General features: G+C 43.0%; 2 protein-coding genes and 1 pseudogene across 4 annotated transcripts; 2 read left to right on the forward strand and 1 right to left on the reverse strand.

Annotated features, from left to right (window-relative positions):
- Positions 1-45,722: 45,722 nt before the first annotated feature.
- Positions 45,723-159,662, forward strand: RIC1 (RIC1 homolog, RAB6A GEF complex partner 1). Of its 3 annotated transcripts, XM_046023388.1 has the most exons (28): positions 45,723-46,097; positions 75,739-75,855; positions 77,853-77,869; positions 80,960-80,985; positions 92,320-92,323; positions 96,180-96,311; positions 104,686-104,828; positions 105,111-105,247; positions 109,331-109,422; positions 116,156-116,244; positions 123,157-123,301; positions 123,927-123,975; positions 126,210-126,362; positions 128,009-128,212; positions 133,604-133,642; positions 133,978-134,088; positions 134,863-134,952; positions 135,772-135,932; positions 136,904-137,042; positions 144,670-144,786; positions 145,258-145,986; positions 147,363-147,521; positions 147,610-147,746; positions 149,563-149,849; positions 150,466-150,657; positions 153,354-153,531; positions 153,679-153,867; positions 154,655-159,662. In XM_046023388.1, exons 1-28 carry the CDS (start codon positions 45,954-45,956, stop codon positions 154,941-154,943), a joined length of 4,269 nt encoding a protein of 1,422 aa, XP_045879344.1. In that variant the 5' UTR covers positions 45,723-45,953; the 3' UTR covers positions 154,944-159,662. The 3 variants fall into 3 exon arrangements, with proteins under 3 accessions (XP_045879344.1, XP_045879343.1, XP_045879342.1); XM_046023387.1 differs by lacking the exons at positions 45,723-46,097; positions 75,739-75,855; positions 77,853-77,869; ... (1 more) ...; positions 92,320-92,323; positions 96,180-96,311 and having other exon boundaries at positions 104,690-104,828; positions 150,469-150,657; positions 154,689-159,662; XM_046023386.1 differs by lacking the exons at positions 45,723-46,097; positions 75,739-75,855; positions 77,853-77,869; ... (1 more) ...; positions 92,320-92,323; positions 96,180-96,311 and having other exon boundaries at positions 104,690-104,828; positions 105,114-105,247; positions 154,689-159,662.
- Positions 159,663-159,900: 238 nt separating this feature from the next.
- Positions 159,901-199,582, reverse strand: ERMP1 (endoplasmic reticulum metallopeptidase 1). The gene is made up of 15 exons (XM_046023389.1): positions 199,207-199,582; positions 197,545-197,846; positions 193,168-193,295; positions 191,632-191,737; positions 185,469-185,615; positions 184,519-184,611; positions 183,081-183,293; positions 181,653-181,873; positions 178,714-178,888; positions 178,131-178,321; positions 174,376-174,528; positions 172,041-172,243; positions 171,397-171,512; positions 162,351-162,514; positions 159,901-162,240 (listed from the first exon to the last, which is right to left on the reverse strand). Exons 1-15 carry the CDS (start codon positions 199,545-199,547, stop codon positions 162,076-162,078), a joined length of 2,718 nt encoding a protein of 905 aa, XP_045879345.1. The 5' UTR covers positions 199,548-199,582; the 3' UTR covers positions 159,901-162,075.
- A 79,130-nt stretch (positions 199,583-278,712) lies between these two features.
- LOC123952623 lies at positions 278,713-279,489 on the forward strand (annotated as a pseudogene).
- Positions 279,490-280,902: the final 1,413 nt, after the last annotated feature.

Consider the following 280,902-nt stretch of genomic DNA (forward strand, 5'->3'; position numbering starts at 1 on the left):
CTTTTACAAAAGAAGCAAAAATAACATTTGGGAGAGTTTAAGGAATTGAGAAAGGCCGAACAAACAGAAATCACCTATGATCTCATCTCGATACAAGTATTTTCATTTTTGCTGTTGGCGTTTGGTCCTTGTCCAGACATGTACACGATTTCAGCCACAGTTGTGATTGTCTATCCTTTTTTTTCAAATTTGTCATCGTACCACAGGTTCCCACCCCTGTGGCTGACTAGTCCTCCTAATTATCATTTTTAATGAATGCATGAGTCACAGATCATAATGAGCCGGGATCAGGCCCAAACCCTCTCCATCCTCTGACCGCTAGAAGCCCATATTTTGACTTGCGGCCTACAGTGACATTTAGGGTTCCTAAGGATTAGTATCATTTCAGAGTAGTGTTTAGGAATCCCTGAAAAGCCTGGGTATTTCCATTTCCCCCAGTGCACAGACACCTTCATAATGACCTCAAGTCCCTTTGGGGCTGGCTTTGAGGAAGATCTACAGTATACAGTGTTGTTGCAGGGTCCTTTCTGAGAACTGGGGAAGAAGCTATGACTCTCAGTTGTGAAAACTCAAGTCAGATTTCTATTGTATAAATCAAGTAACGCTTTGGTAGGCTGGCCGTCAACTTCATTCTTAGGGCCAACCACCACTGAAGATTTCCTGCAAGTAAAGAATTCTGATTACTATTCTGGGATCTTATCCTCTCCACTGCAAGCAGGAAGCCCATCTCGGGGCAGCATCTCCTCCCAGAACCCTTGGCCTGCAGAAAACAGCCACCTGCAGGTGTCCACGGTGGCTAGGAGTCCCTCACTAATGCATTTCTCAATGCTTTGGTGAAGGGAGTATGAAGCTGAGGAAGGATGCACAGGTTACATATGATAAATTACTCCATTATCCCTAACTCCTTAAGCCTTTAGGATCCTTCTTGTACATTATTCCACAGAAATTCTATCAACTCAATGTCACTGTTGAGCACAGGTTTCAGCCAAACAACTAAATAAACAGACCACTCCCAGCTGCTTGAACTCCTACATTATTTCAGCTTGCTTCCACTGTATAACAAACCTTATGACTTATGTTTCTCATGTAGGCTTTTATGATTGTGTACATTAGCAATTCAAGCTGGGTTCAGCGGGGGCGGCTCATTTCTGCATCAGCTGGACTCACTCACACATTTGCAATCAGCTGACAGATTGCTTGGAGGACCCTGGCCTTAGGTGGCCTCACTCACATGTCTTGGAGTTGGTTCTGGCTGTGGGCTGAGCCATGCACCTTCGGGAGGTCTATTCATGCTTTTTTCCAGTATGGAAGCTGATCCAAAACAGCAAAAAGAGGGCCAGTCCCAACGTGCAAGTAGTTTTCAGGTTTCTGTTTGTATCATACTTGCTAATGTCTCAGTGGCCAAAGCACGTCAGATAGCTAGGCCAAAATCAATGTGGAAGGGACTTGCGTGAGGGCCTGATCTACAAAATGGTATGATTCCCTCGGGGCTATTGCTGTAACAATCTACCCAAGCATTAAGTCCAAAAACCTATGAAGAGCGGATTATATCAGGGTTACCTATATTTAGCCCCAACCCAATGTGGTATTCTGTTTTCCTTGGTCTGATACCCTTAGAGTCCATCTCAGTGTAGATTAGTTAGGTTTCTTCTAGTATAAATTTAACAAAATCATGTAATTCTTTTGGAGTAAAGCCTTCTCCTCCAGAACAAGACTCTGCCCTTCTTCCCCGAATATGCTGGGATCTGACTCTAAATAAAATCCCAAAGACCATGAGAGCTGAGAGCAGTGGGGTTTGAAAAGGATGGGATCTCCATGCAAGGGGACTGTCTCATCTGTGCCTATTACAGGTTTCCAAGCAAAGGAAGTCTGGTATCATCAAATAGAAAATGAGAGGCTTCTTCCAAGGGAAGCCCAGGAGTATTGAAGGATTAGGGGCGGTTAAAATTCTCAGCTTCGTCCAAGTCCGCCCAACGTTCCTGTTCCTAGTCGTCAGGGTCCTATCCTTCCAAATTCCTGCCTCAGCTTTCACATGTGAGACTTGGCCAGTCTGTGACTGTTGGACTTGGGTCTGATTGTTTAGATACATCTGTCCTATAACTAAAAGGAATAAGTGATGTGTTCAGGGCAGGCTCAGAAGCCTTCTGGTGCGCTGAAGACGATTTGAGCTTCTGAGCTGTAAATTCTGGGCCTTTAGTCATCTCCAAAACCCTGCCTCCTGCTGACACCGACCTAGCTTGGCTAGCCCCTAGGGTAATGAATCACAGTGCCATTGTATGCCGATTACCCGCTCCCATTTTCTACTGGTAAAGAGTTCAGCTCTGAGTTTGAAGCAAATCCAGCCCAGCATCCTGTTTTTCAGAGTCTGTTTCCTAGGATGACTCCTGGTGTCCAGCCCTGTACCAGCCAGGGTCTGGTCAGGGAAGTGGAGTGGATTTAATATTAGGAATTGGTTATAAAGATATTAGAAGGTAGAAAGAGGAAAAAGTAGATACCAAAAAAAACTAAATATTAGAGCTGCAGACAGCCGCTAACTTTCTGACCTGGGTTGCTTACCAAAGTGACAAGTGCAGGAACTGGAAACAGGAAGGAATTCTCCGCCTCCAGCATTCCCATCCCTTAGGGCCTCCCATCTATTGAACTTTCCGGGAAGTCAGCTGGCAAGGGAATCTGGTAGATACCGTTTGCTGAATTCCAGCCCCAGCCTGGCAGAACAGAATGGAGGAAGGTAGGTTTGGAACTGAGAACAGGAGATAAATAACCAACCAATTCCTGTGCCAAAACGTATCTAGGTAAATGGAGATATATTCGCTGAGAGAGGAGACTGCAGAGGCAATGGACTCCAGTTACCCTGCCGCTCAAGGAACGCTCTTCAACTTTGTGGCATTTGCCCATACAGCAAGAGCCTAATATATATTGATTGATCCACTGGACAGGAAGATAGCAATAGGGAACTGCTTTGGCCAAGAACATAGGATAAAATAAATTAATTTTTAAATGCATTTCGTAGAAGAAGTTGTATCAGTTGCATCATTTGGTTGCAACTGAAAGAAAACCTGATGCAAATGGGCTTATATTAAAAAAACAACAGAATGCACTGGCTTATGTCACCAAACGGCCAAAGGTGTAGGTGGCACAGAGCTCTAACGATGACATCAGGATCCGGTTTCTTTCTACCATCCCTTCCCTCTGCTTACCTTCTGTTGACCTATTGGCAAACACGACTTTGTATTCTCAACAGCAGGCTCCTCATAGGGGAAGTAAACTCCAAATAGCATGTTTTCCTCTCAGTTCTGTTTGTCCTATAAAAATAGAATTCCATGTTAAAACAGAACAGCTTACAAGAAGTACTGAGGAAGCAACTAATGCCCAGAATTCTGGGTTGTACAGCTTGAACAGTAATATAACCAGGCTTAAGAAAAAAAGGGTAAAAAGAAAAAAGAGAAAAGAAATCTAATCAGACTGCTGGTCAAATCAGGAACTTCCCAGTGTCTTGATCCCCTTTGCTTTAAAACTCAGCACATGAAATGCTCAACTTACAGGTAATTTAAAGTTTAAATCAAAACAAAATTTAAGGAAGCATTTTCAATCATAACATTGGCAAATTCTTTTTTTTTTTTAAGATTTTATTTATTTATCTGATAGAGACAGGGAGAGAGGGAACACAAGAAGGGGGACTGGGAGAGGTAGAAGCAGGCTCCCCGCTGAACAGAGAGCCCATTTGGGGCTCGATCCCAGGATCCTGGGATCATGACCTGAGCTGAAGGCAGATCCTCAACTGACTGAGCCACCCAGGCAAATCCTTTTTATTGATAACATAGACTGCTCCAGAATATGTTGTTAAATTGGTGGACTCATAAATTGTTAGTGGTCATATAAATCAGTACAATTTTTTTTGAGATGTATTTGTCTATAGATCAGAGACCATACAATTCGTCATACCATTTGTTTAAGTAATTATACTCTATAAATCTGAAATAATCCAAAAAGATATAGAAAGCTAAAGATATAGAGACATTCATTGCAAATATATATATGTGATTTTTTTTTTAAAGATTTCATTTATTTACTTGACAGAGAGTGAGTGCGTGCACAAGAAGGGGGAGAGACAGGCAGAGGGAGAGGGAGAAACAGGTTCTCCACAGAGCAGGAAACCTGATGTGGGACTCCATCCCAGGATCCTGGGATCAAGACCTGAGCCAAAGGCAGATGCTTTACCCACTGAGTTACCCAGGTGCCCCTAAATGTGTGATTTTTTAGAAAAAAGCTTTGCCATAACACTGAGTGGGGGAAAAAAAGCAAAGTATATAACTCTATACTCAGTTAAAGTTTTTAAAAAATGAACTAAAAAAAATATGCTTGGATATGTAGCAAGAACCATGTCAAGGTTTATACTTTTACCCCAAAAAACCATTCTAATGATTTTTCTAAAGGAATCCACAGACTGAAGTAAAATGGGTCTTTTATGAAAAAATGTACTAATTACAGTCTTATCTGGACGGCCCCAAACTGGAAACAACCCATCAAACAAAATAGAAGTGAGTTAGTCATAGTAATTTGTATTTGGAATGCAGACTACTATCTAGTCATAAAACGACAGTTATAAAGATCATACGGAAGTATGGAATAATTGTTACGATACAGTTTTCTCTATTTTACAAAAATTTTTGGTATTGTACAGCACTTTCGTAAAGTATCATTTTAAGTGTTCCCTTTGGCAACACCTGCACTAAAACTGGAAAGATAGAATGTTAGCAGGGCCCTGTGCACACAATTCTGCAAAGCGTTCGATGTTGAAATATAGGTATATATCATGAGACGGAAACCAGAGCTCGCTCTGCTTATTGACCGTTGAAACACCGTGATACTTGGAAATAGCAGTGATACTTCTGGCAGAGTATTATTAGAAATATGAAATATCTGTCATCTCGATCAGAGATTTTGAGAACTATGATTTTACTTATATGTGGATTCTAAACAAAACAAATGAACACACAATAAAAGAGAAAGAGGCTCATAGTTACAGAGAACAAGCTGGCGGGTGCGAGGGCAAGGGTGAGGTGGTGGGCAAAATAGGGGAAGGGGTGGAAGAGATATAAACTTCCGGTTATCAAATAAATAAGTCACAGCATAGGGAATATTGTCAATGATAGGGTAATAATTCTGTACAGTGGCAGATGGTGACTAGACTTATTGTGGTGATCCTTTCATAATGTATGTACATGTCGAATCACTATGTTGTATACCTGAAACTAGGAAGTTTATGTATCAACTATACGTCAGTAAAAAAAAATATGGAGTTTACTTCCACAAAGTCTTGCTTTTAGCACGTTTGGGAAAAATAGAATCCTATATTCCTTCCTTTTTTCCTTCCTCCTCTCCTTTGCTTGTCTCAACTGTGAAATTAGAATGGTAATAACAGTCTCTGTCTCTGTCAGTGTGATGAGATTATGGTCAATTTTTATTTTCTTTGTATTCTTCCTGTATTTGGAAGGTTTTAAAAAACATATTTTACATTTTATTTATGTATTTATTATTTATTTTATTTACCAGAGAGAGAACACAAGCAGGGGGAGCAGCAGGCTGAGGGAGAAGCAGGCCCCCCACTGAGCAGGGAACCCTATGTGGGGCTGGATCTCAGGACCCTGGGACCATGCCCTGAGCCAAAGGCAGATGCCTAACCAACTGAGCCACCCAGACATCCCAACATTTTGTATTTTTAATCTGAAAAAACACTAAAATTGATGTTTTAAATTAAATTATTTAATTAAAATTTAAAAGATTTTTTTTAATGTTTTGAAATTTTAGGGGCACCTGGGTGGCTCAGTCAGTTAAGTGTCTTTCTTCAGCTCAGGTCAGGATCCCAGAGTCCTGAGATCCAGCCCCGCATCGGGCTCTCTGCTCAACGAGGAGCCTGCTTCTCCCTCAGCCTGTGTCCTGCTTTCTGCTTGTGCTCTCTCTCTCTCTCAAATAAATAAATCAAATAATTTTAGAGTTTCAGTGTCTCTCTCTTGAAAATCAAAAGGATGCATGAATGGCAAATATTATAGTATTTTTGGCAACAATTTTATGAGCACAGCCCCTGTTTTTCCCCTCATGTCAGGTGCACATTTTCACCCATGTTTTTAAGAAACACTAAAAAGAAACTAAAAGAAAAGTTGACTAAGTGAAAGTGCTCAGAGGTGCGAAGGTTGCCAGCATCCTGCCTGCTCAGTCAGGTGTGGCGCCGGCCTCTGCACACAGCGCATGACGGGCCTGTGACAGAACGTATGACCCACACATGTGACGGGTGAGTGCCTCCCTTCTGCTCCATGTTGCGCCCTGGGGACTTGACCTCAAAAACCATCCTCCTGGGGGCAGCCAGGTCAGGGGTGGGGAGGGAGAGGGGTCTTTCCAAAACACACACATTGTTTGAGTTCTCGTCTAAAATGAAGAGAAGGGGAGAACAGTGAGTGTAAGGTGCTGGAATGTGACGTTTGGAAGCTGTTTGGGGAAATGCCAGTCCCACCATCTCCTCCCCCTGAGAGGTGAAACGAAAAGTTCGGGCCGGAGTCCAGAGTCTCTCATGATCTCATGTAACCCCAAACTGAGGGTTACAGAGGGAGGTGGGCGGGGGGATGGGGTGACCGAGCGACAGGCATTAAGGAGGTCACGTGTGGTGATGGGCACTGGGTGCTATATATAGGCCACTAATGAAATGTTGAACACTAAAAAAAGAAGAAAAGTTCAAGCCCAGCTGGCAGACACTGCACTTTTCTGAGGGTTCATCGATGAGATTGGGGGTTCGTTGGACTCCCCAATAATATCCTCTCCCTTTCAGGGCCATCTTGGGGGAAGGGCCACTGGTCTAATCCCAGGGATGCATCAGAGTCCATATTGGGGTCTTAGACCCCCTCCCCCAGTCAGGACCATGTGAGATGTGAGGGGCACATGTTCTCTATAACATAACCCGCACTTTCAGGGATTCTCAAGGGGCTGGAGAAATCCACACAGGAAAAGTTGTAGAAAAAGCAAAGCCATCTGTTGCATGGAGCACTGGGTGTTATACACAAACAATGAATCACAGAACACTACATCAAAAACTAATGATGTACTGTATAGTGACTAACATAACATGATTAAAAAAAAAAAAGCAAGGCCACTTACAGTTAAGTGTCTGATGAGAAGAAACAGACCATAAGACTCAAGTAACTGGAGTGGGTGGGAGGGGAAAGCACAAGACTAGGGAGGGGTGAGAAATGTACTGGGCCTAGAAGATTTTTAGTGACAAGTCAGGAATAGATCAGTAATGGACGCAAGGCTAGTATTCGGAAACTTCGCTGACCTGCCCAGCTGTGGCAATGGACCAAAGGCTGGGGAAGCCTCAGGAGGGTGGTTGTTGAGTGGTGACCAGGGGGATATCTGGGGAACCTGGGGAAGCAGCAAGATGGTCAGGGTGGTGGGGGTCACTCAGGGTGCTTGGGACAGTGACTATTTTCTATCTAGATAGTTCTATCTAGTATCTGTATACTAGTTCTATCTAGGATCCAGCATCTGCTGAAAATCAGCCCTGAATGAGGGCAAAATGTATAAAAACGTGTAATACTTGCTTTTGTATATGGCATTTCATTTGATCTGCCTATCTGTGGGTCCATTTATCTGTCTTTCTGTCTGTCCACAAGAGACCAAAAACATAGGTGAAGGGGCAGACATGGGTCTGAAGGCAGCCATCACTCATCTTTCATTCAGTCCTTTCGCCATGCCTCTCACAAACTCAGGGCCCCTGGGTGTTGGCAGCTGGGCACTGAGCTGAGGAGTCCATCCAGAGCTGGAATTGTCACGTGGGAACTGGGTCTCATGCCACAAGCCCTGACAGGCAGCCAGGTCAGAATCTGCAGATGGCAACAGGAGGAAACAAGTGAATCATAATCTGAGTATGGATCCAAGTGAAGCCTCAGGAGACGCGGGTCTGACAGGGAGGCAGGGACCGATCAGAAATCCAATCACGGGGTTTTGTCGGGAACTGATGGCTCTCCAGGGTTGCAAACAGGTTTGAGAGGGGAATGAATAGAGCCTGAACCAACTGGACCCGATAGTAGTAATATTACCATCATTTTGATTTCTGTGGCTCGTTAAGATTTGCAAAGCACTTTCAAATATCTAGTTGAGCCTTCCTGACAAATGGCAAAGCAACCAATGCAAATATTCTCAGCTACTGCTAGGGCAAATCGGGTTTGGAGAAGGAGAGTAACTTGCCCATTTCTTCTTAAGTAGGGTTACCAGTTGAGTAGCTCAAGGAGATGCCATAAACACAGAATGTCTTCATTTTTATCCCAGCACGTACAAAGAGTTGCGTTGTACATATACATCAATCAATATGGGTGGGGCAAGAGCTCAGACCGACAAAGCATCTATTTAAAAAATTATCTTTTTTTCTGTTTACCTCTGTCTCAATTAGCAACCCACATAAGGACAAGAAGGTGAGCCTGTACTATCTGAAGACTAAGAAAGCAGAATAGTCAGTCAGGTAAGTGAGAGTTTTCTAATTTAAGATTCCAGCCTGACTAAGTCAAGACCAAGGAGATGGAGTATAAAGTCTTTCTTTCAGGTGTGTGGGCACCGAAGATGGAAGAAGCTTGCTTTGATAGCAGTGAATGTGAAAAAAATCTCAGGGCGTAATGTAAAATAATGAGTAACATCGTATTCATACAGAACAAATGTGCCGTAACCACAAATGGGGGTTGAACTGAAATCCAACTGCTGAAAAGCTAAGAACTTCAGCACATCTGATAGCAGGATACTGTTTAGGACTGGGAACAAATAGTTTTGATGCAACTTCTCCGTCTAGACCAGCCTGTATCTAGGGTATTCTGTTCTATTCTCGGCCCTACTTAACTGGGGCATTGATTGATGGGAATAGATAGGTGGGACACCCAAAGTAGTGACAGGGCTGGAAAACATTGTCTATTAGGAATACATAAGGGAGTTGTGTGTATTTCTCCCGAAGAAGAATTATCAAGGGAAAACATGAAAGCCAAGTTCAAGAGGTATGAGTTACACTGAAGTGGAGTTTGACCTGGAACTGGCAAGAACTCACTGACAGCTAGAGCTACTCACCAAAGTTCATCTCCCAGTTGTTGGAAATATTCACACATCCTGGAACTACATTCCCTAAGGAGGTATTTACCCATAAGGTCTCCTTTTTATCCTGAGATCTATAACTGTTTGAACTAGTCACTCAACTTCCTTCAGGGTCAGGTGGGAGTGGGGGTTGATGGTAGCATGAGATGGATTCCAGCTCTCCCCATCTGATGCACTGGTTCTAGGGTGGAGTTTCACTTCTGTTTCACGGCAATACCCCAGACCGGGATCTTCCATCAGCAGCGTGACTCTCAAGATCTTATCCTCAAATGAACTTTCCTCTACCAAGATATTCTAACCAATCTATCATCAAATGAGCCTAGTTTCCGTACCTCATTTGCATCGTTCCTTGAGAACTCTGTCAACTTGCCATATTCCTTTTTTCCTTTTGGCACAGAAAGAGAGAGGTAGAGAGCACAAGCAGGGGGAGCTGCAGACAGAGGGAGAAAGAAAAGCAGACTCTCCACTGAGCAGGGAGCCCAATGCAGGACTTGATCCCAGGACCCTGGGATCATGACCTGAGCGGAAGGCAGACACTTAACCCACTGAGCCACCCAGGTGCCCAGCCATATTCCTTTCTCAATATTCTTACTTTTCCCCTCTAAACTCTGTTTTTAAACCCAAACATCCTGTTTTCAACACTCCTTGTGTCTAGGAACAGAGTGAAGCTAATGACACAAATGAGAGACTAATTAAAGGGTGGGCAACATCTGCCTTTTACCGGGAGGATAGCATCAGGATTGGGGAAGAACGGAGGGCTTGGTTTTAAGGCATTATCCAGCCAGGAGTCCTACTACCTCCGAGACCTGCTTCCAGATAGGATCAGTCACTGCAGGCAAAGGAAGTGGTTGCTCCTGGGCGCGTGAAGAGGAATGCCGGGAAGTCCCTGTCCTTCCTACTATACCGATACCACCTGCATGTCTCCATCTTTCTGCCTGAACCCTCAACTTCTGAGATTATTTCCTTTGGCTTCAAACCCTTTTTAGACTTCAAGAAGCTCCCTAGGAGCTACTGATCAACTCAACCAAGGCAACAAACTAAGACTTGGGAGAAAGGGCCATTTTTAGGAATGTAGGATCCAGGGCTCTCCTTGGAAGATGTAGTCATGGGGAAAACCACACTGTTATCTTTTTCATGTATTTACCACAGATTTAGTGCTGAGCACTATATACTAGGCACAAGGGAGATGGAGATAGTAAGACATCGTTCTTGTCCTCAAGGGACTCACAGATCATAGAAGTCGTCTTTCTGACCTTTTACATAGTTGTTTACAGGGAAGGTGTCATAAGATGACTCAAATGGGGAAAGCAGTTGGGTATGTATGGTTGGTTAACCCATGACGGGACCTTTATCCTGCAGTCACCAAGAGGGTGGGGAGGGGTTGGCTAGAAACCACTGGTTTGGTCAATGAAGGACAGCACACCCAGGAAGGGAACAGGGATCCTGGAAGAACTAGAGGGATGTCCAATAGAACCTCTCAGTCAAGAGCTGGGGCTACAATTTTTCTGTGGGGTTTTATGTTTTCAGGCAGTCCCTTACAGAATTAAGGAGCCACCATTGCCCCCCATCCCCCCCCCTCTCCCGGGGCAATACCAGTAAGGCTGAGGAGCTAGAATTCCTCAGAACTTTCTTTTGGTGCCTCAGGCAGAGGAAGGCAGATGAGAGAAGTAGCATGCTGTAAAAGCAGACTTTTCACCCCAAAACACTGTGGGATAATGAAACACTCTCCCTCACTAACAGCGGCTAACTTCGGCAGAGATACACTACGTTGGCGGGGCGCGTGGCAAAAGCTCATGGGGAAAGAGGGAAACAGAGACTGATTTCGTAAAGTTTCCTAGTTGGGTTCATATGCCCTTTACCGGCCTGCCTTGAGACCTGTAGATAGAGGCCTGAGTCAAAGCCGCTCTGCTACTGATGAGGGACACACCCACAGGCTGGCCCCTGTCTGAGCCTGTTTCCTCACAGGTGAGATAACCAGTCTCCCGCCCCCCAGCATTGTTGAGAGGAGTAAGGATAACGTACTACCGTACTCACCCCCATTAGTATGTAGCCAAGTAGCCAAAGCCATTCCAGTTAGGATCATGTAATTAAACTAATTATTAAGTCTCCCCCCGCCCCGGAAGAATCAACCTCAAAGGTAAATTTAAAATGTTCTTTCTGGGGGGAAAAATCTGGCAACTTAGAAATAGCAGCTTCAAAAAAAAAAAAAAAAAAGAAAGAAAGGAAGGAAGGAAGGAAGGAAGAAATAGCACCTTCTCTCTACAGCCACACCCCAACTTCCTATTTCCAGCAATTAAGATGTCATGAAATATTGGCCCCCAGTTTAAGCTGGGGCGCCTTATTACATAGGGCGATTTTCTGTTAAGAGCTTATTTCCTGAAAATCCCAGGCTTTTCACTGCTAGTTGAGCAGACTCTGTTGTCCCACAACATAGGTTTTGAGACAAATGACCGTACTAGCGGCTAATCATTCACTTAGCTTTGGTTAGTTGGTGCCCAAGTGAAAGTGAAGAAAGGAGGAATCCACGGGGAAGTCTGCTGTGCTAAACACTGTGTGGGTTGCTCTGCGTATATCATGAAATTTAACCCTTTTGAACAATTTGGCGAGATAAATAGGATTATCCTCATTTTTCTGTTGAGAAATGGAAGCTGAGAGTCCCATGTCCAAAGTAATGCAACTGGCAACTAGGTCCTGGGGCCCCAATACATTGCTCTCTAACTCCAAAAAATCTTACACAAACCAGCGAGGAAAATGTACTTTGGAGTTCATCTAAGCAAGAAATAATTAAGAAGTGCAATGAACTGGGAGATAGGTTCACTACTTCTACACACACATAAGTGATTTTCTCTCCATTGGACACTCACTTCCGGTTGTAACTGAAACCAAGCAGCCCGGGCTCAAGTTCAGACACTTCCTCTCCACTCAGCCAACTGCCACAAAGGAAAAAGAAGTGGCGAAGGGCAGTTTCAGGCCCATCATCAGCAAACTCGACTAACCTTCTCTGGTCAAGAGGAGTAAAGGGACCACATCTGTCCATCCCAGGACATCCAGCCGTTGCCTGGGAGAGCGACACCAATCCGTTGTTTCCCAATACACGTTGTTCTATTTGTCTGGCCCCAACAGTCGAAGCTGAAAAACCATCCTGCTTCCCAAGCAAAATCATGTTTATGCGTAAAGGCACATTTGCGTTCTGCCGTTTGATATTCACCCCCGCCCCTCTGGTCGCTCTCAGGAAGCACTGGTCTGTGCAGACCGGGGACCATTTGGGGGTCCACACCTGGAGACACAGACCACACTTGGAGAAGAACTGTTACCATCTCACTCTGAATTACAATAGCCTGACCTCAGTTCCTTCCAGATAAATCCCACCACTTGACCCTTGAGGTGGTCTGCACCTATCAATTAATTGCAGATTACTTTCTTCCTCTTTTTGTCTTTTTCCCCCTGTTTTATTTCAAGCAACCCAGAGCCCTGCCTAAAGCAATCTTCAACGACTACAGATGTTCTGAAGGAAATAGAGAGATGAAGAGATCTAGACCATATTTTCTTTTCAGCGATTCCTGTATAACTGAGCCCAACTGTTATTTTTTACCTTGAAAATTAAAGCTGCCCCTGGAGGTTCTAGGGTAGGGCTTTGCTATTTGCATGTTTCTTCCCCTGCCTTCCCCTTTGGCCACCCCGCACGCAGGGGTTTAGAGGAACCGGCTACCTGTGGGAAGGAGGCCGAGAGATCATGTAAACAAAGCTTCCAGCACAGGGTAAGCACCTGACTTGGCCTTTCTGCAGTCACATTGCACAATTCAACTTAAAAGCCAACGCAAATACCACCCTACCACCAACCCAACTATACCTGTCCTTTGTCAACTCTATTTTATGGTAGCACGATTTTCCATCACTGAGTGATGAGACTGTGATGACCTTAAGGGATTTTTATGCTGAATTCCCAGAAACAGTTTGGGGGAAGAATATTACTTCTCTTTTGCTTCAGCTCTCCAAAGGTCCCTCTTGTGCACATTTACTCTTCAACCCACTCTTCTTTTGAGGGAAATGAGGCTATGTTTCCCTGTACATCCCACTCTTACACCTCAGTGGCCAAACACACAAAACCCAGAGCCAGTCCCTCAGCCAATTGCAGGAATAAACTCCCACAGGTGCTGAAACCTCATCTGAGCCTGGATTTTTCTTCCCCCCCTCAGGATTCCTCTTGGAGAAAAAGAATCAAGGCAGCCCCCATGCAGAGGACTGAGCATAGAACAAAAACCCCAGAGCCTTCCAGCTTCAAGCGTTTCTTCAGTTCCCATGAGCCGCCTGGGGCTGGAAAGAGAAAAGTCTAGCACAGGAAAGACAGCAGCAGCTTTGGAAAGGGACTTCTCAGGAGACCTGAAAAAGTGTGCAGAGCGCTCCGTAGTGACTAGGAATACAAAGATATCAGTGCCTGGCAAACAGTAGGTGCTCAATATCTACTTTTACTAATTGAACAATTGCATGAATGAATGGGTAAAAGGGAAAAGGCGGAAGAGATGAGGAGGGCTGGGTACAGATGACACTCGCCTTCCTTTCCTCCTAGGATCTTTCTTAGGATTATTTCCGTTTTCTCCACTGGCTCCAGGATGGTGCACAGACATCACCTCCAGGCTGAAGACTTCTCTATCGGTCCATCCTTAGTGCTGGCTAGACTTAGGTGTCCACTTCCGCGCCTCCCAGGCAAAGGCTCAAGATAAAGCAAACCTAGGTAGTTAAGACAAAAGAGAAAAGGAAAAGGTGAGCCAAGAAGCCTGCATTCTCTTCCTTCTGTTTCAATGTGCTGGTGCTTCCGGGAGAGTTAAATTCTTCAGGCCCTGTTATCCATGACTGAACTGTAGTTAATATCACTGAAGCACCTGGATGGGAAATCCACAGACGCTAGATTTGTGACATTGTAAAGGGAAGTACCATAGACAATATCTAGAGAATACGCCTTCAAAACACACCCTTAGTTCTTAGCAGCTCTTTCCTAAACCAGCGCTCCTTGAACCTTAATGCACCCTTGAACCTCTGGAGAGCTTTACCATATCGTTGATGAACTATACTGGACATACAATATTACATCACTTTCCGGCGCACAACATGGGGACTTGACATTTGTATATGTAGCAAAATGTTCACCTTCATAAGCCAGTTACCCTCTGTCACCATACAAAGTTAATACAGTGTTATTTTTAAAATACAATGTTATTAACTACATGCCCCCATGTTGTACATTACATCCCCAGGACTGACTTATTTTATAACTGGACGCTTGTACTTTTCGATCCCCTTCATCCATTTTGCCTCACCCTCCCCCCCTTCCCCCCAGCAACACTCAACCTCTTCTCTGTATCTGAGTCTGGGTTTGGTTGGGTTGGGTTTGTTTAGGTCCCAGCTCAGACCATTTGCCAAAAGTGTCTTGCAGCCTTAATTCTTGTCAAGCCTGCCCCACCCTCGTGCACCTGTGGGACACTCTGGACATCCTCGGTGACTTGCAGAGCCCCAGACATGCCAGGTTCTTCACGCCTGGGTGGCTTTGTCCATCCGCCCTCTGCTCTTCAGCCCCCTTCCCTAGATGAGCTCCTTCACAGCTTAGCTCACATGTAACTTCTCCCGGGGAAGGCTAGATGTGAAATAGAATTCACCAGTGAAGCTGTCCTGTCCTGGATGTCTGTCTGTTGGGAGATTTTTGATTACTGATTCAATCTCCTTTCTAGTAATCAGTCCAGATTTTTTCTTTCTTCCTGATTCAGTCTTGAAAGATTGTATGTTTCTAGGTTGTCTAATGTGTTGGCGTAGCCGTCGCTTACAATCCTTTGTACTTCTGTGATGTCACGTGTAACTGGTCTTTCATTCCTGATTCCGTTCGACCCTCTCTCTCTTCTCATGGTGAGTCTAGCTAACAGCTTCTGTCAGTTGGATTTATCTTTCCAATAGAACCAGCTCTTGTTTTTGTGGATCTTTTCTATTATCTTTTCAGTCTCTATTTCATTTATTAACATTCTGATCTTTACTATTTCCTTCCTTCTGCTAACTTTGGGTTTCATTTGTTCTTCATTTTCTAGTTCTTTTAAGTGTAAGGTTGGGTTGTTTCTTCGAGATTTTTCTTGTTTCTTGAGGCAGACTGGTGTTGCCATGAACTTCCCTCCTAGAAACTCTTGCTGCATCCCATAGATTTTCGTGTGTCATTTTTCTGTTTTCATCTATCTTTGGGCGTTTTTTAATTTCTCCTTTTAATTTCTTTGATGACCCAGTGGTTGCTCAGTAGCACAGTGTTTAATCTCCTTGTATTTGTGGTTTTCCCAGCTTCCTTCTTATAATCAATTTCTCGTTTCTCGCCATTGTGGTTGGGAAAGATGCTTGACAAGATTTCAATCTTCTTAAATTTGTTGAGACTTGTTCTGTTTTGCCGAACAGGTGATCTGTCCTGGAGACTGTTCCACGTATAATTGAGAATGTGAATTCTGCTGCTTTTGGATAGAATGATTTTTTTGTGTTTTTTTTTTTTTGTTTATTTTCAGCGTAACAGTGTCCATTGTTTTTGCACCACACCCAGTGCTCCATGCAGTACGTGCCCTCCCTATTACCCACCACCTGGTTCCTCAACCTCCCACCCCGCTGCCCCTTCAAAACCCTCTGGTTGTTTTTCAGAGTCCATAGTCTCTCATGGTTCATCTCCCCTTCCAGTTTCCCTCAACTCCCTCTCCTCTCCATCTCACCATGTCCACCTTGTTCTTTGTTATGCTCCACAAATAAGTGAGACCATATGATACTTGACTCTCTCTGCTTGACTTATTTCGCTCAGCATAATCTCTTCCAGTCCCGTCCATGTTGCTACAAAAGTTGGGTATTCATCCTTTCCGATGGAGGCATAATACTCCATTGTGGATAGAATGTTTTTAATGTATCTATTAAGTCCATCCGGTCTAATGCAATGTTTAAAGCTGATGTTTCTTTATTAATATTCTGTCAGTGGATGACCTAGCCATTGAAACATGTGATATCTTCATGGATATATACATGTCCTTTCTCGTTCCCCCTCCCTCTTCTCCTCTAGGTCTCTGAGGTTTGTTGTTTTTTCTTTTTTCATTTTTTAAAGTTCTTTTTACTTTTTGTTGCTCTGTCTCAGTGGGTTTCCGTGTCTTGTCCTCCAACTCACCGGTCTGTTCTGTTTCATCCAGTCTGCTGTGCTCAGTTATTGTACTTTCCAGCTCTGTGACTTCTGCTTGTTGTTTTCTTCTCCTTTTCGGTCTCCTTCTTGAAGTCCTTACTCTGTTCGTCCCTTCTCCTGAGCTCAGCGAGTACTGTCATGACTATTACTTGGGATCCTATCAGGCAGACCACTTACAGCCCTATCATTAAGGTCTTTTTCTGAGGTTTTTTCTTTCTCTCTCATTTAGAAGGGCTTCTCTGTTTCCTCATTTTGCCTGATGCTGTGTTTCTGCAGAATAGCCGAAACAGCTGCCTCTTTCAGTGTTGAAGGAACAGCCTTGTGGGAGTGATGAAACTTCTTATTCACCCTTGTCCTAGTTCTCAGTTGTCTCTTGAACCTTTATGATTATCTAAACGGCCTGGTTTATTTTTGGTAAGTCTCTGTTGTTAACGGTGTTCCAAGGCCTATCAGTGTTCCAAGGAAAGAAATCTCACTAGCAGCCACGCTCAGACTGACTGGAAGTCAGACCCCCACACAGAAGCTTTTGAAGTATGCAGAATGTACAGTCCTGTGAGGCCACGGTCATTAAGCCCTTCTGGTCTCTAGGTTGGGAGCTCTGGATGTGTCCCTGGGCAATAGTTTCAAAAACCAGGGCTCCAGATAAATGGAGAAGCTCCTTCCTGTGAGGTCTTACCAAGCTATCACAGGGCCAAGGGGGTGTTCGAGGATGGCGTCTCCTGAGACGCTTTCTGGGAGCACCTCCCAGCCTCTAGCTGTGTGGCAACCCCGAAGCCTGTCTCTCAGGCTGAAGCTCCAGGATAAGAAAACAGGCCTTTTTCACACGAAGTCTGGGGCTGCGTCTCAGTAAGCCGTCTGTGCAGTGCCCTGGCCCACACCTGGCATTCTGATAGTTTTAGCTCAGGATCCCTGCCCCACCCCCGGCCTTGGCCACCAGGGCCAGGTGAATAAGGGGCAGCTTCTGTGTGGTTGGCGGGGGCTGCTGGCTTTTAGCCAGCCGGAAAGTACACAGATGACACCTGCTGGCACCTCTGCCTTGGGAGAGACTCCACTCTCCCTGATGCCCAGCAGATGTCCCCAGACCAGCAGATGAAGCTCCTCTAAGTACGGCCTAAGGGAATTTCAAATTTGCACTTTTGCACTGGATCCTGGGGTGAGTGAGCCCACCCACACACAAGCCATTTGAAAGGAGACCCTTCGTTTTCGAGAGCACTTTGGGTCCCATGGGTTTGGGGAGCTCGTCTCTCTGGCACAGATCCCAAGAGCTGGGGTGGCTGACGGGAGGCACCAACCTTTGTTCCTCCAGGAGAAGCCCCAGGTGGGTGAGATCCCCCCATTGGATGTCCCCACAACGGGTCGGTGGTTTTTTTCAGCAGAGACCCTGTGTCTGTCTCTCTTTCCATCTTGATGTTGTCCTTTTATCCTTTGTTGTGGGGAGCAGTTCAGTAGGGAATTTCAGGCCAATTTCCGAGGGAAAGAAGGTGAGCTCGGGATCTTCCTACGCAGCCACCTTGACACCCCTTCCCCAGAGAGCTGATTAAAGTGCAGGTCCCGATTCAGCAGGCGCGCTGGGACCCAGGATTCTACAGGCCTCACGGTGTGTCTGGTGAAGCCAAAGCTGCCCTAAGGAGAACCAGACTTGGAGTAGCACGGGCCTAGAGTTTAGGTCTTAGCTTAGATCATTGCTAAAGTGTCTTCCAGACTCAATTTTTGTCAAGTCTCCCCACTCTCACGCACCTGTCGTACACTCTGGACATCATCAGTGACTTGGAGAGCCCCAAACGTGCCAGGCTCTTAGACCTGTGTGGCTTTGTCCGTCTTCCCTCTGCCCTTCACCCCACTTAGCTAGATGAGCTCCTTCACAGCTCAGCTCACACGTAACCTCTCCCAGGGAACCTTCCCCCGCTCTCCAGCCTACCAGGCAGTCAGGTCCTCTCTCCTCTGTGCTCATCACACTGTACCATAATATACTATTTACATGTCCTTGTTCATAGCACAGGGCTGCTCAGGTTATGCCCTACACAGGGGTCCTTGGCCAAGGAGGCAAGAAGGGGATGAAATCCATTCTGTTCCCACTTGTTGTCCCCGAGCCCGGGCACAGAGCTGCCTCCACCAGGAGGAAGGGCTGACTTCTTCCAGATCACACAAAGGAGCTGTCGGTCTTTTCTACCGGATGCGGGATCTCATTCATCTCGCGGTTTCTATCTCCTCGCACAGTGCCTGTCACGGCTCAGCGCTCAGTAACACGTCTGAATGAAGGAATGATGAGAGAAAGAAATTAAGAGCTACAGAGAGGAAAGCACAGACAATAACTTCATTCAGTCCTCATGGTAAATCAGCTGAACTATGAGGAAGAGATCTGGAATTTGCTAATGTGCTGCTGGAGAGACCGGGTCCTCCATGCCCCGTCTTACCAGAGGGATCATAGCAGGTAGTAGTGAAGAGAGATGGAAAGGCTGCAGTCAGCACCTGTAGAAAACTCGTCAGAAAGAGCAAAGAAACAGGCTGCCCGCAAGCACTCCTGACTTGTAATGTCTTTTCGAGTCTAGGGGAAGACGAGGGAGACTCCGAAGATACTGTTTGCTCATAAGCTTCAGAAGCTTTTGAAAGCAGCAGTTTCTACAGCAAAAACATCCTGAGGACAGGAGGTGATGTCAAAACCATGAATTCGCCTAGAGGAGCTGAAGCCAGAAACAGAGGTGCCGGTCCCAGCTTATAAAAGTGAGTCTCCTCTGACCGCAAAGGCTCTGGGCTTCGCGGAGAAAGGTCCAGCCAGGGGAAGGGAACACCTCCATGCAGTCTTTTCACCAGGGCGGGGGGGGGGGGTCCTTTGATCTGCTTTGTGAGAGTTCCTCCGTGGTTTCCACGTGAGCACTGCTCTGACAAGACTATGAGCTCCCAGAAGCGGGGACTCAGACTCAGGCCTCTTATATCTTCCTGGGATCACGTGCTGCTCTATGACATGAAGTCGGTGCTGGACTTGCACAGCGGCCACCGCTGATAAAAGAAGGAAGGGAGAAGGTCTAAGAATCCTCAGTCAATATCCAGAATTTCACTTTGGAATGGCGCAAGAGATTCCTCTGGGAGACATACTGATACCTTGCAGAAACCCAACCTGGACTTCGCCTCTTACATCACCTTCTTCTCGTTCAGACCAGTTTCGGAAGATACAAGCATGTTCTGGAGTAAGGGGAACTGAGAATCTTGAATACGGTAGGCCATCATGTGACTTCAGGATAACATGTTCAAAACAAAACCTAAATTCAACACACACACACACACAGAGAGAGAGAGAGAGAAAGGAATGTGGGGTAAGGTCTCTAGATCCACATTTATCTCTTATCAGAATTTAATCCCAGATTTCTTTGCCTCCAGCCAGTGTGGCAAATAATCAGAAAAAGTGAGACAGCTCTCACGGCATATCTTTTCGTCCAAGGGACCCTCTGTTCTTGTATCTAGGATGAACTGTGATCAGATGACATACAGTCGCTGTCAAGAGGAATAGAGATGAGATCCTTCTAACGTGTCATCACCCTAACACTAAAATCTGCCCAACAACCGGGGCTTCTTCTTCTTTTTTTTAAAAAGATTTTATTTATTTGACAGAGAGAGATCACAAGTAGGCAGAGAGGCAGGCAGAGAGAGAGGGAAGCAGGCTCCCTGCTGAGCAGAGAGCCCGATGCGGGACTCGATCCCAGGACCCTGAGATCATGACCTGAGCTGAAGGCAGAGGCTTAACCCTCTGAGCCATCCAGGCGCCCCCGGGGGCTTCTTGAAGCAAGAACTGAGTACATACAAAGTTTCCTCTTTTTAAGGCACTAAAAAATAAATTAAAAAAATTAAAAATAAAAAATACTGAGTTCATATACTTATTCCCTGTGTCATTTCTAGACGGAAGGCAGGCTAGTTAATTTCTTGTTTTACCTTCCTAAGAAAATAAGCCATGTTGCAACTGTTAATTTAAAAAAAAAAGTGGTTTTCAGGTCTTAAAAAACACATGCTCATTTTAGGAAAATGTGGAAATCGTCAAGGAGTTCAAAAAAGAAAGGTCCCTCTGAATGCCAGCAACTAGCACAACCGTACCCATATATTGCTGTAGCTTTTCAAAAGTCAGAGAGAAAATCAGCATAGGAAAAGGTACGTTCCCATGTTCACTAAGCGGGTCAGATGCAGGCTCTGTTCTTACCTCGGGGGTGCAGTGCAGTAGTGGAAATAAACTTATCTGGAAATGTGAAATGTCAGATCCAAAAATTAAGACAGCATGTGACTGCTGATCACGACTTCCCCTGGATAAGCATGCACATTTCCTGATCTGTAACATGACTTCCTGTTTTAAGACAGATTGGAGAGGTTTGGACACGCTTGTGTGCTGTCTCTACATTTTGGAGCAAAGCTTCAAGCACCTTCTCAGATACTGGGATCTGAACATATCTCTTACGGTTGGTGTGCACAAGCACGAGCACACACACACACACACACACATACACACATCCGTTGGGGAGAAGTTAGAGGAATCCCAACACATTATTTATCAGGCAATTCACATGTATCCTTTTGATAAAGGTGGACTCTGGCTATTTTATTACTGATAAGACGTTTCTTCCGAGCGTCCACGACATTTTTCCTTCTTACCCAGCTCTTCTTTCTGGAGTTCTTTACCTGGTTCTCAGAAGACACTGGAAGAGATCTTACTTCCTTGGACACCTCACAGTAGACCGCTGAATGTCTTAACTCTGTGATCCTGGCATTACCTTGAGGCTGATTTCTGAACCTTCAAACTTTGATTTAAGCACCCAAACTGTTGGAGTCAGTATGTATGGCTTGGCCTCACAGCAAGGACCATCACCAAGACCTTCCCACGCACCAGGCACTGTTCTTTGTGCTTTATGAGTACCAACTCCTAAAATCCTCATCATTAAATCCTTGTAAGCTTCCCATGAGCTGGACACCATATTTCCCTATTTCACATATGAGGGACAGAGAGTAGTTTGCCCAAAGTTGCAGGGCTGATAAATGGCAAAGCCATGATAGAACCGGGCAGCCCAGGTCTGTCCATCAGCAGCCAGAACACTCAAGAGCCTCATCTCAGTCCATTTTCCCAAGTGGAAAATTACATTGATTCCTTCTGTCTACCTCCATCCCGCGACATGTCGCTTTGAGTGACGGAATGTGAAGTTCAAAAGAGCTGCATCCTTGAACCATTCCTTTCCTTGAGGTCCCTGGGAAAAACAACCTGCTCACCCGTGAAGACTTGTGCACTTCTTGTCCAATGGGGCACAATGGAGGCCAACACTCTGCCTGCGCTACTAGGGGCACGGAGGTGAGTTTTCTTGTTCATTTAGTGACAAGTCGAAGAGTCGCTCAGATTGAGGACTGCTGCCCCGTCCCTCCTCGGCTACCACAAGAGAAGGTCTCCTGGGTGTCAGCTTCACATGATTGGCCTCAAACAGAGACAGGTCATGTGCTCCCGAGAGCACAACTTCTTGCCTCAGCTTTCCTGCTCACTGCAATTCATCACTGGGAAGAATTTCAAGAAATGAGCATGAGTGATAAAAACTTTGTTGGTTGACGTGCATAAACCCCACCAGCTTTCATTTTCTCAGCGGGGAACATAACTGACATGACTCAGGCAAAACCAGAAACCCTCAAGGTGCCGTATGAACAATGCTGTTCTTGGATGAGACCACATAAAACCCTGGGATGGCAGAGCTAGAATGGAAATTCAACATCGTCCCGTCCCCCTACCTTTTACAGAGAAGGAAACTGAGACCCATGGTCGTGGTAACACAACTCATTTGTGGCTTTAAAAATACGTCTCTCCTTGTTGGCGTGTTTCCTTTTTAAAAAAAAAGAGAAGAACAAGAATTAGCTTGTCTGGCCTTCTAGAAATGGCTCATGGAATCAAGCTCGTGACACAAAGTCAGCACTCTATTATCTTGTACGTAGGAAACTACAGTTACCACCGCAACCCCAAAATGGGTCATCTCAGACCCTTGGGTTGATGCAAGGTCATGAAAATGGACAAGCGCCTAGACTTTGGTCTCTTAGCTATGGTGCCTCTCACTACCCATCTCCGGCCCGTCCTTTTGCATCTGTTGGTCTCTACTACCCTTGGCAGGCTGCAAATATGCTCCAGCAAAGGTCTTCTCTTGATCACAAGTCCAATACTAGGATTTCTTTTTTTTTTTAATTTTTGTTTGTTTATTTATTTATTCAAGAGAGAGAGCACAAGCAGGGGTAGCAGCAGAGGGAGAGGGAGAAATGGGCTCCCCGCTGAGCAGGGAGTCCAATGTGGAGCTCGATCCCAGGACCCTGAGATCATGACCTGAGCTGAAGGCAGACGCTTAGCCCCCTGAGTCACCCAGGCGCCCCCTACCACTAAGGATTCTTGCCTCTGCTTTTGGGGTTCAGGTGCCAGGGCAGGTCATCATAGGCACCCCTCCTGGCTCTCCCTGCACCAGAGGTCTCATCCTGTTTGAGCATTGTACAAAGGGGCAAGCAGATCCCCAGCTCTCACAGAACCTCCCCAAAGTCCACTCCCTCCAATTCCCTGTTCCATTCTTCCTCCTCCTGAGCATCAGGCTACCTCTTTTCCTATTTGCCTGGCAACCCCAGTTCTTATCATCCCAGAGACTTTCCAAAGCAAGGATGATAACGCATCCCCAAGGCTAGAAAGCTCTGACCTCTGAGACACCTCCAACCCTGGGTTTGTACTCTTCCTTCCATTCACAGGGTGGCTAGAAAACCACACCCTGTTATCCTGAACCCATTGTCTGTGTCATTGTGTATTTAATGTCTGACCCTCGCTGGATTATGAATTTCATGAATTAAGGAACAGGGCTAGGTTAAAGTTAGGATGAGCGGTCGATAGAAATAACAAGAGTCTCCTTGAACGTTAGTCTCAGAGACAGGGTAGAATAATGTTGAAGAACTATTGAGAAGAATACACTTATGGGGCTTGCGAACAAATCTGCCACAAAAGATGTCAAAGGCGGCAGTCAAGGATGATTCTGAGATTTTTTTATTTTATTTATTTATTTATTTATTTATTTATTTATTTATTTTTTTTTATTTGACAGAGAGAGAGATCCCAAGTAGGCAGAGAGGCAGGCAGAGAGAGAGGAGGAAGGAGGCTCCCTGCGGAGCAGAGAGCCCGATGCGGGGCTCGATCCCAGGACCCTGAGATCATGACCCGAGCCGAAGGCAGTGGCCCAATCCACTGAGGCACCCAGGCGCCCCGATTCTGAGATTTTTTTAAATTGACCCACCCAAATGTGCTGCGGGACAGTGAGGGGAAGATGGGGCTTGGTAAAGGGTGGCAGGCACTGGAGGGCTTGGGAACAGTGAGTCTGGTTTGAAAACTGGAAGACCCGCAGGGAGGTTGTCCTGCAACACACAGATTTGCGGGCCTCTCTGTTTTAAGTACATGTGAGCAACAAAATCAAAATGAAATTGCGAAGTGGGTACGGTTATCTTCAGAAATTCCGTTCTCTTTTAGGATCCATGTCAGGTCCCCAGTTCCCTAATATTCTGCTGATCCTCACCCACATCTGATCTTCAGAAGCAGGGGTGCCCGGGTGGCTCAGGGGATCTGAAACCCTTGATTTCAGCTCAGGTCTGGATCTCAGGGTTATGAGTTCAAGCCCTGCATTGGGCTCCATGCTGGGCAAGGAATCGACTTAAAAAAAACAAGGACGATCTGATCGTGTCAGGTAATCCCAGTTGAAAAGGTTGACTGCTGATGAGACACAGTGCGCTAGGTCTCTCGTGTTACACTTGAACGCTAATGTGGAAGCATAGCCTCAACTCAAAGGAATGGTCATAACACCACTCGTCAGAGGGCTTATTACAGCTCTTTCTATCTGCTGGGCACTGCTCCAAGCACAGATGCTCTTTCCAGCACCCTAAGGTAGGAAACGTTTTACAGATGGGAAACTTGAGACCCTGGGAGGCTAAGTGACTTGTCCAACCTCGCACTGCCAGCTCAAACTGAAGCAGGAAACATTCCCTAGCATGGCGACTCCAGAGTCTGTTCTTGGAACCGCTCTCCCGGGAATGAAAGCACAAGCATAGAAATTTAAGAAGAGTTGAAATGTGTAGGAAACTGTGTGGGTGGGTGAGGAGACACTTGGGAAAATTCAGATGCCATGTGCGGGTGACTCTAGTCTCATCCTGCTAACTGGTGACTGTGATGACATGGGCTCTGCCCAGAACTAACCCCAGGCAATTGACTTAAGATCTTTCTGTTTCATTTTCTTTATGTACAAAAGAAGGAGAATCAACCCATCTACAGGGTTATTTCTTATAGCAACGTTTGTAATAGCAAATAGCTGGGAACAGCCTAAATGTCTCCTGAGAGGAGACTAGGTAAAAGATGACTGTAAACCCACAAAATGGAATAGAATGCAGCCATGAAAAAGCAGTAAGGGCAATCTCTGTATACTGCGAAGGAGTGAGTTCTAGAATATTTTTTTATACATACACACACACACGTATTTTTTATACATGCACACACATGGTGCGGAACGAGGTATATCATGTGCTACAGTTTGAATAAATAAAGGAAATAAGAATCTGTAGTTTCTTTATATTGTGTGTGCCAACATAGGAAACCAATAGAACTGCTGCTTCAGGAGAACGGGGTGGATGGGGAACAGAGAGAAAAGAGGAGGGAACCTGTCCCGTTCGTGCACCCAATGGAGGAGGGTGCTATGCCCACCCTTGGGCTTGCTACAGAGGGGAATCATTACCATGCCGAGGCCCCAAGGGATAAGGGAGTAAGGGGTCACCTGAACACAGGGGGAGAGAGAGCTGTAGGTACAGAAGGAGCCCCTGGACAGATGCTGGAACCCTTCCTAGATGCACCCACAGCCCATCAGGGAAGGAGCTGGGGAAAGGAGCTGACCCTGTTCTCCTCCTGCCCTCAACTCTGTTTTCAGTGCTGTCCCCTGGGAAAACCCTACAAGAAGCCCAACGGCAGAGAACATAATCAAGGCACCCTTAGAGGTGAGCATTTAAAAATAAAACAAGAGGGCGCCCGGGTGGCTCAGTGGGTTAAGCCTCTGCCTTCGGCTCAGGTCATGATCTCAGGGTCCTGAGATCAAGCCCCGCATCCGGCTCTCTGCTCAGCAGGGAGCCTGCTTCCCCCTCTCTCTCTACCCGCCTCTCTGCCTACTTGTGATCTCTCTCTCTGTGTCAAATAAATAAATAAAATCTTTAAAAAACTAAATAAATAAATAAAAATAAAACAAACGAAGGGTTAGAGCAGATGGTTTCTGAACCTCTCCCTCCCTTCAAACTCTACCTACTTCCTTGAAATCACACCCCATAGCTCCATCTAGTGTCCAAACGGTGCCTCACTGTTCTGAGCTCGGTGTCCCCTTAGGGGAATTCTAACGCAAGTCACCCTCTCTGCCCCTAATTACTGGCTCCTGCAAGCCGTTTTCACTGTGAATTATACCCATTTGGTAAATGATCGTGTGCCCTAAAAGTTGAGAATACTTATTTTGGGATGCAGAATATTTGTTGTTGTTGTTGTTGTTGTTGTTTCGTTTTAAAGAGATAGTGGAAATTTACTTAAATTCAACTTTGAACTAAGTAGTTACAGTGTTTTCTCAAACTTCAAATTGTTAAATAAAGATAAGCCGCACTTGATCTAAGACTGTAAATCTTCTATAAGCCCACTTTCGAGGTTGTCACTCCCCTCCTCATACCCACGGGGGGATTAGCAAGCCCCCCCTGATGCCTCCACCTTTGGTTTCCTTTTTTCAACGTCCCTTCAGCTACTGGGGGTCTTTCATGGTCCCATACAAATTTTAGGAGTGTTTGTTCTAGCTCTGCGAAAAATATTTTGATAGAGATTCCATTGGATGTGTTGATTGTTTTGGGTAGCATCGATAGTTTAACAATATTTACTCTTCCAGTCCATGAGCATGGACTGTTTTTCCATTTCTTCCCCAATTTATCTTCCTCCATTTCATTCATAAATGTTCTATAGTTTCCAAACTACAGATCTTTTACCTCTTGGTTAGGTTCATTCCTAGGGATCTTATGGTTTTGGTGCAATTGTAAATGGGATCGATTCCCTGATTTCTCTTTCTTCTGCTTCATTGTGGGTGTATATAAAAATGCAACTGACTTCTGTGCATTGATTTTGTATCCTGCAACTTTGCTGAATTCCTGTATTAGTCCTAGCAATTTTATCATGGAGTCCTTCTACACATGGGTTTTCTACAAAAAGTATCATGTTGTCTGCAAGGAGTGAAAGTTTGACTTCTCTGTCGATTTGGATTCTTTTATTTCTTTTTGTTGTCTGATTGCTGAGGCTGGGACCTCCAGTACTATGTGGAACAACAGCAGTGAGTTGACATTCCTGTCATGTTCCTGACCTTAGCGTGAAAGCTCTCAGGTTTTCCCTGTTGAGGATGTCATTGGCTGTGGGTTTTTTTGTATATGGCTTTTATGATATTGAAGTCTATTCTTTCTATCCTTACATTGCAGAGAGTTTTTATCAAGAAAGGCTGCTGTATTTTGTCAAATGTTTTTTCTGCATCTATTGAGAGGATCATATGATTCTTTTTTTTTTTTTTATTAATGTGGTGAATCACATTGATTGATTTGTGGATGTTGAACCACACTTGCAGCCCAGGAATAAATCTCACTTGGTCGTGGTGAATAATCCTTTTAATGTACTGTTGGATCCTATTAGCTAGTGTCTTATTGAGAATTTTTCATCCGTGTTCATCAGGGATATTGGTCTGTAATTCTCCTTTTTGGTGAGGTCTTTGTCTGGTCTTGGGTATTTTAGCGAGTTCTTTTTTGTTTGTTTGTTTGTTTGTTTGTTTTAAAGATTTTATTTATTTGAGAGAGAGAAAGAGATAGAGCACACGCAATCAGGGGGAGTGGCAGGCAGAGGGAGAAGCAGGCTCCCCGCTGAGCAGGGAGCCCAATGTGGGACTCAGTCCCAGGACTCTGAGATCAAGACCTGAGCCAAAGGTAGACACTTAACTGACTGAGCCACCGTGGTGCTCTTTTTTTAGTGTGTTCTATGTCCTGATTTGGTAGCAAGGTAATGCTGGCCTCATAGAATGAGTTTGGAAGTTTTCCTTCTATTTCTATTTTTTAAAACAGCCTCAGAAGAATGGGTTTTAATTCTTCTTTAAATGTTTGGTAGAAATAAAGGTGGCTTTAATTCTGGGAATTAAATTAAATTAAAGCTGGGAAGCCATCTGGCCCTGGACTCATATTTGTCGAGAGGTTTTTGATTACTACTTCGGTTTCTTTGCTGGTTATGTGTCTGTTCATGTTCTCTGTTTCTCCCTATTTCCATTTTGTTAGTTTACTTGTTTCTAGGGATTCATCCATTTCTTCCAAATTGCCTAATATGTTGGTATATGATTGCTCATAATATATTCTTATAATTGTTTGTATTTCTATGGTGTTGGTTGTGTTCTTTCCTCTTTCATTCATAATTTTATTTATTTGGGTCCTTTCTCTTTTCTTTTTGATAAATCTGGCTAGGGGTTTATTGATCTTATTACTTCTGTCCAAGACAAGCTCCTACTTTTGTTGATCTGTTCTACTGTGTTTTTTTAAAATTTCTGTATCATTGATTTCTGTTCTAATCTTTATTATTTATATTCTTGTGCTGGATTTAGGCTTTATTTGTTGTTCTTTCTCCAGCTCTTTTAGGTGTAAGGTTAGGTTATATATTTGAGACTTTTCTTGCTCTTGAGAAAGGCCTGTATTGCTATATACTTCCCTCCTAGGACCACCTTTCCTGCATCTCAAAGATTCTGAACTGTCATGATTTCATTTACATTTGCTTCCATTTATTTTTTTAATTCTTCTTTAATTTCCTGACTGACCCACTTATTCTTTAGGAGGATGCTCTTTAACCTCCATGTATTTGTGTTCCTTCCAATTTTTTTTCTTGTGGTTGACTTCAAGTTTTAAAGTATTGTGTCCAAAAATATGCAGGGCATAATCTCAATCTTTTTGGACCACTTGAGACCTGATTTGTGACCCAGTATGTGACCTACTCTGAAGAATGTTCCATGTGCCCTTGAGATGAATGTGTATTCTGCTGCTTTAGATGAAATGCTTTGAATATATCTGTGATGTCCATCTGGTTCAGTGTGTCATTCAAAGCCCTTGTTTCCATGTTGATTTTTGCTTCAATGATCTGTCCATTGCTGTGAGTTGGGTGTTAAAGTCCCCTACTATTATTGTACTATTATCTATGTGTTTCTTTAATTTTGTTATTCACTGGTTTGTATATTTGGCTGCTCCCAAGTTAGGGGCGTAAGTATTTACAATTGTTAGATCTTCTTGTTGGATGACTCTTTTATTATGATATTGTGTCCTTCTTCATCTCTTATTTTAAGTCTTTGATTTACAGTTTGGTTTGTCTAATATGAGGATGGCTACTCCAGCTTTCTTTTGATGTCCATTGGCATGATAAATGGTTCTCCACCCCCTCACTTTCAATTTGGAGCATCTTTGGGTCTAAAATGAGTCTCTTATAAGCAGCATTTTGATGGGTCCTGGGTTTTTTCCCTTAATCCATTTTCTTATGTCTTTTGATTGGAGCATTTAATCCACTTATATTCAAAGTAATTATTGAAAGATATGGTTTAGTACCATTTCAGTACCTGTACAGTCACTCTTTCTGTCAATGGTCTTTCTTCCTTTCTGGTCTTTGTTACTTTGGGGCTTTCCCTTTGCTCAAGGGAGCTCCTTTACTATTTCTTGCAGGGCTGGTGTAGTGTTCACAAAGTCCTTTAGTTTTGGTTTGTCCTGGAAACTTTATCTCTCCTATTTTGAATGACAGTGTTTTGGATAAAATATTTTTAGCTGCATATTTTTTCCCATTTAGCACATTGAATATATCATGCCAGTCCTTTCTGGGCTGCCGGCCTTATGTTTCTATCCTTGTAGGTTAAGGACCTTTTATTCTAAGCTGCTTCCAGGATTTTCTCTCTGAAATTCGCAAGCTTCACTATTATATGTCAAAGTATTGACCTACTTTTTTTTTTTTTTTTTTTTTTTTGAGTGGGGTTCTCTGTGCCACCTGGACTGGACTTCCGTCAGATTAGGGAAGTTCTCAGCTATAATTTGTTCAAATAAACATTCTTCCCCTCTTTCCTGTTCTTCATCTTTCAGATATTATTTTATTATCCAGATTATTATCCAGATATTATTTTGCTTTATGGAATCTGAGTTCTCTAAGTCTCCCTTTGTGATCCAGTAGTCGCCTCTCTTTCCTTCTTTTCCACTTCCTTATTTCCCATCATTTTATCTTCCATATCACTGACTTTCTCTTCTGCCTCATTTATCCTCACTTTCAGTGCCTCCATTTGGGACTGCATCTTGGTAATAGTCCGCAGAGCGGGTTGTCAGGATGTAAGTGGGGTAAGCAAGGACAAACTGGAACCCACAAGGAGAGGCTGGACTCTGCATTAGTGTCTCAACACTTCTAAACCTCTAGTACATTCATCATGGACTTAAACATATGCTCAACCCAAGAGTTGGAGAAGCTGAGAGAGATCCTACAGGAGTAAGAAGAATTATAACCGACCTCCTCAGCATGAGGAAATATGGCCACTCCTTCACTTCTACTTTTGTTATTGGGCATACAATGTCTCTTTTCTTTTCACATGAGAAGTCTAAGAGGCTTAGAGAAGTGAAGTGACTTGTAACCTAGAAGCCCATATGTACATATATATTTAATTCTAGTATAGTTAACATATAATGCTTTATTAGTTTCAGATGTATGGTATAGTAATTCAGCAATTCTATGCATTACTCAGTGTTCATCATGATCAGTGTGCTCTTAATCCCCTTCACCTAGTCCACTCCCCACCCCAACCCTGGCCTCCCCTTTGGTAACCAACAGTGTGTTCTCTGTAGTTAAGAATCAGGGTTTTTTATTTCTTTTTTCTTCATTTTGTTTCAGAAATTCCACATATGAGTGAAATCCTATGGTATTTGTCTTTCTGTGACTGACATATCACTTAGCCTAATACTCTCTAGAGCCATCCATATTATTGTAAATAACAAGATTTCATTCTTTTTTAGGGCTGAGTAATATACCATTGTGTGTATATATACCACATTCTTTATCCATGTATCTATTGATGGACACTTGGGCTACTTCCATAATTTGACTATTGTAAATAATGCTGCAAAAAAAAATAGGGGTGCATGTATCTTTTTGAGTCAGTGTTTTCATATTCTTTGGGTAAATGCTCACAGTAGACTTCCTGGATCATTTGGTAATTCTATTTGTAATTTTTTGAGGAAGCTCCACACTGTTTTCCACAATGGTTGTACAAGTTTACATTCCAATCAGCAGTCTGATCCACGTCCTTGCCAACATTTGTTTCTTATGTTGTTGATTTTAGCTATTATGACAGGTAGAAAGTGATATCTCATTGTGGTTTTGATTTGCATTTTCCTGATGAAGTGTGTTGTTCAGCATCGTTCCATGTATCTGTTGGCCATCTGTATGCCTTCCTTGGAGAAATGTCTGTTCATGTCTTTTGCCCATTTTTAAATTAGATTATTTGGTTTTTGTTGTTGAGTTGTATAAGTTCTTTATATATTTTGGATACTACCCTCTTATTGGATATGTCATTTGCAAATATCTTCTCCCATTCAAGTAGGTTACCTTTTAGTTTTGTTGATGGTTTCCTTTGCTGTGCAGAAGTTTTTATTTTGATGTACCCTCAATAGTTTATTTTTGCTTTTATTTCCCTTGCCTCAGGAGACATACCTAGAAAAATGTTGCTACAGTCAATATCAGAAATTACAGCCTGTGGTCTCTTCTAGCAATTTAATGCTTTAGTCTCATGTATAGGCCTTTAATCTATTCTGGGTTTTAGTTTTGTATATGGTGTAACAAAGTGCCCCAGCTGCATGTAGCTGTTGAATTTTCCCAACACCATTTGTTGAAGAGATTGCCTTTCCCATTGTGTATTCTTGCCTCCTTTGTCATAGATCAATTGACCATATAATCATGGGTCTATTCCTGGGCTCTCTGTTCTGTTCCATTGATCTATGTGTCTCTTTTTCTGCCAGCACCATTCTGTTTTGATTGCTACAGTTTTGTAGTATATCTTGAAATCTGGGATTGTGTTATCTCTGGTTCTGTTCTTCATTTTCAAGGTTGCTTTGGTTATTTGAGGTCTTCTGTGCTTCTGTACAAATTTTAGAATTATCTGTTCTAGTTCTCTGAAAAATGCTATTGATATTTTGGTGGACATTGCATTAGGTCTGTAGATTGCTTTGAGCAGTATGGGCATCTTCACAATATTTGTTCTCTTGGGATGCCTGGGTGGCTCAGTTGGTTAAGCCGCTGCCTTCGGCTCAGGTCCTGAGATCAAGTCCCACATGGGGCCCCTTGCTCAGCAGAGAGCCTGCTTCTCCCTCTGCCTGCTCTGACTGCCACTCCCCCTGCTTATGCGGTCTCTCTCTCTCTCTCTGATAAATAAATAAATAAATAAATAAAATCTTTTTTAAAAAGCAGTATTAGTTCTCTTAACCCATGAACATGGAATATCTTTCCATTTGTTTGTGTCACTTTCAATTTCTTTCGTGTTTTGTAGTTTTCAGAGTGCAGGTCTCTCACATCCTGGGTTAAGTTTATTCCTAGGTATTTTCTTCTTTTTGGTGCAATTATAAATGGGATTGTTTTCTTAATTCCTTTCTCTGCTACATCATTATTAGTGTATAGAGATGCAACATATTTCTGTACACTGATTTTGTATCCTGCAACCTTACTGAATTCATTTATCAGTTCTAGTAGTTTTCTAGAAGCCTATTTTTAACAATATCCTTATGCATCAGAAACTCTTTTCAAAGGAATACATGTCAGTATTTTGGATCTGGGTACATGCTTTTCCTCCTCTCCAAGGGACATTCCTGACCTATGTACTTGTGCCTGTTACCTCTGATGATATCATACACGCAGATTTAGGTAGCTTTGCAATAACAGATGTATCTTTATTACTATCCTCCAAAGGAAACTACTCATTCCACTGCAAATAGATGTGATCTCAGGACTGATTTCCTCCTGGATCTTGATAATATAAACTTAACTAAATCTGAGCACTGCATCCAAATGTTCATTTTATTTAAATGTGAATTAATGGCTTTGAGCTAAGGCCAAGTTCTCAATCCTCTATCCAAATCTGGTACCAAATTATCCATGGTTGCTCTGTGACTGTTGATCTAAGGGGGACAAGAACACTGTTTGGCAGAATAGGAGGGTAAATTTTTTTTAACATTTTTATTTATTAGAGAGAGAAAGAGAGTGTGTGCACAAGCAGGGGGAGCAGCAGGCAGAGAAAGAAAGCAGGCTCCCTGCTGAGCAAGAAGCCTGATGTGGGACTAGAACCAGGATGCTGAGATCATGACCTGAGCCGAAGGCAGACTCTTAACCAACCGACTGAGCCACCCAGACATCCCTAGGAGACTAAATTCTTAAACTTCATTTCTCTCTTCTAGATTATTCATCTAGATGGAGTTAAAAATCCACTGCCAAAACATAACATTAGAGTTCAAATTATTTGGAGCACCTGGCTGGCTCAGTTGGGAGAATATATGAGCTTTGATCTCAGGGTTGTGAGTTCAAGGCCCACACTGGGTGTGGAGCCTACTTAGAAAAAAAAAAAGAATCAAAATTATTTAAGGGAGAGAATGATGTCTTTGTCAATGCATTTATTCTGAGCAATAATAATACAACAAAGTTCCAGGGATGGGCAAAATTTGGCTAATCTTCTGAAGAATATTACAACAATATATAACTTGAAGTGACTTTTTCTCCCTCTGTATCGAAACTTATTGGACTAAGAGTAATTAATTAGAGTTGAATGCAATTTTATATTAGATGTTTTGCTGCGATTTTATATTTTAAATAACAAATACTTTCTTTTATTTTATAATTAATGTAGTTTTAATGATTTTAGCACAGGATTATTCCCATATGCTTCTACACATAAGTTTACAAACACTTATATTTTAATGAAAGAAACTATAAATAAATACTTTAGTTTCAATCATTTCAGTAAAAGAAAATCTAGTTCCATCAAATAACAAATTGGAAAGCAATGATTTAAATTTGCAATTTTTCCTCTGCCAAACTATCTGTCATAGAAACCTTTAAATAGTATGTTCCACTACTAACATTAAAATACAGTTTAATTCACCAAAATGTGATTCATAGTCCCGCTTTCTAGGAGTGAATTGTTTTTTAAACATTTTATTTATTTATTTCACAGACAGAGATCACAAATAGGCAGAGAGGCAGGCAGAGAGAGAGGAGGAAGCAGGCTCCCCGCGGAGCAGAGAGCCCGATGTGGGGCTCGATCCCAGGACCCTGGGATCATGACCTGAGCCGAAGGCAGAGGCTTTAACCCACTGAGCCACCCAGGCGCGCCCTAGGAGTGTATTTTTTACAAAGTGAGTTATGTCAGTACCTCTTTCATTTCTTTTAAGTCACTCTATTCTTTTTTGCTAATTTATTTTGGCTATTCATAAGATAGCTTACAACAAAATGCCCCCCACAACCCACAGATTTATAAATATTATACTCCTTGGATTATATTTTGATATGGTTATTTTTCAGAGACCTCGAAAGACAGACAGGCAAACTTCCTTCTGCAAAGAGGAAAAAGCCACCAATCGACTGAGCAAAGACGGGTCCCCAGACAGACAATAATAGGCTGCTTTGACCTTCGCCTTCTTTACTTTTTTGTGCCTTGACTTGAGGAGTTAAGGTGTCTGGATGTGTGGCCCCGGGCTGTGGGTAACTGCCACAGATTGGATTTTCAGGGAAGCAGACTCTGAGACAGAGATTAGCATACAGGAAGTTTATTGGGAAGTGCTCTTGGAATCCAACCACTCTATGCCCTGACTTAGGTCAATATGAAAGCAGAAAAACGGTGCCTTCCACCCCAGGCCAAGAGGAGGATGAGCCTAGCGGGGTATACGGTCCAGCCATCGCTCTCCACATGAAGCTTCACCTTCCAGTGCCCATTGTGGAGGACATGTTTATTTCCATGAAGGCAGGAAATACTTTTTCATCAAGGATTTGTAAATACTCATCACTAAACATTTTTTTGAAATTTGTAATTTCAATTATAATTTTCACTACCAATGAGCAATTTAGAGAAATACAACACTGTACTAAAATAAACTTACTCTGTATTTCAGATACTGCCTTAAGAATAGGAAAATTAGTGCTTTCTGCCTTTTAGAAAATATAAATTTTTTCTTCCAAGTTTGCGTTTGTTGTTGTCTTTATGTGGTCACATAAGGCTCTCTATAACCATCTGCGTCCCTTCCCAAAATCTGTGCTTGCTTTCAGTTAGGTAGAGATGTTTAGCAGCAAAGAAAAATCTGGGCAGAACCCACCCAGCTTTAATATCCTGCATGGCTGAACTTTAATGAAGTTTTAGCTTTTCCAAAAGTCTGGTCTTCGCTGACTGGGGAGGAAAACAGTTGGAAAAAAATGCTTTGAGCAATGTGAACCATGTAATTTCATTTGAACTAAGGAATTCCAAAAATACTTGCTTATTGAAAGGGCAGTTATGTTTTTGTGTTGGAACTTGTTATGGAGAATAAGAAGTACTCGTCCTTTCCTCCCCTACTTTTTCTCATTAACATAGAAAAATATTAAGGACTGTCTGAGTGGCTGGGTAAGAAAATAGTGTGGAGGGGGCAAGGTGGACCACATAGTGGGCCTGTCCCAGAACCTGTCCCTTGCTTGCTGGGGTGGCGGGGGGGTGGGTGTCTGTCTACTCTTTTGTGACCTTTTCAGACCAACTCATCTTGAGACAACCCTCTCCTCGCTCTGATGAGAATTCGGGGCTCTGTCTGGCCATGTCTTCAAGACTACAGTAGCTGGACTGAAACCCAGAAATTCTGTCAGTTGTGCTCACTGATGCCAACATAAATGCCATGGCAGTATCAAGACGGAAACTTCTGGGCAACATGGTCAAGCAGAGTGTTTTCAGGTCGTGTCTGACTTTAGGTCTCTGTGAGGAGATCAGGGGTTAATAAAAATGTTCATAACTAGCATTTTGGGGAAGAGGTACTATGTGCGGATCACAACATTGGGGGCTTTTACATGAATGACACGCTTCAATCCCACAACAATCCCCTGTGGAGTTTTGAAACCTAGAGGGGTCAAGAACCCCAATTTTGAAACCAATCAATCTGTCCCCAGAGCCTTTGATCTTTTCCCCAGTTCTGTGAGCCCTGGCTTTTGATCATGGGTTTCGCTGTGCTAGATTAGAATCTCAGACACCAGAGAAGCAGATGCTGGTGGTCCCTGACCGGGTCTCCTTGGGGCTTTATCAACTACCAGCAGGTGCACCACCTTGCAATGGCTTTTTCTAGTGGCCGGAAGTGCAGCTGTGGGCACGGAAGCTGACTATGTGGAGATTCAACATGTCCCGGGAGCGTCCTCCATGAATGACTGATCAGAGCTACTGTATAAATCTGAGCTCCCTCAGTTCTCAGGGACAGTAACTCAGAGACATGGGTGCTACACTGGTTCCCAGAATTCCTCAGAGGGACTAAGCACCTATTACCCATCGTGCTAACCATGCTTGAAAACACCCCTTTGTTGGCTGTCTTCCCACCTCATCTTACTGGCCCTGCAGGCACTGCCTCACGTCACCCCCAAAGTAAACTCTAGGTGTGTTCTTGTCTCAGAGTCAGCCTCCAGGGGAACCAAGATGACGGTAAAGAGTAAAGGAGGGTGAGCCTATGAAGGAAAAGAACCCAGTTAGAAGTGATGCTGCATTGCTTGGGGGGTAGTGTGGGGAAGCTCCTCACAGGTAGTTCCCTGTTCTCGAAGGTGATGGTGTCTGTGAGACAGGAGAGAAAGGTTTTGGAGGGTTATTGAATCTTGACTCCCTGGTGGTTACTTGCCTGCTTGGTTGGGTGGAATTCTTTCAGAAGTTCCCTTTTGCTCTGTCCTTTTAAAACTTATATTTCTCCGAATTTTCATTAAAAGTAAGAACCCAAGAAATGCAATTATTAATAACTGGAATAATAAAACAAGATAGAAATGTCAACATGTTCTCCATGGAACACTGAGGATGTAATTGTAAGTAAATGGAAGAGGAAAAAGTACAGATATAATTTCAGAGGAGGTATAACTTACAGGTAACATATGGCCTGAACATAATAATGCTATATACTGTTTCATATTAAATTAGGTCTTTTACCGACTTTACTACACTTACAGGATAGTTCCTTTACTTGTGACTCTATGCTTTTTGTTGATAAACGGGACTTCTGGTGGTACTTAAGTACATTTTCAGGGACTAACATAAGCATGGGAAACTCTTGCTTTGTTAAGGTTAATGGCGATACCAAGTGTTAACTGTTGTATTCAAAATTTAATTTTTTTATGTCTTTAATTCTTTGATTGTTTTTGATTTCATATACTCAACTTCACATCTGAATTAATGGAGTTTTGCCTGGAACTGGACAACTTTAAAATTTGTTATATGCTGGTGGAATGGTCTGAACAAGTGTGTTTTGAAACTTTTGATCGGGGGTATTGTTATTAATGCTTTCATGATGAAGAAACTTAGAAATGCCCATGATCTTTTTTAAAGATTTTTTTTTATTTATTTATCTGACAGAGAGAGATAGAGATGACAAGTAGGAAGAGAGGCAGGCAAGCAGGATCCCTGCTGAGCAGAGAGCCCTATGCGATGCGGGGCTGGATCCCAGGACCCTAAGATTGTGACCTGAGCCGAAGGCAGAGGCTTAACCCACTGAGCTACCCAGGTGCCCCGTGAAATGCCCATTGTTTTTATAAAATCTGTAGATTAAAGGGATAAAGATGATAGCCAATATTGTAATAACATTGTATGGTAGCAGATGATTACACTTAAGATGGGGAGCATAGTGCAATGTACAGAAATGTTGAATCGCTGTGTTGTACCCCTGAAACTAATATAACATTGTATTGTATGTCAACTATACTTCAATGATGGAATTTTTTTTTTAAATAGAGGATGATAAAACCTTTCATGAGTATTTCTTCCAGGGAGTACTTTAGCCACAGGAGGGAACCGTATGTGCGAAAATAGGGCATTTTGAGGTAATCTTTAGAGGATTTTAGCACCCACTCCCCCTCCCTTGAGTCTTGAAGCATCCCAGTATGTTTGCCACATTTTAGCCAAATCGTGTTTTCACCAGAGATCTGGGCTACAGAGCTGAGTGACCCCTCATTGCCTTTTAACAGACATTAACAGATAAACTGTTTTTTTAATCTACCATATCATGGGAAGTCATGGCAAAATAAGTACAGACAGTGGCCCACTTCCTTTTCAAATCCACATATTAGGCTGGTCTACACCAAGGTGCTTCCCCTTACCCGTTAAGGTAAAAACATTCTTGCCATTTTTTCTTTGCTATAGAGGAATCCTGAGACAACCTCTGAGAACAATGAGCTTGCTTAGGGCTGGGAAAGTGTAGGTAGAAGGGAGAAATTGGGGCACTGTGTCCCCTTCTCAGAGTCCCGCAGAAGATCCTCTTATGCTGGGAAGCAACAGGAGGTGCAGCAGAAGGCAAGAAAACAGTCAAACCCTAGGGACCTTTGGAGGAAAGTCAGAGCCTGCAGGGTTACCTTGGTTATTTTTAGGAAGTCACTTGGGTTGGGAGAGAGTCTTCCTTTGGTGAATCATATATTGAATGAGGTGGGTGGGTTAATGTTATTAATACCACCCAATTATTAAAACATTAATTCCTGATTCATTTATTGCCCCTGACATCATACCTGGGTAATGTAATTCCTTCTCTCTCTTCCTTGCACTGTTTATTTCCGGGAATTCACATGATCCTTTGGATAAATTATTGTCTTTGTTTTTGCTTAAGCTACAAATGATGTTATCCTCCAGGTGAATGTGAAAATACTGATGTCATTCATTTTCTTAGCACAGTAATTTTTTTTTTCGCATGAAGAGTTGGGTAAGAAACAAATATTCTTTTTTTTTTTTAAGATTTTGTTTATTTATTTGACGGAACACAAGTAGGCAGAGAGGCAGGCAGAGGCAGAGGGAGAAACAGGCTCTCTACTGAGCAGAGAGCCCGACATGGGGCTCGATCCCAGGACCCTGGGATCATGACCCAAGCCGAAGGCAGCTGCTTAACCAACTGAGCCACCCAGGAGCCCCAAGAAACAAATATTCTTAGGAATTAAAAAAATTTAATTAATAAGTCAGCCCTGACATATTCTCACTGTATTCTCTAGTTTGCATTCATCTCCAGCCCAGAATCTTGTTTACAACCACGAAGTTCCATTAATAAAAAGCCATCCTGCCCCTATGGTTAATTAAGTGATTCCAAGTCATATTTAATACTGTTGGGAAGATTCGGAACAAGGCAGATTGGTTAGTTACATGTGACTCAAGTTACTGAGATGCTCTTTTTTTAAAGGCTATTTATTTATTTTAAATATTTTTTATTTAAATTCAATTAATTAAATATAGTGTATTATTTGTTTCAGAGGTAGAAACTAACAACTCATCACTCTTATATAATACCCAGTGCTCATTACATCATGTGCCCTCCTTAACGTTCATCATCCAGTTACCCCATCCCCCCCCACCTGCCTCTCTGCCTACTTGTGATCTGTCTGTCAAATAAATAAATGAAATCTTTAAAAAATATATATTCCTGTTGGGTCTAGAAACTGGACTAGATACTATTTAAAACCTATTCTGACTCTGATATCATCCTCGTAAAAGGATTAACTCCGTTGGGACTGAAATTACATCCTCTGCCCGTTGGAAGCTCAAGAACGCATCTTTAAGGGCAGACCTGCTGACATGTCGTAATATCAAAGGCAATAACAACATTTCTTCAACGATCACATGCAGGTGGCCAGCAAGTGTGTGAAAAGTTGTTCAATATCCCTCACCATCAGAGAAATGCAAATCAAAACCACAACAAGCTGTCATTTCACACCCGCGAAGACGGACGCTTTTATAAAAATGAAAAATATCAAGCGCTGGTGAGGATGTGGAGACACTGGAAATCTTGTGCACTGTTGGCGGGATGGTGAAATGGCACAGCCTCCATGGAAAACCACGTGGAGGTTCCTAAAAAATTAAAAATAGAACTGCATGCGATGCAGCGATTCCACTTCTGGGTATATATTGAAAGCAGGTGCTTGAACAGATATTTGTACACCCAAGTTCACAGCAGATTTTTCACAAGAGCCAACATGTAGAAGCAACCCAATTGCCCACCAATGGATAAATGGGTAAACAAAATGTGGTATGTATATACACACACAGACACAAGGCGATATTATTCAGCTTTAAAAAGGAAGGAAATCTTGTCACAGGCTGCAACACGGATGCACCTTGAAGACGTTCCGCTCAGTGAAATAAGCCAGTGATGGAAAGACAAGTACCCTACAATTCCACCTATGTGAGGAATCTGAAGTAGTCAAAAAAAAAAAATTTTTTTTTTTCCACGGAAACAGAAAGTAGAATGGTGTTCGTAAGCGGAAGGGGGGAAAAGAGAAGTTATTGTTTAATGAATACAGTTTCAGTTTTTCAAGATGAAAAAGTTCTGGTGATCTGTTTCACAATTATGAATGTATTTCAGAGAGTGAACTGAACACTTAGAAATGGTTAGGGTGGTAGATTTTATGTTATGTGTTTACCACAATTAAAGAATATAAACCAAGCTGAAAATAAAATAAAATATATTTTTAAGTGGAAAAAAGAATATAAATCATGCTACAAGATAATTAGGACAGTGCTGCCCTTTTATAACATTTTGGATTGCCATAAAACAGTGATGTTATACAGTTAATGTTAAGGTTTGGTTTGATAAAACATTTTCATGGAAACTGCTAATTTGTATTCACTTGGTGTTTATAATTCTTGAAGTTGTCGGGTTAAACCTAGTGACAACATGACAATGGATGAGAATAGGACAGAAGTAAAAATTACTAGACACTGGAATGGATTTTTTTAAGTGGATATTAAATTTGACTCCAAGCTCACTGATATACCTGAGATATAAAGGGATAACACAATAACTGTGAATTTTTGTCCAGACTAGTGAAGACATGTTTGTCTGAATACATAGGGAGAAGGAGGAGGAGGAGAGAGAAAGAGAGATGGGAGGAGAGATCTAATTAGAATTATGGTGAACTCTCTTATTATGTCATCCTATGGAGTTAAACAATTTCTCTTTCCAACTCTTCCTGCTATTTTAGTAAAGAATGCACACAGAAAATTCAGGTATGGCATTTTTTATACTGGAAAACTGGTTGAGACATAGTCAAACAGAAGTATTGTTACTGTTGGTGAATTTGAGTGAAATTTGGGTTTGTTTCCAACAATTTTTTTAGTTTCTAAGAAGACAAAGTGAAGGGAAAGAATAGTAGCTCTTTTCCCATTTTGCTTGATTATGAGCAATAGACTTTCTCACTGTATTCTCTAGTTTGCATTCATCTCCAGCCCAGAATCTTGTTTACAACCACGAAGTTCCATTAATAAAAAGCCATCCTGCCCCTATGGTTAATTAAGTGATTCCAAGTCATATTTAATACTGTTGGGAAGATTCGGAACAAGGCAGATTGGTTAGTTACATGTGACTCAAGTTACTGAGATGCTCTTTTTTTTTAAGGCTATTTATTTATTTTAAATATTTTTTATTTAAATTCAATTAATTAAATATAGTGTATTATTTGTTTCAGAGGTAGAAACTAACAACTCATCGCTCTTATATAATACCCAGTGCTCATTACATCATGTGCCCTCCTTAACGTTCATCATCCAGTTACCCCATCCCCCCATGCACCACACCCCCAGCATCTCTCAGTTTGTTTCTTATGATTAAGTTTCTCGTGGTTTTTCTACCTTTCTGATTTCATCTTGTTTTGTTTTTTTCAAAACAAATGATCCTTTGTTTTGTTTCTTAAATTCCACATATAAGTGAGATCATATGATAATTGTCATTCTCTGATTGACTAATTTTGCTTAACATAATACCCTCTAGCTCCATCCACATCCTTGCAAATGGCAAGATTTCATTGTTTGATGGCTGAGTAGTATTCCATTATGTCTACATATATATACCCCATGTTCTTTATTCATTTATCTGTCGATAGACATCTGGCTATTGTGGACACTCCTGCTATAAACATTGGGGTGCAGGTGCCCCTTTGGATCACTACATTGGTATCTTTGGGGTAAATACCTAGTAGTTGCTCTTTTCAATTTAAATGTTTATACTTCTTATTACTGAAAATTTCAACCATATAGAAAAGGAGAGCAAGTAACACAGTGAATTCCCAAGTACCCATCACTTAGCTTCCAAGATGATCAACTCATGGCCCAACCTTTTCCATATAGAACTCCTTCTCTCACTCACCCCCAGGCTACTCCTAAGCAAGACTCAGACATCAAATCATTTGTGCTCAGATATTCATCACCCATCTTCCAAGCAGGATAAGTGATAATCAAGAGTCCAGCCCAGAAGCGAATGTAGCAATTGCACATTATGGGAGTGTAATAAAGAGGAGTGTTAAAAGTATATTAAAGAGGCATAAACTGAAGCACATCATCTTCAGTGAATATTTTCAGAGTCTCTCACGGAGGTCCCCAGACATCCAGAGAGGTGCGTCCACGACCCAAATCCTGTCCTGGTTCTGTGCTATTGTCACAAGCCTGTGAGTGGGTGAGGTCCACAGAGCCTACTTTTGGTCTGGGGTCCCACAGAGCCTTTCCTCGTAATCCTCCTCTGACTAGTCTTGGGACCACGCCTGAAACCCCACGTTATTGCATTACTCCCATTGATTTGCCAGCACTGTGGGCCCCACTGAAAGCCGGACAAGTGGGACTTTATCAAAATCATTAGCAATTTAATTCTGTTTCACATAACTTTTTTCCTCATCACAAAAGTAATGTGAGTTCACGATAGACAATGTAGAAAATACAAAAAAGCCCCAAAGAGAACATAGACAGCACCCATAACCAGGGGTAAATAATATATTAGTGCTTGTCTTCCATTTTCTTTTCTGAGGCACACATACACTTTTTTCCCCATGAAAACAGGGTATTTTACATTTCGTCTTTAATTTGCTTTCATTACTTAATATATTGTAAATATACTTCTCCATGATTAAATAGTCTTCTCCGACCTAATTTTTTACTTTTACAAAATATTCCATTCTAAGAAAGTGCTATAATTAATGTCCTTTTGGGGACATTTAGATTATTTTCTTTTAGTGACACCTTTGTGGGACACATTCTTTTTTTTTTTTTTTAATTAAGAGAGAATGCACAGTTAAGAGAGAACGCACAGTTAAGGTGAGGCTGGGGGTGGGGAGATGAGGGGACGGGGCAGAGAGGGAGAAGGAGAGAAAGACTCTTAAGCAGGCTCAATGCCCAGTGTAGAGATGGATACAGAGCTCAACCTCACAGCCCTGAGATCATGACCTGAGCTGAAATCAGAAGTTGGACACTTAACCAGCTGAACCACCCAGGCGCCCCTGTGGGGTACGTTCCTAAAGCTGAACTCTACATACCAGTGTTTGTTTCCTTAGAAAATAATCATTGGCTAGAAATAGTTGGAGCCAGGGGTATGTATGCTTAAAGATCTCTTTTTTTTTTTTAAAGATTTTATTTATTTATTTGACAGAGAGAGATCACAAGTAGGCAGAGAGGCAGGCAGAGAGAGAGAGAGAGGGAAGCAGGCTCGCTGCTGAGCAGAGAGCCGGATGTGGGACTCGATCCCAGGACCCTGAGATCATGACCTGAGCCGAATGCAGTGGTTTAACCCATTGAGCCACCCAGGCGCCCAGATCTCTCCATTTTTAAATGTAATTCCAACTACACTTTAGAAAAACGGCACCAAGTTATACTCCCATCAACAGTTTATAAATGTATTTCTGTTTCTGTGCACCCTTATCAACGTTATTTCTTGTACGAAAGTCTGTTAGTTTGAAAACACGTACCTGTTAGTTTTCATTGACCAACTTGGTCTTAGCTCAGAACAGAGTTCTGTAAAGTTTAGCTAGAGAGTTATGGTGCTGGAAGAGAAGAAGGAATATCGAGGGCAGGAATTGCTAGTGCATTTTACAAAGTAAGGTTAGAATAGGATATGTGAAAGCTGGAAAAGTCCGTTCATAAGGTTTCTACCACAATGTGGAACTCTTAAGGAAGGGCTTGAGGAGAATCGAATATGGCACTCACCCTACCCGCTAGCCCCTCACTGCCTCCAGCTACTAGCAGAGTTCAATTCAATCAAGTCTCAAGACGAGTGGCTCTGCAGAAAGGAGCACTTTTCAGTCTCCTCCACCACACTGGTCCTGCTTCCTCATTAAGAAAATGAGAATAAATATCACACCAATATTACCCTCACTGAAGGTTTACTGTAGAACTAAATCAAGTCATGTATTTGAAAATACTTTGTAAACCTTAAATGCCACAAGAATGTAGCAAGGGAATTAGATTCTAAAGGCAGGAAGTAGGGGCACCTGGGTGGCTCAGTCGGTTAAGAGTCCAGCTCTTGATTTCGGCTCAGGTGGTAATTTCAGGGTTGTGAGATGGAGCCACACTTCAGGCTCTGCACTGGGTGTGGAGCCTGCTTAAGATTCTCTCTCTCCCTCTGTCTCTAAAATAAATAAATAACCTCAGCGAGTCAAGTTAAAACTGAATGCAAAAACAAAAAAATTACAAGTTCCTTATATTACACATGTGTGCAGTAAGATGCTCTCAGAAGGCACACGAGCACAAAGTCCCTCTGAAAGGGAGCTGTGACAAATGCATTCTCAGTAAAATGGCCAGAGGAATTGCTGCACAGTAACTGATTTTCATTTTCTCTTTCTGCCAAGGGCATAGCTGGATCTGAGTAAGTCAGATAAAAGTATGAAGCAACACTGTTGTTGTTCTACAGTTTTATTTTTTAAGTCAAGAAACCTTCCGGGGTCTCTTTGTCTGATGGTGTACTTCAGCTGGATCAGGGTTTTCCTTCCAAATTTCATTTGACACATATTTTCGGAGTTTACTATTCTAAGTGTGTGCCAGGCTGCTCTGTTGGATGTTGGGGAAAAAACACCAGGAAGGAGACACAGTCTGACCACAAGAGGCCAGTGAGAGGTGAGGCAGTTTCAGCTTTGATTTGAGGAATCCTGGGTTCTTTGATCACCTTCTGGGGAATGCAGTGAATGTTTAAAAAAATTAAATTACATTCTTTGTTATGAATACCAGCTGCAACGCTACATCTGATATATATTAAGTTACTTTGTTTCCTCCTCTGTTGTCTTTGTTGCTACTTTTTAATGTAACATTTGCTTTAAACCTAGGTTAGCTCAGCTATTTTTTAATTTAAAAAATGTGGAAAAATGCAAACTGAACAAAAAGAACGGACAACGAGAAGCAAGCTTTTTATTCTAGCCCCCCCTCCCCCACACTTCATCCCCATTCACACCGTCCTCCTATCCAGAGGTAATCGCTGGGTCAATACTTAAAAAGAAACAGTTGTTAAGGTGATCCCTGGGGTCCAGAAGTTAAACAACCAACTACAGAGACTCAAGTCCGTTCCAGCTCAGAAATTATGTCCAAGTCTTTTGCAGCATATACTCTACTGAGGGTGCAAAAAAGAGAGAGCCCTCCCTTGTCTAACATTGTGGTTGGCGAAGGCACAGATGAATACAAACTGAATTCAAAAATTACACGCTAGATTTGGAAACATGAAGGAAAGGCTGAGACACCTTCATGGTAGGCGGTTTATTCACGGATTAAATAAAGTCCCCCTCTGGGCTGTAAACTCCATGAGGGCAGGAACTCTATCGCGAGCTTTCACTGCAGACCCCGGCACACAACAGAGGTTCACGGGGCCAAGGATCCCACCACCCAGCACCTGGGTGGAGGTGGAGGGGTGGGGCGGAAGGGAAAGTCACGTGACTCGATCAGGGCGCCACCCCGCCCCACAGGCCTCACCAATCCGCGAAAGAAGTCAAATTTGGCTAGGACTGGCATGAGGCGTGTTCCGCGGGCCCAGTCACCCCGCAGCGGCGTCTCGCCCAGTTCGGCCCACTTTCCTGTAAATCTCAGGCTGCTGCCCCGCCCACCCGGCCCAAACAAAATATTCCAGATTGCAAGTGGGAGGCTCAAAGGGGCAAGAAGGGGGCAAAAGCGCATGCGTATTGACGCAGCGCGTCGGCCTCTCGTGAAGATTGGGGCGGAGCTTCAGAAAGCAGAGAGAAGGGGAGGGGAGAAGCCTCCAATGCGCGTGCGCGCGGCAGCCCTCCCCGGTCCGACCCACGCGGCGCGGCGTGGTGACGCCCGTGCGGCCCGAGGAAGGGGTGGGGCCGGGCCGGGGCGGGCCTCCGCGCTCCTCCCGCCCCCTCTCCATCCCGACTCTTCCTCCCCCTACCTCCCCCACAGTGGGCCCCGTCAGCCCGAGGATTCCTTCGTCGCTCAGCTTCGCGTCTGCCCGGCCCGGCCCGGCCAGCGGGCAGATGCCCCGAGCTGCCGCTGCCGACGCCGCCGAGTCGGCCGGTGGCGGTGTGGGAGGCGGGCGTCCGGCCCCGGGCCGCTGAGTGTGACGGACGGGGCCGGGGGCCGCCGGGCGCCGCGGTGTCGGCGGCTCCGCGCGGACCATGTATTTCCTGAGCGGCTGGCCCAAGAGGCTGCTGTGCCCTCTGGGGACCCCGGCCGAGGCGCCCTTCCACGTTCAGTCCGACCCCCAGAGGACTTTCTTCGCCGTGCTGGCCCCGGTCCGCCTCAGCATCTGGTACAGCCGAGTAAGTAGAGCCGCCCGCCGCCTCTCGCCGCTCCCTCCCCGGCGCCCCGGCACGGTCCCGCCCTCAACTTCCACCCGGAGTCCCGCGCCTCTGCCCCTCGCGGCCGCGTCCCCGTTCGGCCGGAGCTCGCGAGCAGCTGCGGCGGCGGCTGCCGAAAAGCCGTGCGCCTCCCCGCGTCGGAGCGGCGGCCGCGCACCGCGCACACCCCGCGCGCTCCCTCGGCCGAGCCCAGACTTGCCCTCCGCTCCCTTCCCCCATTGCCCGAGGAGCGAATTTGTTTAAACTTTCCACAAATAGAAACCTGGGAGCTGCGAGTTCCCAGCCCTCCCCTGCTTTCCAGGCCGCGGTCGGGAGTTGGGGAAAGCCTGTTGGGCTTCACCCAGGGCCAGACTTCCCAGGCCTGCGAGAACTTATTTCCAGCAGCTGCAGCCAGCAGTCCTTAGTTTTACGAATGGTCTGCTGGTCCTGCTCCTCGCTTCACCCCCAACCTCTGCCCACTCTCCGGCTGGGGCCCTTCTCTGCTGCTCTTGGACTCTGCGTTGGAGAATTACGGGGGGCTTCGGAGGAGCGGAAGTTGAACTCAAATCTGTCCGCGCTGCTCCCGGGTATTTAACACCTGGAAATAATCAGACTGGGGAAAAGCACGCAGCTGAGTTCAGTGTGTGCTTTCTGCGAGTCCTGGTGTTTGGTTCGTGTATCTAATTACCGAGTAGAGAAGTGGTGGGTGGGATACTCTCCATTTCCCGTGAACGCTGCTCTAGGTCAGTCTATAAAAGCGACAGAATTAAAGTTCTTTTTTTTCCCCCTCCCCAAAGAAGGCGGTACTAATCGACGTCAGAGTGAAGTTTTCCCTTTTTATAGCTAACTTGTCCGCGTGGAAATAGGTTGTGACCTTGGCTTTATTACATCTGTGTGGCACACTGGCTTTACCGGCTTGAGTTAAGTTAGTGAAAACCCTCGACTGTCTGTACTGACCGTTCGAGTACTTACATAAAGCCCTTGACTATTCTCACACACAGCCCTGGTAGAAGTGATGATGGGATTCAGATATTTCTGGCATCTTTTTATGTGGCTGTCATAGGCTGTAAATCAGACTGCCATTAAGTTGGGGCCGATTTAATTTTTAAATTTGTATCAAGACAAAAGAGGTTGTTACATAACTAGCAGTGTGACAGTTCAGTCTGGTGCTTGATTTCGGTTTTGAATATGTGTATTGTATATCATTTGGTTTTTAAACGAGATACTAATTCATTTACATTGTGTAGCCAGTAGAATAATTTTTTATTTCCTTGGGCATATATAACTATTATCTTTAAAGTAGCATGCAGAAAAAGTAACTAGAACTTCAATGTTAAGTCATCTTCTAAATTTAATATGAACTTATACTCTAATGTAACAGCCTAAAATTTAGCTATCTCTAAAAAGGTGGACCTAATTTAAGTTTAGGCAGAACTAACTTAGTATGAAGGATGAATAGACCAGAAGCCTGTAGGTTACTTTACTGTTCTTTAAAAGAAACAAAAATATACCTCAACTTTCTTAGGGATATTTTATTAAACATGTTTTTTGCTTTTGGATACTATGTAAATTAGGCAGTCATGGAATTTAAAACAAGTACTACTCCTTCCTTTAAGCTTTCATCCTACACATATAGATACCTACTTTCTAGGGAAGTCCTGGGATCACGACCATTAAGACACAATGTGCAGTTAGGTCTAGGGACTCTGTGGGTTCACAAGTATCAGGTTAAATGAAATGCAGGTATACCTTAGGGGAGGCTGCATGTTACTGTAGGCTTTATGGTTAACCTTGATCTCTGGCAGCAGCTTCATCACTTTAAAAATGAAGATTGGATCAGATGATTTAGGGATTCCTTGGTGTCTCAGTCCGTTTAAGCTGCTGCCTTCGGCTCAGGTCATGATCCCAGAGTCATAGGATCGATTCCCGCATTGGGCTCCTTGCTCAGTGGGGAGCCTGCTTCTCTCTCTGCCTCTGCCTGCCTCTCTGCCTGCTTGTGCTTGTGCTTGCTCTCTCTCTCTCTGTGTCTGAGAAATAAATAAATAGAATCTTAAAAAAAAAAAAAAGATTGGATCAGATGATTTTAAAGTCCGTGATTCTATAGCTGGGATGATGAGAAGCAGGTGGCAGAGTCCAGCTTTGAATCTCTTCTACTTGAATAGATTTTTCACTCCGTTTTTTGGGTTTCGTTTTAATTTCTAAACTTACTGAAACTAAGTTAAATCAATTTCAGTTAGCAAACTTCTTTTAAAGATGAAAACAACTCTAGCTAAATTGAGGAGCTATCAGTTACTGCACAGTTGGGGGTATAGCTCCCTGGTAGAGCATTTGACTGCAGTTACTGTGCAATAGAGTGAATTGGTTTAAAATGTTCACCTGAGAAGATGAAAGCTTTGCTTTTGGAGAGATACTATACATACAGGTAATTTTATTGAATAAAGTGAACATTGAAGATCTAAAGAAGGGTTTTTATGGAGTTGAGGTCTTAAAAGCTGCTATGAGGACATTTGGAGACAAGGAGAGACTTGTATGAAGAGGTGAAGATGATATAATAGGATTTGCTTATTTGAAATTTTGTTGGGTCTCTCTTAGTAAGTTAAAGTCACTTAGGGATGAATTTTTAAAAAGAAAATGTGCATTTAATAGTCTAAGCTGTTTTTTTCTCAAATGTCCAAAAGAATTGTTATGTTTAAAATGTTGAGTCATGAGACTATAAAACATTATAATAAAATCTGTAAGAATAACTTGTGTACATTTTATGGTTTTTTTAGTGAACATTTTTTTAGGATTTTATTTATTTATTTGACAGAGACATAGCGAGAAAGGGAACACAAGCAGGGGAAGTGGGAGAGAGAGAATCATTTTTAGTGTGAAGGTGTAACTTGTTTTCATTGTAACATGTTGATGTAAATTTGTTTTCTCTACTTTGTGATTCTACTTAGAAGTTCTAAAAATTGCTCAGGAGTTTACAACAGGGATCATCCATATATTCTGGAACCCAAAAAAGGATGCTTAAAAAATGGTTGAGCACATATATGTTAGGTTGGGGTGGTAAAGGTATGACTTAATTGATGGAGCAGTTGACCATTATTTCTGCTAAGGATATTGTGAAAGGACTAGTTTCAGCTTTGGGACTGAAGTTGCTGTTTAAATCATGTTATGATTTATGACTAACCCATATATGGGTGTTGTGGGAGATTATGTTTTGTACATACTAGAGAGCCTAGAATTATTTTTCTAATATACTATTGAAGTACAAATATTAAAGTCCACAAAATGATACCTTAGAATGCTATAATTCTAAATTAGTCTTATCTCCATTTTCAGGTCATAATTTCATATATATAAATTACCCTTAGAAGTATTTTGAACACCTTCTATGGAAGATTGCATAAATAGGCGATGTATGAAAGGAACGAAGGGGCATGTAAAACGTAACAAAACACTCTATCCAAAGATATTAGTGTATTGATAATCAATGAGAATTTTGTGAGTTATCACTGTGAAGTTTGCTAATAAATAGCTGAAATATGCAAATAATTACTGAGCTTATGAAATTAATTATGTGTCTTTGAGTAAACCTAACTAGTAACTTATGTCCTTGTTAGTGTATGCTAGTAATAGAGAACTATGAAATAGATGTTCAAAGCAGCCGCATTATAGGATTAAGTATATGGCTGGGAGGTGTGGCCCAAAGAGTATTGTTCAAAGGGTACAAACTTCAGCTGTAAGGTGATTTCTGGGGATTTAATGTACAGCATAATGAGATTAGTTCCCAACGCTGTTTTATATACTTGAAAGTTGCCAAGAGTGTAGATCTTCAATGTTCTCACTTTGGAAAAGAAATGATAAACGGGGTGTAGGAGTCAGCTGACACTGTGGGTGATCATTTTGCAAGATACCAGTGCATCAAACAACATGCTGTACATAAACCTGTGCGGTGTTGTATGCCGGGTATAACTCTGTAAAGCTAGGGAGGAAAAGTGCTACATGGTCACGGGTCCTCTACCAAAACTAAAACTGTTGTGCAGTTTTATAACCACTGGTTGAGCTCCTGGCTCCCAGTCTATGTTTGTATTGAAGTGATCTGTGAAAAGGGTGCTCCCCCAGAAAAGCAGCAGTATAAACATTTAAATAAGGACATTTCACCCATCTTCTTTAGGTGTTTGTGAGTCATCGATGTGATCCATATTACAGGTTAACATTCATTCTGATTTTAATGTGGACTAGGTGCTTTACATCATGGGAAGCAGTGTTTCTTGTATTTAAGTCCTTCGCATGCCTCATTCATGACTTTTGCCCTATCCTTATAGTACTTCTCCAATCTAACTTTTAAACTTGAAATTCTTTTTCAGAGTAATTTGTATCTTTACAATAAATGGAAAGCTAGCACCCCTTTAATGAATACAGGGTTACTGTATGAGGAAACAATGAAAACAATGTAATGAAAATCTAGGTTCCTGCCAAAGGCTCTTGCCCTTTTCTTAAAAGGAACAGTTAGCAGACACACAAGAAGTGTTTAGAGGTAAGCTAGCGCCACTCACAGATTTCCTCTTTACTGAAATCAAAAAGATTGAAGAAGAATTGGGAAAATTATTTTCTCACTATATGATTAAATAGTACAGTGACTGTCCCCTAAAATGGTGGTGTAGGAAATGCTGTGTTAAGGCATTGTATTTATTGCTAAATGTGCAATTTATCAAATTAGAATAAATTTACAGTTTAAAAGTATATAAAAGTAGTCTAGAATTCATGCTTGCCACAAAGTGAATTACTTAAAAATATTTTATTAATTATCAAGCATCAGTTGGTTGGAATCAAGGTATCTTACCTTTCTTTTAAATTCATTATAATTGCTTTCTATTGAGTTGCTATCTCAAACCTGTCTCCCCAAGTGATTTGCCTTATATCCATAATCATACATAAATTTACAAATGAGATTTTGAATATTACTGTGGGTATACAGTAGAATTTGTGTGGTTTAATTTTCTAACAGCTTTATTATAAATAAAGTATATCATAAAATGTAAAAGAAGTATATTGTAAATGTACACTGATTTTTAGTGCATTTATGGAGTTGTACAGCCATCATCACAGTCTAGTTTTAGGACATTTATAGCATCCCAAAAAGTATCATGCCCATTTGCATGTAACTTCTGCTCCCAGTCCAGCCCCAGCTACTGTTTTTGTGGTACTCCTTTTCATAGTTGAGTATTCCATTGTGTGGCTATACCACATCCTAAAAATACATTTACCAGTTGATAGATATTTGGTTGTTTCTGTCTTGGGGTCATTATGGGTAATGCCACTACAAACAACTGCGTATATGTCTTTGCAAGAGTGTATATCATTTCTTGTGGGTAGATACTGAGGAGTGGAACTATTGGGTCATATAGTAAGTTGATGTTTAACTTTTTAGGAAACTGCCAAACTATTGCACAGTGCTGCTAGAATTTTACAGCCCTACCAGCAAAGTACGAAAGTTTCTGTTTCTCCACCTCCTTCTCAACACTTGCTGTTTTAGGTCTTTTTTATTAGTCAATTTAGTGGGTTTGTAGTGGTATCCCAGTCTGACTTTAATTTGTACTTTCCTAATGACTGAGGATGTTTAGTATCTTTTTAGGAGCTTATTAGTAATTTGTGTACCTTATTTGGTGAAATACATGTTCAGGTCCTCTTCCCCCACCTCCCATTCTCTTTTCTATTTGGAGTGTTTTTGCCTTCATGAGTTGTAAGGGTTTTGGATTTTCAGGTTCTTAGTGGTGTCTTTTGGAGAATAGAAGCTTAATTTTGATTAAGCCTAGGTTTTTGTTTTTGTTTTTTCTTTATGAATCATGCTTTTTATGTGTTAAAAAAACCTTTGGCCAATGTAAGGACATAGCATCTTATGTTTTATAAGTTTTATAATTTGAGTTCTCATACATAGGTTTGTCATCCATTTTGAGTTGACTTTTTTGTTTGTAAAGATCTAAGTTCAGTTTTTTTGGTTTTTGTTTTTTAACATATAGATCCGGTTGTCTTAGCACAATTTGTCAGAAAGATTCTTTCCTATTGAATTGCATTGGCACCTTTGTCAAACATCAGTTGACTGTAACAATAAGGGATTATTTCTGAGTTTTCTGTTCTCTTTTATTCATCAGTATGTCTGTTATGCAAGCATCACACTGTACCTCTATAACAAGTTCAGAAATTGGGTGGTAAAAGTCATACTTTGTTTCAAAATTGTTTTGCGTATTCTAGATCCTTTGTATTGCTGTATAAATTTTAGAATGATCTTTTCAATTTCAACCGCCCCAAAACAAAACAAAAATAAAACAAAAATCAGGATTTTCAGGGGATTGCACTAAAAATGTACATCAGTAGAGAAAATTGGTATCTTAATGGTAGAGTATTCCAGTCTGTGAATGTGCTATGCAGTGTCTTTCCATTTATTTAGATTAAAAATTGTTTTTCTTAGCAGTATTTTGTAGTTTTCAATGCACAGGTCTTTTGTTAATTTTTTTCCTCAAGTAGTTTTATTTCTCTTTTGTTGTGCTCTTGTGGATGTAATTGTTAATTTCATTTTCAGATTGTTGTAGATACATAGGTGCAAAATTGATTTTTGTGTATTGCTGTTTTGCAGCCTTGCCAAAAGTTACTCTCATAGGTGTTTTTTTGTTTTCTTTTGTTTTGTTTTTTAGATTTATTTATTTTAGAGGAAGAGAAAGTGTGAGTGTGCATGTGCAACTGGGGGAAAGGGCAGAGGGAGAGGGAAAGAGAATCTCAAGCCAACTCTGCTGAGCACAGAGCCCTTCATGGGACTGATCTCACAACCCTGATTCAAAACCAAAAGTTGGATGCTCAATCGACTGAGCCACCTGGGTGCCCATCAGTTTTTATAGTTAAAACTGATAAACAAATTGAGCAGAATTTCAAGGCACAAAATCAACATGCAGAAATCAGCTGCATAGCTATACAATAACAATGAACATTCAAAAATGAAGCTAAGAAGACAATTTACAAGAGCATCAAAAAGAATGAAAATACTTAGGATTAAACTTAACTTACAAGGTGAAAGACTTGTATGCTGAAAACTATAAAACCATTGGTGAAAGAAAATGGAGATGTAAGTAAATGGAAATAAATCCATATTCACAGGTTATTAAGATCCAGTATTACCCAGAGCGGTTTACAGATTCAGTGGGATCCCAATGGGGTTTTTTTATTTTTTTGTATCTGTCATTGTAATATCATGTAGAATATTTTCCTTGCCCTTGAAATCCCTTGTGCTCTGTCTGTTCATCTTGCCCCCCCACCAAATATTTGATATGCACCAATTTTATTTTCAGTTCAGTTTTTAAAAAGGAATCATTTTTAAAATTTAATCATTTCATTGAATCATCTCATGGGTTATTTACAAGTATGTGGTTTAATTTCCAAATATTTGAAGATTTCCCAAATTCTTTGTTGTTGATTCCTAATTTAATTCCATTGTTGTTTGGGACTATATTTTGAATGATTTTATTCCTTTAAGATCATTAAGACCGGTTTTATGGATTAGCATATGCTTTATGTTGGAAAATGTTTGATGTGCACTTGTAAGGAATATTTTGCTCTTGGCAGAGTGCTCTCTAAATGGTTGATTAAATTGGTTGACGTGGTCTTTCAAGTCTTCTGTATCCTTGTTAATGTTCAGTTTAGCTCTGTTAGTTATTGAGAGTAGAGATTGAAATCTCCAACTCTGTTGTTGAATTGTTTTCTGTTTCGGTTCTCTTGGTTTTTGCTTCATATAGTTTTGGGCTGCATAGTTAGGTTTCTGTACATTTGTATACTTTTATAATGGTTTTATTTGCCTTTTGTTTTGACCTTTTTATCAGTATTAGTTCTCTCCACTAATGTTTCTTTTCATAAAGTCTATTTTGTTGGGTATTAATCTTATGGTTACCACTTGTGTGACATACCTTTTCTACCCTTTTACCTTCACAGACTAATGACATTTTTGAATCAAAGTATAAGTCTTGTATGAACAAAGTTTATTTAGATCTTGCTTTTTTTGTTGTTTCCCCACCCCCCCCCCCATCCAGTCTGGTAATCTCTGCTATTTGTTTAGTCCATTCACATGTAATTACTGAGAGGTTGGGTTTATGTTTGCTCTTAAAGTGTTTTGTTTTCTGTATTTATCATGTCCTTTGTTTACTTGTTACTCTTTAAATTACTTTAATTTCTCTTTTTTTCTTTCTTTAAAGATTTTGTTTATTTGCAAGTTTGCCCAAGAGCAGTGGGGCGGGGCAGAGGGAGAAGCAACTCCCCACTGAGCAGGGAACCCAATGCAGGACTCTATCCCAGGACTCTGGGATCATGACCTCAGCCACCCACACACCCAGTTGCTTTGATTTCTTGACCATATTTTTCTGATTTATTTTATTAACAGTTTCTCTGGTGGTTACCATGTGTATATCATTACATACACCTCAGGTTAATACCGAATTCTGGTAAAATATAGCAATTTTTTTCAGCCTCCTTTTTAACTCTCATGGCTTTTTAAAATTTTTGAGTGTCCTTGACAGTGTTATATAGTTGCAGGTGTACAGCAAGGCGATTCAACGTCTCTATACATTATGCTGTACTCACCACAATTGTAGGTACTTTACAACCTATTACAGTATCAATGACTATGTTCCTTATGCTGTACTTATCCCTGTGACTTATTCATTCCATAACTGGATTTGCTTATTACTGGTTTGTTTTTTTTTTTAAATAAGATTCTATTTACGTATTTGACAGAGAAAGAGGGAGGGAGGGTGGGCTGCAGGCAGAGGAAGAGGGAGAAGCAGGCTCTGGAGGGAGCTTGATATGGGACTTGATCCCAGAACCCTGGGATCACAACCTGAGCTGAAGGCAGACGCTTAACCGACTGAGCCACCCATGTGTCCCTACTTTTCAGTTTTTTAAAGTGGTAAAATATGCATAACAAATTTACCTTTATAATAATTTGAAATGTATAAAATTCTGTGGCTTTAAGTACATTCACATTGTTGTGCAGTCATCAGCATCCATTCCCAAAATGTTTCTCTTCTTCCCTAATTGAAACTCCATATCCAGTAAACAATAATTCCCTAATTCCCCCTTGTCCTCTTACTGGGCAGTCACCGTTCTACTTTCTGTCTCTCTGAATTCCACCGTTGTGAAACACAGTATTTGGCCTTTATTGATAAATTTATTTCATTTGGCATGTTTTCAGGGTTCTTTTATGTTCTAGTATGTACTAATATTTGCTTCCTTTTTAAGGCTGAATGATATTTTATTGTGTGTAAATATTTTGTTTATTCAATATGTCCATTTTTGGGGCTTCCTTTTTAAGGCTGAATGATATTTTATTGTGTGTAAATATTTTGTTTATTCAATATGTCCATTTTTGGGCTCTTGTGAGTAATGCTGCTGGAACGTTGGTATTCAGGCCCCTGCTTTTGGTTCTTTGGTGAATATATCCCAACGTGGAATATTTGGGTTGTATGGTAATTCTGCTTTTAATTTCTTGAGAAATCATCATACTATTTTTCATAGTAGCTGCACCATTTTACATTCCCGCCAGCAGTGCACAAGGGTCCCAGCTACTCCACATCCTCACCAGCACTGGTTCTTTTCTGTCTTTTTGTTGGTAGTCATCCTGATGGGTGCAAAGTGGTATCTCTTTGTGGTTTTGATTTCCATTTATGTAATAGCAAGGGATGTTGAGTATCATTGCCAAACTCCATGTCTGAAAGTTTTTATCCTGTGTTTTAAGAGTTTTACAGTTTTATCTCTTATTTTTAGGCCTGTGCTCCATTTTGAGTTAGTTTTTGGGTCAAATTTTGTTTTTTCATGTGGATGTCAAGTTTTCCCAGTGCTTTCTGTTGAAAGGGCTCTTCTTTCCTCTCACTGAATGTTCTTGGCATCCTTATGAAATTTTTTTTTAAAAATACACACAAGGCTTTATTCCTGAGTTCTCTGTTGTATTTTGTTCTATATGTCAGTCTTTATGCCTGTATGGTACTGTTTTTATTATCATAGTTTTACAGTAAGTTTTGATTCAGAAAGTGTGAGACCTCCAACTTTGTTCTTTCTTTTTCTTTCTCCAAGATTGTTTTGAGTATTTGGGATCCCTTGAGATTCCATATTATTTATTTATTTACTTATTTTTAAAAGATTTTATTTATGTATTTGACAGCGAGAGAGAGATCCCAAGTAGGCAGAGAGGCAGGCAGAGAGAGAGGGGGAAGCAGGCTCCCCACTGAGCAGAGAGTCTGACGCTGGGCTCGATCCCAGGACCCCAAGATCATGACCTGAGCCGAAGGCAGAGGCCTAACCCACTGAGCCACCCCGGTGCCCCAAATTTTTAAGGTGAATTTTCATATTCCTTCCACCCTCCATGCTGTTGAGATTTTGATAGTGATTACATTGAATCTATAGATTGTCTTGGGTAGGATTGACATCTTTTTTTTTTTTAAAGATTTTATTTATTTATTTGACAGACAGAGATCACAAGTAGGCAGAGAGGCAGGCGGGGGGGGGGGGGCAGAGAAGCAGACCCCCCGCTGCGCAGAGAGCCCGATGCGGAGCTCGATCCCAGAACCCTGGGATCATGACCTGAGCCGAAAGCAGAGGCTTAAACCCACTGAGCCACCCAGGTGCCCCGGGTAGGATTGACATCTTAACATCATCTTGTAATTCAGGAACACAGGAGGTCTTTTTCATTAATCTGCATCTTCTTTAATTTTTTTCAGCAACATTTTTGTGGTTTTTAATGTACAGGTGTTTCACTTCATTGGTTAAGCTTAATCCTAAGTATGCTGTATTCTTTTTGATGCTACTCTAAGTGGATTTGTTTTCCTAATTTCATTTTTGGATGTTCATTATTACATAGAAATACATCTGACTTTTGTATATGGATACTATATCCTTAAATTGTGCTAAGTTTATTACTTCTAACAATTGTGTGTGGAGTCTGTAGGATTTTCTGCAATTAAGGTCATGTTATTAGAGACCAGAGTTAATTTTTCTTACTCTTTTCCAATTTGGATGCCTTTTACTTTCCTCACTGACTGCTCCGATCAGGACTTCCAGTCCTATTTAAAATGGAAGTAGTAAAAGTGAGCATCTCGGTCTTGTTCCTGACATTAATGGAAAAGCTCAGTTTTTCACCATTGAATGTAATATTCGCTGTAGGTTTTCAAACATGGCTTTTGTTATGTTGAGGTGGTTTCCTTGGTTGGTAGTTTGTTGAATGTTTTGATCATGAAAAGGTGTTGAGTTTTGTCTCCTGGGATCAAGCCCACATTGGGCTCCCTGCTGATGGGGGAGCCTGCTTCTTCCTCTCCCTCTGCTCCTTCCCCTGCCTGTGCACGCTCTTTGTCTCTGTCAAATAAATAAATAAAATCTTTAAACATTTTTAAAAAAAGAATGTGTTGCTTAATTTCCACATAATTTGTCAGTTTCCAGGCTTCTTTTTGTTGTTGATCTTTAGTTTCATTGTGTTGTGATCAGAAAAAATACTTTTGTTTCAGTCTTCATAAGTTTATTAAGACTTTTTGTGTGGCTTAATTTATGGCCTATCTTGGAGAATATTCCACGTGGACTCGGCAAAAACGTGTGTTTTTCTGTGTGGAGTGATCTGTATGTGTATTAGGTCCTCTTAGTTCATAGTGCTCTTCAAGTAATCTGTTCACTTATTTTGTGTCTCATTGTTCGTTTTCTCATTTTCTGTTACCTTCTTTGAGATACTGTGTAGTATGTTACGTGCAGCTTTAGGTCTCCTGCATCTGCCATTGCCATGGTTGTCAGTGCTGGCTCCACTGCCGTCGCCTCTGCCGCCGCCGTCCGTGTTTTTGAAACACAAAGATGATAAAACTTTTACTTATTCTTGTTCAGTCTCAGTCGCATGAAATACAAATCCCATTGATCGTAACTAAAAGAGAACAGATTAGCAAGTATTGGTATATATTGTATGTCAGTCTTAAGTTTTTTTAATATGCTTTACACCTTGTAATTTTTACAGTAATTTTGGGAGATTGGTCTTAATTCTGTTTTCCAAATATGAAAAATGAGGCTCAAGTAATTTTGTGACCTAAGGGAAGTTATTTAATAAGTGGCAGAGCTGAGGTTCAGACCACACTTAATGCTGAGCTTATCACGTAGGGATTGTTTCATACTGCTTCTCATCTAAAGTAGGAGCAATGAACTTGAAATAGTCTGTTGCAAAGGTATCTCAGCAACAGCCAACTTAAAAAAAAAATTTAAGCAGTTCTCTTAAGATTGGAAGATTGTTTAGTAAGTGCTCACTAAAATCCGAGCACAGTGCCTAGAACTTTTCAGTGTAGTATGCTGTTTAAATGAAACAATGTGGTGAAGTAGAATGATTTTCTTTCCATTATGGTTATTTCCCTTTCATTTGAAATGAAAGGAGGAAACTGAGGCCCAAGGGCAGGTGGTTCGAAAGCCTGGGCTCTCCCATTCTTACATTGAACATAGGGAAACTTAAACGGAATTTGGAAGATCACAGTAACAAGAAGAAAAGTCTTACTGGGCGCCTGGGTGGCTCAGTGGGTTAAAGCCTCTGCCTTCGGCTCAGGTCATGATCTCAGGGTCCTGGGATCGAGTCCCGTATAGGGTTCTCTGCTCAGCGGGGAGCCTGCTTCCTCCTCTCTCTCTGCCTACCTCTCTGCCTACTTGTGATCTGTCAAATAAATAAATAAAACCTTAAAAAAAAAAGTCTTACTGCATGGATGTACATTTCAAACTAGAGTACTGTGTGTTTTTAAAGTTTATTTTCTGGAATAGGGGAATTAGGTAGTCTCCCTAAGCTTATTTTTCCAGCTAGTGGACCCCACTTTTTTAAGTTGAACTTAAAAGAAAATTTAACCAATTTTTACAAAAAAAGTTTCCTGAAGCCTATTATGTACTTGGTTTGTAAAAGAGAAGATTCTAGGCAATATGGTATATAAGACTTAGAGCCTTCATTATTGATATCATGATGTGTTCTTGAGGTTTGTTGATGTTCTGACCTGCAGTTCACAGTTAAGTGTATGCTAGGAAATGGAGACAAATTCTAGAGATTGCTTAACTTTCAACTCTCTGTTGGATTTGTGTATAGAAATTTCCACTTGCAATTATATCCAGTTATGTACATACATTGTACTTAAGTGAAGTGATTTTCTAGAAGGACTGATACTGGTTTCCTTATTTCATGAGATTTAAATTTTTATTTTTAAAAAAAATCAAACACCTTTATTTTCTTTATAAAGTTGTCTAGGAATCTTAAAACATACGGAATACCTGGGTACTTACCACATTGAGTCAACAATTGTCAACATTTTGCCTTATTTATTTACTTGTATGTGTCTATGTATACGTGCCTGTGTATTTGTGGGAACTGTTTGAAAGTTTCAGATATCAAGACATGTCATTGGTACTTAAATAGTAAAGTATGTATTTTCTAAAAATGGCATACATAGCCAGGCTATGAAAATTAATAATTCCCTAATAGTTCCTAATATGGAGTTTGATTGGAAACCTCTTTTCTTATTTTAAAACAAAGAACTACAGTTTACCCTGGATTAACGTGTATTTGAACTGTGTGGGTCCACTTATTTGCAGATTTTTTTCAGTAAATACACTGTAGTACCATGAATGTGTTTGCCCTACAGTTTTCTTGATAACAATTTTCTTTTCTCTAGCTTACTTTATTGTTAGAACGCAGTATGTAATACATATGACATTTAAGATGTGTATTAACTATTTGCATTGTCAGTAAGACTTCTAGTCAATAATAGTGTATTAGTAATTAAGTTTTTGGAGAGTCAGAACTTACACGTGGATTTTCAGCTATGGGGGTTGGCTCCCCTAACCCTGGTGGTGTTCAGGGATCAGCTGTACTCAAGGTTCATGCATTCCATTGGGTTGTTATGTCTTTTTAGTTGCTTAGCCTAGAACAGTCTTCTCTCCCGCTCTCATTTTTCAGTACAGAGTTATTTTATTTTTAGTAGATTAGGCCACTTTCCTTGTAGACCACCCCACACTCTGGATTTGTCTAAATTTTAATGTTTTCATGTATTTTCCACATTTCTTGTAAATTGGAAATTATGTTTAAAGGCTTAAGGTTAAATATATCCAATGTGACTGCTTTATGGACACTGTAGTCATGAAATTAATTTTAAAGGTGTTTCCATTTAAGAGCACTTGTTAATTGAGGTAATTTCCCACAGGATATAGAATAGTAACAGGGTGGGAGAGAAAACAGCCTGATTTCAGGAGCTTGAAAATGGGCATCATGCATTTCTCAAGTATTACTCATTTCATATAGGAGAGAAAGAACTAGCTGAAGTTTGTTACCTTCTTTGTGTACATGCTGTTGCTCATCTGAGTTTAATGCTAAGAGCAGTGGTGTTGAGTTTGAGACACAAGCTGCAGTTATTAGCTGATATACTGAAGGAAAATAGCATTTTGAAAGTGGAGGAATTTGGAAGCAGGAAATTAATTACTCATCATTACTGACACAGTATCAATACAAGAAACTGCGCTGAAAACAATACCTTATAGACTGTCAACAACCAAACAAAGCCTTTTTGAAAATCATTTAACATGTATTAGTAATCTTTCCTACCTTTGTAAACAGCTCTCACTATACTGAAATGATGGCTTATTTATTTACTTTTGGGCTTTTTTTTTGTTTAGGTAAAATTTACATACAGTGAAACTGACAAGCGTATCTACTCATATAACCACTGTTCCAATCAAGATTGAAAATATTTTTGTCATTCCAGAAAGTGCCCTGTGCCCACTTATAGTATGTCTGCTACCCTTCTCTCCCCCTAGGCATTTGGTGGTTTGCCTTGATCTAAGCTGTATACTGCCACAGAGCTGGTACTGATCTTGTCATTGCCTAAGCTCTAGCGGGAATATACTGGTATCTTAAGCAGGAATTTTGCATAAATTATCTTAGGGAAATAATTGGGAGTTTTGTTCAGTAGTATTTTTAGTGTGATTTTAAAATATTGAATAATGAAATAGCAACGAATATTTATAGTGCTTACTGAGTGCCAGGCATTCTGCCAAATGCTGTATTATCAATCTTTGCAGCAGTGAGATCCAAGGAATTAAGTACTATGATGTTTATTTTAAAGACGTAGAAACTGAAGCACAGGAGAAGTAGTTTGTCCAAGCTTACAAAGCTAGTAAATAGCAGAGCCAGTATTTGAATCTTGCATTCAGACTTGAGAGTCTGTATTCTTAGCCACTATGATGTATTCCTTACCCCAGGATATGTGGGCTATTAGACTTTTCTGAGCTGGCCAGGGAACCTTATCACGGTGTATAATGAATTTACTATAGAAACACAAGAATTCCAGTAAACAACTTAAAATTGCAGCTGTTGAAGCAGAACCTCTTTAAACGTTGATGAGCCCAGTTTAAAAAAAAAATGGGCAATGGATTTGAATAGTTATTTCTCTAAAGACAATATACAGATGGCCAATAAATACATAAAAGGGTCTCAACATGGTTTAGTCATTAGGAAAATGGAAATCAAAACCACAGGCTACCACTTCACACTCACTAGAATGGCTACAGTCAAAAAGACAGTAGGTAATAAGTGTTGATAAGGATGCAGAGATATTAGAGCCTTCATGAACTGCTGGTGAGAATACAAAATCCTGAAGCTACTGGCGGAAAAGTTTGATAGTTCCTCAAAAAGTTAAGCGTAGAGTTATCATATGACCAGACATTTCCATTTCTTTTTTTTTTTTTCTTTTCAAATACTTTATTTATTTGAGAGAGAGATAGCATGAGCGGGCTTGGGGGTGGGTGGTCGGGGAGGAGAGGAGAAGCAGGCTCCCTGCTCAGCAGGGAGCCTGACGTAGGGCTCCATCCCAGGACCCTGGAATCATGACCTGAGCCAAAGACAGACACTTAACTGAACTACCCAGGTGCCACTCCATTTCTAAGTATATACCCCAAAACAACTGATAACAGGTGTTCAAAGAGAAACTTGTTCAAACAGAAATGAGCTTCATTGCAACACTTACCACAAGAGCTAAAAAGTGGAAACAACCCAGATGTCCCATCAGCAGATGAATGGGTAAACACAACATGCTCTGTGCATACAAGGGAATATTACTCAGTCATAAAAGGGAGGCAATACTGGTACTGGTAAGAAATGAATGAAGCCTAACGTATTATGCAAAGTGGAAGAAGCCAGGCAGTGTGGAGACACACAGGGAGAAGATGGTCACGTGACCGGAGTGATGCATTTACAAGCCAAGGAGTACCAAGGATTGTAGGCAAAACACCAGGAGCTAGAAGAGATAAGAAAGGTGTTTCTGCTAGAGCTGTCATGGCCCAGCTGACTCTTGGATTTAAATTTCTGTTTTAAGCCAAAATACCAAATTTTGGTATTTGTAATAGCTGCCCTAGGAAGCTAATAGAACATCCTAAATCGTTACGCAATCTCTGATGAGTTGTTTCTGAAAACGGGATGTTATATAAAATTTAAAAGATCAGTCTTGAGTCTTTTACAGATAATTACCAAGTACAGCTGTTACCATAAACCAACTGAAAATACTAGGAAGCATGTAAACATCATAGGTATACTACTATTCTATTAAGAACATACATGTAGGGGCGCCTGGGTGGCTCAGTGGGTTAAGCCTCTGCCTTCAGCTCAGGTCATGATCTCAGGGTCCTGGGATCGAGCCCCACATCGGGCTGTCTGCTCAGCCAGGAGCCGGCTTCCCCTTTCTCTCTGCCTGCCTCTGCCTACTTGTGATCTCTCTCTGTCAAATAAATAAATCTTAAAAAAAAAAAAAAAGAAAGAAAAAAAAGAACATACATGTAGCATACTTCCCTTAGTTTAATAACAATAGTGGCAGTTGTATTTATCAAGTTTTTCAATTTATACAGTGCATTGAATTGGACTTTGTATAGTTAGAGGACCCCCCCACACCCCAACATTTCTCATTTTGGAATTTCTTTTTAATCAGAAAAAAGTCATATTTCTAAATTCAAATGTTTTTATCAAGAAGAGGGCAAGTAAGTTGTGATATACTCAGTACAGGAAGTGAATGAATTACAGAAGAGCAGGGATACCACAAAATTGAAGAAATTGATTGTATCTTGGTGAGTTACAGTTGCGTATAATTAGGCCAGGGCACTCGGGCTTCAAGTTACTGATAGTGAATCATTTCTGTAGCTGGATGATGGGTTTGCAAGTGTTCATTTTATTCTGTATACTTTTTTTAATACTTTATTTAGACATTAAAATCAGCTTAAAATCAGCAGTCTGTGGAAACAACTGTTTGAAGTAGTAGCTACTAAGAATTTATAAATGTGGTTATCCTTATGGATATTTAAGGAATATAAAACTTGGGATATTAGTCACTGTAACAAAATTAGTAAGGATCTGTTTTAATTAGCATGAAATTTTATACAAAAAGATTCATACATAATCTTGGGACCCTATTTTCTCTGTTGTCATGGGTTATAAGGAAATACCTAATAGACGACTTTGGGTATACATGTATTTAGAAACAGAAGCGTGCCGTAAGGACCAAACTGCTATCTAGATTGTCTTTTTGGTAAAGCCAATAATTTGGGGGCCTTTAAACATGTTGGTTTTTGCTACTTACAGTCAAAGTAGTACTTAAGTTTGTGCACAATGTAAGTCACCAGAGGAGAGGTGAGACCGAAGACCACTTGTTTCTGGTTCATATAAAACCTGAGTTTTAGGGGCGCTTGGGTGGCTCAGTGGGTTAAGCCTCTGCCTTCAGCTCAGGTCATGATCTCAGGGTTCTGGGATCGAGCCCCACATCAGGCTGTCTGCTCAGCCAGGAGCTGGCTTCCCCTTTCTCTCTGCCTGCCTCTGCCTACTTGTGATCTCTCTCTCTGTCAGATAAATAAATAAAATAAAATCTTTGAAAAAAACCAACTTAGTTTTATAAGCCCACATTATTCTTTTGTTTTGATATAGGTGCAAGCAGAGTAAAAATCTCAGACTCGGTATGCTTTCTGACTCCCAAATTAAATACGTTACTTACTTTTAGAAATGAAAAGTTTATAAATTATGTAAGTATTGAAATGTTAAGAAATGAAAAATTAGTAAATGCTCAAATGTGGTTTCAAGTTAGTGATTAAATATCACTGTTCAACTCCTCTACATTTATTAATTCAGTAGGCAAATTGTCATTACTGATAATTACAAAACCTATTTTAAAATCTGCTTTTCTGATTGAGTTGGTTAATGTCTTTGTCACCAGCATTAAAAAATCTTTCACATAAATGGTCAAAGATATCAGAAATAATGAAAAATAAGTATAGGGGCGCCTGGGTGGCTCAGTAGGTTAAAGCCTGTGCCCTTAGCTCCAGTCATGATCTCAGGGTCCATGGATTGAGCCCCGCATCAGGCTCTTTGTTTGGCGGGGAGCCTGCTTCCCCCTCTCTCTCTGCCTGCCTCTCCGCCTACTTGTGATTTCTATCTGTCAAATAAATAAATAAAATCTTAAAAAATATATAAAGAAATAGTTTGTTTTAATTTGGATCTTCATGTGTATGTATTTTAGATTCTAAGCAAACTACAACCCAGTTTTTGTATTTGCCTTCTTTTTGTCCCTCCTCCCTTCAATGTAGTTCAGGCTTTTCTTCCAGGCTTTTGCAACAGATTGTAACTAGATATCCCTAAGTGTGTTTTTCTTCTTTTCGATTTTTAAAAGGACGGTCCAAGATGACTTGTCTTTAACTTTTTAAACAACTTTTTGAAGTATAATTGACATGGTATAAATTGTACGTTTACAGTGTAAATTTGATTAATGTGACTTGTATACACTCATCAAACCATCACCATAATCCTGACAATAAACATCCATCATCCTCAGATACTTCCTCTTACCTCTTTGTAGTTGCTTCCCATTGTCCTCCATCTCCAGGCAGTCAGTCATCCTTTTGCTTTCTCTTGCTACAGACTGGATTGCTTGTTCTAAAGTTTTATGTAAGTGGAATCATCGAGTATGTACTTGTTTTTGTTCTTGCATATCTTTCATGTGGCACTAATTACAAGGAAGAGTTTAACATCGGTACAGTATTATTAACTAAAGTCTGGATCTCACTGACAGTTTCCTTAATTTTTCTCCTGATGTTCTCTATGTGTTCTAGACTTCTGTTCTCTATGCCGCATTGCATGTGGTTATTTTGTCTCAGTCTCTTCCATTCTGTAATATTAAGTTTTTCCTAGTCCTTTATGACCTCTTGATCTCTATGAAGAGTAGTGATTAGTTATTTAGTAGAATCTATCAGGTTGGGTTTATTTTCTCATGAACGGGATAAGCTTAAGTATTTTTGGAAAAAATACCAGAAAAATATGTCCTCCTTAGTGTATCATATCTCAGAGTTCATGGTGTTCATATATGTGGTTATTGCTGATATGTGACCTTGATCACGTGGTGTCTGCGAGATTTCTTCACTGTAAAGTTACTGTCTTTTGTAGTTAAAAAGTAATTTCTGGGAGATGCTGTGCATATCCTGTTTTTCCCCGAAACTTGTGCTTTCTGATTGTCGCATCCATCGCTGGATCTTGTTTGCAGCTGTTACTATGTGGTGTTTACCCAAGGATAAATCTCTATGTCCTTTTAACTTACACATTTAATAATTGGAATTCTGATGTAAGGAGAAACTGACCCTTTACTTGGATTTATTCAGTTATTTATATCAGTATGGTTTTGGAGGTACTGATGTGAAAATGTTGGAGTTTGGGCTGCCTGGGTGGCATAGTCCATTAAATGTCACCCTTCGGCTCAGGTCATGATCCCGCAGTCCTGGGATTCAGCAGGGGGTCTGCTTCCTCTTTCTCTTCTCCTCCCCATCATGTACACATACGCGTGCTCACACGCTTACACATACACTCTCTCTCTCTTAGATAAATAAATCTTTTAAAAAGTTGGAGTTTGGAGTGAACAAAGAATTCTTGAGGCATCTTTGATGCAAAAAGGGTGTTTTTATTAAAGTATGGGTACAGGACCTGTAGGCAGAAAGGGCTGCACTGGGGTTGTGAGGAGTGGTTGATTATATACTTTCAAGTTAGGAGGGGGTTAGGGAGAGCGAAGTTTCTAAGGAATTTGCAAGCCAGGTTTCCTGGACCTTGAGGGGCTAGATGTTCAAAAGAGATCATTTACTACTGTCTAGTAAAACCTTAGTTATGAGACCCTTCAGATGTGTATCAGTGGGCCATATGCTTGGAGGGTGATTACTAACCTATATTTTGGGGAATAGAGATAAAGGAAGTTTCTAAAGGAATTTTTATATGTTAAAGGAGACATACAGGACCTTGGAGGTTGGGCTAATGTTAAGCTGAAGTACTAACATTGAGGTAGTTTCCTAGAGGAAGTTCACTCTGCCTGTCTCAAGGACTTTTTGTCTTTTGCCTTTCTTCTCCACATCAATACTTGTGTGTTGAAATTCAGTATGGTAATTACTTTGTTTAAATTTTTTCCTTCTTTAAAAAACTGGTTATTTACTTACTGAGTTCTAAAAATTGTTTTTATATGGGGCGCCTGGGTGGCTCAGTTGGTTAAGAGGCTGGCTCTTGATTTCAGCTGAGGCCATGATGTTAGAGTCCTGGAACTGAGTCCTGAGTCAGGCTCCTTGCTCAGTGAGGTGTCTGCTCAAGGATTCTCTCTCTCCCTCTGCCCTTTTCCCAACACGCACGTGTACGTGCATGTGTGTATGTGTAAATAAAATCTTTGAAAAACCTTGTGTACTGGGTACTAGTCGTGGATGCAGAAATGTAATTTGCAGATTTTTTTTTCTAGTCTGTGGTGTGTTTTCTTTTTTTAGCAATGTCTTTTGAAGAGAGACATTTAATTTTTGTAAGGACTTGTTAATTTTACTTTTTTCTTTTGTGCATCATAATTTTTATGTCTTATCTAAGAAATTCTTGCCTTACCCCAAGGCCACAGATGATTTTCTATAATAACTTGTAAACTAATATATTTATATGGTGCAAAGTATGGGCTAGAGCTCTTTTTCTTCATAGGCTGTCTTATTGTCACAGAGCCATTTGTTGAAATGACCCTCCCTACATTGAATTGACTTTGTACTTTCATTTGACTTCTCTGTTTCTAGATTGTTGCAGTGATTCTCTTTCATTGATCTGTTTTGATGCTAATAGTATGCTGACTTGGTTACTATGACTTTATAATAGTTCTTAAGTTCGGGTAGCATAAATTCTCCAACTGTGTTCTTTTTAGAAATTGGTTTGCTGTTCTAAATTTCTCTTTGAGACTATGATTTCACTTCTAGATTATTAAAATGAATTCTGTATAGTCTTCCTAAGTACAATTTCTATGCTTTGTCAAGTTCTGGTGTAGTATCAAAGAATATTTACAATTATTTAAGAAGTCTCAACTATAAATCTGTGTAAAATTGGATTTTTTTTTTAAATACTTCAGTTAAAATAACATGTCACAACAGACTGTGGAAGTAGATAGGAGAATCTAGCCATAGTCTATTATACTAGGCTTTAAAAGCGTGGTAAAATAGTTCCACTGCCTGTCTTTTTGATGTAGAAATAAAGTTATTAAAAACTATTATTTATGTTAACACAAAAATTTTATTGCGATGCAAGTGCGTAACAAGATATTCTCTTTAAGATTTTTAAGTGTGTAATATATCATTAGCTATGGGTACAGTGTTGTACAGCAGATCTCTAGAACTTAACCTTGCTTAGCTGAAACTTTGTCATTGATTGGCAACTCCCCATTCTCCTCTCTCCCCAACTCCTGGCAACCACCATTTCACTTTGACACTATGAACTTAACTATTTAGATAAGTGGAATCAGACATTCTTTTATAGTTTCAGGTGGTAACTTTAAGTCTTTAACCCATTTTGAATTGATTTTTGTGTATGGTATTAAATAAAAGTCCAATTTTATTCTTCTGCATGTGGTTGTCCAATTTTTCCAGCACCATTTGTTAATGATACTTTACTTTTTCCATTGTGTATACTTAGAACCCTGTTGAAGATCAGTCGACCTGCTCTTGTGGATTTATTTCTGGGCTCTCTTCTCTGTTACATCGGCTTGAGTCTGTCTTTATGCCATAACTATACTGTTTGAATTACTGTGGTTTTGTAGTATATTTAGAAATCAAGAAGTGTGATACCTCTACCTTTGTTCTTGGTCATGATTGACTTGACTGTTTGGAGTCTTTTGTGCTTCCGTATGAATTTAAGAATTTTTTTCTACTTCTGTAAAAAGTACCATTGTGATTTTGATAGACATAGCTTTGGATTTGTAGATTGCTTTGGGTAGTATGGAGATTTTAACAATAGTAAGTCTTCCAATTCATTAACATGGGATGTCTTCCTATTTTTAAAAATTTCTTTTATCAGTATTTTGTAGTTTTTAGTGTACAAGCCTTTCACCACTGTAGTTCTTTATTCCCAAGATTTTATTATTTTTGGTGCTATTATATTAAGATCATTTCCTAATTTCCTTTTCAGATAGCTCATTTTTTAAAAGATTTAATTTATTTATTTGATAGAGAGAGACACAGCAAGAGAGGGAATACAAGCAGTGGGAGTGGGAGAGGGAGAAGCAGGCTTCCCGCCAAGCTGGAAGCCTGATGTGGGGCATGATCCCAGGACCCCAGGATTATGACCTGAGCCGAAGGCAGACCCTTAACGACTGAGCCCCAGGCACCCCCAGATAGCTCGTTGTTAAGTGTATAGAAATGCAGTTGATTTTTGTATGTCAATTTTGTATTCTAACTCTTGACCTAATTCCTTTATTAGTTACTAGTTCTTTTAAATGGAATCTTTAGTGTTTTCATTATATAAGATCATATTGTTTGCAAGCAAACAGTTTTATTTCTTCCTTTCTGACTTGGATGCTTTTTATTTCTTTCTCTTAACTAATTTGGTCTGGCTAGGACTTCCAGTACTATGTTGAATGGAGGTGGCGTTAGGCATCCTGGACTTGTTCCTGATCTTAGAGGAGAATCTTTCAATTTTCCCTGTTGGGTATGATTTAAGCTATAGGTCTTAAATGGCCTTCTTTACACTGAAGTACTTTACTTTTATTTATAGTTTAAAAGTTTTTCTTCTGAAAGAGTGTTGAATTTCATCACATACTTTTTCATTTATTGAGATGATTATGTGAATTTTATCCTTTATTCTGGTAACATGGTATATCATATTAATTGACTTTTATATATTGACCCACACTTGCATCCCAAGAATATAAGTCAAATTTGGTTGTGGTGTATTTTTTTTTTCATGTGCTTTTGAATTCACTTTCAACTCATTCTTTGAGGATTTTTGCATCTGTAGTCAGAAATAGTAACCTATGATTTTCTTTTCCAGTAGCGCCTTTATCTGGCTTTGTGTCTGTGCATTGCAGGCCTCATAAAATGAGTTTGAAAGTGTTCCCCCTGCTTCAGTATTTTGGTGGAGTTTGAGAAGGACTGGCATTAATTCTTCATTAAATGTTTGATAGAATTTACCAGTGAAGCCATCTGGTCCTGGGCTTTTCTTTGTTGGGAGGTTTTTGATTAACAGATTTAATCTGCATACTGGTTATGGGTCTTTTCAGATTTTTTGTTTCTTCATGATTCAGTCTTGATAGGTTCTGTATTCTAGGAATTTTCTTATTTCTTCAGTGTTGTCCAGTTTGCTGACATAGAGTTGTTTATAGTTATCTTTATGATCCTTTGTATTTTTCTGGTATCAGTTGTAATGTCTCATTGTATATTTCTTTGAGAGAGAGAGAGAGAGTGTGTATGTGTGTGTGTGTGTTTTAGTAAGTCTAGCTGGAGTTTTGCCAGTATTATCTTTTCAAAAAACTTTTATTTTTTTCCTATTATTTTACTATCCTTTATTTCACTTATTTCTGCTCTTTATAATTTTCTTCCTTTCTATTGATTTTGGACTTAGTTTCTTCTTTTAGTTCCTTGAGGTATATAAAATTAGTTTGATTCTAGATCTTCTGTTTTAATGTAGAGATTTATTGCTTAAACTCCCTTCTTTGTACTGCTTTTGCTGTATCCCTTAAGGTTTGGTATGTTGTATTTTAGGTTTTATTTGTTTCAAGGTATTTTCTTATTTCCTTTCTGATTTCTTCTTTGACTCTCATTATTGTTCAAGGGTGTGTTTAATTTCCACATATTTGTGAGTTTTCTTTCTTCCTCTTTCTTTTTTCTTTCCCTCCCTCCTTCCCTCCCATCCTTCCTTTTTTCCTTCTTTCCTTCTTCTCTCCCTTCCTTCCCTTCCTCCCTCTTTCCTTCCCTCCCCACCTTTTTTTCCTGTTGATTTTTAGTTTCATTCCATTGTGAACAGAAAAGATAGTTGATTTGATTTCAGTCTTAAATTTAAGACTTGTTTTGTGATGTAACACGTGATCTATCCTGGTGAATGTTACATATACACTTAAGAAGAATGTGTATTCTGCTGTTTGCAGAAAGTTCTGCATGTATGTGTTAGCTTCATTTGATCTGTAGTGTTGTTCTAGTCTTCAGTTTCTTCATAGATTTTGTCTCCATGTTCTGTCCATTACTGGAAGTGGAATATTGAAATGCCCTACTATTGTACTGCTGTTTACTACTTTATTCAGTTCTGCACATACTTGCTTTGTTTATTTAGATGCTCTGATGTTACGCATAATATACTAGTGTGTCTATTACTTATAATTGTTAGGTCTTCTGGTGAATTTACCTTTTTATCATTTAACGTCTTTTACCTTTTTGGACACTTTTTGACTTAAAGTCAGTTTTGGTTGATATAACCTTCTGTCTTCTCCTTTGGTTACTGTTTGCATGGAGTATCTTTTTCATCTTGTCGCTTTCAGCCTGTGTATGTTCTTAAACCTAATGTGGTTTCTGGTAAGCAAGTCTAGTGGTAATGAACTCTCTCAGCTTTTGTTTGTTTAGGAAAGACTGTCTTGCCTTCATTTTTGACGACACTATTACTGGATATACTGTTCTTTGTTGGCAGCTTTTTTCTTTCAGCTCTTCATCCCACACCCTTCTGGCTTGTAAGGTTTCTGCTGAGAAATCCACTTCTTGTATTATGAGGTTCCTTTGTACATGACAAGTTGCCTTTTCCTTGTGCTTTCAAAATACTCACTTTTACTTTTGACAGTTTGATTATAATTTTTCTCAGTGTGTATTTCTTTGAATTTCTCTTTTTTAGGTTTCTCTGGGCTTCTTGGATCTGTATGTCCATTTCCTCCCCCAGATTTGGGAATTTTTCAGACATTATTTTTTTGAATAAGGTTTCAGGTCATTACTCTTTCTCTTTTCCTGCTGTGCATACATTGGTCTGCTTTTTGGTGTCCCATAGGTTCCTTAAGCTTTCTGTATTCTTTTTCATTTTTTTCTTACTGGTCTTGTGATTGAATGATTTCCAGTGACCTTTCTTAGAGTTCTCTGATCCTTTCTTCTGCTTGATTTAGTCTTCTGTTGAACTTCTCTTTTAAATTTCTTATTAAAGTTATATTCTTCAGCTTTATGATTTCTGTTTATTATTATTGTATATTTCCTTTCTTCCTGTTGAAATTCTCACTTTGTTCATCCATTGTTCTTCCAACTGCAGCATTTTTATGATGGTTATTTTGAATTATCTTTCTGGTAAATCTTGGAGCTGTGTTTCATTTGGGTCTGTTTCTTTCTGGAGATTAATCTTCTTTCCTTTGTTTGGAACACATTGACCTATTTCTTCATCTTCCTTGACTGACTTTTGGTGTCTGTGCATTAGACAGAACAGTTACAGCCCCACTCTTCATGGACTGGTCCAATATTTTAGAAGATACCTCCCTGCCCCGCTGTCCGGGTGGCCAGAGATTCTGGTGACCACTCAACCCTTCATGCTAGTCCAACACACTTCTTCTTCTTCTTCTTTTTTTTTTTTTTTTCTGTATCTCCCAAGTGTCTAAGGTATGCTGAATCCCCTCAGTGCACTGTAACAAATGAACTTAAAGCCCTTTCTGAGGTGTCCTTCAGAAAAGGTGGATTGTTCTATGATCCATCCAACTCTTTCTCTCCCTATGGAGAAGGTGGCAGCTGTTCCCCCCACGTCCCATCCACTAGCTCTGTGCTGAGTCAGGGGAGGGCCTATGGGAACTGCTACCCAAATTCTGTTTCTGCTGTCACAATCTCCCTGGTGGCTAATTAGCCAGGTCTTATCAATGCCTCATGAAAGGGTCTCCTGCCTTTCATGACCCTCTTCCCTCCCTTTGGGTAACCCCCGAAAAGTTGGGGCATTGGACTTGCGGGCTTTTCTCCTTCCCAAGAAGAAGCTGGAGGTGGAGGGTTTTATCCTGTGTTGGGGGTGGATCTTCTGGCAGAAGGGTGTCCAATATCTCCCTAGCAGCTTTGGTGAGTCTGATTTTGTGTTCATCCAGCCTTCAGGTACCTTTCAGATATTAGATTCTGGATTTCTCACCAAAGGGAATTTTTCTGTGAATTGTTCCTGAATTGATGTATTTGTTGGAGGGGGAGAAGAGACCAGAGATTCCTACTCTCCCATCTTGCTGATATCACTCCTGCCAAGATACTGATTTTTAATTTTTAATTGATATTTGAAGTACAAACAACTGATTTCTAGCAATTTTAATGTATTTGGGTTATTGCTAGCTTCTTAGAAACTTTTGAATTTTGCTTTTAGAGATTAAAGAAAGGTTTTAAGGGAATGGCCTATGTAACACTTTACAAATGCTAATGTAAAAGAGGGTAGCATAAAAACTGTATTCTAGGGGAGCCTGGGTGGCTCAGTGGGTTAAGCCACTGCCTTCGGCTCAGGTCATGATCTCGAGGTCCTGGGATTGAGTCCCGCATCGGGCTCTCTGCTCAGCAGGGAGCCTGCTTCCCTCTCTCTCTCTCTCTCTGCCTGCCTCTCTATCTACTTGTGATCTCTCTCTGTCAAATAAATAAAATCTTTAAAAACAAACAAACAAAAAAAAACCTGTATTCTAGTTGGTAAATTTGTCTACTATAGGAATATACTTAGCAGTTCCAAACTAGCCTGTGCAAATAGTAGAGTTGAACAAAGAGCTAAATTAATAGTATGAGATGATAACAAAGAAAAGTTATAATTAAGGGACAAAGGCTAGAACAAGCCACATTGTGCTTGATTATCCTCCAGTGTTTCTGTATGTAAATATGTACATATGTATACATGGAAAGAAATATAGAGATATAATGTGGTCATATATGGTTTAGTATAAGTTTGTATGTTTCCTACTGTGTTTGCTGAGAGGACCTAGAAGCAGTGACACCCCACTAGCAATATTCATCTTGTTTCCAGATCTTGTTTTTCATTATTTTTTTTAAAACTTCATTTATTTGACAGGGAGTGCATAAGCAGGGGGAGCGGCAGATAGTGGGAGAAGCAGGCTCCTGGCTGAGCAGGGACCCCAGTGCAAGAGTCGATCCTAGGACTCTGGGGTTGTGACTTGAGACAAAGGGAGCCGCTTAACCAACTGAGCCACCCAGGTGCCCGCAGATCTTTTTAAAACGCGGTTCTCTAATAAAAATGGAACAGAGGTCTCTGGAAAAATGGCTGCTTCTGAGACAGTGGCAGGGAAAGTACAAGATGACCCTCTGGAACTTCTTATACTACCAGAAAGTGGCTGTCCAGTTGTTTCAGCACCATTTGATGAAAACACCACGTGTTCTCCATTGTATTACCTTTGCTCTTTTGTTGGAGATCACTTGACTGTTTTTATGTGGGTCTATTTCTGGTGCTCTCTGTTTATCTGTTTTCTTTTCTTTGGCCAATACCACATTGTCTTCATTACTGTGTCTTTATAGTAAGTCTTAAAGTAGCATCAGGTCCTTCAACTTAGTTCTTCTCCTTCAATATTGAGTTGGCCATTCTGGGTCTTTTGCCTCTCCATATAAACTTTAGAGTTATCCTGTTGCTATCTCTTAAATAATTTGCTGTGATTTTGATTTGGACTGTGTTGAGTCTGTAGTGCTAATTATAAGAACTAACATCTTGACAATATTGGATCTTCCCATCCATGAACTTGGAATATCCCTCCATTTATTTAGTTCATTTTAAATTGTTCATCAGGGCACCTGGGTGGCTCAGTGGGTTAAGCCTCTGCCTTCAGCTCAGGTCATGATCTCAGGGTCATGTGATCGAGTCCTGTATCGGGCTCTTTGCTCGGCAAGGAGCCTGCTTCCTCCTCTCTCTCTCTGCTTGTCTCTCTGCCTACTTGTGATCTCTCTCTGTCAAATAAATAAATAAAAAGTTCACCAAAGTTTTGTAGTTTTCCTTATGTAGATCTTTTACATATTTAATGAGATTTATGCCTAAATATATTTTGGGTTGCTAATACAAATGCTGTTGTGTTTTTAATTTCAAATTCTGCTTGTTCATTGTTGTTAAATAAGCAGTTGATTTTTTTTCTTTAAAGATTATTTATTTATTTGACAGAGAGATCACAATTAGGCAGAGAGGCAGGCAGAGAGAGGGGTGGGGGAAACAGGCCCCCAGCTGAGCAGAGAGCCCCATGCAGGGCTTGATCCCAGGACCCTGAGATCATGACCTGAGCTGAAGGCAGAGGCTCAACCCACTGAGCCACCCAGGTGCCTCAACAATTGATTTTTGTATGACCATCACATCGTGTAACCTTACTAATAATTGTTATCACCATGTTATTTTTTAGTGGTGCTTTTGGGTTTCTATGTAGGCAGTTGTGTTATATATAAACAAAGTTATACTTCTTCCCAATCTGTTACCTTCTATTTTCTTTTCTTAGTACATTAGCAAGGACTTCCAGTGTGATTTTGAAAAGGAGTGGTGAGAGGGAGTGTCTTTACCTTGTTCCTGAGTTTAGCAGAAAAGCTTCTAGTTTCTTAACAGTGAGTGTAATGTTAGTTACAGGTTCTTTGTAGGTATTCTTTGTCAGACTGAAGAAGTTCCCCTTATTCTTAGCTTATCGAGAGTTTTGATCATGAATGGGTACTGAATTTTGTTAAGTTCTTTTTCTTTGTGTATTGGTGTGATCGTGTGGTTTTTCTTCTTCAGCCTGTTGATGTGTAATGGATTACATTAATTTTTGCATTTTGATCCAGCCTTGCATACCTGGAATAATTCCACTTGGTTGTAGTATTTAATTCTTTTTAACATTGTTGCATTAGATTTGCTAATATTTTGTTGAGAATTTTTATAGCTATGTTTATGAGAGATATTGGTCTGCTGTTTTATATTCTTGTAATGTTTTTGTCTGCTTTTAGTTTTTGACTGATTCTGACCTCAGAAAGAGTTAGGAAGTAGTCTCTCTGCTTCTCTTTTCTGGAATAGATTGTGGAGAATTTGTATAATTTCTTCCTAAATGTTTGGTAGAATTCACTAGAGAACTCATCTTGCCTCTTTATGTTTTTGAAAGTTACTGGCTATTAGTTTAATAACTTTAACAGATACAGTCCTTTTCAGATCATCTTTCCTTTTGGTTCTTTTTAGTTGATTGTTTGGGCTAATTAGGGCTCATGGCTTCTATTGTTATCTTTTATACACATTTAGAATTATTAAAAGATTTTCAGAGTACTCCATGATAAATTATTTTAAATTTGTTTTGTATATATTTCTATGGGATACTAATAAAATAAATCTCTTTCCTTCCAGCCTAGTGTGTTAATTGTAACCTACAAGGAACCTGAAAAATCATCTTCTCAGTTTGGATCCTACAAACAAGCTGAATGGAGGCCAGATAGTACCATGATAGCTGTGTCAGTAAGTAGAGTTTTAAATTTTAATAGTGTTTTCTTATGAAATCAACATTGCATCTGAATTTGATTATTTTAGATGACTTCATTTCAGTCTTTTCCACTCATTAGCATTTATCTTCTGTGATAGGAATCGCTGTACCGATTCTTCTATTGCTATTCTTAATTATATCTTTTTGTGATTCTTCTGTTTCTTTCCTTCCCTAATATAGTGCCCTGTATCCTTTTCTCTTTATTCTTTTCACTTTCCTATTTTGTCCTTGAAGTCTAATCCAAAATCATAAAGCTTTCATCTCTATTCTCATGGGATGCTTCCAAATTTATGTTTTAAGGCGGACCTTAACAATGTCTCAAAAAAATGGCAGTAGTTATATTTTTTGCCACATTAAATTTTCATATCCCTTTGGATCTATTTCTGCATTTCTTCTCTGTTCCATTAATGTGCTTAGATCTGGTCAATTTTACCTTTTCCATCTGTGTTTTGTCACTGTCATTTTTGGACTGTCATCACCTAATTTGAATAGCAGTCATATATGGTTAATATTTATTGAGTATCTTGTATGTAAGTACTATTATATTCACTATGTGGATCATTGCATTTAAATTTTAAATTGACACTTGGAGTCCATACTGTTGTCTTTCATCATATATGAAGTTATATTGAAAGCTGAGGAAGTAAGTTTTATTCAAAGTTATACAGCTGGTGTGTATTAGAAAGAAGGGATAAATTAGGTATTTAGATTCCATTTACTGTAAGGCATAACTTCTAGCATGCTTTGCTTTATTGTGCATTGAAGTTACTGCATGTTTTATAAATTGAAGGTTTGATAATTTTGATAATTCTCACAATATTTCAAGACTTCATTATTGTTATATTTGTTATAGTCATTTGTGATCAGTGATCTTTGATATTACTGTTGAATTTGTTTTAGGGTGCCACAAACAGTGCCCACAAACTTAATCCATGAATGTTGGGTGTGCTCTGACTGTTCTACTGGTCCACTGTTTCCCTGTCTTTCTCTGGGGTCTCCTAATCTCCTAAAAAACAACTATATGGAAATCAGGTCAGTTAATAACCCTACAACGGCCTGTAAGTGTTCAAGCGGAAGGGGAAGCTGCATGCCTCTCACTATCAGCCAGAGGCTAGACATGACTAAAGCTCAGTGAGGAAGGCGTGTTGAAAGCTGAGGCCTCTGATGCCGGTTAGCCAGGTTGTGAATCGAAGGAAAAGCTCCTGAAGGAAATTAAAAGTGCTACCTCAGTGAACACAGGAATGATAGGAGAGTGAAACTGCTTTATTGCTGATACAGAGAACATTTAGTGGATAAGAGGTCCAACCAGCCACGACATTCTCCTCAGCCAAAGCGGAAGGCCCCGACTCTCTCTTCAGTTCTGTGCAGGCAGAGAGAGGGGAGGAAGCTGCAGGAGCGAAGCCTGAAGCGAGCAGAGATCGTGCATGAGGTTTAAGGAAGGAGGCCGCGTCCGTGGCACGAAAGTGCAAGGCGAAGCAACACGCGCTGCCGTAGGAGCTGCAGCAAGTGACCAGGAGATCCAGAAAATCCGGAAGATCGAGAACGTTCCCGAAGGCGGCTGCACTGACCAGCAGATTTTCAGGGTGGATGCGGGAGCCTCCCACGGGAAGAAGGTGCCATGGAGGACTTCCCTGGCTGGACAGGAGGAGTCAGTGCTGCCTTCACAGCTTCCACGGACAGGCTGATGGTCTGGTCGGGGCCAGTGCAGTTGGTGACTTTTAACGTGTAGCAGGTGCTGATTTATCATGTCTCCAATCCTAGGGCCCTAGGAATTACGTCAAGTCCCCTCTGCCTGTGCTCTGTGAATGGAACAGCAGAACCTAGAGGACAGGACATCTGTTCACAGCATGATGTACTCAGTGTTTTAAGCCCATTGTTGAGACCCGCCTGAGGAAAAAAAAGAAAGATTCCTTTCACATTATCATCACTTACCGACTGTGCACCTGATCGCCGCAGAGTTCTGATGGAGTCGGACAGTGAGATTTACGTTGTTTTCTTGTCTGCTAACACAACATCCGTTCTGCAGCGCATGGATCGAGGAGTCATTTCAAGTGGAAACGAGTCTTTTTTTTAATTTTTTAATCAATTATGTTCATTTTTTATTGGAGTACAAGAGTGTTATACTAGTTGCAGGGGTGCAGGGGTGCAGTATAATGATTCAGCAGTGGTTACTCGGCGCCCATCAGGATAAGTGGGCTCTTGAGTCCTGGATCGCTCGCCCATCCCCCCTCCCCTTCTGGCAACCACCCGTTGGTTCTCTGTATTTAAGAGTCTTTGTCTCTGTTTTTCTTTGTTTTGTTTCTTACTCAAGTCTTCTTCCTTAAGAAGTACATTTCACAGGACTCTACCTGCCATACGTAGTGATTCCTCGGATGGAGCTGGGCAAGGTCAATTGAAAACCTTCTGGGGAAGATTCACCGTCCTAGACGCATTCATGATTCATGGGGAGCCACCAACATCTCAGCGTTATTGGGAATTTGGGAGAAGTGGATTCCAGTCTTCATGGATGACTTTGAGGGGTTCAGGATTTCAGAGGAAGAGGTCTCTGCGGGAGTGGTGGAGATAGCAAGAGAGCCAGAATCAGAAGTGGAGCCTGAGGATGGGACGGACCCGCTGCAGACTCCGGATACAGCTTGAATGCATGAAGGGTTGCTGCCGACGAATGAGCAGAGAAAGTGGTTTGTGGAGGTGCCGCGAAGCCTGTTGAAATGACAACAGAGGGTTTGGAATCTCGCATCAGCTTAGTGGATAGAGCAGCAAGTGGGTTTGGGAGGTTTGTTTGACCCCACGATTTTGAAAGTTGTGTGGGTAAAAGCTATCAGAGAGCACTGCAGGCTGCCCAGAAAGTTTCATGAAGGGAAGAGTCAGTCGATGCACCAGACTTCATTGTTGCTTTAAGAAGTGGCCACAGCCACCCTGACCTTCAGCAACCGCCACCCTGTTCAGTCAGCAGCCATCACCGGCAAAAAGATTTTGAGTTGCAGAAAGCTCAGATGATAGCGTTTTGTTAGCAATCAAGTATTTTTTTTTCCCATTTTATTTATTTTTTTCAGCATAACAGTATTCATTGTTTTTGCACAACACCCAGTGCTCCATGCAAAACGTGCCCTCCCTATTACCCACCACCTGTTCCCCCAACCTCCCACCCCTGACCCTTCAAAACCCTCAGGTTGTTTTTCAGAGTCCATAGTCTCTTATAGTTCGACTCCCCTCCCCAATGTCCATAGCCCCCTCCCCCTCTCCCAATCCCACCTCCCCCCAGCAACCCCCAGTTTGTTTTGTGAGATTAAGAGTCATTTGTGGTTTGTCTCCCTCCCAATCCCATCTTGTTTCATTTATTCTTCTCCTATCTCCCTAACCCCCCATGTTGCTTCTCCATGTCCTCATATCAGGGAGATCATATGATAGTTGTCTTTCTCCGATTGACTTATTTCACTAAGCATGATACGCTCTAGTTCCACCCACGTCGTCGCAAATGGCAAGATTTCGTTTCTTTTGATGGCTGCATAGTATTCCATTGTGTATATATACCACATCTTCTTTATCCATTCATCTGTTGATGGACATCTAGGTTCTTTCCATAGTTTGGCTATTGTAGACATTGCTGCTATAAACATTCGGGTACACGTGCCCCTTCGGATCACTACGTCTGTATCTTTAGGGTAAATACCCAGTAGTTCAATTGCTGGGTCATAGGGTAGTTCTATTTTCAACATTGTGAGGAACCTCCATGCTGTTTTCCAGAGTGGTTGCACCAGCTTGCATTCCCACCCACAGTGGAGGAGGGTTCCCCTTTCTCCGCATCCTCGCCAGCATCTGTCATTTCCTGACTTGTTAATTTTAGCCATTCTGACTGGTGTGAGGTGATATCTCATTGTGGTTTTGATTTGTATTTCCCTGATGCCGAGTGATGTGGAGCACTTTTTCATGTGTCTGTTGGCCATCTGGATGTCTTCTTTGCAGAAATGTCTGTTCATGTCCTCTGCCCATTTCTTGATTGGATTGTTTGTTCTTTGGGTGTTGAGTTTGCTAAGTTCCTTATAGATTTTGGATACTAGCCCTTTATCTGATATGTCGTTTGCAAATATCTTCTCCCATTCTGTCAGTTGTCTTTTGGTTTTGTTAACTGTTTCCTTTGCTGTGCAAAAGCTTTTGATCTTGATGAAATCCCAATAGTTCATTTTTGCCCTTGCTTCCCTTGCCTTTGCCGTTGTTCCTAGGAAGATGTTGCTACGGCTGAGGTCAAAGAGGTTGCTGCCTGCATTCTCCTCAAGGATTTTGATGGATTCCTTTCTCACATTGAGGTCCTTCATCCATTTGGAGTCTACTTTCGTGTGTGGTGTAAGGAAGTGGTCCAATTTTCATTTTTCTGCATGTGGCTGTCCAATTTTCCCAGCACCATTTATGGAAGAGGCTGTCTTGTTTCCATTGGACATTCCTTCCTGCTTTGTCGAAGATTAGTTGACCATAGAGTTGAGGGTCGATTTCTGGGCTCTCTATTCTGTTCCACTGATCTATGTGTCTGTTTTTGTGCCAGTACCATGCTGTCTTGATGATGACAGCTTTGTAATAGAGCTTGAAGTCCGGAATTGTGATGCCACCAACTTTGGCTTTCTTTTTCAATATTCCTTTGGCTATTCGAGGTCTTTTCTGGTTCCATATAAATTTTAGGATTATTTGTTCCATTTCTTTGAAAAAAATGGATGGTATTTTGATAGGGATTGCATTAAATGTGTAGATTGCTTTAGGTAGCATGGACATTTTCACAATATTTATTCTTCCAATCCAGGAGCATGGAACATTTTTCCATTTCTTTGTGTCTTCCTCAGTTTCTTTCATGAGTACTTTATAATTTTCTGTGTATAGATTCTTAGCCTCTTTGGTTAGGTTTATTCCTAGGTATCTTATAGTTTTGGGTGCAATTGTAAATGGGATTGACTCCTTAATTTCTCTTTCTTCTGTCTTGTTGTTGGTGTACAGAAATGCAACTGATTTCTGTGCATTGATTTTATATCCTGACACTTTACTGAATTCCTGTATAAGTTCTAGCAGTTTTGGAGTGGAGTCTTTTGGGTTTTCCACATACAGTATCATATCATCTGCGAAGAGTGATAGTTTGACTTCTTCTTTACCAATTTGGATGCCTTTAATTTCTTTTTGTTGTCTGATTGCTGAGGCTAGGACTTCTAATACTATGTTGAATAGCAGTGGTGATAATGGACATCCCTGCCGTGTTCCTGACCTTAGTGGAAAAGCTTTCAGTTGTTCTCCATTGAGAATGATATTTGCGGTGGGTTTTTCATAGATGGCTTTGATAATATTGAGGTATGTGCCCTCTATCCCTACACTTTGAAGAGTTTTGATCAGGAAGGGATGCTGTACTTTCTCAAATGCTTTTTCAGCATCTATTGAGAGTATCATATGGTTCTTGTTCTTTCTTTTATTAATGTGTTGTATCACATTGATTGATTTGCGGATGTTGAACCAAACCTGCAGCCCTGGAATAAATCCCACTTGATCGTAGTGAATAATCCTTTTAATGTACTGTTGAATCCTATTGGCTAGTATTTTGGCGAGAATTTTCACATCTGTGTTCATCAAGGATATTGGTCTGTAGTTCTCTTTTTTGGTGGGATCCTTGTCTGGTTTTGGGATCAAGGTGATGCTGGCCTCATAGAATGAGTTTTCCTTCCATTTCTATTTTTTGGAACAGTTTCAGGAGAATAGGAATTAGTTCTTCTTTAAATGTTTGGTAGAATTCCCCTGGGAAGCCGTCTGGCCCTGGGCTTTTGTTTGTTTGGAGATTTTTGATGACTGTTTCAATCTCCTTACTGGTTATGGGCCTGTTCAGGTTTTCTATTTCTTCCTGGTTCAGTTGTGGTAGTTTATATGTCTCCAGGAATGCATCCATTTCTTCCAGATTGTCCAATTTGTTGGCGTAGAGTTGCTCATAGTATGTTCTTATAATTGTGTGTATTTCTTTGGTGTTAGTTGTGATCTCTCCTCTTTCATTCATGATTTTATTTATTTGGGTCCTTTCTCTTTTCTTTTTGATGAGTCTGGCTAGGGGTTTATCAATCTTATTGATTCTTTCAAAAGAACCAGCTCCTAGTTTCATTGATTTTTTCTATTGTTTTTTTGGTTTCTATTTCATTGATTTCTGCTCTGATCTTTATGATTTCTCTTCTCCTGCTGGGTTTAAGGTTTCTTGTTCTTTCTCCAGCTCCTTTACGTGTAGGGTTAGGTTGTGTACTTGAGACCTTTCTTGTTTCTTGAGAAAGGCTTGTACCGCTATATATTTTCCTCTCAGGACTGCCTTTGCAGTGTCCCACAGATTTTGAACTGTTGTGTTTTCATTGTCATTTGTTTCCATGAATTTTTTCAATTCTTCTTTAATTTCCTGGTTGACCCATTCATTCTTTAGAAGGATGCTGTTTAGTCTCCATGTATTTGGGTTCTTTCCAGCTTTCCTCTTGTGATTGAGTTCTAGCTTCAGAGCATTGTGGTCTGAAAATATGCAGGGAATGATCCCAATCTTTTGATACCGGTTGAGACCTGATTTGTGACCCAGGATGTGATCTATTCTGGAGAAGGTTCCATGTGCACTAGAGAAGAATGTGTATTCTGTTGCTTTGGGATGAAATGTTCTGAATATATCTGTGATGTCCATCTGGTCCAGTGTGTCATTTAAGGCCTTTATTTCCTTATTGATCTTTTGCTTGGATGATCTGTCCATTTCAGTGAGGGGAGTGTTCAAGTCCCCTACTATTATTGTATTATTATTGATGTGTTTCTTTGATTTTGTTATTAATTGGTTGATATAGTTGGCTGCTCCCACGTTAGGGGCATAGATATTTAAAATTGTTAGATCTTCTTGTTGGACAGACCCTTTGAGTAGGATATAGTGTCCTTCCTCCTCTCTCATTATAGTCTTTGGCTTAAAATCTAATTGATCTGATATAAGGATTGCCACCCCAGCTTTCTTCTGATGCCCATTAGCATGGTAAATTGTTTTCCACCCCCTCACTTTAAATCTGGAGGTGTCTTCACGTCTAAAATGAGTTTCTTGTAGGCAACAAACTGATGGGTTTTGTTTTTTATCCATTCTGATACCCTGTGTCTTTTGATTGGGGCATTTAGCCCATTAACATTCAGGGTAACTATTGAGAGATATGAATTTAGTGCCATTATTAGTCTGTAAGGTGACTGTTACTGTATATTGTCTCTGTACCTTTCTGATCTACTACTTTAAGGCTCTCTCTTTGCTTAGAGGACCCCTTTCAATATTTCCTGTAGAGCTGGTTTGGTGTTTACGAATTCTTTCAGTTTTTGTTTGTCCTGGAAGCTTTTTATCTCTCCTTCTATTTTCAATGATAGCCTAGCTGGATAGAGTATTCTTGGCTGCATGTTTTTCTCGTTTAGTGCTCTGAATATATCATGCCAGCTCTTCCTGGCCTGCCAGGTCTCTGTGGATAAGTCTGCTGCCAATCTAATATTTTTACCATTGTATGTTACAGACTTCTTTTCTCGGGCTGCTTTCAGGATTTTCTCTTTGTCACTAAGACTTGTAAATTTTACTATTAGGTGACGGGGTGTGGACCTATTCTTGTTGACTTTGAGGGGGGTTCTCTGCATCTCCTGGATTTTGATGCTTGTTCCCTTTGCCATATTAGGGAAATTCTCTCCAATAATTCTCTCCTATAGACCTTCTGCTCCCCTCTCTGTTTCTTCTTCTTCTGGAATCCCAATTATTCTAATGTTGTTTCGTCTTATGGTGTCACTTATCTCTCGAATTCTCCCCTCATGGTCCAGTAGCTGTTTGTCCCTCTTTTGTTCGGCTTCTTTATTCTCTGTCATTTGGTCTTCTATATCACTAATTCTTTCTTCTGCCTCATTTATCCTAGCAGTGAGAGCCTCCATTTTTGATTGTACCTCATTAATAGCTTTTTTGATTTCAACTTGGTTAGATTTTAGTTCTTTAATTTCTCCAGAAAGGGCTTTAATATCTCCAGAGAGGGTTTCTCTAATAATCTTCCATGCCTTTTTCGAGCCCGGCTAGAATGTTCAGAAACGTCATTCTGAACTCTTGATCTGACATATTACCAATGTCTGTGTTGATTAGGTCCCTAGCCTTCGGTAGTGTCTCTTGTTCTTTTGTTTGTGGTGATTTTTTCCGCCTTGTCATTTTGTCCAGATAAGAGAATATGAAGGAGCAAATAAAATACTAAAAGGGTGGCAAAGACCCCAGAAAAATGCGCTGTAACCAAGTGAGAAGAGACCCCAAATTGTGGGGGGGAGAAAGGAGATAAAAAGAGGTTCAGAAAAAAAAAAAAGAAAAAAATTTAAAAAATAAAACAAATAAAGAAAAAATATAAAAAAGAAAGAAAAAATATATATATTTAGATAAACTAGTCAAAAAACGTTAAAAAAGAAAAGGGTAAAAGTTTTAAAAAATTTAGCAGAAGAAGAAAAAAGAAAAAAGATTGAAAAAAGAAAAAAGAAAAAAAAATTGAAGTAGCCGGAAGACTAAAGAATCATGGGGAGAAAGCCATGAGTTCCGTGCTTTGCTTTCTCCTCCTCTGGAATTGTGCTGCTTTCTTAGGAATTGAACCTACTTTCCTTGATAGATGAACTTCATCCTGGCTGGATATTTTGTTGATCTTCTGGGGGAGGGGCCTGTTGTAGTGACTCTCAAGTGTCTTTGCCCGAGGTGGATTTGCACCGCCCTTACCGGCGGCCGGACTAAGTAATCGGCTCGGGTTCACTTTTGGGAGCTTCTGTTCCCTGAACGCTTTCCGTAGAGTTCCGGAAGACGGGAATGAAAATGGCGGCCTCCTAGTCTCCGGCCCGGAGGAGCCTAGAGCCTGGGGCTCCACTCCTCAGTGCGCCCCCAGAGGAGAGCACCCAATCACTCCCGTATCCCCAGCCTCTAGCCGCGCTCCGAGCTCACCCAGCCCGCGACCAGTTCAAGGTAACCTCGAGCTGAGAGTTCAGTCCTCGGCTCTGTCTCTGCAGCCGGCTTCTCCGTTCTAATACCTGCAAGCTCTGCGACATCCGACACCCCCGATCCTTCTGTGACCCTGCGGGACCTGGGGCCACGCTGACCCCGCATGGGCTTCACCCTGGTTTAGCCTCTGGAGCAATGTCCCTCAGTGGAACAGAACAGTCCTGATTTTGTGCTCCGTTCCTCCGCCGCTTGCCGGGAGCCAGCCCCTCCCCCCGCGGTCTATCTTCCCGTCGTTTTAGATTCACTTCTCCGCCAGTCCTACCTTTCAGAAAGTGGTTGATTTTCTGTTTCTAGAGTTGCTGTTCTTCTTCTCTTCGATCTCCCGTTGGATTTGTAGGTGTTTGCAATGCTTAGATAAGCTATGGAGCTGATCTCCTGCTACCTGATGTAGTCTCAGCCTGCTACTTCTCCGCCATCTTGACTACTCCCCCCAAGTATTTTTTAATTAAGGTATTACATTATATTTTTAAACATAATGCTATTGGTTATGGAAAAGTCAACAGAATGATGTAAATATAACTTGTATATGTGCTGGAAGACCAAAAAAATTCATCTGAGTTGCTTTTTGCAAAATTTGCTTATTATGGGGGGTCTGGAACTGAAGCCGCACTGTCTATGAAGTATGTCTGCAGTACATTGTGCTTACTTATTCCTCTGTGGATGGACATTTGGGTTCCTTCCATATTTAACCTGTTGTGGATAATTCTGCTACGAACAGGTGTGTTCACATGTCTTTGAGACCCGGATTTCAGTTTATTTGGGTTTATACCCCAGTAGAATTTCTGTATTATATAGTAATTCTATTTTTCATTTTTTGAGGAACTCTATAACATTTTTCTCATATTCCCAACAGAGCACAAGGATTCTAATTCCTACACATCCTTGCCAACACTTTGTTTCAAAAGTTTGTTTTTAGTTTTGATTTGTATTTCCCTAATGATTAGTGATATTGAGTATTTTCTCTTTGTTGGAGTCCTTAATGAGGCTGTTTGGATTTTGTTTTTGTGGAGTTTTAAGAATTCTCTACATGTTTGGGATATTAATCCCTTATAAATGTTTGTTGCAACCATAAGAGACTCTTAATCTCACAAAACAAACTGAGGGTTGCGGGGGGGGTGGTTGGGAGAGGGCGGTTGGGTTATGGACATTGGGGAGGGTATGTGCTACGGTAAGTGCTGTGAAGTGTGTAAACCTGGCGATTCACAGACCTGTACCCCAGGGGCTAATAATGCATTATATGTTAATTTAAAAATAAAAAATTTTTAAAAAGTAAATGTTTGTTGCTGTCCTGTTACCACAAAATGAAAGCCAAACTCTGGCCTGGTGTTTAGAACCTAATTTTCCCCTACCTTTAGCACACTGAAAGCACAATTCCTGTGTAATGGCTGTGTTCATTTGCTATTTGTTTACTTGGTGTGCCTTACCAACTGTGTGGTTTACATAACAGAGCACTTTGAGGTAGTTGAGAAGCTGAAGTCAAACATCTTACATATAAAGCTTTTCTCTCAACTCCCTTACTCTCCCTTGTACCCAAGAAATAACTGATTCCTCATACACAATCTCATAGCACTTAATAGTCATAATCTATGACTTATAGAATATATTCTTAATATATTCTACAAGAATATGATATATTCTATAAGAATATAATATATTCATAAGAATATATTCTTATGAAAACAAACAATGAAAAGTGAAATTTTGAACTTTATCTGCCTTTTTGGATTCCAATCCCAGTTTGCTGGGCAGTAAGCTTTGTATCTCTTGGGTAAATAAAAACCTTGGAGTAGAATTGCTGGGTCATATCACATGCCTGATGATTTTAGATTGGTTGATGTAAACTGTGTGACATTATTGAGTGTCCGGGTTTTCTTTCTTTTCTTTAGGCAATGTTGAGATTATTTTGAATGGCAGTTAAGTTGTAGATCTCCTTGATCCTTTTGAGGCTTGTTTGTATGTTTTTAAGGTGGCTTCAGCCTTTCTCTAGGTTAGCTGAACCATTCTGAGCTGTCCATGGAATGTCCTAGTCCTTAAACAAGGTCTTTGGTCTCTGGCTGGTCAGAACTGGAATGTCTCCCAACCCTGCATGAGCTTTGCAACTGAAGATGCTGGTGGTTATTCATTGGCAGGCAGTGTGGGGTCTCACCATATATTTACACAGCTTAGTATTCACAAAGACTTGAGGGGAGCCTTTTTCTGGATCTTCTGCTGCTGGTACTCTTTTCCATAAATGACTCTTTTCCTGCTTCTACTTCTCTGAACATGATAAGACTGTCATGTTGTGTTCTCCTGCTCTACATGGTCATCGGAGAGTGGCTTCTGTTAGAGAAGTTATTTTTGTTTTTGTTTTCTTCACAGTCTTATGTTTCCTGTTATCCAGTGTCTCAGTATAGTTGTTGCCTCTATTTTCTCCAGTTTTCTTTATTGTTCCTGGAGGGCTACCTTCGTACTAGTTCCTCTATTACTATAATAAATAATAAAGTGGACACCTGCCCGTAAGTCAGCTCGAGCGGTTTTGTTTCTTTTATTGGAATCTGTTTTACCACATCTAGATACCATTATTTTATTTCATCCAGAAATACTTTGATTATTGATATTCTAGTAAAGAATTGTGTTGACTACAAGTGGTAACCCATGAGGTAGGAGTGTGAGGAAAGAAATTTTTTGAGCTTTTCCATAACTATGATTGGAGAACCAAAGCTTCTTGGTCCCAGAATTCATCTAGGATTGCCGGAACTTACTAGATTAAGTGTAGCACATTCCAAAATCTTTTTAAGATCCAAAAAGCCGAGTTGCTAAGGGAGCAGATCTTAGAAGTTCTCATCACAAAGTGATAGGATGTACTTATTATGTTTTGTATCTTAAACTTACACAGATTCTATGTCAGTTATACCTCAATAAAATGAGGGGGAAAAGGATTTGAAAATCTGAAATGAGATTCTTCTTCACTGTCATTATCAAACACTTGTCGTATGCCTCCTATTATTATTTGTACAGATGCTAGAGAGGTGTAAGATGTGAGTGAAGAGAGAACTATTTAGAGATAATGGCGATATGCAGCAGCAAATGCCAAATGAATGAATGTCCCCCAAAGTGATAATAGCATTAAGGAAAGTGCTAGGTTGTGAGGGGAAGTTTTGTGCTTAGGATTTGAGCTATACTTGGAAGGAAAGATCAGACTTAGGTAATTAACGTTGATAGATGAAACACTGTATAATTAGCCATACTCTTAAAGTTCCTGTCTATCCCCTCCATCTCCAAAACCCATGAGGTTGTGTACCACACTGTTATTTTCTTTGGCTGGCACTGAAACTATTTGAGATGTCCTGCATAATCACCTTATTTAGCCCTCCAAAACATATTTGACATAAATCAAAGGCATTTTTTTCTTTTAAGACTTCTCTGTAATTTTTGTGACAAATTTCTAAGTACAATAGTTTGAGTTTTGATTTTTGTCAGTTTCATGGGAAACTGCTTCCTCCTCAAGACTGTGAGAAGTTTGATTAGTTGACCTACCCTATGGAAGCATTTCATTTTTTATTGCCCTTTGGAGGCTACCTGTTGACGTGAATGCCTTGCATTCATTAGAATGAAAGCTGGGAAATATAATTCATAAAAAATATATTTCTCCTTTATTTTGAAGGATAATTTTTCTGGGTATAGAATTTTTGGTTGAGGTATGTCATCCCATTGCCTCTGGCTTTCTTGGTTTTTGATGAGAAACTGGCTTCTAATCTTACTGAGGATCTCTTGTTGTGTATGACTCACTTTTCTTGCTGCATTCAAGATTCTCTTTGTCTCTTGGGGTTCCTGGATGACTCAGTTGGTTAAGCATCTACCTTTTGCTCAGGTCATGATCCCAGTGTCCTGGGATCAAGCCCCACATTGGACTCCCTGCCCACTGGGGAGTCTGCTTCTCTCTGTCCCTCTCCCTGATCTTGCTCTCTCTCTCTCTCTCTCTCTCTCTGTCTCAAATAAATAAATAAAAACTTAAAAAAAAAAATAGTGCCTCACACCATACAAGGCACTGTTTCAAGTACTTCTTTAAAAAAAAAAAAAAATTCTCTGATAGAAGCCACTCTCCAGATGACCATGCAGGGCAGGAGAACCAAGTAGAATTTTTAAATTCTAGTTGGAGTTTTCTGAACTTACTGGATGGTTAGATTTTTATCTTTGTAGAATTTTTTTGTTTGTTTTTCAACCGTTACTTGTTCAGATATTCTTCCTGCTCCTTTCTTTTGCCTTGTGTTTGGGACTGACATTACATCTTTGTTGGTCTGGATTGTAGTGTCCCACAAGTCTCTTAAACTATGCTCATTTTTCTTCATTCTTTTTCTTTCTTCTCCTCAGATGACATTGTTAATAAAAATCACACACAAACAGTAATCAAGAACTATTAATCTGGGGCGCCTGGGTGGCTCAGTGGGTTAAAGCCGCTGCCTTCGGCTCAGGTCATGATCTCAGGGTCCTGGGATCGAGCCCCGCATCGGGCTCTCTGCTCAGCAGGAGCCTGCTTCCTCCTCTCTCTCTGCCTGCCTCTCTGCCTACTTGTGATCTCTCTCTGTCAAATAAATAAATAAAATCTTTAAAAAAAAAAAAAAAAAAAGAACTATTAATCTGTTGAATTTTACTGGACCATAGTCTTAACTATTAGTTATTTGATGTAGTATACTATATGATCGACATAGGCCATGTCCCTGTTATAGAGGATAAAGCAGCACTGTGTACCAATTCTGGTTCTTAAAGCTTCTGCCCAGAAGTGGAGCAAGTAATTCCCCCTTGCGACTTAAAGGTCAGAGTCAATCACATGACCAATTTTAAGTGGGGAGAAAAGCACAGTTCTCTCCACCCAGGAGTGAAGAATATTTTCTTTGCCAATAGTTTGAATGACAGCCAGATATATGTGTACAGTGTGATTTTACCTGTCTGTCTCTGACAAGCCTCTGTTACTAAGCAGGAACTATAATTCTTATGAGCACTTATTATCTCCTTTCAAAAATGACTTGGATAAAGTCTGAAAAGACATTTCTACTGCTGTTGTCCAATCCTAGGCCTCCCTCATGTACTCTTATTGAGTCTCCTATTAATTTACAGATGCTTCTCCCTCTCCCCACTCCATCCGCCATCTATTTCTTTCTTCAGATGAAGTTATTATTAGTCTCCTTGACTCTCCAGGAGTTTTCAGTGGCCTAGGATCTGGAGTGGAAGCCACAGGTTCACATGTCAGTTCCTTCACCTACTAACTCTGTGACCATGAACAAAATTCTTAATATGTCTAAGCTTTAGTTTCTTTTCTGGAAAAAGGGGGGAAACTCATGCCTGTTTCAAAGGATTATAAACATTCAGTTGAGATAATGTGTGCAGAACATTTTGTAAACCATACTTAGTAAATGCTCAGTTTAATGCTGTATTTCCTGACAGTCCGGGCTTTTTATAACCTGGTTTTATTGTTCCCGTCTCAGCTTCCATGATTCCCTTCCAAAAGTCTGATGCTATACTCTCAAATTATTGTTGAACTATAAGTGATGATATTTTCTATCAGCAATTTAGATTTTAATTGATGTAATTCTTAACACATTACTAAATTTTATTATATTTGGAAGACGACATGGAAACTTCCATGTGAAATTTACCTCTAATTTTATAAAGGCGTCATTGTGGAGTCAGGATTTGCTTAAATTTGCTTAAAATTCTTAGAATACTTTAGTTCTGTAATAAATGAGAGTATTTATATAAAGGAAAATAGAGGGCTTCCAGTTTGAAGGTCATAATAAGGTTTTTTCATCCTTCCTTTTGAAAATAACCAACGGAATAAAAAGTTGAAATACTGTTTCCCTCTTTAATGAAAGTTAGAAGCATCTTTAACCCATGGGCTAAAAATTGGAGAAGGAAGAATGTCAAACCAAAGAGCCTAGGGTTACTTACATGATGCTGATAAAAAGCAAGCTTTATAAATACAGAGAACAAACTAATGGTTACCAAGGGATGGGGGAGCTGGGGGGTGGGTGGGCTGAATGGGTTGAAGGAAAGTGGGAGATACAGGCTTCCAGTTATGGAGGGAATAAGCCATAGGGATAAAAGGCACAGCATCGGGAATATAGTCATTGGCATTAGGATAACACTGTACAGTGACAGATGGTAACTACACTTGGCGTGAGCACAGCATAATGTATATACTTAACAAATCACTGTTTTGTACACCTGAAACTAATGTTAACATTGTGTATCACGTGTACTTCAATTTGAACAATACAAGAATGAAGAAAAAGAAAAGCAACTCGTTTGATCTGCAAAACCATGGAGAGACTCAGGAATTAAATGCAGTAGTACTGTAGAACATAAAAGTGAGCGAGGGGCCATAAATGGGATTGGTTTAAAAAGCTGAATAAAAAATAAGGAGTTTTATGTTTCGGCATCACAGGTGACAGAAAACATTTTGTCTAATTAAGCCAGAGGGATTCCAGACACAGTAGGGCAAGGAGAGATGCTAAGCTAAAGGTGGGGGTTAGATGAAAGTTGTCATACTGAACAGTAAGATGTCAAGCTTTCTTCCTCTGCTTGGTTCCAGACTTGCCAGCTTCCATGCTTAAATATCCCGGGCAGGATTGAGGAATCCTTCCTGGGGCAATTAAATCCGTCCAGAAAATTGACCCAACAGGCTCTGATATTTGAAGACCTCAAGAAAAATACCAGCTGGCCACTACCAGTTGACAAGCCCAGCCTGAACACAGAGCTTATAATTGGCTCTTTTCTTGTTAACCTGTTCAACATGAACGAACAGCCAGGGATTGATAGTTCGTCATCTTGGGAAAGCTTCCAGTGTTTTTAGGAGACACAACAGAAAAAAGGAAGCTCAAAGGAAGCAGGCAGTGCAGGAACAAAGCCACTTTGAAGAAATGATAATTTGCAACCTCAGACAGGTGTTTAATTAAACGAAGAAACATGGTGCTGTGCAAAGAAAGGGAAAGCAGGTGAGAAAGTTCCTGGAAGGAAAGGACAAAAGAAGAAATTTCACATTCAGTGAAGCTTCGGAAGAAATAGTTGAGGAACTCTACCAATAAGAGAGAAAAAAGGGGAGAATTAGGAGTTCTAGGAAGAGATGAGAGAAGTGGAAAATTAGTATGTTAAGTAAACAAACACGTAAATTTCCCAGACCCAAACTAAAGACCAGCTTGTAGGTGCTCCGTGCAAACAGTGATAAGTTCACATGCTTATAAAAAAGTATGTTCTGAAATTTTAGAACTCTCTAGAAATCAAAGATCAGTCCTAAAATCTTCCCGGTAGGAAAAACATCAGAAATAGTCTGTGAATAAGGATGTCCTCAAACTCCAAGCCACACATTAAAAGTCTAAAAGACATTGGTGGAAAGCCTTTAAAATGCTGAAAGAAATACATTGGGTTGAGCCTTTGTTCAGGAATTTGTCAAGCATGCACTAAAGAGAGTAGTGCAATGGTAAACCCTAAATCCATCTCCCACATTCAGAAGTTACCAATATCTGTCTCTCCCAATGCTTGTATGCTTTTCGTATTTTGAAGCAAAATTTCAGATACCGTATCATTTCAGCCCTAAATAGATTTATCAGTAACACGTAGACATTTAATTAAAGAAATAAAGCTACAATCTTATTATATCTAACAAAATTACTAATGTATTAATATCATCAAATACTTTGTGTTTTCTTTACTTTAACACAAGGCTGTCTTTTTTAGGAATTGGTTTCTTCAGACCAGAATCTCTTGCATTTGGTGGATATGTCTTAAGTTTCTGCTTTTTACATAATGGTTTTATGTGGATTTATTCATTTTATTAATTCCCTGGGTTTGTTGTTTTGATGGGGATAACAGAATTGTGATTTTTTAAAATTCTACCATTCCTTCTGCATTCCGTAGCTGTCATTATGTAAAAAAGAACTTTCTTTCATTATCTGTTTGATGTTTACCCTGAAATGTAGTCCATTTAGGAAAAACAGAAGAGATGCTTCTTTACCTTACAGTAATGAGTTGTGTTCTCAGAACTTCCAGAGGACACCAGCTAATGAGTGTTTAGTATTGCTGTAACTACAGGAGTTTTTACATTTTTGAGTTCTTATCAATTACAGCCATTCTTTTAAATCAGATTGTCAAATCTTTAGCTTGTGGGGGAGCCCATAAAAATTGTGTATTTAAATGACATCCTTGCTGTCAGACTCAAGGCTCATCTTAACATATCTTGCCCCTGTCTCGGAGTAAGTCAGCCCTCCAAAGAGCTTTGGTTTCTTTCCGTGCAAAATGGTATTTTGAAGACCAGGACTTGATGCTAATTGTTATTTGGTTATATTTGCTCTTAGGGCTTTTTAGCATACAGAGATAGACAGTAAATTTTACAAAGAGAAAATTTTATTGTGAGTTAATACTGAAATCTTTAATGCAAATTAAAGATTAAGCTAAGAGTCAAAGGTTTTAAAAGCTTTGAAATTTTTAAAAATTTTGAAAGTTTAAGTTTTAGTTCTCTAGTTTTGTATTTGTTTATTTTATTGATAACCTTGGTTCCTAATAATGTAAACATGATTTCTTACTTGCTTTGTCCTATTGTATACATAGTAATTCCAAAAATAATATCACTATTATTGTAACAATATTATTACTAAATATAGTTTGATTCTTTGAGGATTTTGATCCTTAGGAGGTTTCCCACCAAGAGTGCACACAATACTACTTGAAATCTTACTTATGCTGTTTGCTCAGTACACAATAAAGTTTGCTTATTTGTGCTGCTAGCTTGATATACAATTAAGTTTCTTTTCTGTTTTTAGAGATTGGGGTTTTTTTGTTGATTTTAATTTTAATTTGGTTTATTACATGAAATATTTTCATGTCCCAAAGTTTAAAAAAATATAGCATTCTTTACCCTGTATTTTGTCTTCCATTGGAGATAACCATTTTCATTCTAGTTTTGGCCATCCTTTTCATTTTTAAAATATGAGCACACGCACTTAAACATTTGTATTTTTTGCACTGTCGTCCAGATACAGCAGATTAAATACAGTGTTGTGCACCTTAAGTTTTCTCACTCCACAAGAGATCCTGGAGATCATTCCAAGAAGTTGCAAGTGTTCTTCCACGTTTCCTTTTTTTTCCTTTGGCTGCATAATATTTTATTTCTTGTAATACATATTTTGATAATAATAATTTTCTGATGTAATAAATCGCATTGCATGAGCATTGTTTTGTGTTGGGATGTGCAGCCTAAAATTTTATACCCAAATATTCAGGTGTCAAAATAAAGACATTTCAGACTTGAAAGTTGTAAATTTATACCACATACACCCTTCCATGAAGCCATAATACATGACCCAAATAAGAGGAATGCAAAAAATAAAATAAGGGCTCATAGGAGAGAAGCAAAGAAATGACAAAGGAGAATATCAAGATGATAGCTGTGATTACACTTAGTAGGACGGTGGGCACCAACGAGGGATGCCTGGGGGGAGAAGGGAAATAATAGGTTATGTGACAGGTTTGACCATGTAGAATGTTATATATTGTTTTTGTCAGAGCTGTTAAGGAGTCTGAGAAGACTTCAGTCTAAGTTTAAAGAAAACCAAGCAAATGAAAGTGTGCGGTAAAACTTCAGGAAAATTAACAAGCTATGTAAGAAAAGAAATATAATCACTGAATACCTTTATTTATTTATTTATGGAGAGAGAGACAGATTACAAGTGGAGCAGAGGGGGAGAGAGAATCTCAAGCAGGCTCCACACCTAGCACGGGGCTGGACATGGAGCTTGATCTCCTGACCCTGAGATCATGACCTGAACTGAAACCAAGAGTCACACTCTTAACCGAGCCACCCAGGTGCCCCTAATCACTCAGTACTTCTTGAATTAAAATTATTTAACCATCATAGTGAAAAAATTTTTGTATAATTATGTTAGGAGGACGGGGGGGAAAGGAGAATGAGAATGAAAGTTAGTAGATCATACCTAAATACTGAGGCCAGAACAGTGTGAAGGTACTGTGGAAAAACAGGAGGGTGATAGAAGAAGGTAATAGGTAAAAGTACTGAAGCTGGTTGTGTCCTAAAAGAAGAATACTTCTGGTTTTTTCCTTTGTCATAAGCTTTCTCGCACTATTCGTTTAAATCATGTATATGCATTACTTTGAGAAATAACTTGAAAACTGGACATATAAGAAGAATGTCTCGGGAAATTCATCATAGTGTGTGTGTGTGAGATTAGCAATCCAGATGTGAGTTCTGTAAGCTAATAACTCCCGGGGTCCTCCTTGGCGGCTCTCACACGTTAATTGAACAGGGAACTGTGCGGTTTAACTTTAACCAGTTTAGCCATTCAGGCGTACAGAGGGAATCAAATATTCCAGGTCATGGCCGTAGCAGAAAAGATAAAGCGCCTCAAACTTCTATATGGAAAATAATCTAAAACCAGAAAGTAAGCAGACAAGTATCAAAAAAAAAAAAAAAAAAGCTGTCGAACATGTTCGACTGTTGACACTTAATTTTAATAGTATAGGTGACTGGGGAGGGAGAAATGTCAGATTCATTGTTGCCGAGAGTAAGTGATAGGTAATAATAAGGGAAGAGACAGGTGTTGAACCCCAGCACAGATGTTGAGAAAGAATGGTCCCATGTCACGTGGAGACAGATTCCAAAACTACTGAATAGTCCTTCGGAGGACTTGGGTGTGGCAGCTCAGCAATGTTGCCATTGATGTAATAACCACTCTTGGTTAGCCATTTGATCTGAGGGAGCTACCAGATTTAGCCGTTTTGCTGTTTATTACCAAGGTTTATGTGAAGTATCCCCTGTTGCAAGCCTGAATTGACCTTAATTCTGATGCATTCCCAAAGGACAGGGGAATCAAGGCCGAGGGGTGGTGTAAGCTAAGATGAGGTGAGGATTTGGATCACTTAAGACATGCCCTAGGTAGGAAGGTATATACCTCCCGTAGCTGCCCACCTCAGAAAGAGCCATCAGTCACTTAAGAATGTCTCTGGGGTGGGGGTGGGGGAATGTCTCTTGGTTATCTAAGAATTTGCTTTTATTGTGTGTGTGAGTGTGTGTGTGTGTTTCCTGAGATTCTTTGCTCTTCTCCCTCTACTCCTACTTCCCCGACATAAAATACCTTGGTTAGACTCACTTATCTAACTGATATCTGTGCTATTATGGAATTTAAGTCTGTTTTTCATCTGAGAAACTAAAGGATTAATAATGCCTGATTTGTAAGTTTGTTTATGTTTACTTTATCCGGTTGGGTATATATGAGTCACAAAGTGGAGAATTCAATATCTTTCTCTTTAATACAGTATATTTGCTATTTATTTTTTTAGAGGAAGTCCACAAATGAAGGGGACACCCCATTTTAAGGAAGAACAGTGTGCTCCAGCATTAAATTTAGAAATGAGGAAAATACTGGATTTGCAAGCACCTATCATGAGGTATAGTACTTTGGTTAATTTAGCATTTTGTGATGACAATATATAATAAAGTTGGTTAACCACATGACCAATAGGAAAGTTGATTTCTTTTTTTTTTCCCACTGAGGATATTTTTTTTAGCTCTGAATTCTTGATTAACCCTTAGATAATACATTATTATACTTTAGTTATTTCATAGAAAGCCTATAAATTGAGTATACCAACCATAATTTTGTTCAGAAATTTATAGTTTTTGGTAAAATCTGAAATTGTTTGAATGATACAACATAGTGCATATTACTTGAAATGATACTGATAAAAATCACATAAGTTGAGGAAAAGAAAAAGTGCCTTTGTTTCCAAAACCTTCAAAGATTTTGGGAAATATGTGACTACTTGGATGAAAGTTAAGCTTTCTTTTTTTCTTTTAAGATTTTATTTATTTATTTGACAGACAGAGCACAAGTAGGCAGAGAGACAGGCAAAGAGAGAGGGGGAAGCAGGCTCCCCGCTGAGCAAAGAGCCCAGTGCTGGGCTCAATCCCGGGACTCTGGGATCATGACCTGAGCTGAAGGCAGAGGCTTTAACCCACTGAGCACCCAGGTGCCCTGAAAGTTAAGCTTACTGATCTCAGTTTGAGTAAAAGTTTTGTGATAAGAAGCCCAGAAATACCAAATACAAAAAATTATTTTATATCCATTGGTAGAAAAAATAAGTGTGTGTGTAATTTGGCTTTATTTCCTTAATTGCTTTGCATTTGACATTTTAGTTGTCTATGATGTGTGGATCTTATTACAAGTATATTTTTTAACTTAACGTTTTTTACTACAGTATCTTTTCTTTTTTAACAATTCTTTTTGACTGAATTCAGAGTTAACATTGAACCTTAAACAACCTTTCGCTGTTTTTGTTTCCAGTTATATATGATCATGAAATTATAATGGTGATATTCCAGCCTTCTGTGCATCAAAATGGCCAGTATTTATCTTTGTTGATCCACTTGCTTTTAAAAAAATGATAAATACTAGCCAAAAGAGGTATTCTAATTCAAAATTCATTTTGTTAGGAGTCATTAAAATCTTCCTCCCAGATGTCTGCAGATAACTTCTTATGAAAGGGAACATTGATAAATTAGATTATATAAAAGTTAAAAAAAGAAACTGGGGAGAAAAAAACACCGTGTGTTTCAAAAGTATCAAAAAAACAGCATAAACTGTGAAAACTAGGAAATAAGTTCCAGTGAATATATCAACAGGCTAGTTTTCACAACACATAAAGATTTCCTGTGGTGAGAAAAAGACAATAGAACAAATGGACGCAATATAAACAGTTTTTTCTATATTCCAGTTAATACATTACATAGTACATCTCCATTAGATTAAATAAATGACTTATACATATGAAGTTAGGTAACATACTGTTGGGGAGATCAGGATGAGGAGAACTTTATACGTTGGTCGTGGGAGTGTTAATGTATACAGTGTGTATGGAAATTGATTAGGCGTGGTCTGTCAAAGTTGCATATGCTTATGGTCCTTGTCCAGCATTTCTCTTTCTAGGAATTAATCCTACAGATATTTCAAATTACATGCTTATAGGGGTTTTCATTGTTTACAGTAACAAAAGATCAAAAACTACCTAAATGTCAATCAGTAGGGAGCTGTTGAAATAAATTTTCTTACTTCTACGCAATGCAAACAACATGCATCTATAGAAAAAAATAATGGCACTTTTTTTCTTTTATGCGGATGGAGGGGCACAGGGAGAGGTAGAGAGAGGTTTTTTTTGTTTGTTTTTTTAAAGATTGTATTTATTTATTTGACACAGAGACCACAAGTAGGCAGAGAGGCAGGCAGAGACCGAGGGGGAAGCAGGCTCCCTGCCAAGCAGAGAGCCTGATGCAGGGCTGGATCCCAGGACCCTGAGATCATGACCTGAGCTGAAGGCAGAAGCTTAACCTACTGAGCCACCCAGGCACCCCAAGAGAGAGGTTCTTAATCAGGCTCCATGCCCAGTGCAGAGCCCCACATTGGGCTTGATCTAACGACACTGAGATCATGACCTGAGCCAAAATCAAAAGTTAGACACTTAACCGACTGAGGGCATTCTTCGCTGAAGAAACTTCCCAAATATGTTGTTGGGAAAAAAAGGTGTACTCTATATAATAATGCAAATATTCCTTTTTAAAAGGGAACTGGTAGTGTTAGAATATGTATTGTTTTGGAAAAATGTGTAAGAAACAGGCATGAGAACTAAGTGGGTAGGCCACAGGTATGGGGAAAAAGACTTTTTACTTCGTGGGTCTTACTAAATATTGAGTTATATGGACGTCGCATGTGAGTACATTGGACCGGTGAATGCGATACTCACCTTTTAAATTCTGATTCACAGTTCTAAGAAAAAGCCTTTTTTCACCATTTCTTTTGTTAGAATACGGTACAGATACTGGTACACATCAAAACTGTGTGCAAGTGCCTGGCTGCTGCCTTATTTAGTCCATCTTTTAATGTATTCTCTTCAAAGAAAAAGACTGTTTTGTCATTTGCTTCAGTGCGGTCAGGCTTACAGAGGATTGCGTTTGGGTCGTGATCCCTTCGGTCCGAAGGTTGCTCTTCACCTCAGATGCAGTTTCAGCGCAGAGATTCAGGGGTATAACTTGCCACATAAGGAATGTGGGATATCTGTGGGCTGCACTGTGCAAGCATGGCGTTCTGCCTCCACCCACTGGCAAACTGTAGAGCTCAAGGGGGTGGGACAGAAAAAGAGGCTTTAAAAGAAAGAAATCCTGACATCTTGTACAAGTTTAACTCGTCAGGTACTAAGTTTTGTTTGTTTTAGTCAGATGCTACTTTTTTTTTTTTTAAGATTTTACTTATTTATTTGACAGATAGATCACAAGTAGGCAGAGAGGCAGTCAGAGAGAGAGGGAGAAGCAGGCTCCCTGCTGAGCAGAGAGCCCGATGTGGGGCTCGATCCCAAGACCCTGGGATCGTGACCTGAGCCGAAGGCTTTAACCCACTGAGCCACCCAGGCGCCCCCAGGTGCTACTTTTTAATATACAAGTTCAGGTGACTGGAAATCTCTAAGGTTTTTCTCAAAACTTGAGAAAAGTAATTGCATTTTAGAGAAGTGTTATTATTAGCACCTATAATACATACTTTTTGGAAATGTGATTAGAGTTCAGCTGTGTGACCCTGCACTGAGGTAGAAGACATGCTATTTGGACTTTATAACCAACTGTTTTCCTGCCCACACCAAAAATAGAAGTCAAGGGGAAGTAGAGATAATGATTGAACTATTGCTTATAGGCATAATATGGCAAGACCTTTGCCATCTTTTAGTTTTTGCTTGAAGAAAGAATAGGATTAGTGGTAAGCATCCAACAGTTGTCATTATTTGAGGATCGAGAGTGTTTAGAAGGTGAGAAGTACTAATATAATTTGTAATTAAAACTCTTAATCTGTTTCTCTAATTCTACATAACACATTCTAACAAATACCACAATTTATTCCATATCCTCCTCCCTGGCACTTAGAAAATCCCTATGTAATATATAGTATTTAATATTTGTTATGGGCGCCTGGGTGGCTCAGTTGGTTAAGGAACTGCCTTTAGCTCAGGTCACAATCCTGGAGTCCCGGGATCAAGTCCCCCCATCAGGCTCCCAGCTCCACGGGGAGTCTGCTGCTCTCCCTGACCTCCTCGCCTCTCATGCTCTCTCTCACTATCTCTCTCTCAAATAAATAAATAAAAATCTTTTTTAAAAAATCACCACTTCTCTGGTTAGCCTTTAATATTTGTTAGGCCATTAAATATATTTACATATTTCAGAGTTGATAATTATGAATTAGATATTTCCCATTAATAATACTTGATTAATCAGAAATGCTAATTTTCTTTCAGGAGCCTACTGTTATGCTTCTAAGATCCTAAATTAAGGGGGAAAAAAGGCACCTCTGGCATATCAGTTATCTGTTAAAAAGCCCATGAAGTCAGTGATTGGAGAGGCTCTCTGAAGGTGTAACTTAGAATACATTTATGTATATTTTGTGTATATTTATACTTAGGGGTGGTTTTCAAAATACTTAAAAGCCAGTGGAGCGTGAAAAGAAATGAGATAGTAATGATCAATACAGAATCCTGATATATCCCCTTAGGCTAAGAATTAATCCTTTCGCTGTTAGATCTTTGTGACACGGGCAGTCACGGGGCACATACTTGCCAGGCATGGACTGAGGCCTTTTTGCTGACTTTATGGAAGTACTCAGTATTTTAACGATTCATGTCAGCCTTTGTTTTAGTGAGTTTGTTTACATCCAGTTGCATGAGGAGGATCTTCCCTTTTCCTCTGGATTCTTCATGATGTTTATTATCGTTTAAAGTTACGATCTTTTAATTCCAACGTCGGGATTGATGGAGCCTGTTTATATGGGTAGATTTTTCTTCTGACTCTGGGTCACATTTTGCTGTTTCTTCACACAGCTGGTAATTTCTTTATCCTAGCACTGTGGCCGACAATGTGGAGATTGTGAATTCTGTTCACTTTGTCAGAAGAGAGCTGAGTTTTGCCTGGTAGGCAGTTAAATTACTGCAGGGTGACCCCGATCTTGTTCTTGTCATATGCAGTGATTCTGCTATGGAAGTAGGAGTGGGGAGAAGGAGGATATAGTTGGAGAAAACCTAGACCGACTCCTGCAAACTGAAGATCAAAACAGTGACTGTCCCGCTAAACTGCTTCTCTTGACATGTAGCAGATCTAAAACATAAATTTTTATATTATATTCACCACATGCTACATATAAATTTTACACTAAAATATAATCTGAAGGGGAAGAATAAATCTTCAGAGGTGAAACTTCCATAAGCTCATCGATTACAAAATACTCTGAAGTTGAAGAAATGGAGCTGGGTAAGGGGACATCTTATTCTATTCTTTGTAATATTTTTATAGTAGAAAAGAAAACACAGTTCTTCAGTGTCTGAACTCCTTGGGGAATGAGTCATGGAAGTCCACTTATAAAGGATTGAAGGTTTACTTTAAGAATTAAAATACTGGGAAGATGTTGCTACGGCTGAGGTCGAAGAGGTTGCTGCCTGCATTCTCCTCAAGGATTTTGATGGATTCCTTTCTCACATTGAGGTCCTTCATCCATTTGGAGTCTATTTTCGTGTGTGGTGTAAGGAAGTGGTCCAATTTCATTTTTCTGCATGTGGCTGTCCAATTTTCCCAGCACCATTTATGGAAGAGGCTGTCTTGTTTCCATTGGACATTCTTTCCTGCTTTGTCGAAGATTAGTTGACCATAGAGTTGAGGGTCGATTTCTGGGCTCTCTATTCTGTTCCATTGATCTATGTGTCTGTTTTTGTGCCAGTACCATGCTGTCTTGATGATGACAGCTTTGTAATAGAGCTTGAAGTCCGGAATTGTGATGCCACCAACTTTGGCTTTGTTCTTCAATATTCCTTTGGCTATTCGAGGTCTTTTCTGGTTCCATATAAATTTGAGGATTATTTGTTCCATTTCTTTGAAAAAAATGGATGGTATTTTGATAGGGATTGCATTAAATGTGTAGATTGCTTTAGGTAGCATAGACATTTTCACAATATTTATTCTTCCAATCCAGGAGCATGGAACATTTTTCCATTTTTTTGTGTCTTCCTCAGTTTCTTTCATGAGTACTTTATAATTTTCTGCGTATAGATTCTTAGTCTCTTTGGTTAGGTTTATTCCTAGGTATCTTATAGTTTTGGGTACAATTGTAAATGGGATTGACTCCTTAATTTCTCTTTCTTCAGTCTTGTTGTTGGTGTACAGAAATGCAACTGATTTGGGGAGGGGAGGCGAACCATAAGAGACTATGGACTCTGAAAAACAACCTGAGGGTTTTGAAGGGTCAAGGGTGGGAGGTTGGGGGAACAGGTGGTGGGTAATGGGGAGGGCACGTTTTGCATGGAGCACTGGGTGTTGTGCAAAAAGAATGAATACTGTTACACTGAAAAAATAAATAAAATGAAAAAAAAAAAAAAAAAGAAATGAGAAGTAACCGTAGAGTAACTCAAAGCCATGAGAAGAAATAAATAACATTAGTAAAATTAACTATATAGGTAAATATCAAAGCCAGTATTATTGCACTTTTGGTTTGTAACCTTTTTTTCCCTATATGATTCAAAAGGCAAGTGTATAAAACAATATTTATCAATATGTGTTAATGGACACACAATGTACAAACATGTAATCTCTGACAATAACAATAAAGTAGGAGGGACGGGAAAAAAAAAAAAAGATTCTCTCCTCCCTTTTTGAAGGGTCAGGGGTGGGAGGTTGGGGGAACAAGTGGTGGGTAAGAGGGAGGGCACGTTTTGCATGGAGCACTGGGTGTTGTGCAAAAACAATGAATACTGTTACGCTGAAAAAATAAATAAATTAAAATACAGATTTAAAAAAAAAAAAAGAATTAAAATACTGGGGGTGCCTGGGTGGCCCAGCGGTTTAAGCTGCTGCCTTCGGCTCAGGTCATGATTTCAGGGTCCTGGGATCGAGTCCCGCATCAGGCTCTCTGCTCGGCAGGGAGCCTGCTTCCTCTTCTCCCTCTCTCTCTCTCTGCCTGCTTGTGATCTCTGTCTGTCGAATAAATAAATAAATAAATAAAATCTTTGAAAAAAAAAAAAGAATTAAAATACTACAAACTTCTCCCTCCCCTGACAGTATGGATTACAAAATTTCTGAAATATACTCTTCATACTTAATAGTATATAATAGCATATGTTATAGGCACATCACAGTTTTCATTTGAGCATTTGATACTTTAATATTTTAAAGATTTTATTTCTTTGAGAGAGAGATGGTTGAGAGAGCACAAGCAGAGGGAGCAGCAGAGAGAGAGGAAGAAGCAGGATCCCCGCTAAACTGGGAGCCTGACACCGGCCTCCTTGGATCATGACTTGAGAGGAAAGCAGACAACCAGCTGAGCCACCTCGGCACCCCGAGCATTTGATGTTCTTGGCTACTCTTTCTTCAGTCCATCTTACTCCCTTGGCTTCCTTGATAGAGCAGTTTCCGCTGGTTCCCCTGGTTCTCCTTTCTCTGTGCTGGTACCTTTGCACCGTCATCCATGGATTCCCCTTTCCTCTTTCCCTTTCTCCTTTCTGCTGCCTCCCACAAGCATTTAGTACCAAATATAACTAGCACTGCCTTAAGGGTTGGGCACATAAGAGTAAGCAAAGTGAGCATTTATTTGCCATTAGGTAAGTATGTGTTAAATCTCTGTAAATAAGTTAAGTGCTGGGATCATACTCTATAATCACCTCTCATCAACCGAGCAGGCTTCTGAAAGGAGAAACTTTTTTTTTAACCTCAAATTTCAGAAATCATTTACTAATTTTAATGCAGAGCATAGCACCTGTCATAGAGCGTGGGCTTTATAGATGCTTGTTGTGCGAATGAACGTGAGGCTCAGTGATGCTTTAGAAATACTGCGATCTAGAACAGTGGGTGCCAATAAAGTAGCCTCTAGTCAAATGAAGTTCCTTGAATTTGAAGTAGTTAAAAGTAAGCAAAGTTAACCTATTGCATGGAGCACTGGGTGTGGTGCATAAACAATGAATCTTGGAACACTGAAAAAATATAACAGTTCTTTGGTCACAGTAGCCATATTTCAGGTGTACAGCCGCACATGGGGCTGTTGGCTACCATGTTCCGTAGCACAGATACAGAGCATTTCTGTCACTGCAGAAGGTTCTGTTGGCTGGGGCTAGGGGATTGCTACCCTCTGCTTTTAGTTCCAGATTGTCAGCCTGTCATAAGTTGTTCTCTCTTTTTTTTTTTTTTTTAAGATTTTATTTATTTTATTTGACAGACAGAGAGGTAGAGAGAGAGAGAGTAGGTAGAGAGGCAGGCAGAGAGAGAGAGGAGGAAGCAGGTTCCCTGCCAAGCAGAGAGCCTGATAAGGGGCTCGATCCCAGGACCCTGGGATCATGACCTGAGCTGAAGGCAGAGGCTTTAACCTACTGAGCCACCCAGGCGCCCCATTAAGTTGTTCTTTTTATGGTTTTCTTGCCTTTTTCCTTTCTTGTCAGCTTTCATTTATCCTTCTGTCTTTGAATATGCTATTTCAGTATTTCTAGTTTTTTAGAAAACTGATTGATCAAGTTTGTGACAATGAATGCCCACAGTCTTTTATTTTTTCCAGAATTTCTTATTCTAGATCAAATTACATATAGGTGAACCTACTAGACAGCTAAATTACAGATGAGTAACAGTTTTGTAAGTTGTGGAAGTTAATTCGTGACCCTCTCTCTCTGAATAGGCTCCAGAGCAATTATATTCATAACTCACTGCTTTTCTAGTATGCCCGCTTCACAGGTAATTGGTTCTAAATTGCTTTTTCCCCTACAGTTTGCAGTCTGTGCTGGAAGATCTCCTTGTTGCTACTTCTGACGGACTGCTTCATCTTATTCACTGGGAAGGAATGACAAACGGAAGGAAGGCTATTAATCTTTGCACAGTACCTTTTTCAGTAGATCTGCAGTCATCTAGAGGTATGATGCATGGGGTAGAACCTGATGTTTAATGTTTGATATAATCTGCTTAGATATTTGCTATAGGTGAATATTGATTTTTCTACTTTGAAATTAATTATACCGGGGGAGTGTGTGTGTGTGTGTGTGTGTGTGTGTTTAGGAAGGAATGATTTAATAGTTTGGTGTTCTTAGATCATTATTTTTGCCCTTTTAACTGTCCTTAACAGGGTTTGCAAACAAATGTGAGAGCGTTATTTACTGTATTTATATTCATATTTCATGTACTTGTGTTTTCATCAGCAGGTTCATTCCTGGGTTTTGCAGATGTGCACATCAGAGACATGGAATACTGTGCCACCCTTGATGGGTTTGCCGTTGTGTTTAACGATGGCAAAGTTGGGTTTATTACACCAGTGTCCAGTAGATTCACTGCAGAGGTAAGACTTTTACGATGGGATGTTTATTTTCTTCATTTTGCATTCATTAATTTTAGTTTTGTTGTTAAGTCCCTCCCCTGCTTTCCTTATTTAAGATTTTAGGGTTATTCTTAACTAATTTTTTAAATCAAAGTAAGGAATATATGTAATACTTAATACAAGTAGACAATTCTGTTAGATATGTTGAAGAAAAATGATAGTTCCCTTCCCTATTTCCTGTTCTCTTCACCCCCAGTTTCCTTTCTCAGAGACAACCATTTTATTTTTCTTTACTGGTTGTTTTGTTATTTATCTTTACCACTCTGAGTGTTTTCTTTAATTTTTAGTTTTTAGGCTGTTTATTGACTTCCTGCTGCGGGAAAAGACCATTTGCTTCCCTGTTGCTAACAGATTCATATATTCTTCCTATCTTCCTAGTACAGTTACTGTGATTTTGATCAATTATTATTCATTATTTACATTGTTATTGCTGTATAAATCCTGAGCCCTGTGATATGTTTTGATTATTTTTTCTTTCCTGCACATTTCCCTTCCTACTGGGAATTAATAATTGTTGGTTCTTTGTTTATTTTTTATGTACTTACCACTAACTCAACCCGAAATTGTCTGTGGTTTGTGAAGATATCTTCTCAATTCTTTAGGATACATTAGGCATTCTTTTTGTTTCATCTTCTTGAAGAAATTTCTTTTGGAAGCTTCTGGATTGCTCCAGACTGGACTGCTTGCTCACTGTACCTTTAACACAGTTGTATTTTGGGGTTTTCATCATCTATCACTTGAGGATTTGCTTCCTTCCTTTAGTTGTATGTGATCTTTTCATAGTTAATGATTAATATATGATAAGTTAATATATTAATTTGGTTGCTGTGACAGAGACCCAAAGTAAAAATTTTGGATTCACTGAAAGCTGTGTGGATTTTGATGGGTTTGGTTGACCCTGTTCTTCACCATAGGGTGAGCTAACTGGATTGTTTCCTTTCCTCCCCTCTCTATATCCAGCGCTCATTGGAAGAGAGTCCTGTAGTTTTTTCCAGTGAATATATATCTGGCTGGCCCAATATTCTGGGTTTTAAGTTATGGCGGTGTTAAATTAGAGGGTCTGCATTCACATATCTGTGTTGTCAGTGTGGTCAGTCCAGAGACCACTAGGGTTTTTTATTTTGTTTTTCTCTGAAGGAAAATCTCCGCTTTTCTGTTGGAGGGAAGGTGAGGTATTTCTTAGCTGCTCAGATTGGGAAGCTATTATGGGAACCCAGCTGTTGCCTAAACAGGCTTTAAAAGTCTGAAAGTCCTATTACTTTTAGTTCAGCCTTTCTGAGAAATCTCAGTCCTCAAGCCTTTTTTGCATTCTACAATGTTAGTTTAGTTGTTTCTCAACATTCTTGAATGCAGGTTAAGGATTCTACTCATCCATATGCTACCTAGCTTTTAAAATTTTCTGATACTTCCTCCTCTCCCATTCATTTTCCTTGTCAGTTTATGCTGTTGAAAAAATCTTCTCTGTTAGAAAAGTTGGGGCTTTAAGAGTCAGAGAAGCTAAGTATTCACATTCAGTGTACTCTCTTTAACTGGAAAAGGTTTTAAGTTTTTCTTTGTTTGTTTATTTGTTTTTAGAAAGAGAAAGAGCATGAGCAGGGGGAGGGGCAAAGGAAGAGGGAGACTTCTCCCTTCTGAGCAGGGAGCCCTACATGGGCTCAATCCTAAGACCTCTAGATCATGACTTGAGCTGAAGGCAGATGCTAAACCTGCTGAGCCACCCACAGGTGCCCTGGATTTTAAGTTTTTAAGGGCATATTGTTTCTATGTAGTATCAGCTTTAATATTCCTAAAACTGTTTTTTATTATCATCTATATTCACATCGTGAAGTATTAAGTAGTACAATTGTGGTAATATGTCAGTATTTAAAAACAAAAATAAACTTTTGAAGAATTTAATTTTTTTACAAGGTATATTTGTAATTATGTTTGGGATTTAAATGTTTTTATTGAAAACAAAAGTCCGAGAGCTGAGAAGGTGACTCATTTCTGAGTATCAGCTTTTATCTTTTTTTTTTTTTTTTTTTAATTTTATTTGTCAGAGAGCACGCACAAGCAGGGGAAACTGCAGTTGGAGGGAGAAGCAGGCTCGGTCCTGGGCAAGGAGGCAATCCTTTGGCAATTGCTTAACCGACTAAGCCACCCAGGCGCCCCATAGCTTTTATCATTTTTTATTAGTATTTGGTTAAAGAAAATTTTCCAGGAAACTAAGAATTTTTAAAAATAATTGAAAAGCAGATAGGCATTATCAAATAAGTTAGAAAATACAAATTAGGGGAATATGTATGTTTACTATTGGTAATTGGGAAATAAAATAATGACCTATTTATATGTTTCTCATATATATATACATACATATATAAAAATATACGTATATATAGCGCATTATTTAGGTGCTTTGTAAAAATTTTGTTTGGCATTTTCGATGCATTTAACAGATATATTAAAATATGTCAGATTATGCCACTCTTCTGCTCAGAACCCTCTAATAGTACTAGATAATTAGGACAAACCTACTGAAGACAACTAGAAAAGCTGGAGAAAAAAATTTTTAAATGTGCCTCAAGGCTTTGGAGAGCTAGCAAGTCTGCAAAGAATCACCTGGCAAAGGGGGCAGAGGCCCAGGGAGCTAAGCCCAGTGTGTGAGGTTACAGTGAGCATGAACAGCAGGGCTGTACACAGACGTGCTAAGGGAAAGCAGCTAGACATGAAAGAATATGTGCTATGATTTTATTTTATGTAAAATTAAAAATAAAAACAGACCATTTTAATTAGAGCTTATATGGTGGCATATTCTGGGTCTAAAGGAAAAGAAGGACCTGATTACCAATCAAGTCTGGATATTGGTTACTTCTGTGGGGTGAGGGGATATTGATCAGGAGGAACACTGTTGGGGGCTTTTAGATTCTGATAATTCTTGGCCTGAGTGCTCGCTAATTCCACAAGTGTCTACTTTGGGATATTACTGAGATGTACAGTCTTGACTTTTTGTATTCTTCTCTAATGTATTATTCATAATGGAAAACTTTTTAAAAACTGAAGCTACTTCAGTGATTCCCTATATACAAATTAAAGGAAAAGCCAAGGAGGTTTTTACTGTGGCTTTTAAAGCCCTGTAAATTTGGCCTCGTTTTACATCTATTACCTCTACTACTTCTCCTTCCCTCCTTGCACTCCACTCCATCTTCATGGGCTTCTTTGATCTACACTGAACCTGCCACAAATGCTACTACAGTAGGGCCTTTGTACTTGGTATATCTCCTTGAGTACTTTCCTCAAAATACACCTGCATGGGAAAAACTGTTTGATATTTTACCTTCTCCCACACTGTTTCCTATGGTTGCTTTATTATTTTTTTCTGTAGTGTTTGTCAGTCTCTACAACACTGTACAATTTTTTTTTTAACTTGACAGCCTGTTAACAAATAGAAGGCAAAGATTTTGCCATTTTTGAATACCTGCCACATCCTTAGCACCTAAAACAGTGCTGGGTGAATAGTGGGCACCTGGAAAATACTTGCTACAGGAGTCAGTTAATTTTAATCTAAGCAGCGGTTCAGGGAAACAATGCTCAGTCCTACCTTTACCACTTTTTTGTCATCTAAAATAGTTTGTAGTTATATTGAAAAACAGAATTCCTACAAAAGAAATAAATATGCCACATATAGATAATATAGCTCATTTGGGAATTAAATAAAGTCTACAGTATTTTATATTGGATCTTGTAGTGTTTACTATTGTGATCATCCAAAAATAAAGTGCTGTATTGTAGTGTGCTGTGTTTTTGTGCTTATTAAACGAATAGTCATGATGATCTTTGCCTTAGAATTTATAATCTAAGACATCCTTGATTTGACAAATAAAAAACAGATGGTAGAGCTGAATCTATTCTGTTTTCTATAGTCAAAACAAAATAACATACAAGCTTAATAGTTTCATTCACTCATTGAATACTTGTTGAATGAAACAGTATGTTTATTGAAGGAAAATTATACTGATTATAGTATATTTGGACTTTTAAAACCTTCATTATTTTTCTTTATTATAGCAGCTTCATGGAGTTTGGCCACAAGATGTTGTTGATGGAACTTGTGTAGCAGTAAATAACAAGTATCGACTCATGGCATTTGGTTGTGCAAGGTAATTAATAGAGACTTCTTCATTTTTTTTTAAGATTTTATTTATTTATTTGATAGAGATCACAAGTAGGCAGAGAGGCAGGCAGAGAGGGAGGGGGAAGCAGGCCCCCTGCTGAGCAGAGAGCCCAATGTGGGGCTCAATCCCAGGACCCTGAGATCATGACCCGAGCCGAAGGCAGCGGCTTAATCCACTGAGCCACCCAGGCACCCTGAGACTTCTTCATTTTAAGAGTCATTGTCAAAAATAATGGCCTTTTAGAAAAATATTTTTTTACATATTTTTTAAACATAAAGTGTTCTAAATATACTTGTAAACTTTTTCATGCCTGTCATAATTTAGTAATCAGCCTTAATATAAAATCCAAAAGCATTTTATTAGATTGAAGGAAACAGATCTAAAGATTTAGGATACTGAGTGTTTTAAAGGTAAGCTTTAAAGGTGAGCTTTTCTTCAGTGGTAGGATCTTATAACTTGAGTTACAAGTTGAAAAGATGAAGTCAGCCTAAATTTAAGTTCCTTATTATTTAAAAGAAGATTAGGAAGATATTTTTCTTTTTTAAAAAGAATCCCCCCTTCTGGCTAGTATCCAAAATCTATAAAGAACTTAATCAAACTCAACACTCAAAAAATAAAAAATCAGTTAAGAAATTGGCAGAAAACATGAACAGAAATTTCTGCAAAGAAGACAACAGATAGCTTACAGACACATGAGAAAATGCTCGACATCACTCATCAAGGAAATATAAATCAGAATCACAATGAGATACCACCTCACACCAGTTAGAATGGCTAAAATGAACAACTCAGGAAACAGCAGATGTTGGTGAGGATATGGGAAAAGGGGGACCCTCTCACATTGTTGGTGGGAATGCAAACTGGTGCGGCCACTCTGGAAATCAGTATGGAGGTTCCTCAAAAAGTTAAAAATAGAACTACCCTATGACCCTACAATTGCACTACTGGGTATTTATCCAAAGGATACAAAAATGCTGATTTGAAGGGGGCACATGCACCCCAGTGTTTATAGCAGCATTATCCACAGTACCCAAAACACAGAACCCAAATGTCCACTAACTGATGAATGGCTAAATAAGAAGTGGTATACATGTACAATGGAATATTACTTAGCCATCAAAAAGAATGAAATCTTGGCAATTGCAATTACATGGATGGAACTGGAGTGTACTATGCTAAGCAAAATAAGTCAGTCAGAGAAAGATACCATATGAGGTCTTCAAAAAAAATTTTTTTTATTTACTTGAGAAAGAACATAAGCAGGGGGAGGGACAGAGGGAGAAGGACAGGTAGACTCTCTGCTGGAGCAAGCACAGGACTCCATCCCAGGACCCTGAGACCATGACCTGAGCCAAAGTCAAATACTTAACTGACAGAGCCACCCAGGTGCCCCAACAAATACCATATGATTTCACTTATGTGGAATTTAAGAAACAAAACAGATGAACATAGGGGAGAGAAGGAAAAATAAAATAAAAATAAAAGGAGGCAAACCATAAGAGATTCTTAACAGTAGGGAACAAACAGGGTTGCTGGAGGGGAAGTTGGTGGGGGGATGGGCTAGACAGGTGATGGGCATTAAGGAGGGCACTTGTGATGAGCACTGGGCGTTGTGTGCAACTGATGAATCACTAAATTCTACCCCTGAAACTAATACTACACTATATGTTAACTAAGTAGAATTTAAATAAAATCTATAAAATAAATAAAATTTTAAATAAAATTTAAAATAATACTACACTATATGTTAACTAAGTAGAATTTAAGTAAAAATCCTTTTTAAGACATCAGTGTTGACATTGCCTTTGAATTTGTGGATGTGCCTTAATGAACAAATTTAAAGCTCACACATAGGATCAGTTTCTTGTTTTAATTCTGACAGTGCAGGTTTTAGAAGTAAAATACTGAGTGAATACAGGTTATTCACTCAACAAGTATCTTTGTGTCTCGCATGCACCAGGCACAATTCTAAGCACTTGGGATATGTTAGAGAAGAATAAGATATCTGACTTTATCGAGTTTATATTTTAGCTCAAATAAAAAGATTGTATTAGAATCTTAATAGTAATGCCTTACAATACGTAGAGTGCTTTTTTAGCCTCAAAACTCTCTTAAATACGAAATTTCATTTTGTCCTCAAAATGAGACTTAGTGGTTCTATAGAACATAAATCTAGTACTATCTCTAGCTACATCAAGTTGAGTATCACAGTATTTTGATTAGTGTAAATAATACACTAATGTAATAATACACATATGTAAATAATACATGTTAAAATCATACTCCATAATCTGAAGTGGTGAATCCTACCTACTGCTTCTCAGGGGATAAGTGTAGAAATAGAAGTAAATTCAGCTCAGTATAAGAAAGAAAAGTGTATTTTTTTCTTATTTGTGGATTTTATTTGTTCACATTTTGTTTAGATGTTTTAAATCTATGTTTATTAGCACATTTAGCCTATAATTTTTTTCTTACTCTGCTAATTAAACGAGGTTATGCTTATGTCACAAAGCAAATTGGAAGACCTGTTCCTCCCTTTCTCTGTTTGTCTGCTTGAATTTGTCAGTGACGCTATCTGAGCCTAGAATTTCCTTTGTGGGAATTTTTTGATTACTGATTCAATTCAGTTTTAAAAGTAAATTTAAGGTTTAGATTTTTCTCTTTTCCTAAGTCATTTTGACAAGTTAGATTTTTCCAGGAATTGGTATCTTTCATTTTACTGTCAAATAAATTGGCTGATAATTTATAATATCCTTTTTAACTTTCATATTATAAAATAAAAACATACTTAGAGGAAAGTGCATAGTCCAAATACTCAGTTTTACAAATATTACAAACACCCATCTGTTCACAAACTGGGTTAAGAAATAGTGTTGTGAGCCAGCCCCACTACTTCCTAAATTCCAACTCCTATCTCCCAACACACTTAAAAGTAACCAATTTTCTGTCTTTGTGACGATCGTTTCCTTGTTTCACCATCCCTGCATGCGATCCTAAAGAGCGTAATTCAGTTTTACCTGATTTTGAACTTTATGGGAATAGAATCGTATTCTAAATACATTTTGGGTTGTCTTGCTTCTTTGAGTCAGCATTGTTAAATTCATCCATGCTGTTTGCCAGTGGCAAAAATCATTTTTTGATTCATTTATAGTGTTCCAGTATATGAATGTGTCATAATTTATCTGATTTGTTGTTTAACAGACATTTATATTGTTTCTTGGTTTATAAAAAAGGGGGAACATTTTCTTAACATAACTCAGTGTCTTTGTCACACATGAGAAAATTAATGATGCATCCCAAATAAGATCTAATTCTCAATCCATACTCAGACTAACCCAGTTGTCACCAAAATTTCTTTTATAGCTCCTTGTTTTAACCAGAGTCAATCAAAATTAATGATTTGTGTTTGGTTATTGTTTCCATGTAGTTGCCTTTTTCCTGTAACAACCCATATACCTTTTTCTTATTTTCATGACATCAACTCTTTTTTTTTTTTTAAGATTTTATTTATTTGGGGGCCCCTGGTGGCTCAGTGGGTTAAAACCTCTGCCTTTGTTCGGCTCACGTCATGATCCCAGGGTGCTGGGATCGAGCCCCACATCAGGCTCTCTGCTCACTGGGGAGCCTGCTTCCCCCTGTCTCTCTGCCTACTTGTGATCTCTGTCTGTCAAATAAATAAATAAAAATCTTTTAAAAAGAAAAAAAGATATTATTTATTTGACAGCGACACAGAGAGAACACAAGCAAGAGGAATGGGAGAGGGAGAAGCAGGCTTCCTGCTGAGCAGGGAGCCCAATGTGGGCCTTGATCCCACGACCCTGGGATCACAACCTGAGCCGAAGGCAGATGCTTAACGACTGAACCACCCAGGTGCCCTAGACATCAACTTTTTAAGAGTTCAGGCCAGTTGTTTATAGAATGTCCTGCACTCTAAATGTGTCTAGTTTCCTCACAGTTGGTTCCTCTAAACCAGCCATGACTGGAACCTTGAAGCTGATTCTTGCCGAGCCAGTCCAGTGAGACACGTGAGCACCTGACAGGAGCAGTGGGGCCGGGGTCCCACACCGCCTGCAGTCGGGGCGGCCTCGCGGGGCTGCTAGGGCTGGATGGGAGAGCCCCCCTGAGGTTCTCTGCTCCTTCCCCAGGGCAGTGAAGGTGGAATCTCAGCCTTCGGCCTCTGTCATCTCACTTTTCATCCGTTGGAACAGTACCAGACCTTTTTTTTTTGGTGGGGGCATGGTGACGCTGGGTTCGGGAGGAGGTTTTGTGATTGTCGTTGTGTGACAGAACAGACCAGTGGCTTCTAGGTCTGGTCTTCCAGCTCTTATCAGGATGAATTGCCCTGAATACTCAACTGTAGCTGCTGTCCTTCGAGTTCTGTAAGAAGTTGACTTTCGTTTAGGGTGCCAGTTTGCAAGGGGATCAGTCTTACAACTTACCTGTCCTGGTATCGAGCCCCGCGTTGGGCTCCCTGCTCAGCGGGGAGTTTGCTGCTCCCTCTTCTCCCTGCTCATGCTTTCTCACTATCTGTGTCACTCTCTCTCAAATAAATAAGTAAAATCTTAGAAAAGAAAAGGTGTGGGGAGGTTTGACCAGATGCTGGCTAAACATTTTTATCATGTGGTGTTATATACTTGCTCTGGCACCGTGTAGCAGTCAGGTTACGTTGTCTTTGTATTAGTGATACTAAATTCGGTCATTTGTGATTGTAGCCATATCTCTATTATAGAGAGAGCTTGTTTTGCTTTGAGATTATGAGTGGTGTCTTATGCATGAAGAAATATTTTTCTCTTATAATGGGTGAACGAGAAGTGGAAATAAAAATAATTTAAGCAATATAGGCGTTATAGAATATGTAAAAGGTTAGCTGTCAGTCTTTCTAAGTGTTGACTTAGCTCCTGTTTCTTGTATTAGAAATCGTGGACCCTCCTCACTGGCTCGTTAGAGCTCAGCAGCCCAGAGTTCCCGCTTGACAGTTGCCAGGTGCAAAACGGAAACAAGTAAAACCTGCTTAGTACTGTCTTTAGCAAAGTGTTGAATTGGGCAGGTAGCCTGGAGCGATACCTATTCCCAGGCATTTGGCTTCTGACTAAGCTGGAATAACAAACCAGATTCTCTCTGCCACATCGGGGAGAAAATGGACAAAAATATGGAAGAGTAAGACAATATGAGTTCGAGACCGAGAACATCAGGCAATAGAGGACACTGGTCCTTGAAAGATAGGAAATAAATAAAACTCTACGAATACCTCAGATTTAATTATTTTGAGAGAGTTTCCAAGCTGCGGCATGAGGCTGGAGAGACAGAACCTGGAAGGTTGCTTAGGTTGAGTTACGGGGAAGTGAAAATCTGGGGAGACCAAAGTAGCTAGGACTCGGGACAGCCAGCCAGAGACAGCAGAGTGGCACAAAGAAGGCACTTTAGAGTGCTGGAGAGGGTCTCTCTTGAGTATTCAGTATGGAAGATCCAGAAAGAGATCCAGATCAAACATTGTAGGAGAAAAGAATAATAAATCTGAAAAACATAGCCAGAGAAATTATTCAGAATGAAAGAGAGAGGAAACAGATTGAAAACCACAGCATCAGTGAGCTGTGCGATAAGTTCATGTGGCCTCTTAGTGCAGGTGTTTTACTGAGCCCCAGTCCTGATCCTTGAGAAGAGCTGACCTGGCTGGATGTGGGTCAGAACAGTAATGTTGGATTTTGATCTGAAAATAGTTCCATAAGCAAAAATGGTATTTTTTATGATCATCATTAGGTCCATTTTGAAATGTAGCTTAGAAGTAATAGTACGAAGTTTTTGTTTTGGTTTCTGGCCCTTCCTAAAATTGGCACTTACTAAGATTTCTTAAATGAAATCATTATATATACCACTTTCACAAAATAACATATGCCATGTGTGTAGATACAAAAGTGGTATTGGGTAGGCAACATAATAAAATGGAAATCTGTAAATTACTATCCAGCATGAGAAATAGCACATTACCAGGGTGGATGCAGCCCGGCTTCCCCCTCTTCTTTATTTATGTAATTTTTTAAAGATTTTATTTATTTGGCCGAGAGAGACAGGGAGAGTGGGAACACAGGCAGGGGGAGTGGAAGAGGGAGAAACAGGCTTCCCACTGAGCAGGGAGCCCAATGTGGGTCTCGATCCAAGGACTCTGGGATCATGACCTGAGCCGAAGGCAGATGCTTAACGACTGAGCCACCCAGGCGCCCTGTCCCCCTCTTATTTAACGTCCCTCCTTCGCCACCAGAGATGGTGTGTCCATTAGCTCTTTATTGCATTTTTACCACAGATGTATTTACTATGTTTTGAATGTTTTTGAACAGAAGCAGAATTATACTACATATGTACATCCTGACTGCGTGTTTTAATGCCTGTCGCTGTTGTACGAACAGAGCACATTTTATGCTTCCTTTCTCTTGTTGGACACTTCAGGTTGCTGGCCCTGTTGTGCGTTTATACACAGTACTACAGTGAACATTGTGCATGCCTTTTGATAACATAGACAAGAATATTCCTGGGATATATTTAGAGGGAAATTTTTACTGGGTTACAAATAATGCATTTATCCAGTTTTATGAGACTGCAAATCATTTACAAAATGGTTTTAGCCTAGTTTATGCTCTTACCAGCAGAACGTCATAGTTCTCTATAATGCTCTCTATATTTGTATTTCTCTTTTTCATTAAAGCCTTCTTTGTTTTTTTTGCAGTGGTTCTGTACAGGTTTACACAATAGATAACACCACCGGAGCTATGCTGCTGTCCCATAAACTAGAGCTAACAGCAAAGCAGTATCCTGGTGAGTCCTTTTTTTTTTTTTTTTTTTTTTTTCCTTTATAATTTTTGATGTACAGGTAATGATATGGATGGGTAGTGACTGGGGCTTTAAATGATGCATGCTCTCGGTCAAATACAGTTAACATATAACTGTATTTTGTATTTTGCATGGCCCAGGTACTAGGATTTCCTGGTACCTAGAAAGGCTACCAAGGATCCTCCTTTTATTGTTTGATTAGTCTTCTGTGTCCTCACTTAGTTTTAGCCTTTATAGTCTTTCTCTGGACTCTGCTCTAGTCCTGTACCTGATTTCATTGCCCTTGTTATTTTATGCCTTCCAGTTCAGTTTGTTCATTCAGCAGATACTTCTGAAATACCTGCTGTAAGCCAGACAGTGTTCTAACTAGTGGGTACACATCGGTAAACAAAGCAGTCTTTTTCTGACCTCCGTAGTGAATCTTGAGTGGACCCTCATAGGATTAATTCCAAAGCCTTTGTCATTGAAAGGCTTTTGACCAAAACTACAGAAAACCCAAGTTACTGTAGCTTAAATAGGATTTATTTTCTCTGCTAGCAAGAAATCCAAAGGTGAGTTGCTACTGGCATTTGGTCTTTCCAACATTCGGTCTTTCCTTCATGGTCTCAAGTAGCTTCTGAGCTGCAAGCATTACTCCTGTGTTTGAGTCAAGAAGAAAGGAGGAAATAGGGCATATTGGGTTTTTTGATCAGGAAAGCAAAAGGTTTCTCAGCAGCAGTCCCGCCTGTTCCAGCCATCTTCCTCTTCCTCTGGTTGGCCGTCATCATGTCTCATTAGCTACCTTGGGATTTTCCTAGCCTTTTCGGTAGAAGTGGGCAAGGGAGAATGAGGATGGAAATAGATGCGGCATTAACCAGCCAGTCTACCACATGGTGGCATGTAAGGTCTTCTGCTGACTATTTCTGGCATTATTTCTTAGTTCACTCAGCCCTTACCGTCTCCATACTTTTACCACAGCACCTCTACGTTAAAAGAAATACCAGACGTTCTGTTTATTAGGTAGTTACGTCTAAATCCTAGTAGCATTTTCAAAAAGTAATACACGTAAATGGAAAGAAAAATAGTATTTTATTTTAATTCGTAAACACTATTTTTTGCTAATAGGTTGTCTGTGCTTACTGGACACTGTACAGTTTCTCAGACCTTGGAGTCAGATTGGGTACAGTCACCCACATTTCCTGTTCCACATTGATTTTTCACATGACACTTTTTCTACAACAACTCCTAAAAATCCACCTTCACAAAAGATATAACATCATCAAAATAAATGTAGTCAGGGCGCCTGGGTGGCTCAGTGGGTTAAAGCCTCTGCCTTCGGCTCAGGTCATGATCCCAGGGTTCTGGGATCGAGCCCCGCATCAGGCTCTCTGCTCTGCGGGGAGCCTGTTTCCTCCTCTCTCTCTGCCTGCCTCTCTGCCTACTTGTGATCTCTGTCTGTCAAATAAATAAAATCTTTTTAAAAATAAATAAATAAATGTAGTCACAGCCTAATGTAGCTGTGAACTGCCTGAGCTAATAACTTATATTGTGTCTAACAGATACTATATATCACTGTATTTATTTGATATTGTCTCTTGAAGATTGTCTCATGGTATCCCGGATACCCTGCACACAGACCTAGAACTGCAGTCTGACTCTTAACCAAACCACCTGCAGATTCTTGAGAGAGGGTCTATGTATATTGGTCTTTCAAGATACAGCTTAAATGAAATCTCGTTTTATGAACTAGACAGAATACTGTTCCATCCTGTGCCTCAATATATTTTGCATATAATATCTTTCTTATCATTGTTAATGTTTTATTGAACTTACCAATTTACAGGTCTTGTTTTCTGCTAGCTTCAGGGTAGGAATGTAGGATTTATCTATCTCTTTGTACCGAGTGAATTCAGTTTAGTGAGAGGCATAGTTAACGAGCGTGATGAATGAATTTTTAAGCCAGTGACCTTTGCACGATTGTTTTAACAGGCAGTTAGAATCTCATTACTACATTTTATGAGTTTGATACTATACTTTGTTCTGTATGTGCATTAATAATTGGGACCCTTTTCAGACTGTGTTCTGTTCCTCTCCCAAATTTAGATATGCTCCTGTATGAAGCATAATTGCTCATTAGAGGGTATCATGCTAAGTGAAATAAGTCAGTCAAAGAAAGGCAATTATCATATGCTCTGTCTGATATGAGGAGTTTGAGGGCAGGGCAGGGGAATTCGGGGGTAGGGATGGAAAAAATGAAACGATGGGATAGATAGGGAGACAAACCATAAGAGACTCTTAATCTCACAAAACAAACTGAGGGTTGCTAGGGGGAGGGGGGAAGGGATGGGGTGGCTGGGTGATGGACATTGGGGAGGGTATGTGCTATGGTGAGTGCTGTGATGTGTGTAAACCTGGTGATTCACAGACCTGTACCCCTGGGGCTAATAATACATTATATGTTAATTTAAAATGAAGAAAAAAAAAGAATAATTGCTGTATAACTGTACAAAGTTCTCTGATGTTTGGGTCAGAAAAAAGAATGTCAAAAAAATTGAGGATACCCATCTAAATCTAATCTAATAATAAAAATTCTCATGAGCCTCAAGGAGGAAGCTAAGGTATCTCATGTCAGAATCTCAGGAAACATTAAATACATAACTGTTAATGTTGACTTAGTATTACCCATGTTTATACCAGTATTTTTCCCCATCGTGTCTTTCTAACACCTCACATCTTCCATTTGAGACCATTTTCTGTCTGCAATACGTCCTTCAGAGTTTTCTCTAGTGAAGTTTTTTTATGATGATAAACTTAATTTGGGGGGGAAGGGGTGGGGTCTGAAGATGTATTTATTTTGCCCCTGTAATTTAATTATGGTTTAACTCGTTACACCATTTTAGATAGACAGTTACTGTGTGTACATTGAAGTTGTTCAGGTACCGTCCAGTTTCACTGTTGCTCTTGGGATCTCTGGTCAAGTTGTGTTTCCTTTTCAGGAGATTGGGTTTTTTTTTCTTTGTTTACTTTTTAAAATTTTTTTCTTTGTCTTTGGGATAGTTTCACTGTGATTTGGAAGTGATTTTTTCTTTCTAATTCTTTTCTTTCTTTTTTTTTTTTAATCTTGTTTGAGATTCAGGCCTTCTGGATCTGAGAATTCATATTGTCCAGCTGTTCTGGAAGATACTCAACCATTATCTCTCTGAATATTGCCTCTTCTTTAATCTCTTTTTCTGGAAGTTTATTTTTTTTTTTCATTTTTTAAGATTTTATTTATTTATTTGACAGAGAGAGATCACAAGTAGGCAGAGACAGGCAGAGAGAAAGGAGGAAGCAGGCTCCCTGCTGAGCAGAGAGCCTGATGCGGGGCTGGATCCCAGGACCCTGAGATCATGACCTGAGCTGAAGGCAGAAGCTTTAACCCACTGAGCCACCCAGGCGCCCCTCTGGAAGTTTAATCAGACTTGCATTGTACTGTTTACAGGTTTGGCTTTTTGTTTTGTTTTGTTTTTTGAAGATTTTATTTATTTATTTATTTGACAGAGATCACAAATAGGCAGAGAGAGAGGAGGAAGCAGGCTCCCTGCTGAGCAGAGAGCCCAGTGCGGGGCTCGATCCCAGGACACTGGGATCATGACCTAAGCTGAAGGCACTTTTAACATTTTTCATTTTTTTGTTTCTCTGGACTGTATTCTAGAAAATTTTTCCCTGTCTTCTGGGACACTCATTCTCTCTTCATTTATGTTTAGTATTTTTCTTCATCTGTCCATTTTAATTACTGTATTTCTTATTTCCAGAGTGTTTACTTAGCTTTCTAATCTGTATGCATCCTGCTCCTAGTTTCAGTATTCTTTTATTTCTTTAGGTATTAAAAAATGGTTTTTATATTCTTTGTTAGTCTCAGTATTTGAAACCTTTCTTTCTGAGTTTGGGTTCTCATGAATTTGTTTATATATTTTGGGATTTTTTTTCTTTTTCTTTTTTTACTGAGAGCTGTTTAATTTCCTTCAGATTTATTTATTTGAATGCTTTGTGACCTAAATTGAATTTGAGTTCTTCTGAAGAGGATTTATGTGTGTTTAGGGCAAATTATGTGGGAGTACTACATCAGTCTGGAATCCTTTGCATTATATTCTCTATTTGCAATTTTCTTTGAATCATACAAGTTGCACAAATTACATATGAGAGTGAGGACTGACTTGTTTCAGATTCCCGGGGACTTTATTTTCCATTCATGGAAAAAACATGAAAGTATCCTTTGCTATTTCTTTACCTTCCACATGGTAGAATTTATTTCTCATTCTTCCTTATACCACAAGTGTAGCCTTCTGTAGCCCCACCCATTAGGTGGTGTCTTCTCTTAGGTACCCTGCTTTGGTCAAGCTCTGAGCTGGCTCTCTGGTCTGTCACATGCTAGGAGTCATCAGAAATAGAAGTCAGGGCTTCCAGGGTTTGGCAGAAAAATTCGGGGCACAAGCACTTTGTACACTCACTTACTGCTCAGCATTTTTAGTCGTTTGAGATGTTTAAGTATTCTAAGATTTTGGTCGGGAGGACAGACAGATCACAAGTAGGCAGAGAGGCAGGTGGGGGGTGGGGTTGGGGGGAGAAGCAGGCTCCCCGTGGAGCAGAGAGCCCGATGCGGGGCTCGATCCCAGGACCCCGGGATCATGACCTGAGCCGAAGGCAGAGGCTCTAACCCACTGAGCCACCCAGGCGCCCCGTGGTTTCTTTTTTTAATCCATACTTTGTTTTCCTGCCCAGTAGCTACCAGCCACATGTGGCTACTTTTATTAAACTAATCGAAATTAAAAAACAATAACAACAGTAACACCTTATTTCTTTAGTTGCGTGGTCACGTTGACGTGTTCAGTAGTCGCATGAAGCTGGGGGCGGCCTCAGACCAAGCAGGGGGGCAGGTGGGAAGTCGGCCCCGCAGGAAGTGCTCCCGCTGCTTGTTGGGCGGCACCGCGCGCGGTTCTTGAGATCGTTCTTCTCGGGCCGTGGATGCCGTTTCTCCCTTTGGTGACCTGCCGACTCTCACTCCCGGGGTCTTTGTTGTGAGAGAATTCTGCCAGCTTCAGTTACGTCGGCCGTAAACCTGCCTACTACGGGAGGCTTGTAGAAGGACTGAACCTCTGAAGCAGGGATGAGTTTGCTCGCTTCCTCAGGCCGCGCCGGCTCAGTTTAACCAGCCGCGGGGACTCGGAGTCCTTCCGTCAAACTGCACCTTCGCTTTGGACTCTCCGACTTCATGCTGGTCTCAGAGACATCCCTAGAGGATGTCAGTCCCCAACTCCCTTGCCATTGCTGGGGCTCATCCGAGCCTTCCATCCCTGTCATCCAGCCTTTCTCCCCTCCCTGCTTCCAGCCCTTTACTCTCCGCCCAGGTACTAACCAGTCTCACTGTAGGTTTCCTCCTTTCTTTTGGCTTCTGGAACTTTTTCTTTCTTGTAAGTTCAGCTCTATAACTAAATGTCTGGGTTGCTTTTTGAATATTTTTCTCAGTATCACAGTCTATGTTCATTGTAGGTTGTTACCACCTAGAGAAATTTCCTGTAGTCTGACACGTGAAGATGAGGGCACCTCCGCTGATACTTGATTACGGGTCCCTGCAACTAGGCTTTAGTGCGTGCACGACGCTTGGAAAGTGGGCATGTGTAGATGTGCATACATATGCGTCTTTCATGTGGGGTAGTACGTGTACCGTGTACAACCTGCACCTTTCAGTTAACATTAACATCCTTCTGTGGTAGTGAAAACCCGTGGTTTTTTCCTTGCACATGGAATTGCATTCATTTGTAACCTTCAGTTTGATTTTGTGCTTCTTCTTGGTATGTATGTGTGTGTGTATGTATTTATTTTAAAATTTTGTTTATTAGAACACATGTGCATGAGCTTGGGGGAGAGGCAAATGGGGAAGGAAAGCAGGCTGAGCAGTGAGTCCGATGTGGGGCTCAATCCCAGGACCCTGGGAACATGACCTGAGCTGAAGGCAGACACTTCACCGGCTGAGCTCCCTTTCCACCCTACCGGCTGCCCCCTTGGTTTGTTTTTAAATTTCTCCCCAGGACAAGTATAAAGTATAGTAATAAGATAAGATGTTTCTTATGTATATTCCCATTTATTTTTCATCTGCCTGAATAACCTGGTTATTCACTACGGTGGGGAGTGCTAAAGTGAGGTTGTCTCCTGTAGACAAAGATTAAATACTTCCCCTTTGTAGCAAATCTTCTGTACTTTATAGCAGAAATGTATTAATACTGCAAATGAAAAGAATTTGAAGTGATATGATAGCTGGTTTTGAATTGCTAACAGGAAATAATAGCATGTTTCATTTAACTCTGCAGTAGGGAAACTTTGTTTTACTACACAATGAAATTACGGGATTGAAAGAACAATTACTATTAGTTAAAAGATGATACGAGCACCTGGAGTCCTCAAGCTGGAGTTTACCTACATAATCCTAATAGAAGATTAAACTTCCATTTATTTTAACTTGGATTCCTTGAGTGGGAAGTATGAAGATAATGGTAGGACATTATTTTACATTTTGAAACACCTGCTTTGCAAACTACTTTGACATTTAGTGTTGGATTATTCAAGGGAAGCATTATCCCCATTTTACAGAAACTGAACTGACCAAAGCCAAAGACTTTTAAAATGACACAGTTATAGTTATCCAGGCTGATAGTGGCCCCAGATGGTTCTCATTTCTTTTAAATTTCTTGGCAGCCGAGTTTGTTCTGCTTCAATCAAGGCTAATGTGACCTTTTGTGACCTTAAATGAGTAGGATTCATCTCATTACTTGAAGGAGACATATCTTTCTATTCATTTCAACTTGAAAAAATACAGACTGTAAAAAGTACTGTTTCCAAAGGAATCATTTATTTTTAACTCTTCTCACAATTTCTTAACAGATATTTGGAACAAAACAGGAGCTGTTAAATTAGTCAAATGGTCCCCTGACAATAGTGTTGTAATAGTGACCTGGGAGAACGGAGGCCTTTCTCTGTGGAGTGTGTTTGGAGCCCAGCTGATTTGTACGCTTGGAGGAGATTTTGCGTGAGTGAATAAAGACAAGTTTTAGATAAAATAACTCCGTTATCACCCAGAAAATACACATACACAGAAATTTTGTGTCATACAGCTATCCTTCTGCCTTATTTGATGCTTAACCCCAAGACAATTTGTGAGGCTCAGAATTAATTTGTTCAGAATGTGCTGATTCCCTAAACATGAATCCTTTTAAAACTCATTGTTCATTCCATAAAATGCATTTGTTTGTTGAATCCCCACTGTATAAATGGTAGCATGTTAGATTCGAGGCTAAATCACATACGGTTTTGCCTTCAAGTAGCTTATAATCTAATAAGAGCAACAAGCCATGTACATAAGTCACTAATAGGAAATAGAAAATGGCATTATCTTGTTGGGTTGAGATCTCTTCCCACTCCTTATGGTACTGTGAACCTCAGTCCTGACAAAATGAATACCCCTTCCCAAACTGCATGATTCTGTTGAGAATCATGGACCTAAAAGACTGTGTGTAGATGATATGCTTAGATTTGTCAACCTGCAGTCTCATGTTTCATGCATTATTATCTATTTCTGTTTTTAAAGGAACAAAATCAATTTGAGTTTATTGTATGTCATAGAAGACTTTTTTTGAGTTTCTGTTCTATTTCAGTTATAGGTCTGATGGTACCAAAAAAGATCCCCTTAAGATCAACTCTATGGTAAGTACTTTCTATAAAATATTGGCATAGTGTGGGGCGCCTGGGTGGCTCAGTTGGTTGAGCATCCAGCTCTTGATCTCAGCTCAGGTCTTGATCTCTGGGTCTGTGAGTTCAAGCCCAGCACTGGGCTCTATGCTGGGCATGGACCTACTTAAAGTGTGTGTGTATTTCTAATAGTATGAGAAACTTTGATTTTACTTCTCTTTGTTTTTTCTCTTCTTGGCCTGATAAAATTACAAAACTGTTTTAATTTTAGTAGACTGTTATACAGTTCTTGCTTTGATAAAAGTATTTTTAAAAATCAGGCTGTCCAGTTTTCAGTACTTACTTGCTCTTAGTTTTTCTTCTATGTCTAGCAAGCCCCTGTCATCTTTGTGAACATAGTGACTATTCAAATCAGGCCTTTGGTTTTCCAGAGCATACTTCAGTTCCTTATGTGACTCACTAGCATCCACTTCTCATGGCCTTTTCTCTTTTAACATGAAGGGAACTGCTCATTGGATATTTTTCTGCGAGGGCTTGGACATTATTTGAGCATATTTTTAAAACTTTCTGTAGATACCTGTCAGGAGAATTGAAGTCAATGTTGTAACAATATTTTTATTACATATTTTTAAGAGTTTCTGTAGAAAACAGTGAAGTGTAATCCCTGTCTTTACGTAAGACCATTTTCTTATCGTAGCCCTTCTGTGTGTCATCTTTGTGAAGTTAGTGGCTGTGAGGTTTACTCATTACCCTTCCTCCTTTGTTCCACAGAGGAAGGCATTTTCTGATCTTGGGTTTCTTAAAGAATTAAAACCACCATGGTTGTCTTGGCAATGGTTCTCAGCACCACCAAGGACCCTACTTGCTGTCTCTCTCCACCTCCATATTTTAAAATAAGTTTTTGAATAAATTATTTCTATAACTGCCCATCAGTGCTTCTGAATGGCATATAACAACCAGTGTTATTAGCCTCACTAAGTTGGTATTTTAATCACAAACTAAGAATGTAAGCATTTCAGTTAACTGTTCAACTTTTATTGTGGAGAGAGCAAGACTTCTATGAAGCTTTTGAAATTTAGCAACAATTTATTTTCCCTCTACTATTTTCTTGACCTTGTAGATTGTGAATTACTAACCTTTAAAACAAAAACAAAAACCTTGGCCCTGGAGAGTTTATTTGAACCTTCTCATTTTATAAAGGTCGACGTATATGCCCAGAGAAAACCGAATAACTTAGCCAAGGTTCTACAGCAAAGTGGGGCCAGGCTGGAACGAAAACCGAGTCTTGTAACTTCCGTTGGCGTGTTCTTTGCTCTGTACAAGACTGCATCTGTTTTGGGTGCTTCTTTGTAAAGTTTCAGCTGCGTCACACGGGTGGGGGGTCTTCCTCTGAAAGGAATTTCTTTGTATTTGAGAGGCAGTTAAATTAATGGAGAAGTTACAGAGAGCAGTGGGCATTTCTTGGGATTTGGGGTGAAGATCAATACATAGAATCTGCAGACTGGGGAGTCCTTGTGCGGGGGCTGCCCTCTTTACAGGAAGGCCAAGAGGCAAGGGCTCTTTTGCACTTTGATGAGAAATGCCCTCCTGGGACCTCATATTCTATCTGAGGAGACCAGTAAGTCCAGCAGGGCAGAGGAGGCCTTCCTGACCAAACTCAAGAGCCCCAGAATGGGGTCCCTTGGGGTGACTCCTGTCCTCACCCCTCCTGTAACATTAGTGGCAGGTGACGGCTGGGATGGCCCAGAAGGCAGGATGTCAGCACGGGCACTGTGAGAGAGGAAGCAGGACCTGGGACACAGAGGAAAAGGGGCAGCTGAGAGATTGCAGACAGGAAGCCGGGTTGAGCTATCCAGACCATGATGAGCAGGCTGGGGTGGTGCAGGTGACTTCCAGGCTCCTGCTGTCTGGGCACATGCTGGCTCTCCCACCAGCTGCCCAGACACCCCAGCAAGTGGTTTAATCCTTCAGAACCTCTGATTGCTCACTAAAGTGATGACAACACTGACCACCACCACAGACTTGCTTTGCATAAACACACGCGCGCCTGCGCGCACACGCAAAACCTCTTCCACGTGGAGAGCGGTGATAATGGGTTCCACTGGAGAGGGCTTATGTCGCTTCTCATGGTTTCTGCAGCCTTTAGAAGTCATTGGTAATGCTATTGTTGGTTGTTTCAGGATTTGAATATTTAAAGCTAGGAAAGGACAACAAACTTCATTGCCCTGATTTTTCTTCTTCTCTCCAAGAGCTGGGGTGCAGAAGGCTATCACCTCTGGGTGGTCAGCGGCTTTGGTGCTCACAACACTGGAATTGAGTCTGACTCCAAGAGTATAGTTAAACAGCCTGGCATTCTGCTGTTCCAGTTTATCAAGAGTGTACTCACTGTAAACCCCTGTATGGTAAGTTTTTTAAATTACAACTGTTTATTTTTAGTGGCCTTCAAAGTAGACTATCAGATTCGTCTAAAATTGGTGGATTATTTTCTTTCTTGTTTATTTTTGGGATTCTTGTATTTCTTTTTAATAATTTATAGAAAAATTTTACTTCTCAGCAGCTTTTGGTTTTTGTTTTTTGTTTTTTTTTTTTTTTTTTTGGTTTTTGTTTTTTTAAAATAGGATCACAAGCACTTTGAGGGAAAGCAGTGTTTACAGATTTACTTGGCTAACTTATCTCTCTTTAAATAGAATTTCCCAAGGTGTGCTCCACAAGGCACTACTTAGAAGAATCGGTAGCATATACACAGGATAAGGGAAAGTTCTGTTGTCATAGAAGCGAAATAAAGAAGCTAAGGCTGCAGAAATTTCTTTATTGTAGTACTCCAGGGTCTTTAATATGCCTAATGTGAATCATAAAAACCCAGGAGTTCGTATATGAAAAACAGTGTTCCCACGCTTATTTAACTATGAATTTTTACAGAATGATTTAAAGAAAATATGCCTAGAAACCTTTTTCGGGGAACACTGCCCCAAATTGTAATATTACCTTAATATCTGCCACTAATCGGTTTTTAAATATTTGGTACAACCAGTTTCTGATTAAAATTTATAATTACAGTCCATTGAGAAAGAATATGACAGTAGCCTGGATCTGAGACTTCATGACTCTAGATGAAGAATAAGGATCCTCAGAAAAACAAGAGTAGAGTAATTCTTCCTCCCCTCCCCATCCCAAATTACAATTTAAAGGCAGATTTTATGAGTTTTCTGTCAAGACAACATTTGGACTGCCATGGAAAAATGAGGGGTTTTGGTGCCCTTCTGTCTGATGGAATAGTCAGTGAATGAAATGACCACAGTTTATGCTGACCTTCTAGCTGAAAACCAAGGCATCATCCCTAAGAGGAGAAATTGTCTTATTTGTCTGAATATTCTCAGAGCCCAGCGTAGTCCTTGGCACTAACCAAGCATTTACCCAAGTGAGTATTGAATTGTTTTGATCCAGGACCACAGACTGGGGCTACTCTGCCTCCTCCCCATGGTTTAAAAGATCCTTGGCATCCAGTATCCCCATTCGTAATCCTCTGCTGCTTCCTGCCATGGGCACAGCGTGAACACACACACACACTGTTTGACCAGATAATGTTTTCTTGCCATAATGTGAGGTATTTTATTGAACTCATTTGTAGCCTGTAGATAATGAGTAGTTCTGTTCAGTTTTCAGATGGAAAATCTCTCATAGCATTGCCATTTTGGAGTAATAATGAAGATACTGCTGTAGTCATTGTAAACTGGGTCGCATTTTAGCATCTATAATAAAACAGACTTTAATATAATTTATATATATATTTATATAATAATAGAATTTAATATAATATTTTATCTATAATAAAACAGACGTTTGCCCTGGGAAGTAATCATTCAACTGTTGCCTGTTCCCTGTAAATGTAACAGTGCACCTGATCATTATGTAGTCTTGTCTGTGAGTACAATCGACGTTGAGATACATGGTGCATTTCTTATGATAAAACTAAGTCAGGGTATTACTTTCTTTTCCATTATCTGATACCAGGTTTTTTTATTTGCTTTCCTCCTTTGTCCTCATGTAGAGTAACCAGGAGCAAGTGCTGCTTCAGGGGGAGGATCGATTGTACTTGAACTGTGGCGAGGCCTCGCAAACCCAGAGTGCCAGGAGTTCGTCAGTGCGCTCTGAGCGCAAGGCTGGTGGGGGCAGGAGCCCCTTTGCAGACAGCGGTTTGGAGTCTCAGGGTTTAAGCACTTTGCTTGGACATCGGCATTGGCATGTGGTACAGGTAAGTCTCAGCTGCTCACTGTTGACTTAGTCCTTGGGGGAATGGCACCTGGAGCGGAGTTACAGATTTCTTCTGTTGCTTTAGAAAACTGAGTACTTTTTAACCTTTTTGACTGTCACCTCTCTCTTCTGCTTTTCTGTCTTCTTGTGTTCCTTTCTTGCCTCTGACGTAGCACAGATCCCCACCTGCTTTAAGCCTACTAGTCCAAAAACTGCAAGTTTATGCTTTTCCCTCTGAACGAGCACAACTGTGTACTACTGTTGCCCGCCCCCGCCCCCCCCCTCCCCCGTTTTGGTACAAATTTAGCTCTGTGGATTGGCATAGGCAAAAGTGTAGTGATTTCATGGAAAATGACAGTGTCGATTAGGACCCTGAGCAGCTGACCTTGTAGTCCTAGTGGGTACATGTTGAGGTTAGCTGCCTGACTTTAAAGCCAAATTGCAGACTTGCAGTCACACTCTAGAACCTTATTATTAATAATTTTATTATTACAAAAATCTTGTTCCAAGTCACTTACTCATTCTGGTATAACTTTTAAATTAGCAGTTTCCTTTAATAATTCTGATAAATTGGCATTTAATTCAATTCTGAATTTTGATACAAATAAAATTAATTTGGGTAAATCAATAAATTGAAGTTTCTTGAGAGAAACTTTCATACACAATTATAGAAGTTCTGAGTGTGTCTTTCTTCCCCCACTGATACCCAAGTGTCTTAGGTATGTCTCAGCCTGCTCTTGCATTGGTTTATTTTCACTGGGTTCTGTCTCCACAATTCTTGATCCTCCCTTCTCCGTTCTGTGCTGTTACTTTATTAGCTCACTCAGCTCCCGTGTTATTTTCAGTTGACTTTGAGTGGAGATGATGAGAGACACGAATGGTCAGTATGTGAAACGTTGAAGGAGGAGTGTCTCTCGCGCTGACATGTGTACACCCAAAGAAAATGTATCTGACATTAATAAATTCATAAAATCAAACAGTGTGCATACCATTTGATAAGTAGTAACAGTTAATGAAATAAAACTGCATCGGCTGCCTCCTTGACTAAAATTTTCCACTGCTCCCTTCTCTCCTATAGCCATTCCTCTGCTATTTTCATTTCCCCACACTTTGAACTATTCATTCTACACTGACCTAGCATCAGTGCCAGTTCTGCCTAGCCAGGTCTGTGTTGCCAGAGAGCCAAGTAGAGCAGAGGATCAAAGAAGGTAGGTCTGGAACTCAAAAATCCATCAGGCAATAACAAAAATCTAATTTCCTTCTAGCTCAAAAATTCCGTGATTCTGTGATTCTTAGCCGTCGCTGAAGTATCCTGTACTAGTAGCGTATCACACTGAGTTTACCACCTTAGACAAAGTAGGTACGAGCAAGATTCTTTCGTGATTTTGTTCTTTAGATATTGGAACTATTCAGAAGGATGAACTTGTTTGACTCGAGCTTAACCTAGTTTTTTCCTTTCCCTGAAACTAGTAATGTAAGAGCTGTATTCCCAAAGCAGTTAAGTTACAATAGACTCATAGAATTTTTGGAGCTGGAAGGACCATAGAGATCATGTAGTCCAACTGAATTTGTTACAGTGAGGAAACTGAGGCTCAGAGAAGTTAGGTGACTTGCCCAAGGTCACATAGCAGAGCAGTGTCCTGCTTAAGGAGTGTCAGACTTATCCTTACTATAAGTAAAGTAACAGTCTAACCTGTTGTAAGACTTCTAGGTATTAAGTGTTGAATCATGTAATGCACTGTTGACCTTGAGCTAAGACCTAGAATGTGCCCATTGAAAGAGACAGCGTTTCATTACAGTTTGCCCTGTACTTTGTTTGCTGGCGCCAACCAAATGCATCGGTGCAGCATCGGGGCAGTGTTTCGGTTTGGTGGTTTACAGTGTCCCTGCAATGCTAATGCTTTACCTTCTGGGCCGTAACCATTAGTAATGATTCCCTGAAGAAACACGGGTACCTGTTTAATTTCTCCTTCAACATACACCCTTGTCTGGGATAAATGCCCACATCCTCCATCAAAGTGACTTTGTTTACGCGATTTATACTTTCTATTCGTACACAGCTTAGAGTCCATCAAATAAGCTCCAACTAATTCTGCTTCTCTTGTCTGTTCCTCATCTAGACAACGGGATTTTTTGGTCGTTTAGACCTTCTACCTTACACTTGTTAGTTTCCTGATCAGAAGATTCTATGTTACAAATGTTTCTTTCCTTTAACTTAATACATATACATACTTGTCAGCAGCAGGGTTGGTAGCTGCTGGTAGAGGTGGTGCGCTGTGTGTGTGTGTGTGTGTGTGTGTGTGTGTTTAAATTTAGTTTTCCTTGCTACAGATTGTAAAAATTTCGAAAGTAGTTTGTTGACAAGCAGAGCACAAATAATGTGGAATTAAAAAAGCACCCTCGTGGTTTTAGGGTACAATCCTGCTTGGACTGCCATTTAACACTCAGAACTTCGTATGATAAAAACATTTCTTTCTGGAAGATGCATGAATCATTATCATCCACTGTTCTGAAATGTTGGTTTTGTAGTTAAACAAAACATGCTAAGGCTGTCAACAGAGGATTTTAAAGGCTCTTTCATTTATAAATGACTGGCAGGACTTCTGAGGGTCGTCTCAGATGCATCAGATGCGGGGTTTGGCACAGGGCAGGTGTGCTGGGAGAATGGCTCTCACAGTCACACAGCGACAGACAAAAGTGGTCTAGGTAGGAAACAGGGTTTTAGCAAAATGACTTCAAGGGGGAAAAAAGGTAGGTTGAGGTTTTTTAAGAGGCTGAGGAATCCTAAGATGTTGAGAATGGAGATTCTGTACCTTAGCACTCAGGCTCCCAGTGGCGTGGCGTGATGTGACTTTTGTGCCCTGAGTATGCAGCCCTGGCCTGACTTCATGATTCATTAGCTGCTTCTTGCCTTACTTCTGCCATTTCCTGTTCTCAGTGTAATGGGTAGAGCTCAAAGCTCAGGTGACACGTAGATCCATAAATGTGACCTACTAGGGAAAATGAATGTTTCATTTTCACTTTTCATTTCATAGCATCTTCAGACACAGCTGTATCAGAAGTAAAGCTTCCTTTTAAACTTAAACTCAAGCTTTGAAAATAAATCATTTGTAGTTTGTGGCACTTCCCACATTTTGGGGGTTTAAAGAATAAATTGTTTTCCTACAGATACTCATTAGAGTGTAGACCGTTTGATAAAACTTTACCTTGGTGCCATGGTGAGGAACCCCTCACGTCGGAATCCGCATTGGCATTGCGATCCCGGCTCACTCTTTACCCACCCCCGTGCTTCTTAAATACTCAGGAAACACCAGAGTCAGAGGAAGTGGGAGTTCTTTTTAGCGTTCTGGATGGCTGGCTCAGTTAGACTCCAGGGACATCCTTCTTCAAGTGACTATTTTGATTTTCTTCATCCAAACAGAGAGTTCACTTAACAGGCTCACACAAAACTACTTTGAACCCTTCTGTCACCGCCTGATCATTCCCTCAGATCACCAGGCTTCTGAACCGACACCACCCGGCCCCGGACTGTAGTACTGGCCTGTGTGGTGCAGTGAATCTGTTAAGATACGAGTTAAGCCTTTTCAAGCATATATCATGGCACTGTTACCCTTAACTCTGCAAGGTGGGGGTGGGGGTGGGGTTCTACGAACCGGCGCTAGGATTGAGACCTTCTCTTTTTTTAAAGATTTTATTATTTGACAGACAGAGATGGGGGTGGGGTTCTACAAACTGGCACTAGGATTGAGAACTTCTCTTTTTTTTAAAGATTTTATTTATTTGACAGACAGAGATCACAAGTAGGCAGAGAGAGAGGAGGTAGAAGGCTCCCCACTGAGCGATGCGGGGCTCGATCCTGGACCCTGGGATCATGACCTGAGCCGAAGGCAGAGGCTTTAAGCCACTGAGCCACCCAGGCGCCCCTGGGATTGAGAACTTCTAATAACAGAACCAAAAGCTGTTAATTTATTTGGATTTTAGGCTGACTTACTAGATAATAAGTGAAGTCTAACAGCTTTATGAGTAAATTTTATCAAGGTTAATACAGATGTTTTTAGCATACTACTTTTACTTGGTTTTAGTTTCGTCTTCACATTACACAAAGAATCTTATTGGATTTGATTGCGTTGTACTGGATTTTTAATTTGGCTTTCTTTTTAAAAAAAATATGTAATACTTGGAGTACAATGAAAATGAACTCGAATAAATTGAGGTTCTTTTATTCCAGGAGCAGAAAAGTTTTTCCCTTGTTCTGTCTGTTGTTCTAGTAAGTTTCATGCCATACTCACCATGTGCTGATAAAACTGCTTAATCAGTAGGCTAGTGGAGAAGTTAGTTTCAGTAAAGCTAGAATTTTCTTTATCTATGTTGATATCTTGTGGAAGAATCTTTTAAACTTAAAATTCTTGCTAGAGTGATACAGAGATACCATGTGCAGAGATGTCAGACAGATGGCACAGAAGAAAGGTACATTTCCTACTTCCACTGCAGATTAAGACTTACTCTCTGTAATCCAAAGTTGTTACAGATGAATAGGTTGAATACCTCAGTAAAAAAAGAGTAGCTTAGACAGATGCTTACCTGTGTATGGATGTTTAGAGAGAGAATAAAGACTAACCGGTAGTTATCCCTGGAGCAATGGATAGAACAGAATTTCATTTTTTATTTTGTGCATTTTTATATTGCTTAAATTTTATAAGCAGTGTTTTGCTATTTTGATCAGAAGACATAAAAGTAATAAAAATACCTCCATTAAAAAGCAAATCAAGGGGCGCCTGGGTGGCTCAGTGGGTTAAAGCCTCTGCCTTTGGCTCAGGTCATGATCCCAGGGTTCTGGGATCGAGCCCCGCATCGGACTCTCTGCTCAGCAGAGAGCCTGCTTCCTCCTCTCTCTCTGCCTGCCTCTCCGCCTACTTGTAATTTCTGTCTTTCAAATAAATAAATAAAATCTTAAAAAAAAAAAAAAAGGCAAATCAAAACTCTTGCTGAGGCCCTCAAACTCTTCATTTCTACAGTTCCTGCTTGCCCTCGTGGCTGGTTCTCTCAGTCTGCTGTCAGTCTGTTTGTACTGCAGATTGCAATTATGCATACTTATTGCATATTTTATTGCATTTATTGCATTTAAAATAAACAGAAACAGTGTAGAGAAAAAGCAGTGTAGGAAAGCCTGATCTAGCCACTCATAATGAAATGGTGAAGACAGGAGATATGGAATATGGACTGGTATTTCAACAGTAAATTCCAAATACTCTGCTAGTAATACCCACTATTCGGGAACATTTTAAACGTTGTACAGGAAAGTGAATGTCATATTGTGATGTTATTGCTTTATGTGCTTTAAGTTTAAGTATGTTTCAGGAGTCTTACCAAACTGATGTATTATTTTCTGTAGATTTCCAACACCTATCTAGAGAGCAATTGGCCTATACGGGTGAGTTACTTGTTATTTTGTTGGGGTTAATTTTTATTGGGTAGTATTTGCTGCAGGAGGCATTCTGGGAATTGAGCCTTTTTTCAGTGGGTGCGTTGATAATAAAATTTTAATACTTGATCCCTTGTACATTGTTAACATATTAACATCAGTAATTTGAAATGTGAAATGTAACTTGTGTATAAATATTCAGATTTTTAAATTTAGCACTTTCATTTAATTCACTTAGCAAACGTTTATTAACAGTCTATTTGCGTGACACAATAATGCTAAGTTATTTATATTTAAGTATATACATTTGCAAGGAAGAGTTCTTCATTTTTTCTTTGAATTAGTTTTCAGCTATTGATAAGCTTGGACAGAATATTGCTGTGGTTGGCAAGTTTGGTTTTGCACATTACTCTTTACTCACCAAAAAATGGAAACTTTTTGGAAACATTACCCAGGTTAGTCTTCTTGAAATTAAAAACTGATTTCTCAGAGTATAAGTGAACTTATTATGAAATAAGTCTAATGTAAGCCACGAGTCATTAAAACATAATGCCAAATATTAAAAAATGGTGTTGGATTACATCTAAGGTCAGTTCTAATGAAGTACGTGATACTGGATAAAGGATTTTGTATTGAGATGGTTGGTTTGTTTTTAACTGGAGGATTTACTCTTCCATTCCGTGTTGAGTTTATCAGATGTGGTCAGAATCAACTTCCACTGAATTTGAGATCATTTCCTGCTTGTTTGTATGTGGTGTGGACTCGTGGGTAGCACAGAAACATGTGCAGTTGGATTTTGCAAGAATCAAATAGGAAAAGACAAGGATGAATGTGTAGTAGGAGCCTGCGGGGCACTTCCGGGGCCTCACTGACCTTCACCACCCAGAGAGGGCACAGTTGTTACCCTTTTATAAGAGAGAAACCAGGATTCAGAGTCAAGCAGCTGTGATAAGTTGTAAAGCAGGATTTTAAACCAAAGTCTGTTGAATAAGGGAATAATGGTGCTACATGGTCCCCAATTATTGATAGAAATGTTTATTTTTTTAAAATAGAATATAAGTTATTATTCATAAAGGCCTAGAGTGATACTTAATTGGGAGGGGATAAAGAGTAGAGCAGAGATAATTTAAGCTCTCATTGTTTGCTTAGGAATATTTTACAAGTGTGTTACTTATTGTAATTTCTGGCAGCATATACATGTAAATATGTTTTTTAAATTATCTTTTAAGGAGCAAAATATGATTGTGACAGGTGGCTTAGCCTGGTGGAATGATTTTATTGTCCTGGCATGTTATAACATAAGTGACCGTCAAGAAGAGGTAAGGCTTGTTTTCTCTCAGTGATAACAGATTTTTATATTCTCAAGATGTTAAGCACTATCTGGTTTAATACAAATATAATTTTTGGGAAATGAATATAGCATTTTATCTTTTTTTTAATTTTTTAAGATTTTATTTATTTATTTGACAGAGAGAAATCACAAGAGAGGCAGGCAGAGAGAGAGGAAGGGAAGCAGGCTCTCCGCTGAGCAGAGAGCCCGATGTGGGACTCGATCCCAGGACCCTGAGATCATGACCTAAGCTGGAGGCAGCGGCTTAACCCACTGAGCCACCCAGGCACCCCAGCTTTTTTGCCTAAATCAGACCCTCATATCAGGTTACTGCTTTTAAGAAAGTTTTTTTAAAGGGATAATCAGAATTTGAGACAAGTTTTTCTAAGCATTTTTAGCTGTTAGACATTGTCTGTGAACTTTGTAAATAATGCAAGTTGTTCAAAGCAAAGACATTCCTAAGGATGGCTGCCCTTAGAGATTTATTAATTCGTTGGTTTGTATGTTTATGTTTTCAGAAAGTGCTGGTCTACTTTTATCAGGTCTGGATATGCTGGTCTTGAGAAGGAGTACCTCATAATAGTACATTCCCAATTTTAGTTGTTTCATCTTTTGGTTATTTGTAGAGTGAGGCTACCCTGTGAAATCATAAAATTTATCCATTTATTGGGAGAGCTCAGATTGGTCTTTGAACTTCTCTTACTTGAAAGGAAGTCAGTAGATAAAAAAACAGCCCGTCTAAGGGATTTAGCTGCCTGAGGTGTAGGTGTCTTGTTTTTACAGTTTTCCTTCTGTCTTTGTTCTTCAGCTCAGAGTCTACCTGCGCACCTCCAACCTGGACAACGCCTTCGCCCACGTCACCAGAGCACAAGCGGAAACACTGCTGCTCAGTGTCTCCCGGGACGTGGTGGTAGTGTTCAGGGCAGACTGCTCCATCTGCCTGTACAGCATTGAAGGAAAGTCTGATGGGTGGGTGCGCGGCGCGCGACGTCGCTTTTGCTTCTGTGCCCTGTGCTTCCTCGTCGTCTTTATTTTCTCAAAAGTTATCCCGTGGTTAGTTGCCTTTGTTTTAGAAGTGAAGAAAGTAAATTTTTGTACTTAGTGGTGTTCGCGCAGTTATTTTTAGCTCCCTAAATAAATAAAACCCCTTCAGCTGCTCTTACTGCACTTGTTCAGGGGAAATCTGGTTTGGGAAGGGGTAACTTAGGTACTAATTTTTCTCACAGCCTTGAAAACAAGTGGTTACTAACTATCCTAATGTTCTGGACACTTGGGGAAATTTGAAGGTGTTCACTGGCCTGAGGCCTGGGGAAGTGTGTCCTTAGCAGACTCTCTTGTTTCCCACTGAGCGAGGTGGCTGCGGTCTGCCGCGGGAGGGGCTGGCGGCCCCCGGCGCTGCTGTGTGCTGCCGGCACTCTTCTGGGTGGCAGGTCGGCTTGTAGCATTTAGACCACGCCTCTTGAGTTTCATTTCGCTCTTGTGATGTGTGTGTGTGTGTGTGTGTGTGTGTGTAAATAGCCCTAAAGTGCGTATTTGCTGAAATAGCTTATGATTAAGGAATACTGTAAAGATAGATACTAGCCTCTCATGGAAGCCATGTCCCTTCTCAACCAACTTAACTATTCCTATTTTTTCCTTCCTAGTTTCCGTTCTTAGTTTTCCTAGTGTTTTTTTCTTCCCTTCTGCATTGTATTCCCTTTCTTTCTCCCTTATTTCCATTTGTATTCTCTGGATATCTCAACCTCACCAGTCTGCTGCTGGGAGGGTACTTGAAAGGGAGAGAATGATGGGTGGAAGGCATCTGGGTCCTTCAGATGCATGAAATTTATACTGTTAGTAGTGGAAAAGAAAGAAAAACCAAAAACCTTCCTAGAATTGATGCTGAGGTGTGTGCGTATCTTTCTCTCTCTCTCTCTCTTTTTTTATTTTTTTTTTTGCAGTCCGACTACTACTGCTGGTATTCAGGTTCTTCAAGAACTGTCCATGTCACGCTACATTCCTCACCCTTTCCTGGTAGTTTCAGTCACTCTCACTTCCGTGAGCACAGAGAATGGAATCACCCTGAAGATGCCACAGCAGGTACCGTACCGTTATTGGGGCTCTGGAGAGCTTCATCTCAGTTTTTAGCATTTTAAGCTGCTACGGGAACTATTTGTTCAGCAAATATCAGGTGTTTAAAATGTGCTTTGCATGAAGATGCTGGGCTGCAGTGGAAAACTAAACAAACTTGGTTTCTGCTCAGACAATTAAGAAATAATTACATGCATAAGTAATTAAAATTGGGATGTGTGTGCCAGAAAGCCGTATAGGTCACTCAGGGTGTACAATGAACACTGGAATAGTCCAACAGTCAGAAATTTCTATGCCATTTAAGTGACAGCCCGAAGACAGGTGGTTACCTGTGCAAAGAGCGGGCATCTCAGATCAGCGGGAACAGTAGTGCAGAGGCCTCTCAGTAAGAGAGAAAAATGACACATTCCGGGAACTGGAAGAACTTCCGGGTGATTGGACTTTATCTTGAAGTCTGAAGTGTTTTAAGCTGGGTATTACTAGATCTCAGCTTTGTAATGTCTAATCTAACTATAAGGGGGAAAATGAACCAGAGTAGGACAAAATTGGATTTTAGGGAAGGTAACTGGGAGGCTACTGTAATGATCTGAATAAAGCGTGTTAGGGACCTAAACTTGGCAGTGAAAGAGAAGGAAAAAAGTGGAATACTGAATATAAAATAGAGAACTCCATGATTAGTCAACTAAACTATAAGGGAAGACAATAACGCTGTAGTTTCTGATTAAACCCACGAAGTTGTGGGGGGGAAAAAAACACACGAAGTTGTGTAACTTCCTATTCCAAGACTCCCTCTGTTACACAGTTGGTTTCCAAGTTTCGTGTCAGTGTGGAACCTGTTTTCAAAGGATAACTATGTCGATTTATAACTATGTAGATTTATCTGTCATTTCTATCTTCCCAGTCTGTCTTTTACTTCCTATTAAGGCACTTCCATTCATCTTCAAAATCGAGATCCCATTTTCTCTGCAAAGTATGTTTCATGGTAGCCAGAGAGTCATAGATGATAAGGGAAAGTTCTGTTTCACAAAAGAATTGTAGCTAGAAGATGTGGAAGGAAGGTAGGATTACAGAATCACCATTTTGCTGCCCCTAAGGAAATAACTGAGTCAGAAAGTGATCATGATCAGATGAAGCCATCAGATGAAAGGTTGGTGGGGAACTTCACAGTGAGGGATCCGGTGGCCAGATCTAAGCCTTATTAATCGATACTAGCATTACTACAAGTAGGAGAACCTGCTTCCTGGGGAGATGTATCCTAAAGTTCACATGAGGAATTACTGCCCAAAACACTGAACCAGAATTAAATCAAGCTTCTAGACTCAAGTTTCATTCATAGGAAGGGGGTAGAGGTTTTGTTTAACACCGCAAGGAAGCACAATGTGGAACCTTCTACAGGACAGCTACAAGTCAATAATGTGGCAGGGTGGGGAGTGGTAAGGGGAGACTCTTCTAAATAATTCTTTAGAGCCATACCAACCAAATGCAGTGCTCAAGTCCCATTTGTATCCTGATTCAAACTGGCTCTAGAAGGACACTATTAATGCACTCAGAGATACTCAGTATGCACTGAGAGGTGACATTAAGGAATAATTGTAGATTTTGTTAGATGTGGTATTGGTATTGTGATTATACAAGCAAGTACCCATGTACTTCAGAGTTGCACAGTATAGGGATAAAACGGCACGATATCGCCCTTTAAAATACTTTGGTGTAGGGGCACCCAGCTTGCTTAGTTGGTGGGGCAAGTGACTCTTGATCTCAGGGTTGTGAGTTCAATCCCCACCTTGGGTGTAGAGATTATTTAAAAGATATTTAAAAATATAATAAAATACTTTAGCAAAATAAATGAAAAAAGGGTAGATGGAGCAAATGTGGCAAAATCTTGAATAATTGTGAATTTATATGATCGGAATATGGGGGTTCGTTGTATTATTCTCTATACTCTGAAGTTTTCTCTCTCATGTTTGAAGTTTTCATAATAGGGGAAATACAGGGACTCCTTGTACATCCCAGATACAGTGGGCAGTCAGTGGCACCAGTAGTCCTGGGTAGCTCGTTTTAAGCAAGGCTTTCCAGCAGACACACGAAAAATGTGTCTCATTGTCACTCACCATCCGGGAAAGGCAAATCAGAACTGCGGTGAGATGTCACCCCACACCTGTCAGAATGGCTAAAATAAAACACAAGAAACAAGCATTGGCAAAGATGTGGAGAAAAAGGGACCCTCATGCAGTGGTGGTGGGAATGCAGGCTGGTGCAGCCACGGGGGAAAACAGTGTGGAGGTTCCTCAAAGTTAAAAACAAAGCTACCCTGTGATCCAATAATCACACTATGGGGTATTTATGCCCCAAAAATACAAAAATCCTAATTCAGAGGAATACATGCACCCCTATATTTATTGCAACATTATTTACAATTGCCAAATTATGGAAACAGCCCAGGTATCTGTTGGTAGACGAATGGATAAAGATGTGGTGTATATATATATTATGGAGTATTACTCAGCCATAACAAGGATGCCTGGATGTCTCAGTCAGTTAAGCATCTGCCTTCAACTCAGGTCATGATCCTGGGGTCCTGGGATCCAGTTCCGGTCAGACTTTCTGCTCAGCGGGAGTCGGGCCTCTCCTCCTCTGTCTGCCCCTCCCCCCTCTCATGCTCACAAGCACTTTCTCTCTCAAATATAAAATCTTTAAAAATACATAAAAAGAATGAAATCTTGTCATTTGCAATGACATAGAAGAATCTAGAGAGTATTATGCTAAGTGAAATAAGTCAGAGAAAGGCAAATACCATATGATTTTACTTGTCTGTAGAATTTAAGAAACAGAACAAATGAGCAAAGGAAAAAGACCAAACAAGAAACAGACACTTAACTGTAGAGAACAAACTGCTGGTTACCAGGAGGGAGGTAGATAGGTGGGTGGGGGGTGGGGATCGAGGAATGCCCATGTGATGAGCGTTGGTGTTGTATGGAAATATTGAATCGCAGTGTTATACACCCCCTGAAACTAATATGACACTGCATGTTAAGTATACTGGAATTTAAGAAGTTAAAAAAAAAAAAAAAAAAGAGTGCCTTTCACAAAGAGGAGATCTAATATGGTGAGGAGCAAATGAAGAAGTAAGTTGATGTGAAGAGTGACAATCAGACGTCTTCCTTGCCAGTTTGGATGCCTTGTTCTTTTTGTTGTCTGACTGCTGAGCCTAGGACTTCGATAGTACTCAATGTAGAAAACCTGAAAAACTCCATTAAAAAATAGCTAGAATTGATACAGGAATTCAGCAAAGGCACAGGCTATGAAATCAGCGTAGAGAAAGCTTTGAATTTCTATACACCAGTAACGAAGCGGCACACAGAGAAGCTGGTCCCATTTACTGTAGCCCCCACACCGCAAGATGCCTCGGAGTACCTACCTAAAGAGCTAAAAGTTGTATGCTGAAAACTATAGAACATTTATGAAAGAAACTGAAGAGGACACAAAGAAATGGAAGAACATTCCATGCTCTTGGATTAGAAGAACAAATACTGTTTAAAAGATGTCTATACTACTCAAGGCAACCTACACATAAAACGAAGTCCCTATCAAAATACCACCAGCATTCTTCACAGAGCTGCAGTGAATGACTCTAAAAATCGTGTGGAACCAGAAAAAAAAGCCCGAATAGCCAAAGCAGTGTTTAAGATGCAGAGCAAAGCAGGAGACGTCATGATTCTGGACTTGAAGCTCCCTTACAAAGCTGTGCTCATCGAGGCAGTATGGTACTGGCACAAAAACAGACACACAGATCACTGGAACGAACAGAATAGAGAGCCCAGAAATGGACCCTCAGCTCTGTGGTCAATAACATTCGACAAAGCGGGAAAGAATGTCCAGTGGAAAAAAGAGTCTCTTCAACAAATGATTCTGGGAAAATTGGACAGCCACATTCAGAAGAATGAAACTGGACCACTTTCTCACACCATACACAGGAATAAACTCAAAATGGATGAAAGACCTAAATGTGAAACCATCAAAATCCTAGAGGAGAAAAGCAGGCAGCAACCTCTTTGAGCTTGGGTGCAGTGGCTTCTTGCTAGACTAGTCTCTGGAGGCAAGGGAAGTGAAAGCAAGAATGAAAGCAAGAATTGGGACCTCATTAAGATTAAAAGCTATTGCACAGCGAAGGAGACAGTCAACAAAACTGAAAGGCAACCGAGGGAATGGGAGAAGATATTTGCAAATGACATATGAGATAAAGGGTTAGTATCCAAAGCTGGGTGTTCTACACGACTAACGAATCACTGAACACTACATCAAAAACTAATGATGTACTATACAGTGACTAACTGAACACTATAAAAAAATATCTAAAAGGAACTTATCCAACTCAATACCCAAAAAACAAATAATCCAGGTAAGAAGTGGACAGAAGGTATGAAGAGACACTTTTCCAAAGAAGACATCCAGATGGCCAACAGACACATGAAAAGGTGCTCCACATCACTCGTCATCAGGGAAACACAAATCAAATCCACAGTGAGATAGCGCCTCACACCTGTCAGAACGGCTGAAATGAACAGCACATGGTACAACAGATGTTGGAGAGGATGTGGAGAAAGGGGAACCCTCTCACACTGCTGGTGGGAGTGCAAGCTGGTGCAGAGCGCAACCACTCTGGAAGACAGCTCGGAGGTTCCTCAAAAGTTAAAAATAGTCACAGCACTGCACTGGACTACTGTATGACCCGGTAATCGGACTACTAGGTTTTTATCCAAAGGATACAAACATACAGATTCAAAGGAGCATCCCAGTGTTTATAGCAGCGTTATCAACAAGAGCCAAAGTACAGAAAGAGCCCAAGTGTCCATCAATTGATAAAGGGATAAAGAAGAGGTGGGGTGTGCATACGCACCATACGTTCCATCCACATGCGTGTGTCATGGAGTGTTACTCGGCCATCAGAAAGAATGAAATCTTGCCATTTGTACCAGCATGGATGGAACTAGAGGTGGTTATGCTCAGTAAAATAACTCAGAGAAAGACAAATACGATTTCACTCATACGTGGAATTTAAGAAGCAAAACAGATGAACACAGGGGAAGGGTAGGAAAAATAAAAACAGGGAGGCAAACCATAGGAGACTCTTAAATACAGAGAACACATTGAGGGGGGCTGGGATAATTGGGGGACGAGCATCAAGGAGGACACAGTGAGCTCCGGGTGTGATGTGTAAGTGATGAATCACTAAATTCTACTCCTGGAACCAGTACTACACTGTGTGTTAACTAGCTTGAATTTAAATTAAAAAAAAAAAGTGAGTTGGAATGTAATAGGAAATAGATTGATTACATCTTGCACAGAGGGACGACCGGGATTGCTAGAGCAAGACAAGTCTTGATTTCATATCAAAAATTTTAAAGACCCTAACAGTGAAAGTTGTTTATCAGTAAGATAGCCTCCCTCATAAGACTGCGCTCCTTGTCTCTGGAACTTGTAAGTATAAGAGTCATCTACTAGGGATATTTTTAGAGTAAGAGAAGGTGTGTTTGATTCTTTCAAATGCGGCATTTCAGGGATGCAGGTAGTCCCTGCTTTAATGTTAAATTTCTGGAAAGCTCATTAAACTTGCTGGAAAGTGCTGTTGCACTCCCGGGTTCTTCATGCTGTAATAGTGGTAGAAAGTGTTGAATGCATGAATACAGCTGAAGGAAAGAGAAGTGGGTTTGTTTGTGTAATAAGGTCATGTCAAGTGTAGTGAAATTCACCATTTTCACACTTCGCAGGGGTCAGTATGGACATGAGTCCTGTAGCGGGGACCTGCAGTGGCATCTCGGAAAGTCTCCGCAAAGTGCTGGGGGGCTCTCTGTGCCAGTCCGTGGGCTCTCTGGTCTGACTCTTGGTTTGTGTGCTCATTCCTCCTCTGCTCTCTGCCATCCAGCTCTTAGAATAGTGCGCGCCTTATAATTTCCATTTTTCCTTCTCCTACCTTGAAGTTTATGTGGCGGAGAGGTAATCAAATCTTCAATTTTCGTGTTATTACGTGCAAAATGGGGACCCAAAGACTTCTTTCCAAGTAAAGTTCTTGAGCTTTGTGACAGTTGCTTGGAGATTTTGTTATTTTTATTATTTTTATTTCTCCTTTTTTGTAAATTAACGTGTAAGTTATTACACTCTACCTACCTGGATATGGCCTACCACCAAAATGAATGACAAAATCCATGAATCTTCTGGACCCTCTTGCCATTTCTTCTCCACAGTCCAGTGATGTCTGGCAGGCAAGACTAAGAGTGTTTTGTGTAACTGTTTTTGCAAATAGAATATGTAGGGTAGCTACCGTTTTCCTGACTGACCCCTAAATAATAATGGCAGCTTAAATTCAGCCTGCCAGCAGGCCCTGGCTGGGACACTGACCTGTAGCTTCTGAGTTATCACCCTTTCCTTCCTAAAATGTTTTCCTTCTTGCTTTATGTGACATGTGCTCTCCTGGTGCCCCGCTCGCCTCCTCCCCAGCATACTTCGCTTCAGAAAGTTCATCCGACTCCTTCAGTTGACCAGGCGCGCTTAGATTCTAGTGTGTTCGTCCGTACTTCAGTCATCGCTCACATTTTTATTCGCAAGTCTTAGGATTCCTTCAAATGTAATGATCAGTGAAATGAAACTGGTCAATTTCCCCTTCCTTAACTTCTGCTTGTAACTTCTACCCCTGGTGACCTCACCTCCTCCGGCACCCACCTAGGTGCGTCCCCGGAAATTCTGCTAGTTTATTTCTCTTTTCCTGCCTTTCATGCCTAAGGCATCGGTCAGTTGTTTTTTGTTTTGTTTCTGTAAATCCAAATGCTCTTCTTCTTTACAAGTGGAAAAAGACTTCATGTCTGAGATTTGCTTTAGAACAAAGCTTTTCAGCTTCCAGCCAGGTGAGAGGGCTTAAAGGGCAGTCATGTGTTATGCTCTCTGCTTGAGGATTGGATTGAAATTTTCCATAGCAAAAGGACAGACTGTTTAATTCATTCCTGACGTCAACACCTGTAATGTCTGTCTCTCCTGAGTAAGCCATCCTGAATAACCCAGAATTTTTAATAACTCCCTTATTCAAGAATTGTAAGTAGTAGCTTATTCCCTGTCTTTTGTTTGTTTTCAACCTGGCTTTCCAAGCCTTCCTTGGAAGTCCCATTATCACCCAGCATTTTTCTCATGATATTCCTAATCTGGTCAGGTTTTTCTCACTTTCCCAAAAGAGATGTTGCGGTGGTGTTGGGCTGGAGAGCCGACCCTTTTCCTTCCTCCTGTGTGCCGTCCCTGTCCTTCAAGGCCCGCCTCACCCTGTAATCCTTCTCTAACTATGTCAGGTCGGTCACTGAAGGGATCTCTCACTACTTCGAACTTCTGAAGCTCTCCTAGTTATGTCGGAACAATTCAGCTCTACCCTCACTCAGGTTCACTTGCGTTATTCATGAGTTGCATTGTGGTAAAGCTGGTTACACGCGAGCCAGAAAGCAGCTTGTAGCCCACATCACCCCACAGAACGGCTGTACACGGCTGTACACGGTGCACACCCGGGAGACGGTGGTGGTGGTTTCACCTGTAAACCATACAGAGTTCGGGGGAGATGCTGAAAACATCTACATTAGCTGGAGTCCAATTTCTCTTTCAGGCCCGTGACGCAGAGAGCATCATGCTGAATCTCGCAGGGCAGCTCATCATGATGCAGAGGGACAGGTCAGGCCCTCAGATCCGGGAGAAGGACAGTAACCCCAACCAGAGGAAACTCGTGAGTAAAATGCAAGTCCTGTAGAGCATCAGAGATGAAGGGATAAAAGAACTTAAGAGAGTATCGTCTTGTGACTTGGAAGCTGGGAAAATATGTAATACTAGTCTTTAAGCCTCCAGGTTTAAGACTGTGAAGGGTGAATAAGAACACCCGGAACAATAATAAGGGGTTCCATACCCCGGGTGTTACTGCTTAGGCATTCTTGTTGGCTAATTCTAATTGGAAAGTAGGGTAAAGTGGTGAAGTCTGTGGGGTTTCTTTGGTTTTGTTTTGTCTTGTTTTTAGATTTAAATACACATACTTTGAAAGGCAGGGTACTGTTTTGGATTCTGTTTCTAGATGGAGTCCCCTAATTTTCCCAAAAGAAGTTGTGCTATCATTTTGAAAGACTTAAGAAATGAATGCCAAGGAACTTGAGAGTGTACAAATTTAACAGGAAAAAAAAGTGGATTCTTGTCTCTGCTTCTCCAGCTGCCATTCTGTCCTCCTGTCGTCCTCGCCCAGTCTGTTGAGAACGTCTGGACTACGTGTCGCGCAGATAAACAGAAGCGTCACCTCCTGGAGGCCCTCTGGCTGAGCTGCGGAGGCGCAGGGATGAAAGTGTGGCTCCCGCTCTTCCCCAGGGATCACCGCAAGCCCCATTCCTTCTTGTCCCAGCGGATCATGCTGCCTTTTCACATCAATATCTACCCCCTGGCTGTTCTGTTTGAAGACGCGTTAGTTCTCGGTGCTGTCAATGACACTTTGCTCTATGATTCCTTGTACGCGCGGAGCAGTGCTAGGGAGCCGCCGGAGGCGCTCTTCCCGTACTGCGTCGTGGAGCGGACCTCTCAGATCTACCTCCACCACATTCTGCGGCAGCTGCTGGTCAGGAACCTCGGCGAGCAGGCCTTGCTCTTAGCCCAGTCGTGCGCCGCTTTACCTTACTTCCCTCACGTGCTGGAGCTCATGCTCCACGAAGTGCTGGAAGAAGAAGCTACCTCACGGGAACCCATTCCCGACCCTCTGCTTCCCACTGTGGCCAAGTTCATCACCGAATTCCCCCTCTTCCTGCAGACCGTCGTCCATTGTGCCAGGAAGACGGAATACGCCCTGTGGAATTACCTTTTCGCGGCCGTTGGAAACCCCAAGGACTTGTTTGAGGAATGCTTGATGGCTCAGGATTTGGACACAGCTGCCTCTTACCTTATTATCTTACAGGTAACAGTTCTTTTCTTACAGAGAATGAGTACAAGAACGAATGAGCCAAAATGAGAGGGGGCGGAAATGTCCTCTGTGGACACTGAGGGTGTTCCAAGGATTCATGCAGTCTGCACGCACACATTACACAGGAAATATAATAATGAATTATTTTGAATATTAGTGAGTTTGAGCTAATGTTAGCTATTTTGAACTATTTGAGCCTCTCACAGTAACAGATGTGTTTCCTTCTAGTGAGGAATCACCACGGGGACTGTGTAAAGCCTGGGTCCTCCGAGCAGAGCTCCTGATGTTAGGCTCCCCACAGCACAGGCCTGCCACAGTAACTGCCCTCATGGTGCGCGGTTCTTCTCAAAACAATGGGTTCTCTGAGACTCCTGAAAATGTGTGTCATTATATATATTTGACAGAAGGGCGTGTAGTTGTTGCTCTTCTCACTCTGATACAGATTTGACAGGTACACCTAGTGGTGCTTTCAGAGTACCGCAGAGTTGTTTTCATTGATGTAAGAAGCTGACCATTAACTTGGTTTAAACTCTGCCTGAAGCACATTTCTCATCTGCTTACTTGCTTCATGACAACTGATTAAAGCCAGAGGAAATAGTCCAGCAGAGATGGGATGGCCCTTAAAGTCGCTGATTCCCTGGTTCATCTAAAAAAAATCACAGAATGATAAAAATAGAAACAAATGTAGCTGTGTTTTGTCTTGGACTTGGACTTCTAGTGATCTGCCAAGCAATGGGATTGGCCGTTTTCTCTGTAGCAGAGTCCCAGCCTTGCCGTGGATTGTCAGATAATTACAGTTAAACTTGCCTGTGAGGTGCCTTTTCCCGAGGGCAGAGGCAGGCTCTGTGGTAAAGTTTGCGAAAGAATTCTTCAGGATGCTCTTTGTGTGGCATTGTTACCGACTGCTGGCCAGAGCTGAGAGTGCTGTTGTCCCAGGCTCCAAAGCTGTCACGAGAAGGAGACCTGGGCTTCTGGGAGTCAGGCGAATCAGGTAGATTTGTTTCTTGCTTTTTTGCTGGTCTTCAGCAAGTTACTGAACTCCATTTCCTCATCTGTAGAACAGGAATGACATAACCACTTTGCAGGGTCACCAGGAGCCAGGGAAGACAGAATATGGGTCAGGTTTATGTAAGGTATTTGACTTTTTTAGAAAGTTTAGAAAATCCTTATTTATGGTACACCAGCAGAGTGCTTGCCTCGCTTTTCCTTGCATGATACTTTCTGTTGATCCCTTCATTCTTACTATTAAACATTTCCCCGATAGAGACAGAGCTGCATTCCTTCTCTGGTGTAGAAGTCGTAAAGAATTGCTCATACTTCCCAAATCATTTGCCGTGTGAAAGGAATGCTTGTCTTGGTTGTTTTTGTAGAATATGGAAGTCCCAGCAGTAAGCAGGCAGCATGCGACCCTTCTGTTCAACACGGCCCTGGAACAAGGCAAATGGGACCTGTGTCGACACATGATACGATTCCTTAAAGCCATTGGCTCTGGAGAATCTGAGACCCCTCCATCCACACCTACTGCTCAGGTTGGTTGCGAAGTCGCACAGCCTCTCTAGGCCAGACACCTACACGGCATCTTTCTCTAACGGTACTGCGCATCGTGTGTAATCTTAGGAACCCAGTTCAAGTGGCGGATTTGAGTTCTTCAGGAATCGAAGCATCAGTTTATCCCAGTCAGCTGAAAATGTTCCTGCTAGTAAATTCAGCTTACAGAAAACACTGAGTATGCCATCTGGTCCTTCTGGAAAAAGGTAAAAGAATAATGAGCCGTTACTGCTTTGAGGGCATTCTGTGACACACGCTGCATTTCAGGCCGTTTGTAAACTTGGATCTTAGGAATTTGATCAAATACAGTTCCTTTCTCCATTTCCAAAAGGCTTGAAGATCACACAAATTGCTTCCCCTCTTCTGTCCTCCAGGGTTCACTTTGTTATTCTTTGGACAGTTTCTGTCCCTTGTCCTAGCGTAGGTCTTGTGTACCCATTCTTTTTTTTTTTTTTTTTTAAAGATTTTATTTATTTATTTGATAGAGACACAGCGAGAGAGGGAACACAAGCAGGGAGGGTGGGGGAGGGAGAAGCAGGCTTCCTGCTGAGCAGGGAGCCCGATGCAGGGCTTGATCCCAGGACCCTAAGATCATGACCTGAGCCGAAGGCAGCCGCTTAACGACTGAGCCACCCAGATGCCTCTTGTGTACCCATTCTGACGGACGCTCACTTCAAATTACCCTGCTAATAGAGGACCAGAAATAAAAAGGAAAGGTAATTCTGCACATAATCCAAAAGCCTTCTTATGGCATAGTTTTACCTTTCTTTCCAACTGTAACTCAGGGCAAAAGTCCCCATGTACTTGCCTCTCCTGTGACTCTTTTGACTAGAGAAGTCATCAAACAGTGGGAGAGCCAAGAGGAAGTGTATCCTGAAGACGGAAAGCTACATCACCCGTAGATGGCTTATTGCCTCCTGAGAGCTTACCGTGAACTCATACTGAACATTATAAAATCGAATTTCCTCTAATTTGTGAGGTCCTTGTGTCCTTCCTGTGTTGTTCCGTGTTCTAAGCTCTTGTCTTTTCTCTCCCTTAATCCCTTCTTTTATATTCTGTTTTCATTGTTACTACAATGCCTGACACATAATGAGAACTTACTGAACATTTTCTTTTACTACGTTTTACTGCTTTCTTATCAGGGTCATTAATACCACCCTTACTCGCAGCATCTACACAGTCGGGCTGTATACGAGTAAAATGCAGCCACGGCTCACTACAAACAGTAGCTTCTCGGCTGTGCCTTCGCAGAGCACGATTGCTGGCTGATGCCCGGGAAGTGTTCAGTATGAGCCCGGCCCTGCTGGGAGCACGTGGAGGAGCACGTCTTCTCATCCTTTCACAAGGGTCGGCCCCGTTGTTCACCACGTTGTGTGGGTGAAGAAACAGAGGCCCAGAACGTAAGCTTGCTTACGTTCACACGAGTATTGAGTTGGCAGAGCCAGGATCTGAATCCACACAGTCGTCCAGGACTGCCTCTCACGAAAGGCACCACAGGGCCTAGTTACCAAACCAGTCAGCCCGTTATCAGCCCGGATGGGTAAGGGATGACAGACTACGTGTCGTCACGTAGCGAGTTTTGAAGCTCCGGTCGTGTGTTTATGTGCCTGCCCATCTCCCACTCCGTGCGCAGACTTCATTCTGCCGCGTGTCTCTTCTCGGTTTCTTTGATCTGACCTCCTCACCTCTTTTCACTGGGCTCTTCAAGTATAGCATCATTCGCTCCCTTTCTTTCCTTCAGCCCGTCACCACCCTCCTCCTTGTTTGGCTTTGTCCTTCTCCTCTCTTTCCTTCTTCCATATTTCCATTCTAGAAGGGTCTTTTGAGAGCCTGCCGTGCTCCGGGTGGTGGTCAGCAGCCGTGGTATCCACGGAGGAAAGCCCTGGTGGTTTGTCTTCATTCGGTCAGAGCTCGATCTGGGACGGCTCCCCTCATTCTCGGTGTTAGCAGCGCGGCTGCGTACAACCAGGTGTTGTCGTCCGGGAACGCTGGTTCTGCAGCTTCCCTGTGTCCCGCTTACAGGTGGAGCAAGGACAGTGACTGCGCCGAGAACATGTATATTGACATGATGCTCTGGAGACATGCTCGGCGTCTCTTGGAAGAAGTTCGGCTGAAGGACCTCGGCTGCTTTGCAGCCCAGCTGGGCTTTGAACTCATCAGTTGGCTGTGCAAGGAGCGCACTCGGGCCGCACGGGTGGACAACTTCGTGCTGGCCCTGAAGAGACTTCACAAAGACTTCCTGTGGCCGCTTCCCATCATCCCAGCCTCTTCTCTCAGTTCTCCTTTCAAGAACGGAAAATACCGAACAGGTAACGTAGGCTCATGTCACTCGGTCACAGATTATCCACGAGGTGAAAGTTGGCTGACTGTGGGAACCGCCACGCTTCCCTTTTGTGGCAAGCTGTAGAACTGGTTAGTCAGAGCCTCCAGGTAAGCTAAGGTAGGACTTATCTGACAGACATTACAGAGAAGTGGTAGAAATGCATCTTTGAGAGTTCGGGCGTCTTCTAATCCAGAAGACAAAGGGAAACTCTTGGTGAAAGGAAAATTAAAAGATAAAGATTTTTAGTTGAGGTCTTTCAAAGAAGACCTGTAATGACTATTACTCACGAAAACTCAAACAGAAAGCTTTTCCTGTGGCATTTCGAAACCGCATCTCATCTTAAGAACCAAGGAAAAGCACTTACAAGATGAGCGGACTAAAGTCTGTCTAGTGCTGATGAGACATGGTGATGTAGGTTGACTGTTAGATGGCCCAGCATCATCCCGCTTCCCTGGTTCGCGGGCCGACGATGCGGGGTAATTGGCTTTGAACTTCCAGTGTTTGAGAGTGGCAGGGAAAGAAGCTGAAAATTCCCGAGGTGGGAACGGTGGTGCGTGCATCTTTTGAATTCCCGCTTTCTTGTTTTGGGGCCTGCCTTGCAGTAGGAGAGCAGCTGTTAAAGTCCCAGTCAGCGGACCCTTTTTTAAGACTTGAGATAGACACAGGTGTCTCTCGTGTACAACGAAGTCAGAGCTGGCTTGGCAACATCGGCCCCACCCCTCATGAGATCGACCCAGCCTCGCCCCATGGACCACAGATGCAAGACGCCTTCTTGTCACCTTTATCTAATAAAGGTAAATGTCATTTAAAATCCTCACTTCTCCTTAGTTCCTTTGGAAGGAGTCTGTGCTGTAGCCCTTCAGAGCCGGAGCTCTACTCTTTCCAGATATGTCCTTGAAATTAGTCATTAGAATCTGCTAGAGAGGAGGATAGTTTCTAGAACAAGGCCACGCTGGCCTGAACTATACTTTGCCATATTTATTTTAGATGAACGAAATAGGTACAATCTCATTACAGACCAGCACTAACAGATGAAACTGTGTGCTTGATTTTAATGATACAGAAACACTAACTTTGAACTTGAAGTAAGTAAAATGTTCAGTCTGTGTAAAGAACACCATTCTTCTCATAAGTAGACATGATCATAAAAAATTTTACTTCACTGTCTTCTGGTTTTTATTTTACTGATTAAAATTTGTAGAAGTTTTCTTTTTCTCTTGCACGTTCCTGTGTAATATCCTTCATTTTGCCTCTTACTCTCCGGCCCTTCACCAAGAGTGAGTGCCAGCCTCCTCCTGCGGGGTTAGCAGCGTCCCAGACGGAAGCAGCGTCAGAGTGATGCGTGTTGCTGAGGCTCCAGCCACGGGGCTCTGAGTGTCAGGCCGGCTGCAGTTTTCTTTGGAGTCAAGCACTTGCTTGCTGTCTTCACCATTTCTTGAGCTTTTGCTACATGGAGAAGCTTACAGCTTCCATTACTTTTGTTCAAATTATAGAAGATACACCTAATATGTGCCACTGAGACCATTTTTAAGTATGTGGTTTAGTAGGGTCGAGTGCATTCACGTTGCCGTGCAGCCGGCCTCCAGGACTCTGTCTTGCCAAGCTAAGATTCTGTACCCAGTACAGAACAGCTCCCTCTTCTCCCTCCCCGGCACTGGCAGCCGCCACTCTGCTTTCTGTCTCTGTGAACTTGACTAGGGACCTCACGTAAGTGCAGTCGTACAGTCTGTGTCTTCCTGTGACCGGGACTTGTGTCACTTAGCATCGTGTTCTCAGAGTTCATGCCTGTTGCAGTGTGTGAGGGAACGAACTTCCTTCCGAAAGCTGTACAGCACACCGTATTTCTGTGTATCCGTCCGTCTACCCGCTGATGAACACTTGGCTGCTTCCACCTTCTGGTTACTGGGAATAACGCTACAATGAACATAGGAATTCAGGTCGTTTTTCAGGATGCTGCTTCCAATTCTTTTGAGTATATATATCCAGAAACGGAAATGCCAGATTATTTTTTAATTTTTTGAGGAACTGTCAACCTACCAACATTGACAAAGATTCCAGTTTCTTGACATTCTTGCCAGTACTTTATTTGCTGGGGATTTGGGGGGTTTTTGTTTTTGTTTTGTTTTTTTGTAGTAGCAATCCTAAGAGATGTGAAGTAATACCATTGGTTGCTTTTTTTTTACAATAGAAAACTCTCTGAAGCAATGATTTCAAATATATTTTAAAATTTAAAATATATTTAAAATCAGAGAGAATAGTATCAGGGAAGCCTTGCCTCACCCCCATGTATCTGTTCCCCAGCTTCAGCTGTTACCAACCCATGACCACGCTTGTTTGATAGGAAGGAAGATAGGAAGGGTCCTATCTTACTGAACCAAATCCAAGACATATTTTGTGGCTTTTTCAGTATGCACTTTAAAAGGACTCTTTAAAAAGTAATTCCATTACCATCCTTCTAAAATTTAACAATAATTCCTTAATATCAAATATCTAGTAAGTATTCAAATTCCAGTTGTTTCATAATGTAATTTTCTTTTTTTTTTTTTATGATTAGGACCAAGATCCAGATAAGGTTCACACATTGTGGTTAATTCTTTCTTTAAAAAATGACTGGTTCCCTCCCTCCTTTTTTTTTTTTTTTTTTTTTTTTTAAGATTTATTTATTTTAGAGAGTATAAGCAGGAGGGACAGAGGGAGAGGGAGAGAGAATCTTAAGCAGGCTTTTGGCTGAGCATGGAAGCCAATGCAGGCCTTGATCTCATGGACACAAGATCACGACCTGAGCCAAAACCAAGTCAGGTGCTTAATCAACTGAGCCACCAAGTCGTGTCCCCCCCCCCCCCCATCTTTTTTTTTTTTTTTAAACCCTTGCAGTTTGGATTTGCTTCCATGATTTTCTCAAAATGTGAATTTTAGTGATTGCATCTTCATGGTTTACCACTTTCCTCTGTATTTCTTATAAATCAGTAATTGAATCCAAAGGCCTGATCATGTTATAGCTAGATTTTTTTTTTGGAGACAGGCAAGACTGCTACACAGATGGTAGTGAGTTTTTCCATCTGAAGGCTCGTAATGCCTTATCTCTCTAATGGTTTTTTCTTAAAAAATATCTACTACTTGGGGTGCCTGGGTGGCTCAGTGTGTTGAAGCCTCTGCCTTCGGCTCAGGTCATGATCCCAGAGTCCTGGGATCGAGCCCCATATCGGGCTCTCTGCTCCGCGGGGAGCCTGCTTCCTCCTCTCTCTCTCTGCCTGCCTCTCTGCCTACTTGTGATCTCTCTCTGTCAAATAAATAAAAATTTTTTTTTTGTCTGTCAAATAAAATCTTTAAAAAAAAAATTCTACTGTTAATATAACATGGGAACTTTAGCAGTTGATTTAACATTTGGGTTTCAGAATTTTGAGCGGAAATCAACATGTGAGAAACCACTAATACTTAAACATACTTTCTGCATGAAGCTAATTTGTAAGTTTTGGCACTTTTTCATCAGGTGACGAATGCAGTATTGGGTCAGCCACAGACTTGACTGAAAGTAGCTCCGTGGTGGACGGAGACTGGACAATGGTGGATGAAAACTTTTCCACACTCAGTCTGACCCAGTCAGAGCTGGAGCACATCTCCATGGAGCTGGCGAGTAAGGGGCCTCACAAATCCCAGGTCCAGCTTCGGTGAGTCCCTCCGTCAGCAGCCAGGCAGCAGAGGGCCCGCTCAGGGTCTTTGGGCAAATAGGGTATGGGGGTTACTTCCCTGATGACGACTGCCCTTTTCTACATCGTAGCCTTCTGAGCGTCGAACTTTCTGTTCTGCTCCTGTAGGTACTTGCTGCACATCTTCATGGAGGCAGGATGTCTGGACTGGTGCATTGTCATAGGTCTGATTCTTAGAGAATCCTCAATAATCAACCAGATTGTGGTTCTCATCCAGTCTTCAGAGGTGGACAGAGAGATGTTACAGAACATAAAGACGGGGCTGCACGCCGTGGACCGATGGGCCACTACAGACTGGTGAGTGCACGTTTCCTTAGGCTTCTTACCTTGGCTGTCCTCGGGGGAGTCCTGTCCTTTCACAGTAGTGACGTTTAGGTCTGGTTCATTTATTTGGAAATTGTTAGGTTGGGAGAAGTAAAATGCTTTCACACGTTCCTTTCTGAAGCTGTCCTCTGAAACCAGCATTCTGTGCCCGGCCAGCTACATGAATGACACAGCACAGGTGCTCCGAGAATTGTTAGACTGGAACTTGAGGTCTCTGGTTCTGTGGAATTGCTGGTAATAATAATCTGAAAATACCTGCTTTGAAAAGCTAAAAACTTCAGGCATATGTGAGCTGCGCAGTCCACAGCACTTACTAGGAAGCCCCCATTAAGAGCTAACGGATAGAAGTGAGGAGCCTCAGATTCCAGCCCCTTGTCACCAGCTACGTGTGCATTTGGGGTTTCCTGTACTGGGCTCTGGTTTTTTCCTTCGTGGCCAAATTCACTTAGAAGAGATGTACGGTGTGCAGGTGCGTCAAGTCTGAAGAACCCTGTGGGTCCTCAGACGGCGCAGTGTGACCCACACTGTCCTGCCGTAGGAAAAGGCGCGTCAGCCTCGCTGCTCGAGCTCAGAAGCGTGAGGCAGCTCTGCTGGCCGCGGCCCCGCGCCCGCCACGGTGCCCGAGAAGCCTTTCCTCCCTACCCCGTGCCCCCCAGCACTCCGACCTCACTGTGTCCGTGTTGAGGAGTTTGTCCAGAACGCGCTAGGGAGCACTGTGAACGGGGCAGTGGAGAGCTCATTTCCTTTTCCCTCTGCTTAGTCCTGGATATAAGCCATTTTTAAACATCATTAAGCCGCAAGTGCAGAAGCTCAGCGAGCTCACGGAGGAGCAGGTCCAGCCCGAAGCCTTCCAGCCCGTCGCCATGGGCAAGACCCCCGAACACGCCAGTCCCCGTGCAGAGGAGAGCCGGGGCTCCTCTGGCCACGGAAGCGTCCCCCAGGGCGAGGTCGGAGGTGGCAGTCTGGTCAGCCGGAAGGAGGAGGACGAGACCCGAGCGGAGGAGGAGGAATCTTTTCAGGACGGGACTTACGACTGTTCCGTGTCCTAACGACGGCGGCGGGCCGTCCCCGCGGGCAGTATTCCTTCGCAGCAGCGTGCCACTGAGGACACTGTGACCGAGTTGGACGACTGGACCAGGGAGAGAACTCAGAGACTCTGGTAAGGTAGTATTAAATTTTAACTCTTTCTCCTCTACGAAATCTCGGACTCCGTGAAAATGTGATATCAAATCATTTTTCATAAAATTTTTTAAGCTGCAGCGGGAAGTAATAAAGATTTGTACAGTTGTACAGGAGGATATTTTGGTGGTGTTCTTAAAGAGTGGTAGCTCCTAGACCATAGGGATTGTTTTGCCCTAGATGAGCCTCCTTTTCAGGACGTGTAGCTTCTTACGTCCCCTGGTTCAGCGGGGTCCACACAGCTTCTGAAAGGCAAATGCTGAGGTGCTCGCAGGAGCTCATTAGGCACTGAGCTCCCCGGGCGCCTCTTTGGCTCGAGAGCGCTGGACTCCTGCACCGGCCTCCTAGCAGACGCCTGCCCTGGCCAGCAGTGGATGTCGTGATGGGGACCTGTCCTTGGCTGTCTTTAGCCTTTAGTATATGTGCTGCCGAAGCGAGCACTGTCTTTAGCCTTTAAATCCCAGTCCTGACTCGGCGGAAGCTACAGGCCTGTGAGTCAGTGCGCCGGCTTCCCTTAGCGGCTTGCTTCCTGCTGGATCAGCGTGGGCAGGGGCCTGGGGCTCTTTCAGTTAGGCTGTTAGATACCACTGAACTATGCTGTATCCGAGAGCTGTATCTTTTTGTGAATACTCTTGTGTAAATAGACTCAGAGGGCACTGTCCGTATTTTTAGGGCTTATATTATAATTGGTAAGGGTTGATGCTGGATTCTGCATGGCAATACTCACTCTCGGAAGGAGATGGGGCCTGCTCTTTCCAAATGGGAGCAGTCTTCACAGGAAAACAGGTTTATGGGCTCGGTCGTACAGTAATGGAAATGGTCACACTGATCATGAATGAAACAGGTTTTGTGCAAATTAATGTAGTTTCTTATTTATTGCTTTTGTAAATTGAATAAAAATGGACCTTTATGTAAATAGACTGCTGAATCCTGTACTATCACGGCTACTAAAAATCACTCTGTGAAGAATGCATTCTTCATTGTAACTTTTAAAATATTTTATGTATTTCTAGATATGACTTAATGTTAGTTTTCATACATTATGAAAACCTATCTGCATACTCCTTAATGGCTTCAGACTAAACACATACCCACTGTATGTACTTCCGGTTACCTTGTATCAGTATTAATTTACATAGCTTGTTTGTACTGTGCAGTTTAAACAAAGGAATGCAATGTTATTTTTTACAAAAACAAACTTGTTTATTTTTGTAATAACAATGTATCTTGAGGCGGACCAAATTCATAGCACTCTGTACAACAGCCTCTCTTCTCATAGTGCAATTACAGTTTAGAAATAAAACTTGGTCCTCTACCCTTGCTTTTTAAAGTAAATGGCTAGATACAGTTGTCCTAGCCTGGGTTTCCTTGGAAGGGAAACTCAAAACCATTTTGAAGTTGCTTAGTTCAAAATTCATCAAACTTTTAAATTATTGAGTTTGGTAATTTACAGTCATTTCCTTTCTACATTACAAGTGCAATAATTTCACGTACTAGAACAACTGGTTGAGTGGGATGTGTGGTCATGGTACCTGGTCCTTCTGGTGCTACTTTATTTAAGCCTTTGTTTTAAACCACCTTTCCCTGAATCTTATAAAAATGCGTCCCATGTGAGTACTTGCAGCCCAGAAAGAAACTAACCTGAAACTTCTCCTGCCCTAGTCCATTAGGAGGAGAACAAGCATTCTTTTTGTGTTTGGTGTGAATATACAGTCAATAAAATGGTTTATCGTTGTAAACAGCTGTGTTCCTTTCCAGTCTCCCGTGTGCTGCTGGGTTCATCTTGCCTCACAGCAGGGCACCAACGTTAACTGAGCTCCTGTGGCTGACCTCCCCAGTGAGTCTTTGTCCCTGAACTTGTTTCCCAAGTAATAGAAATGGGCGGCCCGAAGGAAGAAAAATTGGCTGGTTTACAAAACGTTTCTGTTTGGTCATTTGTTATTTATTTTGCCTCGTTTGGTTCACGTATCAACTGTTGAAGTATAATTTTAAGCGATGAATTTAAGTATTCACTATAACTATTTGAAGATGTTTTGCTGATACCAAAACAAGAGTCATTTTGGGCAGTGAAGTCAACCTTTGCTTGCAATTAAAGTTGCTGCTACTTTTGTAATGTGTATTTTTTTCCCTAATTTGGTGAAGGGCAATTAAACCATTACATGAACTTTGTTTATTCAACACCTCAGCTTTAACAGCAAAAGGTATGTTTATTAAAAGCCATGGAAATCTTTTCATTATGTAATTCCACCTTTTAGAATTTTCCTTATGAAGTAACTTAGATTCAGAATTCGTATGCAGTATTATTTAAAATAGGGGCATCAAGCGTCAGCGGCAGCAGCCTATATGCCTGACTGTAGAAGCCTGGAAGAGAAGTCCATCTTAAGGACATGGAAAATATAAATATAATAAAAGTGATTTCCACCAAAGAAAACGGCCTGTGTAAGTATAGCAGAGACCGGGCCCTGTCTGTGACAGGTGGGATTCAAAGTGATTGAGTTCCCCGGGTCCCTAAGTCTTTGTCCCTGTGGATTTCCTTCTTATGGACGTCTCGTGTAAATGGAATCCTCGATCAGTGGCTTTTTCTGTGGCTTCTTTCACTTCGCAGGACATTTTCAAAGTTCATCTTTGTACATTAGTAGTTGTTCCTAGCTTGACTAAGTTCCACTTACTGGATATACTGGTTTTATTTATCCATTCACCAGTCGAGGGCTGTTTGGGTGGTTACTAGTTTGACAGTCATGAACATTCACGTACAAGTTTCCATGTGGATAGAAGTTTTCAGTTCTCTCTAGAAGGGAGAATGCTTGGTCACGTACCCGGTTAACGTTTTGAAATGCCTAAAGCACATTCCCCAGTGCCTGCGCCATGTTCCACGCTCCCACTAGCGGAGACGGGGGGCTCCGAGTTCTCCCCTCCGCCCTGGTCGCTGGCAGTGGTTTTGGTTCCAGCCCTCTGGGTCGCGTAGGAAGTGGGGCGGCATGATGGCAAGGGGAGGATTTTCGCGGTGGTGAGTCTCTTCATGGTTCTTAGCCATTTGTGTATCTTCAGAGAAAAATGCCAGAATCATCTGCCCATTTCACAGTTGGGTCATTTATCCTTTTATGGTTGATGTGCAAGATACTAGACCCTTATCAGATAGGATGTGCAAGTGTTTCCTCATTCCTAACGCGGGTGACTTTTGGGACTGGTCCTTTGAAACATAAAAGTTTCTCATTTGGGGGAAGTCTAACTTCCTCTCTGCTAGTTTGTGCTTTGGTTTATGTGCGGAACCACTGCCTAGGGTTACTGGCGACTCTGTTTAGGTCTTTGACCCATTTTGAGGTTTGGTTTTTTTTTTCGGCGTTCAGTGCGAAGTGAGGGTCTTTGTTCGCTCTGGGTGCAGATATTCGGTTGGCCCAGCACCGTTGACTGAAAAGGTTTTTTTCCCCCTCATTGAATTGCCAAAAAAGATCATTTGACTGTAAACATGGATTTGTGGACTCTCAACTGTGTATCAGTCTCGCTTCCTACTGCCGGTACCACGCGGCCAGTACCAAAGGTCCCTGCTTTGTAGGAAGTTCTGAATGTGTGACTCGTAAGTTACTGTTTGGGCTGTTGCGGGTCCCTTGCACTTCCGTATGACTGTTAGGATTCGCTTGTCGGTTTCTGCACATACGAGCTGGAATTGTGTTCAATTTGCGGATCAGTTTGGAAAATACGGCCATCCTAATTAAGCCACTCCCCAAACATGGCATTTCTTTCAGCAGGATTTAGTTCTGGTGTCAAAGTCCTGTGCTTTCGTGAGCTTAGTCCTAAGTATTTTATATATCTTCTTGTTGTAGAAATACAATTGCTTATCGGTGTAACAATAGCACTTCCTGTGACACTGCTGAATGCTTGCATTAATTTTTTTTTGTGGATTCCTTAGGATTTGCTCTATAAATCTGTCCTTTCTCATCTGGATGCATTTGTCAAACCGCCCTGGCTAGAGCCTCAGAACTGTATGCAGTGAAAGTGGCCGTGGTGGACCTGCTGGTCTTCTGACCTTACAGGGAAGCTTGCAGGCTTTCATCACAGATGAGGTTAGCTGTGAGTTGTCCTAGGCGGGAACTTCCTCACCCTGGTAAAGGTGCTCTGTCTGTTGAGATGGTGTATTACGTCGACTTTTCAGGTGTTAGACCAGCTTCTCATGCCTTGACTAAATCCCACCTGGTCATGTACAGAGCCAAACTTGAAGAAATAGATCAGTACATTAAGGTTTCTACAAATCAAATAAGGAATAAATATACAAATACACTTCAGTTACCTAAGATATTTCCCAAATGAAAAGAACCAGGCATAAAGAGACCTAAATGCATTTTGGCTTTTATTGGCCCTAAAAGGCTGCAAGGTGCGCGATGAGGTGCGGACGGTGCTGCTCGGAAGGACTTCACGGAGAAAGCAAAGTGACTTGCATAGGTACCTGTTCTGGGGAGGGGTAGGGCCCCTGCCCCCTCCTTGGGTGGGGAGGAGACAGTGGTGGGCCACTGGCTGAAAGACCGCTCCTTCTCCCTGCCCCCACAGTCCTTCTGGATAAGCCCTTCCGTGATTTTGTCAATGGAGAGGATTTTAAAAAGCTCAACAATTAAGAAAATATGCACAATTTCATTCCACAGTAAAAAGCATCCCAGTATCTCCTGGTTGAGCTCTTTGCTCACATACCCGTTCTGCACACGTGAGCCACCCAGGTCTTTTAAAAGCAATTTTTTTAAAAAGCTTCAAAAAGGCTCTGTAGACTTGACATAACTCTTCAAAGATGGGGATACAAAAGAACAAACAACAAAGATCTGGTTTTTCTGTTAAAGATACTAACTAGTAGGTTAAAAAGTTTATTTCAGTAATGTAAGGCAACAGTTAACCCTCAGCAAGTCAGCAGACAGTGAAAAGACCATCGTTCTTCCTACGGCCTCCTGAGCGGCTGCCTTAAGGCCCCTCCAGTGGAGATGTCGCAGCAATCCTGCCTCCTCACTTCCGTCAGCTAAACTGTGCAAACAGATGCTTCATGCAACAGTCCTTCCCGTCAGACACAAGGAAGTTTTAAACATTTTCTTCAAAACCACCATTCACTTTTTCACTGAATATGCAGTACTGGGCCACTTCTCAGTTCTGTAGGGAAAACTGCATCTGTCAGAATTTGGAAAGACCCGTTTAGAAGTGAGTTTTGAAAGATGAGCTACTCCTGTCTGAGAGGCTGCTGCCTGCCCTGACGGTGCGTTTAGTGACGAGGACGTCCACGTACTCCCCATCTGCGGCGCTACGGCGAAGATGCCGTTCGCCGAGAAAAATAACGTGAAGGCGGAAAGAAAACCATGATTATTACCGACAGGGAGTCACATCCTTCCCAAAGGGGAAAAAACTTTTTCATACAACGCCTGGGATTCCCCCCTCCCATAAACTCTGTTTCAGATCAACTCCAGGGACAAAAGAAATAGGCCTCTGAGCGACGATCACTTTCTGTCCACAACTCTGGTTCTGTGCAAGCTATGAACACCGCAGTCCTTCTACGCCGCCTGAAAAATTCGCAGGTCTGCCGGCCGGACCTATACCAGGGGGCAGGCGCCGGGTGCGGGGTTGGCGTCCGGCTCTGGCCGCGGCCCCGCTGGCTGGGCAGCCGGGTCACACTGCAGGGTCCCGGGGCCGGGCGGCGGCGGCACGGGACGGAGAAGGCACACTGCGTCCGTCAGTCACAAGCAGCTGCGAGCACGTCCTCCTGCGATGCACACTTAGGTGCCACTCTGTCTTCCTATTGCTTTTCTTTAAAATGTCTTTTTGGCCTCTGCTTGCTAAAGTCCGAATCTGTCCAACCTTTTCAGTTTCTTATGGAAAAAAGCAAGCTGGGAGAACGGACCACTCCTCTCCCCAGACCGGCCACTGCTGCAGCCAGGAAGCCCCGAGAGACCCCGCCGTGACGAGCCTCCCCAGCCACATCTTCGAAGTGAGAGCACCTGGAAGCCCTCGGCCCGGCCCTCTGCAGGGTCCTGATTCCAGCGGCTGCAGGTCCAGTGGCCTCACCACGGCGTAAGCCACCACCTGCGGCCCCCGGAAATGCACTCTGCCGCACACGGAGAAACCAGACAAAACTTAGGACTCAGTGCAACGGTAAAATTATGCCCTAAAGGATTAACCTTGGCTCACAGAAAACACCCATTAAATGAAGAGAATATTTAGAAAATGCCCAGCCACTCCTCACCCCGCGCACTGACCGCCCCCCCAAAAGCAGCCACCGCAGCAACCCAGGCTCCGAGGCCGGAACGGAGCTTGTGCACTTGCTCATACGACATCCAGAGCCAGAAGAGCCTAGAAAAACCCCACAGGAAAGCTAGAAGAACAGATGTCCCGCTGAAACCGGAAGGTGGACAGGGGAACAGGTAGAGATCGGGCCTTGAAGGCAACGCAGGAAAGCACGGCAGCGGCGGCTCTCAGGGACGCCGCAGCTTGGCACAGACTCCCCCGTCCCGACCCCGGGCGTGGCTACCGAGAAGCCCAGCGCGCTGAGCGGCTGCCTGAAGCGGCAGAGCTCTCGGCCCAGGCTGGGGCCTCAGGAGCCCCCGGCTCTCCCCCAGCCCCTGCTGTACCTGCCTTCGGCTGCGACGTGAACGGATTTTAGCTACCGTCCTCTGACAAAATAGATCATCTTGGACTTCGGCTGGAAATGTCCTTCTATAGCGTTCATGATCCTAAAGGGTAATAACTACTCAAGTGGTTTGTTGGCTTTTATCCTTAAGGTCCTGGAGAATGACTGACGGATGTGGTGGTGCCCACTGCGCTCGGGGCCAGGAAGCCGGCGTTTTTTCAAGAGTCAGAAAGGCCCTGCGTCCCTACCCCACAGCATCACCGTCATGGTGCCTGAAGTGTGTCAGCCCACGAAGCTCCCCGAATGGGCGCTCGTTCAAGATCATGGCCTCACCAACACCCACGTGATGCGGAGGAAAACTGCGTCCGGGGGCATCCCGCGGGGCACACACTGCACGCTGCTCCGGCAGACTAGAACACGAAGAGACTGTAGGTGCACACCCAGGCCGAGGGGAAGGTCCAGTCTGGAAACTTCTCTCTCAGAGCATCCAGCTCGGAGGACTTCTTATCTTCCCCAGAAAGGTAGTGGGCAGCAATGGCCACAGTGACCATTCCTTCAGGCCGTTCTTCCAAAACCTGGTGGAGAAAATGAGTTTAGTTCCCCAGCTGGAGGAAGGCAGAATAACGATCGCAGGCGCCACCGGGCTGCCCGAGGAGGGACCGCAGCAACGCGGGGAGATTCCCACCTGTACTTCTATCCAGAAGCGCCAGGCAGAGGCCTGGAGCCCATGGGAGTAAAAGACGAAGTAGTCCCCTCCTTTACTGGTGACTGGGGTGCCGTTGCCAAGAGACCACTGAGAAAGCGTCGACCCTTTGTGGGTTCGGACGTAGAAGGACATGTGGCTCGGTCCTGTATGGAAGAGGAAGAAGAGTTCATCTCTCAAAAAGCATCAAGGAAAGCAGTTAACTCACCACCAAAGCAGACTACGAAGGCCGCGCTGGTTTGCATCTCCGCGCCGTGGGCACGGGCTTGGGACAGTCATGAGCGCCCGCAGGAAACGCCCAGAACCGACGAGAAAACCCCTCGTTGACACACATAAGGACGTAGCGCACATGAGTCCTTCAGTGACTTCAAGAGCTGCAGCAGCAGAACAGACAGGATTTTAACAAATACGTGACGGGGCTGGAGGCACAGAGAGGGAGTGAGGCGGCAGAGTCCGGAGCCGCGAGGCCACTAAAACCTGAGGTAGTATAAGGTTACATAGTAGGTGGTCGAAACAAAAAGGTAAGCTTGCCTAAATGCCAGAAATAATTTTTTTAGTTAAAGAGCAAAAAAGACCTACAAAAAGAATGTAGCAAACCGCAGAGTGGAGACCAAATGCATCAGTCATAAAAAACAAATGTGAAAAGACCTAACCAGCAACTAGAAGGAAAAAAATTTCAACTTCGCTTAAAAAGCCAGATCCCATCTGTATTCAAAAAGTATACTTAAAAGAGACTCAGGAAGGGTATAAATAGCAGTATGAACGAAGTGGACACAGTTTCTTAAAAGGTCTCTCTTTAGGGCAATTGTGGCTTGGTTAAGCCTCTGCCTTCGGCTCAGGTCATGAGCTCAGGGTCCTGGGATCGAGCCCCACATCGGGTTCCCCACTCAGAGGCGTCTGCTTATCCCTCTGCCCCTCCCCACTGTTTAAGCTCACTCTCAAAATCTTTCAGAAAAAACAGGATTTGAGACAAAAACATTACATATAAAAAGGTACTTTATGGGGCGTCTGTGTGGCTCAGTGGGTTAATAAGCCTCTGCCTTCAGCTCAGGTCATGGTCTGGGGATCCTGGGATCGAGCCCCACATCAGGCTCTCTGCTCACCAGGGAGCCTGCTTCTCCCTCCCTCTCTGTCAAATAAATAAAATCTTTAAAAATTTTTTAAAAAGTACTTTATAATATCTAAAGCTGTGAATTCTGTGTATCAGGTGACAGCAACTGCTTGATAAAGTAAAACTACAGGAGATGCAGACAGACCCAAGTCAGAGACCGTGATAGTCCACCGTCCTACAAAACATGAACAAAAAGGATATAAAAAGACCAAAACAAATGATCAGTGAAGTAGAACATATAGGTAGATATACCCAACTTGAGAAGATAAAGTCTGCATTATCGGCATGTACAGGGGGCACAAAACATTCACAAACTATTAGCTTATAAAAGAAACATCAGTTCTATAAAATTGAAATATTTTAAGTAAAACTGGTCATAACTTGGTAAAGCTTAAAATTACCAATAACAAAACAAAATGGCCTTCTGCCTGCAAATTTTTAAAGTCTATGTAAAAGACTCAGGGTCGCTCAGTTGGTTAAGCATCTATTGGTTTCTGCTCAGGTCATGGTCTCATGGGTTATGGGACCAAGCCTGTGCTGGGCTTCCTGTTCAGTGGGGAGTCTGCTTGGGATTCTCTCTCTGCCTCTCCCCCTGCTTGGGTGTGCTCTCTCAAATAAATATAAAAAGAGACTCGGGTTAAAGAAGAAATCTGAAAAAAATTACAAGACGTTTTTGTAAATAATGAAAATATTAAACTACTGGGTACACTTAAAAAGGCAGTGATAAGAGGAAACCCCATAGCAATAAATGTTTTTGGTGTGTTTTTGTTGTTGTTTTTTAAAGATTTATTTGACAGAGATCACAAGTAGGTAGAGAGGCAGGAAGAGAGAGAGAGGAGGAAGCAGGCTCCCCACTGAGCAGAGAGCCCGATGCAGGGCTCGATCCCAGGACCCTGACACCATGACCTGAGCCGAAGGCAGACGCTTAACCCACTGAGCCACCCAGGCGCCCCGCAATAAATGTTTTTTCAGTAAAATTTAAAAAAACAATAAAGAGGAAAAGAAAATCTTACAGATAAAGCAAAAAGCAGCAATCAATAAAAGAATGAGAATAAAACAGATGTAACTTAGTGAGAAACTTTTTTTTTTAATTAACTACTAGCTAACTTGGTTAAGAAAGTGGCAAGGGGAAGGGGTGTGGAGTAGAGAAAATACAAATATACAGAAAGAAATGTGACCTCTATACTCTCAAACGATGAAATGGACACTTTTCAAGGAAAAAAGATCACTAAACTTGTACAACAGAGGTATAAACCTGAAGTAGCCCAATTTCCCAAGAAAAGGTTAAACTGCCCCCGCAACACAGGCGCTGTGGCCAGGGGGTTTCGGAGAGCAGCAGAAGCCAGCTTTTTAAAGAGGTCATTTAAATGCTTCCAGAATTATTCCAAGGCATTTGAAATTAAGGACAACTTTCCATTTTCATGATGTTTATACATTTATAAAGTGTGACACATGCCTAAATGTGATTAAAGAGTACCCAAAAAATAAAGATGGACCAGTATCACTCATGAGTATTACCTCAAAATTTCTAAACATTAGCAAACAAAATCCAGTGATGCGAAGAGATGTGAAGAGAATCAGAAGCCACGGCCTAATGGAAAACAACAGCATTATCAAGACCCAAGGAAGAAAATCCTGATTCTCTTTATACATTCTGAAAAAAGCCTTTCCCAAAATTAAAACCTATTCCTTACGAAAACATGCAAGACAGGACTGCCGATAAATGCGGCTCGAACGCCGGCAACACTACACACCCGCGCTCTACGTAACGCAAGGCCGCCCACTTGTCACGTCACATCGCCACACGGCAGCACCAGCCACTTACACACGTCAATCACAGGCCTAAGAACAGGTAAAGAAGAGAGACTATATTTGCAGAAGATACACAGCGGTCAGCAAGCTAGACTTGAGGTCTGTTTGTAAGGCTTCGGACTAAGAATGGGTTTTATGTGTTTAAAAAGTAGTTAAGGGGCACCTGGGTGGCTCAGTTGGTTATACATCTGCCTTCTAGTCAGGTCATGATCTCAGGGTCCTGAGTTGGAGCCCTCTGTCTGCTTCTGCCCTTCCTCTGCAATCATGCTCTTTCACTCTCTCAAATTTAATTTAAAAGTTTTTTTTTAATTTTTTTTTTATTTTTTAAAGCTTTTATTTATTTATTTGACAGAGATCACAAGTAGGCAGAGAGGCAAGCAGAGAGAGAGAGAGGAGGAAACGGGCTTCCTGCTGAGCAGAGAGCCGGATGCAGGGCTGGATCCCAGGACCTCAGGATCATGACCTGAGCCGAAGGCAGAGGCTTTAACCCACTGAGCCACCCACACGCCCCAAATTTAGAAGTCTTAAAAAAAAAAAAAAAAGCAGCTAATAAAAAAATCTACAATAGGGACATATAGCAAAGCCCAAAAGTGTTTACTATCTGGCCATTTAAAGGTTGGCAATTCCTGGTTTACCTGGGGAACCCTAGAGGAGCAATGATTAAATCAGAAAGTAAAAGATTAAACGCAAACAATGAATCCGAGACCAGTACATCAGAAACTAATGATGTACTATATGGTGACTAACATAATAAAAAAAGTAGGAGATTCAGTGAAATAGCAAGATACAAAATTTATATACAAAATTGACACATCTGAAATATAACCAGTTCAGGTAACAGTAGAGAAAACCCCAATTTTAATAGCAACAAAAACTAAATGAGAAAAATCTTATTAACACTCCTGAAAGACACACAAGTAGATGTGAACACAGGAAGAGACATTCCCGGTTCTTGGACAGGATGACATGCCAGCTCTCCTTTTCTGTTCCTCCCCAAAATACCAATAAGCAATTAAGTTTTGTGTCAGAGTTACAGTACTAAAGTTCATAGGGAAAAACAAACATGCAAAAATAGCAAGGAAAATCCTGAAAAACAAAAATTACAGAGGCTCTTAACCCTCGCAATCATTAAGTCAAAAGCTTCTATAATTAAAAAGGTAGTTAACAGGTACATAAATAGACCCACATATATATATGGTCAATTTTTTTTTCCTGATTTCTTGACATTTGTAATCACAAAACACAGGGCAGGAGATATGTAACCTGCCTGCCAGGAACCTGAATTTTACTGGAATTCTCCAAATTATGCCTAAAAGATAAAGTTTGGGATTTTTCTGTGCTTCCTTTTTACAAGCTGGTGGTTAAATACAAATCAGAAATAATTATTGGCATGAACAAGAAAAGCGGTTGGTGCAAAATAAATGTATTTCCAATTAAATTTTAAAAGCTTAGAGAAAACGAAAGTCCACCTTCAAACTTCAAAAGCATCAGCCGAGGCTCTTAATTCCCTGTAAGCGCTTTGTTCCACTGGTTAACTACCAAACTGTATTATTTCACTCCCGCCATCTTGTGTCCTCCACTCTTCCTCACCAGATTTTCGAGTCCCTTCTGTGTTAAACTGAATGAACTATGCCTGAGCGCAATAAATAACTTGCTTTTTACAGTAAATATGATGGCTATAGTGACCAAAAAATACAAAAACCAAACAAGCTACTTGTGAAAGAGGAAGTTCAGTAAAAAGTGGGCAAAGTTGAGGTATATACAATCCAATAATTTTGGCAAAGACGCCAAAGCCATTCAGTAGGGTAAAGGTTAAATCTTCTCAACAGATGATGGTAGAACAACTGGATATCCATAAAGGGGGAAAAAAAAACCTGACCTCTAACTCACACCTTATACAAAAATTAATTCAAGGTACATTATAGGTCTAAACATAATAGCTGAAGCCATGAAGCTTCTAGAAGGAAAAATGAGTGTCTTTGTGGCCTCTGGGTAGACAAGATTTTTTTGGAGAGGATACATACAGTACTAAATCTAAAGAAAAACCTGATAAATTGGAATTCATAAAAATTTAAAACTTCTGGGGGCGCCTGGGTGGCTCAGTGGGTTAAACCTCTGCCTTCAGCTCAGGTCATGATCTCAGGGTCCTGGGATCAAGCCCTACATGGGGCTCTCTGCTCAGCAGGGAGCCTGCTTCCTCCTGTCTCTCTACCTGCCTACTTGTGATCTCTCTCTCTCTGTCAAATAAATAAATAAATCTTAAAAAAAATATATAGCAACTTATTAAAAAAAAAAAAGAAAATGAATGGATAAGAAAACCTAGATATCTGATACATACATTCCTGATAAAGGACTATGATGTGGAACTTACGCACTCCTGCAAGCCAATAAGCCCAATTTTTAAAGAGAAAAAGAAATGAAACAAGCCAAGGTAACGGAATGTCTTCCAGGAAGCCCCTGGAAGAGTGTTCCACGTCATTATTCCCCAGACCAGTGCAGGAGCTACTGCTGAAGGCCCCACAGGAATGGTACGAGGGACGAGAACAGCCAATACTGGGGAGAATGTGGAACAACTGGAATTCTCAGAGACTCCTTTCAGGGAACCAAATACTAACACTCAGAACACCACAGCTCAGTCTCAAAAACATTATGCTTCATGACCCAGACCCAGCATATTACATACTGGAAAATTCCATTTATATGACACTCAAGAATGGTATAAAGTGAACACAGCGGGAACTTTTAAAAACGAACTTCTTGTGTTAGAGTTCTCCGGAAAAACAGAACCAATCCTCAACACAATATTAGCAAATCAAGTCCAACAATGCATAAAAAGGATTCTACACTGCAACCAGGGAGGATTTATTCCATGTATACAAGATTGGTTCAGCCTTTGAACATCAGTTCCCATAATCCATCACACAACAGACAAAGACAAAGAAAAGCATGTGACAAAATCCAACATCCATTCACAGAGTTCAGCAAACTAAAACCAGAGGGGAGTTTCCTCAACCTTATAAAGAGCATCTACAGAAAACCTACAGCTAACAGGATACTCAGTAGAAATACAGAAGCTTTCCCACTGAGATCAAGAACAAGACAGTGATTGCCACTATTACTACTCCTCTTAGCACTCTTTTTCACAATACTGGAAGTCTTGGTTAATGCAATAAGACAAGAAAAGGTAGTAAGTAAAAAAGGATTGAGAAAGAAGAAATAGAACTGTTTGCAGATGACATGATCATCCATATAGAAAATCCCAAAGCAGCAACAAAAAACCTCCTGTAACTAATAAACAATGATGGCAAGGTTGCAGGATACAAAGTTAATAAACAAAATCAACTGTGTTCCTATATACACCGTCAATGAAAAATACTGTTTACATTAGCATGCCCAAAATGAAATACTTAGGTAGAAATCTAAAAAAAGTCTTATGAAATATATGAGGAAAACTACACAATATAGTTCTGAGGAAAGCAAACAAATAGAAGTAGTGGAAACATATTCCATGTCATGGAGAAACCACTAAGATGCCATTTGTCCCTGCTTGAGCTATAGATTACAGTGCAGCTCCAGTCAGAATCCCAGAAAGTTCTATCGTGGATCTCAACAAACTGATACATGGAGAGACAAAAGACAAGCAACATTCAGAAGAATAAAATCAGAGAGGACGGATACTACCCACTTTCAAGACTTGACCAAGAGCGCACCATAATGACGAAACAGAGAAGTAAAACAGAATAGAGAGCCCAGAAATAGACCAACGCAAATACAGTCAACTGCCGTCTGACAATACAACAAAGGTCGTTCAGTACAGGCAGGACATTCTTCATCAAAAAATGAAATGGTAGGGGCACCTGGGTGGCTCAGTGGGTTAAAGCCTCTGCCTTTGGCCCAGGTCATGGTCCCAGGGTCCTGGGATCGAGCCCCGCATCGGGCTCTCTGCTCAGCAGGGAGCCTGCTTCCCCTCCTCTCTCTCTGGCTTCCTCTCTGCCTGTGATCTCTGTCTGTCAAATAAAAAGATCTTTAAAAAAAAAAAAAAAATGAGGGGGGGGCGCCTGGGTGGCTCAGTGGGTTAAAAGCCTCTGCCTTTCGCTCAGGTCATGATCCCAGGGTCCGGGATCGAGCCCTGCATCAGGCTCCTTGGCGGGGAGCCTGCTTCCTCCTCCCTCTCTCTCTGCCTGCCTCTCTACTTGTGATCTCTATCTGTCAAATAAATAAATAAAATCTTTAAAAAAAAAAAAAATGAGGGCGCCTGGGTGGCTCAGTGGATTAAGCCGCTGCCTTCGGCTCAGGTCATGATCTCAGGGTCCTGGGATTGAGCCCCGCATCGGGTTCTCTGCTCCGCGGGGAGCCTGCTTCCTCCTCTCTCTCTGCCTGCCTCTCTGCCTACTTGTGCTCTCTCTCTGTCAAATAAATAAATAAAATCTTAAAAAAAAAAAAATGAAATGGTACTGGAACAGCTGGAAATCCACATGCAAAAAAAAAATCCTACACTCAGATCTTACATCTTTCACAAAAATTAACTCAAAATGGCTCTCTCATGGATCTAAATAGAAAACACAAAACGAAATTTGTAGACGGTAACATCAGAGAAACTCCAGAGACCCCAGGTTTGGCAATGACTTTTAGACACGACACCAAAATCATAACCCATCAAAGAAAAACTGATTACACTTGACTTCGTTAAATTTAAAAACTTATGTTCTGTGGGAAACACTCAAGAGAATGGAAAGACAACCCAGACTGGAAGAAAACATTCGCAAAGCACTCATCTGATCTAAAGGACTTCCATCCATACGCACAGAGAACTCTTAAATTTGAACAACAAATCAAACCACCCAGTTAACAGACACCTCACCAGTAGTGACACACAGATGGCAAGTAACCTAGGAAAGGATGCTCACAGCGTAGGTCAACAGGGAGCAGCCCACGGAAGAAGCAGCGACACGGCACTACCGGTCCAGCAGCACTGCTAGGATCCCGACATCGATGGTGCCGAGCGCTGCTGGGCGGGCAGTGGGGCGCAGGCGCGCTGGGAGAGGCTGCTGGTGTCTGGCAACAGCAAATATAGGCCAACCACACGATCTAGCAACTGTACTCCTAGGTTTTTATCCAGGTGAGCTCAAAACGTGTCTAGACAGAAGCCTGCAAACAAATGTTTACGGCAGCTTTATTCACAATTGCCAAATGGAAGCAACCAGGCGGCCTGTCCATCTGCGGGGGCACAGCCCAGCTGGAGCACAGCCACATCGCTGCGGAGCAGTGAAAAGAAGCGAAAGCTCTCGCGCCCCAACGACGTGAAGGCTCTGAAATGCGGACTGCTAAGTGAAAAGGACTACGAACCATCCGACTACAGCTACAGGACACTCCGGAAAAGACAAGACAGTAGAAATGGTAACAAAGTCAGAGTTTGCCAGAGGGAGTGGGGAAGAGGGATGGAGGGAGGGAGCACGGGGATTCTCAGGGCAGCGAGTCAGATCTACTCTGTGCAATACCACGGGTACATGACATCACTCATCTGTCCCAGAAAACTCCCAGAACTATGCAACACAAAGAGCGAACTGAGCCTTCATGCAAACCACGGACTTCAGTTACTGGTAACGTGTATCAGTGTGGGCTCGTCCACGTTAGGAACTGCACCACACTCTGAGAACAAGATGTTAATAAGGAGGAGGGGAGCTCTGCTTTCTGCTCGATTTTTCTGTAAACCTAAAACCACTCTAAAAAAATAAAGTCTTAAAGAACTTCAAGTGCGCTTCTTTAAAAAAAAAAAAAAAAGGCGTGGGGGGAGCCTGGGTGGCTCAGTGGGTTAAAGCCTCTGCCTTCAGCTCAAGTCATGACCCCAGGACCCTGGGATAGAAACCTGCATTGGGCTCTGCTCCGCAGGGAGCCTGCTCCCCCCCCCACCCCGCCCTGCCTGCCTCTCTGCCTACTTGTGATCTCTGTCAAATAAATAAAATCTTAAAAAAAAAAAAAAATTCAAGTGCTCTTAGAAACACAAAATTCTTCGTAAGTCACTAGTCACTACCACTTATGGAAAAAAAATACGTATTTTAAGAATTTAAAAAGTGAAACAGAAGAAAACATCGTCCTATCTCTTACCTGTGGCTTCAAACGTCAGCTTCACAGAATCCCAGGGTGTCTGTTCTTTGGACACAAGTCTGAAATGAGCTGGATCTCCTGGAGAAACTTCTGGGGCAGGAAGATACCAATTTTTCCTATTTGGAAAGGTAGCTTCAATATTTAGGACGCTTAATTTTAGTTGAAATCTATCTCTAACTCACTAAAGTGGTCTGAATATACGACTCACATTTTGGGATATGAAAATAATCTCTGATGGTAAAATCATGCAAATTACTCTAAAAGCCCATCACTGTGTAATGAAACCTTTCCCAAATTACGAACGAGGGATCCTAGGTGGTCTCGATTCCACTCCCGATCCTGTTCCTTCTTATCCAGCCCCTTACCACCAAACCACGAACATAAAAGCGTCCAAACGAAGGCTCACTGCGGTCTATCAGACCTTCAGACCTCCCGAGAGGGCCGGCCGTTCTCTTAACTACCCGGGTTTCTGGAGGACAGACTTCCCAAATTCGAGAAGGCAACAGTAAACCTGAGTGCTCTGTCCCGCTGAAGAAGGGGAACTCCGGCGGTGACGGACACAGCACAGCGGCACGTGCCGTCTGCGTTAACGCGTACGAGGGCAGTCACGCGGCCGAAGGCGAGCAGCACGCCAGGGAACCGACCTGATGAGGAAGTGCACCGGGAGGTACCACGGGAAGCCACACAGGGGCGCGTCCTCCTCACAGTGAGCTCGGATGGTGTCGTTGATCTCAGGAATGTGAGGCGTGATGTGGGACATGCCCGTGTAGTCGAACCCGTTGATCCATATTCCGGAGTCCCGCTTCGTGACGTTTCCGTCCAGGCCGTGAAACGTTCTAGTCACGTGCTGCGACGAACAGAGCCGTGAGACAGCGAGCGCCGGGCCCCTTCGCCGCATGCCGGCTCCCGCGGCTCGAGCACCCGAAACGGGAGGAGGCCGAGCCCGGCCAGGCGCAGCCACAGAGCCCCTCCCGCGCTGCTGGGGGGCAGGGCGGGCCCGGCCAGCTCGGGGCACTGCTGAGCGGCACCTGAACGCACACAGGCCCAGCCGGCCCTTCCACGGCCGCAGGGGACCCGGGAGAACGGCCGGCCAGGGCCGCGCGCGGATCCAGCACCGTCCCCGGCAGCGAACTGCGAACAACCCGGACGCCCACCAGCAGCGGCAGGGGCAGGGGCACCCGTTCGCTGAAGGGCCCTGACGAGCGTCAAGGAGGAAGCTTCCCCCGCGCTGCTGGGCGGGACGCGGCCAGTCACGAAGGGCCGTTTACGGCTTTGTCTTTTGAGAGGCTCACAAAGAGGCAAACTCTGTCTTCCTGTCTAGGGCTCCACAGGAACTGGTCAAGAAAAGGTACTAGCTCCCTCCCAAGTTCACGACCGTATTTCCCGGGGGAGGGGACCGGGATCAAGAAGGGGACACTCGGGTCTTAGCAGATACTGCTTCTGTTCTTTCCTTTAAACTCCGCGACGAATATACGAAGTGTTACTATTTCTTACAAGTATATTTACATATTTAAATTTCATTAAGGCCTTTCTGAAGACAGTTCAGATTTAAAAGACAGGGACATTAGAACTCCATTTAGCCGAAGGCTGCGAACAAAGCCACTCTAAGAGACACACTCTGCTTTCGGGGTGCGGCCTGAAGCCCCTCCGGCGCAGAGACGAACACCCCCGCGCACGCCGGGATGACACAGGCGGGCACCACGCCCCACGCAGCGCAGGAGAAAGCAGCCCGGAGCGCATCAAGCAGCAAGAGAGGACGGCGCGGGGCGAGGCCGGGGAACTGGAGCCCACAGGCCATGCGGCCACTTCCCTGCTTGCACAGGCCCCGCTCACCTGAGGAGGCGCCGTCTGTGGCCGCCCGTGGGCCACAAAACAACGGAGACAGAGGCCACGCAGCTGGCAGAGCCCCAAGTACTTATTACCTGACCCTGTTCGGGGAAGCATGCCAACTTCTGGCACGGGGAAGAAGAGAACCCCAAACAAAGCAGAATGGGAGTTTTTAAAAGTAAAAATGTCACTTTTCCTTAGTAACGTAATTCCAAAAATTGAGCAAGTCACTGAAGACACACAGACTCTCCTAAAAGTGAGCTGTTCTTCATTCATGGCTTTGTAAATTGTCACGATTGTCACATAAGGCACATCGCTGTCTTCTAGGACTTCCTGTAACAAGGAACAGTGGCCCTTTGCAGCATCTCCTCCCTGATAACTTATATCCGAGTGTTACTATTACTCCTTCAAGTCCCTGAGTAGTTCCTAGCTTATGATTCTTGCCTTTTCTTTCTTTATTTTTCTTTAAGATTTGTTTGTAAAGTAGAGCTACACCTCATGTGGGTGGAGACCCACGTCTACAAACTCACGACCCCGAGACCCAGAGTCGCGTGCCCTCCTGGTCCAGCCAGCCGGGTGCCCTTGTGTGCAGTTGGCTTTTCTGCTTCTCAGCCTCTCAGAGAAGGACGGGAAACAAGGCAGCTCAGTGCGTTCTCCCGCCTTACAGCGCCAACTTCAAAAATTGCCCAAAACCTAAAATGCACAGAAGTTCTAAATCCCGTGTTACCAGTCCCTGTCTAAGTTCTTACATTTTCATTATGACATCCTCCCTCAAAGGCGACCTAAGATCATTTTTACGGGCATTTTAAAATAGCAGTTTGACTTTGCCAGCTGAATTCAGAGTTTTCCTCAGCCTGCAGACGTTTCTACAATCTGTCCTTCCAAAGCTCATCACTCCGCGGCAGACCTGCTCTGCCTTCTCCAGTGCGGGCGTTTCTGTGACGTGAACAAGAACAAAGCAAGCTGACGTGTCCGGGCCGGCCCCTCGGGGATGCGTGTGTCGCGGAGCAGCAAGCCTCCGGTCAGTCCCTGGCCCTGCTGGGTGCACCGCCCGCCGAGGCCAGCGCAGGCCCGGTCAGTTCCCCGCCGCGGATGAGCGCAGCACCCACGAGGATCCCCCCGCAGACCCTCCGGCGAAGCCACTCTTCTTACCTGAAGAAACACCCGCTTCGGCTTGGGGCTGGCAGGCTGCGAGCTGTAGGGGAAGAAGGCGCCACTGCAGACCAGGAGCAGCGTGACGGCGCTCACGGACGTCAGCGCCAGCAGCGTCTTCTTGGTGCTCTTGGCCAGGTAGATGAAGCTGATCTGCGAGACAGGAGCAGAGCCACAGCGTTCCCGGGGGCAGACGCTGGCCCTGCCACCTGCGCCCCGGGCTGGCCGCCACCCGAGCGACCGCAAGGCGCGCCTGCTGGCAGGTGTCACCACACCACACCCGGGGGACAGGCACCGCCTCAAAGGTTCTGGGCCGGAGCCCATGTAAACGAGGGAGCCCCTGTCCCCCCCAAACCGTCGAGAGGGTAAGGACACAGAGATGGGGTCTCGGTTCGGTCGGCAGAGACTCCACGATAGAGACCCAGCACCAGTGAAACCAGGACCTTACTCTGCTTCTGACTCTGTCCGTGCCCCCCATTAGCCGCGGCCCCAGAGACACCACTGATCTAGCAAGCGTCACCACAGAAGGTTCTCGCTGAAGAACGAGCTAAGATCGGGCGCGTCCGCATACCCGTCCCCAGGAGACCAAGTTCGGCTCCTGATGCTCTGGCGCCTGCCTCGGTGCTGGGTGCATCTGAACTTGCACCTCGACACCCGTCAGGAGGCCGCCGCGCGTGGCCCTTCGGGGCTGGGTGAACAGAGCGGTCCCGGGCTGACGACAGGCCTGGGCTCCGGCGGGGGCACCTCGCACGTCCCACACCTGCTTCCACCAGCCCTTCGGTGGTCGGGAAGTCACAGTCAGCTGTGGGGGACACACGTGACTCACAGAACCACCCACAGACCCCTCAGGGGCTCAGAAGGGACCACATTGACCCCATCCCAGCTCCCCGCGCCTGCTCCCCCTGGTCACCCACCTCCGGGGGTCCATGCAGAGAGCATGAGTGTGGAGAGACTTCTGTGGAGATCGGGCAAATACGCGTGACCTCCCACATGCTCTACTACACAAAACACCAGCACCAGCGTCCCCTCCGGGGTCCACTCCAGCAACACGGTACCGGCCTTAGGGCAGTGATCTTGCGATTTTACACCGTAAGCACGGAAACAAGACCGTCCCCCGGGAGCCGAGGCAGGGAGTTAGCAGAACTACAGAACTACACTCGTCCCTGTCCCCCACTGTCCCGGCAGGTGTACGATTTTACGGTGTGGCTCCGCAGAGTGGCGTCAGACATCCTGCCGCCGAGCAGTGACTTCCCCCTCCGCGGGGAGGCCGCCCAGCTTAGGTGTCGAGAGTCTTTCAGGTCAGAGGAAGACCTTCCATCAGAGGCAGTGGCTCCTGCCATCCCCACCCAGCCACCTCGCAAGGCTGCCCTAAAGCTCCGTGTCAGCTACCCTGTCACGTGCCACACGCACTCAAGCCATGAGGCTCGTCAGCTGCCCCTGCCACGCGTCTCCTGGAGGAGGTCTGGTAACGGGTGGTGAGTGCAATGCAATCACAGGGCAGGGGGGTGGGGGGGAGGGGAGGCCGGAGTGACAATGTGTCCGGATTCCAGCACCTCCGATTTCACTCTTACTTCTGCCTTAAATGGGACATCCCTCATTCTAGATTCCCAAACATGTGCAAAATGAAACAAAGAGAAGCATGAGAAGGGTCTAGGCAGCGTCCAGGGCTGCTGTCTTGTTCCCCAAGGTCACTCAGCAGCAGAATCGTTGAATTAGGACAACCCCAGGAACACCCGCGGCCCCACCACCAGACAGGCACGTCATTGCTCCCTAGCAAATGGACTCAGTGGATCCCCGAGGACCGAAAAGAGCTCCGTGAAATCTGCATTACGCTTCCTGTCCCCCATCTCGGAGACCAGGCTGCCTCTTTTGGGGCCCCCCAACCCGGCTCCAACACCATGCCCTGGAGGCAAGTCAAGGAGCAAATGATGCCCACCCATGGCCACCAGCAGCGTGGCCACCTTGCATTCTGATGAAAAGTAAATGAGCTTCCAATGTATTCCAAGAGGCACACTCCAGAAGCTTTTCTAATAAAATATAATTCAGAAGACTATATACTTTAGTCCTCTCTCCAGAGTTTCCAGGATTCCCGTACTCAGGGGTCACTTTCCATTTCCACGGTGAAGCTGTCAGGGTTTTTAATCTGTCCCGTTCCACACGGGACGGAACTAAAATGCCCCATATTTTGATTGTGGCTTCTGAGCACTAAGAGCTTTCACCCACTGATAGCGGGGCCCAGTTCATGACTCTGCCGACTCAAGATCACAGCCTAATCTACGCGTGATTAGCCCCGAACCGCTTCGGCCCTCACAGCAGCCAAACCCTCTAGCTACCTGCACAGAGAATTTAAAGGCTTAACGTTGAAACCGAAAGAAGTAAACCCTGGAGGCGTCAAAGAACATTCCAGAATTCTCCATCCACCCCTGCACGCACCAGTAAGGACTGAATCGTTACAGTAAAGACCAAATGCCTGGAATGCCCAGACTTCCTTCCACCAGCCGCACACAGGGGCATGCAGAACCGCTCCCCAGGCCAGATGGCCACTCTCCTGTCTAAGGGCCGTGCGCCGAAGGTGCGCCGAAGCTGCTGACCATGCACGTGGCGTCTTTACCCGCCATCTCTAAACCCTCACCTCCACCTGACATGCCCTTCACCGTCGTGACATGGAAAGACTCGCCATCGTCTCCGTGGAGCCAAGAACTATGACAGAGTCACAACTGCTTTTTCTACTTAGTCCCCTAACTGCAAATCTTGGAGCGTACCTATGGGTATGCAGTCATCGCTTCTTATTCTCGGGAATTCCAGGAAAAGAGCTACATCCCAGAGAACAGCCTCCACGAGAGGGGCCAGGCCAAGGTCCCCACGCTGAGCGCAGAACTCTGCCTGGAACCTGCTCTACCACGGGGTCCGGTCTTCCCTCAGGGGAGTCCCGGGGAGGAGCAGAAGGGATGGCAAAGGCAGAACTCTCCCTGCAAGGGCAGAGCACGGACAGCAGAAGGACAAGGCCTGTGATACTCTGAGTCCTCAGTGTCCGTCACCTAAGGAGACAGGCCCCATTAGTGAACACCGCGGGGCTAGCGGCCGGGGAAGTCAGTTCAGTGATAACAGAAAGAGCCTCATCAGATTCCTTCTCCCTCCACCAGCTCTGAGAACACTAATAAAACCAACCACGTATTTATTAACATTTGTCTCTCAGTAGGAAGTTGAAAACACACTATTAGGAATCATTCTAAAAATCCACCATTTGGTGTGCCTGGGTAGCTCACCCAGAGGGTTAAGCCTCTACCTTCGGCTCAGGTCATGATTTCAGGGTCCTGGGATCGAGGCCTGCATCGGGCTCTCTGCTCAGTGGGGAGCCTGCTTCTCCCTCTACCCCCTTCACCCCAGCTCATGCTCACTCTCTCAAATAAATAAAAGCTTTAAAATAAAAAAATCCACCACCAAGCAGTCTCTATCTTATCTTACATGGTATGCACTCTACAAATTCACATTCAAGTGGTGTGAAAGCTGTGAAGAAATATAACCAGAGGACTTGGGAGGACAAGGAGGTAAAAAAACAAAACCCAAGCAAACCCATTTCACATCTTTTTACCACTGAACCCACATTCTACACACACAATCCCCATTTCTTTTGCACAGATGTTTCTCAATAAAGTACAAGAAACACTGTTTCCCAGAACGTACTATAGGTAAACTCATCACATACTTATATGACAAATGAAGAAAAAATAAATTTTTAAATGTTTTTTCCTTACAAAATAAGAAGAGAGGATCATCGTACAACCAGCCAAAATGGAAGCCAGCACGACGTCAGGTGGGATTTCCGAACCACTCCTTCCGAGGATGGGGGTAAACATCTCGAATACTGCCCAGATGAGGTACAGTGCATAAAGATAAGGAATAAACATCCCCAAAAGGTAAAAGGCAATAAACTTCCCTCGGGCACCTAGGGAAAAAGAGAAAACACACATCTCTGAAATTCTACAGTGGGACCCAGATTCTATAGTACTGGTGTGCATGAGACAGAACATTCATTCAGGGACATATCATATGACCTGTGTCATTCAGGAACAATAAGATACAGGTAAAAACGCAACAGAACACGTAGTACATGAGCTAATGTGTTCGTAAACATGAGCATGGCATGGTATGAGGTACAGGATGAAAACTTCTGTGATCTCAACACTGAAAACAGCATCAGCAACCATCTTGAAAGCCTATGCCCAAAGGTCAGAAAATAGAGAAAGGGTCTCCCAAGTCTTACCATAAGCATTTTTTTTTTTATCATAAGCATTTTTAAAGTATTTTCCCATTTGCGTCAAAACCCCAAATACCTACCATGCTGCTTCAAGTCTTTGTGCACGCAAAGCTTTGTGAGCAAGGGAAAGGCCACCCAGACCGCGCTAATGAACGCCGAGCACAGTCCTCGGTACGTGAGAGCCGTGAGGGAAACGCAGTGCACACACAGCGAGGTGTCAAAGAACACTTCTCCCAGATACCGGTCACTGGCATTCTGGAAGAAAGAAAACCACACCGCTAGTCTCCTGCGTGGGCCGTTCACAAAGATCTTCCAACGCAGTATCACTTCCAGTGCTCCCAAGAGCTACGTTTGGTCTTCAACTTTAAGGCAACGCCCACCAAGCTACCTCCTGTCAGGATGGCCGCCCCGGGAAGGGGCACTTACTAGGACGGGGAACAAGCTTCCTGACTCGTGTGCAACCTGCGCTCTCCCTCTGCCCGCCTCAAAGTAACCTTTGGAAATTTTGTAAAATAGAAGAAAGCACTCTCCTAAAAACATTCACTCCCGTAACTTTTCTACTTATGCAACTTGCAAAGAACTTCAAGCCGAAGAGAGAAAGGACCTGTTCAGGACAGCTTGGCAGCCGCGACACCCCCACAGCCCCTCTGGAGCCCTGGCCATGCAGTCTGGCTGGATTCCGGAGTCTTCTCCGCTTCCCAGGGGCCCTGGGGTACGGCTCTGCCCCGCCCTGGCTTCCTGTGGCTTTTGCATTCATCAGCCGAAGCCCAACCTGTGGGCTTGGAAGTCTGCGGGCTCCGGCACAGCCCCTGGAGCCGTCAGAGGGGCGCTGCCTGAGAGCTTAACACACCCCGACACCTCGGCCCCAGAGGCTCTGTCCACGCAAGCATCGGTCCTTGCCGTGCTGTGCAGGGACCCCACACCGGGACAGCCGGACCTCGGGCAGTACTGTGAGAGCTTTCAGTGGCGTGTTTCCAAAACCTGTCCAGCCGCCTCTGACAGACCCCTCGGACAGGAAGGGCCACGCTGTGACACCTCTCTGCGTTCAACATAGCGTGAAGACACGCGGTCTTGAAAAATAATGGAAAAGGAAGTAATTCTCAGACTCTACTTGAAGCCAAGTACCACTCAGCTGTTCAAAAACAGGTCTCAGCACTGCCAACCCTACCGTAAACCCCCCACTGTGGCCGGAGGTCACACAGATGCCCCCGGGACCAGGTCCCCCTCTCCCCATGCTGCCCCCCACCCCGTCTCCTGCTGCTCATGTCCCCCAGCTCAGCAGCCGTCCTGCTCGGAAACGGTTACCAGTGGCCTCCCTCCATCTCCGAGGCCGCCTGCAGCCCCCCGCTGGCCTGCCTGTCCGGTTACCGGGCTGTCATCACGTCTTCACCACGCTGACCTGCTTCTGGGCTTGTGCTCTCCCACCTCTGACCACCGGCGACCTGCTCTCTGTCTGCCTGTCACAAACCCAATTCCAGCGGCCCCGCCTCCCTCACCAAGCCTTCCCGACCTCCGCGCCCCACAGTCCCGCAGCGCTGCGAACCCGCCGCTCTCCCTGCTCTGCCCCATGTGCCGCGGCCCCAGATGAAGCCCCTCAAAGCCAGAGAGCACGCCCTGACCAGTCCCTGGACCACCAGCCCGGCACGGTGCCAGGCCCAGCCGGCGCTCTATACACATCCCTCCCGCACCGTGTTCGGCCCTAAATTTTAGGATCAGGCACCCCAAACTAGTCAAAGTCACTGGAACATTACTAATGGGCATTTCGGTCCCCTGCTCCCCTGCCGCACAGCCCCCCACGCTCTAACACACTGTTGTACTAAGAATGAGCATGTGAGCTTGAGCCCCACGGCAGAATCCTTTCAGAAACTGAAGGCACTGAGATACAAATATCGGCCCATCCATCAACAGATGGCCAAGTGCAAAGAACCTTCCTTCACTAGGCCTTTTAACAAGGAAGCGCTCCTCAGAGCACTTCATGACATGAACTGAAACGGAGACCGAGGTTCAGGCACCAGAGATCCCCATGGAAAGATCTGATCACCACCACCTGTGTGCCCATGCTAACTCCTAGCAGGGCAAACAAAAAACAGGTGTGCACTGGCTGTCTTGAAAATAAGTTATGGGGGGCGCCTGGGTGGCTCAGTGGGTTAAAGCCTCTGCCTTCGGCTCAGGTCATGATCTCAAGGTCCTGGGATCGAGCCCCGCATCGGGCTCTCTGCTCAGCAGGGAGCCTGCTTCCCCCCTTTCTCTGCCTGCCTCTCTGCCTACTTGTGATCTCTGTCTGTCAAATAAATAAATAAAATCTTTAAAAAAAAAAATAGAAGAAGAAAATAAGTTATGGAACCAAGAAAGATTTTTCCCTTTAAGTCACTTAGAAAATCTTTAGAAACCGCAGGTCACTCTGTCACTGAAGTTTACTATGACTCTGGTTACCCTGTAACCACAATTTCTATTTTGATGTTTATCAAACGAACATATACATACAGCAGAAACCCTATGTCAGCACCAATCGTTCCAGAACCCTCTGTCCTCTCGCCCGTGCTTCCCAAGCAGTGTCTCCCAGCCCCACGCCACAGCTGATGCTGTCCGAGTCTGCACTGACACCACACGGGCTAAGGAAAGGGAAGGCCACTGGAGAAAAAAGTCTTGGTGTGGCTCAAAGGGCAGCAAATGCCTCCTGTGTGTCCGTGCCAGAGCTGTCGGAGCATAGGGGACAGCACGCGCCCCGGCCCCGCCTTCACAGGGTCATCCCAAGGAAGGAAGCAAGTGACCCACTGCAGCAGACTCAGCAGGGACGGCGACAACCACCCAAACACTGAGAGCTTTGCTGCAGCACCGGAAGCCTCAAAAGCTTCCAAAGAAGCCTTCCAGAAACGAAACATGGTTCTGGGAGACAGTTTTCTACAGCTGTGCCAAACCATGTCTGCTCACGCTGAAAGCCAAACACGAATCCCATTTGAGTTTGTCTTTGATCCTTGAAGGCAGCAGAAAGAAATCAAGAAACATGCCTCACACTTACCACATAATAGAATTTTTTTGCGAGGGTGTGTATGAGTATGATTTTGGCCACGGCTCCGGTTCCATACAGACAGACGGAGACATAGAAGTGGCTGTACCATGACAGGGACTGTCCAATCAGAGAGACGAACACCGCCAGGATGAGAACAGTGATCAGACTCGTGAACCAGCTTATCAGAGTGATGCCGAGCGCACAGAAGAAGTCCTTCCTGTAGGTGTCAGCTAATGCAGACAAAACACAAAGTGGACGTCACCGACTGCCAAATCAACCTCACGGCCAGCCGGCAGAGTTACAGGGGCTAACGGTGAAATGAGAAATTCAAATTCACCACTGTCTCTGCAATGTACAGAAAGTCCCAGGGGTCAGGTTTGTTAAAAACATGAACAACAGGGGCGCCTGGGTGGCTCAGCGGGTTGAAGCCTCTGCCTTTGGCTCAGGTCATGATCCCAGGGTTCTGGGATCAAGCCCCGCATCGGGCTCTCTGCTCCGTGGGGAGCCTGCTTCCTCCTCTCTCTCTGCCTGCCTCTCTGCCTACTTGTGATCTCTGTCAAATAAATAAATAAAAACCTTTAAAAAAAAAAAAACCATGAAGGATGAATAACATATAAGTAACATTCGCCAATAGTCTGTGGGCAAGAGGGACTCGGAGCCATGAGTACCGCAGGTCAGCTTTCATCTTCGGCACCTCCAGGATGCTCTGCATATCGAAATACCGGCAATAACGGAAGGTCAAGTTCTGTACCAAACGCGGCTGGGCAGCTGATGCAGGAGAAGCAGTGCGGCAAAGCCACCAGGGGGGTCCGCCGCTGTGCCTCCACCCCTGGAAGACCACATAGCGCCTGGACCACGAAACGTGCCAAGCAGAAGGAAACCAATCCAACCGGAGCGGTCGGGGCACACGTCAGGATGGAGCCCTGACCACCGCGCTCTAGTGCGCACCAGCCTGCTTCATGGGAACTTCCACTAACGTCACGTGCACGAACCTTTCCCAGGAGCTCCCACTCTGTGGCGCGAGCACAAAGGTCCCTGCTGCGCCAACACCAGAAGTGCAATGAGCACCTTCGTCTGAGATTCGCTAAAAAATCTCTTACGCTATAGGGACGCCTGGGTGGCTCAGTGGATTAAGCCGCTGCCTTCGGCTCAGGTCATGATCTCAGGGTCCTGGGATCAAGCCCCGCATCAGGCTCTCTGCTCCGTGGGGAGCCTGCTTCCTCTTCTCTCTCTGCCTGCCTCTCTGCCTACTTGTGATCTCTCTCTGTCAAATAAATAAATAAAATCTTTAAAAAAAAAAAAAAAATCTCTTACGCTATAAATCAGAGGTTATGTTTAGGATTTTGGACTCCCTGAACAGAGGTACATGGACCAGAAAAACTGCAGGCAGATTCTCCCTCCCAGGCCAGCGCTGTGGTTGTAGAGGAAAATACTCACTCTTGTGCTTGGGCTGCAACAGCTTTTTGCCCAGGTACAAGACGACAGCCGTCACCACCATGCAGTTAATGACGGCGCCGACGCGGGAGGGGTAGGCAACGACAAACAGGCCGAGCACGTCAAAGAAGACCATGTTTCCATGTCGATACTCAGAGGAAGAAGGCAACATATCCGACATAGCTAGGTATTTAAGAACCGCTAAAATGTTGTCACCTGTTAGTAAAGAAGAGAAAGATGAGAGGGTGACAGACCACGCACAGTGTGAGGACGGCCGCAAGCAGGAAGAGCTTTCCACACCTCTCCCCACACTGTTCTCACGAAAGGTCTCAAAGAAGGTCTGTGCTCCCACTCTGTGTCGTCTCCATGCACACGCTCAGCCCGCTGGCCTCCACCCTCTCCCTTGCACGGGAACTGTTCTCTCACCCATCCTTTCCTCGCTACCGACAAACCCAAGGCTGTTCCTTAGTCTAGTCATTTAACATATACCTTCAGTACTGCTCCAGATACCAGAAAGCCAGCGCTGAGCCAAGAGCCAAGAGCCCCTCAGGAAGGTCACAGACGCCAAACACACTATGGCACGTGGGTTAAGAATAAGGAATGTCAATTCTATCTCAACTTAAAACAGGAATACAGATGGGGAGCAGAGGCCCCCGGACCACACCTGGGCGGCCAGTGGAGTTCGAGAAGTGAGGGAGGCCCTTCTGTCTAGATGCTCCCATACGAGCACTCCCATCCGTGTGTTCAGGGCCTGGGCACGGGAGCGAGCTCAACAGGAGAGACAGCCCACGAGCCAGAGCCGCAGAGGGGGAAGCCCTGAGGGGACTTTCCAAACACAACGTAACACAAGTCTGACTCGGGAGTCCTTGGCCTCAAAGCCGGAAGCACGAGAGCCGCTGGCGGGCAGAGCTCGGCACACATGGAACGACCGAGTCTGAACCTGAATACAGGAGCAGAGGGAAGTCGTGAGCCACACGGAGGTTCCCCCAGGATCATCCCACCCCTGACTTTCTTGGCTTCCCCAGAGATGCCACACTGCCTTGTCGTGCCACTTCTGTCCCTGGCTTCCCCACCAGCCTGCAGATGTGTTTTCCCCAAAAGCTCAGGCTGAGTCCCCTGCCTCTGCTTCACTCTCCCAAAGCACACTCCCTCCCCCACGCTTCTGTGGATTTCTCAATGCCTTTGATTCCCAGACCCGTCTTCCTAGTGTGTCCTTCCAGCTGGCTGGTTCACAGACCCCCTCCGTCCATGTTCTTAATGGCTAACCTAGACTTCAAGGCTAAAATCCGAGCCCTCATCTCTCGGACTCCAAAGCCCACCCAGCTCATGCATACCGCACAATGCATCCCTAATGCACAGCCCACAAGGAATTTGTAGGTTTGTGGGTCAGCCCTGAGACTCCACCTTAACACAGACCAAGAGTCTACGTTTGAATACCAACCTGCTCTCTGAATGGAATCTGTTAGAATTCTGTCTGCGGTGTCATACTTGGTGTGATAAATGTATCCATTCTCGATAAAAGCTAAGTCAATTCCTAAGACACACAGAAAAAAAAAAGCGTCATTTTGCTCTAAAGAGCCACCTTTCTAAATGAAACAAGATGGGATCGGAGGGAGACAAACCAGAAGAGCCTCTTAATCTCACAAAACAAACTGAGGGTGGCAGGGGGGAGGGGGGTTGGGAGAGGGGAGTGGGGTTATGGACATTGGGGAGGGTATGTGCTATGGTGAGTGCTGTGAAGTGTGTAAACCTGGCGATTCACAGACCTGTACCCCTGGGGCTAATAATACATTATATGTTGATTAAAAAATTAAAAATTTAAAAAAAACCTTTCTTTAAGCCTGTTTAACATATTAAATTCCTAAACGACAAAATGTCAAAGCAGTGGCACCATCGCTGTCCCGTTCATGAATGTCTGACAGCGTCTAGAGCTGCGACACGGAATAACCAGGGAAGTACACATATCAGGGAGACCTCACAAGTCCCACAGCAAGGGGCGGGGCATACAGCTCAGAGGCCAGAGAACTCCGCTATCTACACCCGTGCTGGGCCAGAGCCAGACTCTAACTTCACATCAGGTACAAGCCACCACAGGAGCTAGTCAAGGAAGGCAACGACAAAGCCAAAGACCCTCCAGGATCTATGGCCACCACTGTGGGGAGCCTAAGTGCTAACCAGCTGTCCCCCGTCCTGCCGCTGTGTGGGGCAAGATGACAGATTCTAGAAAAGACAAGCATTTGATTTAAACCAGAATTTAAAAGAAAAGAAAAATATCCAGAAATCAGTTTCAGTGACTCAGAATACACTGCTGGCTCACAATCCTGCAAAAAAGTAAAACCTGCTTCTATTTCATTGCCACTGGGCTAGAGCCCACGGTAATGCACAAAATACCTGGAATGTTCCCAAAATCCCGGTAGATGCGGAAGTCGGTATCTGAAGGAATGATTCCACTCTGGAAGACCTCCTGAGCCACCACGGAAGCAAACGGGTGTTTAGCGGCAGAAACATAGGCCTGGACCAGCCACGGGTTCTCAGGACCTAGAAGTAAACAGGAGAACATAACACAAGGTGAGGTGGTCATGTTCTTGACACACCACACACAGTCACTGCTGTGGCCTGGGAACCCAGGCCCAGAGCACAGTCCCTTCACCTTGTTTCCTAACGTTTGTTTGATTAGGTGTATATTAGCTTTAAGAATGAGGAATTATGGGGTGCCTAGGTGGCGCAGTGCATTAAAGCCTCTGCCTTCGGCTCAGGTCCTGAGATCGAGCCCCGCATTGAACTCTCCGCTCAGCGGGGAGCCTGCTTCCCCACTTCTCTCTGCTTGATGCTCTGCCTACTTGTGATCTCTGTCTGTGTATCAAACAAATAAACAAAATCTTTAAAAAAAAAAAAAAGAAAGAAAGAAAGTTCAAAAACAAGCAAAATTAAATCTTAAAGACCTAAGTCCAGACAGCAGTAACTTTTCAGAGGAGAAAGGCTGGGAAGGGTCACAGGGGAGGATCCGGAGTGTGGGCGATACTCTCAATCTTGATCTGGGTTCTGGTTACATGATTATATTGTCGTAAAAATTCATCAGGCTGAACACCCAGAGCTGTGTGCTTTTCTTTTACAATGAAAAATGAAACAAAGACGCTTACAATGTCAACATGTATGAAAAAGGTTAAGACCTGGGCACCTGGGTGGCTCAGTCAGTGGCTCAGGTCACGACCCGGAGGTCCCAGGATCAAGCCCGTGTAGGGCTCCCTGCTCAGCGGGGAGTCTGCCTCTGCTCCTCCCACCCTACTCATGCATGTGCTCTCCCTCTTAAATAATAAAATCTTAAAAAAGAAAGGAAGGAAGGAAGGAAGGAAAAATAAGACCCATTGGCAGGTAAGAAATGTCCGGTTTTAAATGACCGCTGCCTGCCCTTTAAGCCCCTGGAGAGCCAACTCCTGCGTGTGGGCACCGCGGCCCAGCTCCAGCCTCTCACTGATCGCCCGCTGAGGCCTACAGGCCAAGGTCTGGTACAAAAATGAAGTATGGAGAGACCGGGCTAGGCAAGTCGGTCAGCTCCTGAGTGAGCTACTACTCCCCACTGTACAAACAAGGCAAAGGGAGCCCTTAGATGAGGAATTACAGAACCGAGGGCTTCCCTCAGTGGTTACTGATCTTGAGAGGTGGCTACCGACACTCTCCCAACGTTCCGGATGAGGAACTAGAGCAGGAGCAGTTGTGTGACTGCTTCAAGGTTGCTCGCCAAGGGTGTGTGATCTGGGGCCTGACCTTGGGGCATCTGGCTGGAGCCAAGTAAGACAAGGAATTCCACTCCTGGGGAGGCCGCAAGAGCTGGGACCAGAGAAATGAGCACTTGTCCGGAGAAGGGGAAAATGTTTACGTCACCATGAACATAACCAGTCTCCCGTGCGTAGACCGTAAACAAAGGCAGTCGCGATTGTTTGCTCTTATAAAAAGCCAAGAAGGGGCGCCTGAGTGGCTCAGTGGGTTGGGCCTCTGCCTTCGGCTCAGGTCATGATCTGAGTCCTGGGATCAAGCCCCAAATCGGGCTCTCTGCTCAGCGGGGAGCCTGCTTCCCCCTCCCCCCACCCCCGCCTGTCTCTCTGCCTACTTGTGATCTCTGTCAAATAAATAAATAAAATCTTTATTAAAAAAAAAAAAAGCCAAGAAGACTATGCAGTACTTGAATCGATGTGTCCATGTGCAGTTATTTCTACAGGATAAATTCCTACAAGGGCTGTGTTGGACAGAAGGGTCTGCACATGTTTTCTGAAGTGGTACCTATTGCCAAATTGCTCCAAAACAGCATCAGTCTACACTTCCCCATCACTGTACAGCACTGCTCGCCCCACCACCACTAGGCATTATCATCTACTTACTTTCTGCAAATCTGAAGTCTAAAAAATTCACTAAACAAATTAATGGAATTTAAATTTACTACTATCTGGGGCGTCTGGGTGGCTTGGTTGGTTGGGCGGCTGCCTTCGGCTCGGGTTGTGGTCCTGGGGTCCTGGGATCGAGTCCTGCGTCGGGCTCCCTGTTGGTGGGGAGTCTGCTTCTCCCTCCAAACCTTCCCCTTCTCATGCTCTCTCTCTCTCAAATACTTTAAAAATATATTAAATAAATAACTTATTACTATCTGAATTTATATTTTTTCTGAAATAAAGTTTGACTACTTAGTTTGGTAGTTTCTTAAAAAGTTAAACATAAATTTACAATATGACCTAGGCATCCACCCAAAAGAAAGGAAAACATATGTCCACACAAAGACTTGCACACAAATGCCCACAGCAGCAGTATTCCGAAAGCCTGGAAGCAGAAATCAATCCTAATGTCCATCAACTCATGAACGGACCAACAAAACGCACTCTACCTGTACAGCGGAACAGGATTCAGTCACCAGGAGAAGGAAGTACTCACACGTGCTACCACATATGGATGAACCTTAGAAAACATCCTATATCCAAAAAAAAAACCACACCAGTGAGTGTGTGGCTTCTCTTTGGGATGATGAGAAGATTCTAGAATTGACTGCAGGGATGGCCACTCAATGCTGCGAAGAGATCTAATAACCACTGAGTTTTACTTCAAATGGGTGAATTACACGGTATGTGGCTTACACCTCCCTAACACTGTACTCTGTTTTAAATGAATGTGATCTCAAGCAGGTTACAAAACAGTAAATAGAGCAGGGTCACATCTTGTAAGATATATTAACTCACTCTGTCAATGTGTGTGTACAGAAAAAAATTCCAGAAGAGCAGGGACTAAGCCATCACACTGGTTTGCTCTGGGGCAGGACATGGGGCACATTTTTCATACGATAAAAGAAGGATTCTGTGACCCCTTTGCTTTGGGGCTTCTACTCAAGGTTGGTAGTATCTGAATTTTTCACAGGGGACATTTATTACTGGTTTAATCTGATTACATTTTAAAATAATGGATTTTATAACACCTTTAAACGATTCAAGCAGCCTTACTGGGTCATGACATAGTTTGCTAGTCTGATAAAGTCAGTCATTCTTTCATGCATCCTGGCCCTTTTTAGAATTAGGTGGTAATGATTATTCCAGTCACTGAAAACGCCCCCTGTGAACGTCTCTCTCTAAAGGGACAATGGAACACGAGTGAGTACTAATGGTTTTAACCAAGACGTTTCCAGGACAGGACAAGTGCCTGTTTACAAAGCTGAGGACAGGCCAACCTAGCAGGACTCCACACCCCAGAGGCTTTATCCCCCTGCAGTCACAAGTGGAAACCATGCTGATTTGGAAAGCCCTCCCGGCAAGGAAGCCAGGCTTTAGGGGGCAGTGGCACGGTGAAGGGAGAGCCTGAGGAAGGTGCTGGAACGTCAGAACGCACCTGGGAAGCTGTCCCGTATGCGGTTCAGCCACAGGAACAAGCTACCAAAACCTACAGGGAAAACATGGAGTAAAACCTCAGAAAAGGGGGGACACATTCTCTCCAAATCTTCCACAGGATGCCCTTCCGAAAAAATTAATTCTGAAGCATGAGGATTTTATTTTCGAATGGGTGAAACGTTTGAACTGTATGTACAGTTAACCCTTAGAACAAAACGGGTTTGAGCTGTGCTGGTCCACTCCCATGCAGGTTTTTTCCAATAAATATGTGTAATACTCGAAGTGTATTTTCTCTTATGGTTTTCCTAAGAACACTGTCTTTTCTCCAGCTCACTCTGTTAAAGATTACAACATATAATACATCCAACATACAAATGCGAGTTGACTGACTGCTCATTATCAGTAAGGCTTCCAATGTACGGCAGACCAGTAGTTAGGTTTTTGGGGAGTCAAGAGTTACACACAGAGGCACCTGGGTGGTTCAGTAGGTTAAAGCCTCTGCCTTCGGCTCAGGTCATGATCCCAGGGTCCTGGAATCGAGCCTCGCATCAGGCTCTCTGCTTGGTGGGGAGACTGCTTCCTCCTCTCTCTCTCTCTCTCTCTGCCTGCCTCTCTGCCTACTTGAGATCTCTGTCAAATAAATAAATTTTAAAAATCTTAAGAAAAAAAAAAAGTTGCACACAGATTTTCAACCATTCAGGGGATCAGCACCCCAACCCCTGCGTTGTCCAAGGGGAAACTGTATATTGCTAATTAGTAACAACTCTGTTCTTTGCTTTCATGATTGACGTCATCAAACGCAATGCAGTATGTCAACAATACAGAGAAGTAAAAAGAGTATAAGTAAAGCAGTAATGACAATTCTGTTTTAAATTCATGAAGCAACAGAGAGCTCAAGGTGGCTTTTCACATTTAGCCCCTTCCTCTGCCCCAGGGACACGTACCCCCGCTCCACCCGGTGACACTCACCAGCCAGCAGTGACCATTACTGTAGTCTGTCTGCATCTTTCCACATAACACCTCTAACATGTATGCAGGTGTGTAACATTTATGTACAACTACCCACATTTAGAAAAAGATCATGGACTGTAGGCTAGTCACACCCAGCAGAAGTGGGTACTCAATGAAAGTAAACGAAGATATTAACTTGGATCTAGAGCTGACCCGAGGGAAACGTGTTTTAACCCCTCTGGATGACACATGTGTAAAATTCACTTCATACAAGCACAGAACACGTGTGTGTTCATATAGACACACAGAATAAATTCAGGAGAGGTACAGGCTACACCTCAGGACGGGTTTTCATCTGGGTCCTAGGAGTCCAGGGCGAACTGCACTGAGCACTTCACACAGAGCACACTCCCAGGAGGGAAGACGCGCAGACACGCTCCTGCCCATGCGGGGCCCTGACATTTTCACTGGAGGACAGACATGGCGTCAGCTCTGCTTGCAGAATTTCCTCTTGCTGCTTTTTGATCTCATGGTTGTTCCATCCCATAAACCCCCATCCTGACTGAACCCCAGAGCAGGAGGGCACGGAAAATAGTGTGGCCTCTACTGAGCCCCAGAGAGTCAGCGCCAGCTTCCCACAGGTTAGGTGAGGCGTGAGAGCAAGCAGAAAGGTCAGAGAGTTAGAAGGAAAGGAGCACCTTCTTCTCATCTCATGACCTTGAGATTCTCAGAGGTCAGCTGACGTAAAACATACGTCCATTCTGAAGGGTAAATGTCTAAAGTAAGTTGGAGAATATTAAAATACCGTACTGTTTAAGGTAAGTATAAAGACATGCTTAGCACATGTCCCCCAACACCGGGTCTGTAAAGGGCACTAAACAGCTCCCCTATCAGCTGACTTCTTCTAGCCCACCTCAGGCCCCCCATTACAGAACTTCTACCAAATGCTGTGTGTCTGGTTAAAACACACTGTGCACATTTCTAACACACTGGGGAAAATGGTGTGCAACTTCCCATGTCAGAGTTTAGGAAGCCCAGAACTTTGAATTCTGTTAAAAAACACAACAAATGATCCTCACTAACTTAATGGGTGCTATCCTCATGCCCCATCATCTCGTTATCCTTCGGAAGGCTTACTCATCAAATTAAAAATACTTCTCTGGCTGAAGAAGTATTACTGAATTCTGTGACATTCAAATTAATTCAATGATCGACTTAAAGCCCCTTAACCAGAAGCATATTTTCTCATTTAACTCATGAAACAGTTGTCACTTAGTATTACTTAGATCATGATCACCCGTAACAGACAGAACAACGTCCTCCACCTACATGACAATCTGGTTCATGGTTATGAGCAAGGGCTGCGAGCCTGGGCCGCCTAGGTTCCATCCCACTGTGACTTTGACCAACTATGAGACCTTATGGACGTTGTGATGTCTCCTGGCTCGGTCTTCTCATGTGAAATGACAGTCATGAAAGTACTCAGCCTTGAGGCTGCTCCAAGAATTACGTGACTTAGTACACAGACGATGCTCTCAACAACACTTGGCGCATAATAAGTGCAATGCAAGTATCAGGAGCTGTCATATCATCTTGTTAAAAACGCCAACAATGACAAAGCAAAAGTATCCCACGCTTTACAAAGGTTTGTTTCATCAGAGAGATTAAGTCCGAGAAGCTTCCACTTTCATAAAAATAAGAACTGCATTCAAGTCGAGGAAAATGTAAAACACAGGCTCACATACCTGTTTGGAACACCAGCTCCTTCCCGCCCACGCCTGCCGCCTCCAGGTTAATAAACGCGCGAATCAGGCTGGCCCAGGGGTGCTGAGTTATGAAACCGTGACTGGCCTGAGTAAGAAGGGAATAAAACAAATATAGGTTAAACAACCTTAAATTATTGAAGTCTTTATTTTGCTTAAAGACAGAGTGTCGGGGCGCCTGGGTGGCTCAGTGGATTAGGCCGCTGCCTTCGGCTCAGGTCATGATCTCAGGGTCCTGGGATCGAGCCCCGCGTCGGGCTCTCTGCTCCGCAGGGAGCCTGCTTCCTCCTCTCTCTCTGCCTACTTCTCTGCCTACTTGTGATCTCTCTCTGTCAAATAAATAAAATAAAATCTTTAAAAAAAAAAAAAAAAAAGACAGAGTGTCTATGCTGATAAGGGGACGAATGGGAAAAATTTTTTTTTCGAAGGTAGGATCTCAAGACATGTGTCTGCTTCTCCGTGCCTGACGGCTGCGAGCGTCTGCTGAGGGGAAAGTCACCATCCCAGAAGGCAGCCTGACTCCCGTGAGCAGTGCCAAGCACCGTCAGCAAGCGTGAGGCTGGGCCAGCGACAGAGCAGAAAGGACGAGCCTCGTGCTCGGGTGTTCACACTGCATGCCTGTCTCAAAACAGCTCTGGAACTCCAGGGTCCCAGAAACCCCGAGGTGGTTAACTGTGCCCTCACAGAGCCCTTTTATGAATCAAACACCGACAAGATGATCTGTGGCGAGTTCTCAAATGCTGCGCGTGGGTCCGCAGGGGCTGTGGGGTTTCTAAGGCACTGCCGGGCACAACGTTATTGTTACGTGATACTACTATGTGACCTACACAAATGAATAATCGAAATGTGGGTATTATTGTAAGGGCCTATTTAGCCAGAGCAGCCCCACCCCGGTTGAACTGCCATTTTGTTGTAAAACTTAAATTAACTCTGCCCGCCCCGCCCCCCAGGGGAACTTACTTAAAAACAAGTCCCGGAAACCAGCCCCAGGTAACAAAGCCTAAATACAAGGGTGGGTCAGACCAGGTGGAGACATCCGATCAGTGGGGGCGCATACTGTCTCCCTAGTTACCAAGGAGTATGGGCCCCGCCCTTTGGGCACCTTTTGGGTGCCAATTCTGACCAAGGTGATAGGCTGGTTCAAATGTCTACTAGGGTAAATTATAATTCAACTGGTCACCTAGCATGACTGTGCAGTTTCTCTGTGTGTTACAATTTCATTGGCCACCTGTGCATGGGCAGGCCCAACCACATGGCCTTTGCTCTATAAAAGCTAGTTTGTGAAACAGATAGGGGTCGCCCTCTCTGTAAGGGGCGGCCCCAACTGGTCTGTTTGACAGTCGGTTTGATTCTTGATGCTTGGCGCGAAATAAAGCTTTGCTTGACCTTCGCTTTGTATCAGTCTCATTCCTTTAATCACGGACCCATTATTGGGGGACCCAACATTGGGGACCCAACAATTATTACTATACTCGTTGTTACTACTCAAATCTAGTACCTCCAGGAGTAAAATCTCACCTGTAGGACATTTTCCTCAGCACCATTAAAGAGAAATATGACAGCATGATGTAAGGCTTCTGAAGACGTGGACAAGACACGAAGGACCTCCAGCATCACTGAACAGCTAACGGCATCATCGCTGGCACCTTTAAATCAGAAAACGAGACTGCTCCTCAGATTTTAAAACTCTTGGAGGATGAAGCGGCGCCCGGGTGCTCAGTCGATTAAGCCTCTGCCTTCAGCCCAGGTCATAGTGCCGGGGTCCTGGGATCCAGTCCCGCATCAGGCTCCCTGCGCAGTGGGGAGTCTGCTTCTCCCTCTCCCTCTGCCCCTGCTGCTCATGCTCTCGTTTCTAAGTAAATAAAATCTCTAAAACTAAAAAAAAAAAAACCTTTTACAGGATGAACCATCATGGCTATGAATGGGTTTTTCTTATCAAGAAAGCACCACAGCGTGGCTCAGTCAGTTAAGTGTCCAACTCTTGATCTCAGCTCAGGTTTTGATCTCAGGGTCATGAGTTCTAGCCCCGCGCTGGGCTCCATGCTGGGCGTGGAGCCTACTTCACACACAAAAAAGCACTACCGTGGCTGCAAGACCAGAAGCATGGCTGTCGGTCAGCACCTGCGCTGCCTCACTCCACAGGGCTGAGACCGTCGTCTGGTTGACCTGCGGGCCTGTGTGGGACCATGCCTGCCCTGAACGTCACTAGACTCACATCTGTTCAATCAGCAGCCAGGTGGGACCTCACTTACTATCGAAAAGTGGCATTCTCATCACCCCAGGGCAATCTGCTCCCTTCTCTCTCCTCGGGCCATGTCCTCCGTAGTAACCTCACGTCTGGTGCTCTGGCTTCCGGCCTCATCCCCGCCACCTCTGTGCCTTTCCTGCCACAATCACAAAGATGCTCCTCCCTCCACATTGACAGGGGGCGGGACGGGGTCTCATTTTCTAAAGTTCATGTCATGAAAGGGATTATGTGATGAACAAGTACAAAAACGACACAGGTTCTAGTAAGACACAGGAACGGAGACCAGCAACCTGAACAGCAACCCTGTGGCAGGCAGCGAGAAAGCGGAGGCCCTCGTCAGACCTCTTCCCTTCGCCTGGATTCAGAAACTTCACAGATTAAAGGTGATTATAAAGATGACTTTCATACCTTGATTTCTTTTGAAAACACTCTAAGAAGTAAAGGAACTGACCGGACAATTGATGATATTGAGGAAATACGGTTAAGTATTTTAGGTGAGGTAATTCATGGTATTATGACTATGTCCAAGAAGAATCCTTACCTTTCAGTGATACTGACTGAAATACAGAGAAATCAGTATGGCTGAGATCTGCTTCAAAATGGCTAGTCAAGGGGTAGGGGGCATGGGGAGAAAAGAAATAAGAACAGGCCTTTGAAGTTGGGTGATGGGTACACTGTTGTCAAACAATTCTGTTGTTGTACAATTTGAAATCTAACATATTAAAAAGTTTCAAGTTTAAGTAACCAAGACATAGAAATAACCCAGGTCAAGAACATTTCTGGGTTTACACACTGGGAGGCAGGGTGCTGCAGAATTTAGGGTGAGTTTCAGGGCAAGAAACACCTGGAAGTAAATTCTAGCTGTCACTTACCCTACAATTTCCTGGTCTGGAGGGCAAGGCCAATGACAGTTACCTCACAGGTGTGTTATGAGGATTGTAAGAACACAGGAACCACATCCAGTATTAAATTGTTCCTTCTCGGGATGCCTTGGTGGCTCAGTGGATTAAGCCTCTGCCTTCGGCTCAGGTCATGATCTCGGGGTCCTGGGATTGAGCCCCACATTGGGCTCTCTGCTCAGCAGGGAGCCTGCTTCCTCCTCTCTCTCTGCCTGCCTCTCTGCCTACTTGTGATCTCTGTCAAATAAATAAATAAAATCTTTAAAAAATAAATAAATAAAAATAAATTGTTCCTTCTCTTCACAAATTTAAGAAACACCCTGAAACCAGCTAAAATGCTTACTCTGGCACTGGTAAATTCCAGACCCACTTCCTACTCCAGAAGAAACTAATTAGCCATCCCTGTCTTGGTAGGGTCACTAGATTGTATTTTAAATCAAAGGGAAACAAAGTAATCATATCTAATTACTATGGAGCAGAAAGCCTATACACTATCAGTAAAAAGTAACAGCTTCTGGCAACCCAAGGAAATGACTATTTTTTTAACTTTGAGACTGAGTTACTTCAATGTAAACAGCAAACACTAAAATGTTTATTCAAAGTGAAAGAAAGGAAAACTGAAAGAAATACATCTAGAGTTGATTAAAAAGTTAACCTGTCCACTAACCTTCCTTTAATGGCTCTGGCGTCTGGAATGGGACTAGAGAAGATCACATCTTGAGAGAGAGAGAGGGAAAGAGGTGCGGAGGGACAGGAGAGGAAGAGAGAGAATCCCAAGTAGGCTCCAAGTCCAGGGCTGAGCCTGATATGGGGCTCAATCTCACGACCTTGAGCTCATGACCTGAGTTGAAATCAAGACTCAGATGCTTAACTGACTGAGCCAGCTGGGGTTCCCCAATTAAATACCTCTCAGAAAGGGAAGGAAAGTTAGAGGACCGCATCTCTAAGGGCGGGTGGTATGCCAACCTCACTTTCCAGTCAGAATTAACCCTGAAACTGAAACCACCACTGAAATAATTCACTCTCTTCTACCAACACCCTGGAGCTATGCAGCAAACCCAAGAAGACATTTAAGGCCTTTCCGAGGGTAACATTACTCCCAAGTGGTATATCAGTTCCTCAAGTTCCAGATGCGCTGCTGAGGAGAGCTAAAAGAAAGAAAGAAAAAAAAAAGCGCATCTCCGTGTTTCACTTAGTTCATCCACTCAAAGGATATGGATGATGGTTTCTTTTGTCGTCTTCAGCTATTTTTTTTTTTATTTTCAACTGTCTGAACAATTGGTAATGGACAGAAATTTCCTTGAAATTGTTGGCTAGGTATTCTTATAAAATTTTAATTAAAAATGGGTTCCAATGACCCATAAAATCGCTGTCATTTCCATGTATGTGATTTGTAACATCTGGCACTATGATTCTGAGACTTGCATACATATCTTTCCCTTTTAAATAACCACAGTGTTAATCTGTTCCATCCAAGAATTTAAGCACTGAATTAGAGGGGTGTGCGGGGGGGGGGGGCTTAATTTACAGGTTCTTTGAAGTAGGCATAAAGAGTACCAGTTTCCCTAAGCACACACTAAGGTATTTCTGACTTTATAAAACAGATGTTTGTAAAACAGATACTTGAAAAAGCATGCTACAGTCTAAGTGTAATTGGCAGTCTTTGTGATTAGAGATATCCTAGTACGAATCATTTTATCAAACAATTTTTTTTAACTTTCATACAACTCAGGATGCTCATATGAGCTGCTATAAGTTCAAGCAATTCAGAAATATTACTATCAAATAACAATGGCAAAAAAAATATTTTTCATGCCACGGAAGTCCTGCTATCTCCATTTACAGACCAGAAACCAAGCAAAGAAGAGGTGACGTAGTTTGCCAAAAAGAACATTAACTACCCGATAATACTCTCCTTCCTTTAAACGCAGTCAAAGACTGACGGGCTAGAAGGCCCCACACCTGGTGCACCTCCATCTCTGATCAGTGCTGATCACCTACGCTTACTCCTGTGACAAAAGACAGAGTGGAACAGATGCCGCCTCAGCTCCTCCAGCTCCCAGATATCATGATTCCACTATAAAAAGCTACTGTTTTCTATTCAACCCTACTTAAAATCTAACTACTGAAAACATCTCTCTCGTGAATCTTATTTTTAAAAGTACAAGTCCGATTTAGGGAATGCTCATTCATTCTACATGTATTTATCCTGTCAGGCTCCGACCTAAACATCAAGTATTCTATTTTGCCAAAGTATTTTCAGGGCAAGATTTATGGATTAATGAGATATTCTCAGAGTATGGCACCCCAGTGAACCAAAATCCTCCCTTTGCCGGTCGCCAGACACTGCCAAGAGAGTTGTCTTCCAAACCCTGCATTCCCTGAAGGCAAAAACGGCTCCTTAATCCCAAATGCAGAAAGCCTTGTACAACATCTAGCTGACTAAACACTTCAACTGGAAGAACCTGACCCGGGGACACAGGGACACAGGGACACAGGACTGGCAATACTGACCGCTGAGGCAGCTGCCATCTACCAGAAACATTCCATGTCCTGTCACTGCGCTGCTGGCGTGGATGCTCAGAACCTCAAGCAAGCAAGCACTTGAGCCACTAGCCAGGCTCTGGATCTTCAACCAAACATTAGGATTCTAATTGTCTTGAACAACTGCCCACGCAGCTTGGGGTTAATAAGCTTTTTGGGCTGACCGACGCGCAACTCCAACAGCACTAAAGACCAGGTCCGTACCTGGCGAGTTTGCCACGGAGTCAAAATGACAGTTCGCCAGGACCGCGTGCTGGGCTCCATCCCTGGGCTCCAGCTTCACCACGACGTTGGTGATGTTGTCATAGTAGCTTGTAAAACCTCCCAAGAAGTCAATGCTAAAGGAGCCTGTGGGCCGCTGTACGTCCACTGAAATCCTGTGAAGGCTGTTGCTCTGAGCTTCAATCAGTTTAATCTGCTCCAAAAGGTAACGGACCGTCATGATTTCATTTTCTGGACTTCCTGTGGTCCTAGGGCCGATGGATGTTATGTGTTCAAGATAATCCCTGGAAGCAACGAAAAGGATGCTGGTGACAAGGAGCGCTGGGCTTAGAACTAGTGCTTGACGCAAAAGGCGAAATTTTCCTGTATGCCCTCCCACCCTCCCCAGCACAAACAAGCCCTTTGACTTCTCTCATAAAGAAGGCTGACTTTTAGTACTTGAGGTACCCTGTGAAAATCATTTGTAAGTTTCCATCATTTGAGTTTGCCTCCCGTGAGCTCCTCCCTTCTGAGTTTTCTCCACCTACCCCACTCCCCAATTCTCCCTATCTCCATACCAAATCAACACAAAGACCAGGAATTCTATTCTGAACATGCGGCCACTTGAAGGCTGGACAGACAGAACCCAGCTTCATAGGACCACACTCTGGAGGGTTACTGATTCTCAAGCCAATGAGCAAAGACAATTAAGGAGTGAGGCTGAATAAGAAAGGAAAACTTTTGATCGTTTAGAATGTACGCAGCCCTCTCAGTGCACACTAGGCCTACTACCTTCCATTCAGACCAAAGCCAACCCAACCCCTAAAACAAACAAAAAAAAAAAATGTGTTGTCTTTTCACTGCATTCCAAATGGGCAAAAAGGGAGCGGGGAAGGTGTGTTCCAGAAAGTCCTTAAGAAAATAAGCTTCCAGCACTTTGTAGTCAAAAGTTTTTAAAATACAGTGACTTGAAAATTCTGCGAGCTTATGACTTTAGGAGCTTTGATATACTTGGTGTTAACAATACCTTTGACTTTAATCACCTCCCCTAGCATGCTCAAAGGTCTCTCTTCTTTAAAACAAAACAAACCAAAAAAGAAACCACCAAATCTCACACACCAGGGGTCCAAGGACAAACTCCAGGAATCTGAGAACCTATGAAATTGTAAAATTTTGAATGCACACTCATTCAGAAAAAGCCTCCATGGCTTACAGGTATGAGGACTGTGACCCCCAAGAAGAGCACTGCCTTATCCCACTGATCACCTCCCCCCACACCCAATTTATAAAACGGCCTAGATACACAAATGGCACCCCCCTTTCATTTGGAAAGCAGGACTAGTAAAAAGTGGAAGTTGCTCCCAAAGATAGGGGATGACTACCAACCCTCCAAGCGCAAGTGGGGCAGAACGGAGGCGAACAAGCAAGCTCAATCCGCAACCCCCCACCCACCCACCCCAGCCCGGGACACCTCCCAGCCGCACCACCGGCTTCACCGGGGGGAAGGCACCCATAAACCGGGACTCCGGGGCAGGGACGCGCAGGGGCCTGCCCGGCCGGCGAGCCCGGGCGATCCCGCGGGGGCGCGCGCATGCAGGTGCGGCAGCCCCAGGGCCCGGCCGCAGCCGCAGAGGGACGCGCGGGCCGGGCGCGAGCGGCGGGTACCTGGCTTGGCGGGCGTCGAACTCCCCTGGGCGGCCCGCCGCCCCGCGCAGCACGAGCTGCTGCAGTGAGAGCTGCACGAGCGCCCGCAGCACGAGCAGGTAGAGCGCCAGCCCCAGTGCGGCGCGCGCCTCGGACAGCCCGGTCCCCGCGCCCCGGTTCGCGCCGCTGCCGCCGGCCCCCGAGCTCCGCTTCCGCGTCCTCGCGCCGCCGCCACACGCGTCCGCCTGGGGCTCCGGCGCCGGGGCCTCTCTCCCCGGCTGGGGCGCGGCCGCCGGGCCCTCCCGGCGCTCCCCTCCGACGCGGTGCCGCCTCACGGCCGCCGACTCCGAGCCCCACTCCATGGCCACGAGCTTCAGCCGCCAGCCCAACAGACCGCTCCGGCCCGCGCGGGCCCCGGGAGCAGCCGCAGCGCCTCCTAGTGAGCGGACGGGGCCTGCGGAGGGCCAAACTTCTTCTGATTGGCCCGGCCGCCGCGCGCCAGCCTCCGGGGCAGGTCGCCGGCGGGCACCGCGGCAGGCCAGCCCAGGGGTAGGCGTGACGGGTGCGCCTTCTGCGGCAGAGCTGCCCTTCCCGGGGTGGGACAGAGCTTTCCAAACGGAAGGGTCCCCAGAAACCTGGAAACGCGCGGCAAGTGAGAGCTCGCTTTTAAAAGGACGCGCGTGTGCACCGGGCAGATTCCGAGCACGGTGGCCCGGCTTTCACAAGGGGCGACAGAGCAGGAAGAGAAGGCTCCTGGCTCTTAAAATTAGAACCGGGACTGCGCAGAGGAGGCCCGGCCTACGGGTCCCACACTCGCGATCCCAACACGGATCTTCATAACCATGTGAGGAACCCGCACTCCATTTGACAGATGGAGGACAACCCGCTCTCTCTTTCTGAGCATCGGCTGCGAGCCAGGCCCTGTGCTCAGGGCTTTCAGGCTTCATCGCATTTGATTCTCACAAGAACCCCGAAAAGGAAAGATTTTTGTTCTTACTGAATAGCTCAGAAACTTAACCAGTAACAGATGAAGAACTTAAATCCAGTTCGGTGGGACACCCCCCCACCCCCCAAAAAAACCAGCATTCTGGTCCACTGCTGTGTCTGGCACGCTGGAAAGGAAGGGTCGGGAAAGCTGTCGCTCTCTCCCGGTCTCGGAGGTGTAACCTTGGTTTCAGTGTAGATACTAGGGATCACCCAGTTTCCCTCCTGCCTGCTGATGCCCTGAGCCTCCCTGCCTCCAAGCTGTGTGTGTCCAACATGGAGTTGCTGCAGTTCCAAGACCGTGAACCTGGAGGCCAGCTAGGGAGGGACACCAGCACCCCGGGGGCTGCTCCTGGCCCGAGCTCAGGCCCACCTGAAACCAGGACGCTCCCTATTCCCAGTTCTCCCGACACACAGTCCTCTTTCACTGTCCCTCCTGCTGGTCATCTTTCCTTCTATAACAGGATCCTCTCATCTGCTGTTCAGGGTGCACGGGGGGTTCATCCCTCTGCTTATTGCCAAGTCACCTTCTCTTCCTCCTCCAGACCCCCAGTGGCACTTCCTCAAGCAGAAATCTCCTAATCTCAGGAAGCCAGCTTCCCCTATTCGTAGGATCTCATAGCACCATGGACACACATTATTATTTACCATCTTTCCCGTCAGACTGTAAGCTCCATGAAAGCAGGAACCGTGTCTGGCTTTGCTCGCCATTTTATTCCCTCCTCTTAACCCAAACTGGGAAACATAGTAAGTCGTCTGTAAATATTTCTTGAGTCGTAAAATGAAAGTTTATGGCAGCAGCATTATTGTAACCAAGATCCTTTTTAGCCTATAAGGTCCGTGAGACCAAAGACAACGTCTACCTGGTTTATTCATCACCGTGTCCCCAGTGCTTATCTCTCTGGCTAGCCCATGATTGGCACCCAAAACATACTCACGGAATGAGCAAATGAATATATATTGTCTTTTATAAGAACCAGCTTTCTTGCTATTCTCTTTCCAAAAACTCTACCACCTTTGGAAGATAAGACCTCAGAAACAGCTCTGTCCACTGTAGTATAACAAGATGTGGAGCTCACTCATTCTTAGGGGAAGGGCATGCATGTCTTTTAAGCTTTACATATTGTATGCTGTCACTTTCTGGGCTGGGGGGTATCAGAAAACCTAGGGATAAGTTATGCCCCTAGAAGCTGTGCTAGTGGTTAAGTCATCTGAGCTCTCTTTTTCAGAATGGATAATGTGTGCTCAGCATCTCTGATGATCCTCCATGGAAGACAGTGCACCAGAGCAGAAAGGAGCCTGGCTGTTGGCGTCAGATCCGAGATCCTGAATTGGGTCCCTTTGATAAATATGTCATCCTGTGAGTTACAGTCTCAGGATCCTTATCTGTGACAATGGAGATACTATCTGCCTTAAAGGGCTTTAGTGAGGATGAATCAGCTAACACTTACAAAAGATCCTCATGCATAAGTCTCATTAATTAATGTTTTCTGGAATGTTGCTGCTTATATAGACTTTTGCAGATGGGAATAAAGGCCGTTTCCCATTGTGATCATCATAGGGCCCTAGATGGCACACATTTTTACAGCTGGGTGCTTGGACGACAGCTTTTCTCTAGACTTGTGTCAACTACGGTATTCACATTTGAGTATTTTTAAGCTACCAACCATGGGATATCTACTCTGTCAGATACCAACCAAGGTGAGGAAACACAGAAAAGGACAAATCAATATTGCTGCCTTCACAGAGCATACATTCTAGTTGGGAGAGAAAAACAAGAGGCTGTGTATTTATGGGTGAAGAAAATGTCACATAAACTGCTATAAAGAAAAATAAACCACGGGCGCCTGAGTGGCTCAGTGGGTTAAAGTGTCTGCCTTCGGCTCAGGTCATGATCCCAGGGTCCTGGGATCGAGCCCCACATCGAGCCCCACATAGGGCTCTCTGCTCAGCAGGGAGCCTGCTTCCCCCATCTCTCTCTGCCTGCCTCTCTGCCTGCTTGTCATCTCTGTCAAATAAATAAATAAAATCTTTAAAAAAAAATAATAAATAAACCGAAGAATTGAGTAACCTAGGCTGTTGGGTTTTTTCTTTTTTTAAGTTGAGGAATGAAGGAAGATCTCTCTGAGATGACATGTAAGGTAACCTGAATGAAGCAAGGAAGGGAGTGGGGCCATAAGGGCCTGAGGAGAGAATGTTCTAGACAGAGGGAAATGAATCGGGGTGTTCAGAAGCAATGCTGCCTAGGGCACGTGGCTCCAAGCAGACTGAGCAGGTGGGGCTGTGATGGAGGGGAGGTCGGAGAAGCGGGCAGGAGCCCGTGCGGAAGGGCCTCCTGAGCCACGCCAAGGACTCTGGGGCGGTTCTGAGCTGTGCAGTGGCCATGGGCTAGGTTACATGTTGTAATACTGCTCAGAGTCTCAGTACCAAGCAGAGCAGCACCCTGGCCACACCCAGATCATGGAAGCTAACAGGAGACTTGGCTAATGTCTGGCCTTTGAAGTGTTTGAAGCCATTGATCTCTATTTTTGTTTGTGTGGGTTGTAGACCACAGGGCACACAACACATGCCCTAGTTCCCACAGATCAAATTGTTGATGGGGGTGGGATGAGACTGGAAAGGCTCTGGAAGCTCTATCTGGTGACCTACAGATGACAGGTTGACTCACTTCATCCCACTTCACAGACAAGTGACAGAGTGAGAGTCTAACCAGCCTGCAGGCACCAAGATGTCCCAAGTCCCTTCTGTTTTGCCATCTCTTGGTATTTTCTAGTAAGCTAGCCAAGTTGAGTGAAAGGCCGTGCAGGCTGTCAGTATTCAGAGGAAACACCAGTCCCTATCTTCCACCGAGGTCACCTCAAAGCCATTGTGCCTCCTTCTTTGGAAGAGGTGCTACCAAGGCACCTGCTCAAAGTTCACCAGGACTGAGGCCGGCAGAGGGGGCCTTTGACCTCACGCTACAGTGACAGTAAAATTAACGGTCAGCCCAAGCCAGGAGGTGAGAAGAGAATCCAAACCAGCTGCAGAAGACAAACGGGCTGAGAAAACTGGCTCTTTGGGGATTAAAAAAAAAATTATATTAGAGTCTTATGCCATGTTACATACCCAAAAAGAAAAATGAAGTAAAATTCAGAATTAAACATAAATGTTTTAACTGATAAGAAATAAGGTAGAGGTGCCCAGGTGACTCAGCCCCTTCAGTGTCTGACTCTTGGTTTCTGCTCAGGTCATGATCTCAGGGTCCTGGGATCAAGCTCCCTGTCAGGCTCCCCACTCAGCCCAAAGTCTGTTTGGGATTCTCTCTCTCCCTCTGTCCCTCTCCCCGCAAATAAATCTTTGATAATCCTCTAATAAATCTTTAAAGAGAGAGAGAGAGAAGGTAAAAATAATTAAAGAACTAAGACTCCAAATAGACAAGGGCTCTTTAACAAAAAAAAAAAAAAAAAAAAGAAGAAATCATAGAGGGGAAAAAAAATCCCATTTGACTACACAAAACTGAAAACTTCATATCAAAAACAATCACTGGGTACCTGGGTGGCTCAGTCAGTTAAGCTTTTGCCTTTGGCTCAGGTCATGATCCCAGAGCCTGGCATTGGGCTCCCTGCTCAGTGGGGAGTCTGCTTCTCCCTCTCCCCTTACCCCCTGCTCATGCTCTCCCCTCCTCATCTCTCTCTCAAATACATAAAATCTTTTTTAAAAAATCACTCAAAATATGAAAAGTCAAACGACAAACCTGAAACATTATTTTCAACAAATTCTAAAAACAAGGGACCAATATATTTCTATTGTCATTCTGTCTTGATAGATCTCATATAAATATTAAATTACATATTTATAATTTATTGTAATTTAACAGACCTATTTAAGCATATATATTAAAATCAGTAAGAAAAACACCAGCAACTCAATAGAAAAATATGTAAACCATTCATCCTTCCTATTGAAAGAACACATGTAAAAATGTGGACGATTTTCAACTCACCATGTTGAAAAAGTTTTTTGTCCTGGTTCTAATTAAAATATGCTCTGCTCACAAAAGATGAGCTGGTGAACACCTTCATACGATGCAGGTGGGAAATATACTGGAATGCCCTTCCAGAAAGATGTGCCAAGAGTCTTAAAAGAATGCACAACTTTTGGGGTGCCTGGGTGGCTCAGTAGGTTAAGTCTCTGCCTTGGGCTCAGGTCATGATCTCGGGGTCCTGGGATTGAGCCCTGGCTCTGCTCAGTAGAGAGCCTGCTTCCCCCTCTTTCTGCCTGCCTCTCTGCCTACTTGTGCTCTCTCTGTGTCAAATAAAATCTTTAAAAAAAAATACACAACTTTTGATGCAGTGTTTTCAGTTGTAGAAATCTACTATGATGTAATTTTTAGAAATTGCAAAAGAATGCCCATCTACAAAAATCAAATATGTGGCAACCACTTCGGCATTAAAAAAAAAAAAAAAAAGGAAAAGTCCCAATAAATTATAGTGCATACAGAGGGTGGGACATCACGTAGCATTAAACACAACATCACCCAAGTCTATTCAACAACGTGGGAGAAGTGCTCATATTGTTAAGTGTTAAGAGGAAAAAATATAAAGAGAAAAAAATAAAGATACAAAATGAATAAGGACTATATTGAATAGATATTAAATGTGTGGGAGGAAAAGCACCAAAGCAACAACTTAGGGACCCATGAGTGGTCTTTTTCTTTTGTATCCATTTGTGTCTCTGCCACCTTGCCTAGCCTGGGCTGGCTGTTCCCTCTTAGAGCCTCAGACAGGGAGCTTGGGGCCCCCAGCCCTGGGCCTGATAAGACACTGGGATCTGCCCCACTGTCCCCTTTCCGAAGGTAGTTCATAAATCGATTCCAGCGTGGACGCGATCCAACAGGAACTCAACCCCATCTCTGGCCCGTGTTCCTCAAGCACATTTCTAGACTAAAAAATTTAAGGTAAAATCTAGAAATTAATGAGTTGCTAACCTGATAAAGCCACTTTTGAGGGAATCTTTCACTTATGGTATCATTCTTTACATTTGGCCTGTGACCCAGGAGAACTGATGAGTGTGCTTTTCAGAGGCTTTGGATTTTGAAATTTCTTCTCCCTCCTTCATAGCACACTCCTAGTATTACAGGAAAAGGTCTCCTGAGATTCATCTGAGCAGCACATACCCAGGGCTTTGTCTGCATTTATCCCGGGGCGCAGGGCAGGTGAGCCCGGACAGAGGCTGTGACTCAGCAGTTTTGGGGGGGGGGGCTGACTGCCTGCTGAGGCTGGTTGTTTTGGATTACTGAAAAATTAACGAGTGCACGCACAGCCCGGCTCGGCCCCTCGAGGATGGCACACCCAGAGCCCCCATCCCTTCGGCAGAGCCCTTCTGAGTGGCTCCTCCTACAGTCCCCTAAGACCCTTTGCAGGTTCTGTCCTGGACTGGTTTCACTTGGCCTGCGAGCCTGTGACCTTCTTCGGGTGCTTACCGGCTGAAAATAGCCTCTGCAACCTGCTGCTTTTCCAACAAGCCCAAAGGAGAAAAGGGACAATGAAGGATCTTGGATGAGAAGGACAGATGCCTCTCCAAGTGTGGTCTGAGGACCATGTAACATAAGAATTGCCTGGGGACCTGCAAATACATCATCCTCCTATGTCCTACCCACCTACCCCTTTGGTATGGGCTGCCCTACCAATATATTGGTATTGGAATATACCACGTCACCTCCAGTGAATTAGTTAGCCCTGCTGTGCCCTCAGTTTCCCCATCTTAGAAGTGGGGCAAACCAGGCTGCTTTGAGATCTTAGACCAGGAGACCCAGTAAGAGCTCCGGATGTGACTGCTGCTGCTCCTGTTCTGTGGGTCAGACCTTAGTCGCAGGACACGGGGGAGCCAGGGAGAGAACATCTCTGCAGCTGTGACCCAGTTTCCAGATCCTCCCATCACTCCTCTACAGGTGCCTGAAAGGACATTAGTGACTTCTTGGCCAAACTCTCTTGTAGCAACCTAAAGTAAAGTTATGAACGGCCACTCATGACACGAGTCCAAGGGAAATGATTTCTATCTTTACCTTGAGAGCTACCGTTCGCTACCAAGGATCTGCCATTGCTCTGTTCTCTCTCCAGCCCTGGAAACGTGCGCATTCATGGCCCGCCTTCCGGTGCCTTCCTACCTTCTCCACTGAAAACACCTGCTTTCCTCTTGCATCTCAAGTCTCAGTCACCCTTGGAATGCAAGTAATTACAAAAAACCAGAAGGAACAAGAACAGGAATACTGGGGGGTGGGGGGGTTCTTTGGTTTAAGTAATGGGAATGCATTTGCAGGAATCAGCCTTAGACAGGAATGAAGAGCTGATACAGGGTGCCTGCGCATACACCTCAAACACAGTCTGCCGAGTGAGAGGAGCCGGTCCCCAAAAGACCGCACGCTGTCTGATTCTGCGCACACCAAATACCCACACCGGGAAATCCACACAGACAGAATGAAGACTGGTGCTGCCAGGGACAGGGAGGAGGGGAGAATGGGATCAATGGCTTCACTGGTAGGGGGTTTCTTTTTAGGGTGATGAAGAAGGTTTCGGAGCCTGACGGAGCCAGTGGCTTGCACGGTATCGTGAAGGGACTCAGTGCCCTAAGCTGTCCACTTCTAAAATGGCTAACTCATATGACGCGAATGTCACCACAAGAACAGTACTTTGAAATGTGATTCACTACAACCATTCACAGAGGGCTACAGTAAGGAGAACTTGAAAAGAAGTCTCCGTGCCTCAGGCAGATGCCTGCCCAAGTCCAGAGTCGCGGGGAAGGGATTTGCTGCCCCACCGCTGTTTTTATGAAACGTAATGACAGTAAAGGTTTCAGTACCCACTTCCCAGCAACTCAAATTAGGATTTCTGCTCTTAGTTTCTTGAAAGGAGATCAGTAAACACATCTTTGTCAGAGATGCTGATTCTTTACAGAAGACAAAGGAAAGAGCTTCATTCATAGCCCCAGGTTTTTAAAAACCACTGCCTTCCAGATTTTTCCAGGGTTCTAATTTCTGTTGCCATAAAGAGGCACTCAAATATCCCAGAGGGAGGTAAAGCAGCTCTTTAGGGGAACCCTGTGAGGCCGGGAGCCCAACGGGAAAGGTTCAGAGATGAAAACCCAAGGGACACCTAGACCTCGGTTATTCAAACATGCCACTGTGTCAGCCAAGTGGTTGTGACTTATTTGGGGTGGCGGAGCCCTGGCAAATATGGGCAGATAAAGTAAAACAGAACAGATCAGGGCTGTAAGGGAACGGCAGGGACTGGGATGACCTGCAACCCCGAGCCCCACCTCAAATCAGTTGCAGGAATTTGGGGCTTGGCGTAGCCAGACCTTCTCATTTTTCAAGAAATGGCAGCAGTTCAGACATTGATGTGACACCTTCTGCTCTGTTAATTTTGGAAACTAATCTGAAAAGACCAACGTGTGCGCCAAACCAAACAGGTCTGCACATTAGACCCCACCCGCCGCCTCCAAGCCGTCAAGGACATCCCTGCTGAAAATACTTCGCCCGAGTCAGAATCAGGTTATACACGGGGCTCTTATCTTTTGAGTTAGGGGAAAGTTGAAAGCGCTGCAGTGGGTCAGGTGCAGCTAGCCAGGCCCTCCTCTCCCTCTTAGGTGGAAGGTGAGCCTTGTCAGACGCCTTCCTTCCTCCAGCCCCCCGAGGCCCCATTTCTGGCCACTGCTCGGTTCTGCAGGGAGCCGGGAGTGAGCGCAACACTTTCTGAAGGTTTTGCAGGTGCAGAGCTGAAGGTTCTGAACGACATTCTCCCCTCTCACCCCAACCCCGTACCAGGTACAGAACTCACCATACACCCTGAAGCGTGATGTGAAGACAGAGTTACAGCCCTGCGGCCCTCCCTCCGGAGCTCTGGACCACGCCTGGGGCCACGCAGCTGTATTTACTCTTCCTATGCGTCCTGTGGGGAAGGAAGGAAGAAAAGAGCACAGAGTGAGTGGGCCTACAGCAAAGCCCACAGCGGTGGAAAGCACCAACATTCCTGTCCTGTGGCCACAATCAGTGGCACGGACTCTTAAAGGGTGATTGTGACAATTGATTGTGACTTGAAGGCAAATTGTGACAGCATTTCCAGGAGTTGAGGCTCGATCAAATCTACAAATTGGTTCTGATGTCAAGGAAAACACATTCTTCTTAAAATTAGACACGCTGGGGGCGCCTGGGTGGCTCAGTGGGCTAAAGCCTCTGCCTTCGGCTCAGGTCATGATCCCATGGTCCTGGGATTGAGCCCCGCATCGGGCTCTCTCCTCCTCGGGAGCCTGCTTTCTCCTCTCTCTCTCTCTGCCTACTTGTGATCTCTGCCTGTCAAATAAATAAATAAAATCTTAAAAAAAAAAAAAATTTAGACACGCTGGCCTGGATAACACAAAACACTGGCATTCTCAGTCCTGAGACTTCCTTCCTGTGGTATTCCAGCTCTTTCCGCCCAAGCTTCAACACCGTGACACCGTGACCCAGCAGGGGAGATTAAATTCAACTTTTGTGATGGCTACAGAGAAACCTCTACAGTCAACCTGGCCAGGATCTGACAAGGAGCCGCATGGGTCCGACTAAAAGGAACGCTTCTAGAAGAAACCCTCGGTGCACCCTCCCCACCCCCAGTCTGTTTATACATGGGCTGATTTTTCAAGCTTTATCAGCCTCGCAGGAAACCATCATAGATTTCCAATTGACACTCATGCTTTCTGGTTATGTGAACTTGAGTTCTTCCTTCCAGAGACACCATCTCGGCTACAGAGATAGAAATCAACAAATATCACATTCTTTCCAACTGGTCTACCATAAGTTGTGGCCGGTTTGAGCGTGCTGGCCTTCTGGTTTATTCCAAGGGGCAAGCTATGCCCTCGCCTCCTCCGCAGCACAGCTGGGTTTCTTGCTGACAGAAACAGGAGAAAAGTTCCATGCCCCTCCAGGGTGTCCCTCCCCTCCCTAGGAACAGCATTGGGCCTTCGAAACCTAAAACTTGAATTTGCTGAGCCTAAAACTTGAACCATAGTGTTTTACTTGTTTCTCTTTTCACTGTTTTCATCAGGCAACCTTCAAGTATTCTTTTTGTCACTTTTTTTTTAATCATTATTTATTTTTGAACTTGTAATGCTCCTGATCTGTGACCCTGAGAGGATTTGACGATTATCTGTGCTCTTAAAAAAAAGAAGTTTCTTAAGTCTTAGGGAGTGGGGAAGAAAGAAGGAACCATGAGAGTGAGTGAATAGGGTGTCCGAGTTATTTATCTTCTCTCTTTTCCTCTCAAAAAACTAAATCCCAGTTGATGAGTTGGGTTCTTCTGGCCTGTAGGTTAACGATACTTTTCCTCATCTCTCGCCCCCTCCCTTTGCTGCCAGGTGTCTTTTGTTATTTCTGCTGAAGACAAAAACTCAGATTGGTTCTCTTTGATTATACCAAAGGCATTTGATTATCTTGGCCCTGTTTGGAGCAACGGGGTCTGCTTGTCTTGCCACAGAACTCACCTTGGCCAAGGGTTCTTTGGGCCCTCTAGTAAGGAAACTTCCTTGAGTGAACTCCCTGCCAGAGTGAGCCAGGACCCCAAGGTCAAGACCTGAAGGGAAAATGAGGGGGGGTGAGCTGGCCTGGGGAGTTCTTCTGAGGCTTTAAGTTACTGACTGTGTGTGGGGAAGTTCCAGGAGAAAGGAATTTAGTTAAACTGTTGGTCGGGCCCTCCCGGTGTTTGGGACAAGGAGAAGGAAAGAGAAGAAGCCTCTTCAGGGTATCAGGCTGGCCTCACTGGTCCAATGCGGTGGAGCAGGGCTCCTTGAACCTGACTGTGTACAGAACTGCTCGGTATCGGTATCTGCGTCTGGAGATGTGGGTGGGAGAGACTCTGCCTTTGCAGCGGGGCTTCCCGATAAGGCTGGTGTTGCTACTTCACACAAGATAACCACACTTTGCGAAGCAAGAAGGTAGGCTATCTTGGGAGCCAGGGACAGCCTAAAGGTTGAGGCAAGGCGCAGGGCAGGAGAGAGCCGAGAAAGTGGCCTGCATCCACTCCACCGCTGAGGCCACGGACACACAGCCTTACAGAGAGACAGGACAGGACAAGAGCAGGACAGGGACCCCAGTGGTGAACAGATCCAAGTTCAAGTCCTGGCTCTGCCACTAATGCTATATGAACTTAAGTCATTTCATCTGTCAGAACAGGGATGATAAAACTTTCCTTGCCCACCTCCCAGGATTCAGTAAGAGAAATACAAGGAAGCTCTTTATAGCCACCAGAGTACTTTGCAAATGGGAACTATGATTTTGGGCATGATCCTGCGACATTCCACCCACTTACGGATAATGGCCACATCTAAGTCTGCTTCTCAGAGGGCTGGGGGAGTGTGGAGAGCGAGACCTTGCATCCATTTCCTCGACTCCAGCGCCTTGCCGCGACTGGGCATTCCCTGGCTCCTGGTCGGGGACTTGGCTCTGCCTCTGGTTCAACCCCCTCCTTCCCTCGGTTACTGCAGGACACTGGTCTCTGAAAGGAGGAAGGGTGCACTGGTGTTGATGGAAACACCTCTCTTTTATTTTGGACTATCTCACATTTCTCCTCCATGCCAGGACAGAAGAATGTTGATTTTCCTGTTTGACGTGGACGGAGAGCCCTGTTCTTTAGGAAATGCCAAATGGGTAAGCTACAAAGATGACGCCTTGTGGTTGCCAGTCCTTAAAATCAGGGCCCATTTTCCTTCCTGTTCACCGGAGCGTGGGTGGTCCTCCCCCCAGACCCTGCATGAGCTCCCTGCGTCTCCTCAGCACCGGCACAGGGACACCCCAGGCAGCCGCCAGGACCGGCGGTGAGCAGGCGGGAGTGGGATGGCACCCTGGCAAACGGGATTTTCTGCTCCTCTTGTGGTGACATCAAGGAAATATGGATTTCTTTCCCCCTGATCCTTAAAATTAAAAATTGCTCTCCAATTCACTACGTTAATTAGGACAATAACCTTCCTGGACGATTACAGCTTTTTGGCAACACCTGAGCCATCATCTTGAACGTCATCACTGACGAACCGTAATGCTCAGCCGTCGACGAATGCAGGCAGGCCCCAGATGGAGTCTTTATTCTTATTTATTTTTAATATATTTTTTAAAGATTTATTTATTTGAGAGAGAACGAGCAAGAGCAGACGGAGGGGCTGAGGGAGAGAATCTCAAGCAGACTCCCCACTGAGCAGGGAGCCAGACGCAGGGCTCAGTCTCACAACTCTGAGATCATGATCTGAGCCCACACCAAGAGTCAGATGCTTAACTGACTGGGCCACCCAGGTGTCCCAAGAATTTTTTTTTTTTTTTTTTTTAATTTGGGTTGTTTCAATTAAGTGGCTGCCTCTGGCTCAGGTCATGATCCCAGGATCCTGGGATCGAGTCCCACATCAGGCTCCTTGCTCAGCAGGGAGCCTGCTTCTCTCTCTGCCTCTGCCTGCCTCTCTGCCTGCTTATGCTCTCTGACAAATAAATAAAATCTTTTTTTAAAAAATGGGGTTGTTTAAAGCCCCTATATTGTGATAATTCTTTACAGCAGCAACAGGAAGTAATACACATACTGACATGAGTAGCAGCAGAGGAAAAGTCTTAGAGCTTTTTGCAATAAGCCGTATATAGGTTACTGCTAAATATTTCTGGTTTTCCATGTAGATTTAGGGAATTGTAGTTAATTTTTAATTTTTTTTTAAAGATTATTTACCTGAGATTGAGAGAGAGAGAGAGCGTGCACACGAGCAGGGGCAGGGGCTCAGGGAGAGGGAGGAGAAGCGGGCTCCGTGCTGGACATGGGACGCTGGGATCATGACCTGAGCCAAAGGCAGATGCTTAACTGGCTGAGCCACCCAGGTGTCCCTGTAATTACTTTTTAATGTTCAGAGCCTGAACGTTTAATCACTCAGCCGAATGACCTCTCCCCACCTCCACACTCCCTAAAATGCCCCAGTTGTTTGAAGCTTGCTTGTAGCCAGAATTCTGGTTTCATAGGGATTGCTACATGAACTTTATTTCTAATGGAAACTATGGATCAGGCTCCTTGAATGTCCCCCTTGTGAAAGAGCAGAGGGCGCTCCCTGGTGTCCACTGGAGCGCAGGTGAATGCCAGAAAGAGAAAGGGACCCACGTGGCTTACAGTGATTAGATGACACGATTCTGAGCTAGCAGAGAAAATAAAAGGAGACGGCTTTCTGAGCTTCATTCTTGCGACCCAGTAGTAGCCTAGCGGGGACAGACGGAACCCTCAGGGTAATCGTCAGGCCCTGTCAGTTCACAGATGAGGAGCTCGATCCCAGAGAGGGGTGTGGACCTGCCCGAGGTGCAGGGTGAGTCCTGGGCTGGGACCGAAGCCCAGACGCTGACCCTGACCCCGTCCCACCCTCCACCCCATGCTCTCAAGCTCACACTTGGTGTGGGCTTGCTTTCACCGACTGGGAACTTCACTGAAATGACTGGTTTGGTCACTGTTCCCCAAGTGGCATCGGTAGACGCTCTCCTAGAGCACCAAGAGATACCCACCCTGCAATAAACGTTCCCATTATCCTCGGCCACTAGAATCCAAGCTGTTAGAGTACGATCACCTCAGAGCCCCATGCGTCACGAAAATAAATCATTCTGTTGCAGCATTTCTTGGGCAAGTTCAGTTTTTGCAGAAGTGCCTGCGCAGGCGGCAGCCCATTTAACTATCTGCCCATGGGATCACACAGAAATCCACCCAGTCTGACATGAGAGAGAGGAAACTAGGCCAAAGGGCACTCTCCACCCAGACTCTGAGCTCACGCACATGGGCTTGGAAGGAATGATCCCAGGGAACGCGGTCCGTGGGAGCTTGTGGATTTCAACCCAGCCCCTGACCGTGTGTATTTAGCTGTGCACACACACACTCACACAGCAAATACAAATGCATACCTGCTGGCCGCACACCTGCTTAACCCTGTCTAAGCTGCTTCCCCAAATAGGAGCTCATTTTCAATTCAGCCGAGTGCCCACTACACGCCAGTGCCCTGATCTAGGAGCTGGGAGACAGAAATCAATAGACTCGAGTCACTGGCTTGGTGCGCTCCCATTCTAGTTGGGAGTCGGCTGTAAATCCTCACAATGACCTGAGATGGAGGAATAGCTGATTATTTCCAGAACTGGTCTATCAATGAGGAAGCCACACCAGAGTGCTTATGAACAGGCTCAAGGTCATACAGCCTGCTGTTGGTTGTTGGAGCGGAGTGGAGCCCGGCTCTTTCCCCCTTTAAACTTTGTGAACTAGGGTGCTTCTGGCAATGAGCTGTATCACAACCACCCTGGGGTTCTTGTTACAAACCAGAACTTCAGGGGCGTGTGGGTGGCTCAGTCAGTTAAGCCTCTGCCTTCGGCTCAGGTCATGATCTCAGGGTCCTGAGATCGAGCCCCACATTGGGCTCCCTGCTCAGTGGGGAGTCTGCTTCCCCCTCTCTCTCTCTGCCTCTCTGCCCACTTGTGATCTCTGTCAAATAAATAAATAAAATCTTAAAAATAATACAGAACTTCTTGGCCATCTGAGTGGACATTGGGGGGATTAGGAGGAAAAGTATGGCTGGGTCGTCGGAATGTTTCAAAACTCCTTGAGGACCTCTTTGTAAACCTGAGTAGATCCGTCAGCAGGCCCGTACTCAGCTGTATGTAAGAATTAGCCGGAGCATTTTAAAAAATAGATGAATTCCTGGGCCCAATGCCAGAGGTCCACCTTCAGTGAATCTGGCTGGTGCCCAGGCAGTTCTGTTCTTGCGGAAAGTTACCCAAATGATTCGAACGTGCAGAGCTGGAAATTCGTGGCTCTGTGAACAGGGGGAGCAAACACAACACCCTCAAAGCAGGGTACCCTCCAAGTAAATCAGGCCTATCCTTCTGGTTGTGCCCCCCTTGCCAGCTCCCAGGTGAGAGTGCAGAGTTCACAGGGGATAGAGAAGAAACAAGGAGCCAGGCTGGGTGCCCTGAGGACCCCAGGGCTCTGGATTCGCAACCTCCTCCAGCAGGGAGGAAGGAGCCTCCCCAACGCTGACACCCTCCCCCAGTGACTCACTGCCAAAGGTCCCACCATGTTCTCTCTGTGAGGCTTCTCAAGAGACAGCTCTCTGCTCTGCTGGTATCAAGGGAAGCCTCTGGAATGTTTCCATTTTGTGGACACAGTGAATCTTATCATTGCTTTGCTCCCCTCTTTGTTCTATTCTGAACCTCAGAGCCAAGTCTGAGGCTCACCTTCAGCAATTATACGGCACCTACTGTATGCAGTTGGTATCAGCTTACCCCCAGGGCCGCCTCTTCTATTCCTCCCATAACTTTTCCATCACTTGGTTCTGTGTTGATCTATCTTTTAATTCTCTTAATATATTCTGACATGTAGATGGCTAAATGACACTATTTAAAGAGTTGCTGTCAACACGGTTTTCCTTCTCTTGGGCCAGAGAGAGAAAAAGAAAAGAGCATGCAGGTAAGATTGGGAAAGGCAGCGCAGGCACAGGGAAAACCCGTAGAAGTGGGTGGCAGCCCGAGAGGGTCCAGGGGATAATGTGAACCTCACAGGGCTTGCTCGCCAAGGGTCGAGGTAATCTGCCCACAGACCTCTCTCCAGGGTTTTTAAAAACTTCCTTTTTGTAGTCAAACCTGTTAACACTTTCATTCTTACTGAAAATCAGTCCAGTTGTTAAGTCAGTGGCAGCAGGAGGCACAAGGTCAAGGCCTGGCGGTTGGGGTACTAGGTACTGTGACTATGAGTCATGGAAAAAGCAAAAAAAGGAAAAAAAAAAAAGGAAAGGAAAGAATGCCTCCCCCCCTTCACATAAACACATAAGTTATTTTAAAATTAAAAAAAAAAAAACTGGGAAAAAGTGATTACACGATCTCAAATGTTTTTGCAAAGAAATATAACTCTCCAAAAGGCTTGAAGTAGTCTGTTCACAGATTAGGGAAATTTTGATTTTATAGTGAGTCAGCAAAGCATTTTTGTTGTTTAAAAAAAAAGAATCTCATTTCTTAACAGGAACACTTTTTAGTTTTTCATGATCTTGTAAACCAAAAAAGCTCCCATTCCAGAATAAAACGAAGTCCCAGGTCACACAGACATTGATAGAGATTACATTTGTCTCAGTGACAAACATACTCAGTTATAAGATGTTAACTAAACTTCTGTGACAAATATCCCTTCCTTTTTTAAAAATAACCAAGAACGTTACAGAGACTGCAGAACCCTAGGGATAAACTAGTAGTCACTAAGTTTTTCTACAGTCTTCATTTTAGATGTTTTTGTCTCTAGCACTGGAAAGTCCCAGACTCTCTTGGGCTCAAATGCTAGAATCTTTGGTTGTCATCATATCAGCAAAGAAACCAACCATTTTTAGATTTAAATGAAAAACTTACAAATCCCAAGGGAATCTATTAAATTTTTTTGACCTTGTAATAGATGTATCTTAATGAGCTGCCTCAAATCTGCATTTTGACATAAGGAAAATTACAGAAAAATTAAAACATCAACAGAAAAGGTTCCATTTACCACACTGAGACATGTTTTTACAAGTGGGATGAAAATCTTTTCCCCTTTCAAAGCCATGGGGCCGTCCCACCTGTCAGCTCTCTCCACAGTGGAGGGTGGGAAACTTCCTCTGGTCCTAGGTTTGGTCACTGGGACCTGTGAGTTAAACTAACAAAAGGCAGGTTGACAGGAGAAAAGGCATACAATTTTATTGATGTTAACACCTTGATGTGCATAGGGGCTCCAGAAATAAGAAGCAAAAACCCAAAGAAGCAGTTAGACAGGGACCTTACAGACCTTTTTTTAACAAAAGGGGCTAAGTAGGAAAGAAGTAACCAAAGAAAGGGGGTTCGGGCTTTAGCAGGGCTCTATTATGTGAAAGCAACTGGGAAATGCATGGGGGAAACTAATGGAAGGGAAAAGGTAAGGGTTATCTTAGGTCTGCTTATGCAGACTCATCATGGTGCCAGCTCTCCATCTACAGTGATCAAGGTCATTGTCCTCTTCCTGGTACAGGAGGTAAGGTGAACTTATGCTACCTGCACAAAGGGAAATGCATACCCTGCTTAAAAAGGGGAGAAGGCACAGAGCTCATCTTGCATCTGCTGTTTCTACGTTGCCTTCAGCTCAAAAAAATCAATATGCCCAAATGGCATATTTGGGTTGGCATATGCCCATCCCCTTCACCACATCACTTTCTTCCCTCTCTCCTTTTGGGTGTGCACAGAGACACGTGGGGTTTCAGGCACAGCTCCCAGGATGGCTACACTTGTCCTGCAAGGAATCAGGCTCACTGTTGAGAAACAGCCACCCACGGGTTCCAAAGGTTTCTGTCCTCCAGGTTGTGTGTGTTCGAAATGTGCTTCAGCCTGGGGAGACTACAGCCAGGAAGTCATGGAAAGCCAGGTCTATAGGAGTCAGAGTCTTGGCAAGGTCCGAAACAACTGCCCTGCCTGCTCTCCACCACCCCTGCACAGTTCTCCAGAAAGCAGTGCTCAAACTCCGTGTGCAGAGTATGAATCAGCAGGAGGGCTTGTTGGAATGCAGATTCCAGGGCTCTGCCCCGGAATTAGAATCTAATACCCAAAAGTATGTATTACAGTTACAACAGAAACAGTTTTTTCTCTCAAAAATTACCCCCACTTATATTAATAACAATCCTCGTAGTTTGTTGGCAAATTAAATCTAGTTTCAGTAAACTCGGCTGGAGTATGTGCATCAGCACAACAAGAGGAGCAATTGATCATACAGGAGCTTTTAAATCAACTTTGCCAGAAGTTTCCATAAGGAATCTCAGATTAAAGTTTTTTAAAAAATTTTTAGTGTTGAGGAATAGTTGACACACAATGTTATATTAAATTCAGTTACACAATATAGTGACTTAACAATTCTATACAATGGGCAAGTGTATTTACCATCTGTCACCTTATACTGTTATTACATTACTACATTCCCTAAACTGTACTCTTCTTCCCCATGACTTATTTTATAACTGGAAGTTTGTACCTCTGAATCCCCTTCACCTACTTTGTCCCTCTCCCCACAGCCTTTCCCTTTGGGAGCAACAGTTTGTTCTCTGTATTTATGAGTCTGTTTCTGGTTTGAGTTTTTTTGTTTTTTGGTTCATTTGTTTTGTTTCTTAGATACCACATGTAAATAAAACCATGTGGTTTTGTCTTTGTCTGACTTATTTCACTTAACATAATACCCTCTAGGTCTGTCCATGTGGTGGCAAATAGTAAGACCTATTTCTTTTTTATGGCTGAGTAAATTTCATTATGTATGTATACCACGTCTTTATCCACTCATCTATAGATGGCCATGCAGGTGGCTGCCATATCCTAGCTGTCATAAATAATGCTGCAATAACGGTAAGTCTACAGATATCTTTTTTAATTAGTGTTTTCATTTTCTTTGGGTAAATACCCAGTTGTGGAATTACTGGATCATATGGTAGTTCTATTTTTAATTTTTGAGGAACCTCCATACTGGTTTCTGTTGCAACTGCACAAATATACATTCCCACCAACAGTGCATGAGGGTTCCTTTTTCTCCGCATCCTCAGCACTTGTCATTTCTTGTCTTCTTGATATTAGCCATTATGAGTGATATGAGGTGATATGTTATTGCAGTTTTGATTTGGATTTCCCTGATGATTAGTGATGCTGAGGATTTTCATGTGGCTATTGGGCATTTTGTAGGTCTTTGGAAAAATGTCTATCCAGGACCTCTATCCATTTTAACTGGATTATTTGGGGGGGGGGGGTTGGTGTGGAGTTGTAGGAGTTCTTTTTTTTTTTTTTTAAAGATTTTATTCATTTATTTGAAAGACAGAAATTACAAGTAGGCAGAGAGAGAGAGGAGGAAGCAGGCTCCCCGCTGAGCAGAGAGCCCGATGCGGGGCTCGATCCCAGGACCCTGGGATCATGACCTGAGCCGAAGGCAGAGGCTTTAACCCACTGAGCCACCCAGGCGCCCCATAGGAGTTCTTTATATATTTTGGATATTAGCCCTTCGTTGGGTTTATCATCTGCAACTGTCTTCTTCCATTCCTTTTCATTGAATTTTCACTTGTTGCCTTGTCGTTTTGTTGATGGTTTCCTTCACTGAGCAAACCTTTTTAGTTTGGTATAGTTCCAATAATTTATTTTCACCTTTGTTTCCTTTACCTGCAGACACATACCTAGAAAAAAAAAGTTGCTAAGGCTGATGTTGCAAGGATTTACTGCCTATGTTTGCTTTTAGGAATTTTATGGTTTCAGGTCTCACATTTAGGTCTTTAATTTATTCTGGGTGTATTTCTAGGTATAGTTTAAGAAAGTGATCCAGATTTATTCTTTTGTACCTAGCTGTCCAGTTTTCCCAACACCACTTACTGAAGAGACTGTCTTTTCCCCTATTGTGTACTCTTGCCTCCTTTGTCATAGAATAATAGACCATATATGTGTGGGTTTATTTCTGGGCCCTCTATTCTGTTCCATTGATTCATGGGTCATTTTTGTGCAAGTTCAATACTGCATTAATTACTACAGCTTTGTGGTACACCTTGAAGTCTGGGATTGTGATGACTCGCCATATCTTCCTCTTTCTCAAGACTGCTTTGGTTATTCAGGGTCTTTTGTGGTTCTGTCCACATTTTAGGATTGTTTTAGCTCTATGAAAACTGTTATTGGTATCTGGTAGAGATTGCACGGAGTCTGTAGATTGCTTTGGGTAGTGTAGACATTTTAACGATATTAATTCTTGCAAACCATGAGCTTGGTATATCTTTCCATTCATTTATGTCATCTTTGATTTTTTTTTCCAACAGTTTTCAGAGTACAGGTCTTTCAACTCCTTGGTTAAATTTATTCCTACATATTTTATTCTTTTTGGTGCATTTGTAAGTGGGATTGTTTTCTTAACTTCTGCTTTGTTGTTACTGTGTAGAAATGCAACAAATTTCTGTATGTTAATTTGGTATCTTACAACTTAATTGAATTAATTTATTAGTTCTAACAGATTCTTGGTAAACTCTGTAGGGTCTTTTTTTTTTTTTTTAAGTTTTTATTTAAGTAATCTCTACACCCAATGTGGGGCTAGAACTCATGACCGCAAGATCAAGAGTCACATGCTCTTCTGACTAAGCCAGCCATGTGCCCCCTATCTGTAGGGTTTTCTATGTACAGAATGATGTCATATGCAAATAGTGACAATTTTACTCTTTCTTCTCAATTTGGATGCCTTTTTTTTTCTTGTCTGGTTGCTGCAGCTAGGATTTCTAGAACTATGTTGAATAAGAGTGGCAAGAATGAGCATCCTTATGTTGTTCTTAATCTTAAAGTTTTCAGTTTTTCACCACTGAGTATGATGTTAGCTATGGCTTTTTCATATCAAGGCTGTTGGCCTTTATTATGTATGCTGAAATGATTTCCCTCTAATGTCACTTTGTTGAAAGTTTTTATCATGAACAGACATTGCCAAATGTTTTTCCTGCACCTATTAAGATGATCATATGGTGTTTTTTTTTATTTTTCCATTTTATTTATTTTTTCAGCGTAACAGTATTCATTGTTTTTCCACAACACCCAGTGCTCCATGCAATACGTGCCCTCCCTATTACCCACCACCTGTTCCCCCAACCTCCCACCCCTGACCCTTCAAAACCCTCAGGTTGTTTTTCAGAGTCCATAGTCTCTTATGGTTCGCCTCCCCTTCCAAATTTTTTTTTTTTAAATACACATGTAATGTACTTTTATCCCCAGGGGTACAGGTCTGTGAATCGCCAGGTTTACACACTTCACAGCGCTCACCATAGCACATACCCTCCCCAATGTCCATAGCCCCCTCCCCCTCTCCCAATCCCACCTCCCCCAAGCAACCCCCAGTTTGTTTTGTGAGATTAAGAGTCATTTATGGTTTGTCTCCTTCCCAATCCCATCTTGTTTCATTTATTCTTCTCCTATCCCCCTAACCCCCCATGTTGCTTCTCCATGTCCTCATATCAGGGAGATCATATGATGATCATATGGTTTTTATCCTTCATTTTGTTCATGTGATATGTCACCTTGATTGATTTGCAGATATTGAACTATCCTTTCATCTCTGGAATAAAACCTACTTGATTCTGGAGAGTGATCCTTTCATGTATTCTTGTACTCAGTTTGCAAATCATTTGTTGAGGGGGTTTTTGCATATATGTTTATCAGGAGTATTGGCCTATAGTTCTCTTTTTGTGGTGTCTTCGTTTTATTTTGATACCAAACCAATGCTTCACCTTATAGAGTAAATTTGGAAGTTTTCTTTCCTGTTCCATTTTTTAATTACTTTGAGACTAGGTATTAACTCTGCTTATGTTTGGTTGAATTCACCTGCTAAGCCATCTGGTCCTAGACTTTGTGGGGAATTTTCTTTCTTATTACTAGTTCAGTTTTGTTATTACTAATCAGTCTCTTCAGGTTTTTATATCTTCCTGGTTCAGTTTTGGAAAATTTCAAGTTTCTAGGAATTTATCTATTTCTTCCAGGTTGTCCAATTTGTTGGCCTATAATTTTTGTAGTGGTGTCTTTTAATCTTTTGTATCTCTGTGGTGTCAGTTGTTACTGCTTTTATTTCTGATTTTATTTGAATTTTTTTAAGTATTTATTTTTTTAGTAATCTCTACACCAAATTTGAAGTCAATCTCATGACCTTCAGATCAAGAGCTGAATCTTCTTCTGACCTAGGCAGCCAGGAGTTCCTCCCTTTTTTCTTGATGAGTCTAGCTAAAGTTTTATCACTTTTTGATTACTTGTTTTCTTTTCAAGGAACCAGCTCTTGTTTTTGTTTTTTTTTTAGATTTTATTTTTTTTGTTTGACAGACAGAGATCACAAGTAGGCAGAGAGGCAGGCAGAGGGAGAGGAGGAAGCAGGTTCCCTGCTGAGCAGAGAGCCCAACGCAGGGGCTCAATCCCAGGACTCTGAGATCATGACCGGAGCCAAAGGCAGAGGCTTTAACCCACTGAGCCAGCCAGGTGCCCCCCCCAGCTCTTGGTTTTATTGATCTTTTCTATTTCTTTTTTTAGTCTCTATTTCATTTATTTCCACTCTGATCTTTATTATTTTCTTCCTTCTACTAACTTTGGGTTCTGCTTGTTCTTCTTTCTTTAGTTCCTTTAGGTGTAAGGTGAGATTGTTTATATGAAGGTTTTCTTATTTTTAAAGATAGGCCTCCATCACTATAAACTACCCCTCTTACCATTGCTTTTGCTGTGACTCAAAGATTTTGGAGTGTTGTGTTTCCATTTTCATTTGTTTCCATCTATTTTTTTTTCTCTTGTATTTCCCCTTGGATTTCTTTGTTGACCTCTTTGTTGTTTAGTAACATGTTGTTTAGCCTCCATGTGTTTTGTGGTTTTTCCATTTTTTTCCCCTCTTGCAAATGATTTCTAGTTTCATGCCATTGTGGTTGGAAGAGATGCTTGATAGGATTTCAATTTTCTCGAATTTACTGAGACTTGATTTGTGACCTATGTCATCTATTCCAGAGAATGTTACATGTGCACTTGAAATGAATGTGTATTCTGGTTTTGGATGGATTATTCTCTACATATGTGGTAAGTCCATCTGCTCTAATATGTCATTCAAGGCCAATGTTTCTTTATTGATATTCTGTCTGGATGATCTATCCACAGATGTAAGTGGGCTATTAATATCCCCTACTATTACTGTATTACTGTCAATTTCTCCCTTTATGTCTGTTAATATTTGCTAATAATTTATGTATTTAGGTGTTCTTTTGTGTTCATAGATATTTACTATCATTATATCCTCTTGTTGGATTGATCCTTTTATCATTGTATAATTCATTTCTTTCTTCATCTCTTGCTACCATCTCCTTTAAAGTTGATTTCATCTCATGGACATATTACTACCATAACTATTTGGGGGGGGGGGGGTTTGCTTCTATTTTAATGGAATATCTTTTTCCATCCCTTCACTTTCAATCTGTGTATGTCTTTAGGTCTGCAATGAGTCTATTATAGGCAACATACAGATGGGTCTTATTTTCATCCATTTAGTGATCCTATGTCTTTTGAATGAAGCATTTAGACCATTAACATTTAAAATAATCATCGATAGGTATGTGTTTATTGCCATTCTGTTCATTTTTCCCCAGTTGGGCTTATAGTTCTTCTCTGCTCTTTTCTTTTTCTCTTGCTCTCTTCCTGTATAATTCTTTTTTTAAAGATTTTATTTATTTGACAGAGAGAGAGATCAAAGTAGGCAGAGAGGCAGGCAGAGAGAGAGGAGGAAGCAGGATCCCTGCAGAGCAGAGAGCCCGATGCGGGGCTCGATCCCAGGACCCTGAGATCATGACCTGAGCCGAAGGCAGCGGCTTAATCCACTGAGCCACCCAGGCGCCCCTCTTCCTGTATAATTGATGACTTCCTTTAGTGTTTTGGTCAGCTTTCTCTTTATTTTTTTGTCTATTAGAGCTTTTTGGTTTGTGGTTGCCATGCAATTTGCACACAACTTACAGTAAATAAGTCAACTAATTTTTAGAATATAGTTGATTTTACCACTTTTGTCTTCTAACAGTGACTGCCCTACTACCTTTACTGTACATTTGCTTTTATTCATGAAACATCTTCCTTTCATAATTTTCTTTCTTCCAATTATGGTCTTTACTTTTCTACTAAAGGAAGTCCCATTAACATTTCTTGTAAGGCTGGTTTAGTGGTAAGGAACTCCTTTAACTTTTGCTTGTCTGGGAAACTCTTTCTCCTTCAATTCAGAATGATAATATTGCTGGATTGTGTATGCTTGTTTGTATATACTTTGAATAGATCTCGTCACTCCCTTCTGGCCTGCAAAGTTTCTGCTGAAAAATCAGCTGATAGCCTTATGGGGTTCATTTGTATGTAAGTACTTGCTTTTCTCTTGCTGCTTTTCGTGTTCTCTTCACCTCTAATTTTGACATCTTAATTATTATGTGAAACCTCCTTGGGTTTCCCCTGTTTGGGACTCTGTGTTTTCTGGACCTACCTGGATGTCTGTTTCTTACCTCGGGTCAGGGGAGTTTTCAGCTATTATTTCTTCAAGAAACTTTTCTGTACCTTTCTCTCTCTTTTCTCCTCCTGGGATGCCTATAATACAAGTGTTGGGACACTTGATGTCCCGGGGACTCCTTAGCCTACCTTTCTTGACTGACTGATCGATCCACTGACTGCTGTTCGGCATGGGCACTTGCCATGACCCTGTCTTTCACATTGCTGATCCACCCTTCTGCATCCTCTAATCCACTTTCGATTGCTTTCAGCGTATTTTTCACTTCAGTTGTTGTAGTCTGCCGCTGAATGAACTGTGATTCTTCAGTGAACTATGATTGGTTCATTTTTCTATTTTCTATCAGTTTGTGGAAGTCATCGTGTAGTTCATCCACTCTTCTCTGAAGTCTGAAGAGCATCTTTAGGACCATTACTTTGAGGATTGCTTATCTCTGTTTCACTTAATTCTTTCTCTGAAGTTTTACCTTATTCTTTCATTTGGAGCATAATCCTGACTCCTCATTTTGTTTGACTTTTTGTGTTTGTTTCTATGAATTAGGTGGAACAGTTACTTCTTCTACTCCTGAAGGAATGGCCTTATTTAGGAACATTCCCTGTATAGACTGCATGTGCCTGGTGGCTTTGGCTGATGGGTCAGAGCTCTAGTGGGTGCAGCCTAGGGGGCTCAGTGTACTCTGTGCCGGGGCCACCCTGTCTGGGGGACAGCTACAGCTGAAGAGCATGTGGGCCAGGGAGGTTCCCGGATGCTCCTTATAGAGGCTGCCCTTGTGGGACAGGTAGATGTAAAGTGGGTACAGGCTGGAAGGTGCCAGGTCATTCCCCAGTGGGGTGCCCCTGTGATTCTGGCTGGAGCTCAGGTGGGCACGGGTGTGGAGGTCCCAGGGCATTCTACAACTCACCCTGGCAAGCTGTCTGGAACTAACATGGATATAGGCCTGGCACGTCCCAGGGTACTTTGTGCCTGTCCCACCTCGGTGGGATGGTTGGAGCTGTACTGGGCGCTATCTGGGAGTGTCCAATGGACGCCCCACTGCAGTTTCCTCAGTGGGACAAGTGGGGATGGGGTCAGCTAGCAAGCCCAAACACTACTTCCATCTATGCTATCAAGGGGAAGGGGGAGCATATACGATGGTGCTGGCCAGCACTTCTGACCCCAGAGAGCAGCACAGCAGCTCCCACACCATTTGGCTGATGCCCTAGGATTACTGTTATTATATTCCAGTTGCCCTTTTAAACTGTGGCACTTTTTTTTTTTTCTACATCCCAAAGCAGAAGAATCTGCTCTTGGTCCCTCCATCCTCTCCCTCCCCACTGCAGTTCACAGCATTGGGGGTGGGGTTCCCATTGTTACTGTGCCCTACTCTAGGTGGCCTGTCTATGCTTTGTCATGCCGAAGCTGTTCAGTCAGCCTCGGTCCTGCAGGAGGAAACTGCTGGACAGGCGGGTTCCAATCCAGTGCTCCCCGGAGGAGGGGAGTTCTTCCCCACATCACGTCACCATCTTTGACCCTCCACCCCCAACCTCACAAATTGAAATTTAACAGCCTACTGAGGCTAAGAAGCCAAGCTAAATACTTGCCATCAGACTCTGCCGGCAATACCTATCAATTAGGGTTATTTTCTCTCTTCTTGAGGTCCCCAAGATATCTTGGAGTTCTTGCTCCTTTGAGGAAGTGACCTCCTTTAATCACTTGGTAAGACTGCTGGGAACCTAGTAAGCATCAGAGAGATATTTCCGAGGGGTTTTATTGGCTCCATAAAATCAACCTTAATTCCTAAAAGCTGCCTCGTCATGTCTGAGTCTAGGAAGAGCTTTCTCAAATATGGCATTCTAGTCAAAGCCTTGGTAATCAGTGCTTCCCATTGTGTCCTGTTCCAGGGAGAACAGATTCTCATTGAACTTATGCAAATAACTGCGTTGCCATGAATATAAGAATAGTCACTCAGAGCTTCTGAATTCTGCAGGGATCACAGCAGGGAGCAAAAGATAAATGTTTCAATTCTATTTACAAAGGTGTAATCTACCAAAATGTTAAAAGTCTTAGCTTAAGAGGAAAGGTTTTCTTCTATCTGGAACACAAAAGATTAAAGAACCAGCAATCTTGTGAACAAAAAGTAATAAAAATCATAATGTATCCTCTTCAGTTTTTCAGTCTCATGTAATTAATTTTTGTTAATCTTATTCTTTTCTTGGCAGTTGTGTGACACTATCAGTCTCTCTCTAGAGTTCTGTGACTTGTTGCCTGATTCAATGGTATGACCTTAAAGTTATTACAGACCTGTATTCTAGAATATTTGTTAAGAGTCTACCTTGAACCTCCTTGAAGAGGAAGAACTTTTGCAAAAGCATCAGAGTAAAACAATAACTGTCTGTAAATGACAACAGGACGTAAAAATGGCAGTGTTTAAACATCTAAGTTCATCACGATGCAACTGACAAGGAAATTTGGTTATTTCAGCGGCACATATCACCTCAGGAAAATAGCTGGAAATATAAGTGATAACATACCAGGACAGATCACATTTTTAGGAGTTTTATATAATTTTTAGAACACTTATTTTAATAACCTATATTTCTACAAATATACTCTAAGAAGGTTTAACATCACTTATTTGACATGCTTCCTATGCAATTTAACATACCAAATAAGCCTATTTAATATTTCTCTTTGACAAGGAGAGTAAGTCCTTTGAATTATTCTAGGAACCTCTTTGTGGTCAAAAGACTTCATTTAGAATTTGATTTTGGGGGCATCTGGATGACATAGTCTATTAAGTGTCTGACTCTTGGTTCTGGCTGGGGTTGTGATCTTGTGGTCGAGGGATCGAGTCCTGTGTCAGGCTCCACAATGAACAGAGTCTGCTTGAAATTCTCTCTCCCTCTCCCTCTGTCCCTCCCACTTGTGCTCACTCTCAAATAAACAAATAGGGGCACCTGGGTGGCTCAGTCGATTGGGCATCTGACTTAGGCCCAGGTCATGATCTCCGGGTCCTGGGCTCAGCAGGGAGTCTATGTGTCTCTACATGTCCTTCCGCCTACCCCCCACCTCCCCCCTGCTCATGTTTTCTCTCTCTCTCTCAAATAAATATAAACAAATTTTTTTACAAGAATTTGATATTTAGATGTTTGTCAATAAATACCAAAAGGTTTGAACTAGTGACTAAATAGGATCACTGATCCTATGAAATAATAGAGTTATCCACTTAACCAAAGTGGCACTGATTTTAATTTTTTATTTCAATTCAATTTAATTAATGTATACTCTATTATTAGTTTCAGAGGTAGAATTCAGTGATTCCTAAGCTACATGTAACACCCAGTGCTCATTACACCAAGTGTCCTCCTTCAGGCCCATCACCCAGTTACCCCCACCCCCCACCCACCTCCCCTCCAGCAGCCCTCAATTTGTTTCCTAGAATTAAGAGTCTCTTACATTTTGCCTCCCTCTCTGTTTTCATCTTATTTTTCCTTCCCTTCTGCTATATTCATCTGTTTTGTTTCTTAAATTCCCACATGAGTGAAACCATAAGGCATTTGTCTTTCTCTAACTTATTTGGTTTAGCACAATACCCTCTAGTTCCATCCATGTCATTGCAAATGGCAAGATTCCATTCTTCTTGATGGTTGAGTAATATTCCAGTGTACACATACCACTTTTTTATCCATTCACCTGCAGATGGACATCTGGGTTCTTTCCATATTTTGGCTATTGTGGACATTTTGGCTATTGTGGGGTGTGCATGTGCCCCCTTGATTGATTATGTTTCTATCCTGTGGATAAATACTTAGTAGTGCACTTGCTGAATCACAAGGTAGCTCTATTTTTAACTTTTTGAGGAAGCACCACACTGTTTTCCAGAGTGGCTGCACCAGCTTGCGTTCCCACCAACAGTGCAAGAGGGCTCCTCTTTCTCCGCATCCTCATCACCACCTGTTGTTTCCTGAGTTGTTCATTTCAGCTATTCTGACCACTGTGAGGTGGTAGCTCATTGTGATTCTGATTTGTATTTCCCTGATGTCAAGTGGTAGTCAGTGTTTTTCATATGTCTGTTGGCCATCTGGATGTCTTCTTTGAAGAAATGTCCGTTCAGGGGGCACCTGGGTGGCTCAGCAGGTTAAGCCTCTGCCTTCGGCTCAGGTCATGGTTTCAGGGTCCTGGGATCGAGCCCCACATCAGGCTCTCCGCTCAGCATGGAGCCTGCTTCCCCCTCTATCTCTGCCTGCCTCTCTGCCTACTTGTGAACTCTCTGTCAAATAAATAAATAAAATCTTTAAAAAAAAAAAGAAAAGAAATGTTTGTTCATGTCTTCTGCTCATTTCTTGACTGGATTATTTGTTTTTGGGTGTTGAGTTTGATAAGTTCTGTATAGATCTTGGCTACTGGCCCTTTATTTGGTAAGACATTTTCAAATATCTTCTATTTTGTAGGTTGCCCTTTAGTTTTGTTGACTGTTTCCTTTGCTGAGCAGAAGCTCTTCATCTTTTTTTTTCCTAAATATTTTAAGAGAGGGCACATGCACACACCAGTGGTGGGGAGAAGCAGACTCTGCAGGGAGCCTGAAGCAGGGCGTGATCCCAGGACCCTAAGATCATGACCTGAGTCGAAGGCAGACACTTAATCAACTGAGCCACTCGGGAACCCCAAAAGCTTTTTATCTTGAAATCTCAATAGTTCATTTTTGCTTTTGTTTCCCTATTTGAGGTCTTGTCTGGTTTCAAACATATTTCAGGATTGTTTGTTCCAGCTCTGTGAAAAAAGTTGATACATAAATATATATATATATATATATATTATTTATTTGACACAAAGAGATAGAGAGACACAAACACAGTGAGAAAGGGAACACAGCAGTGGGAGAGGAAGAAGCAGGCTTCCCACTGAGCAGAGAGCCTGATGCAGGGCTCAATCCCAGGACCATGGGATCATGACCTGAGCTGAAGGCAGCTGCTTAATGACTGAGCCACCCAGGCATCCCAAGTTGATGATATTTTGATAGGGATTGCATTGAATGTGTAGATTGCTCTGGGTAGAAAAGACATGTTAACAACATTTGTTCCTCTAATGCATGAGCATGGAATGTTTTTCCATTTCTTTGTGTCTTCCTCAATTTCTTTCATAAGTGCTCTAGAGTTTTCAGAGTACAGAACCTTTACCTCTTTGGTTAGGTTTATTCCCAGGTATCTTATGGTTTTGGGTGCAATTGTAAATGGGATTGATTCCCTGATTTCTCTTTCTTCTGCCTCACTGTTAGTGCATTGATTTTATATCCTGTGACTTTGCTGAATTCCTCTATTGGTTCTAGCAACTTTGGGGTGGAGCCTTTTGGGTTTTCTACACAGAGTATCATGTTGTCTGTGAAGACTGAAAGTTTGACTTCGTCTTGGCCAATGTGAATGCATTTTATTTCCTTTTGTTGTCTAATTGCTGAGGTTGGGACCTCCAGTACTATGTGGAACAACAGAGGTGAGAGTGGACATCCTTGTCGTGTTCCTAACCTTAGGGGAAAAGCTCTCAGTTTTCCCCCATTGAGAATCATATTCACTGTGGGCTTTTTGTATATGGCTTTTATGATACTGAGTTACGTTCACTCTGTCCTTACACGGTGAAGAGTTTTGATCAAGAAAAGATGCTGTGCTTTGTCAAATGCTTTTTCTGCATCTATTGAGCGGATCATATGGTTCTTGTCCTTTCTTTTATTAATGTATTTTATGATATTGATTGATTTGTGGATGTTGAGCCAACCTTGCAGCCCAGGAATAAATCCCACACTTGGTTGTGGTGAATAATCCTTTCAATGTACTGTTGGGTCCTATTAGCTAGTATCTTACTGAGGTTTGGGTTTTTTTATTTATTTATTCTATCTGTGATGTCCCTCTGCCCTAGTATGGCATTCAAAGCCCCCATTTCCTTGTTGATCTTCTGCTTAGATGTTGATCATTGCTATGAGTGTGGTATTGAAGTCCCCACTTCTTGTATTATTATCAATGAGTTTAATTTTGTTATTAGTTGGTTTATATATTTGGCTGCTCCCAAGTTAGGGACATAAATATTTACAAATGTTATATTTTAATTTTAATTAAAAATAATTGATTTTAATTTAATTTATATTTTGATTATTTTATTACGATATAGTGTCCTTTTTCATTTATTATAGTCTTTGGTTTAAAACCCAGCTTGTCTGATACAAGAATGGCTACTCCAGGTTTCTTTTGAAGTCCACTGGCATCCTTTCAATCTGAGGTGTCTCTTGGTCTAAAATGAGTCTCTTGAAAGCAGCATTTCTATGGGTCTTGTTTTTTCTATCCAGTCTGATACCCTGTATCTTTTGACTGGAGCATTTAGTCCATTTACATTCAGAATAATTACTGAAAGATAAGACTTTAGTGCCATTGTGTTATTTGTGAAGTTGCTGTTCCTGTAGATTGTCTGTTCCTTTCTGTCATTACCTTTGGGCTCTCTGCTCAAAGGATCCCCTTTAATATTTCTTGCAGGGCTGGTTTGTGTTCCCAAATTCCTTTAGTTTCTATTTGTCCTAGGAACTGTATCTTTCCTTCAATTCTGTTGATCTATTTCACTGATGTTGAGGGGGGTTTCTCTGTGCCTCCTGGACTTGGATGCTTATGTCCTTCCCCAGATTAGGAACATTCTCAGCTATAATTTGTTCAAATAAACCTTCTGCCCCTCTCTCCCACTCTTCATCGTCTAGGAAACTTAACATCCACTGGTTCTTTTGTTTTATAAAATTGCTGGGTTCTCTGAGTTCCCTTTGGGATCCAGCAGTTGTCTTTTCCTCTCTTCTCAGCTTCATTATTTTCCATCATTTCGTCTTCTGCAGGATTGACTCACTCTTCTGCCTCATTCATCCTCATTTTTATAGCCTCCATTTGGCTATAAGATAGCATCTCGGTAAGCGCATTTTAAATTTTATTTAAATTTCATTCTGACTAGATTTTAGCTCTTTTATTTCTATAGTAAGGGATTCTCTAGTGCCTTCTATGCTTTTCTTTTCAAGCCCAGATAGTATCTCTATAATTGTTTTAAATTCTAGCTTACATCTAATAAATAAAATGAGAAGAAAAAAAAAAAAAAAAAAAAAAAAAATTCTAGCTTACATCTAAACTCACATCCATATTGATTAAGTCCCTGGCAATGAGTACTACCTTCTGTTCTTTCTTTTGGGGTGAATTTCCCCATCTTGCCATTTTATTAAAAACAAAACAAAAGAGAGAAGGAGAGAAAACAACAATAACCATGATGACAACAGAGAAAAAACAAGAGAAAAGAAAAATAAAACACAACAGGGGGGAAAAAAAAACAAGAAACAAAACAGAACAGAAAATTAGACCCTGGGTATGTTTTGGTCTGCTTTTTAAGTGAAATTAGATCCCAAAATAAGAAAGAAAAACATATATATGTCTGTACACACACACACACTCACACACATAAAATGAAACAAAGTAAAATACAATGAAAGGAAACAAAACTTTAAAAATACATGTTATACACACACATACAAATTAAATTTTAAAAATAAGAACTGAAAAAAATAAGAAAATAACTGCAAATACTACTGAAAGACTAAAGAATTAAAAAACAACAAACACTGTATAACTGTTTTCCCCAAGAGCTGAAGCTTTGTAGCCCTCTATGATCTGTAAACTTGATGCAAGCCGGTTGTTAAACACTGATTTTCAAATGCCCTTGGCCACGTGGAAACGCACTCCCTTGCCAGGGCGCAGGTCTCAGTGTAAGCAGCTCTAAGTTCCACTAGGTGGTGCTGTTTTGATCCCTTAAGGCTTTTAGCACCAGTGGGGGATCAAAGTAGGGGGTGCCCCACTCTTTAGCCTGGGAGCTGAAAGTTAGGGCCCTCCACTCCTCAGTGAGCCCTTACAGAAAAGCATTCACTCTTGTCTCTCTGGTTTTTGGCCAAACTGTATGTTCACCTGGCCTGTGACTGAGTGTTTTTATCTTGGGTAGGCAACTGAGTTTCAAAACTCCAAATTTTATGGACTCTTATGGCTAGACCAATGCTGTTCCTCCCACCGGGAGGGAGGAGGGTCTCGCTGTGCTTCTGCCTTTGCTGGGCCCCTGCCAGGAGAGCGACAGCATGACCCTGAAGTGGTTCACAGTTTATGGCAATGCAGAGCAAAAAGCCAGCACTTATACTCACTATTTTCAGCTGGCTTCCCCGTTCTGAAGCCTGGGAAAACTGCCACACTCAGACACCACCACCCCCATTCTTCTTGTGACCTTGGGGATCCTGAGGCCATGCTGCCTGAGATGCTGCCCTGCTTTGCCACCTGAGGACCTTTAAGCCAGGCATTTCCCCCACTGTAGCAGACTTGTAGAAGTTCTGATTTGGGGCTTCACTGCTTATAATACTTTGTGGTAGCCTCCTTAGGCCAGCTCAATCAAATATTAATTTTGCATTAGCTTACTTTTGATACTAAAACTCATTTCTAAAAAAATTATTTCAATAATCGCTTGGTTAAGCTGATTTTTATTTATTTCTTTATGTTTGTTTGTTTATTTAGAGAGCATGCCAGCAGTGGGGGAGGGGAGAGACAGAGAGAGAATCTTAAGCAGGCTCCATGCCCAGTACGGAGCCCAACATAAGGCTCAATCTCATGACCCTGAAATCATGACCTGAGCTGAATCAAGAGTTGGATGCCCGACTGGCTGAGCCATCCAATGACAATATATTTTTGTAAGGTTCTTTTTTCATAAACCTTTTACAACGTTCTTTTTTTTTCCCCCATCCCCCCAATCAGATTCTATCCCACACTTTTCCTCTTTAAATAAACAGGCTCACTTTTCTTCCCTTCCAACAAAAAATGCATTTTCATTCCTCATACCTTCTTCTACAGAAAGCATACATCCTACTTTTCTTACATATGGAGATGTGTCCCTTACTATTTCTAGTATCTTTTTTTTTTTTAGATTTTTTTATTTATTTATTTGACAGAGAGATCACAAGTAGGCAGATAGGCAGGCAGAGAGAGAGGAGGAAGCAGGCTCCCCACGGAGCAGAGAGCCCGACGCGGGGCTCGATCCCAGGACCCCGAGATCATGACCCGAGCCGAAGGCAGCGGCCCAATCCACTGAGCCACCCAGGCGCCCCTATTTCTAGTATCTTTAACCTACGAAAATTAATCCTGATCAACCTCATTAAAATAGAGTCAGGAGGTTTCAGCAAGAGTGCACCAGCCCAACTACAACCCATACAGGAAGAGGAGGACTTGACCTTACAACTCAGGCAGATATTACTCTACACCTCCAGCTAGAGGAAGAGAAAATTTTCTCATCCACCCTCCCTCCCCAGACAACAGTCCAGCCAATGAGAAGCCACCACACCTGGGACTCCCAGTTTACTCCAATGGACTTTCAGTTCACAGCAGTTTTCCTAACTTACCCTTTTACTCCCTAAAAAAGTGGATCTCTCCTTTGTTCCCTGTACTTGCCTATGGTTTTGCCATAGTTTGTTTTTCCCAGATTGCAATTCTCTTTTATTCCTGAATAAACCCATCTTTTGCTAGCAAAATAACTGGCTGTTTTACTTTTAAGGTTAACAAACCATATATGTTAAGTAGAATTTTTAACCCTTAAAAACTTTAATTTCTAGTGAAAACTAGGTAGTAAGCATTGGGAACTGTTACATTGGCCTTTTCTTTTTTTTTTTAGGATTTTATTCATTTGACAGAGAGAGATCACAAGTAGGCAGAGAGGCAGGCACTGAGACAGGAGGAAGCAGGCTCCCCACTGAGCAGAGAGCATGATGCAGGGCTCGATCTCAGGACCCTGAGATCATGACCCAAGCCAAAGGCAGAGGCTTAACCCACTGAGCCACCCAAGTGCCCCAATACACCGGTCTTCTTGATGCTGACAAAGTTATGAATACATTTCATAATTTCTATAAACATGTGCTTCTTCATAGTACAATCTTCCAATAAAGCATCAAAAAGATTTACTAACAGACCCAAATTTATCTTTAGTTATCCATAATAGGGAGTCCCAAAGTAGATAAACCTAGCTTATGTAATTAAGATTTCATTATTTTATCCTATATGGAAATGATCTAGGCATTCAATGAATTTATTTTTAACTCATCACTTAACAGAACTTTAAGGTCTCAGGTTACCAAAAAGATTGGGAGGATTTAAAATTTTTTACCTATAAACATTTTATTGTACCTTATTTACATCTATTCAACTTGTATGTTCTTAATGATTATTTTTAGACTACCCACAAAAAGTGCATGAGCTATCTGACAAAGTCAGTCACTGTCCCATGCTAGTTTTTGGTTGTTGCTGAAAATTTTGTAACCACACAACATGCACCTACTTGGCTTACACTAACCCCAGGAAAAATGGGTTTTAATTTTAAGGCTGATACTGCTAAAATATTAAGGCTGAAAACTTCATTTTAGCTAGCCCAACGAGCTTAAATTACTTTTAATACCAAAATATTTTTCATCAGGGAAATACAAATGAAAATCGCAGTTGAGATACCATCTCCCACCCATCAGAATGGCTAAAATGCACAACAAAAGGAACGATGGGTGTTGGCAAGGACATGGAGAAAGGGGAACCCTCTTGCACTGTTGGTAGGAACGCAAACTGATGCAGCCACTCTGGAGAACAGTGTGGAGGTTCCTCAAAAAGTTGAAAATAGAGCTACCCTATGACCCAGCAACTGCACTCCTGGGTATTTACCCAAAGGATACAAAAATACAGATTCAAAGGGGCACCTGCACCCTGATGTTTACAGCAGCATTATGAATAACAGCCAAACTATGGAGAGAGCCCAAATGTCCACTGACTGATGAATGGAGAAAGAGGATGCGGTGTGTCATGGTTTATATATCTCATACACCATATACATACATATCACAATGGAATTCTATTCATCCATCAAAAAGAAGGAAATCTTGCCATTTGCAACAACGTGGCTGGAATGTATTATGCTAAGTGAAATAAGTCAGTCAGAGAAAGACAAATACTGTATGATTTCACTCGTGTGGAATTTAAGAAACAAAACAGATGAGCATATGGGGGGGGGGGAACAACCCATAAAAGACTCTTAGAGAACAAAGTCAGGGTTGATGGAAGGAGTTGGATGGGGGGATGGGCTAGATGAGTGATGAGTATAGCACTGGGTGTTGTATGCAACTGAAGAATCACTGAATTCTACTCTTGAAACCAATATTGCACCGTATGTTAACTCACTAGAATTTAAATAAAATTTTGAAAAAAAAACCACTAAAATATTTCCCCAGATCATATGAACCCAAAATTCATGTGGCTTTAGTTTCTATTTTTGAGAATTTTTAGGATTACTAAATTTATATAGGTGCTTAAATTTCTTTAATCCAATTAAGCAGAGCTCTTTTACACATAAATTTTGGCAATACCATTTGAGGTAGAAAAATCCCTTATCTGCAGCATAAAAACTTACAGCTGCATACAGACAAACACAGAGATGCTAAAGCTTCTGCTTTAATACAATACGAAACTCAAATGGTTTAAAAATACCAGTTGGAATAAATTAAATTTACTTGCTCCATGGTTTAAAGTCTTTTAGTATTTGTGGAGTATTTTAGACTTGTATCTGTCCCTGGAAATAACCTTAAGAAGGCTATATCTTAGAGGTTGGGAAGGAGAGCTATTTTTGCAAACTGTATTTTTAAAAAGGCCTTATTCCTTCTCTCAGACAATTGTGGGCTGTGTTTACACTTTAAAAACATGGTAAGATTTAGAACTTCAAGGCATGGAGAAAGAATGTAAATTTTTTGTTCTAAGTGTTTCAAGGTAATTGCTATTTAAAATTGTTCTTCCTTCTCTTTAGTATAGGACAATGTTGTTCCAATATCCTCATTTATTATAATGCCTACAAGCAGTTCGAGAGGAATAGGCAAGGCTTAAGGATTGGTAAATAGAGGCAGGTCTGACTTACTTCTGGGTTTCCATTTCTGGTTTTTTAGGGGTTTGTTAGACAAAAACAGTTGTTTCTAATTCCCCCAAAGAACTGGATAGCATAGCAGTCTGAATATCGAGGGACTGACCTGTCTCTAAATCAATATGCTTCATGCATAACTAACCTGTCTACTTCAGGCCTAGAGATTACCAGAGTGTTCTCTGTAAATCTTGTCAGGAAAAGCAAGTTAAACAAGACATATGGGAGCCAGACTTTGCCAGGGGTGATTTACATTGGATGTGGACAATAATTTTGGTCTTAATTCTAATTTCTGTTGCTTCCTCTTGTCAAGGGAGTCCTTAAGGCTAACCACTACATTAATAAGACCACTGAACACTCTCTACAAAGAATCTGTTTTCTCTCAAATTTGAAGGATTCACCATCTGGCCATTGACGAGTTGGCTCCTATTAACCAATAGTGGCTGAAACTAATGAGGTTTTTAATGAAAAGACTCGGAGGTAACTTCGGGGCTTAGACCATGGATACAAGGGGTGTCCCTGGAGAGGGCATCCATGATACAGCCCCCACAATCCCAAAGTTTCCTCCTAAAAATAGTCTACAAAAGCAAAGGTCTCCATTAGACAGGCAGTAAGGATAGTGTATTGAAAATGGTGTCTCCATTCTACTGTGAACTGTGATGCCTCCAGTCCCAGGTCCCCTCATCTGTGACACTGGCAAGTGCTACTCGATGGGACAAAGAACACTTATGTTTGGGAGCTTCGGTTAATACGGAAAGCTAAACTGAATTTGGGTTGGGGTATTAAATTAGTGAAAGCGATGAGATTTGTTCCTATAGCCTACTCAGCTGCAGTACTAACAAGCAACAAAGTTTGAAATGACCAAGGCTCCTTATGGACTGGGACCTCCACAACAATCTCCTCTGAGAGCTGGCATGGCCAAAGAGTGCTGCTTGAGACCGCATGTTTTGCAACTCTGGTCCATTTAGTCCATCTGATAAACCACCAAAGCGCACCCCAGTAACTGCACTGTCCAGATGGCAGAGACCAGAGAGAATATTCTCACAGATCACAAAACCATGCTCTTAGGACACAGAACAAGACGCAAGGAACGCCTCATCTAGTTTTCACACAGGGGACCAACTACGAAGCTTGTATAAACAGACCGACTACGAAGCTTGTGTAAACAGACTACAGTGAGAACTGTGAACTTGCCAGTCTGTGAGGCTGGCCTGAACCGAAGATTTACAGATCATATGCATGCCTTCCCCCTCCCATAATGACTTATGGTCATTCCTTCCTATGACAAAGACACAAAAGACAGTGACCATCTCTGGGAGGAAATGGGTGAGTCAAAAAGCAATCTACCAAATTTACCAGAGTCATGAAGCTCAAGGAGCTCATTCCACACATTTTTCTCCTAGTTGTCTAAATTTAGAAAGTAATGGGAAAGGTCTCTCACCACTCTTGCTCCCATTAGACCTGCAGGCTGAGTTCTGGGAGGCTTCTTACCTTTGCCAGCTGCTTGTCAGATGTCCCAGGTCTCCCAGTATCCAGCCAGTTAAAGTTTATCCTGCTGACTATGCCACCAGTTGGGGAGGACATTTTCCATTTACTCTTCAAGGTTCTTCTAGCTAGTCTAGGAATCAAATTGACATGAGAAAAATTAACAAGGGGGGGAAACCCCAAACTTTAAATACATGCACATGGAAGCCCAATATTTTTTTAAAGATTATTTACTTATTTATTTGACAGACAGAGATCACAAGTAGGCAGAGAGGCAGGCAGAGAGAGAGAGAGGAGGAAGCAGGCTCCCTACTGAGCAGAGAGCCCGATGTGGGGCTCAATCCCAGGACCCTGGGATCGTGACCTGAGCCAAAGGAAGAGGCTTTAACCCACCGAGCCACCCAGGCACCCGTGGAAGCCAAATATTAAAGGTGAGACCCAAAGAAATGGCCAAGGCAGGCAGCATTTATACTCTTTATTTTTTTGGGGGGAAAGATTTATTTATTTGTTTTAAAGAGGGAGAAAGAGAGATCTCAAGCCAGAGAGGCAGAGGGAGAGAGAATCTGAAGCAGACTCCACGCTGAGTGTGGAACCCAACACAGGGCTTGATCTCACAACCTGAGCTGAAACCAAGAGCTGGGTGTTTAACTAACTGCACCACCCAGATGCCCCCATACTCTTTAGACAAACAATAAACCTGTGAGGACTTGATGGGACAAAGAAAACTTATGTTTGGGAACTTCAATTAATAAGAAAATCTAAACTAAATTTGGGCTGGGGTAATAAATTAGCAAAAGTAACAAGGTTTGTTCATATAGCCTCATCAGCTCAGCATGCCCTATCTCTAGAGGTCAAAGTATCTGTCTGCTTCCTGGTACAGGGAGGGTACCCTTCACATGAGACTGATTTCCTGCTTTCTGGAGACAGGGTATTCTTGCACTGGCTGTTTCTTAAGTTTAATTCGAAGTAATCAATATGCTAATGTCTTCCCTAGGTTAACTCAAAGATACCATATCAGTCCAGTGAGAGCCCACGATCTTCTAACAGAACACATCCAGGCCTTTCCCAAAAATACTACACACATACGCAAACCAGTATTTCCTATATTGATGACATCCTTATGTATGGTGGTAATAAGAACAGACCAGAGTAAAAATAGAATTCGCTGAATACCTAAAACTCAGAGGATGGACAATCAACTGAAGTAAAGGCCACCATATTAAAGTTTCTAGACATAATTTTGTCCTCTGAAGGCAGAAAAATACCAGATTCAGTCATAAGCAAGAAAGATTGTATACTACCTCCTACTACAAAGAAGCAGCCCAGAAACTGATAGGACTGAAAGGAAACAGCACAAACCACACATGGGGATAATATCAAAACACATTTATGAAAGAGGAGGAAGAATAGGGAACTACATGGACAGAGACTCAAGAGGCAGCCTTTGTTTACTTGGAAAAATGCTGTCGGAACTTGGAATACATTGCACTAGCTAATGAGGACTCTGAGAATATACTAGAGTGCTCACACTCACAAGGGCCTGGAACCCCAAGTTTTACCCAACTGGGTTTTGGCCTAGGAAGTTCCCATGTTTTGAGAACAGACACCAATTAATGGAAAGACTCACAATGGCACTCATGGAGGCCCTACGATTGCAGAGCCTTAACAGAAAATAAACCAATGATGCTTCAGCTCTGAGAGTCCCTGCTGGAGTGGGTAAAACAGACCTTCGACAGACAGAGGGGAACTACTCTTGACCATCAGTCTTACATGGAAATGGTACACATGTAAACGGGACATAGAGATGGAAGGTTGACCCTCTGCGTTAATGGAGGAAATCTCAACAATGCCAGTATTCCTGAAAGGTGAGACCATCCAAGCCTGAGCACATGGGCAATGGGAAGCACCATGGTCCACAGAACTCAACATCGCAAGGCTTCCCGATGGACCAACTTCCACGACACCATCCAGAACAGTTGCCAGGTTATTGCCTTGAAAACTAATCATAACCAGAATCAGCACAGTACACTGAAGACTCTGTTAAGAAAAATCAGAATGAAGTTTAATTTTTCTCAGACTCCTGGGGAATAGCTAGTGTTGGTCAGGAACACAGTGGAAAATGACTGGAAAATAGGACAGAAGAACACATGAGGTAAGGACCTATGTCAGAAAAGAGCACTGGCTGACATCTCCATCTTCATCACACATGTCTCTGCAATCAGAAGGGCAACTCTGAACTAAACAAATAACCAGGTAGACAAAACTCACTAGAAAAATGAATAAGGCAAAGATTCCTAAAGTTGGCCTTACACAATACAATGATTTATGACTAAGGAGGAAAGCAATTCAAAACACAACCATATAGAAACAATCAAGAAGGACAATGGAACATGAAACCTAAACCCATGGATATGTTAGTTGACAGGACCACTGCATGGGCACCTGCATGGCACCCTACAGGTCATGCTGGCAAACACAGCAGGAGAACACGGGTGGAGGCAAGGAGCATCTATATCCTTACCAAACACCTCCACTTTCAAATAAAGACGTGTTAAAAGTTAAACTTTTAAAAGTTAAAGGTTGAATGTCATTAGCAAACACTCCAGATTAGGTCAAAGCTGACAGACCCTTCCAAATTATACAAATTGGTTATTAAAACAAACAAACAAAAAAAAACCTTGTCTATATCAGGGAATAAACTATATGCATGTACCATTGTAGACACAAGGTCAGGAATAGGATTCCCCTCTCCTTGCCAGAAAAAATGATTTTAAAAACCAACACAAGAGCATTAGAAAGCTGGGTTGCTTGCTATGGTATCTCAACCATCATCAGATCAGATCAGTGCACCCACCACACAGGAAAGAGAATACAAGAATGGGCTGAAGAACAAGGCATAGCATGGAGCTCCCACTTATCCATCTGCCTCTGGTTGAACTGAAAGGTACAGTGACTTGCTCGGGCAAAGTTCCAGGTTGCTTACTAACAACAATCTAGATAAGAAAGCTTGGACCAGAGCCATCTGGGAGGCTATAAAATCTGTAAACCATAGACATAGGAAGAATGGAACAACCTCTGTTGAATGAATAGTGCAGACACCCATGGAGATAATAATGAGCACTAACAACACCCCAAAATCTAAATGAAAAGAAACACATTAAAAACACAGTGATGTACACAGTACTGGGAAAACTATAGCACCTGACATTAATAAAACCAACTGGGTGACTAAAGGAAGAGGCATATTAAATGAAATTACAAAAAATACTATGATGGCCCTAGAAAAATTTCAGGCTTGAAGAACACCATCTTTTATTGTATCAACACTAGGTGCCTAATATTTAGCCTAGCATGATGTAAGGCAGGTATGCTTAAGTCAGTATCAGCAGTCATGGCCATAATAAGTATAGGTTTCTTAAATGGCAAGAACAAGAGAGAATTAAAAACTTAAAGAACATTATCTTTATGTGGCAGGCATGAAACCAGTAGCTGACACAGGACCCACTGACATGTCACTGTAGCCAATCTTCTAACAGCTCCAGAAAGAGCAGTCATACCATTGTTCTGAACTGGAACACCACCTTTCTGGTCCAGGTACAACTCCATTGTTGTGGTCCACAACATCTGTGCATCTGCTTTGGTCACCCTCCTGGTCACCTTATGATAACTGAGGACTCACCAGCATCACCGACACCCCCATCATGCCCAAACCAGCCCTTCCACTCCAACCTTTGCTATCAGCACTGTCTGCTCACTCTGGGAAACCTTCCATCACTTGAGACACCAGAAATGTAGAGAAGCCGATGAAGCAATGGAAACCTTCACTTCAATCACCACAAGGATCAACCAAGCCGCTGAACAACAGCCCTAATTATACACTGAGCTGGAGGATAAGGCTGGCCGGACTACTAACTGGATCTTGGTATTATAACCCAGTATAAATACCAGGACTATGAGGGACCAACTTTTATACTTTGCCCCTATCTTACTGAACTGAATGCAGCATTGGACACATGGTGGAGATTCTGTGAAAATAACCATGATTGAATCCCCGAACTACTTTGTGGGCCACATTTGATGGTGGGGGAGCAGTTGTTGCATCTGTACCATTGCACCTTCAAATATTTATAGGCCAAAAAATTGACGATTTATGACACTCCCAGTTTACACTGTTGAATCCATAGCCAACCTTCCAGTTGTCTAGAAGGTGTGAACACTCAATCATCAGAACCAGACCGGGTGATCAGAGGCTCTCCACACCCCTGCCCTTGAAATATGGGTGCCACTTGCCTTCCCTGCTCCCAGATGCCCCTCCTAGACCATGACCTTGAAACAGTGATGTGTTGAGACCTTCTGGGTAGTATATGTGGCTGAACCCAGTTAAGCCCTCTACATAAACATTAAGATGAGGCAATCCAGTTAGAGATACACTCACCTTCCTGCTGCCCAAGACAAACCTGTACGTAAGTTCCCTTGCTTACTAAACCTGCCACCTTCCATTCTGGAGGGGCTGTCTCTTTCTTCAGTCTTTTCCTGTCCTCTGAGTACATGGGCTAGTTTTAGATCATACATGGGAAGTTCCTGAGGAGTCTGCAGCTCAAGATTGGTGAACCAGGACAGGACAGAAGACATGGGCCTTGGGAAAGAGGCATCTGCAGGGGAAGTCTCGAGTGGGCCAGGGACCTCTGTGTGGGAGTGGAGGCCCATAGGTTACATAGTTGTGGACCACTGCGTGAGTGTAGGGACAACCCGAAAATACCAGCCATTCTAATTCACTTGTTGGAGGAACTGTGCCAAGTGCACTGCAGCAGAGAGGGGAAGGGCATGGCTGCGCAGTGGGCTCCCACTCTTGTGGGCAGTTTGGCTCCCTACTGATGACGCCTGTCAGAGGCTAAAGCTCAAGTTAGAAATTTGGAAGGAGAGCGGAGGTTAGAGTAGAATGTGTGTGTCCATCACTATGTTGGCTTTAGGGTCTACAGACAAGGTGGAGGAGAGAGCAGGATGATAAATTGGGCCTTCTGCAAAGCTAGAAGAATAAGATCCCTTGACAGTTAGGGCCTGAGCCCATGGAACCAAGCCCAGTTGTGACACTAAGAGGGGCCAACTGTGAGGAAAATTGAGGAAATTGAAGGGCCGGGTATGGTGACTGACAGTGAAGCAGACAAAATGCCCCAGACCATCCAATCCCTGATACAAAGGAAACAAAATCATACCAATGCAACCCAGCCAGCAGGCACCCCCTAGTTCAGGAATATGAACTGAGAGAACATACTCCCCCTGAGATTATTAGTATAGCTGCCAAGTTCCAACAAAAGGCCAGAAATATCCAGGCGTGGTTGTGAGACTACAGGATACAGGGTTCAATGGCATTCTTCTGACCGGGCAGGAGGCACAGAAAATGAACATCACCACCACACACCCTGCCCTCTGGCAGCTCCTGCACTGTGCTGGGGAGGGGGGAAGGTACTCACTCACTTATAGATTGGATCGTAAGTGAGGACCTCCCTGGACTTGTGGGATGCTGAAAATCTATAGAGGAGGTACAGCAAATTCTTAGGGAGTTGGAGGTGAGACAAGCATCTTACATTCCTATCTTTGAAGGCCCTGATTAAGCCACATTCACTGCAGGGATGAAGGTCAAGATTCTTCAGCCTTCCCATAGCTCCTGCTACGAAATACTGGTATCCATGCTGAGCTCAGTTATGGGACAAGACATTTATAATGCGCAACCCATTGCTTTCCTGCAGAAAATGGACAAATCTCAGGAATGGGTACAGGCCATGGGAGGACCCAGGACACAGAGGAAGCTTAGAAAGCCAAAAGCTCTCCCAGTTTGCTATGAAGTCTCCAGTAATAGTAACCCACAAGTAAATGTGGTTTGACTCCACTGCCACAGCACGTTCCCTTCTCTGGAACAACCCAACAACCCAACACTGTGCTGATCAGTCTGTGGAAAGACAAAAACTGAACAACAGTTCACATTTGCCCCATCTGCCCCTACCATCCCTGATGCCTCACCTCTTCCATGAAAGGCCTCAGGGATACAGTCTTATGCAGAGTGGGTGCCTCTCTTCCCCAGGTCTAGGATGTAGGCCAAGACGGCCTCCAGGAGAAGACCACTGCAGGTGTCAGTGGTGAGCTCATTGTTCACTAGTCCTCCAGAAGTAAAGGGCGACAGTTCTGGCAGATACTAGATGGATGGACTCTAACATATGGTAGTCCTCAAGGGGTTTCCTGCCCCCCCGCTCGTGCCACTGATGGTTAGGGAGGTCAGACGGTTGTAGTCAGAAAGGTCTTCTGCCACTGCAAATATGGCATCCCCCCCTCCACCTCTCTCTCTCCAAGACCAGAGAACATATTGCACACTGATATCTTCCAGGGGTCAAACTCTGTAAACCTCCATCACTGAATTCTGCCTCTTGGTTAAAGTCATCAAACCAGTACTGAGGGAAGTAGGAACTGAGAACGGGTAAGCCTGCCATTCCTGCAAAGAGCAGTGACCATTAAATGTATAAACTGTCTGGGGCAGAAGAGATGAGAGAAACCGTCCAAGACCTGTTCTAAACGGCTATTGTATGCCCTGCCCATAACAGTCTCAATAGTCTAGTATGGTCTATGGTCATAAAAAAAGCCAAATGGTTCATGGCAGGTGATGGTGAACCACTGAGAACTGAATAAGGCAGTGCTCCCCCACATCTGTTTGATTTTGCCCAACAATGTCACCATCTTAGACACCTTGGCCATGTTCCTAGGAGAGGACCGTACCGCCCTGAACTTACAAAATGCCTTTTCCAGTATACCCCTGACCACTGATTCACAGGATCGATGTGCCTTCCTACTGGAGGGGCGACATAGACCTTTCAAGTGCTTCCCCAAGATAACCTGCAGAACCCCATGTCATGGGGATGGCATCCCACATCAGTGAAGTGGCCTTACTACCTTGATTATACAGTGTTAACATGTGAAGATTTGCCTCTGCTGTAAGACACCCTTCAAACTTTGCTGGAGCATCTGTGGGGGTGAGGATGGGGGGTGAACCACATAAAATTCAAGGTCAACATGGACTGCAGGAAGGCTTTTGAGAGTTGTCTGGTGAGATAAGACTGTGTCGTCCCAGAAACTGTGATTGATAAGGTACAAACCGACCCAACCCCTATGAATGCGAACAAGGTGCAAGACTTCACAGGGATCTAAGGGCTTTGGAGGACTTTTATTCCCGTACCTGGCACAGTGCCTCTGTCCCTTATCCCACCTGGTAAAGAAAGGGCACGTGTGGGACAGGGGATCAGAACAGTGAACCATCTTTGAGAGGCAAAACTACCAGTGAAGGAGGTTATAGCTTTGGGCACCTCTCAAGCAGGGCTACAATTTGAAAGAGATGTATCTGTGACTTCAAGTGATATGGGCTGGCCATGCAGCAGAAATCAGAGATTGAGAGAGTATCCCTAGAATTCTGGTCTCAGCTCTGGAAGGAGGCAGAAAGCTGCTAAAACCCCCACCCATTCCCATGGAGCTCCCAGCAGTGTACATAGCTCTCCTCCAGGTGGAGCCTCTTACTAAAGAGCAGTCCATAGTGATAAAGACTTCCCTGCCTGTCGATGAACGGGGTGAGAATATGTCCCACTGACCTATCCCTGCTATGACTCAAGTCCCCGCTGTGACTAAAGGGCGTGACCATTTGCAGCAGAGGAACCCCCGGTCGCTAGCCTGCTGTCTCTAGAAATGCAGGTACTACTAGGCCCTGTTGGGTATGTAGGTCCTGCAGGTGTCCCTGCGTCTGTTTCTGTCATCCCTGCAGAGTGGAAGCAGGGCAATTCTGGCTGGTGACTGCTGTACAGGCAGAGCTAGTCTTGCATTCTGCCCTGCTGAGATGCGGTCACTAGTCGGCCCAACACTGACACCGTCTGGAGGCAAACAGGAACAGAGCACAGCAGCCAGTTCACCCAGGGCTGAACTCAGGGCTGCATGGCTAGTGATCACTCATGAGCACATTAACCCTTTGCATAGACAGCTGGACTGTTCTAAAGGGATGAACCCTATGGCTTGGAGAATGGGAAGCCGAGGGTTGGATGACCATGAACGAGCCCTTGTGGAGTCAGGATATGTGGAAAGACGTGAGGTCTACTGCCAAGAGTATGAGGTAGCCCTCACTGTTTTTCATATCCCAGCTCCTACAGCGCCGACAGATCCCAGCATCAGAAAGTAGATGCCCTTGCTCAGGTTTGAGCCTTTGCAATGGACTCTCAGTAGATACAGCAGACTGGGTGCACAGACAGTGGCCGCCACAGTGCCCGGGTGAGATGGCATATTGCCAAGGGTGCCAGATTGCCCTTAAAGTATGGCAACTTGGTTAATGCAATAGTGCCATGCCCTGTGTGTTTTAAACAACACCCAAGGCAACTGCCAAAGGAGTCTGGGACCATTCACTGGTGTTCCTAACTGGGGAGGGATGGGGGAGTTGGTTATATTGGCTCCCTCTCTCCGAGTGAGGATTGTGAATATGGCTTGCTTTGTGCAGACACCTCATCTGGCCTGATCCAAGCTTCCCTCTGTCACTCCACAAACTGGGTTGCCACGATTAGGGGTTAGAGAACCTGAGTATGGACACCCTCTCCGTACAGACAGGGATTGGAGGGGTTATATTTCAAAGGTCATGATGTGCGAGATTGGGGAAAAGGCCATGACAGTGAATGGAGGTTCCATTTCCCCTATAACCTGTAAGCAGCAGATTTTTAGAAAGGAAAAATGGAACATTAAAGCAGCAGATTAAATTACTAACAGGTAAAACCACCTTGGCCGGTTGGACTAAAGAACTGACCAGACTTTGATTCATTTGAATGATCCACCAGTAGGGCCCATTGCCCCGAATGCCAGACTGCGGACCCTGCTGAGGGATCCAACACGGGAGCGGCATGGACATCATAGGATACAGCCATCGCCCTGGCTCTCGTGGGTGATCAGTGTACTTTGCTGCTGAGACCAGCAACCCCATTACACCGGGAAAGGAATTATTCACTGGAATTTGCAAAGGGAAGTCCCACCAGATTGGGTGGGTTATTTCACACTCGTGGGGACTCAGTCTCCACTGGGATCCTGCAGGCTCCTGCTGCACTAGGACTTGCCGAAATGCATTACACCTGGAATGGCACATGCTCCATAGAAAGAAGTGAGAAGACGAGTGTCCTGGTCTGGTGTATCTCCTCACAGTGCCGCCTCTCCAAGCCAGCATGGCTGGAATGCCCAACTTGGTCAAGTTCCTAAGGCTACAGCCACATTAATACCTAATGATCAAGCCACAAGTGTCATTCTTGTAGAAGGGGAAGACCTCCCCATACAAGTTCCTACTAAATATCTGGCTTTTGACCTTGGGCTCTGCTGCTCCTATGGTGTCCAGTCACAAGATGAGCACCTGAAGGAAATACTTTTCTAGAATGGACCTACTCATATGCCTGACAAACAATCAAGCCAACTCTTGGGTATGTGGGCATACCCATCTCTAGCTTGTCAGGATTGCCATGGTGGGTATGTCCCTCCACAGAAGGGATTGGATGGCCCTAATGCATGATGCTGAGGAAGAAGAAGCTAGAACTACCACCCTTGGTTCATCTGATATCACCAATACTGATCCAGAAACCTGGCTTGTGCATGCATTTTGTCAAACACACGCTAGAAGAAACCCATCAGATTGCTGACTGAAGAGAAGAGCAAGCTGGTGGAGAAGTAGGAGACCAAGATGTCATCGGGTTCCAGAAATTCAGCTAGATAGTTATCAAACTATTCTGAACACCTACAAACTCAACAAGAGATAGAAGAGAAGAAGAGCAGCAATTCTAGGAACAGAAAATAGACCACTTTCTGGAAGGCAGGACGTGCAGAGAAGTGAATCTGAGGCAACATATGGGAAGACAGACCACAGGGGGAGGGGCCAGCTCCCGGCAAGTGGCAGAGCAGCAGAGCACAAAATCAGAACTTTTAGAAGTCCGCTCTGTGGAGGGACATCGCTCCAGAGGCTAAGCGGGGGGTGGAGCCCTCTTGGGGACAGTGTGGTCTCAGGACCCACAGGGTCACAGAAAGATCGGGGATGTCTGAGTGTAGCAGAGCTCCCAGGTGTCGGAGCAGGGAAGCCAGCTGCAGAGACGGAGCCGAGAAGTGGGCTCTCAGCTCGGGGTTACCTTAAGCCATGATCCAAGGCACAGTTGGACCACTGCTGTTTGAGCAGGGACCCCACAAGGGGCAGATCTGGAGAGACTCCTGCCTTCCTCCTTCAGGAGGAACAGGCAGGAGTGTGCTGCAGGAATCTGCTGGGTTTGGAGACTCCAAACGGGGCGGTGCACCGGAAACAGAAACGCTCAGTCACAGGCTGGGGGAGCTCACAGTGCGGCCAGAGACCAGGGAGAGGGGAAGGATTCACTGCTTTTCTCTGAGGGCACTCTGAGGGCAGGGGGGGCAGGGTGGGGGGGAGGCAAGCTCTCAGCTCCTACAGGCCAGAAATTGAGAGACCGCCATCTTTATTCCCATCCCCCAAAGCTCTACGGAAAGTGTTCAGGGAACAAAAGCTACTGACAGCGAATCCGAGCAGATTACTTAGCCTGGCCCCTGGCAAGGGCAGTGCAATTCTGCCTTGAGCAAAGACATTTGAGAATCACTGCAACGGTCCCCTACCCCAGAAGATCAGCAAAAATATCCAGCCAAGACCAAGTTCACCATTCAATGAGAACTGCAAAACTCCAGAGCTAGGGGAAAGCAACATCAAGAATTCATGGCTTTTATTCCCGTGATCTTTTAGTCTGTCAAACTTAATTTATTTTATTTTTTTCTTATTCTATTTTTTAAATTTTTCCTTTCCTATTTTAACATTTCTTAACTATTTTATCCTATCAATACCTTTTACAAAATCTTTTCTAATTTTCATTGCTGTATCCCCTCATTGTATTTTTCATATACATGTAGGTTTTTTTTCATTAAAATTTTGGAATATGGGGCGCCTGGGTGGCTCAGTGGGTTAAGCCACTGCCTTCGGCTCAGGTCATGATCTCAGGGTCCTGGGATCGAGCCCCGCATCGGGCTCTCTGCTCAGCAGGAAGCCTGCTTCCTCCTCTCTCTCTCTGCCTGCCTCTCTGCCTACTTGTGATCTCTCTCTGTGTGTCAAATAAAATTTTGGAATACAATTTCTTCTAAAAGATCAAAATATACCCTAAATCTAGCACACAGCTTTGTTTTACTCCCCAGCCTGATCACATCATTTACTCTTTTTCTTTTTTCAACCAACTTATTTTATCAATTCCTTTTTTAGAATATTTTTTAAATTTTTATCTGTACAGTCATATTCCATCCTTCATCATGTTTGCCCTTATTTGTGTGTGTGTGTGTGTGTGTGTGTTTTTCTTTAAAATTTTGGGAGGTAGTTTCTTCTAACAGACAAAAATACACCCCAAATCAAGTGTGGGGCTCTTTTCTATTCACCAATCTAATATACATATTTTTTCTTTTTTTTTTTTTCTTTCCCTCCCCCCTTTCTTCTTCCCCCAGTTTCAGGTCTCTTCTGATTTGGTTAGTGTATCTTTTTCTGGGGCTGTTGGCACCCTTTTAGTATTTTGTTCTCTCATTCATCTATTATCTGGATAAAAAGACCCACCATAAAAAAAAAAAAGAACAAGAGGCAGGACTGATGGCTAGGGACAATACAGACAATCAATACAGACATTAGTAATATGTCAGTATTATTATGTCATTATTATTATGTCAGTAATATGTCAGAACTGAGTTCAGAATCAAGGTTCTAGCAGGGCTCAAAAAAAGCATGGAAGATTTTAGAGAATCCCTTTCTGGAGAAATAAAATCCCTTTTGGGAGAAATAAAAGAAATAAAATCTAACCAAGCTGAAATCAAAAAAGCTATTAATGAGGTACAATAAAAAATGGAGGCTTGGGGCACCTGGGGGACTCAGTGGGTTAAGCCTCTGCCTTTGGCTTGGGTCATGACCTCAGAGTCCTGGGATTGAGTCACACATTGGGCTCTCTGCTCAGCAGGGAGAATGCTTCCCTTCCTCTCTCTCTGCCTGCCTCTCTGCCTACTTGTGATCGCTGTCAATAAATAAAATCTTTTTTAAAAAATGGAAGCTCTTACTGCTAAGATAAATGAGGCAGAAGAAAGAATTAGTGACATAGAAGACCAAATGATGGAGAATAAAGAAGCCGAGCAAAAGAGATAAACAACTACTGGACCACAAGGGGAGAATTCAAGAGATAAGTGATACCATAAAATGAAAGAATATTAGAATAATTGGGATCCCAGAAGAAGAAGGGGGGCAGAAGGTATATTGGTGCAAATTATAGTAGAGAATTTCCTTAATTTGGCAAAGGGAACAAGCATCAAAATCCAGGAGGCACAGAGAACCCCCCTCAAAATCAATAAAAATAGGTCCACACCCCATCATCTAATAGTAAAACTTACAAGTCTTAGTGACAAAGAGAAAATCCTGAAAGCAGCTCAGGACAAGAGATCTGTAACTTACAATGGTAGAAATATTAGATTGGCAGCAGGCCTATTCACAGAGACCTGGCAGGCAAGAAAGGACTGGCATGATATATTCAGAACACTAAACGAGAAAAATATGCAGCCAAGAATACTATACCCAGCTAGGTTGTCATTGAAAATAGAAGGAGAGATAAAAAGCTACCAGGACAAACAAAAACTAAAAGAATTTGCAAACTCCAAATCAGCCCTACAGGAAATATTGAAAGGGATCCTCTAAGGAAAGGGAGAGCCTAAAAGTAACATAGACCAGAAAGGAACAGAGACAATATACAGTAACAGTCACCTGACAGGCAATACAATGGCACTAAATTCATATCTGTCAATACTTACCCTGAATGTAAATGGGCTAACTGTCCCAATCAAAAGACACAGGTTATCAGAATGGATTAAAAAACAATACTCAAGGGGCGCCTGGGTGGCTCAGTCGTTAAGCATCTGCCTTCGGCTCAGGTTACGATCCCAGGGTCCTGGGATCGAGCCCCACATCAGGCTCCCTGCTCAGCGGGAAGCCTGCTTCTCCCTCTCCCACTCCCCCTGCTTGTGTTCCCTCTCTAGCTGTGTCTCTCTCCGTCAAGTGAGTAAATAAAATCTTAAAAAAAGAAAATCATAAGGAAGAGAAAATACATTAAAAAAAAAACAAGACTCAAAACCAATTAATAACAAAATCAAAGAAACACACCAACAATAATACAATAATAGTAGAGGACTTTAACACTCCCCTCACTGAAATGGACAAATCATCCAAGCAAAAGATCAACAAGGAAATAAAGGCCTTAAATGATACACTGGACCAGATGGATATCCCAGATATATTCAGAACATTCCATCCCAAAGCAACAGAATACACATTCTTCTCTAGTGCACATGGAACATTCTCCAGAATCGATCACATACTGAGTCACAAATTAGGTCTCAATAGGTATCAAAAGTTTGGGATCATTCCATGCATATTTTCAGACCACAATACTCTGAAGCTAGAACTCAATCACAGGAGGAAATTTGGAAAGAACCCAAATACATGGAGACTAAACAACATCCTTCTAAAGAATGAATGGGTCAACCAGGAAATTAAAGAAGAATTGAAAAAAAATTCATGGAAACAAATGATAATGAAAACACAACAGTTCAAAATCTGTGGGACACAGAAAAGACCGTTCTGGGAGGAAAATATATAGTGATACAAGCCTTTCTCAAGAAACAAGAAAGGTCTCAAATACACAACCTAACCCTACACCTAAAGGAGCTGGAAAAAGAACAACAAAGAAAGCCTAAACCCAGCAGGAGAAGAGAAATAATAAAGATCAGAGCAGAAATCAATGAAATAGAAACCAAAAAATCAATAGAACAAATCAATGAAACTAGGAGCTGGTGCTTTGAAAGAATTAATAAGATTGATAAACCCCTGGCCAGACTTATCAAAAAGAAAAGAGGAAGGACCCAAATTAATAAAATCATGAATGAAGAAGAGAGATCACAACCAACACCAAAGAAATACAAATAATTGTAAGAACATATTACGAGTTGGGGTGCCTGGGTGGCTCAGTGGGTTAAAGCCTCTGCCTTTCGCTCAGGTCATGATCCCAGGGTCCTGGGATCGAGCCCCGCATCGGGCTCTCTGCTTGGCAGGGAGCCTGCTTCCTCCTCTCTCTCTCTCTGCTTGCCTCTCTCCCTACTTGTGATCTCTATCTGTCAAATAAATAAAGAAAAAAAAAAAAGAACATATTACGAGCAACTCTACACCAACAAATTTGACAATCTGGAAGAAATGGATGCATTCCTAGAGACATATAAACTACCACAACTGAACCAAGAAGAAATAGAAAACCTGAACAGACCATAACCAGTAAGGAGATTGAAACAGTCATCAAAAATCTCCCAACAAACAAGAGCCCAGGGCCAGATGGCTTCCCAGGGGAATTCTACCAAACATTTAAAGAAGAATTAATACCTATTCTCCTGAAACTGTTCCAAAAAATAGAAATGGAAGGAAAACTTCCAAACTCATTTTATGAGGCCAAAGACCCCATCAAAAAGGAGAATTACAGACCAATATCCCTGATGAACATGGATGCAAAAATTCTCATCAAGATACTAGCCAATAGGATCCAACAGTACATTGAAAGGATTATTCACCACAACCAAGTGAGATTTATTCCTGGGCTGCAAGGTTGGTTCAACATCCACAAATCAATCAATGTGATACAATACATTAATAAAAGAAAGAATAAGTATATGATACTCTCAATAGATGCTGAAAACGCATTTGACAAAGTATGCATCTTTTCCTGATCAAAACTCTTCAAAGTGTAGGGATAGTGGATACATACCTCAATATTATCAAAGCCATCTATGAAAACCCCACTACAAATATCATTCTCAATGGAGAAAAACTGAGAGCTTTTCCGCTAAGGTCAGGAACATGGCAGGGATGTCCATTATCACCACTGCTGTTCAACATAGTACTAGTAGTCCTAGCCTCAGCAATCAGACAACAAAAATAAATAAAAGGCATCTGAATTGGCAAAGAAGTAGTCAAACTCTCACTCTTTGCAGATGATAATACTATACTTTATGTGGAAAACCCAAAAGGCTCCACTCCAAAACTGCTGGAACTCATACAGGAATTCAGTAAAGTGTCAGGATATAAAATCAATGCACAGAAATCACTTGCATTTCTATACACCAACAGCAAGACAGAAGAAAGAGAAATTAAGGAATCGATCCCATTTACAATTGCACCAAAAACCATAAGATACCTAGGAACCTAACCAAAGAAGCAAAGAATCTGTATTCAAAAAAGTACAAAGTACTCATAAAAGAAATTGAGGAAGACACAAAGAAATGGAAAAATGTTCCATGCTCGTGGACTGGAAGGAGAAATAGTGTGAAAATGTCTACGCTGCCTAAAGCAGTCTACACATTTAACGCAATCCTTATCAAAATACCATCAATTTTTTTTTACTATCAATTTTTTCAAAGAAATGCAACACAAAATTCTGAAATTTATACAGATCCAGAAAAGACCCTGAGTAGCCAGAGGATTGTTGTAAAACAAAGCCAAAGTTGGTGGCATCACAGACTTCAAGCTCTATTACAAAGCTGTCATCATCAACACAGTATGGTACTGGCACAAAAACAGACACATAGATGGATGGAACAGAATAGAAAACCCAGAAATAGACCCTCAACTCTGGTCAACTAATCTTCGACAAAGCAGGAAAGAATGTCCAATGAGGAAAAGACAGTCTCTTCAACAAATGGTGTTGGGAAAATTGGACAGCCACATGCAGAAGAATGAAACTGGACCATTTCCTTACACCAAACACAAAAATAGACTCAAAATGGATGAAAGATCTCCATGTGAGACAGGAGTCCATCAAAATCCTTGAGGAGAACACAGGCAGCAACCTCTGTGCAACCTCAGTTGCTGCAGCAACTTTTTCCTAGAAACCTCACCAAAAGCAAGGGAAGCAAGGGCAAAAATGAACTATTGGGACTTCATCAAGATCAAAAGCTTTTGCACAGCAAAGGAAACAGTTAACAAAATCAAAAAACAACTGACAGAATGGGAGAAGATACTTGCAAACGACATATCAGATAAAGGGCTAGTATCCAAAATCTATAAAGAACTTACCAAACTCATCACCAAAGAACAAATAATCTAATCAAGAAATAGCCAGAAGACATGAACAGATACTTTCTGCAAAGAAGACATCCAAATGACCAACAGACACATGAAAAAGTGCTCAGCATCACTCAGCATCACATAAATACAAATCAAAACCACAGTGAGATACCACCTTGCACCAGTCAGAATAGCTAAAATTAAAATTAATCAGGCAGGAAATGGCAGATGTTGGCAAGGAGGCGGAGAAAGGGGAATGCACTACACTATTGGTGGGAATGCAAGCTGGTGTAGCCATTCTGGAAAACAGCAGGGAGGTTTCTCAAAAAGTTGAAAATAGAGCCACCCTATGACCCAGCAATCGCGGTATTTACCCTAAAGATACAAATGTACTGATCCGAAGGGGCACATGCATCTCAATGTTTATAGCAGCAATGTCCACAATAGCCAAACTATGGAAAGAACCTAGATGTCCATCAACAGATGAATGGATAAAGAAGATGGAGCATATGTACACAATGGAATACTATGCAGCCATCAAAAAACCCAAAATCTTACCATTTGCAACAACATGGATGGAACTAGAGGGTATTATGCTTAGCGAAATAAGTCAATCAGAGAAAGACAATTATCATATGATCTCTCTGATATGAAGAATTTGAGAGGCAGGGCAGGGGGCTGTGGGGGGATGTGGGGGATAAATGAAATAAGATGGGATCAGGAGGGAGACAAACTGTAAGAGACTCAAACTCACAAAACAAACTGAGGGTTACTGGGGAGTGGGAGGGGTAGGGATAGGGTGGCTGAGTTAGGGACATTGGGGAGGGTGTGTGCTATGGTGAGTGCTGTGAAATGTGTAAGCCTGATGATTCGCAGACCTGTACCCCTGGGGCAAATACATGATATGTTAATAAAAGTAAATAAATAAACAAAATTTCATGAAACTATGTACCACCTAATATTATATGTCAACTACACTTCAACATAAAAAACTACCCTGTACAAGTTTAAGTCTACATCTAAATCTTGACATAAGTTCAAATATTTTTAAAAGATGTAATATCCTACATGTTCCAAATACAGATATTTTAAAGTAAAAAAAAAAAAATTGCTGACTGGAGAGGTCCTAGAAAGGCCACCATCAGAGCCATCAGTGGCTATGCTCAGATTTGGCATGGGTTTATGTGATTTACCCAGAGCTAAGGAACTTTGAGTACCTGGGCATCCCTATGTTGGAAACAGGGGGAAAAAAAATCACTCTAAACAAAATCATCCCGATTTTACCAGAAACATGGGTGGGTACCACTGGGACTGTGCAGCTGTTCTCTCAGTGAAGGGAGAGTGACTAGTCTGGAACTGACTGGTCATACCATCCAGGTATTTACTGTGTAGCCCAAATGGGGGCCACTGGTTTTGTGGCACAAATCTTTGCCCATGGCTTCTATCTGGGTGGTCGGGCTACTGTATCCTGGGTTTTCCCTAGGCACAGGGGGAACCTGTCCCATGGTAACAACAGTTGACAGCCTCCCTCTCCTGAGGCGGGGCCCACACAGACCTCACTAATTCACTCAGTAAGCCTCGAAGGATCGCTCCAAAAGCCCATCCTTACTGAACACTGAAACGTCTCTAATGAGAAGAGCTGCCCCCGAGACAATAGCCTTGAATGTGATTCCTGCTTCACAAGAGCTGTGTGCTCACACCTGCTGAATCTGCTAATGTATCGCAATTATTAAGTCCTACGAGGACACGAGTCAATGCCCTAAGTGATCTCACCACCAGCCTTGGATTTAATAAATCAGTGGTTGGGATCCTGGGACTCCTGGTGGAAAAAGCTGTCACTGATTCTGGGAATCCTGGTCTTAATCCGTGTTCTCTCTTGCGTCGTTGCCATGGTGTCTTGCCCCCAACGCAGCCAGCCAGATACCACAGGCCCCACCTCTGAGCTAATGAAGCCCCTTTTCTGACCACACAGGGCATGCTGCAGAAGAGGGGGCGGGCACGCATGTGAGCTTGTAAGAGGTGGTCAAAAAAGGTGGCATGTTCGGGGAGGTCACCAAGAGGATGTGGCCACCACTAGCCGTGACCTGGACCCAGGCACCCCACCCCTTGCCTTGAAATGCGGGGTTTGCTACCTTCCCTGCTCCCAGGGCTGCTCCAAGGACATTCTCCTTGAACAGTGAAGTGGTGTCGAGGCCATCTGGATGGTCTACATGACTAAACCCATAAGACCTCTATATAAACCTTTAAGATGCGGCAGGTGGGTGTGGGGTTCTACTCCTTTTGCTGTAAGTGTGCTTGCTCTTACAAGAGCAAGAAAGCCTGCCTCTTTCTTTGGTGTCTTCCTGTCCTCTGAACAGGGGCCGCCTTCATATTACATCTGCGAAGCTCCCAAGGAGACCTGAATGAGATCATTAATAATAGATCCATGGACACTGAGTCCAGACTTTAAAAGAACAGGGACACCTAGCAATGAGCACAGAGGACACACAGGAAACTTAGTACCTAACACCTCTATCCTTGGTGGTATGCATCAGGCTTCAATCTCATACCACCGATTTCTGCCCTAAGAATTTGGGATTCTTTGTTTTTTTTTTTTATTTTTTTTTATTTATTTGACAGCGAGAGACAGGAGATCACAAGTAGGCAGAGAGGCAGGCAGAGAGAGAGAGAGGGAAGCAGGCTCCCCGCCGAGCAGAGAGCCCGATGTGGGACTCGATCCCAGGACCCTGAGATCATGACCTGAGCCGAAGGCAGCGGCTTAACCCACTGAGCCACCCAGGCGCCCTGGGATTCTTTGTTAATAAACACTCTCAAAATCATATTAGGGGAGCTACGATAGTGGCCTAAGACTTGAAATTTAATATGCAGGACTTTCTGGACAGACAGAGATCCCCCACATGTGCTCAGTTTTATCCAACTTCATTTATGTCCAGTTTGCAATCTCTGCCCAAAACAGTGACTAAAAGGAAGGAAACCCTTATAGTTCCTTGTTGGACTTGCAGGAGCCTTAAGAGGAGGGAAAACAGCAGCCACTTTTTCTTCAATTCCAAATCGATCAAATCACATTAAGCTTTAAATATTTTGAAACCAGATGATCTCAATTTAACACACATGCCACGGCAGCTTTGGCATCACTGGGTACACAGGTGGATAACATTAGCAGCGTTACAAACCGTAAGTGAGTTTCACATGGACATTAACAAAGCAATGGGAATTCCTCATTAAGGAGCTGGAGGAATCGCTAAAAATAACAGAATACCAAAAAACCTCCATGAATGATGTTTCTCTAACTGCAGACTAACAATCATAGCAGTTAAGATTGGTTGAAACGAGGAACAGATAGAATTATGGACCATTTATGGTCTTGGAGCAATTCTGGTCACCCGGGATCCCAGGTAACCCAGACAGAATCGAGGCAGACACACATACATCCTGAAGGTTCTGTGATTCCTCGGGCAACTGTGAAATCGGACTAATCGCATTTCAAGAAGATGTGACATCGTGTACCACGCTTTTGTGCTTCCCCAATGTCAAAAGACGGGGAGTGGAACCTACAGGCCATAGAAGCCCCTTTCTGAGAGAAGGGAAAACATGTTCCTAAGGATGTGTTGGCAGAATGGAGTTAAAGTGCCTTTATACCTCTCAGAATTTGGCCGTCCCTATGGTATGAGTACCTATGAACATGGCCTCGATGCCTCCTTAGCCAGTGATGTATAATATAGGAAACTGGACCAGGACGGTATGGTCTAAGCCCAGGCTCTCCCTAACCTATTCACGTCAAGGGAAATGTAAGGACACAACTTGGTGGGACGGGTACGAACTGAACAGGGCGTGAACGTAACAACAGAAGGAAATGATATCATTCCAGGCTAGAGAAGATAAAAGAACTACTAAAATAACCAGAGAAATATTTCACATTGAACCTCCTAAAATTAACCTGATAAATATAAGTCATATGTTAGAAAAGCAAGGACAAGTACAGAAACATTTGGAAATTGAGGCCAATGCAGTAAAAGAACTCTACAGGAAATGGAAAGAGAGCAAAATTATGCATTCTCGAGATAAATGAGTTGTGATGTTCTCGTGTCTGGACACACACTTGATAGTGCTGTGCATGCTTGTATCCCCTGGAGGGAGACCTTAAGAAAATAATATTTAGGGGTGCCTGGGTGGCTTAGTGGGTTGAGCCTCTGCCTTTGGCTCAGGTCATGATCTCAGGGTCTTGGGATCAAGCCCCACATCAGGCTCTCTGCTCAGCGGGGAGTCTGCTTCCCCCTCTCTCCCTCTGCCTGCCTCTCTGCCTACCTGTGATCTCTGTCAAATAAATAAAATCTTTAAAAAAAAGAAAATAATATTTACTTGAAAACATGATTATCAAGAAAGTTAAAAATGACTAGCTTAAGAAATTTAACTTTTGGTTGTTTGGCGATTGGATATGGTGCCATGTTCAAGATTTCTTTGGTATACTTCTGTATATAGTTGCTGATGCTGGTTGTTAAAATATAGTGTCAAAGAATGTGCATCAAAGGAAAAAACTCACAAAATGGGATTGTGATTAAGACCATAAGTGACGTGCAATCTCGGGGGGGGGGGATTGATTTGCGCAAGGCATCAGGCCCTAGTGTGAATCACAGTCTGAGTGATCTGAAATCACTGGGTGGATCGTTGCATGTTGATAGAATTTCAAATCCACTTGTTTCTGGTGAATTCTGCCCCCCTCCCCAAATTGTTTTTAGTAGTAAAGGTGTTTTTATCTAAGAATGCAGAAAGTTGTGAGGGGATGGCATCATCCCACCTGCTCTCAGCTGTAGGAACTCAGCAGCTCTGCTGCCGTGGGGGGTGGGCAGGCGGGGCAGGGACGGGGAGTGTATCAATGAAGACACAGGAGAAGCAACTATGGTAAGAGGACACTTAGACTGTAAACCCCAACAGCTTCTGGGACTGTCTGAGAGCATTCCGTCTAGCAAAGCCACAATCTGCACTTAAAATCTCTCTCCAAAGACCTTGGAACAATGAGCTCCTGCTGAGGGAAAGGAGGCCCTTTAATGGGCAGTGGGGAAAGCCATACAAAGGCCCCTCAGAGATACATCTGGCCCATCGACACTGGCACCCTCCTTCCCCACGAACATGCTCTTTTAATCTGCCTCTGGCAGCTACAGGTGCGTTCTCAGTGCCCAAAGGTGTCTCTCCAAATGCCGATTCCTGTAAACGTGTCCCAACTACATTTGAGCTTTATTGCTTTCATTTCCCTTTGCCTAGAATAATAGGGTGACTGACCTAGCCTTAGTTTGGACTATATTAATTCTTTAATGGTAAATTAAAAAGCATTACCCTGTATGCTACTGGGTGGAGATATCTGCACAGTGAAGCAGTGTTAAAGACATTGTTGGCAAAGACAAAATCAGTCTGAGCATGATTTGCTACCGCAAAGCAAGCCAATTTCAGGGGGAATATATGCATTGGTGAGGTTAGGACTTGGATTCAGGTAAATAAGGGTTACCCCCCCAAAAAAGTTTGCAGCTGACCTCACCTGACCTTGCCTGTTCCAAGTCCCTGACTCTCCGGACCCGGGAGGCCCCCACATGCAAGTACACACCTGTCGACTCCCCAACTCCTTGCATTGTCTCAAGCATGGAAGGCGCCCACCCTAAGAGTACTTTTGAAACAGCCACTGAAATGCGCGAGACGTGAGTACTTACCATTTTCTGAAGTTCGGCGCTTCTGCAGCAATCAAGGCTCTCAGGTGTCTCTTGTCGAGGATACCACGGTCAGCATGCTGGAATCAGCCCTTGCAAGGCTTCCAGATTCCTCAGCTCTGCCTTTACGGGGAAATGCGCATTTGTGTGGATTAGCACTTGGGAAGAAATGCTGTGTACGCTGCTAGCCCTCTCCTGCAGACTGGCCTCCCCAGATAGCTGCCCTGGACCAGAAGCCTGGCTACGCGTACCTGCGCTGCTGGAGCATGCGCACAAAGCACCCGGCAGCCCGCAGCCGGTGGCCCGGCGACAGCCAAGCCTGTAGAGCTTGGGTGTGTCCTGAACCACGTGCAGAGCTTCCAGGCTGGAAGGAGCCCACCACCCATAAACCTTTCTGACACACACCCTTCGACTGGCCGGGCTCAGGCCCCATTTGGAATGCCTGCCTGATGGGACCCGGACTTACCAATACTCAAGGCTCCCAGGTGTCTCTCAGGGAAGGAGATTCCCGCAGCCCAACAGGCCGCGTCCTGGTGGTCCAGACTCCTCCACCTGTGCCCTCAGACAGGATATGCACAACTGTGCAGGACAGGGCTTGGAATAAGTAGGTGCACTGTAACCCGGAGAGCCTGCTCTGGAGACTCAGCTTCTCGAGCCGCTTGCCCTGTTCCAAATGGCGGCGGCGCGAACCTCCCCGCTCGCCCATGCGCAGTACGTGCCCCATCAGCCCGCCCGGGGCAGCTGGGGCCGTCCGTGCCGGTGCGGGGAGAGCTGGTCCTGAACCACCTGCCTAACCATCAGGCCACTGGGATCAAAACCCCACAAATATTTATCGATGCAGTTTGGCTTTTTTTAAGGTTTTCCTCCACTAACTTTAGGAGGGGACTCTATCCCAGGAGGCCTACAATTTAATTATTAAAACCTGCAAATATTCCTGAGCAGCAATAAACTGGTGACAATCAGCCCCACAGTTTGGACTGGCTGCCTGATTAAGTCCTACCTTCTCCAGAACTCGAGGCACGCAGGTGTCTCTTATCGGAGGATGACCCAGCCCGGACTCACCCAGAAAACTCAGTTCAGTTTCTTCCAGCTCAGGCTTCAAGGAAAATAGGACTGTTGGCATAGGTTCAGGCTTGGAAGCAGGTAGATTTCGCTTACCCCCAACAGCCGTCCCTGAGATGCTGCCACACCCAACATTTCCCCGGGGCCAGGTCCCTGCCTCCCCCCACTTGGGCAGCTCGAGAATGTACATTTGCACCCATCAGCCAGCTGAGGATCTCCAAGCCGGTGGCAATTCGGATCAGTCCCAAATCACCCCCAACAGCCTCCAGGGTGGAAGATGTCCTCCCTCCAAACACTTTTCCCAGGTAGCGGCTTGAAACGGTGACAGATGAGCCCTAGGGGGACTAGCTACCTGCCTAATCGGGTCCCAAGCTTAGAAGTCAAGGCTCCCCCAGGCTTCTCTTAGGGAAGGATATCCTGGCAGCTACACGGGGCCCCCAGGCAAAGCGGACCAGACTCCTCCAGCGTTACCTTCGGGATAGAGGGTAGGTAATGCAGGACAGGGCTTTGAATGAGGCGGAAGCTTTGGACCATCACAGGCCTGCTCCAGACACACAGCCTATCTGCACACTTGCCCTGTTCACTGGCTCCCAGAGCTCCAAGGCTCGTGCACGCTCAGTAGGCTCCTGCTTAGACCATTTGGGGGAATCTGGGGCCCTCCTGGCCTGGGGAGCTCAGGCTGGTCCCGAACCACCAGGACAGCCTCCTGGCCAGTGGGATCCCAACCCCGAGAGTCTATCAGAGGTGACAGCTTGAGTGTGGTCTCCATTTGGACTGTGTGCCTGATGGGGTCTCCAGCTGCTCCAGCAATCAGGGCCCCCAGAGGTCTTCTGCAAGAAGGTTACCCCTGCCAGCCAGCTCCTACCAGGCTCTGACAATGAGACAGATGCTGGGTACCCTCAAATAGCCCGCTCCTGTGACTTGGCCATCCCTATAGCTTTCCTGATCATGGTGCCTGGCTCCCCTGACTTATCTGGCCACATGCTCATGTGGACCCCCGTGAGCTCAGTCTGTGGAGCTCAGGCCCACCCTCAATCACCCGCATAACCTCCAGGGTACAGGAAGCCCACCCACTGAAAATTGCTGAGATAAGAGTTTTAAACTGGGGACAGTTACTCGCTATTTAGGCAGACTGCCCGATGGTGGGGGTGGGGGGGTGCCAAGCTTCTCCAGGGCTCAAGGCCCCTGGGTGTAGCTTTTCACAGGCCACCCAACCAGTGGTCGGGCCCCAATTTGGGAGGACGATGCAAGATCTCCAGCTCTTCCCAAAGGGGAAATAGGCCCAATTATGCAGGTTAAGGCTTAGAAAAGTCTGATGCCTGGTACCCCCATCAATTTCCTCCAGTCTCGCTGGGCGTGGCCTTGTTCTAGGTCCCGGATATTCTGGCCTGCTCTGAGTTGGCCCAGGGCTGCTGGGAATACCCCAGGCCTGTGGACATATGGCCTAACCCAAACCCACACTCTGAGTAGCTTTCTGAGGCTTCATTTTACACTGAGGACTGTCAGTCCTCTTCGGGGGACCCGTTGCCTCTTGGCGCTGGGGTTTCTCCAGCAACCATGCCTTCCCAGGCGTCTCTTCTTGGAGGGGACTTCCGACCATCCCACTCGGCCCTTCCACTGCTCACGGCTCTCAGGTACTCCCTTAATAACCTACAGCTGAGAATGTTCCTCTTCAGACACTTGTCCTGAGTTACCCCGACTTGGGGTGTCCAACAGTCGTACATCGAGCACCCTGTCAGTTGGCCTTGGGCTGCAAGGTGCGCTCCTCTGTGGAGCTCCAGCTTGACCACCGGCCCCCGACAGGCTCAGGGCGCTGGATGGCCACACTCCGAGTAGTTTTCTGAGGCTACGTTCCCGTTCAAACTGGCACATTTATGGTCCAGTTGCCAGTCATCCTGCTGAATTTTAAAGAGCACCTCCTTGGAAAACAGCAGCTCCTTCTGGCCCAGTTTAAAGGTCTTTCTGCCCCGATTGAACTACTTGGCTACCTGTTTCGAAAAGGGAAATAGAGCTTTTCTCAAAATGGAGTTATTCATGTACAGAAGTTTTATCCAAGCCCACCCCAGGGACCTTGAGCCCAGCCAGGGTCTTCAAAAGCTGGTCATGGCTCTCAGAGGACAAGGAGGGCCTAATTACAAGCCCTGGCTTGCAGATATGCACCTGTGCCCCCCAAAGGCAGAGCTGGCCGACACTGGACGGCATAGCCAGGGCAGGGCAGGGCTGCTGGCTGGTGACTCCCCCAGAACAGACATGGGAGCCCGGGTTGCTGGAGAAGCCAGGATCTGCTAGGGTGCCAGTCTGTAGGACTGACTGACTGCCTCGAGGTGATTTGGGAGATATGAGGCTGGGCTCTCCACACCCAGCAGGGGTGAGCTGGATCACATGATACAGGAAAAGTGGGCCCGAGGCCCTCCCACCTGCTCTGTGCTGCCAGGAAAGCCACCAAGCTGCAAGGGAAAACCACGGTCTCTCCGGTTGAAGTCACATTTCCCATTCGTATTTGGCTTCACCTATTTTGTTCACTGCAAATCCCCCGAAGCCAGGGGATGTGGGAGGGCAGGAGGAAGGTCACCAGCTCTGTCCCCACCATGTCACCCTCAAGCCTTCAGTGGAGGCTCCTTGGGGCAGAGACCTGGGGCTTGCTCACGATACAGCCACAGCAGGACCTGGTACCGAGGAGGCACCCACCCACTTTGTGAAGGATGCATTCTTTTGGAGGTCTGCAGTTGGGGGGGCCAAGACTTGACTGTGGACTCCTGTCTTCAGTCCTAGAAGAACCCCAGAATGGGGGGGGGGATGTGAGAAGTTGTTCAAAGTGGCTGTTAAAAACCTTTATAATGGCAGCTGTTTAGAACCAGATAAAGGTTCTAGAGACATCCAGAGGGCACCTCCTGGAAAGACACTGAACTCCCCCCACCAAGGGCAGTGGGGTGACCTCAGTCTGGGCTAGCTTGTGCAGGGAGAGTGGTGCATGGGGAAGGCTGAGCAGAAGAAAGAAGGTGAGGAGAGACAACCTGGAGTAAAGAGGGGAGGGGCAGAGAGGGAGAGAGGGACGGAGGGCTGCTTCAGCTCTGCTACTAAACTCAAACGCTTAGACCCCACCAGAGCACCTAAGGTTGGTCGGGAGGGCAGTGCTCATGGCCCGATCGGTGTGTTGGTGGAACCTTGCAGCTTGGGTCCTAATCTGAATCATAATGGAGAAAGGACTCCTGTGTTAAGAGCCTATGGTTCGACATTTTGGACTTCACAGCTTCCCCTTTCTGACCCCGGAGCAGAACAGTAAGCAGGAGGGTGATGGGGCTCGTGCCCTGGAAGAGGCCCCTTCAGAGGCCTCCAGAATCTAACCCTGGAGACCCCCCCCCCCCCAAGGCCTGCAGCTGCCTAAGGATTGTGATCCCACTGGACAAGAGCGCCTGTAGTTCCATTAACCTCCTCCTGTGTCTACACAGGGTCTTCGGGCTAGGTGTTTCGGGATTTGTCTTTTTCTGATCTCTGGCATCTTGGTTTTATAGGGTTTTATAGGGTTTTATAGGGTGTCCCTGGGGAACACTGGGGCTCAGACTGACTTCTGTTCTCTGGGGAGTGAGCAAGAGACAGAAGCTTTGCCTCCAAGCCCTGGAGGCAGGGCAAAGACTCCCAGACACCTCCTCCCTGTGCTGCTGCTAAAGGAAACGGCCAAAAGGCTCCTCTCACCGGACCCTTCGCTAAGCGTCCCAGAAGCACTGAGGAAGACTTCCCTGCGCTCCCAGCGGGCCAGATACCCATTGCCAGGGAAGCGCCCCACTTAAGACGAGCACCCACAGCCTCAGGTGGGGCAGTCAAGTTTCAGGCATCTGAAAACACCGCACAGGGAGAGACAGTCTCCAAAGAAAGGAATGAGCCCAACACTAAGAATTGCATCCTCCTAAATGGGACACTTCCCCCGGCTCCTTACCCCCAGCTGCCTCTCCACCTCGGTAGTCCAGCTCTGGTCCTCCCCTTGGCGCCTCCCCCGCCTCCTCGGTCTTCTCCTCCCCAGACTCTTCTTGTCACCACTCTTCCCTCTCCCCGCAACTCCTGCCCCCGCCCCGGCCCGCGCGCGCGCTCCTGCACACACGCGCACACACGCAGCGGCCAACACAGGTTTTCCTCCGACCTGCGAGGACGACGAAGGAGGCCTTTCCACCCGCGGGGAAGCGCGGACCCATCTCCCCCGTCAGAGCCTGGTTTGGAGGAGACCGAGGAAGATGGATTTCCCCGAGGAGCTCAGCCTCCCCAGCCAACCCTCCAGGCCCGCGCAGCCCCGGCCGGGCCAGCCCCGGGGATGCGTGACCACAAGTCAGGAACCTCTGCAGGGTCAGGCTGACACGCGCGCCCAGCAAGATCCCAACTCAAGGCACATCTTAGTGCCCGCGAGTACCAGGCGAGCTCCCAGGAAGGGCCGCCGCGCCCCCTCGTGGCTTCCTGGGGGCGGCGCGCAAGGATCCTGGCGTTCCGGCAAGGGCAGGTCGGAGGAAAACCACTCCATCCGCCCCCTTTGATCCTGCGCCAGTTCATAGCCAGAGGTGAGTGGGGTCCCAGGGACACGGACTCCGCCACCGCCTTCCCTCCCTCCACCACTGCACTCCTGGCCTCGGACAGTCTGCCTTTGCAGGGGGAAAAAAGCCACATCTGGAAAACACAACAACTCCTCTAAAGACACCCGTACTTGTGCAATTTTATGGTCATCAGTGGGACACTTCTGGGGTCCTAATTTGGATTTGTCTTCATTTGTTGTTCTAAACTGTGCTCTGGGGTAGTATCTTAATTTAACTAAACTGGCAAAATCAGAAAAGATGCGTTTTTAGTTTCAATATTTATTAGTTGGTCCCTGAGTCAATAGTGTGGTGGTCGGCAGAGCAAGGCCCTCCCCTGCCAGGAAGGCACCCATTCCAGTCCCTGAACCTGTGCATCTGTTACATCACATAGCAAAGGGGGCTTTGCAGATGTGCTCTGCAGATGTGCTTAGTTAGGTTAAGGACCTTAAATGGGGAGGTTATCCTGGACTGTCCAGGTGGCCCCATGTCATTACACGAGGGCTTGAAGAGTGGAAGCGGCAGGAAAAAAAAAAAAAAAAAGAGGTCAGAATGATGCCCTGTGAGCATTAGCAACCTGTTGTTGCTAATGCTGAAGATGGAGGAAAGGGCCACGAGCCAAAGAATGACGGAGGCAGGGGGATTCTAAGGGCTGGAAAAGGCAAAGGACAGATTGTCCCCTAGAACCTCCAGAAGGAAAAGCGACCCTGGAGACACCCTGATTTTCACCCAGTGAGATCCTTGTTGGAATATTAACCCATAGGACTGTGAGATAACAAACGTGTTCTTTTAGGCCACTAAATTTATGGTAACTTCTTAGGACAGCAGTAGAAACCAGTACAAGTGTCATTGGCTTGAGCAGTGATAGGATCTGTGGCGGGTAATGAACGCTGTATACATTCTGCAGGTTTGTAGCAGGTCAAGAGCTAGAAGTGTTACATTAGGTACCTGCCTCTTTCTCCATTCTTTCCTGTACTACCGCACTCCTGTTTCCTGCGCCCCCAGAGTGCAACATGGTTCTTCCGTGAATTATACAAATCGGAAGACAGTGGTGTCATGCAGATTTTTTTTTTTTTAAAGAACAGGCTATGTTTCTGTCGGGTAGAGGGAAAGGCTATAACATACAGAGCCCTCAATATTGGAGCATCTTCCTCTCAAAGATATGAGGTTTCTTTTGTTTTTGCAACATTTTATTAAGGCACAGAGCTACTTTTTAACATTTCATAAAGAGTAGAAAGCAAGAATGGTTTTAGGTCTTTTCCCCAGAAAATGTGACTGGATTCTGAATGGATCTGATATTTCCATAATACCTGTTGACAAATGTTGTGTACATAAAATGAATTTCTTAGGAGCAATATTTGAGTTCTTCGTGGGTTACTGATTATCTGATCAACACCTACCAGACCCAGTAGCACAGGGATTAGGGTAGAATTGCTGGGATGCTTGAGTAAGCCCAGGGCAAGAGGGCCTCCCATTTTGCAACATTGTCTTTAAGTAACACTTCATGGTTTTGCTGGCTTTTCATCCATCCTGCGGATTCTGCCAGTGAGCTCCTCTGTACTGACAGCCAAACATGCTCATGGAACCACTGAAGCCACTGAGCATGAGCGCAGATGTTGAGGCCACTCCATTCATCATGAAAGTGGGGCAGGGGTCTGCTGGTGGATCTTTTTGGTGGTGGTGGTGGTCATGACAGTGGTTGTTTGTTCTTAGTCTTGTTTTAATTTTTCAGCTGTTTCTGGGAAATAACTGTAGATTGATAGTTTTATTTTAGTGCTGGAAGGCAAAAGGACCAGACTAAGGAATATCTACAGATCTTTCTCAACATTTATGGAATGACATATGCTTTTCAATGACAGGTTCTTAATTAATGTAAAACGAATTTACAGTTTTGACTCAATGTTGTGGAACAAGGGTATGTGAACTGTGGTCTCCAGCCCACAGCGCCAGACCCATCTGGGGTTTTTATGGGAAACATGCAGAACCTAGGGCTGCACTTGGGACCGGAGTCCAGGAAGGGCCTCTAAAATTTCCATCGCAGATTCCAAGTCTGCCCAAATCTAAGAACCGCTGCCTCATATTTTTCAACTGGGGATTCTCACAAAAGGACGAGGAAGGAAAAACACATTCTTGTAAACTTAGCGTGGAGACTGGTGCTGAAATTGGAAAGAAGGCAGGTGAAGAAAAAAAATGTTTATTCCTTTGTGTAACATTTTGCTTTTCTAGCCACCAAAAAGACTGTGTTTCATTTCCTCTAATGGACCCCGTTCACCAGTTATACTGGCTGTCAGCCTGTCGCTACAGCAACACATGAGATGGTGTATCATGCATTTATCCACACATTCTAAAGCACCATGAGACACAGGCTAAACACAAATGATCATTGGTTCGCTTTACACAAGACTTTCAGTGGTCTTGGTCTGGCCATGAGGCCCAGTTCCCCAGAGAGGAATTTGGATGATGAAATGGGACAGCATATTTAGAAGGAGGTCACCACACTCTGGAGATCATAAAAAATGGAAAGAGGAGGTGGTTGGCTAAGCACAAGATGACAGCTGGGAAGCCACTGCTTTTACCATGTGGATTCAAAGCACTGGGGTGCTGCAGTGTAGAATGACACCCAGGCTGATGGTGACCCACTGAGCTGGCCCTGCATCAGGTATGGGTCTGGGATTAGGACTGGCTGAGTCTCACTGGACAGCAGGGGACTCCATCATGTGCTTTTAGAACTGCCAGGGAGCTCCTGAGTTGGGACGGCATGCCCCATTCCTAGGGATCACAGTCCTGTTTCCCGAGTTGACAACTGAGGACGAGTGCTGCGGGGAGATGCAGTGGGATGCGTATACCATAGATGCCACGTATCGCAGGCACGGAGTGATGCTGGCCACAGGTCTTCGTCAAATGCATCCATCTTCCCGCAACAAGCCATGTGGGATAAATGAGGACCATGAATATCCTTTTGTCAGTTTTGTCACCAAACGAGTATATGGAAAAGATTTCAATTCACAGACCTTATTGGGCTGTAAAATAAGGATAAAGGATTATGGGGCTTTTGTGGTAGTGCTTTGAGACAGAAAACAGATGAACATAGGGGAAAAGAAAAAAGAGAGGCAAACCATAATTCAGACTCTTAACTGCAAAGGTTGCTGGAGGGAAGGGGGTGGAGGGTGGGTTTAATGGGTGATGGGCATTAGGGAGAACACTTGTTGCAATGAGCACTGGGTTTTATACGTAAGTGACGACTCACTGAATTCTACTCCTGAAACTAATAATACACTATATGTTAACTAAATGGAATTTTAATACAGACTTCAAACAAACAAACAAAAAACTGGGACATAGCAAAAGCAGAGCTCAGTGGGAAACATATAGCTGTAAACACCTACATTTAAAAAAAGTAAGATCTCAAATCAGTATACTGTTCCATTTTAAGAAACTTGAACTGGAAGAGTAATTAAATTCAAAGCAAGCATAAGTAAGGAAATAATAAAGCTTAAAATGTAAATAAATGAAATAGAGAATTAAAAATATAATACATAAAATCAGCAATAGCAATAGCTGATTCTTTCAAAGAGAGACAGGCCATTACTTAAATTGTAAAAAAGAAAGACTCAAATAAAAAATCAAGCGTGAAGGGAGGCGTGTCATGACCAAGTTGCAGAAAGAGAAGTTAAGGGAAAACTATAGCCAACTGTATACCAACAAACTGGATAATTCAAAAGAAATAGAGAAAATAAAAAAAAAATAAAAAAAAAAGAAATAGAGAAAATCCCAGAAAGAGATAAACTACCAAAGCAGACTGAAGAGAAAACAGAATATTTAAATGAATCTATCAAAAGAAAAGAGACCAAGGCAGTAATAAAAAAAACAACAACAACAACAACAAAAAAAAAAAACTTCATACAAAAAAAAGCTCAGAACCAGATGACTTCACTGGTAAATTCTACCAAATGTCTGACAAAGAAATAACACTAACCCTTTACAAAGTGATCCAAACAAGAAGAAATATTTTCTAACCCATTTCCTAAGTCCAATATTACTTGGATATCAAAACCAGAAAGACACCACAAGTAAACTACAGACTAATTTCCTTTATTATTATATATGCAAAATTCCTCAAAAAATACTAGCAAAAAGAATACACAAACAGGGGCGCCTGGGTGGCTCAGTGGGTTAGAGCCACTGCCTTGGGCTCAGGTTATGATCCCAGAGTCCTGGGATCGAGCCCCGCATAGGGTTCTCTGCTCAGCAGGGAGCCTGCTTCCTCCTCTCTCTCTACCTGCCTCTCTGCCTGCTTGTGATCTCTGTCTGTCAAATAAATAAATAAAATATTTTAAAAAAAAGAATACACAAACACACAAAAAGAATTATATGCCATGACCAACACGAGGTTTATCCCTGGACTGCAAGGGCAGTTCCACATAAGAAAAATAATACAATGCATGACATTAGTTGAACACAAAATTGAATTCAATTTTTTCCCATGGATTGTGCTTTTGCTGTTAACTAAAAACTCATCACTAAAAATAAAAATAAATAAATGAAAACTAATCACTAAATCTGAATGACAGATTTTCTCCTGTTTCCTTCTACTTATGTATTTTGCATATAAGTCTATGATCAATTTTGATTAGATTTAATTTTGTGACCATTATGAGGAATGCAATGAAAAAAAAATTTTTTTTTTTTTTTTGCATACAGACATCCAATTATTACACGTGGTTCTTTGAAAAGACCATCTTATCTCCATTGAATTGTTCTTCACTTTTATGGAAAATCAGTTGAATATATTTGAGTTGGCCTATTTCTGAGCTCACTGATCTAGCTCTTTATCTATCCTTTGCCAGTCTGGATTCCTATATCTTTATAGTCAGTTTTCAAATGGACTAATATTGAGTCCTCTAATTTCTTTCTTAGAATTGTTTTGGATATTCTAGTTCTTTTCTCTTTCCATATACATTTTTTTTTCCCATATACATTTTTAATTTTTTTTTAAGATTTTATTTATTTGACAGAGATCACAAGTAGGCAGAGAGGCAGGCAGAGAGAGAGAGGAGGAAGCAGGCTCTCTGCTGAGCAGAGAGCCCAATGTGGGACTCCATCCCAGGACCCTGAGATCATGACCTGAGCTGAAGGCAGAGGCTTAACCCACTGAGCCACCCAGCGGCCCCTCCATATACATTTAAAATCAGCTTGTCCATGCCTACAAAAGACCTTGCTATTGACTGGCTTCATGCTCAACCTATAGATCAAATCAGAACACGTTAAGTTTTTCAATTCATGAGTACAGTTTCGCTCTCCATTTAATTAGATCTTTAATCAAAGATCAAAGATCTTTCAACAGCATGTTGTAGTTTTCTGCATAAAGATTATGCGCATATTTTACTACACATACACCTAAGTATTTCATTTATTAGTGGTATTTTAAATGGTATTTTCTGGGCGCCTGGGTGGCTCAGTGGGTTAAGCCGCTGCCTTCGGCTCAGGTCATGATCTCAGGGTCCTGGGATCGAGTCCCACATCGGGCTCTCTGCTCAGCAGGGAGCCTGCTTCCCTCTCTCTCTCTCTGCCTGCCTCTCTGTCTACTTGTGATCTCTCTCTGTCAAATAAATAAATAAAATCTTAAAAAAAAAACTATTCAATAAATGGTATTTTCTTAAATTTCAAATTCCAATTGGCTGTTGAATTTGGTATACAGAAAAGTGATATTTGGAAATTGAATGTATATGCTGCAACTCTGCCAAATTTGTGTATTAGTGTTAAGAGTTGTTTTTATTTTCTTTTCAGCGTAACAGTATTCATTGTTTTTGCGCCACAACCAGTGCTCCATGCAATACGTGCCCTCCCTATTACCCACCACCTGGTTCCCCCAACCTCCCATCCCCCACCCCTTCAAAACCCTCAGGTTGTTTTTCAGAGTCCTTAGTCTCTCATGGGTCACTTCCCCTTCCAATTTCCCTCAACTCCCTTCTCCTCTCCATCTTCCCATGTCCTCCATGTTATTTGTCACAAATAAGTGAAACTATATAATTGACTCTCTCTGCTTGACTTATTGCACTCAGCATAATCTCTTCCAGTCCCATCCATGTTGCTACAAAGGTTGGGTGTTCATCTTTTCTGATGGAGGCATAATACTCCATCATGTATATGGACCACATCTTCCTTATCCATTCGTCCGTTGAAGGGTATCTTGGTTCTTTCCACAGTTTGGCGACCGTGGCCATTGCTGCTATAAACATTGGGGTACAGATGGCCCTTCTTTTCACTACATCTGTATCTTTGGGGTAAATACCCAGTAGTGCAATTGCAGGGTCATAGGGAAGCTCTATTTTTAATTTCTTGAGGAATCTCCACACTGTTCTCCAAAGTGGCTGCACTAACTTGCATTCCCACCAACAGTGTAAGAGGGTTCCCCTTTCTCCACAACCTCTCCAACACATGTTGTTTCCTGTCTTGCTAATTTGGCCATTCTAACTGGTGTAAGGTGGTATCTCAATGTGGTTTTAATTTGAATCTCCCTGATGGCTAGTGATGATGAACATTTTTTCATGTGTCTGATAGCCATTTGTATGTCTTCACTGGAGAAGTGTCTGTTCATATCTTCTGCCCACTTTTTGATATAATTATCTGTTTTGTGTGTGTTGAGTTTGAGGAGTTCTTTATAGATCCTGGATATCAACCTTTTGTCTGTACCGTCATTTGCAAATATATTCTCCCATTCCGTGGGTTGCCTTTTTGTTTTGTTGACTGTTTCCTTTGCTGTGCAGAAGCTTTTGATCTTGACAAAGTCCCAAAAGTTCATTTTCGCTTTTGTTTCCTTTGCCTTCGGAGACATATCTTGAAATAAGTTGCTGTGGCTATATTTTTGCACTTCTTTAGAATTCTCTACAGAGACAATGATGTTGTATACAATAAAGATACTTTATTTCACGCTGAGCCACATTATAATCAAACTGTTGAAAGCCAAAACACAGAGCTAATCTTGAAAATAGCAAAGGAAAAGTAACTCATCAAATGCAAGGGATCTTCAGTAAGATTATCAACAGAGTTCTTGGCAGGAATGCCAAGGCAAGGCACTAAGAAGGGAGTGCTCTGGAGAAGGAACATTTGGGGCAGGTTTATATATTTGTTCTGTTTTGTTTTACACAGAGAGTTACACATCCTCATGAGGAAGAACATTCCAGAAAGCTATAGACTTTTTCCTATGTTTTCAGTATGTGCACCTTAGTATGACTTTAACCTTATGGGAGAAGGAGAGTTTTTTTGTCTTTCTTATCTTTATTTTGTAGTGGCTTTTTTTTTTTTTTTTTTTTTTAGTTATGTTTTTCTTCTTGACGTGGATGTACAACATGTGCTTGGGACAGAAATAGGACCCATGCTCTGAGGTTTTGCCCAGTCATTTTCAGCTTGGTAAAATGTTAAAGGATAGCTTCCCTGGGAGCCCAGAATCTGGGCTCATGGATGGTAAAAGACAAAAATTCCCATTATCATTATAATGACTTCTGAAGTGAGGAACTTGAGACAAAATCACCTTTAACAATAGTACCAAGAAATCAAAATGAGGCCTGCAGAGACTTCCAAGGTCAATACAGGTAACAGAGGGGATGCAGACCCCGGGCTCCTCCCTTTCTTCAAATATCTGAAGCATAGAGATAATTTAAAGTCCAAATTTTAGGGGTACCTGGGTGGCTCAGTCATTAAACATCTGCCTTCAGCTCAAGTCATGATCCAGGGGTCCTGGGTGGGGAGCCTGCTTCTCCCTCTGTTCCCCCTGCTCACACTCTCTCATTCTCTCTGTCAAATAAATAAATAATATCTTTAAAAAATAAATAAAGTCACATCTTTAGAACTGCCAGACAATCCATTTCCTTGGTCAATACAATAAAATGAAGTAGCTCATTGTCACAACACTAATTTAAACATGAAGTGCCCCCTGGATGCACTGTATAAGTTTTTGCCCTGCAAATTTTGATTAGTCATAGTCATAACATACAAATACTATGGTGGTTGGGAAGTAAATAATCATTGATAAGAGAATATTTTCTCAAAGTTTATAAGCATTGGCTCACTTTGTAGAAGACGCTGAGCTGAGTATTTTTTTTTAAGATTTTATTTATTTATTTGAAAGACAGAGATCACAAGTATGCAGAGAGACGGGCAGACAGAGAGGAAGGGAAGCAGGCTCCCTATGTGGGGCTTGATCCCAGGACCCTGGGATCATGACCTGAGCCGAAGGCAGAGGTTTTTTTTTTTTTTAATTTATTTGACAGAGAGAAATCACAACTAGGCAGAGAGGCAGGCAGAGAGAGAGGAGGAAGCAGGCTTCCTGCGGAGCGGAGAGCCCGATATGGGGCTGGATCCCAGGACCCTGGGATCATGACCTGAGCCAAAGGCAGAAGCTTTAACCCACTGAGCCACCCAGGCGCCCCTCCAAGGTTTAATTTTCTTTTCATTATGACTATGGCTCAATTCCCCTGTTGTCTAAGAATATAATCTCTATGATATTTCAGACTTTTAAAATTTGTAGACTTGCTTCATGGCCCAACATATTGTCTATTTGGCTAAATATTCTATGACCGTTTGAAAAAAGCATATTCCACACTTATTTTGTAATGTTCCAAATATGTCCATTAAGTCATATTTATTACCAATGCTTTTTCTGCTTTTTCTATCAGATATTGAGAAACGTATATTAAAATCTTCAAACATTGCCACTCTATTCAACATAGTATTGGAGAATCTACCCAGTTATAAGGCTAGAAAACACAAAAAGTATAGGATGGGGGGAGGGGAATGAGACTATTCACAGATAATAGGATTGTGTACATAGAAAATCCAAAATAGTCTATAAATATACTATTAGAATTAAAAATGGAATTTAGAGGGGCGCCTGGGTGGCTCAGTGGGTTAAAGCCTCTGCCTTCGGCTCAGGTCATGATCCCAGGGTTCTGGGATCGAGCCCCGCATCGGGCTCTCTGCTCTGCGGACAGCCTGCTTCCTCCTCTGTCTCTCTGCCTGCCTCTCTGCCTACTTGTGATCTCTGTCTGTCAAATAAATAAATAAATAATCTTTTAAAAAAATGGAATTTAGAAATTTGAAATGGATCATAGCTTAAAATTATACATTTTCTGGAAGAAAATGTAGAAAATGTCAGTCTTGGGGTAGGACACAAAATGCACTAACCATTTGAAAGGATTCAGTAGGACTTCATTAAATGTGACATTTCTGCTTATCTCATGACCATTAAGAAATGAAAAGGCAAGCCACAGAATGGGATGTAAAGATTTGCAATACACATGCTGACAAAGACTTATCAATAAAGAGTTCCTATACATCAATCATAGAAAGGCAGTCTATGTCAAAACTAATACTTCACAAAAGATTTACTGGTGGCCAGTAAGAACAGGAAAGGGTGCTCAACAGTATTATTTTCTGGAAAATCCAAATTAAAAGCACAAAGAGATACCATTACACCCACACAGGCTAAAATTAGACTGACCATAGCAAGTGTCAAGGAGGATGTTGAGCAGAAGGAACAGTTATATTAGCCAGGGTTCCCAGAGGCAGAGAACCCAAGAGACACCTGTGCAGAGTTAGAGGGTCAGCTCCTGCCTGAGAGCTCCTTTCGGCTCCCTCACAGCCTGTCCTAGGGATTTCTGACTCCCAGCCATCCCCGATAACCCGCCAGCCAAGCACCTGCAACAGATCTCTTAATATCTGTCTCCTAGTGGCTTCATTTCTCTGACTGATGCTACCTATTGACTTCTTGGAAAGTAGATTTCCCCCAGAGTCTGAACATGTCAGGCACTGTTCAAGATGCTGAGAACATGTTGTAAAAGGTCTGATGACAAGAGAGTGGAAACGATGACAGGAGAGAGAGACAGCATGTCTCATGGATATGAGTGTGGGGAAGCATGTAAAAAGTGGGGTGGTGGGTAGTCAGGTAGGTTCCACAGGAAGGTCATCTGAGCCAGGCTTGAAGAAGAGGGAGAACGGTCTGATGATAGCTAGGCAGAGAACACTCAGTGAAGAGGGAAGCAAATGTCCCTTCAGACCCCTGGGGGGATGGTGTCTGCAGCATGGCCAGGGAGAACAGCGGGACTGATGGCATCAGGCAGGAAAAAGGCTTCTGTGTTGGAGCACGGGCCCAAAGGGGATTACCACAACTCTACATTTTCCAGCAAGCCTTGGAAAATCATCAGCCTGCTGGAACAGAGAAGAGAAATTATCTGATCTACACCCTAAAGAAGTCCCTTGAGGAAGGAGGGAGACCAGGGTGAGTCCATGGCACTTAGAGAGACCTTGGTGGCCAGCATCAGCATGGTAGCTTCCAAGGTTGTAGAAAGCAGCCCTTGGATTTCTGATGTATCTGATGACAAAAGCAAGGGAGATTTTCATGTTGACCAATGTGGGCTCTTAAGAAGAGAAGTGTGGCATATGTCCTTGGTGTTGTTCTAGGAAACCGGAAGGATGGAGTGGGAGGGAATGGGAAGGAGGAAATGGGAAGCTTCTGAGAAGACAGTCTTGAGTGGTGGCTTGCAGCTTCAACCATGTGAAATGTGAGATGCTCACTGGACACATAACTGTAGGCATCAGTTAAACAGTTAGACTTCAGGGAACCAGTAAGTCCAGGTAATCATTCACTTGCCCAAAACCACAGAATGTCCAGCATGATGAGTGAACCACGGGGATTCACTCTGGATGCTGGATTATGATGGGTCAATATGGGCTCATTAGTTGTAACAAAGTTACCATCTGGGGAAGCTGCATGAATCCACGAACTTAGATTTTAAGCACCCACTTGCACTTAAAAAATGAGGTAAGGAAATTCCCTTGAGAGTTGTCAAGGGAAATTTGGGGTGACATGTGCAAGACACAAGCATCCTAATGGCTCTGGTATTCAAAGTCTTCCATCAAAGGGTCTTCCCCATCTAGTCTTCTGGAGTCATGGCCCCTCCAAAGAATCTTCTTCCTAGATCCTGTCACACCCTTTTCCTTAGCGTATATATGAGGGGGTCACCCATGGGCTTGATGATGGTGTAGGAGAGAGAAATGAACTTGCCCTGATCCTGGGAGTAGTTGTTGCTGGGCTGAAGCAAGCATAGATGGTCGTGCCATAGAACAGGGAGACCACTGTGAGCTGGGAACCACATGCCCCAAACACTTTCCCTTACTCTGCAGCTGACCTTCTTCTTAAGACGATCTGACTGTAGGAGAATGTCATTAATGCCACAGGTATAAGGGAACGATCACGGTGACAAAGAATTTCTCCGACTCATACACAGTGGTGTCAACACAGGCAATCTTGAGCAGCCAGGGTGACTCACAAAAGAAGTGATCTAGTTTATTTCTCCCACAAAGTAGTACAGGCAAGATGAGCACTGTCTGCAATGAGGAGTTGGCAAAACCAAGGAACCACGATGCAGAAGCCAGCAGGGCACAGAGATGGGGGTGCATGATCACTGTGTAGTGCAGGCACCTGTGGATGGCTACATAGAGGTCAAATGCCTTGATTCCTATGATAATGCATTCTGTGCCTCCCAACCCTGGAGAGAAGAATAGCTGAACTGCACAGCCACCAAACAAGATAGACTTTTCTGGTGTCCTGAGATTAGCCAGGAGCCGCGGGACAGTACTGGTCGTGTAACATAGGTCCAGAAAGCTTAGATTGGAGAGGGAAAAGTACATGGAAGTCTAAAGCCGTGAGTCCAGTTGGGAAAATGCAGTGATGGTGGTGTTTCCCAGCAGAGTGAACATAAAGAAGACCAGAAGAACCACAAAGAGGACTAGCTCCAGCTGACCTTGCTCAGAAAAACCTTGCAGGATAAACCCAGTGAAAGAACTGCCAGTTTTCTGTTCCATCCTCTGTTAGCTCATACTTCCTGTCAAGACCAAGCATTTAGCTCCTTTCCCCTTTCACCACCGTCCTGTGTGTGGTTGACTGATCCTTGCCACATCATCTCACAAGACTTTCAGAATCTAGCGTTTCCTGGTCAAGAAACAAAAACAGAACAGTCCCATTCCCCAGCGGATTCAGATGAAAACTGATAATAAAATCAGGTACAACCCTACGAGGAGACACTGGAGAATCAGGCTATGGTTACAGCCTATAAGGCACGGCACGTCATGAGATGACACACATAATTGGCACACGTATTCGAGCTGCATGAAGATCGCATGTTCCTAGCGTATCAAACTGTAAATATCCCTCCTACCTGGCCAATAGACGTGTTTTGTCAGGGAAACGATTTTTCTATGTTACTGTGCCTCTACACCAGTAGACTGGTTCAGTAACAAATGTGAGACCTTTCAGCTGAACGGCTGCTGTGTTCTGATTTATAAAGTACTGAATCCCCACTCATGTCAGAGCTCACATAGCACTGTCCCATAGAACTTTCCAAGTATTTCAAGTGGGCTGGGGGCGCCTGGGTGGCTCAGTCAGGTAAGTGTCTGCCTTTGGCCCAGGTCATGATCTTGGGGTCCTGGGACGAGGCTTCTCGCTCAGCAGGTGTCTGCTTGTACTTGTCCCTCTGCCTCTCCCCTGGCTCATGTTCTCTCTTCGTCTCTCTCAAATAGATAAGTAAATAAAATCTTAAAAAGAAAAAGACCAAGCATTTAACAATTTTTTTCCTAAAGATTTATTGATTTATTGTAGAGAGAGAGAGGGAGCACATAAGCAGGGGATGGGGCAGAAGCAGAGGGAGAGGATCTCAAGCAAGCTCCGACTCCCTGTTGAGCACAGAGCTCAACATGGGGGTTGAGCTCACCACCCAGAGATCACAACCTGAGCCAAGATCAAAAGTTGAATGCTTCACCGACTGAGCCAAGCAGGAGTCCCAAGCATTAGCAATTTTTAAAAGAAATCTTTAAAAAAAAGTTGGCGGGGGTGGATTTATCATAAGACATGGTCATGGGACTTCTCAGTAAGTATTGAATAAACGAGGTACTCATTGAAATTACATAGCTTATACTTATTCAGTTCCACATTATCATAAAAAGGAAATCATGATTTAATATACAAAGGTCAAATAATAGACTGTGTGTTGGCATCAGTCATAGTTACAAAGGGCCTCTCAGTCTGAGCTTAATAGGACTTAAAGTACTGTAAAAACATACATACATTTTTAAAACATACATACATTTGTGTATGATGGAAAAAGAGGCAGAGCATTCAGAAAGAATCAGAAAGAGATGCAGACAGAGGAAGAGACGGTATTGTAAACACGTATCTCATGTTTCTACACAACTGGATTTGCACATACCTCACAAGCAATAGAACAGAATACAACATAATCTTGAAGAAAATACATTCAGAGATAGGAATTTATAATCTAGAATGTATTTATACAAAGAATTCAATTACAGGTAAAATATCACCATCGTTCTTTATATAAACATTGTGTCAGAATTACCGCTCTAACTAATGTATTTTTGAAAGCTACGTGTTTGGTTTTTGTGTTTTTGTATGGCAGTAAAACAATTAAATACTTGATCAGAGAGAACCTGAAAACACCATTATTCAGTTACAGTGCTTAGCTGTTGCCCAAAAGATGCTTAAAATTGCTGTATCAATTTATCTCAAACTCTGAAAATTCATTGGCCCTGCATGCTTAGCTGGAATCAGAACTTTCAGATGCAGTGACTAATGCTTTCTTTCCTCTTCCTTCTGAAGATTTCTGTTTCACTTGTTACCAAGGAGAGAGCATAAAATTCCTGACAGAGTCTGGATTATTCACTATTAACACTGTAATCAGAATAAACACTTTAAAAAGTTACCCAACTGAGTAACCTATGTACAAAGTACAATGTTGATATCACTCCCTATGATACAATGATGAAAATGGATGAGAACTTGGAGATAAAGACAGATATATTCTCAAAGCAATGACAGGTCAAAGCACTCTAATGGAAACCTCAAAGTACTATAAGGAAAGGCATAAAGAAGAGGATATTTTGATATTGTATAAATCTCAGACATCCATCAACATTAGGTTAATTATCATGTTTCTGAAAGCTATCTTGAAGAGTTAGGGACACTAGACTCAACATGTTGTCAGCTCTAAGGTAAGTCTGATGACCATTTTCATCCAGCTCTTCGTACTGAAGAAGCATAGTTATATTAGTATATGTGCTGCCAAAGAGAGCACAGAAGCATAGTTATAAACCAACTAAAGAGACATCAGAGAATGAACATTTCTGTTCCTTCATATTCAAATGTTTAGGCACACAGCACATCTTTATGTATTCTAATAGTTTCAAAATCTGAATTGGGTTTGTGTGTAGACCCATTGATGTATGAACGAAGTTGGTACAAAATTTGCACAAAAAAAGTTCATAAAATGCGAATAGGAGATGTAGCATTTCACACTATTTTATACCTTTTTTGATTTGCTATAAGGATATGTTCACTTGTATCCACAACAAAAATCTATGCTCAGAAAGTTTCTTTTTTAAATTTTTATTTTTTTAAGGATTTTTATTCATTTATTTGGCAGAGAGAGAGCACAAGAAGGCAGAGCAGCAGGCAGAGAGAGAGGGGGAAGCAGACTCCCCACCGAGCAGAGCAGGGGGTTTTCTATAAACCCCCCTACTATGGTCCACAATGGCTGCACCAGTTTACATTTCCCCCAAAAGTACATGGATTCCAATGTCCCCACATCCTCGCCAACACTTTTCATCTTCTGGGGATTTGTGCTTAACTTTTTTTGTTATTTTGTGGGTTTTGTGATAGTAGCCATTCTGATGGATGGGAGTTGATGGCAAGTTGATTGTTGGTAGCGGGGCAAAAGGCAATTCCAAGAGAATTTGCTGAGTGGTCTTGTTCTCCACCTTTCTCTTCTTATTGCTGAGGCTGCTCTGCTCTTGTTAGCCTCTGGCCCGAGGCCTCCTTGAGAGGGAGCACCATGCCTTCAATTAAGTTGCAGAGTTCTGATGGAGAGATATTGAAAGTTGATGTTGAAACTGCCAAACAATCTGTGATTATCAAGACCATTTTGGAAGATATGGGAGTGGATGAGGGAGGAGATGATGACCCAGTTCCTCCACCAAATGTCAACACAGCAATATTTAGAAAGATCACTCAGTGGTGCCCCCACCACAGGGATGACTCTCCTCTTCCTGAAGATGCTGAGAACAAAGAAAGCAAACAGATGATACCCTTGTTTGGGACCAAGAACTCCTGAAAGTTGACCCAGAAACACTTTTTTTAACTTATTCTGGCTGCAAACTCCCCAGACATCAAAGGTTTGCATGACGTTCCGTAAAAGGCTGTTGCCATTATGATCAAGGGGAAAACTTCTGAGATTCACGAGACCTTCAGTATCAAGAATGACTTTACTGAAGAAGAGGAAGCTGAGGCAACAAAGAGAACCAGTGTGTGAAGAGAAGTGAAGTGTTGCGTGACACTGTAACACCATAAGGATTGTTCCAATTAGCAGCTGTGCCATTCTGCTTATCATTGTTAATATTAGACAAGCAGCAGACAAATGCAGCAGCTACTCAGTTGTTTGAACCGAATATGCCCTCCCTGCGTGTGTAGTTTGAGTAGATTCCAAATTTATGGCGGAGTTTCTTCCAGTGTGATCAAAAGTTTCTCTTTTTTCTCTGCTCTGAAATTGAACTGTGGATTCTCTATAGAAGGTGGCATTTGGGGCTTTCCCTCTCTTTATCAAGTGATATCTGCCAAGTTTATTGTCTAGTTAGCTTTAGTTTAATGACCTTTTAAAAGTTGGCATTATGAATAAAACATGTTGCAAACTATATTCTGAAATAGAATTAACAACATATTACCTTTACTCATGAGTTGGAAACTGGAAGAAAGCTACCTGAGGCGATGTTTTGAGTGGGGTTATCAGGCTGTCTTCCAGCTCCCTCCAGTAGAGATTAGCTGTATGTAGCAGGGTTCTCTTAACTGGATCTAGGGACTTTTTGCATTTTTTTTAAGTTTTTTTAAAGTTTTATTTATTTACTTGACAGACAGATCACAAGTACGCAGAGAGGCAGGCAGAGAGAGAGAGGAGGAAGCAGGCTCCCTGCTGAGCAGAGAGCCCGATGTAGGGCTCAATTCCAGGACCCTGGGATCATGACCCGAGCTGAAGGCAGAGGGTTTTTAACCCATTGAGCCACCCAGGCGCCCTGACTTTTTGCATTTTTAATCCTCAGCTTTAAATATGTTGGCTAGAGACTCGGTTACTACTCAATTTGTGGTTTGGAGGAAATATAACTAGATAGTCTGTTAGCTTTTTTTTTTTTAAGATTTTATTTATTTATTTGACAGACAGAGATCACAAGTAGGCAGAGAGGCAGGCAGAGAGAGAGGAGGAAGCAGGCTCCCTGCTGAGCAGAGAGCCGGACGCGGGGCTCGATCCCAGGACCCTGAGACCATGACCTGAGCAGAAGGCAGAGGCTTAACCCACTGAGCCACCCAGGCGCCCCAGTCTGTTAGCTTTTCAATTAAAAAAGATAAGAGTACTTGGGTGGCATGGTCAATTAAATGTCCAGCTCTTGGTTTCCACTCAGGTCATGATCTCAGCATGGTGGGATCCAGCCTGCACTGGGCTCCAGCATCAGCATGGAATCTGCTTGAGATTCTCTCTCTCCCCCTTCCGCTCACCCACCAAAGTAAAAATAAATTAATTAAAAAAAAAAAAAAACAAATACCCCCTCCCCACCTCAAAAACCAAACCAAACCAAACAAAACAAAAAGAATTTGCCTTTGTAAAAATAGTGTCGCTACCTTGGTCATCCTGGAGCACAAATGAACCTTGACCTAAACCTCACTTCATACAAAAGTA

Source organism: Meles meles, chromosome 11, assembly GCF_922984935.1.
Source record: "Meles meles chromosome 11, mMelMel3.1 paternal haplotype, whole genome shotgun sequence".
Classification (NCBI taxonomy): Eukaryota; Metazoa; Chordata; class Mammalia; order Carnivora; family Mustelidae; genus Meles; species Meles meles.

Excerpts from the sequence above, each read along its gene's own strand:
- RIC1 (XM_046023388.1), top strand. The coding sequence starts at position 45,954 with ATGTATTTCCTGAGCGGCTGGCCCAAGAGGCTGCTGTGCCCTCTGGGG. Across the intron at positions 123,302-123,926 it reads ACGCTTGGAGGAGATTTTGC|TTATAGGTCTGATGGTACCA; the intron begins GTGAGTGAATAA and ends GTTCTATTTCAG. Across the intron at positions 123,976-126,209 it reads CCCTTAAGATCAACTCTATG|AGCTGGGGTGCAGAAGGCTA; the intron begins GTAAGTACTTTC and ends CTTCTCTCCAAG.
- ERMP1 (XM_046023389.1), bottom strand. The coding sequence starts at position 199,547 with ATGGAGTGGGGCTCGGAGTCGGCGGCCGTGAGGCGGCACCGCGTCGGA. Across the intron at positions 171,513-172,040 it reads CCGGTGCACTTCCTCATCAG|GAAAAATTGGTATCTTCCTG; the intron begins GTCGGTTCCCTG and ends CTTTCCAAATAG. Across the intron at positions 162,241-162,350 it reads GCTTCTGGATAGAAGTACAG|GTTTTGGAAGAACGGCCTGA; the intron begins GTGGGAATCTCC and ends TTTCTCCACCAG.